This window comes from Mugil cephalus, chromosome 15 (genome assembly GCF_022458985.1).
Source record: "Mugil cephalus isolate CIBA_MC_2020 chromosome 15, CIBA_Mcephalus_1.1, whole genome shotgun sequence".
Taxonomy (NCBI): domain Eukaryota; kingdom Metazoa; phylum Chordata; class Actinopteri; order Mugiliformes; family Mugilidae; genus Mugil; species Mugil cephalus.
Genome location: NC_061784.1, coordinates 22,952,261 through 23,229,284, shown reverse-complemented (window position 1 = coordinate 23,229,284; position 277,024 = coordinate 22,952,261). Strand labels below are relative to the sequence as shown.

At 41.6% G+C, this 277,024-nt stretch overlaps 5 protein-coding genes across 8 annotated transcripts; 4 read left to right on the top strand and 1 right to left on the bottom strand.

Annotated features, from left to right (window-relative positions):
• The first annotated feature begins 14,887 nt into the window (after positions 1-14,887).
• yipf5 (Yip1 domain family, member 5) lies at positions 14,888-18,873 on the top strand. The gene is made up of 6 exons (XM_047607841.1): positions 14,888-14,980; positions 15,605-15,722; positions 15,865-16,037; positions 16,721-16,866; positions 17,433-17,614; positions 17,709-18,873. Exons 2-6 carry the CDS (start codon positions 15,613-15,615, stop codon positions 17,869-17,871), a joined length of 774 nt encoding a protein of 257 aa, XP_047463797.1. The 5' UTR covers positions 14,888-14,980; positions 15,605-15,612; the 3' UTR covers positions 17,872-18,873.
• A 29,576-nt stretch (positions 18,874-48,449) lies between these two features.
• LOC125021700 (glucocorticoid receptor-like) lies at positions 48,450-111,804 on the top strand. 3 transcript variants are annotated; one of them, XR_007114363.1, is made up of 11 exons: positions 48,450-49,057; positions 50,871-52,096; positions 87,292-87,461; positions 88,884-88,910; positions 94,147-94,263; positions 97,874-98,146; positions 99,917-100,061; positions 103,316-103,446; positions 106,340-106,497; positions 106,631-107,458; positions 109,632-111,804. XR_007114363.1 is itself a non-coding variant. In XM_047607845.1 (10 exons), exons 2-10 carry the CDS (start codon positions 50,880-50,882, stop codon positions 106,781-106,783), a joined length of 2,391 nt encoding a protein of 796 aa, XP_047463801.1. In that variant the 5' UTR covers positions 48,450-49,057; positions 50,871-50,879; the 3' UTR covers positions 106,784-111,804. The 3 variants fall into 3 exon arrangements, 2 of the variants coding, with proteins under 2 accessions (XP_047463801.1, XP_047463803.1); XM_047607845.1 differs by having other exon boundaries at positions 106,631-111,804; XM_047607847.1 differs by lacking the exon at positions 88,884-88,910 and having other exon boundaries at positions 48,453-49,057; positions 106,631-111,804.
• Positions 111,805-113,434: 1,630 nt separating this feature from the next.
• LOC125020969 (rho GTPase-activating protein 26-like) lies at positions 113,435-195,858 on the bottom strand. The gene is made up of 24 exons (XM_047606678.1): positions 195,019-195,858; positions 157,331-157,426; positions 155,637-155,698; positions 154,429-154,500; positions 150,534-150,635; positions 150,306-150,416; positions 149,815-149,919; positions 149,473-149,602; positions 147,885-147,985; positions 146,672-146,766; positions 144,535-144,613; positions 142,668-142,704; positions 141,434-141,499; positions 138,734-138,808; positions 138,549-138,633; positions 137,560-137,618; positions 131,688-131,793; positions 129,493-129,652; positions 126,512-126,659; positions 126,120-126,303; positions 120,179-120,214; positions 119,827-119,937; positions 117,817-117,908; positions 113,435-115,292 (listed from the first exon to the last, which is right to left on the bottom strand). The coding sequence occupies exons 1-24, from the start codon at positions 195,170-195,172 to the stop codon at positions 115,204-115,206; spliced, it is 2,355 nt and encodes a 784-aa protein (XP_047462634.1). The 5' UTR covers positions 195,173-195,858; the 3' UTR covers positions 113,435-115,203.
• Positions 189,199-209,016, top strand: LOC125020970 (putative fibroblast growth factor 1). Its single transcript, XM_047606679.1, has 5 exons — positions 189,199-189,218; positions 204,394-204,474; positions 206,551-206,764; positions 207,103-207,206; positions 207,994-209,016. Exons 2-5 carry the CDS (start codon positions 204,433-204,435, stop codon positions 208,177-208,179), a joined length of 546 nt encoding a protein of 181 aa, XP_047462635.1. The 5' UTR covers positions 189,199-189,218; positions 204,394-204,432; the 3' UTR covers positions 208,180-209,016.
• Positions 209,017-264,944: 55,928 nt separating this feature from the next.
• Positions 264,945-271,819, top strand: spry4 (sprouty homolog 4 (Drosophila)). Of its 2 annotated transcripts, none has more exons than XM_047607364.1 (2): positions 264,945-265,220; positions 267,447-271,819. In XM_047607364.1, the coding sequence occupies exon 2, from the start codon at positions 267,498-267,500 to the stop codon at positions 268,647-268,649; it is 1,152 nt and encodes a 383-aa protein (XP_047463320.1). In that variant the 5' UTR covers positions 264,945-265,220; positions 267,447-267,497; the 3' UTR covers positions 268,650-271,819. The 2 variants fall into 2 exon arrangements, with proteins under 2 accessions (XP_047463320.1, XP_047463321.1); XM_047607365.1 differs by having other exon boundaries at positions 264,945-265,224.
• Positions 271,820-277,024: the final 5,205 nt, after the last annotated feature.

Genomic DNA, 277,024 nt, shown 5'->3' with positions numbered 1-277,024 from the left:
AAAAGTGAGACGTTGTGTCACTGCCTCTGATTTCATATTTTAAATTCTATTTTAGTCCATTTTGGTGTGGTTTGAAGAGAGGCCACCACAGAGAACACCAGAGAGGTGACAAAGTCAAAGTATTTATCATTTATACTTGAATTCATTCATTCATTTTCTGAGAAAACCCATGCAAACACAGGGAGAACATGCACACCCACACACACAGGAAGGCTGCAGTCGTATGGTACTTGAATTGATGATACTTTTAATATTATTATTATTATTAAAATTGCAGTTATATGTTAGGTTTAAACCTCCACATCCATGTAATTCATAAGACGTTCTAACATCAAATCAGACACTAAAGGAGAGAAATAGAGTGGAAGACAGACAGCGTTGGGGGAAGAGGGAGAAGGTGTGCTGGGACGTCAGCAGTCACCCAGAAGTAGGCCACATCGCTAGCTTCATCATAAATACACTAGGCCACTACAGCGCTCCCTGCTGTGCTGCTATTTAAAGACCAGATGACTGAGCACATGTAAGGAGTTAAACCAGTCTGGAGCAACACGGTTCATTCCAGCTCGGCTTTCTGTCTCCTTAAAGAGCACTGGCTCCAGTGGCATAAAACCGTCGCCAGAAGCAGATAATACATTTCTCCAGAGTTTCTATTCTGTGTATATATACTCTGTATATATACCCTTTATTAGGTACACCTTGCTAGTAAAAGCTTGGACCCTTTTACCTTCAGAACTGCCTTAATTCTTGGTGTCACACTTTCAACAAGGTGTTGGAAACATTCCTCAGAGGTCTTGGTCCATATTGACATGATAACATCACACATTTGCTGCAGATTTGTCGGCTGCACATCTATGATGAGAATCTCCCGTTCCACCACATCCCAAAGGTTCCTCTATTGAATTAAGACCTGGTGACTGTGGAGGCCATTGGAGAACAGTGAACTCATCGTCATGTTCCAGAAACCAGTTTGAGATGATATGAGCTTTGTGACATGGTGCATTATCCTGCTGGAAGTAGCCATCAGAGGATGGTCCACTGTGGTCATAAAGGGATGGACATGGTCAGCAACAATACTCAGGTAGGCTGTGGCATTTAAACCATGACCCCCCCACCATTACACCCCCACCACCAGCCTGAACCGTTGATACAAGGCAGGATGGATCCATGCTTTCATGGTGTTTACTCCAGATTCTGACCCTGACATCTGAATGTAGCAGCTGAAATCGAGACTCATCAGACCAGTCAACGTTTTTCCAGTCTTCTATTGTCCAGTGTTGGTGAGTCTGTGTGAACTGTAGTCTCAGTTTCCTGTTCTTAGCTGACAGGAGTGGCCCCCGGTGTGTTCTTCTGCTGCTGTAGCCCATCTTCTTCAAGGTTGGACGTCTTGTGCGTTCAGAGATGGTATTCTGCATTCCTTGGTTGAAACCAGTGGTTATTTGAGTTACTGTTGCCTTTCTATCATCTCCAACCAGTCTGCCCATTCTCCTCTGACCTCTCACATCAACAACTGCTGCTCACTGGATAATTTCTCTTTTTCGGACCATTCTCTGTTAAACCCTAGAGATGGTTGTGTGTGAAAATCCCAGTAGATCAGCAGTTTCTGAAACACTCAGACCAACAACCAGACTAGTTCAAAGTCTCTTAAATCCTCTTTCTTCCTCATTCTGATGCTCGGTTTGAACCTAAATTGATGCCTAAATGCATTGAATTGCAGCCATGTGATTTTCTAAGTAGTTATTAGTGTTAACAGGCAATTGAACAGGTACCTAATAAAGTAAAATATACACAGTAGTATCATCAGTGACCACAGTTCAGGTGTTTTCTCACAGGGAGGTGATGGTAGAGTCTTATTTTCTAGGGTCAAGTGAACTCCTCATCCTGTCCATGGAGCAGGACGGAGACAGCAGCAAACACATCGTATTCAGGGAACAGACGATTAAAACACAGTTTTACTAAATCTACATCAAACAGACTGTCTATGAATGTTTCGCAGTCATGTTGTTTTATATCTTTTAGAACTCATCTCAGTTCCATATTAGCCAGTAGAAAATATATGATGAAATATTTAACCCTCCAGCACAGCAGCAACATTAATAATTAACTCTTCCAAGAAAGACGCAATATCAGAGACATTTCTTTTTCTTTTTTTTAACTTGAAAAAGAAATCTCTCACTCCCAGTAAAACTGCGAGCTTCCTTGAGTCACTTTCCTGACGCAGATCTACTCGCGGGCAGCAGTCATTTGCTTCCCCGTACAGTGCAGAGAAAACTATTAAAGAGAATTTTCAGGCCAGTCACAGATGGCTGAAATAAACAGCACACTACTCCCACTTCCATCTCTCATTACAGCCACGCTGAATGATGCCAGGCCTTAGATGGTAAATCTGCAAGTACAGCAGGCGCACATTCAATGCATAAATTCAGTCGACCCGGAGAGGATGAGCATTTACCAAAATGAGTTTCAACGTAAGCCGCGGCTATCCCTCAAACAGGTTTTATTTCCCCCTTTTTCATTTAAACATGGTCAGCTATTTATAATTAGTTTGAGGAACTCTGAATGTTACCTTTGAATGTTGAAAGAAACCAGTTCGACCAGCAGAGTGTTTGATGGATGGATGTCAAGGACAGGACATAGCTGAGGGCGTCGTGCCCATTTACTCTGGACTTGTCAGTGCTGCCAATAGGAAGCCTTCAAGTATCCTGAGTAAATATGTGATCAGATGGTGTGACGGCATGTGTGTGTGTTCTCGTATTAGTCAGCTTGTGTCATACCATTTGAGAGTGAATGCTCGGTTCACTGTTAGGGAAAAAGGTTGAGTTTAGGTTAAGAAAATATATGCAAGTCATACAGTATGTGTATAACAGAGAAAGAGGGAAAGAGGCAGCTTCATGAGGGTTATGTCACTGTGCACAACAGTGATCAATTACATCAGCACACAGTTAATTTCCTATTTGTCTACACACGAAGCACAGAGTTCAGTGTACAAAATTAAAGTGACACTGCAGCACTTTTGTTTTAGTACTTGCATAAAACCTAAAACACAGTACCTACCTACCTACTTACTATAATTATATAATTGTGGATGTATCTGCAGTATTGGTTAATGTTTTGCATTAAATGTAGCTAATAGAGGTGATTGCCACATGTTGAAGTGTCCTTGAGCAAAACAGTGGACCTCTGTGACTGTAAAGAGCCTTGAGTAGGTAGAAAAGCGCTATATAAAAACAAGACCATTTACCAGTAGACAATAGTTTGAATTACAGAGCTAACGAACGCTAACGAGAGAACCTGACTGCAGACGTCTCAATACTAATGGAACGTAACAGAATAATCTCCAGGTTAAACTCCATTTTCTAAAAGTTATTTGCTGCGTCAACAACCCAGTTAAGGTAAAAAAAAAAAAAACACTCCTGAACATCAGTCAATCTGGGCACACAGTTTGAAATAAGCATTGTGATTATGCATTATGATTGTAAAAATACTGTATTCAGGTTCGGCTCCACCCCCGCTACCTACCTACCTACATACCTATACTGCACAATAAATCCAGACCTTGTGTGTACATTCTTGTGTAAAGAACACAGACCCGGGTTCAGGAGTGGAAGGTGGGCTGGCAGGGAGAATCCAGACGGGGGAAACCAGAGGTGCCTTTGAGGATCAGCCTTAACACCAGCAGATTATTCTGAAGCCGTAAAGGGCGGCTTCCAGATGTGATTGTCTGGGAGTGAATTGCCCTCGGTGGAAAATCCTTGGAAAACAATATGAGTAAATAAATTCGCTAATGGTGCACAGCTGGCACATTTTCCATTACTTACTATTTATAAAAAAAACTTTAGTGTCAGCGCATCTTCAGTAAATATGAATTTATTTATTTATCACGGAACACAAATAGCCTTCTCGGTTTTCAGAAGCACGATGATGAACTCACAATCCTTAATGAATGTCTTTTCTCTACACTATTGAGCCAAAACCATGAACTTCACAAAGTCCTTGTGGGAATCGTCACTCGTCCCAATGACCCAGATTTGGTATCAAAACAAGATATTTACAGCTGGTTCCCATGAACTGAGGAGGCAGTTTTATCTGTACGCCACAATCATCACATCTCAAATGCTTCGGTGCGACGATCTGCAAACACTTTCCAGATAAACCTCCCACAACCAGACCTCAGCGTTTTTTTATTCATCTGATCAGGAATCAGCTCCTTCACGCTTTGCCGCTCTGTCCCCTCAAACCTTTTCTCATCCACTCTCTGCTCCAGACACCCGGCAAAAACTAAACCCTTTCGCTCTCCCTGGAGACGAGGCTATTTAACAGGAAGCCCGCTGAACATTAAGGGCTCTGGCAGCCGGAGCAGAGCGGCGAGGGGTTTGCTGAGGCGCAGACGAGCCACTGCAGGAGCCAGGATAAGTAGAAGCCTGCAAGACTCCACAGAGAGCTGGAAACTGAACATCTCAGCTTGTCTTGTGGGCAGCAACAAAGCAGCAGAGCTGTCATCGCACTCACTAGCACTGACTCTGCTCGGGTCTGTGTGTGCACTAGTGTGCTGTGCTCTGTACTGGAGAAGGCTTCAAGGAGGAGGAGGGTGTATTCTCGCAGCTAAATCTAAAAAGCTGGGAGCTGGAGAACGTGGACCCCAAGCTATTTTTGATGCATGCGGCTGAGCCAGAGCTCACTCTTCCCTCTAGTTTATGGATCTGTGTGCTCTGATCATTCCTTTTTTGTTCTAGTTTGTAGTTCAGAAATCATACTCTGTGATGATGTCAGTGCGTACAGTAGCAGTTGTCCCTTTCTTTTACAGTTTTCTCCATTGGTTTGGCTCATTTCTTGAAACAGAAACTCTCAGATCATTTGGCAAAACAGCCTTTCAGCTCAGCACAGCACCACAGCTCACTTCCAAAAGCTGCCATCGATCCCTAAACTGTTCGTTTATGCTTCAAAACTAAATTCCTTTCTCATGTAAATAGTCAGTGCCCCCAAAACTGCAAAACACTGCAAGTCGAGATGTTTTGTCACCGTTGAAATATCCCTCATGTCCACCTCTCGGTCAGTGCAATGTTTTTTTGTGTCTCAGAATACGATTGTGTATAAAATTGGAAAAATAAATAGATAAATAAATAGGATTTTAGCATGAGAGTAGCCTCCCAGGCTTGACATCACACACTGCACTCACACTGCCAAGAGAATCCTAACCATTTTCATTCACACACATAAAGTAACTTCTATACATTAGAGGAAAAAGAAAATATATGCAGCATAAAACACATAAACCAAGAAAAGGATAATTACATGTAGCCTACAGTGCTGTAAATAAAGCTGGAGTGTCACAATCAGGTTACATTAACAAGATCTGTTCACTGGGAGACACCTGCACTTAATCGTTTGCAGAGACGTACTGAGACATTTGAAATTTGATGAAACAAGTAATGAGAAATTTAATTCTGTTGCCAAGTGGTTTGGAGGTTTGTCCACGTTACTGTGAGAATGTAATTTCTGTTTGAAGACATGAAACTGTAACTGTTTTCTTATTATTTTTTCTTCTTTTTTTACAGAATGTCAGCGCCTCTTTGACGTCCTATTTTCAGTTCCTCAGCTTTTTCACCCCTTGTTGCATTTTATTTCTATACTTCAGGCCTTTTTCAGCTACGTGTGACCTCTTTGGGAACTCGGATCTCGGTCTCTTGTCCCGTATACTTCTATAAAGAGGAAGGAACAATGGACAAGAACAACGAATCATGTGGCCGAGGTTACATCAGAGCGCAGAGCTTTTCGCTTTTTACCTGCAGGTCATATTAACTGTTCCTCTATTTCTTGGCTGGTGCTGTGTTATAGAATTACATAACCGAGTAAACTGGTGGAGTCAGTGTATAATTCATCCGTCTCTCCGCGCTCTAAAAACGTTTTCTTGTCCAGAGTTGCTCAAGACGAACCGAGGAAGGAATTTACTCAATATGAGGGAGAAACAACATCATTATAGTCTGTTTAGTTCATTACACGACAACCTGCATGTGTTGTGTTCATGTTTGACTTTTCAAGCTGCAGGTTTGAACCCCGTTAATAACTGAGACAATCATGCAGTCGAGTTTAATAGAAACAAAGATGAATCTCCAGTTTCGTCTGCGTTTTATCTGACAGGTTTAGTTCTTCCTTCCTGCAACTGCTGCTTAAAATATAAAGATAATTGATGTTTTTTTTACATCAAGACAAGCAGTAAAAAATGATTTGTTCTTTTCAGTTCTTGACAAAAAGAAAAATTTCACTCACGATGACAATGAAACTTGTATGCCATGTTAAAACATTGATTTCTTTGTGTGTGTGTGTGTCTTGTAGTAGCTGGCGTTTGATTCGGTTTGCACCATGTGGGAAACAGTTGGCCGGGATTAAGCTGTGGGTGGATGGAAAGGAAAGAGGAGAGGAAGGATCTGACAACTCCACAGCGAAGGAAGAAATCTCTGTTCATTTGTTTAAACAAAAAAGAAAAAGAAAACAAAAATTCCATTGAGTCAGACTGTGTGTAAGTGTATATACACTGAGTCATTTTTCTATGTGGATGATTGCATCAGATGCAGATGAGCACGATGATTTGGATTATACATATATATATACGGTTGTGTGGATGTTTTCATTTATTTTGTCTTAAACAACATAAATACACACAATTGTAGAAGATTACAGCAACAGATGAGCTTCTAAAATAGCAGCTCTCCTTACAGAGTCTCACCTTATTTCCTTGTTATCTACACCAGCCAAACCAAGACTGAATCAGCTCGACACGTTAGCCCAAGTTACACGGACACAAGCTACCAAGTAATAATACCGGGTACTGAAGTGACAGCCCGCCTTAACGCAGACACTGACCCTTAAACACTGAAAGACTTACTCAGCACAATCCAAACAAAACCAGAAAACTGTGTTTGGCCACGTTCACGTTCTTTACGGGACGCCTGAGAACTGTTAGCAGATATCCAAGTTAGCCTGGATGCGCTGAAGGAGCTTATAGTAGTTTCTCACAGGAAGAAAGCGAGAATGAGTGAGGACGGGTGACGGTGACATATGACAGTAGTAAATTAGACCACGCCCCCATTTTGGGTGAAAACAAACCACTGGTGGTAAATAACTCCCCCCGTAGTCAGAGTTTAGTTTGTGTTGCTAGCATTTGTATTGGCCTGAAAGCAACTGTAATGGCTAACGTTAGTCAGGTAGACACAACCTAATAAATTATTTCATTACTGAGCAACGATCGGTAACGTTACATAGAAGAACTTGAAAAAATAGGTCCACATAGCCTACGAACCAAGAAATAGGTGAACGAGCCCACTCAGTGGCCGGAGTTGTCATAACCGGACATTTACTCTATTACCCAATTGAATCAACTGGTAATGTACCATCTGTCATCAATTCATAATCATTCCATAATGTTAAGTAAATTAATCATGACATAAATACAGCATGAGCTTAAAAAAAATTTCTTACAGTAACATAACTCTGTGTCGTTGCCTACTTGAATTTTTAACATTATACCTAACAACTCTGATGACTGACATTAGCTAACGTTAGCATCATCATGATTAAGTGTTTGCCGCACACGTACACATCAACTATCAGGATCCATCTTTGTCCACGTGTTTTATGGCCTGAATTTATACATTTATTTGTTTTTTGTCCCTCTCTCTTGAGGGAGTTTTATCTTTTAAGTTGTTCAAAGAACAACACACAACACAGCAACGTCTCCAATGTTTTCATCCATAAGGGGGCGTGGCCTTACCAGTGACGTAAGGCCACTCTCTTCCATAGTACAAGGGGGCGGGGCCAGTATCCCAGGTGTCATTGGAGCTTCCCTAGTGAAACACCTCACTCTGTTATCAAAGAACCAGGGATTACGTAATGTTACTGTGTTTAGAATATATTTTGAGTTGTATTTTGATTCCATGATCTTTTCTTTAACTTCATAGTAAAATGAGACTTAAACTGCACACATTTCAATAAAAAAGAAGGAAATATTGGAGAAAACCTCTGACCTGTTATGTCTTTTGTCTTCATGGATGAATGAAAGTAGCTTATTTGCTTAGCTTATCTTCACACAATCGCAAACATGTACAAAGAAAGAAAGAAAGAATAGATAACCCAAAATGGTTTTGCGAGAAGCATAGCTTATAAATGCCAAACCTTTGGAGCAAGGAGTCAACCTCGAAACTTAACATAAGACACAACTTTTTACGTTTAAGAAGCAGAAATCCTGACTATAAGACAACTTAACAGAGGATGCAGAGAGGAGTATATCTGCGCCAATCTCTGCATCAGCAACAGCGCAGGAGGCCTCTCCAAGCCTAAAGGGATCCTGACCCTGTTGATTTGGCACGCCATGTAGATGAGATGTTGCTAAGCATCCACTTTTCCCTCTGCCAGCATAAAGGCCATGTGGGAACACTGTGGAGGGGCAGATAGCTGTGCTAGTTTACTGCCGTAGTCAGCTCTCCCGAGGTGTGTATTTCTGTCTCCGTGAGTGTGTAGGAAAGTGTTAGTGTTGGTGTTTGTGCGTGTCTGTCTCTCGCTCTGCCTCCAGTACTTTCTTTGCTGTGCTCACAAGCTCTTGGGATTAAAGGGTTTCCACAGGTCCTCAGTGTGTGACAAATCTCTTGATGGGGCTAAATCTCCAGAAGTCCTTTGAACTGTAAAGGTATCATATCCAATTTTACTCTTCAGCTAATACCATCAGCTTTAAAGGATTTTTAAACGTATGATTAAGGCTTCAAATGTGTTGCTCTGTTACAGGAAATATTAATGTATTAACCTTTATCTCACACGTATGTTCAAAACACATATCGTTAGCCCAATAGCATAATTGCCTTAGTCATAGCACAGTTTTTAGCTAGCACACTGTATTTTTTTGTTGATATCGTAACCCATATTAAAATTGTAAAAATATCAGGTTCGAGAATGGATAAACATAACTTAACATAAACCGGTCGATTTTCATTTTCTGCTTCTATAAACAAAACAAACAAACAAAAACATTATTAAAAGAGACAAAGAAAAGAAGTGCCCGTTTTTTTTTCGTATTGTGCGACCGGAAGTTGTCGTTTTCAAAGTAAGAGCACGTATTAGGACGGTGCTGTGTAACAGAAGTGGATGAACATGCATCAGTTCTTTGTTTTTCGAAACAATAAAATAATCTCAGTGAAGAGGACATGGCCGCAGAAAAACTAAACCGCATATTTCAGGTAGTAGCTAAAAATAACTTCCTATAATCAGGGAATAATTAGCTACTAGCTACTAGCTAACATTACTCTGATATGCTGCAGATGACAAGCCTGGTTTTGTCAAAAATCACAGGGAAACCACATATCAGTGTTGTGCAAATTACTTCAAAAACGTAATTATTACTGTAGCTTCAAAGTAATTTGTTACGTCATGATATTATTGTCTTTGAATTGTGAGGCATTACATTTTCTTTTGCATTACTTTTAAGTTACTTTCACCAAAAATAACTGTAAATGTGGATTCAATAGATCGTAATGCATTCAGTGTAGCTCATTTACACAAAACGTATTACAAAAAGTAATACATTGCAGTAATTGCATTACTTTTTAACAACACTGATTGTATCAGTAAGGCAAAAAGTGACTTAGGCAGTCGTGCTATGAGGCTAACGATATGTAGCCTTGTCTCTTAACTCCAGAACTTTGGTCATGAAATAAGCTGAATGACGTAAGCCATCAAGAACTGCACAAAGCTTTCTGCACATCCAGTGGAAATGAATAATTTCTGGCATGAGAAAGCGAAGGTGACAGTTGGTGAGATGAAGATGTATTATTGAACATGTAGTGAGTCTCTGTTCACTCCTGCCATCATTAATTTCGTCAGGAAAACAAGGAGCAGGCACTGAAATCACCGCAGAGCCGCCAGGAGTTACTAATCCTGGGTGTGTTTGCAGCTTCAGATGCAGGAGTTTTCTGCACGTTTTCATGTATTCTTCTCTATCTGCAGGTAAATAATAGATCGTCCTAAATTGGTTTATGTCCCGTTAACGATTTGAAATTTCTTTGACATATGCAGCACAGCCGGCGTTTACTGGCAGTAATTCTTCCAGCCATAAAAAAAATGAAAATGGTAACGGTTCAGGAACGAGAGGAAGAGCTTCTGTCTTCTAGCACTGAAGCTCGAGAGAGAGAGACATACAGGCAGAAATCCTTCATTACTCCACTGATATTTATTTCTCCTCTGACAGTAGCTTTAATAATGGAACAATGTAATGGAGCCCCAAGACATCGTACGTGCAGTGAAAGAGACATGTGGCTGTCATTTCGTCTCGACCAACATTGAGTTAAGAGAGGAAGATACAGCCGAAGGCAACAAGATCATACCTGTCCTGAAACGGATTAAGTCGAAAATAGAGGAGACAGGGAAGGCAGGTTTGAAACTTCATAAAGTGATTATATAAAATGATATGAGAGTATCTGCAGCAGGAAATGAGGACACGCGTTCGCAGACTGATGATCAAATAACATAAAGTGGCAATTCAATTGGAATGGGGAGGAAACGTCTCTTTGTCTTGGACCCGATTCTTCATCTTTAAAATTATTAAAGTTACACTCGAGGAGAAGAGGGAAGTGTTTCCGATGTTACAGAGAGTTACGATTAGATTGAAGACCCTGATGGATTGACTGAGTGTCAATCTTTATGACTGAGCTTTGATATTTATTTGGAGGAAAAAAAAGGTCGTAAAAGGTAAATTACATTAAAATCCAAGCAAATTGATCTTGGATTAAACTTTTTGTTGCAAATATCTATTAATAATTTGAATGTTATTGTGGGATTATAAGATGTATCCATGCAGAGTGCAAAGAGTACTATTTACAGGGAATTGGCAATTAAAAATGTAAAATTAAAAATATATTTTACAGGTTTTTTGCACATTTTGTGCATATTGCACGAAAAAATAGGTTAAAACAGAAATAAATAAACAGAACAGCAGCATCAGTGTCAGTGAAAGCCTGGATGAACAAAACAGTGCAGAATCTACTCACTGGTTTAAAACTAATTCATGTCTGGCGTGACATTTCTTACAGTGAGTTAAATGAGTGTGGGCCAAAGCCTGGAACCAAAGTGAAGGGAGCCAGCAAGTGAAAACCTGGAAGGGAAAAGGAAGGAGAGCCAATGCCACGCAATATTTTTTTTATAACGCCAGACTTATTTTAGAAGCTTCTAAATCTGTTTTGACAGGGAGAACACTTGTGGGGTGACTGGTGGCGTCCCTGATGCCAACCAGCGTCAGATAAGAAAAGGGTTGTCTCCACACTGCACAGTACAGCCAGGCGTACAGCGTCAGAGGGGTTTAGGTTTCAGGAACGAGGTTTTATATGAAGGGAAATAAACTGTGCATGTAGATTTGTTTTTGTTTATGTAACATGTTATGTAATTATCCACAGTTTATTTCAATTCAAATCAAACCTACACACGTCAACACTCACATCCATGCACACACGAGACATGGAGGACACTGAGGCTTGAGGCAAGGAGGACGCTACCTTTGGGGGGACCCGTCCACACCGAGGGGGGGTCCAAGTCCCTTAACCATTGGGACACCACCTCAAAGATCATCTCGACCCAGGCAGAGAAATGGGCAGCACACATAAGGTGCAGAGCGTCCAACCACCCGACCAAAGGGACCAAAGGGACGTCACTGCCACGAGGAAACACTGGATAATTAAAAGACTAAAATAGCAAGATGTGGTAAGAAATTAAAAAAAGAAAGATTAAATAAATCAATAAAAATATATTTATATTAAAAAAAGATTAAAACACTCTATGGAGGACCAATTCTGCCACAATAAATAAATGTTAGATATTAACTCATTTATTTAATTCATTATTTATTTAATTATTTATGGCATATATATATATATATCGGTAGGTATTCATTTATTTTTTATTGTGGCAGAATTGGTCCCCCATATTTATCCAGTAAAAATAGATAATAAAATTAAATAAATGAACCACGTTAAAATAAGCCATGTAAAACACTAAATGCATAAATAAACATCAGCTGTGATGAAATAGAATCAGGAAGAATTAAAATCATTAAATGTGATAACATGGAGTTAGTAGGAACTGCAGTAAAATCGTGTAAAAGCCCGATTAAAAGGTTTTTTTAAAAGTATCAACAGTCTCTGAGGTTCTCTGGTTGTTCCATAATAACTGAGTGTGTCTTACAAATAAGAAAACGTCCCAAGACCGTTAAGACATTTACTAAAAGAACCTTAAATCGATCCTGAAACGGACGGGGAGTCAATGCAAAGACTTTAAGAGTCGCAAAGTAATTTGATTACTGATAAACTGGCGCCCTGGGATCAGCTGCGTCTCCACCTACGACCTCCTACAGGGAAAGTGGTTAGAGATGACGAATGAACGAGTGATTTGTTTCCTTAAAAACCATTTTCCAGAGGGAGAGGTATATTTGAGCTGAGAATCAGTTGGTGAGAAGTTCTTAAAAGTAAAGTGGCTGGAAATCTGACACTGACACAAACAAACTTTACAAACAGGTCACTTGCTGATTGTCGAACAGAGCGCAGTGAGGAGTGAGGAGCTAATTTATCACGTGTGTCGCAGCCGCATCAATGAGGTGGCAGCAAACTGGATTAGTTGAATTAAAGGACGTTAATCTTGTAAATTTTCCACAGATGCGTGTCCGTCCATTTCTGGTAAAAATAGAGACGCTGGTGTGTTGGTCTCGAGTCACGTGGAACAATGTTATCTACTATCTGCAAACTCTTCATCCAGAAACAGAAAACATTAAAAGCTAACTTTCTCCATGATGCTGGAGAAGCGGGAGAGGAATCTTAATTGGGGGGGCGGTAGGTGGTTGGAGATGAGTGGTTGTTGCAGGAGAGGAAATACAGTGGTTGTAATCCACTCATCCAGCAGGATTACAGCAGAGACTTCAGAAAAGAAGGCAATTATGACAGCACATGTCTGTGCACTGCCCTGAATTCTATTACCCTCTCTGGCACTTTTCAATTTTCTTTAATTAAGTGGATTAAGAAGAAAGGCATGTTCTTCAATTAAAAAAAAAAAAAAAAAGTGATTAAAAGTCTAAAGAAAGATGAGAGGCAATGAACGGGAAGCAACTCATTTCTGCTTCTGATTAGTCACGGGTGTTTGCCGTAGGAATTCATGTTTCGTGCATCAAATTGATTTTGTTCATCATGAGATGGAGAAATGATCCGTGCACAGCTGAGAGGTTTGTTTGTGGCAGTGTTTAGTTGCTCTTCTTTTTCTTATTATTTATTTATTTTTTGGCATTTTTTCTTCATCCAACCAATATTTAAGGTTATTTTTTAACACGTGGTTTGGACTAGAGCTGCCTCCAACACCAGGCAGAATGTGACATATTTTACCAGCCAAGCTCTTTGTATTTTTCCTTTTTTCTTTTTTATCACCATTCCTCCGTCAAATAGATTCGATATGTCTCCGATGAATAATGAGAAAATTTTTCTCTACACGTTTCCTTGCCTGTATTATTATTTCTTCGCCATGTTGTAAAGATTTCTCCAGGACAGTAGGAGGGCATGAGCTATGCCACAGGTTTTCAACAGGGGGGCAAATCTTTGCTTGATTAGACATATATATATATATGTGAAGATACTCTCATATATTTTCATTTTCCCCACAAGTTAAAATGTCTTTAAATACACATTAACACGAATCCAACATATTTTAGTAAAGAGATAGCTTCATACTGAATGCAAAATGATAATAATAATGTACATTTATAAACAGCACTAGGTTGAGTTTAATATAGAACACATATAGTAGGTAAGGGGTCATTAATTAATCTCCCTCTGGTCTGTGTAGTTCACTTCTCTTTATTGCACCAGTTACTTTGTGTCTTAAATTCACATATTTTCCTGTTGTTGTTGCCAGGAGTGTTTTTTTTAAAGCATAAATAATCCAGTTTTAATAACAGGCCCAGGGTGGGATTAAGATTGTTATAGATATTATAGAATGACAATAAATTCTTATCTGTTCCAACGTTCCTCTTGGCTTTTTCTTGTGCATCGGTTTCCGTACTCTCTTTTACTCTTTTAAAGTAAACCTCACAGAAGAAAAGCTACTGGACCGTTTTTCTCATCTGTGTTTTTTTTCTTTTTTACATCTGCCATGTCAAACTCACATCTGTGATGGCCCCTCTCTCCGATTCTCATTTCCTACTGTTTCCTATTTCCTCTCAGCAGAGGTCATCAGCCCATTACTTTGCATTATGTGTCATCATCAAAGAGGATGGATCTGCCTGCTGTATTTGCAGTTCTCCTGCACAGGCAGAGGGATTGATCTGCTCCTCTGCTTCCCGATTAAAGAGACTACCTTTGTTCTTGCCAGGAGCCCCGTGCCCCGGTACATTATCGTCCGTCCTCTGTCTGCGTCTGTTACCATTAGACGCCGGTTTCCTCTTATGTCTCAGAACCCATCAGGATGTCCTGCCTGTGGTGAGCGAAAGAGGCAGCAGTTTGTTGAATTATCAGATATTATTCTTCATTGGTCATGGGTTTACATTTTTTATTTTTTATTTTCTTGATGATATTTATTTATTTTTATTTTTAATGTAATCTTATCTTTCTTGTGGTTTCTCTGTTTCAACCTCAAACTTCCCACCAGTTCCCAAAGTGAAGAAGCTATTCCATGATATATATACCACGACTTGGACAACATCACAGATATTTCCATGTCTCCCAACTCTCTTAAAAAACAAAACAAACATCTGTTTTCTTCATTCGTGGCACACACTGTGCAGTGGGTGACTCTGGTGTAGTACCATCATTTGTCTGCAGGTCGCGCCACTTTTTCCACAGAGCGCAATTTGTTGCGTGTCCCTAACGACTTCCCGTCTTCTACGTAGCAACCCGGAAGAGCAAACTGCTTTCTCCTGACACGTAGCAACCACAACTAAGTTGGCTCAGGGCGGATTTGTCAAACACCACAGGTAAAAGATTGCATTGCGATGCAACTGTAATACTGAAAGAATAATGACTGTGTAAGAAATGTTTGCCGGAATCAAAAAAGCGAGTGCTGACATTATGCGCAAGATATGTTTCCGCTAGCTTTAGCTAACAAGAGAGTTAACGTTAGCCTCGCTAAAATTAGCTGCTGTAGTTTTACCCGATTAGTTTCGTTTGTAGGTGTTTGTCATCTCAGTTTATAATACTGACCCAAAATTGGGTTTGCCCGTGAAACTGACTACTTAAGCTGCTTTAAATGCTGTGTTTGCATCTATTATGTTATGTTAGCCTACGTCGTCCCTAATGTAGCTAATCAGTGCCGTGAGCTTGATGAAAACCGTGTAAACATGGATGTTTACAATGTGTTTATTTAACATGCAACCGCTCAGACAAGTGTTAACTTACTTATGTGTTTGTTAAGCTAAAGTTAAAAGGTTTTTGTTAGGCTACCGGTTGATATTTAAGCTTTACTCCATCAATGAAAAACAAATTATACGCTTTAAACTATTGTTTATCCATCAGTGAACACGCTGTCTATGCCAATATATTAATGTCTGTATTTAAGGTTTGTGCTGAGCTGATAAACGATGCTCCCGTGTTTCTGACAGAGTAAGAGATGTCTGGGTTTGACAACTTCAACACAGACTTCTACCAGTCCAGCTACAGCGTAGATGACCAAAACCAAGCTGGCTACGGCTACAGCAACACCGAAGGCTCCTACAACAAGTAAGCGAAGAAAGAAGCTCTCACCTGCACCACCCTCAGCTTTTGACGCCTTTCAAACTAACCTGCCTTCTTGTGGTGTTGCATCATGTGGGCTCCTTTTGACCTAATTACCTATTCATTATTCCAAATGTGTGTTTCCCAGGCAGTATGGTCAGTACGATTACTCTCAGCCCATGGGCTACTCTCCCCCGGGGGTGATGCAGCCCCAGCAGCCATACACGGGACAGATCTTCCAGCCTGCACAGACCTACACTCCATCCCCGACACAGTCCATGTACAGCAGTAGCTTTGATGACGAGCCGCCACTGCTAGAAGGTAGGTGACCCACAACCTGAAGGCAAGGACGTATGGATTTCTAGAATCTAGAATATCAAAAATATGTCATTAATTAGCATTGTATTAGCATTTTCATTTCAACTATATCTACTTATTTTGAAATTAAATTGTTCTTTTCTCATACTGAACTCATCTTTTACATCTATAACAAACCTGAAATGTATCCAGTGGTTTTATTCCAGTGGCAGAATATTAAGCAGATGGAGTTGATGCATAACTTAGCTCTGAATGTGTGATATGTGTGTTGTAATTTATGTGTCAAGGACATTCTGAAAAGAAATCACACTTCAGTCAAAAGAGAAGTCATCCTTGCACCCACAAACAAAGTTCTAAAAAAGTGTGTGCATACCGATCAGCCACAACATTATGACCTTATGACATTATGAAACAAGATGTAAATAACATTTAAACCATATTGCGACGATTCAGTGATCTACTGGGAAATGTTTGGATCTGGCATTTATTGGTGTGGATGTTACTTACACATTTAGCACCCACCTACACTAGACTAGACTAGACTCAGAAGGCCCATATCCATCCTCTGATGAGTCACCACAAGGGAGACCTACACAATGACAACAAACCTTTGTGTGGTTGTTCATTTATGGAATCATTTTCTAACATTTAACATGCTTGACATGTGTTTTTCCTTTTTCTCTTAGAATTAGGAATCAATTTTGACCACATCTGGCAGAAGACTCTGACAGTGCTCCACCCAATGAAAGCAGCAGACGGCAGCATCATGAATGAGACGGACCTTGCTGGGCCCATGGTTTTCTGTTTGGCCTTCGGAGCAACACTTCTCCTGGTACCAACCGCTTAGTTGATTCTGGTTAAAAACAGCTAGAAACAGGAGAAACATGGTTTTATTCTCCATGTTTTTTTGCTTTAGCTCATATAATTGAAATAATAGTAAAATAACATCAATCACTTAAACACACGGTTCTAGATTAATCTTAAGATTCTAAAAAAAGGACTTTTTTGGAAAAAAGCTCCTCGTATTTATATCAGAGATGTCACCAGCTCTCATCTTTGGTTTGAGAGCTAATATATTATATATTCCTCTTGAACCTAAAAACCTCTTTCAAGGTGTGTTTTAAGATTGGTTTCCTGCTAAATGCTCCTGTATATTTGTCTTCATGCTCTTTTAGACTCAGGTGATTTTGGCAAACCAAACTAATTTTATCTGTGTCCAGTCTGTTTCTATTATTATCTGTCATCCTCACACTATAATTACAGCTCAGTTTAAACGATGACTCCAAGTCTGGACACTGTTCAAAACATCTCACACTTTCTGTATTAAACTGAATCTGTGGTTAATGTTGCTGCAGAGCTTGTTACTGAACATCTGCTCGTACGTCTCTCCATTCACAGTCGGGTAAGATCCAGTTCGGTTATGTGTACGGCATTAGCGCGATCGGCTGCCTCGGCATGTACTGCCTCCTCAACCTCATGAGCATGACGGGCGTCTCCTTTGGCTGCGTGGCCAGCGTGCTGGGATACTGCCTCCTCCCCATGATCCTCCTTTCCAGCTTCGGAGTCCTCCTCTCTTTACAGTGAGTAATGAAAGTGTGACTTCAAAGGATCATTTCCACCTCATATTAGAAATAAAACAGTTCGAATGGCTAATTTCCTTCCTGTCTTCTTTAGGGGCATGATAGGAATTATACTAACTGCAGCAATCATTGGCTGGTGCAGCTTCTCAGCCTCAAAGATCTTCATCTCGGCGTTGGCCATGGACGGGCAGCAGCTCCTGGTCGCTTACCCCTGCGCTCTGCTGTACGGCGTCTTCGCCCTCATCTCTGTCTTTTGAGCAACCCGCTAAAAAAAAACAACTGCTCCTCAGTTTCTGTAATTTCAGTTTAATTAGCGTCAGTGCAACTAGGGTTATTATTGGCTGATTACGCTGTTATGACAGAAAAGTGGGAGCTCCGGTCTAAAACATGTTTTTTTTTATTTATTTTTTTTTCTCCCCCGTCTTTGCCTCCACCTCTCACTACATTTCAACTTGACCATCTGCCTCGAGTCAGTCCCCTCACTCCCGTCGTGCGTCTTATAGGGGAGGACTGTGAATTAAACCTGGTGAGAAATAACTCTCCCGTGGACCTCGCCGAGCCGTGTTTGGCTCGGCGCAGTCCTGTGATTTTTAAGGGCATGAAGGAGAAGGAAGTGAGCAATTAGTTCACACGGAGGAAACCCGAGGAGACTGTTTAATTTGGTCACAGGAGGTAAAACGTTCTCAATTTTTCAAGAAGACAAACAACCCCCGCAGCCTAATTTGGAGCCAGTGAAAGTGCCACGTAGGATTTTTGCAAAAGCTCTTATGAGCTTCGTCTGGCAAACGTCCGTAGATGCTACCACGGAGAGACTGAGGGAAACACCCACTTTTGTTTTTTCTGCACAAGACTACAATAACTCAATCTACTTCCCCTCCTGGAAGAGCAAAGCGAAATGCGGAGGTCTCCTCCGCAGCATCTCCTTTTCTTCAGGACTCCCCACCGTCTGCATCACCGACGTTTGACGCAAACACAGCTGCTCTGCTCTTTCTGTGTTTTATCATATTTTTTGAGATTCGTTTGAGTTTCGATGCCTTTCGGGAAAGACACAACCACAGTTTGCACAAAAGCGTTTCTCCAATTGTGAAAACCAAACAAATAAGAGTAGATGACGAGAATGAATAGCCTGAGAGATACTGTGTGTGTCTCTAAAGGTTTCTGTTAAATCCTCGTTTCAGAGACGACTCCCTTCGTATGCTTTGATGTGTCATCTGTTGTTCACGTCTTCTAATGCACATTAAAGTTGTTTTTGAAGTTTATCTGCCGTGATTAAATTGCACGTCGTCGCCGGAGTGATAACGGGGAGAAGCCGAAGAAGAAACCTCTGTAAAGAGAGACCGGAGCGAGACTCGCAGGTCTTTGTTGTGAGGCAGAAGAAAGGCGGTTTGTGTGTGTGTGTGTGTGTGTGTGTGTGTGTGTGTGTGTGTGTGTGTGTGTGTGTGTGTGTGTGTGTTGGGAGGGGGGGTCTGAAAGAAGCCAGGGTATGATGCATAATGACAGTTTTCAGCAGCCTGCAGAGAGTTTCCAGCAGCTGGCTGGTACATCAAAGAAGGTGACCTCTGCGCTTTGATCCGCACAGTTGTCACTTTTTATTGCGTCTCGGGTTCCATGAAGGATTAAAACAGTCTGTAATTGCATGAAAAGCCCACGTAAATGTTTTCTCTGTGGGCATTCACGTCCGAAAGCCTGATCAAGTGAGGCCAGCGGGGCGGCGTCGGCCTGCGGCTACGCCCCCCGGAGGTCAAAACTTCAATCGGTGTGAGGACCTACGGGAGAAAGGCATCGGCACGAATCATTTTAGAAACGCGACAAGTCACAAATTGGAATATTTTGGGTTTTTAATGGAGCACAAACCTTTTATTTTACTTTCCCCGTCTGGGTTTTTCTTTCCGCTAACATACACAAAACGCATACGCGTGGGGCCTCCTTAAATGCATGATAACCCACTTAGGAGGACTGAATAATTCAAACCTGAAAATAGAGAGTGATGTTTCTGTTCCTACCAACTCAAAATATCAAGGAGGCACTTTGCATTTCAAGCAAACTAAAGAGGAGCCGTCTGCCCGTTCAGTTTGTCTCTAAATAAAGAGGTTATGAGGAATCCCACGCAGCTGTGAGCATATCAACCGCTCCAGATTATTCTGTAGCTCTGCGTCCTGTCAGATCTCAAGGAGCATTGTGGGTCGGGCAGAGTGGGATGAGTTGTGCCAGTTTTCACTGGAGGTGTCTTTTAAAGCGAGGGAATGACAGTAATGCCTCCAACTTAAATATGTACATATATTTTAGGATGTGCTGCATCCCTGGAAACCATCGCTTTGAATCTTAAATAAACTCTTTAAGAAATATAACCTCACACAAAAAACTTGTGCCTTTGGAGGGAAAACATACATGAACATACACATTTTAACCTCATATACTTAACTACTATTTAAAAGCAAGACAAAGTCAATGCCAAATTACTTATTTGAGGTTTATTTAAAGATAATTTACAAAATAAAAGACCAGTTTTCTTAAATAATGTCTAACGCCACATGAGCACAGTTAAAAACCAAACCAGGCTACTACTCAACACACTCTCTTCTTCACCAAGGTCCATTTAACAAGGACAAAAATAAATTCAAAGTGACGACTGAATCGACTGCAGTTCCATTCACAGATCCGTCCTGCTACTCACTCTGCTCCCTTCATTTTCTTTAAATGTGAAGACGGACTTTCCATCCATCCACAGACTTAAGCAGAACTTTGCTCTGATGAACCTTCAACCTTCTCCACCCTCAACCTAGATAGAGGGTTTGGTTCTAGCTGCGAAGTTCACAACGAAGTCACCAGCACAGATCCTTGTCTCCATCATCATCATCATTCTGGACACTCTCATAGTCAGTGGTGTCTTTAAGTGGAATGGAAATGTCACTTTCCCAAGAGCTTCTGTAGACAGTCACTTTCCTTTTTGGTTTTGGTTGGTTTGGACCCTTTCAGAGCCGCTTTCTTCTTAGAGAAAGATAAATTTCTCTTTTCAGTCTGTTCAGCTCCATCTTCTCTGGTGTGTCAGTCACCACCTCAGTTTTTACTCTCTTTCTTTCTTTCTTTGTATTCTGGGCCTGCGTCCGGTGGCTTTTGGCAAAGGAAGTACGACTTCTGGCCACTGGCACAACTTAACCCACCCCATCCCCACCATTTTGACTCCATAGGTCTTCAACAGGGCGTCTGTGATCCCTGTGGGGGAGGGAGGGGGGCATTAATATGAGTCCAACATATTTTGGTAAAGGGATAAATGGAGGCAGAAAACTTTACCTTTCAGTCAGCACTTCACTCATTCAGCGATGCAGGAGCTGTTTCACACAAAGTGTCGAGCTAAGCCTCCTGTACACGGTAGGACCAGCCCCTATGGAAAGAATGTAAGAATATATGAACCTGTGTTTATAAATAGCATGATAAAAATGATTATAGAACACATATAGTAGGTAGCGGGGCCCTGGTATAGACCCATATTGTAGCTTATTAAAGCACTAACACACATGTGAAATATTCTCAAACTTGACTATAATTGTTCAGACGCAACAATCAAAAAAAACTCAATTTCACTTTGAAATCTGAAGTGTGCCTGTGTTCTCTGCAGGACGAGTGAAATGCGTGACTCTTCAAATATGTGTGATCACGTCACCGATTTCTTCTGTGGTTTTCTAGAAAGAAACGAGCAGCGGCACAACCTCCCCGCTGGCGAGAATCTCCCCACTGTCTCCTATAGGATGGAAGCATGTTGACATTTATACAGCCTCGTGTGTGTGTGTGTGTGTGTGCAGTGTTTGGTTTGAGGCATTTTGCAGAGCGTGCCAGGTTTCAGTGTGTTGCACCAGCATTCACTCAGAGACATGTCAAGTCCTCACCACGTTATTCAGTTCCATAAATGTCCTCTGTCCTCATCACCTCCTGACTGTAGCTGCCCCGGGATCCACAACCTTTTACTGTACGTGATGAAACTCTCCACAGCGAGGATCATCCACTCATTATACTGTATGTATGTGTGTGTTAACGTTTACAAAAGGAAGACAACACGTCCTATTTCCTGTTTATAAACCTTGAAACATTTCATTCAGTCCAAAATGAAGTGAAATGATGAAAAGAAACATTTTTTCGGTGGCTAAATACCCCACGCTCACACAGAGAACCCAAGTATTTTCCTGGTTTTTGTCAAGAGTTAAAGCAAGATGAAGATAAAGGCGTGCGTAATAGTTTCCGTGTGTGTAACTTTAACTACCAGCTGTACGTGAGCCATATTCCCAAATTGGTAAAAACGGGGTCGGACCTCCTTATTGACGCGAGTAATTTGAAATTCACACCGGTGCCAAGTAGGAAATGCAGCTTTTCTGACACAGACTTAATAATAGTCCCACATTCATGAGCCATTCAGTAATACTCTGCTTATGGACAAAAATGATAGAAATACCTACAAGTGGCGTAGGCGGAGAAAACTGCATATTTATGAAAACAAAAATATCTGAATCAACAATGAATATACTTAGCAGAGTAAAACACTTACTCCCTAAAACATATTGTGTTATTTCTGGTCTGTTTTTCTGCATTTAGATGAACTGATAACATGCAATCAGGTGCAGATTCTGCAGGTTTCTTCTCTATAATAGAGGCGTGAAGCCAGAATAATTAAAGACCATCAACACAAGTACAAACGAGAAGCTTCTGCGTGTCCTGAAACATTTACCCTCCAGCGCCTGCAGATGGCAGTGTTGAGTCGCTGTCCCTTTGACTGAATGAATATGTTTTTGCTTTATTTACTGGTCATGGCATGCTATTTCCCATGGAGCAATGCTCTGCAGTCTACTTTTATTTATTTATTTTTTCTCTATTTAGTCATCATGTAAAAATGTATGTCTCACTCTGGCCCAGATCGGCGCGCACGAGCAGCCAAACACACCCAGCTCTGAACTCAGACGCTTTTATTGTTTGCTCGTTTACACATTTGTGTGCTTGGCTCCGTGTTTGTTGTGCTCGTCTTCCGGGGGCACAGCGTAACATTTCATTCAGTGGATACATTTATTTCAGTTCTTCAAGTTAGAGACTTAATACTTTTCTTTTTTTTTTCACTATGGGTGGGGCCTGAGAAATCCTAATTCTGTCTCTGTAAACACTGCTTTCACATTACTGTCGCTGAAATGGTTTGCGGTCAAACGTTTAAACGCTGAGCCGAGAGTGCTGGTGGAATCATAAAAGTCCTCATCATCTACATGCTGTTTTGGGGACAGCTGACTGTTCTGCTCGAATAAGGGACACCACACCATTATGTCATCTAATGGAGGATAATCTCACCTCCATATGGCTGGCCTGAGCCGCAGTCTGTCCTGCCCAGCTAGCCTAGCAGGCCGGGCTGACCAGAGGGAGCAGCAGCAGCTAATGATGGAACTCTTTCCTTTTCTGGTAGAAAAAAAAACAAAAAAACAAAAGAAAAACAATACATGGCATGAGACGAGCTGAAGGAAGAAAATTGTGAGATTGCACGATTCCTGCATCACTAATTTCCCCAAAGTCTGTTCTGTTACGAGTCATGAATCTGGCAAAGGAGCAAAAGGGTTGTAAATCACAACATGTTCCCAATGAAAGAGAAAAAAAAAATCAATTAATGCTGTTGCAAAATATTATTATGTGCAAATAATTTAGTAATATAGAGGTTCGTTGGATGCTAATTAAAACAAATAAAAGAAAGGAAAGGAGGAAATGGTCTGTTCTGTATTTACTGCCCTGGGTTCAGAAAAAACAGCCTCAGAAAATGTATTACTTCCAATTACAAATGAATTATTTGTATAATGACTTGACAAATCCTGTGTGTGTGTGTGTGTGTGTGTGTGTGTGTCTCTAACAGTGTTTGGTGTGATTGAGTATTTTTCTGCCACGGTTTAATAAAAAACAAAACAAAACTAAAAACTTAACCCTTTAACTATCATTTATTTTTAATCTATATTAACAGTGTGCACTACAAACTGAGTATATTGACATATAATTATTAAAATGTTCACACGATTCTACAGATTCATACAATATAAATACTGTAAAAAAATAAAGCTGTATGAAGTATATTTTCAGGCTATATTTTGTGTTCAAAAGCGCTTTATCTCAAAAAGTATAAAAGATATTTGTATATATAATGTGTTCACACGTGGGTAAATTGCAAATTACAAACTGAATGACAAGCAATGATTAGAAAATGGGCACAAAATGGGAAATTAAGGATTTTATTGTCTTCTACTACAGAAAAGATCAACGTGTGGTTACGCTGCCCGTCCAAGGGTTGACATAAAGATTTCCTTCTAATACATTCATATTGGCGCCTACTCCGTCTTTTATTAGCATCATGATTTGATGTTTTATGAAAGGCGAGAAGATGTTTGTGTTTGTAAGCGGTGCACGGCGGCAGACGTAGACGGACAGGATACCAGATGTGACCTGTGCAGGAGACGTACTCCAAAAAAGCCTCGGAGCGACCGGGCTGATTAGGGTGTTATCTCCAGCGAGGGACCAGACGAGTGACAGGTGGAAATGTGACGATTGGTATTCAGCAACGCAGTGCCGCCTTCTAATGCATCTGCAAAGCCAACAGCACATGAATATTCACTGAGCAACTGTTAGCACAGCAGAGTGTGATTTGCTCCTGCACTTCATTAGGCTAATTGTCCCCCTTCATTGCGCTGTGGACTCTTCTAACTGTTGATTCAGAACTCAATGAACTAATGCAAACAGTGCAAGGGACGATCGGAAGAGTCTGACTGAGGGGAAATGAGCGATGTGTGTGTGTGTGTGTGTGTGTGTGTGTGTGTGTGTGTGTGTGTGTGTGTGTGTGTGTGTGTGTGTGTGTGTGTGTGTCCATCTGTATCCGTCCATGCTCATGTGAATTCATGGGTTGGTGTGAATATGTGCAAGCAAGCATTCCACGTTCATGTATGTCTATGTGCATACACTTGCGTGTCTCTGAACTCTGGGCGTACGACGGTTAGGATCAGAGATCTTATTGCCGTGTGCAGAAAAATGAGCTGAAAATGTTAGAAGACGCTCACACCCACGTGCACATGCACTAACCTTCAGTGCTTGTAGCTCCAGCAAACACATCAGAAACATACGCGTGTGCAGAAACAGGCACCAGACAAAAATCTTTTTCCAGTTAACTTGCAGTTTATACTGAGCCAAGTCTTATTTTCTTACTTTTTCTTATCTTTTCTTTTTTATTTTTTCTAAGACGTGGTATTTTTACACTTTTGTAATTTGGTTTCACAGCTGCTACACCTGTGCATTAAGTATGGAAGCTATAAAAACTCTCCATAGCTGTGTCACAGTCTCATCTAAACTGGAACAAGGCATGAATAATATTCCTGATTTAAAAGATTTATTTGTGAATAATTGCTCACCAGCTACATTTACACTTTTTTTTTTTTTAATCCAAGAAAAACTACTGTTTTTGAAACAAATCCATCACAGGTTTGGAGCGATCGTTTCACCCAGACAGATTCTCATCGTCTCATTCTCCACGTTGTCTGAGTGGCAGATAAAAATGATGAAGATCCACTCCTCAGACATGACTCCTCTCTCCAAAAGAAACAGCACTCGGTCGCTGGGAAAAATCTATTCCCGTCCAAGAGGAGAAGAGATCATTTTTCATAGTACGGCTTTCTCTTGATTCTTCACAAAATGTGTAACGTGCACCGTAAAGGCTGTTACTGTGTTTGTTAGAGTTCAGTTCAGTTCAGTTTTATTTACGTAGCATCGATAACCATAACAAATGTCTCGAGACGCGTTACAAATCCCGTTCCTGAAATCCCCAGAGCAGGCACCGAGGGGGGCGGTGGCGAGGAAAAAACGTTAGCAGAAACTTGAGCTCATTTGGGTGGGGTTAGTTGGTTGGTTGGCTGGGGGGATGGGAGGGGAGGGGGGGGGCACATCTTCATGAGGCCGGGCCGGGTAGAAACAGAAATAGAGAGATAAGAGAACAGCAGGAGGAATGAGATTAACACACATCTGGTTAAAGCATACAAGTGGAATTTAATCGTGACAGGACACAGTCGATGATGTTACATGAAAAACTATAATAATAATGATTGTAAACCAGAGCTTAGGGGCTTAAAACTGTTAGTGACAATGTTAGCACAGGTGACATGAATATAATGTATATATACATATGTATAAATACAAGAGGGATCATTGGTAGAGTTCACTCCTCTGAAAAAGAGAGTAATAATTTGCATAAAGTAGCTGAATATTTGACATACATAATGTTAAGCGTGATGCCCTGGACCCATTCACAGTTTGTAAACAGTGTAAGGATTTTTGGGGGGCGGGGCTTAGCTGGAGGCAAAACATCGCAAACAACCTGTAAACGCTGGTTAGCATATTTCAACTGACTGCTTTAGCAAGAACTTAGTGGAAACACTGTGGAGGGTAACGTAGTAAATGCAACTTCTGCTTGGACTCACCTGAAACATACAACTAATGTTGCGTTAGCCAGCCTAGCTGTTAGCATTAACATTAACAGGTAGCAAGAATCCCCAAATTAATGATTACGGTAACGTAATTTTACGAACACAGGGGGTTTGTCTTTATCGAGTGAAGCCTCTCCTACAAAGACATTACCAGAAGTAAGTAGAACCACTGTGGAGGGTAACGTAACCCTTTAAACATGTTATGTTAGCTAATGGTTAGCATTAGCATTAACCTGTAACAAGAATCCCCCCAAAAATAATTAACTTAACGTAAGTTTAGTCACAATGTGGTTGGTATGGGATAAAACTTCAAGTTAGTGTTTTTGATTATTCGATTTTAGCACCAAAAATACAGCAAGACGACATTTTTGTGGTTGGCAATGACAGTTTTCACCTTAAGCTTCCTTCTGTTGCGTCTATAACACCATCATTTCACAGTGGCGTAGGCCATGAAGGGGTTCTCTGGTCACTTCCGGGCAGTGCTTTCATGCACAATGTAGGATCAGAGCCGCTGCAAAGATTAGAAGCCCATCTGATCTTGCTGGAGGTGTCCTTGTTCAATATGCACGGCACAGGCACAGTATTAATAATAATTCAGAACATCATTTAACTGCAGCAAGCAGCAACTCAGCTGACGTCATCCTGTATTTGTGCTCACATTAGGAGAGTTCTGAGTCATCATTTATGCTCCAGACCTGTGTTTGTCCTTTACTCAGATGTTTGTGGGCAGTGTTTAATATTACAGTAATTAAATGCCCATTTTAAAAAGTGTTGAAATCTAACTGAAACTAATGTTCCATATAACACTGTATCCCAGGCACATTCAAGAAAGACATGACATCCAAAATGGCTTGGTGTTTTTTTTTTTTTTACTTGCACTTAGTAGGCAGCACAGACACACATAGCATTTCCTCTTATATACTGCTGGACAGTAACACAGTCTTGGAGCATAGGACTCCCTCTATCTGGGCACTAATGTCTGAAGATACTTCATGCCACATTATTAAAAAAACATTCGCAGCTCTGTTCATTTTGTGGTTTCCTTTCCTTTTAAATTTCCTCCTCCTCCTCCTCCTCCTCCTTCTCTTTCAGCTACACCTAATAAAATATAAATCTACTTAATCACCCCGCCTCTTTATATATTAATGAATGCTGTATTCGCTGTATTTATGTATGTCTGTTATGTAACAATGTGCATACAGTTGCAGAGGAGAAGATATCAGACCCATGCATAAAGATAAGAATACAGTAAATGACGGTGTTGTACTGAAATCAACCAATAATGCATCCACTACGGCATCCGCAAAAAATATTTTTAATATAAAGCACAGTATTTAGTGTGGAAATTCACTCATGCAATGCACTATAAATATGGCGCATATCATAACATATGCACAGTAACAAATAACAGCTTTTGTGATTGACTTATCGTCCAAAATGTTGTTTTTTTCCTTCTGTACTTTTATAGAAGGTTTATTTACCTGTATTTGTTCTTACACTGGCCATCGGCTTGCGGTTTTTATTTCAGTGGGCGCAAGGAACATTATGGTCATTATTTCAGGAGTCATGAGCTCAGTAGTTAAAAGTAGCGCATGCCATGGCAGCAGAAGTAGCTGCTCTTTCCTCCCTCCAGGAACCTGGAAATAATTGGCAGCACGTTGGAGCGCAGCGGAGGGATCTCTGAGCGCTACTGCAACTCAAAGGGAAGAGCTCAAGCGGAAGGAAAAAGTCCTGGCACGGCCTCGCACAACCTTGTGGCCTTAATTATTTATAAAAAAAAAAAAGAAATGGGCCAGAGACTGCAGTGTGGGCTTTGACATGCTAGACCACGTAAAGAGAAGAGGACGGAGGCCGGTTGGAGAATAAAGTCTAAAAGATAAAAGGTTCTTTTTTTTTTTTTTTGAGATAGCATGATGGAGTTAGCCATCGCTGCACGGCCGAGCTCTGGAATGTCCCACTTCTTTTTTTTTTTTCTTTTTTATTACTTTAACTTCCAAATATGTGCAGCAGTGAGATTTCCTGCCTGTTATCTTGGCTTGGAGAAGTAGCACTGTGATCCTCTGTGACACCACTTTTTCATTAAGACTCATTTGAAGTTAAGAGAGTTGTTTTATTCTTGTAAAGCCTTATCTCATGCTGTCACTAACAACTGCACTTATATTCACTATTAAACATGTGCATGTATGCTTTAATCTGATGTTTTTTATGTAGGACAGATATTTATCTATAAATGTGGGAGTTTCAGACCCAGTTTGAGACTTTAGATTGTTACTGATGCAATATAAATAAAATGGAATCGAATTAAGTCGTTGCAGTGGGTCCCAGAGTCCAGAGTCTGGTAATGATGCAACTGCACGATCCACATCTCTGTACATTGCAGCTGCCGGCTGAATATCACCAATTTGAATTTAAATTCAAGGAAACCTGGAAATGAGCTTTCAATAACAAGTCTTTATAGTGTGACAGGAATCAAATGTGTGTGATCTGAGGCGTGAAAGGAGAAATTCTAGACTGTAGAGGAAACAGCTCGCTGGCCGAAGCAGTCGGTTCTTCATCCGACTAACGAGCAACTCAGATCCTGATTACTGCTACTTACATTTAATCACTTAAGGCGAGACGCTACAGGTGAATGGGGTACATTTTTTAATTAATAAATATCACCATGAAACTTCTCCAGTTGATTACTTACATAAAAACATATTTTTTTTGTATTACAAGTTTTCTGTGAATTTGTGTTTAAATATGCAAATGAGGAGTTATCTACTTAAATATGCGCTAATTTGCACACATTTCCAGAATAGACATCAGAATAATGGCTTAAGTGAGGTTCAAAATTCTTGTTTCTTTTTGTTACCGTATTAGATTTCCAGGTATTCACAGAGGGAATCTTTTTTTTTTTTTTTTTAAATGTTTTTGCTGCCACATCTCTCCTTTAGATTAATAATGAGCTCAGCAACACATTTTTGAGTGATCTATGTACTGGTGTTAATTCATGAGTGAACAGATTTACATATTGTGCTGTACATGCAGACTTTCCACCGTGCATTTGAATAGAAATGCACATGATACTAATAAAAAAGCAAAAACAAAAACCTCCATTATGGACCATACAGCGCTGGTTCAGAGCCGTGTGAGAGACCGTGCAAGGTCACCAATTAAAGAGAAGGGACAGAGCTGAATTAGTGCCCGGTATTTAACGAGTTATGTGACGTACTGATCTACAAACTAATTATGCATTGCTTGGCAGGGGCTCAGCAAGTGATGTGTTTGTGTGTTGTTGTTGTTTGTTGTGTTTGTTTCCATACCAGTGTTACCAACCAAGGACAGAGGCCTAGTTTGTCAAACTGTGTCATCGGCCGTACATGTAAAACACCAGGGACTCCACTTGTATTAAGGAACCATAAAATAAAACAAAACAACGAGATAATTAAACTGATTTAATTTCCAGCAGCATCACATGCAGAATCTGATCTACACATTTCTGCTGCCTTCTCTACAGACACTGCACAGCAGCTGACCAGTGCACGGAGATGAAATAAACAATATAAATATATGATATATATATGATTATGTAATATTGTCCCTGAGCTGCCTTAAAAACGGCTCAAACGGATTAGCTGTTTGAATGGCTGTAAAGAAAAAGCATTACCATCGGTATGAGTGCATCTCCTGCTATAACTCAATAATAAAACCGTATCAATCATGCACACGCAGCATATTACGTAACTACCACATACAGCTTCCAAAAATCACATCATGTACAGACTGGTAGGAACATTAGGCCCAGAAAATATTTCCTGACAACATCTTTGCAGACTCGCTGCGGGATTAGCATGAGACGGATTGTGCGAAAGTTTTGTGATGTTCATCGTTATGCATAAATAATTACGCCAATTATCTGACTGCGTTACATCCTCGTCATTATCCCCGTCTTGCTCCTTGCTCTCCCTGCATGAGAAGGGCCTCTCTGTCTTCAGCCATGCATGCATGATGCACAGATTAATAGCAAATTAGATCATTGTGCTCTGATTGTTAGGACACTAATGAGCCTCCCTAAGAGCGAGGTAGTCGGTTGTATGTGTCGTGGTATAAGGGAATGGAAACTAGGATGAATGGAGTATTGTCGCTGGATCTGCCAACTTTGACTTTTACGATTGTAACACAGGAAAAAAAAAAAAGAAAAAAAAAAAGAAGCATGCAGGCTACATTCACACATGAGACACACTCTGAGTCCAGCGAACTCTTCTGGGTCCCATCATAACTTTCGCTCCGTCGGGCTGCAACGCTTCCGCTGCAACAGCAAAAACTTGTTGCATTTCATAAGTGTGTCGGCCTGCCAAGAGTCCGGTGATGTCACTTCAGAAACTCTTCTGCGAGGAGAAGAATTACAATGTGTTCACGGGGTCCGTTTGCTGTATCAGTTGTTGGCCTCAAACGCCCCTTGAAATGATTTTTCTTATTCTGCTGCGGGAAGTTTGGGACAGTGAGTTAGACTTTATTCTGTGCTAAGCTGCTAAGTGTAGTCGGTCCACGGTGTCGGGCCTGTTCTGCAGACTGTGACCTGATGTCTTGGCTTTTGTGATTCATGTTTTGTTACTGGCCTTGCAGAAATCTATAAATGACGCTACCAAATGTATAAAACCAATGAAATAGTTACAGCAGCAAAAGAAGCATCACTTACAACACACACAGTTACATCACACTATACTTTTTTAGTGCTCTTCTACATCAGTCAGTGCTTTTAAATGCACAGTTTAGTGGAGCTTTACTCAAAATTCAACTTTCTAATTGACAATAATTAGTTTTTTTCACATGCATGTAAACGTACTGAGCGATTCTCATCTGGTCTGACTTCAGGACCCTTTAATCACCCCTGAATGAGAAGCTGCGACGCAAATGGAAGAGAAGAAAATGTTCAATTTCTCACATTAATTGAATTGGCAATACTTGAATTAACACCCAGTCGGTGTTTTCATGCAAAATACATGAAATAAAAATGTGCAACTACTGAAAAATATATATAAAAAACTCAAATTATGTAAGTTTAGCTGAGAATTCTCACTTACTGAATGTTCAATAACCAACAGTGAACTGTGGAAAAAACATCATATTGTGTCTTGAACAGGATTTGAACCCAGACAGTTTCACTAACGACTCCACCATCTGAACACTGACACACGAGTCGGCGCATGTTTCTTTTGCTGCGCGTCGTGTTTTCTTGTTTTGTCCAACAACTGTTTCAAATCCACAGTTCCTTGTTCGTTGTGAATTCTTGGCTACACGTGCCATTAGTCAGTCCTTTCTTTCCAACCAAGAAACCCAAAACCTTTGATTTTGACCTGAGATCTGACTGGATTTAGCCCAAATGATCAGTGAATGACGGGGGCGTGGCATGACACCTGTCAATCACGTACAAGAATTAAATGAATGGAAGCGGACCGGGGGCGTTGGGGCTGTAATAAATCAGCCCATTTACAGATATTCTATGTTTTTCTTTTGACTTTGTGCTGCTGTTGCTGCCGTTGGTTTCACCAAAACTTAAAACAATCTGTTGTAAGTTGTAACTTTTTTGTGTTAGCTTGGAAAGGCTTAGCGCTGTTAGCCCATTTACACCAGCCGTCCCTGGATATAAGTATAAATGCAAGCTCTTTTATGTACTTACATTTACAATGTGTTGATAAAAGTGCGAGGTACAGTACTGCAGTGATACTTGAAAGTCCAGTTTAAGGCTCAGAGCTGAGCAAACGGATAAAATGGGGATGAAAACTCTTCTTCAGTGAATGTTTGGTTGAAAGTCCCTTCTCACACTGCAATTATTCTGCAGTAATTTACCTATCACAGCTGGCTGGGGTGGCTTTGTCACACACAGGAGCAGTAAAAAGCTGTAAAAAGCCTGAAGCACTTTGGACGGTTTAACGTTCGTCCGTGCAGATCACGAAGCTTCGCACTCCAGGCTTCTTTCTCCCTGTTCTGCCTCAGCAGCGTTCCCCCAGTCGCTCTGGGGGGGTTGAGGCTATGGCTTCTGTGAAGCGTCTTGAGACAATCTGGGTTGTATTTGATGGCATATAAATAAATAAAATGGAAGTGAATTGAATTGAATTCAGCAGAGCCCTTTTCAATCCGGCGTAACCGTGTTATCATTTCACATAACTGTATCTGACCAAACTGTATACGGTGCATGTTGCACGTAATGCTTTTACGACACTGTTAATATTTGGACTGAGCGCCACAATATCTTCTCATGTCCTCTGATCACTCAGATTAGAAGCCGTTTATCTTCGGGCAAATTGTGCAACGCATCCTTCATAATGGCTGTGTCCAACCTGGAGTAGGCATGGGAACATTCTCTCTGGCTGCATCCTAATGTCACATTAAAACTCCATGGGTCTAATTGATGCTAAGTGACACATCTAATTACTCCTCCTAGATAAACAAGCTTCTCATTAGTGCGACAATTAGCCAGGTAATGAAACCCTTGTTTTTGGATGACTTCTCAATGTCATGTAAGACAAAATGGAAGGGACAGATCGAGATGAAATGCATTTCTGAACAAAGGGCACATGAGGAAAGAGTCTCGAATCCATCTGGGACTTTTTATTTATTTATTTTGAAAGAGAAATGAGTTGCTTGGAGGGTTCTGTGATTTCCCTAATGACATAACTAAAGCAAAGTTAAATAAATCTGGTGCCCATCTTCGCGGACATTTAAAAATAAACAGATTTCGTGTAGTTTTGCTCGTCATCGTGTGGTTTCTGAATCAACAGAAAGTCATCTATCGAATAGAAGATGAACATGAAGAAAATACATATTTTTTCTTGACATTTGAGAAAAAGCGTCGAGCTGCATCTTGTCGGGTGTGTTGTTGCTTCATAAATTATGCATACGTCTGTTTTTCTTGTCTGGCTCGCATTCCCTTGAATAATTATTCCACGTCAGTAGGCATCGATTTAATCTGTTTTTAGTTTTCCCAACTTTTTCTGTAGCGACTCATTTTGGTCTGAGTCACACTTCTCACTCACTTCTCATTGACTCCAAATTTAGGAAAGTGTTACTCACTGCAGAGACAGCGCCACACGACCCGTCCAGGTTCACTTGCTCAAAGGTTTTCAAGTATAGTTGGCATGTAGGCTGTTCCGAGCGTGCAGAGGAATTAGCACATGTCTGTGGAGGTGGATTTAAGGTGTCTTAAATGATCCCGTCTCTTCATTTAATCCCAGATTTAAGCCATGCACCGACGCACCGACGCACTGCTGGACTATCTGCTCCTCATGTCACTGGAAACGGGCCAGAGACCTCCCCTTAAACCCACTTTGTTTCCCCATCTATTAAAAACTGTCATGTGCAACGCTTTCAAAATAAAATGTAAAATACTATGTGGTCAAATGTCTGGCTTTAAAGGCCTTTAAACATTTAATCATTTATTAATGCCAACTGAGAGATGAAGTCTAGTTATTTCATTTAATCCCCGGCATCACACAAAAAGAATGTGTTGGGAACTTGAGAAACATTTTAATCCTGGATGGAAACTGGGGTGTAAAGTTTCATCTGGGTTGGGTTTGCTACTGTGTAACTCATCACATCACCATCCTCCCACACGACTTATTTTTTCCCTCATTTGGTTCTGTACATTTGTGCCACAGCCGACGGGAATCTTTGATGACTAATAAGTGAGACATGCCCGTTAACAATTAGCGCTAACGTCAAAGGGAGAAAAGCACGACATAGACGTTACACAGATAGAGGAGAGGTGCTGTCTGGATCATTTTAACCACCGTCCCAAAGAATCAGTCGCTTTGCACCATATGATGACGCTGCAGTAGCAGTTTAACTGTGTTCTTGAACATGCCTTTGGATGAAAGCGAGTATGTTTTCAAAATCCCTACAAAAATATCATTAAAACTTGGAAGAAAATCTTCCTAAGAACTCCCTCTGTTTCCTAACGTTGCATTTTCCAGTATTTGTACTGATAAGCACGAGGCTGACGCATGAAAACATGATTCATCCGGAACAGGATGCTGCATGTGAACTAACGCTCATCTCTTTTATTTTACTGGATCTGACCTAGCTCTCACCCTCCTGACATTAACCGCAGATAGTGGTGTGCTGAGGTGTACAGTATGAAGACATGAGCCGTGGTGTGCGATGGTCAGAATGAATAAATAAATGCAGCTATTGTAACACATATCCAATTTAAAACATGAATAACGCAAGAATTTCCCAAAACTCTGTCCTCAGCAGAATAAATTATACACATGCACTGACGTTGCAGACACATAAAACTCAGGATTGGCTTCCTCCAATCTGCAAAAAGATGCCTTATAAAACCTCACATTGGATTTGTTCCCATACGAGCAGCAGCTTTTGACACACATCACACAAACCGATCTGACTCATTAGAAAAACCTTCTTTTTTTCATTATTATTATCTCTATATTTAACCAAGTTTGTTATTAAAATCTCAGCTGCCACACAATAAAAATGAAAGAAGCCAATATACACTTCAAAATGCAATAAAAGGTCAAAGAAAACAGTGTACTATTCCAAAAAAAAAAAAAAAAAAAAAAATTGCTTAGTACACATTCAAGAGTGAGAGGTCAGTTTTCTCTGGCCTTTACAACAGACAGTTCTGGAAATTTGCTTTTATTTTATGCACATATTATCCAGGAAGTAATACGGTGAGAAGACTTTTTACAGAGGGGGGTTGCAAAAGGTTTGGTTGATTAGACATTTTCTGTATACATATATATATTAATTTCTTTAAATACATATTAACATGAATCCAACATATTTTAGTAAAGGGATAAATGGAGGCATAAATAAATAAATAAATAAATAAATAAATAAGACGTTATCGATCGGTCGACGCTTCACTCATTTAGCGAATCAGGAGAGCCGTGCTACACCTGTCAATCTAGAGCTCCTGCACAGAATAGGCCCCGCCCCTATCGCCGCTGAGCCAATCACGTGGCCGCATATTACGCAGTCCCCAGGTAAAATCCCAGACACGCTGCCGTGTTAGCAGAAGAGAAGCTAACAGTGTAGCTCGCGTCCGTCAGCTGACTACTGAGGCCCAAGTGTTCTGGTGATTCACTGTCACGACTATGTTTTAGGTAAGTTTTAAAGTTAAATCTTGAATCCGTCAGTTATTTTTTTTTTTTACCTGTCAGTTATTTATACCTACACCAGGTACGTTTGTTTATGTCAGGCGTGTTTACGGCAGTTGCACATGTTTGAAATAAAAAAAAAATGAATATTTTAAGCTGTGCATTATTTGAATAACTTAATACTGAATGCAAAATAATAATAATAATGTGTTTTTATAAATAGGCCGAGTTTAATGTAGAACACATATAGTAGGTAGCAGGGCTGTGTGAAGACACTGACCCAGACAAGAGACACCTTGGAGGCCCCAACCCAAAGTGACATGTGGCGATAGCTACTTTAAATATATTACCACTGTCTTGTTTCTTTTTTCTTTTTTTGCGTATCCTGAAAGGTAGGTTCGCTCCATTTCGCCCGGTGTGGGTGGGAACCCATTAGAGAGACTCCCAGTGTGTGGTTGTTGCAGTGTCTGAGGTGGTTTCAAGTTGTGTCGTCGATTATCGTCCAAATGTCAGCTTTCCCTGGGAGGCCGCGTCCAGCCACGAGCAGGCGGCCTCCCCATCGGGGGGGGGGGGTTCCCAACGTGGTGTCGCTGCAGCGTCTTTAGGGGCTCCATCATTATCAGCGATGTGGACAAATATCAGCCGTCCCTGAGGGCCCCCCCCCCCCCTTCCAGCTCGGGGCCCTGGGCAATTGCCTAGTTTGCCTGTCCACTTGCAGCAGCGGCAGCCCTGGAAGGTGGGGGGGGGGGGTGGGGGGGGCCTACTTAATCTGCCTTAGTGGGGAAATCTGAAGCCAGGGGAAAGATTTTTATCCGAGACTAACCAATGTAGACAGATAATACTGAGTTAACCCTTTGACTTCCACACTTAGAAACTCGATTAATCTCGATTAAATATCATTAAGTTTTCATCTATATTAATAGTGTGCAATGCAAACTGCGTATATGCATCATATAATATAAATACTGAAGCTGTGTCATGCACACTGTCTTAGAGCTATAACCATCTGTTCAAGAAGCCTCAAAAAGTCTCAAAGCTTAGATATGTGTTTATATAATGTGTTCACACATGGGCAAACTTGTGCATATTACCAACTGAATGATTAACAAAGGTTAGAAAATGGGAACAAAAGGAGAAATTAAGGATTTTATTGTCTACAAAAAAAGATCAACGGTGCAGTTACAATGCCAGTCTAAGGGTTAAGACTAAGTCTATTCATTTTAACTCTCACTTCACTCATCGTATCAGACTGAATTACGCAGCCGATAAATTTCTGATTTTCCTTTTTGTTGTTGTTGTTTATGTGAAACCGTTGACTCTGTTTGACAGCCAAGGCCAGAAGAATAGTCAGAGACAAACACTCGGTTCAGAGGCTGTGAGCTCTGGATGCTCTTCTCAAGCATCAGTCACTTCGCCAGATAAAACCCTTTTGCTTCCCACTGATCCAACTGAAATCCTGACAAATACAACGTCTCTTGCCAGGATAGCGCTGGCTGATTTGAATTTGTGAGCTCTACTGAATCGAAAAAAGAAAAAAAAGAAGAAGAAGAAGAAGAAGAATGGCCCGTCTTTTCATATGTGTGTGTCACGCTGGGTGTGCGAGCAAGTGTGCGCTTGTGCACATGTTCCTTTGTGTGAACACGGCCCTGAACTAAGCCTCGTCCTCGGCGCTTAGCGTTTACCAGCCACTTAACACATCATAGGTTGACCCCCAAAGGTCACAACGCGCCGTGTATCCATGGTGACATGTTTGACAGTAGAAAAAAAAAAAAAAAAAAAAAAAAAACGAGCTGCAAATGCAAACTAAACTAAACATTCACAAAAATCCACGTGTGCACACGTACACACATCACACACTGAAGGAAGGAGGACGTAGGCGAGTGGTTTACAGCCAGAGAGCAGGGACCAGAAATACGTTCATTGGTTCATACGTTAGGAGGAAGCTGAGGAGACATGGTTCATGTATCACTCTTTGTTGTGAACCCGCTCACTCGGGCCGAGCCGTCGGCCTGGAGACAAAGAGAGACGCTATCCACTCATTTTTATTTTTTTTTTTTAAGCTTGCTTTGCAGTCAGCGCACAATTATGCTGTCATGGTTACAATTAACCTTTTTGCTTTTAAGGTCCTTCGTCCATATGGAACTCATAGACACATATACCAGGAAAAACGTTGTGTTCCGATTCGCTTTCAGTCCTGCGTGTACTGTTGCCTCACTTCCTACCGATGTTCATAATTAGTGATGTTCGATGCCGACGATTTCCCTTCTGATCTGATACCGAGTAAAATTCAGGAACAGATACTGATGCTTTGTGTAAATACAACCTAACGTGCAGGTCTTCGACAGGGGTCTGCGACCCCTAGGGGATCCGCGAGGTACTGCAGGGGAGTCGAAAAATCTTTGGTTGATTAGACATTTTATATACATTTTTAATTTTCCCCCTCAAACACCTCATTGTTGCACATGAGAACATTGTTGTTTGAAACAAAAAAATAATAATATTTGAACCTGTGTATTATTTGATTAGCTTAATGTATCCGAGCAGAAAAAACAGACACAATAATAAAAAAAATTTGAAAATTCAGTTTCAAACTAATACAATAATAAGACCATTAAAATAAATGATGTTTAACTACTATAAAATGAAAACTGTGCTCTCCTCTTCTGTCGTCTTCACCATAAATAAACTCAACTCAATAGTTTAGTTACTTTCCACTGTGTTCCTTCATTACCTCCAATGACTGGAGTATCCAAAGTATCGATATTTTGATTTGAGAATCAATTTTAGAGCGTGAAGTCCTGGTATCGGAAGTATTGGTGTTTCAGTATCGATCACTGTTCATAATATTTTTGCAGATAATCGACAGCAGTTGCACGGTAGCCTGTCATTTATCAACGCCGCGCTCTTTCCACTGATTCTGAGCCGTGATCGATTCCTTCCCCTCCCACATAGGATGCGAATACACAAACAAGAAATGGTTATTTCCAACAAACCCTCCCACTACAAGAGAAAAAAAAAACACATCTCGGACGATTGTAAACTGTGAAGAGAGTTCATTCAGACGCACATTTAGAAAGATGGTCTCACTTAAGGGTTTATTTTTATAAAAGTGACGCGTCTCGCTAACATGCTTCATAATAAATTTGCCCCCGTGTTTTGTTTGGTTTTAGGGTGTTCTGAAGGGCTCGTCTTTTTATAGGCGCGGTGACTGTGAAACCACTATAATCCATTTACATAAAACTGAGGATTTGTCACCTGATCCTGTTTCGCTCTCTGTCTCTCTTCCATAAAAGAACATGAGAGTGGGATCTGTCTGTCTCTGCCTCTCTGATTACCAGGTGAGTGAGTGAGTCACCCTGTTAAATAGAACATCTGTTTGCCACATATCAGACGTGAAAACAACAGCTGGCTCAAACCTGAAAACAAAATAGGTAAAGAACCTAATGAGGGCTGCACAAATGATATAGAGTGAATTAAAAAAATAGAAATAAATAAAGATGGGTCATCAGGTTCATGTATTTTCACGGGCTCTGCATATTATGTGAAAACGTATAAGAAAACTTGACTTATTAAACAACAGTACTAGTACTAGTAGTAGTAGTAGTAGTAGTACTAGTAGTGCACTAGTAGCCACATCCAGAAAACGTGCTGATAAGTTTCCAGTTGTTTGTTGACACTTTATGTTGGAGATAAAGATCTTCTCTGTGTCATAAAACGAAGCAGAACGTCTTTATAATGAGATAAGATAATCCTTTAAGGACTGTGTGCTGTTAAACAGAACTGAATAATTAAATCATCCAAAATCAAAACTTCAACAATCTAGTTTTAAAGTTTGTTTAATTGTAATGTGAAATGATGACGGGATCATTTACAACAATAAGCTTATAAGCTTTAACGTTATAATTGTTCAGTGGGTCAAACATTACGAGAGCCTGCGTCATATCTTCTGATAATGGAGAGGCTGATTCCAGAGAAGTGGCCTCGTGTGCGGTTCAGGCCTTTTCACTTTTCCCTCGTCGGGCCGTTGGCTCCGGGCCGCGCCGGTTGGTTTGCCAGTTGCCTAAATGCCTAAAACCGCAACGGTTAGTTTCACTTTGGTGCCGCGTTCAGTTGATTCGGACGTGATAAAGCCTGTAACTGGCAGCGGCGGCGTCTGGCTTTGTTCAGAAAACGACTGTCTGCGTTCTGTTTTTGTGCCTCCACCTGGGCGCTCCGTGGCAGATGGGTCCCACCGCACGACTTTAAGGTTGGTTCCTGTTTAAAGCTTTTTTTCCACCATCGTCTTCCTGCAGCTCTGGAGGTTTCAGGCTGCGTTTGGTGAAGCAACTTCAGACCATTTGTGTTATTTACTTAACTGATTTACACCAGTGTGCTTTTTATTATTTGGTTCTCTTCTTTCTTCTTTTTATCTTTGCTAGATGTTGATTTTATGGTGGAAACTATTTAAAGGCTATTGGTCATTTTGTGTATTACTATAATTTTTATATGACGTGGAATATTAATCTATTAATATTGTATTGAAATAAGAAGGTGAGATTAATTTTATAAACCGCAACAAGTTTTCTGATCTCACCTGCACAGTTTGTCTTTTGGATATAACATGGAGCTTTAACCCTTTACACGACACTCAGTGAAATACTTGGAAGACTTTTCTAACATTTTTCTTAACTTTTAACCTAAAATAATAATAATAATATTTAGTTTACCATTTCTGTTTCCTTCCTTTAGTGGTAAAATAATGTCAACATGTGTGATGTATTTGATTCAGACTCTTGTCAACATCATCACATCAGAAACATCAGGACACTTGTTCTTCATGGTTCCTAATAAACCAGTTGTGCTCAGAGTTCATGCAGAGCTGGACCTTGTAGACCACATTAGACCTTGATTAAACATGAGCATGTTTCCTTCATCTTCTCTGATTGGCTCAATGAAAACCACATGACAATAAACGTCCCTGAGAGGAACAGGGATTTAAAATGAGGCCAAGTCACCAAATATGGTTCCAGAACCCGTAAAGTGCTGGAAGGTCAGAAAGAAATGAACATTTACACGACCATGATGGATAGATAGAAAACACAAAAATTCAAAAGGTGTGTCTGTGTGTAGGTTTTTTTTTTTATTACCTAAGTTGTGACTCTTGCAAATGTTCTCGACCCTAAAACTAAACCCTTCTTCTTTTCTTTTGCTGACATTTGTTCAGTAATGATCTGATAACATTAATGTTCACCTGAAGATAAACTGGTGCAATAAAATAATAAAAGCAAAGTCTGATCATGCAGTTAATACATCCCAGAATACAGAGAACTCATGCTGGTTTTTAAGAAACACATTGTGAACAGAAACCTGATTGCAAACCTTTGTCCTGTGGTGTGAATGTAGGATTTGTAATAGTCTGCACGGTGAGATGAGAGGCCACGGAGCTTCATGAAGACACAGGAATAAGAACAACGTGAGCAAAAATGGAAAAGACGAATAAAGCTGTAAATTCTTTGGGAAACCAAACATTTAAATGTATATCTCTTTTATACGCCTCGTTCCACTTTCCAAACCCAGCGTATGATTTTATAATAGTTACTCAGCTGGAGACGGGACTTTTTTGAGTCTGACGAGAGCTAATGGAGGAAAAATGAAAAACATAAGGATGTCATGGAAACATACACAATCTGCTCCTGGATTATTAAATTGACTCCATTATTAAAGGATGTCGAGGGTTGGGTTGCCTGATTGTGTTGGAGCAAGTACAGACAAGTGTGTACGGTTCACTGGAAGGTCTGCACACATAATGACTGCACATCAGTAGGTGGCAAAGCCCAGGCTCTTTTTTTTTTCTTTGGTTGTTCTTTGTTTAGCAAAATGTGATAAACACGTGCTAATTGTGGCTGAATGTGACACAGACTCTCATGGTCTTATTTTATCACAAACAGATCCTTTGGGGATACAACAGTAATAGTTCCTTCTTACTCAACCGTCTCAGCTGTTGTGAATGTGCAGCAGCAGCAGCAGCAGCGGCTCCAGCGGCGGCGGTTGATGTGTTTTTCCCCTCCGGATGTTTGCAGCAGTACATAAAGCAACTAGACTTATTCTTAACTTTTATATGTTTTACCTGCTCAAACATTAACTTTTCTGCTGCAGCCTCCCCCCTGTGGGTGTTTGTCCCGCACTGCTGTGCGCCATTTAGATTCACGGTGAGCTTGGAAATGATTGGGTTGGATGCAGGCAAGAACTTGTGCTAAGTGCGAGCACACTGCGAGGGTGGGCGGGGCCTCCGGCCGCCGCCGCCGCCGCCGCCGCCGTTTGCTATTAAGAACAGCAGCGACACACACGCACAGTATACAAACTTGCAACACGTGCGATTTGCATTTTAACATCAGATATGCAGAATTAAAAGTGAGTTTCTGGTTCGGGAATAGACTAAACAGAACGGTATGTTCTGATCTTTCATTTAATGGAGACCTCATACAGCTGGCTCCTCGCACTACGTGGAGGAAACGCTCATACCAGGAACAACAGGCCGTGCTTTCATGTCACTGACTGTTACAGGCATCATGCAGATGAGACACGCAAGGTACACAGACACGGAGAGAGAGAGAGAAACCAGTTCGCCGGCTGCGTCTGGAGCCGTGGTTAACAGTGAAATCACTCATTCGCTCAAAGACAGAATCAGTGCCCTGGTTCAAAAACACTTCATCTTTTCTTTTCTCCTCCTCCTCCTCCTCCTCAGGCTTCTCCGCCTGCGCTGGACCATCCGCTGCTCTGGGATCTTCCTCATTCCTCCGGCCGCGACTACCTCTTTCCAGATGTTGTCCTCCAGAAGATTCAGCCTCAACTGAACGGTGTGCTTCTGCTTTCTCTCTCGCGTGTTTGTTGTTTTCCCTGTTGTCCGTGGCGCCTGTGTGGCTTTTATTTTTGACTTGAGTTGAGCTTTATTTACTTCGAATATGTTCAAAAGAAAAGGTGAGGAAGTAAAACTTATCTAGTTAACTTAAATGCTTCCATGTTTTACAAAGGGAAGACACATTCTAGGCCATACTTTAGTAACAAAAACAGAACGAAAACAGAACAATAGCGACAACGACCAACAAGGTGAGGCATTAATTCTTAATTTAGTGCCATATATTTGAGCATTTTTTTTAATTCATCAGATCTGAGCCTTGCATCAGATCTATCTGTAACCAGTTACATAACTGAACACCACACTGTGAAACACAAAAGCTTTTAATTCCTGCAACATGACCTGTGAATTTTAAAATTAAAATTTCCTCTCGATTCCTAAAAGTTTTTGGATCGTAGATGGTGATAAATTATTTCTTTCTTCTTGCATCAAATCTGTAGTTTTGTCATCCTGGCTGTTCACTACGTTGGTTCACTCCGTAGACAGGACATTTAATACAGTCCTGGTAAAGTGTTGCTCTTCTGGGGAGTTTAGGAAATTTAATTTGCTCTGTCCACATTCCTAAGTGATAAAGTTTTGGCTCTTTTAAATGCAACTTACATCAGATTTCAGTTTCTGCACAAGGGTTAACCTCCAGGTCTGAGCGATGAAGCTCATGCAGAAGTGCAAAAAGATGCAGTTCATCGAGTGGCCACTTGAGGCTCCAAAAGGGGAGCAGATCCCCATAGAGCCCCATGTTAAAAAGCCCAACATGTTTACAGCCTGGTACAAAAAACATTTGTACGTGGGTGGACTTGTTTCCACCTCGCTTGTTTATTTTTTTGTTGAGGTTTAAAGTTCTGCATAATTGAGGGCATTTCTGCTTTGAGTGACAGGTGCTAGCCTGAGCTAACAGGTAGCGGAGAGTTGGGTGGGCAGGTCTCGACATCCAGGCTGTTTTAGCTCCGCCCCAACACGCCCCCCCCCCCATGTCCAGTGTGGGCGGAGTAAAGCTCATCCAACATAGCAACCACAGGCTCTGCCCACTTAATTTTCGAGACCACGAGAATCCAATGGGTTTGTCCATAGTATGTAAACAGGCAGTGGTTCGGCACATCTTAGGCTTGGATGGACAAACATTTAGTAAGTAAGAACATTTTATTTTCCTGTGGGAAACTGTAGACATTATTATTTTTTATTTTGTTAATCACTAGGGACACTAGCAAGTCAGATAATGGCTCATCAGACGGCGGATCGCTAACCCGTCCCCTCTGCAGCTACTTTGTTGTCGGCCTATTTGTCATCTAAATCCTTCTTCAGCACCTAATAGATCATATCGCGGCGTCAGGTGCTGAAGCTAAAGGTCACCGCTGTCAGTGGCTTGAATGTTGGCCTCAGCCGCGGCTCATTATGCAAAGAAGAGTCAAATCAGGCCTTAACATTTTGGCTTTGCCTCTCATGCAGTGGTTCAAGATGTTAAACACACTCAGTGACTGCGCAGCACACCTCAGTATTAACGGGCCGCGTCTGCTGTGGTCTCTGGTCGTCTGTGTTGTGGATGGAAATGTTTGTGAATGAGATTCTGACCACGTATTGTTATTATTACTCATTTTTTGCGCCGCTCTTATGGACACTTTCTTTCCACACATTATTAAAAGATTTGAAAGGTGGAGAAAGACGAGAGGAACAAACGTGAATCATCTTTACTTGACAAAAGAAATCTGGCTCCACTGTTTCATAAGAGTACAAGACACCACTTAATGTATTATGAACGTGAAGCATTGGGTGTGTCGCGGTGCAATTTACCATCGCTGATACTCTTGATTTTCCTTTTACTGTGAGGTTGTTTCTTGTCTTCCGGCGCAGCAGTTACAGTTGACATTTAACATAATTACAAACAGGAATGCAGATTTTAAAAGTGCCGTCTTTATGATCGTGTGTCTGACGGATGACTTCACGCAAACTGATTCAACGTAACTAAAATCTTTTTTTTTTTAATTGTTCGCTAAACTGTTTCTGGTTTATAGACAAAAGAAACGCTGCAGTCAAGAATAAAACTATTTAACATATATGTGGAATGTCTTCTTTACCAGAAAAAAGTTTATTCTAGTGTGAGTCTTGTACAGCCTGATTGTATTGAGCATTTACAACATGTGGTATTTAAACAAAGACAAAGTCAAATCTCTTCACTGAAGAGAACTTTAAGGAAAAGTAAAAAAAAAAAATAAAAATATGAAAGAACAACAAACAAATATAATAATAATAATAATAACACATGATAATACAAACCAGAATTCATGTGGTGAAATAATGAGTTTAACCAACTTCATGTTTGCTCACAATCAGAATTAAAATGCAGTATTTGACACCGATCAGCCACAACATTATGACCACGGACAGGAGAACTAAATGACAACTTGTGACAGTTCATTCACTGTTCTTCTGGGAAACTTTTGGACCTTGTATTTATTCATGTGGATGTGATTTAGATACGTAACCCCCACCTAGACCCCCCCATCCCCATAGCAGTGACACTCCTGCAGCAGGATGCAGCCTGACACAGACACACACACAAACACTTTAGGAACAACTAAAAAAAACAAAAAAAAAAACAAGAACATCGAGAGAACATCATAAGGTGCTGAATGGCCTCCAGATTCACTAGATCCCAAACTGATCACATATCTGTGGGACAGTTTTGAAGACGCATATCAGACCTACACGATATGAGGTCCTAATGTTCTGCCTGATCTGTACATTTCATTCACACGTTTCCTCACATTCTGCCCTGTGGTTATATTACTGTGTGTCCTCCGGGTGCCTACTTTATATTACCGTATTTAATGTGCACTTACTTTCTTAAACTTGCTTAGTAGAAAAATCAACAGGCGTACGGGAGCTTTTTGACTTTAGCTGAAGAACAGCGGCAGATAAACAAACACCGTGGGGCGAATTAAAGGATTAAATTATTTTATCCAATCTTCGTACAGTGCATCTACAGCTAAAAAACACACAGTCAAAGAATACTTGTATTTGTTTTAGAAGCGCGCCAGGCCAACTTCATTCACAAGTTTCAAAAGCAAATGAGCCGTTTAAGAATTTAAATCCCAAATAGAATTTAAAAAAAAAAAACAGTGTCACACCACTATAAATATTCCTTCTTGTTCTTTTTGGTTTCAGATCAGAATCCTATAATAACAATAATAAATAAAAATATTGCATATAAAAGAAGTGATTCTAACTCTGAAATAAATAAATAAATCCGGACGAGTAAAAAGACACAAAACCTCAAAACCGGAGTCAAAGACTTGAGCACTTGAGCAAACATGAGACCACTGCCTTGAGTAAATTTGACTTGACTTGAGATAGATTTCCTGTGATTGTCTAAACCGTGACACTACTTCCAAATTTAGCGTGTCGCGCCCGCGCTCCTCCCCTTGGCTCCAGAAGACATTCATTTTAATCAAGGTGAGATGGATTAATGCCTCCCGAGCCCCCGAGGGTGCGTTGCGTGTACACACTTACATAAGCATAATGCTTAGTTATTATCCAGAAATCCTGCCCAACAGGGGTGCAGCTGTGTCGTCTGATATGAGATTAAGTTGATTAAATAATGGAGCAAGTGATCCTTGAGTGATTTAAATGCCACAGGATTTAAACGGCATGACTGGACCTGAAAGTAAATATGAGAACATATGTACACGCATCAGTTTAGAAGTTCCGCGCTTTATGTTTTTAAGCCTCGCTAAATGACTCGTGGAATCATTCATTTACATTTCAGTTTATTCTAACAGCAGACACGTGGCTGATGAAATAAATCACTTGCAAACCGCATGCACTTTGAATAACAGCGCAGCGCAACAAGTCGTCCGTCGAGAAATCCTCCTCGCTGTGCACTTTTGTGGCCCTTCCTCTAACTCAGCGTCGCCCCCGTCTCAGAGAAGAAACACCGAAGGGCGTCAGCTATTTGTTCATCTTTTGCATCCTTTTTGTACTTCCTTCTGAGAAGCATATTTTGCTTCCTCTTAGTGCTTTATCCTCAATTCCTGGCATAACTTAATCCTCCCGCGTGAACGTCAGCGGAGCATTAGGGCCAAATGTGTCGCTTCTGTTGTTTATTTGTTGCTGCAGGAGTTTATACGAGTCTACGAGCGGATTAGATTATGGTAATGTAAAGACGTGTGAAGGATTGGGCATCCCTCGGCAAATTTGTTGATTCTGCAAAGTGAAAAGAAATAAACTGCAACTCTTACAGTTCATAAATAGAAGCAGCCTTCAAATCACAGTAAAAAAAAAAAAAAAAATCAATATTTAGCAATTCCCCTTTGGCACATTTTGCAGCTTGCAGACACTGGTGAGGCTTCTTTTCTGGATTTAGTCGCTTTCACACGCCCAGCAGAACATTTCTGAGACGTTTTAGGCTAACAGGCTCCGCATGTCTGAGATCTAACACAGACCTTTCAGCCCTGTTCAAGTCAAGGGGGTTTCATTTCAGAAACTTCAGCTTGCTTTTTTATTTAAATAGTTCAAATAGTTTAAGCGGCACTGAGCATGTGAAACCCAAACTTCGTTAAGTATCTGTGCACGAGCAGTTGTTTCTACGGAAACGCGCTCACTGCAGCTGGTGTATTGTACCAGGCATTCGGAGCAAGTTGTATTACACAACCACAGCAACTCTCAAATAAATTCCCAGTTGCACATACATGTACAAGTTTTTATTTATATATTTATCGGTTAATAGGATCACCCAGTGTTCCCTACCGTGTTTTGAGAACAGTGTGGCTTTTTTTCAGGCCCTGGGGAGCTCCTGCATCTCTCCAGCCACACTGCTTGTTAATGAGACATCTGCATGCACAGGACACAACCTGCTCCTTCTAATCAGAGGACTTGCATGGAGGGCCACACCTGCCACCTCTTCCCGTCTTCCGCCCGCCCCTTTACCTTGCCCATTTCTCTCCTCCTGGACGCCGGTTTGGCTCAGGCCATCCAAATTTCCTTTCGCGCATCTGCACTTGTCTCTGCAAATGGGACCTCTCTTGTCTCTTGTCCTCTCTCCTCTGCAGTGAGCGGACTCCGCCGGACTCACAAAATGAATCATTGTTCCACTCCACTGAGGGGGCTTTAGAAAAATGAATTTCTAAGTGAAGACCTTGTCTGGTGGAAGTGACCAAAAATAATCGGCTAATACTGTCCCTGAAGGATTACTCAAGCAGGCCCTTTAAATGCAGGGAAAGAATCGGGACGTTTCAGTTCACTCCTCCTCATTCCTCGGACTACAACATTCACGTAGAATGATTGCATACCCCAAAATCACTGCCAGAGAAGCAGATACGTCTTATCTGTGTAGGGAGATATGTAAAAAGACTTGAAATCCAAGCTTCCAGACTACTACTGGCTGCTGACCTGCCCTCTCACCTCCGTCTCCACCCTCTGACCCTGTGAACAGCTCCATTAGCTCCACAGTTATGACTCCACTCTTTTTTTTTTTTGACAGCGGAGAATGCACAGGCCTGTCGGATGACTAATGATCCCTAAGTGCCAAGGTCCGTTTTGTTTGGAGATTGTTCTTGTCTGCACAGTTCACATGAAAGGGTGTGGTTTAATCTGTCACTGGTCGTCTGTCAAGACAGGCTTTCCCTTTTTCTCAACGTGCTACTCGGCCGCCAGTCTCTGCGGGGCTGGTGATTGCTGCAGGCACGTCTTCCTGTCTGGCGGGAACTCTAGATGAATGACAGAAATTACAAAGTGTCATAATACGCAGGGTTTTCTCACTCTCGGTGGCGTATGTGTAAAGCATGTCAAAGCGCAGTCAGCTGTCTGCTTTGAAGTGGATCTTTTAAATAAAGATTCCGTAGAACCGCAAAGAAACATTTTCTCATTTTCTTTCTTTCTTTATTAAGTTGTAAAACGAGTTCTCACCAGAAAAATTAAAAATAAATGTTTGTGTCCCTGTTCATAATCTGACCTGAATAAATATCGACCACCAAATGGGACACGGGGGATTCAAATGTATGAAAGACTGTATGGCTGGACAGCTGCAGGAAAACACAGGTTACGACCTGCAACTGTCTCCTCACTCCTGCGCTTGGAGGTGATAGGTGGTCGATGAAGACACGTTTTGACAGATTCCCCAGCACAGAGTTTCAGTGGGTAAAGGGGCGTTCACCACCAAGTGTCAAACTAACCCCTGCGTAAAGTTATCACAGATGCGCAAAAGGAGAAAGGAACACGAATTAATCAGCGATAAAACAAGAGCGAAAAACAACCGTGTCTGGAAAAACACACACGTAAATCACAAAATAATAAACACTAACAAGTTGTCATCTGTATAAAATGGATGGTTGCTTTTTAAATGTGAAGGCCAGGGCTGTGCGACGAGGCGCGTCGAGGAATATTGCACACCGAAACCAAAAAAGCTTTTATTTTGAAAGGTCAGTGCGGAAAGGCGGCTCTTGTTGCAATCAAATTGACAGCGCTTCACTAACTGGTCGCCCTGCCCTGCCCTGCCTGAGTTTGCAGTTGAGTGCACCAAGGCTGCACGGCTGTATTATATAACTTTAATGTACTCACGGTTTAATGGCGCAAAAAGCGAATGACTGCGCCCGCGATCTGTCGATTCTCTGCGGATTTACGCCGAGATCGCGAGCAAATAACTGATCGATCCACTTTTTGTTTTCCTCCTGCTGGCGACGCGCATTAAAAGTTATCGACAGATCAGCGAAGCGGCGGTGGATCCGTCCGGCTCCAGCTAATTCAGCGACGTTGTTGTTTTTCCTTAGAAACATTGTGGAGAATGTTTTTCTGCCACACGGGGAGAGGGGCAGCAACACTTCCAGCTGATATTCCGCCACACAACCACAGCCGCTGCAAGGAGGGGGGTTTATTTCAGAGCTTGAGGACATTGCGTTATTTCTCACATTTTTTCCCCAGTTTGGACCGACGGGAGATGACCTAACGGGTGGAGTCCATCCTATTTTTCTCACTACAGGTACGGGAAATTTTCACACTTAAACACTTGTCATCTGTCGCTGTAGGAATATTGAGTGGTGTAAAAAAAAAAAAAAAAAAAAAAAAAAAAAACTGGCTGTTCCGCCGTGTAGGCCGACGATGAGCGTCCCCGGCGCTGCGTAACGAGCGCGCTGACAGCCCTGCACCGTGTGACCCGGTGACAATATCGCCGCCAGCGCCAGCGCGCAGAGAAACCGTCCCAGTTGCTTTTTTTTTTTTTCTTTTTTTGCGTAAGAACGACAAAATGTTGCACAAACTTCAACGGATCGACCGCTTATCAGCCTACGCGGCGCCTCTGAAAGGCGTGATAGTGCAGTTTCCCATCATAGCCAACAGGTTGCACTAATTCTGTAACCGAGCGTTTGGTGGGAAAAGTACAGTAAAGCAAGTGAGGAAACTCCAAACTTTGTTTTGCAATATCCCAGAGACCTTTATTAGGCCACTATGAGCAAAGGGTTCACCGCGATAAGGTCAGAGTCCGAAGAAAAAAATCAAATAAATAAGTGCGTACAGTTATTGCTGCTTTGACTCCTTTTAGAGACGGCTATAATGTGTTGTGGGCGTGGATACGTGGCTAAACCCGTTACCAAAGAAAAACAATAAAACACCCGGTATTGCAATAAATCTGTCTGTCTATATATTTTTAAGACACTATTCTTTAGAGGAAGCCCGGGTTTCCCCACAGGACGCCCGTGAAGCCTTTATACTGAAGCAGTGGGTGTTGCGGAGCTTTATAGCGCTGCCCATATAGCCCCATATGTTTTCTGTATGCACCTGTATGGATGTGAGAATGTCTTCGCTGTAGCTTGAGGCAGAATCAAACGGGACCGACCTGCGCCGATCGCAACATTTCCGGAAATTATCCATGCGTCATTCGAGCGGTGCGTTATTTTAAGGTTCGGGTTTTAATTTGAAAATTTTTCACCTTGGTATCAAATGGACGAGCGAGTTCTGTTTACGCGAACCGTTTTCTCTGCACGTGTGTTTGTAGTGTTTATTCGGTGGTACTGACTTTGAAACAAAAAGGGCACAGGTGACCCCCCCACCCCCGCCCCCTCCCACACACACACACACTCTCTCTCTCCAAACTCGGTAAGTCGGCGGATGCTATTTTTATGACCCCTGTGTTATTTCAATTCGTAACTTTGTAAATTGACTTTTTGAGTAGCGTGTTGATTTGTTCTTTCGTGCGCATGCAGATAGATTGACGCCGCCGCCTGCAGCAAACAGCCGGAGGCCCGTAGTGGGTTAATCTCTCCATACAGACGCATGTTGTTGCGCACATGCTCACTGTATGTGGGACTGTCAGCGCCGCGCTACCTGTAGTCAGCTCTGCCTGGGCATGTCTTGCGTTTCACAATTCTTCAATTTCGAGTAGGCACACTTCAAAGAATGAACATTCATATTCATGTTATGTAATGGCTGTGGCTGCAGCGCTGCCTGGTTTGTGCCTCTGCCACATTGTTCCAGTGTGGGTGTTGGAGGAGGAGATGGCCTGTTTGATGAGGCTGCTGTCATTTCTTGAAAAATCTAAATAGATAAATAAGAGCGTGTGGGCAGAGGCACAGAACTAGATGGTGCTTTCAAACCGCGCAGCAGCATTTTTAGCACATATATTTGGAGACACATTTGTTTCTATTTCAGTACGCTTTCCTTGTTTTTATTTTTTATTTTTTGGCTACTGCATTAGCTGCTGTGTATGTATCACCAACTTTATCTTTATAACCTTGTCTCTTTTGTGTGTGTGTGTTTGCGTGTGTCTCACCTTCCCCCCTCCTCCCCGTGACCCTCAGGATAAAGACATGGATCAGAGTGGATTTAAGCGCAATGGTAATAGAGACGACAGCCTGACATTTGGGGAGATAGGAGCCGAAATAGGCAGAGATCTAGGTGACGTGCCTGGTTCGCTGCTCCAGCCTGCGATGCATCTGCCCGGCCAGACCTCCATGCCCCAGCCCACGCTGGCCCCGAATGGACGCGGTGGAACCAAAGAGCAGGGGGACCTGGAAGGCCTCTTTGAGTCGCCTCAGCATCACGTCCTGTGTGACGTGTCTGACATGAAGGAGGGTAAAATGATCAGGATGCAGAAGCAGCAACAGGATATTGGTTTAGTCGGCATGGGGGACAACTTGCCGTTGTTGGATGAGAGTATTTCCCATCTGGAGCAGACATCCACCGCTGTCATCAGCGCCTCAGATACCTCCGTCCCGGGAAACCTCCCCCTGCCTGATCTTTTTCCCAAGCACATCAAGCAGGAGGGGATTTTTTGTCTGGACAAGGACTTGGGAACGTACAGTGGACACACAGGCGCGTGTGATTTGGATGCCAACAGCAGCCGCCTGCTTGAGGATACCGAGATTTGGCAAGACCTGGACCTTCCGAATTCGCTGCCAGAGATCAGCGCTTTTGAGTTGGATTCAGAAGTGGCACACTTGGATAACATCCTGAATGAGAGCAGCGGTTCCGTCAGCGGCTTGCTAAAGGAAACAAAGCATCTCATAGGCACCGCGGAGGACACTGCCAGCGTGAAGGCCACAGACCAGCAGCACCATCCCATGCACCATCACCAACACCAGCAGCACCTCGTCCAGCACCAGCAGCACCAGCTTCACCATCAGCAGCCTCCCACACTTCTCTCCAGCGTCGTTATCAAGGAGGAGAAGGATCCCGACGACTCTTTCATCCACATCCGAACGCCCGGCGTGGTCAAACAGGAGAAGCAGGACAGTGCCGGTTTCTGCCAGTCCCAGTGTCTCCAGAACAGCATGAGCTCTCTTCATCGAGGTGGAGGCCCCATGTCCTCCGCTATGGCCGCTGGAGCGGGACCTAGCTACCACTACAGAGCAAACCCGCCCTCCGCAGTGGGCTTACAAGATCAGAAGCCTTTTGGCATGTACTCAAACCTGCCTCTGGTGGCAGAAAGCTGGGTCAGGGACAAAAGGTATGGAGAGCCATCTGGGATACCAAACGGCAACGACGGGCTCAACTCTGCCGCAGCGTTTTCTGTCAACTTCGCCGGGTAGGACTCATGGCCTTATTCTGCTCTGTTTGCTTTTGATGTTGTGATTGATTTGTTTGTTCGTTCTCATTCACGGCAGCGTTGACTTTGTGTTGACGTGCTTTAACGGCAGCGGCTGCGTTTTTAATATGTTAGAAAAGATCGTGTGCGGTAAAGGCACTGTGATCTAGGCTCTATATTTGATGCAGAGTCCACTCTTTGTCCTGGTACACTATAGTTTTTCATTCAACAGAAAAATATCATTCTGCTCTGTGATGATGCTCCAAAAAGCAGATCAAAATACAGTGCAGGGCATCAGCAGGTACAAGTGTATATGTGTCTCTGATGGAATTGTTAACACTCCAGGAGTCGAGGGCATCTGGTACTTATCACCTCCGGTGGGCAGACACAGCAGGGTACAGATACCTCCAATTATTTATTATCCACATTGCAGCACATTTTAGGAATACCACAACCGACGAGAGGCAGGAATACGTTCTCTCCACAGGATTATTGTAAATCTGAGAAGTGGTGCTGAATTATCTCCCTGGGAAAATAAATGTTTTGCAGTGAGGAAGTGAAGATAGAAAAGTTACAGCTTTGTGGATTCAACAGCCTCGAGCATTTATTATTATTATTATTATTGTTATTGAAGTCAAACACCTACATTTTTGTAGGGGAAAACCGGAGCTCGTTATAATGCGTCCATCTTGTATTTTTCCAACATTGCGCCGTAAAACGCTGCCTGCTGGAGCAATATCGCAGAGTTACGTAAATGTATCATCCTACAGGAAGTGATTCATCGGGCCTGATGTGTGCATTGGGAAGGACGCAGCGTGGTCATGTTTAATGCGAGGGATATTAGTCCTCTGAGAAAGTTGCGTACGTGCGGCCGGGTGAGAATGAAAAGTGTCTCTCTGACACGCCTCACTTCAGCCTGGAAGTGCCATCTGATAACCGGACCAGCTCTGAGTGGAACGCTGAGAGGGGGAGAGATTTATTTTTTCAGTTTTATGAGCTTCTGTGTGAACTTTGGTTGAAAGGGCAGATCACAAGATGGTGTTTGATTAATGCGAGGTAATAATGTCAGTCAGTCCCGGCCTTCAGAGAGAGAGAGTGGCTGAGGTGTTTGGCTCGGGCTTTATTGTAAACAAGTCATAAATGGGTTCGACCGATGCACACGTATCGCCGTGCAAGGACTAAACAGTGCAGCGACTTGCCAACAAATGAGGAAACTGAAATGACCCGATGGTGGAACACACATGTCGGCTGCAGTTAAATGTTCTCCACAACTTTATTGTCTCAAATTATCAGAATGATCATCCAGTGAAAGTACTTTTTATTTTATTATTGAGATAACACATTCAAGATTTTATATCACCGCGCAGTTCCCTTGGATTAACGTGAGCTCTATGTACGACGCAGAGTAAGACAGAAACCTGTGTCGAACCAGTCTGCCAGGGACGTGGTGCTGATTGGCTGTTCAGCTGAGCCGTCCAGTGCACTGGTGGATAAAACGGGAGTGACAAAAGTACACAAAATGACAAAGTTCAAAGAGCACATGAAGGAGAAAAAAACATGATGATCTGGAATGAATAAACGGTGGTTCAGGGGAGACGAGCGGTTCAAAATCACACTTATTATTATACCAGTGGATCAGCAATGTTTTAACTTATCAGATAACTAGGTGGTCCTATAGTGAAAAATGTCCTTTTTTTTTTTTTACTACTACTACTCAAAGTGTATCAGTGTTTAGAAGAAAGAGCAATGTTGGTTAAAATATAAGTTTAATTATAATTTTTAAAATAGGTAAATAGCGGTAAAAGTTATGATAATGCACCATAACTGTAACATTGTTCTATAATATTAATTTATGCAGTTTTGCATAAGATTAATCAAAGTAACATTCTTGATTTCTGACTCGATTCTGGTAAAAGCTCCAATTGGATTTAACCGTGAGACGTGTTTTAATCGATGCAGAGAAAGAAAGAAATTCTGCGTGCATAGATGGACGGTCATCCAACCAGTCTGAGCAAGAAGTAAGAATGTGTCAGTGATTCAAACATTCTCCACAAATACTTTAATCGCCGTTTGCTGACTCTGAACTTCTCTGTTGGCCAATGGCAGCCGTTTGTTCTTTTTTTTTCTATTTATTTTTTTTGGAAACAAATTCAACTCCACCATGGTGAGGTGAACTGTATTGACTGGGTCGTCGTTTCAGATCAATGCCTGCATGATTTGACTGGCTCTTAGGCAATACCTGCTGTTTCAGGATAAACAATGGCCCTGTTCGCACAGGGTTACTTCTACCTGAGGACGTCCTGTGATTCAGATGTTACCTCCTACATCTGGGTTTCATGTGGTTCATTCACGCTGGATAAACAAACTAACGTTCCGTTGTTGCGGCTCTGCTACTTTCCACCTCACACAGTATTAATGACTTTGCAAATTACTGTGGATGATTAAAAATATATTTTTGATGCTTTTGATTCCGACCTAGCGATATTTAAATAGGCTCCACCTTTACACATGAACACATTAATGATTACAATGATTACGATTTAATGATTACATCTGTCTAAACGGGTGAATAGTTCAGCGATGACTCCACTTCCGAGTCTTAAGTGACAAGAGACGGAAAAAAGTAAAAGCTTACCCCTAAATCACAGAGATGTCGATTCACACTGGATTAGTTTTATCAGAGGAACTCTGCGTTACGAGAATTTTGGTTCAGGTAGTTTGCGGTGGAATTTTTACTTGTGATGATTATTAGAAATTATCGGAGGTCCCCAGGTAAACCTAGTCCCGTGTGAATGGGGCTGGAATTCTGACAATTAGGAAGATGACTAAACAGCTCTAGGCTGTACTGTCTTATATTTTGTCTTTAGTGTTTCAGCAGTTTTGTGTCAAACTTCATTGTCTAAAGTTATTACACCTTCAGCCGTTATACACAGAGAAGGATTCAGATAAACGCTAGCGAAGGTGCTGATTTATATAGACTAAACGTATCTGCAGCGCTCAGTATTGATAAGCTTTATGTTCTGTTGTGTTCAGGCTTCACTTACCTCTCAGAAAAGCCTCCATTGCCTCCTTTGTGTGAGACACTACAATATGTATTCAGGTCAAGACTATAGATTTCATTATTGCATAGCATCACTTTCTACTGTGCAGAACGTCGACTCGACCTTTCACCACATATTAGTCGACTTTAAATTTTTTTTTAAAAAAATCAGAAGAAACTGTGGGGTACTGTAGTTAGGTGGAGTGCTGCTGCAGCGCAGGTAATTGCTTAAGGGAATACAGAGAACTTGTAAATAATATAATCCAGTGAGGTACAACCTATAACCTCTTAACGTTTGGCGTGCGCGGTTGCATTAGATTGCGTTATCCTAAGTAAATATACCTCTGATGCCAGCCGCAAAGGAGGGATGAAAACAAGAAAACTGACTTGCTCCCCAGTTACATCATGTAGCATAGCAACTGAGTTCATGTGCTGCGCTGTACTGTATATCACCGAGCCCACCTTCCAGTTCTGTGGGAATTTACAGCACAGTAAAACGCTATTTGGCTCGATCCCATCGCTTCTTGTTATATAACTGATAATCAGACAAACGTTTGTTGCTTCAGGGTCAGTGTGCGTGGAGGCTGATGAAAGATTACTTCCTTAAAAAAAATTTAAAAAAAAAAAACCTTCTTGTTAAGCAGATATTTTAGTGCCTTTCTTTTTTTTTAAAAAGATATTCTGCATCATATAATCGTCACGTGCAGCGGAGTGTATTTATCAGTAGCTTTTTGGTTGTAATTTCTCAAAATGCTCAGAGTCATGGTTACAGTAACAAGGGTTAAAAGGCTGATGTAAACTCTTCTCTGTTGCCGTGCTGCCTGTGTGTGTGTGTGTGTGTGTGTGTGTGTGTGTGTGTGTGTGTGTGTGTGTGTGTGTGTGTGTGTGTGTGTGTGTGTTGTGTGTTGTGTATGTGTGTACACTGCGAGGCCACGTGTGCAGATCTGCTCTGGTGCACTGCTATCTCTCTTAAGACTGTCAGTCACTTTTTTTCTCCTCACCTACTCACCCCTGATGGGCCCCTGAGAGTTCTCCATATTTCACAGAGGCATGCAAAGGCTGTACACATGAAGATGCCATGCAAACACCCACACACACACACACACACACAGGCTTGTTATGTGCGCTGCAGATGTCAGAGCAGACACATCCCTTTTGCTTGGAAAATGGGCTTTTTTGTTGGTAATTGAGTGGTTTTTTTTTTGGTTTTTTTTTCGAAAGCCTTACAAACTATTTGAACGTGGCGTTCTGCCAGGTGGGGTTTTAGAGATGCTTTGCATTAATGTTGTCACACTTCGATGGACACGCTGGCTGCTTTTGTAGCTGTCAAAAATCGACACCCTTAAGCCTTTTTTTTTTGTTGTTGTGGTTGTTTGATTTACTTCAGATACAGTTAATAGGGCTGAGTATTGGCAAAGACTCCACGATACGATACGTTATTGCGATATTACGATATATTTCAATATTCTACGTCGTTCGCTGATGAAATTTAAATGCAGATTAAAATACAGGGCAGTGATGATTCATTAGACAAATTGAGTCAAAAAGCAACATTAATCCAAATGATCTGTTTCCAATTTATTGCACTTGACGTGACTTTTTCTTTTAAAATCGATATTTGTATCGGAAGAAAAAGTATCACATATCGATATTATTTCCCACCCCTACAACGACTTTTTATTTAGTGTCTAACGCACATAAACACTGATGGTGCAATTAGAGCACAAAGGCTACAACAGGTTGCATTTTGTTAAACATATTTATTAAACTATTTTTTTGGACAAAATAAATGTTTTAGGACAGATAAACTGACGTAAAGTTTTAGCTGCTCGTATTAACTGATCACTGTTCAAGATGCTGCAGAATAAAAAATGTGCCGTCTACTCACAGTTCTAAAAACAAAATCACAAACGTGCCTTGATTGATTCCAGCTCTGGCGGGAACACGATTGCAGACTCGGTGAAGATGGTAATTTTGATGCATGGGATGATGATGAGTATTATTATTATTATAGCCTCTCTTAAAGCCTGACGTGAGCGTCTGTCTGGCTTGATGCATAACAGCTGCATATTTTTACATGTCGTTGCTTGTGAAGGTACCTGAGATATAATCTCTTGAATTGTGGACGTGTTGAAAGATTTACTTTGTTGGGTGCAAATTTAACAGTTTGAAAAATGTTGACTTGTGTAATACAAGACGTCGACATCAAAGAGTTGATGCATTCCGATTGGCTGTTGACTTTCTATGATGAAATTGTTATCTTTAGACATGTATACGTGTGTTGTATTCACTGCATACTGGGAGTCAGCATCTGTAGTCATTTCTTAAAAGGTACAAGAGCCAAAAAAAATGAGATAAAAAGAATCCTGAGCATAAACTAGGTCAGCTTCTTGTCTGTTGACTCAGTTTCACTAGATCTGTAATCTCAAAGATTACGGCAGACTCAGTTCACATTGTTTGAGTTTTTGCTGATTAAAATGTCTACCGATAGGCTTTGCTGGATGCGGGGCGGGGGCGGGGGGGGGGGACTTACGTTACACTTCTCCCTTCATCTTTAGAGTTTAATTACCCTTCGTTGGTTCATTTCTCCAGATTCATGTGCGACGCAAACATCTGGACTATTCGCTCCTGGAAATGTCCACCTCACGTCTTTTATTTTAAGATGAACTGGTCGGTTCTGAGGCTCGCGGCTCTGATTTGGTCGCCGCCGATGGTGTTGCTTCCTTATTGCTTATACGCAGCCTGATCTGACTGTGTTCTCGCTAGTTCTCATCATCAGCCACTCATTAACAACATGCTCTTTCATTCACTTCACCTTGTAACTCCTCTCTGTGTCTGTCTTGATCCCCCCCCTCGCCCCCCACCTCCTTCTCTCTGGAGCTTACCGGGCCGAGTGTTTGAAGTAGGCTTTGGTCGGGGTCACTGCAGTGCAGCAGGTCCATGCCAGCAGCCAAGCTGTTTCTTTTTAAAGGCTGATATTGATGGCTGCCGGCGTATTTTCGCTGGTGTTATTTAGGCGTCTTCAAGTCTTATGAAATATACCAAGTTGGATTTAAAACTCTTTCACATGATGAAGATGAATAGGCTCCGTCTACCGAGCCTCCAAACAGATCTCACACTGTGCATCAGGGTGGATTAGAAGCCGTAACACATCGGTGAAACTCAAAGCTAAATTTCTTGACTTTTGCGCAACGATATTCCTCGTTACTTAACCTCTGAAATCTGTTTAAATTCTTCTTTGTTTTCATACACACAGTTGTAGTGTGCTGTGTAAAGACAGTACACCTACATGCATATGACCCTACAGTATTTACCCATACACAGAATGATGGTGATGATGATGGTAGATGGAAGCTAATCGTGAGCCATTTCCTGGTACAGAGTACCGATACTCAGAATAGAACAGAACACAAGATTCTTTTTTTTTTTTTTTTTTTACTGATGACAATCTGTTTTATAGTTCCTGTGATCGGGTAACTGTTGGTTGGTCACCCTCCTCTGAGCCTGCTGTGTGTAACTAACCAGAGAACCTAACCAGAATGTGCAACAACCCGCAACAACAGCCAAGTCCAAAGGCTTCTGGCAACACCTCTGCAGCTTTATTCATCTTAAAGTAGCTGTGATCGGATATGTCTAGAGGGGACGTAAATACGGCCCTGACTGCTCTTGCTCACTGTTCTTCATAAACAGAGGATTGAGCTTGTTATGTTTGGCAACAACTCTATCAGGAAACAGGAAGTGTGGAGTCTAATGGCTACAGCGGCCCGGGCCACAGCCCCGCTCGCTCTTCAACGTTAAACATTTTCGACAAATCCAAATCAGGAGCTGTAAGTGAAATGAATCAATCTGATGCATCTGAGGGGTTTCCACAGGAAAGTGATTTGTGGAGGTGGTACCTTGCGTTTGGTTGAGATATCAAAGGAGAACCAGTCCGCTTCAAGGAATCAGGCTCCATGTGTGATCTAATCTTCCATCTGTACGAACAGGATTGAGTTTAACTGTCCTATTGTTGTATCTAATCTATTTTTCTGATACAGAGGCGGAACTGAATGATTCATATTTGAGAACTTCCTTCACTCCTGCCTCTTGGTTTTAAAGGTGTTATCTGTCCACCATCTTTTTTTTTTTTTTTGCCACCATCATTTCGTTTTCCATTATCTGATTCAGAATCAAACACAAGAACATTCATGCATTGTGTCTTTTATGATGTTGAAACCAGAGGAGAATAGAAGACAAAAACACTCTGACATATCTTAACTGGCTTCGTGATTTATGTGCTAAGTTGTAGGAATTTCCTACTTTCCAGTTGCTTGTCACTGTGCGGGGGAAAAAAAAAAAAAATGAGCTCCTCATAGGAATTGGCCGCTGTGCCATTGTGTTTCTTTTTAATTTTATCCATTTCTCTATGTGCTTGCTGAACTGTGAGATATCTCACGGCTGTGTTTGCTTTATGCAGCCTGTCTGCCTGCATGTGGGTCATCGTCGCCTCTGTGATCGTCTTTAATCTGCCCTCACTGACTCAGCTGTTAATCTGTTGAAGGAATACAAACTTCCCAAGCCTGCATGCATTCTCCTGGCTCGAGGTTCCAGACGGAAAATGCAGTGTAGGGGTTTATCAGGGTGCGGTTGACGGCATTCGACGTTAACTGTTAAATCATGTGTTTATCAGTTTGATGTCTGTTTTGTGGAGACTTGGAAATTAAACTACAGTGTTTCTCAAGTTTAGTCGAGGTCAGATTATCTGTTATTTGGTCTTGTATGTTGCAAACTGGAACAGGTCTTTTGTTTTGTGCTTCTGCTGGGGTTACGTACTCAAGAAGGAAGAGTCATATAGAAGTTTTCCCGCCATCTGATCGCTGTCAGCAGCTGTTCAGACTAGAGAGCTGTGCCAGGGAGTCACAACCCCCCCTCTGTTGGTGGATCATGGACATCCTGACAAGCAGACAGACCTCAGCATGTCAGGATGGGCGCCTTCACGTCCTCAACAGTGGAGTCCCACAGGGCTGTGTCCTGGGTCCCGCCCTCTTCACATTTTACACCCACGACTGCGTCACCACCTGAGATACTAACACCTTCGTCAGACAGCCGCCAACAGTGACAGTCACCTCAACCTCAATACCAGGGAGTTAAAAGAAATTGAGTGGTGGGGGAGTGGGTCACACGCTTCAAGTTCCTCGGCCTGCACATCTCAGAGGACTTGGACTGGAGCCTGAACACCACCCACGTGGTGCCGTGCTATAAACACCTGACCTCAAGATTTTTTTTTTAAACCTTATAAATATGCACATATTCACATTTGGGGTAAAAAAAAAAACTTTTAGTTGGACGTTCAGCCCTCCTTGCTGCGTGCGCTTTGCTGGCTACGTTATAGCTCTGCCACTCGACAACACAGAGGACCTTGTGCCATAGGCCCGTCAATGATTCACCTGACCAAGGCTAATGTACATGTGGAGGCAAACATTCACCCCCTGAAGCTGCTGTTCAGATTTACGCCTTGTGTAATCTTATGGTCCGTGCCAGCTGCTTTGAGGGAAAACTTGATAATGGCCTCATTTTACCTTGGTCAAAGCTCCGTTAATGAGATTCGGTGCATGTTTACCCTTAAAAGCCCCTGGTGACCCACTTCTTGTTAAATGTTTGCTGACTGACTGCTGCATGCTTAAATACAGCTTCATCCATAAACTGAAGCAAACCGCTATTAAAAACTGTGGCATGGGTCTGTTCAGTGTGTCAGCTTATTGGACCTGATATTAAATAAATATCAGTCTTTGCATTCTAATATATTTTATATTATCACATCCTGCATTCAAGTGACTTAATGCATTGTTGTTATTATGCAGGATGAAGGCTATATTCTCCTTAAACGTGGGGGTGGATGTGTGTTTGTGTGAGCAAGGTCACACTGACACGGCCTAAACAGTTGTTGTATCTTGCACAACCATGAATTTAATTCGATCACTGTGCCAAACCACTTATCGTTTGATAACCAATCATAAATGTGTAAAGATTGTTATGGAGAAACTGTTTGGGTGTTGGTGTAGGAGGATCAACGTGTCTGTGGATGATATCAGTCATCTTGGTCATGATGTATCCAAATAGAAAAAAAGAAAAAAAAGAAAAAGCAACTGGATTTGTTGAGTTTTGAGAAGAAGTTTTTCCACTCATCATCTTCTATTCTTCTCAGTAACTTCTTGGGTTGTAAGGGACTGGTGGGAAGTTTGAGGTTTGAATAGAAACCTTGTGGGTGAAACTCATCAGAAACCTGCTTGACCAGAAACTGGTGCGATTTATTTTCCATTAACATTTAGACGCTGGTCTGTTGTAGAGGTCTGTTGACAGTTTGTCACACAAACAGTCCCCACCCTCAATGACGGGTACGTAACTCAAAAGTTCCCACCAACAAGCTGCTCAGATGAAACGTCCTCTCAAAACTCAACCAGTCCAGTTGCTTTTTGGATACAAGTACAGACACTTAATGAATGAGAACAGGTAAAACGTTCTTAGCAAGCAGCAGGTTTGACGACCGATGGGTGATTGGGTTTACTGCTGATAGCTGCGGTACATTTGTTATTGTCCTCAAATACTTTTTCAGTTCTCCCATTAGCTAAAGTGAAAGCACATGAATCCAGGTCCACTTGCTATTCGGACTCATGTATTTGTCTGTGAATATTGGCCCACCTCTCAACAACCACCCTTAAAAATAGAAGCCCCTCTGTGTCTGCAGCTGGTCTATTTTCAGCACAGCCAGTGCTAAGGCCAGTCTACTATTTTTAAAAGTGCTTTAGCTTGTGATAATATGTTGCTGGAAATTGCTGCGTGTTACAGTCCGTCGATTTCGTCTCGCCGAAGAAATGTTGGAAACGGACCCGTGTGTTGAAGGAAACATGTCACTCATGTATTTATTGACACCAATCAAATCTGAGGTTAGTTTAACTGAGTTGTTTGATCTTTTATGTTGTCATCAGAGTTCACCCCCAGTTCTTTTCTCAGTATAGCTGATACTCACCTGCAGGCAGCAGACAGCAGTGCCTTAAAAAACTAGCATGTTAGCATACTCTTTTGCTAAGCTAGGACCATACACATGGTAAACATTATAGAGCTTTCTTTTATTTGGAAACTGTAGGATGTTATTTTGAGAAAGGAGGAAAAAAAGTACAGTAGTCAGTGACAAGGGACACATTTTTGTTCCCATACCAATTACACATGTCGGGTCAGAGAAGAAGTCAGACTGTTGTAAAAATAACCCACGGGCTTGAAACTTGTCGGACAATGAAAGCTATTTATGCATTCTTTTGAGAGTATAGTCAACAGTCTGTGACTTTCCTGACTTGCACAATTTTCTTCAAATTGACAATGCATATAATTCATGATCCTGGTTGATTTCTCCATTGGTTCATTACTAAGTGACAAACAGAACTTCCCCTAATTAACATGAATTTAGACAATGACATATTTACCTAATGATATTCACCATTTATTATGTGTAAATTTGTTATTTGCTGTATTCAGTCACTATTTAGGAAAGATAGTGTGATGATTTAATTCAATTTGTGCTTATTTGGATTTTTTTTTTTTAATCTTCAAAATGTAAATGTAAATATAGGCCGCTTAAGTTGCTATAAGCAGCAACTAACTGCTCACAACCTGCAGTTTTCCTGGAAAGCAGCACTGGCGCTCTATTAGCCATTCACATCTCCCTTCTCTGGAGAGTCTTTGAGTCTTAGGAGATTAGGACTTGATGGGTGGTTTCCCGGATGCTGCTGTCTTCTTGTTGTTTTATGGTCGGAAACCCAACAGATCTTCTTTCTTGAGACGCTTGTGCCGTAACTAGGGCTGGACATAAACAATGCTCTGTGCAATTACGTAGTCGACAAGGCTGCGAAAAGGCCAACCCTAACCCTAACCCTAGAAGTTTATTCAATGCAGCTCTGTGCCTTATACAGAGCAGCTAACATCACCGTAGATGTTGTTTAATGTGTCTCAGGCAATATATTAAAAATAAGATATAGCTGTATTAATGTGTGATTTAATGCGTGACATTTCTAAAATGTCACGCATTAAATCACCACTTCAAACCAACCATTTGAAACCTTAAAATAACATAAAAACCGGTGCTCTGCTCCAAGCTGGAGGGAAAAAAAATAAAGATTTTAGGATTAAGAGTCCTTGTGCAATAGTTGCATACCTTCCGTGTCTTCCACTCCTACAGTCAACCAAAGAACATTTTTTTTTTTTTTTTTCTTGTGTACCTGCTGAAAACACAGAATGATTAACACAAGGTTTGGGCTGTACAAACCAGCATGTACGCCCACACCTTACCCTCTTCCTTTTCACCCAGAGCTGTTTCTTTTTTTTTTTGATACCGCCTACTTCAACCATCTTCCTTTGCCGCCACTTCAACTATCTCTTGTCACTCTGCTCAGCCCCGACATTGCACCATAAATCCTCCACTGCATGCAGTGAACAGCTGAAAACCATACCCATGTCCTTTGGCTTTACAAGGGTGCTCTTCCTTCTCCGGTAATGCAGCGGTAAATTGAAAGGCTGGCGAGTAGTGGTCAGTGCACGTCGCAGTAGCCTTGAAAATAAGAGCTTGACTCTGTGGAGGAGGAGGAGGAGGTGAGAGCTGCAGCGGCTATTCCATCCGCTACCCCTGCTTTATTTCTGTCCAACACTCTGAGCAGGTTCAGTGATTGCCAGCAATAAATCAGCTACTTGACATTTACTGAAACTATTGTATAGCCACTTGGCCTGTTTCTGTCTTCTGTAATTTGTATGTGATAAGTAGGACACTGCAGACCTGTGTAAGGAAAAGTTTTACTCCATTTATTAAGTAGGACACAACTACAAATTAGATTTTTGGGTCAGATACCGAACAGGGTGGATCTGCATCCTAATTTCATTGTCATTCTTTTTTTCATTATTTAATACAACAAAAAAATTGTTCTTATTGTTGTGCCCCAACAAACAATGAAGTTCAAGTAGTTGCACAAATGAATGAAAGCGAGTTCAGTCCTGACTGCTTTGAAGTGGCGCTAGGTGCTACCGCTGCAGCTGGAAGAACCCCCGCATCATTGTGGTCATTACTCTTCTCTGTAGATCTGTCATCAACTCTAAATTTAGCCGAGTGGCCTCCATTTCTCAGGCGCAGCGATTCATGGGATTCCATCGCGACACGGCAGCGTTCGGTCGGTGGATTCGTTCTCACCTTCTGTCATTGGCTTCCTCCGCTTTGAAGGAGGGCGTTCTGGTTCGAGGTGCAGCCCACGCGTTTGTGAAATCCTGGCACATTTACAGCATCCAGCAGAGCCTGGTACCTGGACGGCTCGTAGGTAGTTGGCCCTGACGCCGCTGGTCCGTCCTCACCGTTACTTCACACATCGTGATGCGGTTTCTGCCCTTTTCACCTACAGCGCATCGTGGGGAAGCCTGACTTTTGTAAGCCTGTTTTTTTTTGTTTTGTTTTTTTTTTCCCACCACATGTCGATACGCTCTGCAAAAGTGCACCAGAGCGATTCTAATTCTGTACAAGCACCACGTCTGCTTACAGTCTTATCTAACTGGATGAGCAGCTTCCTGAACTTATAGGCTTACGTCTGATCTCATCTCATCTTACTGTCATCACTTTCTACGTGGACAGGCGTAACACAAAGTAACAACTGGAAGTGAATGCGTTTGGAAATGTCTCCACGTTGAGGCATAAAGGTTGTTTGTATTTATTTATCCATCGCGACCGAACACATCAACGGAAAGCTCTTGTGCGTCTCTGAAAGAGGAAAAAAAAAGTCCTGCTTGCTGATTGGTTGGATGTGTTCGCTAAGAATTTAGACATGGGTAATTTGCAACCTCTCCGCCTTCATATCTGGTTTTTCATGTCTTTGTGCTCGGGCTTGGAAGTCAGCCAGCCAACAGTTTTATGTAACAATGTTCACCGCTCTGCTCGACTCTACTCACGCGGACTATAGCTGAGAAGCGCTGGAGGTCTGGTATCGGCCTGCTGTGCATACCTTGAATGCACCGCAGAAGTGAAAGGGTTCATATCACGACTAAGCATGTAGCTGGAACGTTCATCATACAACTTTATTCTTTTTCAGAGTTTCCTCCAACCTTGGGCACTAAATGGCCGACTGTGGACGTTTAATTAACCAGTCCCCACGGGTTCATTCTGATAAACTAAATGATTAATTATGGTGTCATTTAACGTTTCATGAGCTGCCAAGCAAACCCTGAGCATCTGGAATCCTCCATCTGTCCCAGTGTAACAAAGAAAACTGAAGAGATTAACACACACTCATGTGGTTTTTTGTTTTTTTTTCAGAAGAAGAAACTATTCGGTATAAGGATTTAAATGATGATATTTCTACGGTTGCACAGGTTGGGATGATAAAGTAGTGTTCGTAACATTTTATATTCAAAAGGTCAACTACAGAGAGACACTTTATTCATCTCATTAGCACAGTTGCTCTTTGTACGTCTCATCTTGTGATATCACATAATTCTCTTAAATTCTTCACTTTGAGGAAATTAACCGGTAACATGACCCCCGGCATCATCGCCGGTGACTGGGAAATGCCTTCTGCGATAAGCTTTTATATCGATAGGTCTGAAGAGATGAGAGCGTTAACATGTTTTAGCTTTAGAAATCTGAGAGGGTTTTGGAAATGAAGGTGTTTCCATTACCAGTTTTTTTATTTTGGAAACGCAGCAAATGAGAAATTCACATTTCTCACAGTCGCATTTTACTGTGACATTATAATGTTATGCAGAAACATTTTTGTTTTGCAACAGAATGCGAGGACTAGGTTTTCTTTTCTGGTAACAGGCCTCTTGGATTTAATTTTGGTGCATGAAAATGTGCATCGTGTTCCCACATCACCTCCAATGACCAAAGAATTGAAAGTATCGACATTTTGACGTGAGACTCTATTTTAGAGCATAAAGACCTGGTATCGGAAGTATCGATATTTCCATGTGGATCTGCACATCCTTAGTGGACAGGTCTCGGTTCTGTCTCCGGGCTAACGAGGACATGAACCTAACGCGTGTCTTTGGACGGTGGGAGGAGGCCGTAGTATAGAGAACCCACGCAGACACAGAGAGAACATGGAAACTTCCTCACACAGTCCGGCCGCTGGATTCGAAGCCACAGCCTTCCTCGCTGTCAAGCATCAGTGCTAAAAGACAGTACAGGGAGGGCGTTATCACTTCTCAACGGAGCGTCCCCAGATCAGCTTATCTGCAGAGAAGTGCTGAAGGCTGGGGGAGTCTGGGCCGGCCTCCAGGCTGCTTGACAGGTTAACGCCGCACAGTGACAAGGTGCTAATCCTGGAAGATTTGGATTCATTGGGTTTATATTTGTGCAATAACCACATTTGCGTATTGGTTGCAATTATTTTAATTCACTTTGTGCATAACTAAGCTAATTAACTATTTCAGGGTTCATGCATGAGGCCCTTATGTGCTAAATAAAATAATGTCGAAGCTATACTTTAAACTACCACAGTGTCTGTACCATTAAAGCCAGACATGGGTGTTTAATGAGTGCAGCTGAGAGAAGCAGCATCAAGAAACAAACAACTATTGTAATGAGGAACGTAGATAGAACCATGAAGCTCTGTGCACTTAGACTCAATGGAAGTAAGGACGAGCTATTAAGGAATGAGTCGGGCTGCTTCAAATGAGCTGTATAATATCAAAACCACAACTGCACACGTGTTCTTTCCATCTGTCTGGCACCAGCAGAGAAGAAGCACTGAAAAATCATCTAACCTAAAAAAAAAAAAAAAGAACGAAAAAAGAAAGAAAACGTATCTTTTTATTTATTTATTTGCTTCCTGTTTTTTTGTGGCCAAAAAAATAACTTTTACTTGTTCCTCTTGTGACTGTTGTTAGTCTGAAAGAGGAAGATGAGTAGGAGGAGGAGGAGGAGGTGGATGAGCTCTACTGTAAATGGGCCATAATCTGTCTCTGACCTTTATCAGTGTCTCTGAGTTCACTGGGTAAAACCTGAGCGAGGCTCATCTTTATTTGTCTTCTCTGCTTCCATGTTATTCCAGAGTCTCTTTCTTCTCTTAAGCTTTTGACCAAGTCTGCTCTTGCCGAAATTCCTGAGAGGCTGACAATCACACACACACAGACACACACGCACACAGACACACAAAAAAAACAAAAACAAAACAAAAATATGGTGCAAATTCTTCTGCGATCAATGCCAGTTCAAACAAAAACGTGCCACTAGAAGGCATTTGAGTTCCAGGACGGCAGCAGTGAGAAGGAGCACTAACCAGCGTGACATGGTGTTAGGCGAGTGTTTCTTCCACTGGCATCTTACAGGATTTAAAGGATCTGCTGCTCAAGTCTCGAAGCCACACATCACATTGCACTTCGGAGTCTTGTTGAGTCCCAGCATGTCAGATATGTGTGTGTTGGTTTGCAGATGACCTAATAGGGCAAAATGAATTCATTTATTAATGCATCGTATTTTCATTAACTTGTTGAGCCGTGATGCATCTTCCCAAAAAGCAAAAAAAGGACGGCAACAAAACCTGCTGCACGCGCAGCCGCTTGGTTTTCTGATTGTACTGTAACAGAAATAAATAAATAAGAATATTAGTCGATACTGTTAACGTTAACCTGACATGCACAGCTGTGATAAACATGATAAAAAAAGTAAAAGTCAGACTATAACATATAAAATGATTAAAAAAAATCTATTAAATAACCAAACAAAAGGTAAATAAAATGAAGTTAAAAGCTAAGAGGTAGGTTGTTAGTTTGCTTTTTAAAATGTTTGCATCGTTGCACTGTTAAAAGTTTGGACTTTGCCGTTTCATTCTCGTGTGATTAATGTTGCTCCGCCTCCGCTACCCGTCGCACATTAAATGAGTTTAACTCGTCGTTCTAATGTCAGCCATTCGCTTTCCTCCACATCTCTCCTTTCTCACCGCGCGCTGCATCAGCCCTTCAGCCATTAATTACAGATGACGCTCTCTCCATTTCCCTTAATCTGTGCTTTGTTGTGCTCCGTCTGGCCTCCTTTTCTCTGTATTCGTGCTCTCTGAACACTGGTTCGTCACTCTCTCCCCTCAGTCTTGGTAAATGTTGTTTGTCCGAATTCATTAGCCTCAACATTAAAGCTCATATCGGTTCTGAGTGACTTTAGCTTGCAACACGTCATCGCTGAGTAAAATGTGTGTTGTGTTCCCTGGAAATAAGCAGCAAGCGGTTGGAGAAAAACCATTTCATTCTGGGGGATAATGCATCTACCAAGGTCTTTTCTGATTAATAGATGAGAATGAAGTTTAATTTCTGAATTTATTCCAAGGATACCAAAGCATGTACAGTTGTAGAATCCAATAATCTAAGCTTATTATTAATAAGTGACAGTCTGTTGACAGTAAATCTCTGTCTTTCACTTCCCCTCCATGCTGCCTCCTTAAGATATCACACGTTATGATAAGAGATAATCTGACTGACACTGACAGTTCAGCGTGCAGGCTTTAGCAATAATTAGGAAATGCTGTCTTGCTTCCAGGCTGCGGGATGTCTACAGGCTGGTGCTGGTGTTAAACACTCAGCACTCTGTCTTGCTGGTCTGTTGCCATGGAGCTGAACTCCATGTTCAAGTTGTTGTTTTGTTGATTACCGTGAAGTAGGATGCTTTTTGAACTGAAGTTAGAATCGAACCACCCTAAGTAGACGATTGATTATTTTTCTGAAGTCTGAGGGTGAAGTTTGTGCTTCTTGTGCAGCCAGCAGCTCGTCAGTCATTATGAATGTGGGCCCGGTTGGTACAGTACACAGACTGGCCTCGAGCATCCTTCACAAATCATCACAAATTCATCTCGCTTGTATCAGTCAGCAGACCGCCTACCTGTGGTGTCTAACCAAAACACTTGCACACACAACCTTGATTTCACTGTAGCTTAGAAAAATGTTGTGGTTCAAAAAAAAAACCAAACAAACAAAAAAAAAAAAAAAACAGAAAAACCCTGCATGCAGTAGATACTGTATGTTGCACACATACACACACAGTTTGGAAACTCTTGCTGCATGCAGATCAAAGGTCAAAGTGGTTTTTATTGTCATGACAACCATATATAGCAGGTGCTGTATATGGTGGGATGACAGCACGTTCCTTCATGAGCTGCATGCAGACACAGGACTAAGTACAAGGGACTGAACATAAAGTGCACGTGTGCACGCTTATGCAGACAACACAAAACACTGCACAGTATAGAAACAATACTGTCTGAAGACAGTGGAATACACCTATACAATGACAGAAATACACCTACACCTGCAAAATAATGCGTGCAAGTTGCAGTTAAGAATTCAGACGACTAATTAGTGGAGCTTTTGTTTGCCACAGATACTGTGAAAATAACATAAGAAACACAGATGTCGCTGATGTCACCCTGCAGAGTCGGTCAGAAGTTATGGAGGTGCTCACTATAAGTCACTTGTTGCTGTTGGCAACAAAACGTGTTAATAGAGGGCTTGTACGTGGTGTCACAGCTAGCTGAAGTCTCCATGGTAACAGGCACTGAGTGGCAAATAGTTGTGCATGGAGACTACTATCTGGCGTCTAAATTGGGAAATTAATTTAAACAAAAAAAACAGGTAAAGAGCCGTTGTGCGATTGACTGTAATTAGGATAAATAACTATATTGTGCCCCCGCTACCACAACTGGGCAGATAGACAACAGGTCCCAAGAAAAACTCTGACTCAGAGGATCCGCTTAGAGCCTTAACTTGAGAAACACTGTAAAACTGGACAAACAAAACATGCAAATTAGTTTTATATACGGAAAATAGCGTTATACAAAGATGCGTTAGCTTCCGGCTAACGTCAATGGAAAAATGCATGTATATGCTAAAGCTAACACACGGTATTGTCAGTAATATAACTATACACTTAAATATACCCACAAGCATTTGTTTCCAAGCCAAACACTTAAACAATAATGACAGTATGTAACCGTTACATTTTCCAAGATGGCGACTTCCGTTTACAACTATAGTGAATATATAGAACTCAATCAAATTTAGTCTCAGGTAATATTAATTGATGCTCTATTTTTTGATGAAGTCGTACCTTAAGTAACTCCGTTAGTTCCGTTTTCGAGGGCTGTCAGACTCCACATTTTCCTGGTGTCGCTGTACTTACTGATACATTTCACCATGTTTTTGCCACTCAGGGGGGTGTGGCCATGGCAGGAAGTGATGCCAACGCACCCTCTATTAGCCCAGAGCTATTGTTTTGCATGTGAATTATGATGATGAAGAATCGCAGCAATTAGATCGTTTAATGAATTTAAATCAGACGAGGCCACGAACATACACCGATCCTAACATTTTGTAGGTCTCCCTCGTGCCTCCAAAGCGTTTCTGACTCTGTGGAGAGAATGGACATGGGCCTTCTGAGGGTGTTGGTATTCTCAGTTAGTGCTGCCCTGTATGCAGCTTAGTGTGAAACAAGCACACCTGCATTTTCATCGCTGACACTATTTGATTTCCTTTTTGAGTGAGAACATTTGGCAGATGAGTTTGCCAAGTAATGTGAGAAGATGGGTCTCGGGGAGGGAGTGCATGTAGCAGGCTTCTTTCAGGTTCGAGGATCAAGTGGCAGCTGTGTTTGGGGAAACCTCTGAATACATCAAGGAGGAAATACAGACGTCAGTTTGACTGATTGGAACGTTATCTGCATGCGCGGGGTTAAAGTTACAAAAATGTCATAATACAAATATTCTAATTAATTTCATGTCAGTGTCACATGCTGCAAAGTGTTCAGCTCAACTCTGAGCTCCCGTCTTTTCTGGGTGAGGCTTTCATGTTCTTTCGGCGTCTTCGTGGGTTTAATTCCAAACACACAGCCCAGTGTGACTATGGGATAATCTGTTAGGTGATTGATTGTCTGCAAAGGCTCAGATACACTGCAAAGAGGATAAACGGTGCATTCCAACCTTTGCATCCCAGGAACGTGATGTCCCGATCAGACTTTTATTGCTCCCTAATCTGATACCAATCATTTATTATTCAGTATCGACCGATCTGGGTCACGATCTGATATAAACCAAGCAAAACATCCTCCCCCGAAGATTCTGTGAAGGTTTTTCTTGTCTTTCACGTATTCTCCTAGATCACACGTGCATGTACAGTCAAAGCTAATGTAGCCAGGAGACGGTAGCTTGTACCAACAGCTGGCGAAACCCTCCACAAATGTTCTGGTCATCTGACGGTTGCACAGTTTACAAACTCCCGTCTTATGGCTTTTCCAAAGTACAGCAGACTTGTTTAGTCATGTGGTTTTGGTTTATGGCAGACCTAAAATAATCGGGACCTCACTAGCAACTATTAACCAGAGCACACAGTTCTTGCCAGCTAATTTGAAATAAAAGTAAACATGTAGTTTTCTAAATTGTAATTGTGCTACAGGTTAGGTAGCAGACAGACACAGTTTTGGGGCTTTGGCATATGGTTTCCATTAGTTGTTTATTCTTTAGACTGCGATGTGACTCCTTTATGATCTCTTTGTAATGACGTAATCGTACCAGAAATCTCTGCAAAAATGTGGTGCACGCTCTTTTTAAAAAAAAAAACAGAAACAAAAAACAACGATCTTTCAATCCTCCTAATGTCTGTCACAGTACAGTAAAATGAGGCAGGGAAAAAAAGAAATTAAATTGTACATAATAAAGCAGTGTTTCTCAGTTTTCCACACATTCGTCAGACAGGATGTGGGAGGTCTGAGTTTAAGAGGTCTCGGGGCTTTCTGTTGACGCGTGTTGAAATGAAAAGACCACAGGACTGGTGAGTTTAGACGAGCGGTGATTTCAGCGCGAGCACCTGGGGAGAATGAGGGATGAGTACATATGCTCCATGTGTTTGTGTGTTTGTGACTGTGTGGGGGTGAATCAGTGCACACATCCATCCGTGAGCTTACCTCTGGTGCATTTGTTCGTCCATGCTTTATTGGGTTTGCTCCATTAATGATGACCCATGGTGAAAAATGCTACTTTCACCACTAATGGTTTTGTTTACCTCCATTAAGTCGATGCCTCTGTGCTTTTTTTAAAAAAAATTATTTATTAATTTATTTTTTTCGGGGATGGAAGAAGGAACATTCGTGGATATACAGTATGAGCTTGTACCTGACATTATATTCCATCCGTGTCCACTACGAACCATCTAGAAACTAGATGGCTTCATTCATACTTGAGCCTTTTTCCTCTTGTCGTCAGCTTTTGGGTGCAAACACAGCCCACGGGGAACCTAATGCCAAAGCAATCATGTTTTTATTCTGTTCCATCAAACACACACTATTCTCAAGACTGTTGACAGAGGCAGAGGTAATTTCCCCCTTACACGCTGCGAGCTTGTTGTTGATGCTATTTCTGTGATTGTTTGGAGTACAATAATAGGAGCCGAGCCAACTGAGCCACTTCTCCAAAGCTCTTATCAAGCTCTTTATCCCTGCCTGCTCTTTTTTTGTATCAGTCAATGAGTTCACCTGGGTGAAAGCTAACATATGGAGGAGACTCGGGGCACTTAGCTCCACAAGCCTACTCTTAGGAAATGTTGAAACTTGAAGGAACAGGTTTTCTTTTTTTTTTGTTGTTGCCAGAATAATCCCAACTAACTCTCTTTTCCTTCTGGCTTTATGTTATGACTTCTTCTTCTTTACATTATCCCCTGTTGAGAGCTTCAGATAGAGCAGGTATTTCTGTGTTCTTTTGCCTAATTTATTTTTTATCAGAAAAAAATACATCCTCATGTCTGTATTTCACTCAAGATTATAATAAAATCATCAGTATGTAATAAAATATAAAAATGTTCATGTCTGAACATGGCTGTGCAAGAGCAGAATTGCAAATAATGAAGTCTCAACGTCCTCAATCGAGTACTTGCTAATTAGTGAAGTTATTATTGATAGAATTTGTGTCATATTAAACTAGAAAAGTTTCATCTGTAAAATTCGATGAGGTTTTGTCCTTCCTCCACTTCTGTCATGTGATCGGCCGCAGAATGAATCCACTGAAATGATCGCTGTCGTGTTTTTATTCCTAACTGTTATCTAGTTGTGAGGATAAAAGTTTAAATGAAGCAGAATAAACTGCCACAACCTTAAAACTTAATGTCCCCGCACGAGGACACAGGGTCTCGGGAGGTTATTTCCTGTTTCTCCTCCCCTGGATCACCTCCAGCTCCTTTTTATCGTGTGATTTCAGCCGAGGGAGGAACATATGAGAGGCTTCGTGAAGAGACACTTGGCGCACTGCAGCGGGTTAATGATTGGTCTCTTTCATCATATGGGTATCTTTGTGCATGTGTGGGTGCGTCTTGTGCATGTGTGTGTGTGTGTGTATGTGTGTGTGGTAGAGGGTGAGATCATGGGCATCAAAATCAGGATAAACAAATAAAAGTGGTACCTTATGGACCCGGGGTAAAAGTCGCTGAAACAGGGCTGGACTGCAAGCTGCAGGAATGAAACTCGACACACGACGTGCAAATGTAGCTGTTCAGAGAAAGCTCTTTGTCATTTGGGATTTATGTGTTTTTAACTGATTTAATTTTCTTTTTTTTTTACTTTTGCAGTTGTATTAAAGTTTAATTCAGTTTAAAATGTTTCCCTCCCAACAAACGAGTGTGGGTATAATGCACTAGATTGGGCGTTTTTTTTGTAAGAGCACAACGGAATAGAAAACACGTAGGTACAGGTTATGTCATTTTAAGTGATAACAAACCACAGTACTTTTCTTAGACCTCACCACACCTGTTTTTCAGCCAAGTTTCTCTGTTTCACTTGTGGTTTTATTTATATTTGAAGCGTTGTTTTGTTTTGGTGTTGTTATGGTTCAAGTGTTCAGACACTCTGTCCAATACGGCCGTCAGCTATATATAAATCTGTCACGGAGGAAGGAGACGGCATTGAAAATACATAAACAAATAAATAAGTCATGATTTGCCATGGAGACATGGAATCACTTGAAAGAAACTAAACCCATTATTTTCTTTTGAAAAATGTTTTCTTGGTTATAAGTGACATCATATTCAAGATTCAGGATCACTTTATTGATCCGTGCAGGGAAATTATTTTGTCACAAGATGAGAAAAAAGACATACATGAACAAGGCATAGGCATAAGAATAAAATAAAGTAAGAATAAGGATGAGGTACAAGTAAAATTTTACAAAAAGCGTACAGTCCAATTTACATTAAATATACAGCAAATAAAACATTCAGCTGTCTAAGGTGTGCAGATGTGCGACAGACCATTAGTTTAACCACAGTTGTGTATTCTAATGACCTCCTGGCGACCTCCTGCAGCTCAGTGACAGAAATCATGTTTCATTTTTAAAACCTGCAGTGCTGTAGTTTTTTTTTAGCGCATACGTCTTGTAGATATAAATAAATCTACACAGATGATGCACTCTTCTATAGTGAAGCAAAATGCTGCAAATGTTCTTCTTCTGTGTAGTTTTTTGAGTTTTTTTGTGCAACACTGTGTGAGAATATGCGGTTTATGAAGACAGTAGGCTTTCATTTGAGAAGTGGTAGGTTTGCTTTTCTGCTTTAGAATCTGAAAACTAATAAAGAAGGAAGTGAATTGTCACATGCCAGTCAATGCACGTGCAGAAGCGATGAGTTTTCTGATGATGCAGCTTCTCCATATCAGCTTTATTTGATAATATTGTTGAGTGCCAGCCCAGATTCTACAGCAGTAAAGAAAACGCTGAAGATAATGGGAGCGTTAGACATTTGAGAGGTTGTTATTTTAACCTCCTGAGACCCTGCGTCCTCATATGGGGACGTCAAGTTTTAAGTTTGTGGCACCTTCTTATTCTGCTTCATTTAAACTTTTATCGTTTATTGTAAAAACATGATAGCTGTCATTGCAGCAGATTCATTCTGCGGCCGATTACATGGCAAAAGTGGACAAGGTTCAAAACCTCATCAAGTTTTACAGATGAAACTTTTCTAGTTTAATATGACAATGGTAAGAAGCTACAACTTCACTATTAGCTAAGTAAGTACTCGATTGAGGATGGTGGGACTTCATTATTTACTATTCTGCTCTTGCACAGCATTTTTATATTTTGTTACATATCTGTGACTTTATATTGAGTAAAAATAATCCTTGTGTCCACGCATGAGGACATAATTTATTTCCCCAAAAAACACTTCAGGTTCAAAGACGATGCTCGGTTTTTATACTTCTTAAAGAAACGGAGAAGCTGAAAATGCATACCAGACAAAGCTCAGGTCTCAGGAGGTTAATAGTTTTTTTTTTCTTTTCTTTTGGGCCTTTTTGTTTTGACTGAAGCTAAATCGTCCTCCTCCTCATACCAAACACCTGCCGTGTCTGACTCCTCCGTGACAGGGAACTAGTTTGGCAAAGTGATTACATTTCACAGTGGCACCATGTAAAGGTTAGTCTCTAAAGTACTAGCTGCGGCCGGCCACGCCTCATACGCACTGGAGAAAAAGAAAAGAATGAAAAGAACGTTTGAACTCTTGCTCCGCGTAAATTTAGAACCTGTTCTAATTCAGAACAGCCTCTCCATACCTCCATGTCTCCGTAGGGCACGCACAAACAGCCTTGCTTTGTTTTCATGTAGTATGTCAGCAGAATTCAGTTTGCACTTTCAACTTCATTAGTCTTTCTGCAGACAGAGGGTGGGCGTATGTAAATGTAACCCACCATTAGTCAGCTGTAGCCGTCACTGCTCCCCCCTGCTAGCGCTGCCCCTGTAGCTGCAGACGTTTTCTCCCATCCACCACCACCACCAGCACTCAGACCAGAGTTAATGAAAATGGCCGTAAAGATAATCACCAAAACGCTGCCGGCTGTAGAACCTGTCCACACGCTGACCCCAGTGAAAATGTCAGCGACGTAACTGCATTAACGTAAATAATCTGAGCGCAGGTACAGTAACGGTTTGGGGGGGGGTGGAGGTGGGAGGGGGTGGATCGATTTTAAAGCTTCGGTCGAGGTCGGCTCTTTTCAGGCGGTAATATAACGGCGTCACAGTGACAGGAGACAACGGCGTCCGTTCACTCCATGCTATTAATGTTGCTGTCGCTCCAAAACTTGTTTTCACGTGTCACGTCAGGCCAAACCTGGACGTGACGCCGGCCGCGCGTATCAAGTTTCTTCTGTATTTATGTATAGAGGAGCTTAGAGCTGTGAACGTGGGCCAGACGGTAGCACGGTGCCAGATAGTCGAGTATTGTTTTTCCGTTTAGTTCTTCACACATCACGTGAGCGAGTGCATTTGGAATCTCTGGTTTGTTAAATAACTTCCTAGAAAGTGTTTTCACCGGACTTAGCGTCCCCTTTTTTTCCCTTCAGAGAGGGACTTTGAACATTATCCCAAACGGTTTCCTCCAACAGTAGGATGTTTACATCATTACAATTTACCTGTTTATGGCCTTGATAAATATTTATGTTGCCGCGGAAAGCTTTCTGTTACGTAACCGCTGTCGTCCTATCGCCCGTTCGCAGCCAGAAATAGTTAAGAGTCTGGCTTTTGAATGCGTTATGACAGCGCTGTTAGTCTGCAAGCAAAATAATAAAAACACAATGTCGCATTTATGGTAATTAATCGTGAATTGGTGAGAAGAAAATGGTCTTTTCTCTCAAATTGCTGCTCTGAGTGCATGAAAGAGGGAGGAAGAAAGTGGGTGAAAGCGTGGAGAAGGCTGGCGGGGGGAGGGGGGTAAGTGTGGGGGCTAAAGCATTAAAGTCCTAAATGAAAGCCAATTACATAAGAGGAGCAAGGGAAATGGGTGTTGTGCACCCTCCGGCCCCGGCCATCTATCTGATTTAAGACACAATGTGTCAGCAGCAAATCGAATCTGCAGGGAGCAATTGAAGGTTCCCTGCACCACACACACATTCAAATCCACACAAACACACATGTTTCCTTGTGTTGAGATTAGGCCGTGCAACACATGGACTTTATCGTGATGGTGGTGGTGGTGTTAGCACCTCCCTCGTCATTTTACATAGTCAGATATTGTTCAAAGGTGAAGCTGCAGACTATCTGCTGAGCAGCAGGTTTGAGAGCAGACGGGTCGGAGTTCACGACGAAGATGCATTACTTTCTGCCGTAACGTGGTAACGTAAGGCATTACAAAAAAAGAATTGTAACGTTTCGCTCGGTACAAACGTCAGTAACACGCGCGTCACAATAGATTTTAAACCCGAAATTAGCTAAATAAATTAAGTTGTGTGTTTTTATACCGATTCGAGATTAGCAGAGGAGAAAAATATCCGAGCAAATGTTAACTTCCTGTTAGCGCTAGAGAACAGCTGATTGGGGAGAACATGAGTCAGACTCTGCATTCACCAGATGGACACATGCTCATTATTTTCAGTTCATCAGAGAAAAGGAGACGAAGAACATTAGAGTTAAGATCACTTCGTCTGAGGAACGAGCAGATCTCTGCAAATGGCACAAGTAATGTAAGGAAACTTGTAGCGTGCTGCAGCTTTCTTCAGGTGTTGGGTTACAGGACACAGTGTTAGCTTCTAGCAATATTGATTGGTCCATTAGCCTTAACTGGTTGTTGTTAGCGTTAGCCTAGCTTAGTCATTATGTCATTCTACATCACCTTCTACTGGATGAAGAAATGAGCTACACTGAATGTAATAAGATCTATTGAGAACACAAAATCCATATTTCCAGTTAGTTTAGTTAAAGTAACTTTAAAGTAATGAAAAAGTAATGTAACGTCTTCCACTTCAAAGACAGTAATATTATAATCATTAAGTAATTAAGTAATTAATTCTGCAAATCAGAAACACATTGATTAGCGGTAGAAATAACACCCAATTCTTTTTCATATAAAACTACAAAAATAAAAGTGTACAAGACTAAATCTTATTAATAGTATCTATTTTTCTTTATTATTTAGCTGTAGTCGTATATGTTATTCTATCAACATTTACTGCAATATTCAGAAATATTCACAGCACCTTATTAAAGTGGGGAATGTGGGACGTTTTAATGTAGATTTATTTTTCATATTTTCTCAGGGTTTTAAAAACCTTTTAGACATTTCCGCTCTGGCAAAGAATTTACATCAACAAACTAAGAGTTTGGCCGCGCTGGTGGAAATCAGGTCATGAATCTGTGAATTCACCCTCTCTGTCCATCAGGAAGAGTGAAATAGATCCTGGGAAGAGAAGTTTCTGATGATCGAGATAAAACAAAAAAAAAAAGGGAAAAAAAAGGAGGGATCAGAGACTGAAAAAGGCAGCGATCGACTGCGAGAACAAACGTGGATCACGACTAGTGTGGTTTTTCTACGCTGGAGATGAGAGAAGGGAAGGCTGCAGACTGTGGGCATACATCATACGCATATGTTCAAAGTTTTTTTTTTTTGACAGTGTTTGCTCTGTAGTTCCAGTGCTAAGAAAACAGGAAGTGTTAAGAAAACACAGAAGACTACAGAAGAAAGTACTCCTTTGCTGGTGCATTCATGTGCAAACAATCCGACAGTTGGATGATTCATATTTTCTCGTCTTCTTATCCAGTAAAACGGGACTAAACTGGAAAGAGTGCGCTGCTGTCCGTCGGGTCCGTCTGCTCCCTGTGTGCGCCGCGCGGCCTAGTTTTCAGTAAAGCTCCACATTCCATCGCAGCATAACTTCACTCCAGGGATTTAACATGTGACCTCATCTAGCCTAAACTGCACCCTTCTCCGAGAGGAACAGTACGAGTTTTGTCTCCCACTTATAGCTGCTTTGAACTGCTTTCCTTTACTTCTTAGTCTTGTGCATCAAAGTTAGCAGGAGAAGACCTCGCTGTTGTCCTAGTAACACACTTTGCAGCTGATTGGCTCTTTGATTCGGACCGATTCTTTACTTGGCTAAATCTTCTCTGCACAACCTAGTCCCATGTCACATACGTTCTTACATTAATACCAAGTCTTAACATCAAAACTCCAGAAACACGGCACCGGTAGAGGAGGCCGATACTGGGAATTTTGGCATCGATGCGAAACCAAGTAAATGCAGGGCTAGTATCGCAGATACCGATACCGACCGACTTTCTCTTGAAATGTCATGATCATTGAATAACTTTATGATAAAATACAGGACAAACAGTTTAGCCAAATAAATCTGTTTCCATTAAAGAACTATTTGACTGTATAAAAAAAATTAATGCAAAATAAGAAAAAGAACAAAAAAATATAAATGCAACAATGAAAACAACACAACAACAGTGGAAAATAAAGTCAGTAACAGTAGTCAGCTGAGCAAACATTAATAAACAAATGCAACTATGTAATGATGAATAAAGAAACTGCTCAGAGAGGGAAATGTTGGCTCATTCATTTTCCATCGTAGAAGTGCGTCTGCATCACGTGTAAATGTCTTTCCATCAGAGGTTTTCAATAACAGCTTCAGTTCCAGTTGTGTGATGCTGCTGTGATGCTAGTGTCAAACTCTGTCTCTGTCTGTGTCCCCCTTTAACTACATGTGGACATGGAGAAGCTCCTCCAGACTTGGAGAGAAGTTGCGTGAACTCTGTGAGGAATAATTTACTGAACGTGTAGAAGAGAAACTGCAACAAAAGCATCGATCCGGTACCGATACCAGCCTTGGTATCGGTACTGATTGATATTGAGATAGATACTTCCTGCCCTAGACTCCAGTGTAGTGAGGTGGTCCTTTTGCACGATGCTCTATCTTATTAATAGCTTTTCAACTAAAAAATCATGGTCGTGCATCAGTATATCTGTGATCGTTAGCGGCTGTTTTTGCAACATAATCACGTCTCGTAAGTTTCTAAATAACCAAAATATCCTCTGATAACTGCGACTCGATTCCACCGAAGGAAGACAGACGGGGTTATCGAACTATTTTGCAACTCTGAGGTCGCTCACATAGTCACACAGCACATAATCGTAGCCCCGCTGGCTGGAGATGCCCCTGTGTGATCTGTGCATCGCTTCTTATTGTCATGCACTTCTAAGAAGCAGCTGAAGAAAAGAAAAAAAAACAAACACACACACACACACACTTTCAGTTTGAGTGACGTGCGTAATGTGTTTTCTTGTGTTGTGTCAGATTGCTGTGCAGTACTTTGCATTGTGTGGTTGATGTTGTGGCATGTTGTTAGTGGTAGCTGCAGAGGAACGTTGTGTTCAGGCTTTAAATACATTTATGGACAGAGTTCTGACGTTTTTTTTTTATTTTTTTTGATGTGTTAAACGTTATGACTTCTGTCCTGTAACATGTGTGAAAGGACATTTTCCCGTCCAACTTTTGGCTGTTCTTTTTCTGACAGATAATTCATGCTAATTCATGTGGCCTTCAAAGCCAAAAGTAAAAGTGCACGCTGCAGCGATAAAAGGGTTTGAAATTGTACGTACTGTGCAGATTCTGCTCCGTGCACGATCGGCAAGATCCACGGATGAAGACCGGTCATTATTTGTGCCGTGCAAATGACGGGAATTTTAGAAGATCGTCTTAAAAATGTGCGAGAATCTGGTAAAAATGCTAATGCTCTGGGAAAATATGGTTCAGACCTGATGGAAAAAAAAAATGAATTTCTATCAGACTCTGAATTAAAGCCGCTAATGACTGCTAGCGTCTGTGCGACTGCTTTGATTGTGATGATTTATGAGCATCTGCTGCTTCTGAATTTCAAAGCAAACATCAGCGTGCAGAGAGAAAGTGTTTAAAAAAAAAGAAGAAAAAAAGAAGGAAGATACCACCCCAAAAAAAAGAAAATCAACGGTCACTACATGTGTAAGAGGAAGTCAAAGTGCTTGGCTGAATTATTTGATTTCCTTATTTGAGCTTTCAGTTCTCCTGCCTCTGACTCAGCCTCCAGCGCTTTATCACGTAGCCTCAAAAGGATGGAAGTTTTCATTACCAGCTTTGATTCACACCAGTGGATGTTTGGCAACTCTGTGAAATCTAGAATGAAATTAAGGTGGATGTAGTTTGGTTAAAGGTCAGCAAGGATAGAAACTTTCAAAATTCTGACGTTTTTTTTTTCTGTGTTTTTTATTTATTTTATGCATAATCACATTGCACAACATTTTCTGCTGGTTGAGAGGGGAATTTATGCAGTAGATTGACTAAGGATGGACTATTTTACTGTGGTGATGAGTCAATATTGTAGAATAATCACACACTAATAGTAAAACGGTTTGCATGGCCCTGTGTTAGCGCTGACTAATGATGTGGAAATCTGGGGACGTCAACAGCTTGGAGATAAAAAAAAAAGATGTTATGAGGATGAAACGAAGAAACGGGGACAATTGCGGTTTCATTTATTTTGACTTTATTCATATTTTAAGTTGTTTATGCAGCAGCTACGTATGTAATGTCAATAGTAGCGCAACCAGCTACCATAATAACTGTAGTGTGCGGGCAACATTTTTTTCTCATTCATAAAAAGCTAAAATCGAGGACATTTTCGTGGACAGCTTTAGCTGTGGGACAAGTCATCAAAAACAGGGACTGTCTAGGGCGTCTCTCACAAGTCTTCTCATTCTGCCGCTTCATTTTTTGGAGCTTTCCATCTTCACCAGCCTCACAGTGACACAGTTGCACCATGTGTGTTTGGAGGCGCTACATTGAAAATGGTCCGCTATGAAACAGTGTCTCACGGTGCAACGTTCCGACCGTTCTGTAATCAAATACACCGGTATGCTGGTATATTAAAAATTCATATCATAACATAAAAAAATACCAGTGTTTGGTATGAACCGGTGTACCACTCAGCCCCAGCTCTCATCAGCGTGACATGATTCCACTGAAGGTTAGACAGACATGAAATGATTTTGCAGCTCTGAGGTCAGGTCACATTTGAAGCTTCACATCCTCTTTTTCTTCCCAACTCCTCTCGAGCAGCAGCGGTCACAAACTGCGCGGCTTTCAGGTAAAATGAACATGTTTAAATAAACGGCGAGTCTCAAGTCTCACGCTGGAGACGAACGCTTCGCGCGGATAGATGCGAACAACTGCTGAAAGTTGCTCGCGGGGGGAGACAACGATGATATGAAATGATGACTGAAACGACAGCAGTGCGTAGGAGATGCAGACGCTCAGATGTGAAGACGGGTGGGAGGGTGGGTGAAGTTTGGTTTGGTTTTAGTGAGAGGAGAAAAGGGACAGAAGAAAAAAGAGGGAGCCATCGCACAATCACATGATGATTTGAGAAACAACGGTGGCTTTATAACTGTGCTCGTCTCTAGCGACCAAAGGCTCCGCTCACTTATTCACAGAGCAAATCAGCACACACATGCACACACACACATGCACGTGCACACACACACACACACACATGCACGCACACGCACACATGCACGCATGCAGGCTCAGAAAACACACACATATTCTGCGCACGCTTGTCTCCGGGTAGGTGAGTCGGATAATCCCATGACTCGCCTGACCTCCCCCGTACTCCCTCGCACTTGATTGGCCGAGAGGCCGCGAAAGGGGGCGGGGACGGGAGGCGTCTGCCCCAGCAGCAGCAGCAGCAGCAGCAATACGAGTATTATATAACCTTGGCAGATGAGGCAGGGTGCGGAGAAGAGGAAGGAAGAAGTCGGGGACCGAGCAGGGAGGGGAAAGACTCTCAGACAGAGAGAGAGAGAGAGAGAGAGGGGCGATGTGATGGAGTGAGAGGAAGTGAAAGTAGTGGAAGGCAGGAAGGAAAAAGTACAGTAAGATGGTGAAATTACAGAATGATTCGAGAGTCCAGGAACAGATTAGATGACTGTATGTGGAGCAGAGCTGCCGTTACTTTCCCCTGATTCCACCGCGTTTTGTCTCCAGATTGGCTGAAATGACCACTTATACGTTATGTGGCAGCTCGACTGAAGAAAATGTGTGCGTCTAACTCTGAGATGAGCTGGCAGACGAGGTGAACGTGGCGATGTCTCACCTTCTCCTCGCAGATTACATCCTGTTGCATCTCCACTAATGGTGCACTCTCATGTTTGTTGTGTGTGTTGTGTTCCAAAAACAACAAAAAAAAAAAAAACGAAAGAAAAAGCTTCACACATCGGAACCGATATTCAGCAACTGGCATCAAAGCAGCTGCTGTCTGTGCTATCGGAAAAGAGGTCCACGTAGGAGTTTAGAAGTTTATTCAATCACACAAAGCAGCTACATGCCCCATGTTTCCGCGTTTGTGTCATTGTTCTCGTACCCTACGTCTCCCCGCAGAAAGAAGCGCGCTTCACTCTCCCACGGCCGCTTCGTGCTTTCTTTCTTTCTTTCTGCTCCCACTCATCAGCCCATAAAAGTTTTGATCTCAATGAAAAAAAAAAAAAAAAAAAAAAACGAGGCCTGCATCGATTCCCACTGTAGTCGCTGTTATATGATTCCCCGGTGACTCCGCGGGTCAGCCCGGTTCAGACGGGCTCTCCACGGTTGCTACAGGCACCATGTTTGTTTAGACCGCCATTAACGCCGATCCGGTTTTTCCATCCCCTCATCATGTAATAATATTTCATTGAGGAAACGCAGGACGCATTCACGGACGGCGCTTCTGCACCGCTGTAATTTCATACTCGTGTACGTCGTTCAATTATGAATCCTTATATAGAACTTAAAGCGAGGGCACTGATTCACTCCTGCATTATTTGTGCAGAGACGCGGAGGATTGTGCATTCTTTGCAGACGAGCATGCTCGGTCATAAAGTTAGCTGCAGCAGGAATGTTTGTGACTTTATTTATGTGTTTATTTGTGTTTTGCCAGGGCCTTTGAATGTTCCTTCACGGCCCACATATTGCTAGCAGGTGTTCACGTGCAGTCGGACGGATGTTTGTCGATAACAGTGAGGGAGGTCACTGGCACGATCCAGAAAAGAAATGTCCATGAAGGCTTTTGTTCAATTTGTGTTTTTAACATCAGGTTCTCAACAGGGCAGTTAAACAGTTAAACGCTGTAAATGGAGTGTGGGTGGAGAAAGAGCAGCGAAGGGCAATGAACTGCAACCTGCTTTTTCTTTTTTTTTAAAAATTCATGTTTATTCGTGCATTCTGCTCAAGAAGTCCCCCCGTGAAGGTTATTGCGTAAGAATTCTCTGGATTATCGTTGTCTCCTGGATGTGTTTCCGTGTGTTAATTGTCATGTGACGCGCTCTTGTTCGGCCGCACATACCAGCTGTGTGTGAGCACGCACGCTTGTTGCTCTCTGGTCCAGTTAGGAGGAATTCCTAATGAGGCTGGAATCTGCGCCGCATGGCCCGGAGCCATGCTCCATGTCTCAGCGGTGGGAGGTGCGCGGCGGAAGAAGCGGGGAGGGTTATAAATGTTTAATGCAAACACCACCATGTGGTCATTTTACACCACCGACATCACGATGGAACGGAGCGGGAGACGAGTTGGGTTTCTGGGCGCACGGAGACATGGAAATCAAAAAACAAACAAACAAACAAAAAAACATTGTTGATCATAAAATTCTTATGATCTTGTAAAAACTCATCGTGTCGTGCCGACACCAGCGGCCCCTCCTCTGGCGGCCCAGAGAAAAGCCCTCACGGGTCAAACGGTGCCCGATAATTAACGCTCCCGGCATCTTCACGCCGATCTGATGGGAACCGTTTAAAGTGGACGAGCGATTAGAGGGGCAGAAAGATGAGCACATAGCAGGTAACCGTACTCCTTATGACGGAGGTTAAAACAGGACACGTCCCTATAAATACACTACTACCGCCGGACCGAAGAACCAAAGTTAAGAGCCGCACATATGTGAGAGCATCTGCCGACATTTGCAGAATGCCAGCCGGGCAGATAAAGTATAAGGTCAACTGTCCTGTGCCAATTACGCAGTTATTACGGCCAACCTTCCTCATAGATTGTGTGATACAGATAACAAGCGAGAGGTAGAAAATGACGGTAGGTTGCATATTGTCGGTGCCAAATTTAGGTCAGATTACTACGGAGGAGGATTACTGTACATTAGAGGGTACTAACAGTTAAGTTGTGGGTTTGTTAAGTTTCAGAATGAAACGTGCTCAGTCATTTAGATGCTACTTCTGCAACCGTCCTGGCGTCTGAGGTTTGAGTTTGTAGGTCACGTTTGGCGCAAGCGAAGTAAAAGTTCTGCTTTATGTGATTTAAAAAGGTCAAATATTTCAGTTCTATTTTACATGTCTATCATCTTAAAAAAAAAAAAAAAAAAGCACATTTTTTGCTCCTTATGTCATGGCTCGGATGGTCACGTCTCTCTCGCAGACTCTGGGAACAAACTCTCCGCGCTCTTTTCCGCCCACTGTTTATGCCATCTGCAAAACAGTGTGATTGGCTATTTCTCCATATGACTGCCAAAAGTTAAGCTGGCATTGCTTTCCGAATCCCGCCACCGTATAAACCTGTCTGCATGTGTTGCGAGCGATCTTGGCCCGCTCACGGTTGGTCGCGGTCCAATTTACATAAGCAAGCAAGTGTCGTCTTTCTAATGACCGTGAGGCACCAGCTACTGGGGGAGTGCGGTGGGGGTCTGTGGGACAACTGCTAACAACACAACCGTTGTTTAGTTGATCTGCGCCGGTGCTGAGATATCTATAGACCTGAATGTAAAGCCATTATGGAGCTCAACGAGCTTCCTCTGTTACACAACCCCTATATACCATGCATCCTAACCAGTCTGCAACCAAAACAAACAAAAGATTTAAGGCCGCTTAATGCAGTCACATTCCTGTCAGGGATTGTGCAGCGGCGTCACTTGAGCACTGTTGACACACTCATGGTGGTGTCCATGCTTCCACTTCACCTGCATTACATCTGATAAACCGGCTTAAGCATCACACTGCAGTTCAGGTGTCTGAGTAACTATAATTATAGACAAATGGGGATAATGGCAACTGTTTGTGTGTGTTTCTGTGTGTGTGTGTGTGTGTGTGTGTATGTGTGTGTGCACATGTAAGTTTCTCAAGGGGTTTAAACGAGGCTTTAATTTGCACTGTAACATAATTGGAGGCTTGCACTGAGATTTAGAGCTTAGTGACTGCACAGAGGAGCCGTCGCCGGTGAGTGGCTTCGTTTGCTTTTACATTAAGGGGACGATTCAGAATCGACAAACAATAAGATGTGCATCACGCTGGTTTGTTACACTTTCAGCGCTATAGAAAACACCTCCTCCTTTATCTGTAAAAAAGTTTGACCGAGTAGAGAATACTTTGTGTTTTTTTTCTATTGGATGTTAATGGAACCACGTTAATTTGTGTAATATATATGACAGACTTTATAAAGATAGATGCAAAAGTGCTCCTTTAAAATGAAGCCAAAGCAAGTAGAGCTCCTCCTGGTGGCTGGAGGCTGCAGTATAGGTCGTAAGCTCCGCCTCCTACATGTTAGTGGGCGGGATTTGGACCAAACTAAAACACTAAAAAGAAAAATTCAAGGATGGTTTTATTGATTTTCGGTAGTTATTATAATGTTGATGCATGTTCAGGTTTTGTTATTTGACGGTATAGAAACAGGATGTGACATAATGGCGACTACCAGTTGCCATGCCAACCGCTCTGCAAAGCGTCCCGTTGGACAGTGACCGTTGTAAAAGCTATTTTTTTAAAAATACGTGCAATATAATCCTGCATTTCCTTGTAACTTGTATTTTTTTGTATTTTTAAATATTTTCAACGTTTGCACATTCTTGTTTACATTTTTTTGTTTAGCTGTCGTGTGTTGCACATGTCAGAATTGACAATAAAGTTGACTTGACTTGACTAACTGGTGGACGTAGAGCAAAGCGTAGTACTAATTAAACGAAACTGCACGTGACTCTGGAGGAAGTTTGGCCAGTGCAAGGAAGTGGGTCTACATATGGTCTACGCTGGAGCATTTTAGATTGTAACAAGAGAAAAGAAAAGTGTTTTCTGATAAATGGAAAAAAAAAAAAAAGGAACCTCCTCTTATAGACCCGCTCCCAAAAAGGAGTTTGTAAATAACTATTACCATAGGAAATGACTCCATGAAGCAAAGACACATCATCACATCCATTATTTCAGTTCGTATTTTTTTAGTGACCAAGAAACCATTTAAATGGTTTCCACGTCTCCTAGCAACAGTGGAGCATACTTTTGAATCCGTCTATAGCAGCGAATGAGAACTTTTTTTATTATTATTATTTGTAACAAACCTCTTATTTATGCTTTTGTCTTTTTGTTTCAGCTCGTCACCCAGAACAGGAGAGCCGAGCGGCTCCGTGGTGCCGGGTCCGTCCAAACCAGGCGGGCAGACGCACAAGATCTGTCTGGTGTGTTCAGACGAGGCCTCCGGATGCCACTACGGCGTGGTCACCTGTGGCAGCTGCAAGGTGTTCTTCAAGAGGGCTGTCGAAGGTTTGACATCACACATCTGCACTCTGCATCCTTAGCCACCCACGCACACACACACACACACACACACACACTACCTGCAAACACGGTTATTCATACAAACCTCTGTGAGGAGGGATTGCAGTGTGCACAGGAAAGACAAACATTATTTGTAGCAATAAGTTGTGACCACATTTACTTGCACATTGTAGTCTGTGTTGTCTTATTATACCCAGCCTTATATTTATATATGTATACGTACGTCTAAATGGTTTTATAATGGCTTTGTAAGTTCAGTTGAATTACATAACATGGACTCTTGGTGATTTTTGCACAACGCTGAAACATCGGTACTGTTTCTCTTTCATTTCGGGCTGAAGGGAATTAAATTGTTTGTCAAAATCCAACGTCAGAGTAGGATAGCGGGGCGCCTTTTCTGGGTTTCAATCTCAGGCCTGACCTTGTAGTTAAAAGCCTCCTCTTCTATAAACCATAAAGAGTCTAGAGGGAAACAACTAAACCCTTCCATCTAAACGTCCTGGTGTCTTGTAGAGGACTGGTAATATAAGGAGCCTTTCTTCTGCTTCGCTTCTTCACAAGCATTTCAGATCTCCTCGTAGAGTTTTCAGTTCTTGTCACAGGCAAGTAGTTTGTGCGTCAGGATCCCGGTCGCGAATCTAATTGCCTTGACAAAATCTTGAAATGGGAGGGGTAGGAATGCATCTGACGAACAGAAACTATTTTGTGTCAAAGGCATTCTGCCGTTCATTCCTCCCTCGGCCCGTCTCTCTGCTTCTCTTTTTCCACTTCCTGTCTTACTGCAACATGTCTCCACAGATGCATAAATAGAGTGAAAAGGCTTTCTGAGGCACAGGTTAGTGGTAATTGATTATCACGTGCGCTCGTGAACAATGCGCTGGTAAAGCCTTGGTGATCAAAATAAATGATATATATATATATATATCTACTGCTTTTTATTTGCTACTTACCTAAGACTGATGCTTGGTGACCTACACTAATCAGTAGAAGTTTCTTTCATTCTGTTCTTGCACATATTTTCCGAGTCTCTTCCCTTTATCTGCAGCTAACATTGCAGTGAAATAACACAGATGGTTTATCAAATTTACTGGAGGCAGCCATTACTCTGAACGTCACAAAAAAAAAATAAAAAAAGGTCTGACTTGTGCAGGATGGAACTGATGGCCTCCTGCACCGTATATTAAACAATAACCAGAATCTTCTGCAGCAAATACGCGTAGAGGTGCAGAAATCAAATTGTTTTTCGGTGGACAGTATTTAAATGTCTACATAATGGTTGTTAAGTGTTTTTTAATGTGGTGCTGGCGTAACTCCCAAGCACCGAACTGAAATGTGAAAGTCATATCTTGTCTTTTTTTTTTTTCTCCCCCTCCTCTCCATTCTCCGCTCGTTGTCTCCATGGTGAAGGATGGAGAGCACGACAAAACACAGATGGTAAATAAATGCACTTTTAATAATAACAATAATGATCATTGTGATTATGATGATGGAAATACTATCACCTCTGCCCATGTCTCTGTATTCCTTCAGCACTAAAATATGAACCAATCTGCCTCAGCTCATGCACAGCCTCTTCTGCCAGCTCTCTGTTAATGCATGCAAATGTTCTGATTTGGTAATTCAAATCAGCAGAAATTGCCTGCCAAGGATTTCGGCGCACTTCAGCTTCTGCTTGGAATGCTCCACCTCATCATCCTCACAGGTGGTAGATCTGAAAATGTTCCTATTCTGTTGCACTTGACCCACCTCACTGAGCAACACTGAGATTGGATGTCAAAAATTAACTCTGTACTACCCCCCCCCACCCCCCACCCCCCCCCACCCAACCCACCCAACCACCCCCCATTTTCCTCATTGTGTTTTTTCCCCCTCTCATTCTACTGATGACTGTTGTCTGCTTCTAAAAGCATCCGACTCAACTTATTTCCAGCTCATCGATTAATAATGTTATTAGTAAATGAACAAGTAAACATGCAAGAAGAACTTTACATCATGTTTGCCAGACTTAGAAATATTACTTTCACTGCCTTTTTTTAACTGGTTTTAACTATAAACCAGTCAGCCACAACATTATGACCACTGACAGGAAAGGTGAATGACATTTGTTGATGCTGGAAAACCTGACATTCATTCATGTGCATGTTCCTCAGACATGTAGCACCCACCTAGACCAGACCAGACCAGGTTCCCCCACCCCACAGCAATAACACTCCTTCATGCACACACAAAAAATGCTTTAGGAACAACTCAATAAAAGAAACATGAAGAACAGGACAAGGTGTTGACCTGGCCTCCAAATTCAGTACTATTCAAGTGCCCCCCTCCCCTCAAAGGTCCCCACTAACAATGGTCACCACCCTTAGTAGGCCCATCTCCATCCCCACAAGGGAGACGTGCAAAATATTAGGACATAGGTCTTCAACAGGGGGTCTGCAGCCCCTAGGGGCTCTGTGGAGGTACTGCAGGAGGGTCGCTAAATCTTTGGTTGATTCTACATTTTATATATATTTATTTTTAATTTCCCCCACAAATTTAAATTTCTTTGGAAACACATTAACATGAATCCAAATGGACCAGAAGACGTTATCTTCAGCCTCTTCAGTCCCCAGATGAAACATTAGCAGAAGAGAAGCTAACAGTGCAGCTCACTCCCATCTGTAAACTACTGAGGCCAAAATGACTCGAGTCTCTACTACGTTTAGCTACGTTTGAAGTTAAATCCTGGAGCTGTCAATTATTTAGCTGTGTTTAAATAATTTAGCCGTGTTTAGCTGTGTCATGGAGGTACGGTACAGGCAAAATGATAATAATATATATTTATATTACAATAAATAGCACTAGACCGAGTGTATTTCAGAACACACGTCGTGTGTAGGGGTTAGCTACGTAATCTCATCATCAGTTTGTGGGTCCTTGGCCTGAAATATGTTGAAGACCCCTGCATTAGGTCATAATGTTATGCCTGATGGGAGTTGCCTTCTTTTATCCGGGTCAGATTAAGTAACGACTGTGCTAACCACCGTCCTGCTCTGTTACCCAGCGAGAGGCTTCGCCAGACTCTTGTTAGCAGATGAGAGCAGGATAAGGGAGGGAGGACACCAGTGAGATTCAGCTGGCACTTTTTGACACCACAGATGGCTGTTTACGCCGTTGTTTTCTAATGACTTCCTATGATATCATTCGGGGCCTAAACTGGCAGCACTAGCGCTGCTATCTCATCATGTCATCACACCGGCAACACTGCAGACTAATTTCCAGTTTACGTGGAGGAGGGTTGCTCTTGCGCTTCAGAGGTTTTTGACAGTCGTCTAAATTCCCTTTATTATTCATTATTACACATACAAACTAGCTTCCTCATTAGTCACCTGTGTGCATACTTAAATGATGCTTTTTTTTTTTTTAATTTGATGCCACTGTGCACCTGTTGGCGCCATCGTGACGAGGCATTTAGCTTCGGCTGCCAGCGTTGTGGGATGAGGCGTCATTAAGCCGAGCTAATCATTCGCTTGCTGACGCTCGTTGTACCTGTGTTTTGGGCTCAGGCCTCACGGGCAAAGTAATGTGGCACACAATGTGCGTTATAAAGGAAATTAAAAAAAAAATAATAAAAAATGAATCAGCTCTCTGTTCCGGAGAAAACTACTGCACTAAAATTGAAATGATTTATTTTCTTGACGTTACTGTGCAGCTTGTAAAGTTAATTGCACGGAGCTGAACAAAGACCTGCACCGTTTTAGCTTTGATGGAAAGACTCTTTGCACCAGTTGTAAAAGTAAAGTAAAAAGGCCTCTTCAGCATTCTTGCAGTGAAAAAAGTGAAAAAATGTACATTATTAGCAGCCTGTTTATCCCACACCAGCAACATACTGGGCTGCTCTGCTCGTGTGATGTCAAGAAATGATGGTGCTGCATGGATTCAGACGCAAACAGAACAGATTGATCGGTGGCTCGGATACTAATGATTCCTAGCCAGTTTTATGGAGCGTACGTGCATATGTGGTGAAAGAGCTTGGCATGGAAACTGGAAACTGGAAACTGGAAACACTATTTTCAGTGTTTTCAGATTTGCATATTCAGATTTGTGTGAGTTGTTTTTTAACTGTTACGTGACACATTAAGAGATCGGACCCGATGATGTGAAACTGAAACAAAGACGGTCCCTGAAGTCTCCAGCCCGGGCACCGCTTTTATTTTGGTGTTTCAGCTCATTGGCTGAACACCTGTACCATCCTGCATCCCGCGGGCCATTTCAGAGTTGTGTTGTTTTACCTCTGCTGCTTAAGACATATAATGCGTTTATTACAGATTAGTAGTTAACAGAGCTTCACCCGGGGCCCAGGAAACAACTTAAGCTTTCAGTGGACTCGTGACTGAGACTCAGTTATCCAGGTCATGATATATCCAAGGGGAAAAAACAAAACAAAAAACAAAGGCAAAAATGGGCAGTTCACTGCAAGTAGCTTCTCCAGTTCTTCGTGAGCGGTGGGAGGGAGGTTTGGGTTATTATTAGGAACATCTGTGGGTGGTGCACACTTCAAACGCAGATCTTTAGAGCCAGTTAACAACCACATTACCCCCATTCACTCACCTCTAAATGGGGGTAAACCCGCGTATGTATTTTCTACCTTTGAAACTCTATTTTCCATTATTTTGATTGGCTCCCCGCGCTCAGACTCACTGCAGCCGAACTGTGTTCAAAGCTGCTCACAAGGATGTTTGATGCTTTCCTGAATACAAAGGCCACGGTTGTGTTTATTTGTCGGGGACGTAATCGTTGTGTAACGCACAATATGCTGCTATTATGTCTGTGCGCCTTAAGCATGCAGTTCCACGGTGGAATTAATTACACACTCTACATTATTAGTTTCATATTGAATCATATGGCGCCTGCAGTGTTTTGTTAGTCGCACCAAACTCATGATATTCTGGAGATCATCGGATGCGCGTTTATGGCCCCTAAGAAGCGCGAAATTCTTCAAGGCACAGTTAACTGTACGTAAGGTCCTGATCTCATGACGTTTCCTTCAGTCATGCAGAATCTTAAACTAAATGAGGAGCTATCAGAGAGCGGCAGATGCACATTAAATGTGTTCTCTGCTTCTGTGAATTGAATATCTGCAGTAATTGGTGATGCAGACTGCTATAATTTAATTCATACACCCAGAAGAGGCATATGCTGTTGATTAAGACACATTTTTTAGTTTTTTTTCCTCAACTGGTTGTGTGTTTGTCTGTGTATGTGTGTGTGTGTGTGGCAGAAATGGAAAAATTGGTGTAAGGCTAGATAATCCAGCCTGCACGCACCAAGCCCACACTTCTTAGCAATCACATATTTCTCTCTTCCTGAAAACTAAGTGTTCTTTTTAAAAATCTCAGCATTTTTTTTCAGTGAAAGTAAACCACTAAATGAAATACCTCTAGATAGAAAATATGGATTTTTCTCTTGATTTTGCTGACTTCCTGTTCACTGACCCAATAAGAATCCTCTCCAGGGGCAGATAATCTAGTGATGAGTCTTTATCATTAATTTCCAGAGATCTGTCTTTCCTTGAGGTACAATGAACGAACTTAGCAGCAGATGTTTGCTGGTGACTCATAAAGAGCATCGGAGGTGATTCTGGTTAATCGTGATGCTTGTTTTTCATAGAAGAAATGTCATATTGAAACCTAAAGATGGCCGTGGCGTTGGTGGCATGAATGCACTTGATTCATTTTGTCTCTAAGATCAACTGAACTCATAAAGAATGTGTTTATGCAGAGGAAATAAGATGCATTAGCCTCTGTCACACAAGTGCCATATTTGCTAAGAAGGCAACGTGACGGCGCTGTGGCCAACTGAAAGATTTTCCTTCCATCATGCATCATATAATACGCAGCTGCAGGCATAAAGAGATGGGGACGTGCGCCTTTATAAATTACCTTTATTATCGTATGTATTTAATAATTCCTCCCCAGGCATGGTTTATTTTTCTTTTCATTTAGTCTGACTCACCAGGAAGGAAATTTCTAACAATTTAAGAAGGCTTAGAGTGAGTTTATAACCCTGGCTGGGAGTATCAGATCATAGATCACGCATATCCAGGGACCAGAGGACGTTGATCGCGCTGCACTGCTACAGTGTTGTCCGTAAATTATTAAAAACTCATGTGTGAAAGTATTAGATTGTGTATATCAAAAGTATTCTCAGCCTGAGCCAAACTATTAAAGCGGAGTCTGCTTCTCTACGAGTAGTATTTCCTGTAATCGTTTCCACTAATTTCTTCCCTCTGGTCACAAATCTATTGTTCCTTCCTGTTTATATTAAATTAGCGTGATCACAGTTTCATCTACGGTTCATTTTCTCACATCTAAAGTAAATCTAAAGTATTTCTCAGATCTACGGTAGAAATGTGGACCGTTGAGACGTTAATACGGGAGCTCCAGTAGGAATGTGGGCGGTGTGATTGACGGAGCTCCGTACGATCGCGGATGGATTGAGTGGTGTATTTGAAGCGAGGAAGTGAAGCTGGCATCACCAAAGGGATGCCACGGGCTTGTCAGGCTTATTGTAGAATCAACAGGTGCTTAGTGTGGTCATACATACTGCTCAGGCTAATCCCGTTCAAACCTTCTTACCGAGCTAATATATATATCTTCTTATTTTTTCCCTCCTCCTCCTCTTCTCTTCACAGGCCAGCACAACTACCTGTGTGCAGGGAGGAATGACTGCATCATTGATAAGATCCGCAGGAAAAACTGTCCCGCCTGCCGCTTCAGGAAATGTCTTCAAGCCGGAATGAACTTGGAAGGTAAACAGTCTGCAAAAAACACTTAAAGTCACAGTGAAACAGCAGCCAGGGCGTCTTTAGCTCTTCTGATATAATGTGTGGTCGTATTCGCAGGTGGAGCAAGTTAGAGCAGACATTTGGTGAGATTTGATTGGTGGCCTTGACTCAGGAGATACGAAGTAGAAATGGGTGGATGATTAGACCTCGAATATATTATTTAAGTGTTAAAGAAAACGTTTAGCAACTTGCATGCAAGCACAAACCTCCTACTCCTCCTATTTACATATGTATCCCCACAAGCTGGATGAGTTAAATACACTCACATGCCACTTTATTGGATACACCTGTGCAATTTCTTGTTAACACAAACAGCTAATCAGCCAATCACATGGCTGCAGTTCAATGCATTTATTCATGTAGAGGAGATCAAGACAACTTGCTGAAGTTCAAACTGAGCATCATAATGAGGAAGAAAGAGGATTTAAGAGACTTTGAACGTGGTCTGGTTATTGGTCTGAGTGTTTCAGAAACTGCTGATCTACTAGGATTTTCACTCACAACCATCTCTAGGGTTTAACAGAGAACGGTCTGAAAAAGAGAAAATATCCAGTGAGCAGCAGCTGTTGATGTGAGAGGTCAGAGGAGAATGGGCAGACTGGTTGGAGATGATAGAAAGGCAACAATAACTCAAATAACCACTGGTTCCAACCAAGGAATGTAGAAAACCATCTCTGAACGCACAACACGTCCAACCTTGAAGAAGATGTGCTACAGCAGCAGAAGAACACACCGGGGGCCACTCCTGTCAGCTAAGAACAGGAAACTGAGACTATAGTTCACACAGACTCACCAACACTGGACAATAGAGGACTGGAAAAACGTTGTCTGGTCTGATGAGTCTCGATTTCAGCTGCTACATTCAGATGTCAGGGTCAGAATCTGGAGTTAACAACATGAAAGCATGGATCCATCCTGCCTTGTATCAACGGTTCAGGCTGGTGGTGGTGGTGTAATGGTGGGGGGGTCATGGTTTAAATGCCACAGCCTCCCTGAGTATTGTTGCTGACCATGTCCATCCCTTTATGACCACAGTGGACCATCTTCTGACGGCTACTTCCAGCAGGATAATGCACCATGTCACAAAGCTCATATCATCTCAAACTGGTTTCTGGAGCATGACAATGAGTTCACTGTTCTCCAATGGCCTCCACAGTCACCAGATCTCAGTCCAATATTTCACCTTTGGGATGTGGTGGAACGGGAGATTCTCATCATAGATGTGCAGCCAACAAATCTGCAGCAACTGTGTGATGTTATCATGTCAATATGGACCAAAATCTCTGAGGAATGTTTCCAACACCTTGTTGAAAGTATGACACCAAGACTTAAGGTAGTTCTGGAGGCAAAGTCCACCTTTTACTAGCATGGTGTACCTAATAAAGTGGCTGGTGAGTGTAGACACTACCGGTCAAAAGTTTTAGAACACTGCACTATTCCTTTCTTTTTTTTATTGATATGTGTGCAATTTATTGTCTCATTTTACTCTGAAATGAAAGCATAGACCAAATAAACAACGGTCTTCAAGCTTTCCATCTAGTTTTTAGCCTGATGTAGTTCTGGTAGAGCCTGGACTAAAGTTTTGAGTCATTATCTTGCTGTAGGATGAAGCAGTCGTAGTAGTCTGCTCTATGCTCCACTGACCTGCAGTAAATTGAAAGTAGCACATGTCTGTATATTAATTTCACCTTCATGACATTCCCATCAAACAGGTTTTATGTACAGTGTGAATGTTGTGTCTGAAGTGGTTGACATTTATTTTAATGAGGTTTGAAAACATTCTTGCTAATTGGATCCAACATACAATATTACATGAACATTATCTCACCTTGGTTCACATGAACTGATATTCCTACGTAATATGTCGTTGGTTTACTCATGGAGCATCAGCTTAACTATACGCACCGTTCTTTTCTTTTAATTCATAAAGCGTCAATAACAATACACTACGTCCCTTATTTTACCGTCTTTCTCTCATCTGAAACATCTTTCTTTGCTTTTAATCAGTTTCTGTGTCTCTGACGTCATTCTGCGCTCACAGGAATTTACTTTGTATTGAAGTCAGTGCTTTTGTTTGTCAAGTCAGTGAAACCAGATGACCTGCAGGCCTTGAAAACCCGTTTTGAATTTGCAGTTTTTAAAAGGTCTGCTGATGGCTTTGAATTGCGATTGCAGTGATGTAGCTGCATTTTTTTGTTTTTTTTTTTAAATAGTCTACAGAGTCTCTGCGCAAAATCCTCTTTGTCCTGTTGGTTTCTCACCTGTAGACGTGTGTGTGTTGTTGAAAGTCTTGTATACGTGTGAAGGCCAGGCCATAATGAAAAGATACCACCTCACTATATATATATATATATGCACTGTATCTGAGCCCTGCACCCTTGGGTTTCTGCTTCAGGAAAAACCAAGCTTAGGACAGAGTGCAACAATTAATCTCTACCAAGGCTGGGGAACATGCAGATGGGTGGGAGACGTGTCGGCAGACATGTTGCACCTCCTGCCTGTGTCAGACGGGAGGTGAAGATGGTGTCTTATACTGTACAGGGAGCGGGAGACAGAAATAAGGGGATTTGATGGATGTCAGTGCACCAGCAGACAGACTCCAACCACAGAGGTTCTTAGTTGCCATAGAAACGCCCGGAGAGGAAATTAAAAAAGGTAGAGAGTAGGAAAAACATGTTTTTTTTTGTTTGTTTTTCTTTGTTGTTGTTGTTTTTTTTATTTATATATTTCATGGTAACCTCTCGACACGTGACATGGTTTGCACATTTAGTTTTGAGACACTGACAAAACGGGGCGTTATTTCTGAGATTTCTGATAAATTGGACGGGTTGAAACAGGGTGGAGCTAAACCAAGATGTAAAAATGTTTCTACATGTCCCTGGTTCAGTCACTTTGGAATATGATATATAGTTTTGGCTCTATGTTATGGACATTAGCCTTAAAACATAGGTCTTCAACAGGGGGTCCGCGCCCCCTAGGAGGTCCACGGAGTTACTGTAGTTGGGTCGCAAAATTTTTGGTTGATTAGACATTTTGTATATGTTTTCTTTTTTTTTCTTTTTTTTTTCCCCTAACAAATTTAAATTTCTGTGAATACACATTAACATGAATGCAACATATTTCAGTAAAGACATCGATGGAGACGTAATCTTCAGTCTCTTAAAGTTAAATCCAATTATTTAGCTATGTTTAAATAATTTAGCTGTGTTGTGGAGTTGCACGTGAATATTTGAACCTGTGCATTATTTGAATAGCTTAATATTGAATGCAGAATGATGATAATAATATATATTTGTAAATAGAACTAGGCCGAGTTTAACATAGAACACATATAGTAGGTAAATAACGTCTTGTGCCTCCACTGATCCATTAACTGAAATATGCTTGATTCATATCAATGTGTATTTAAAGACATTTAAATTTGTATTTATATAAATTATATAATATAATTTGCGACCCGCCTGCTGACCCCCTCTTGAAGACCTATGTGGTAATGTATCGAGCCAACCCTTTGATTTCTGAAGTTAAAATTAATAAGATTTTCTGTTGTTTCTTCTCTTGTTCCACCTGCCAGCAAGGAAAAATAAGAAGCTGGTCAAGACGAAACTGGCCCGGCTCCCTGTGCCATCGGAGCCCGTTTCCAACATGCCTGTCCCAGTCATACCTAGGTGCGTGCCCCAGCTCGTGCCCACCATGCTGTCTGTGCTGAAGGCCATCGAGCCGGAGATCATCTACTCGGGATATGACAGCACACTGCCAGACACTTCAACGCGGCTCATGACCACTCTGAACAGGCTGGGGGGACAGCAGGTCATCTCTGCAGTGAAGTGGGCCAAGTCACTCCCAGGTAAATGAAAAAATAAAAAAAGAGAGAAAGAAAAGGCTCTTTAGAGCCTCGGGTTTGGTTTATTTAGATGCATGTCAATGGCAGTAATCCCAGCTCCAATGTGGAACTAATGGGTAGTGAAGTAGGTTAAGCCACTAATGGAAAATGATGTTTTAATGCATACAGATGGTCAAGATAAACAGTCTGAGTGGGTTAAATAATGCAAATTATGTAACGTTTCCTAGAACCGACCATGAAAGTAGCAAGTCACCGTGTTTCTTCTAGTGGTTTGAACACGTGTCAGGACATTTCAGGGCTGAGATTAATAACTTCAGCGGTTCCTACTCAGTTAACTGGAATCATACAGTTAGTTATTAGTTATTCAGGTGATGCAGTTGTTGTTAGTCGAGTTATCAATGCCCTGCAAAAAAATCCTTGTTTCAAACAAATACGTCTTATATTTTGTTCAGGGACAAGAACTTTGTGCTTATTTTAAGATTTTCTGTCGGGCAAAAAAAGCTTTAATACAAGATGATATGATTGAATATAAGAATATTTTGCTTCTTTCTACAAATTCTGTTTTTATAGTGTGTATTTTACAACTTTAGACATGGAAAACAGATTACTGCCCGACGGAAGAAGGCAGTAATCATTTTTTGTGTGTGTGTGTGTGTGATAAAATATGTGATATCTGTAATAGCTGTAATTATGGATGAAAGAAGAGAGTGACTGTGGCTTATGAAAGAACAATTCACTTTAAAAAACCCAAATTACTTTGATTTTGATGAGGCCCTGACCGAGGTTAATGCATCGTTTAATGTGGATAATTATGATGTTCCTGCAACCTGCAAGAGATAATTATGCTCGCAAATGTTTCAACAGTGGAAAGTGTTCACTTGTTCATCTCGGAGCAATTCAAGTCACTGCCTCCGTCCAGTGTGGCACTGGCATTAGGCTGAGAACGATACCCCATACGGGTACCTATGATTAAAAATGGAAAAATGTGCTTTGGTTAAAAAAAAAACAACAACAAAAATAAATGGTGCATCAGCACCATAGAAATAAATATAGAAATCCATGCAAACCCTTGATTTATGAGGTATCTTCAGATGTGTTAACTCTAATTTGACAAAGCTCCAAGTAAATATTGCTCTGGAACGTATAAAGGAATGTAGAGTGAAGAAAAAAAACATACAAACAAAAAAAAAGATAATTGCTGGGTTTGATGAGTATCGAGTTTCTACTCCACGCAAAGTAAAAATGGAAACACAAAGGGCTTGTCGTTTTAACCGCCCACACCTACAGGAGATTCTAGTCACGAGAAAGAAGTCTCATGACTTGATAATCACTCCAAGTATGCGCTGGTAGATCTACGATCGTATTCCACGCGAACAAATCCTCCCGATGGAACCGAAAACGCCGGCTTTTCTTTTCCTGAAACGTTCGGGGGACGGATCTGTCCCACAGCTGGGAAGGTGATGGGGAAGCGTTGGGAGGAGGGGCTCTTACATAACTGGCTATGATTTAAAACTAATGTAATATGAAAGGACTTTTCATGTGCGGTTCCACTTTTATAGTTTGGACGGAGTGGAGATGGCTGCACTGCAATTTCATTCAATTTGAACACTTAAACTGTCTTTTATAATTGTGTTTTAATGAAGACTGAGCGGTCACTCCTGTTTTTCTTCAATGTTTCTGCAAAATCCAAGCTCACACTCTTGATGATAATCTTCTTTTATGGATTTCCTCTTGTTTTTGTTGCTTCTAACCGTCTTTATTTGACCCTTTTAGGCTTCCGCAACCTGCACCTCGACGACCAGATGACGTTGCTGCAGTGCTCCTGGCTCTTCCTCATGTCTTTCAGTCTGGGCTGGAGGTCGTACGAGCAGTGCAACGGTAGCATGCTCTGCTTCGCCCCCGACCTTGTCATCAACAAGTGCGTACCGAGGCCAGCTGTGGTGATTTATCTGTTGCAGTGTTTCTGTAGCGCGTTTCGTTTCGCGCTCGCTCGCTCTTTTCAGGGTGTCTCTGCCACGTCATCACTAACAGGCTCATCCATCTATCTGAGCGTGACTCAGCTCGGCTGTAGCAGACGTCAGTGATGGAAGGTCGCGCTAAAATAAGCGACTGCAGGTTAAAGAATGAGGGAGCGTCAGAAATGTCTGGTGTTAACGTGCTTTTGCTCACTTCTCTAGAGGAAACATTAGGACATTTTTCAGACGTATGCTCTTTCTTTTGAAAGATTGAAACTGTCTACAGCCCTCTTTCTGAGCGAGGCTGTGAGGCTGAACTAAAAAGTTGAGCAACCAACTTTCTGAGATAATCTGCACACTAGAAACTAATAGATATCACCGTGAAACATTTTATCTGTGGTTTTATATTTAAATAATCATTAATACACAGGACAAGATGTTATGATCTGAGGCAAAACTCATTTAGAAGCCTAGTCCAGCAGTCGGCTGCTAACTAGCCTAGCCTAGCCTAGCCTAACATGTGATTACACTTCAACCAACACTTCAACCAACACCTCTCCCTTCTGCCAGGATCAGAAATAAAACACTAACAGACACCAGCTAATTAGCCTAGCCACGGAAGTAAAACACTAGAAAACACCAGCTAATTAGCCTAGCCACGGAAGTAAAACACTAGAAAACACCAGCTAACTAGCCTAGCCACGGAAGTAAAACACTAGAAAACACCAGCTAATTAGCCTAGCCAACAGCAGTGGGTAAGAAATGACTGGACATGCAACTTCACTTCAACCAACATCTCTCCCCTCTGCCAAGATCAGAAATAACACACAAAAAGACACCTGCTAAATATGCAAATGAGTAGTTATCTACCTAAATATGCACTCATTTGCATACATTTCCAGGACAGAAATCTGAATAATGGCTATTCTTGTTTAATCTCTTTTTATCACAAAATACAGCCAACAGGCCATTTTTTTGCCAAAAAAAAATAATTAGTGGGTGAAAAAGCAGTGTTGTAGCCTCTAATAAGACAAGTGTGTCTGGTTTTATAAGAGGTTGTTTGATGGATATTACTTCATGTGAAACTAAGCTTGTCACGCCTAGCTTGAATAGTCAGCTAGGTTGGCATGCTAGCTAGGGGTGCTAACCACTTCCCGGTGTTGATCTTCTCACCTCAAGTCTGAAATCAGACACATCAGTACGTTCCATGAAATTATATCTGCAGAAATGTTCTTAAGTAGATTGTTTGCGGTGTAACGAGATACAGAAGCACACCCCATTTTAAAATACTGTTGGCCACAGTCGTGCTTGGCATGTTTAATTTTTAACATAGAAATCCAGCCAGGCTCTAATACATGTAGACAACCCTAAAATGTTGAGCTGTTCCCTTTTCAAAAGAGAGTAATTAAATGATTCGGGAAAATGTACCCGTCGTGGTTGTGAAATGAAACACATTTTAATAATATATCACGATAATTAGTGATTCATTGAGATGGATATAGGAACCCTGCAGGCTTGGTAATACAGACGGAAAGACGGGAGAGCACAAATTACACACTGAGCCAAACAATAAATAATCTTCTTTGCTACTTAGAAGTCACAGAGAGCCAGCTGAGGCATGACAGCACTAATTACAGAGCCTCATTACTTAAACTTTCATGAACTGCTGAAATTGATTGTGCTTGAATGGATGAATCTGTGCTCGCCACAGTGTTTGTGTTCCCCGGAGGAGCCACCACAGTCTGTTTTTTTACCTTTTAAGATTCTCTGGACAGGAGAACAACTGTGTTTTCAATTTCAATTAATTCAGCTACATTTTTAATTATTTACTCATATTGGTAATAGACACATAGTGCTGCTCGTCTTAGACAACAGGTGATCTGTTAGCTTCTCCTGTGCTTTCAAAAATGGCAGCTGTTCTGTGCTTCATGCACTAGTGTTTTGCGCACCGATCAGCCACAACGTTAGAACCACCGACAGGAGAAATTAATAACATTTAAACCATCTCGTGACAATACAATGTTCTGCTGGGAAACAGCACCCACCTAGACCAGACCAGCGAGACCGACACAGTATTAGGAAGCTGGTCATAATGTTATGCCTGATTGGGGTATGGTGAAAGGCAGATTTTAAATATGCAGGTTTTTCAAGGAAAATTTGTCACTCAGGTCCTGAAATATTACCCATACTGTGTCTATAATATATAGATAACAAGTAAACAGTATAGATGAGAGTAAAGATGAATAAAATTAAAGATAAATGAAGTAGAAATATAAATAAAAATGTCAACAAAGCAGCATAAATTGTGCAAGTTTGTGCACCAAATCATCTTAACCGCTTTTCATTAATTACACTCAGAAATAATCAACATTTTTGTAGAAGAAAATATTAGCTTCAAGACACAGCATCAAGATAAATGCAATAAGTGTTTTAACGAACAAGAAAACACATGAAAAAATAAGAGAAATCCCAGCAGCGATACTCTGTGTTAACACTGGTGTCGTTGTCATAATGAGGCGTCTGAATTGTGTTTCAAGTGTTAACTCTGGCAGGTGTTTAGCTTTTCCTGAGCCCACGAACATACAGAGTGTGATGCACAGACAGAAGAGAAGCTGTGAGGAGGAGGGAGACGCATTCAACCAAATGGAGACGAGAAAACCAGATAGTCTGTCCATTATGAGTCACGCTAAAGAGGCATTCAAGGACCGCAGTGAACAACCTGTGTTGGTCGGTCATGATAGGGCACGTAACGTAATGGTGTGTGTAATGACACCTTCCATATGTATTTTCTGTCTCTTCTTATGGTGACGCTCGTGGAAAAAAGAGCTGGTTTTCAACTAAAAGCCAAAAACCTGCAGTGACAATGCTCCTGGTTTAGGGAGAACAAATTAGTAACCTCACCCCCCAAGGTTGTGTATCCAGACAACGTGCCGCGTAGGTTTTTGGGGTAGAAAAGTAACGTCGGGCTGTGTGTTAGTGGAAATGAGGTGTGAAAATCCATCACTGCTGACTCCATAGTCCGGTTTCATCCTGCAGCTCTTCCCTGCAGGGCCCATTCATTGTGAACTGAACAACAAAATGACTGAGAGAGCTTAACGTGCAATCTGTTTGTGTCTCTCTGTTCGTCTGTCTTCTTTTTCTTCCACCGCTGCCTCGACTTTCTATCCAACCACCACCCTTCCCTCCTCCTCCTCCTCTTTTTCCTCTCCTCTCCCAGCGAGCGCATGAAGCTGCCCTTCATGACCGACCAGTGTGAGCAGATGCTGAAGATCTGTAATGAGTTTGTCAGGCTGCAGGTGTCCTATGATGAGTACCTTTGCATGAAGGTGCTGTTACTGCTCAGTACAGGTAACAGAACACATTTCAAGTCTAAAAATAATAATAATAATTATAATAATCAAGTGTCTTTGTGGGAGTTAGTGTTCTTTTTTTTTTTTTTGCTGTGTAACAGCCGCTGACACATTTCATTCATGTAGTTGATTGAGTGCAGTGGGTGCAAAATGCATCATAATATGCAAAAATACTACTCATAGCAGGCTCATAATGGGATCCCGCAGGCAGATACTTTAAATGCATGAATGAGCATGGGACCGAGGCGCTGGTTTGAATCATTAACGCCAACTGAGTACCTGGAACTTGAGTGTGAGAAGGCAGATGCGCGGGTGGCTTCAGAGGAAATGTGTGAACACCCTTTTGTTATTTGGGCAAAACAAAAACTTGCACATTTTCTGCAGTTTACCACTAAACAACGGAGCGAAACGAGCGGCTGTTTTCTCAGCGTGAATAATGAGGAGATTGATATGATTTGGCAATCCTCGCGGTCCCTGGCGATAAGTACGGCTTTTTAGCCTCATGAGAAAGTTCACAGAGGATGTTTGCGGTATTTGATAACGCCCGATAAGACGCACGGTGCATTAGTGATCGATGTCAATCATGGTGAACCTCAGAGAACTTAATGTCTTCAACTACTCATCCTGCATTAAGTCATTTTTATTTATTTTTGGAGTTCTTTCCACCGTTTCCTCTTTACACTGAAATGCAACAGGTCTGGATTCTCCTGAAAACACATTTCAGTGAAAAGATGGACAGAAACGCACAATCTGATCACAGAGTAGTGATCTTTAACATGGAATGAATGTAAGAATGGGACTAAAGATCATATCTGTCAACTGTCTTGAAAGCGAAAGTACAGCGTGTTCATCTTCTGAAGTCGGTGTCTCATCCGGAAAGAACTCGTTCGACAGGTCTTTGCAGGCGTTTTTTTTCTTCCTTCCCCCTCCCCGTTAGCGGCGGCAGCTCAGGGAGCTCGGTTTGGACTTCAATTAGTCCCGTTCTGTCGCCCGTCTCAGAGGACTGGGTTCAGATTACTGCTTATCTCGTCATGCAATCATCAGAATCACAGACTGGATGGGAGAAAAACCTCATTACAAAGAAAAACACTTTCCCCAATTTGGAACATTCTAGTATTGCTGCGTGAAAATTGGACTCATTCTAATCGATTTTTAGTTGTTACTTTAAAAGTGAACAAATTAGTGAAGGTCGTTAAAGGAGGGATGTAGACGTCTGTTTCCTTTCAATCTGGAGTTAAAGTAGCGGGCAACCGGTTCATTATTTCTACTAAAACCGCCTCAAACAAACCTACACAACAAGAAAACATTATTGCAAAGTCAGACTTTATGTAAATTCAGAGGAATTTACATTTCCACGCTTTTGTACCTATTCGTCCCCCCTCCTGGATGGAAAGACTGTCCGGTCAGGATAGCTGTGGTTTCAGCTGGTTTCTCTTGAGAGCAAAAAATAAATAAAAATTCATGGGGGTCAGTGTGATTTATTACAGCGAGTTAAAAAGAGAGTCTTCTCTAATAAGGAAGTCATTTTGGCCTCAGTCGTCAGCTGCACCGTGAGCTTCTACTAATATTTCATCTGGGCACTGAAGAGGCTGACGATGACGTCTTTACTGAAATACACAACGGGCCACAGAGTTTGGAGGCAACATCAAGAAATTATGATATTTTGTACATAAAAGATCAGAATTTCTACTTTGCATCAAAATAAACATGATTATTATGTAAAGAGTAACTCATCAGGAAACATTTTTACTATAATTATCAGGAGTTTTTCTTTCCTCATCGTCACCTCCTCTGGCTTTAGCAGCAGCGCGACACATACGAGAGATATTTGTGTTCAGATTCTCAGAAGCCAAAGAGTTAAAGTGAATGATGCAAATAAAAGTGTGATCATGCAGTAAATACGTCCCAGAATACACAGAACTCATGCTGGTTTTTAGAAAGTCAGCGTGAACAGAAACTTGAAGTTGCTTCCAAACGTTTGGCCTGTAGTTTATGTTGGGTTCATGTTAATGTGTATTTAAAGAAATTAATATATTTATATATGTATATGAAATGTATAATTAGCCAAAGATTTTGCCCCTGTTGAAGAGCTATGTTGTATTTTCTATAGAGCAATAACACCAAGAATCCTCTTAAATAATAATAATAACGTATTTAGTTGTATTACACTAAATCATCCAGACCGTCTGTTTCAGAAACTCTCTTTCTCAAACCTGCAAATGCAGAGTTCTTGCATTGCAATATCTCCACTTATCTGATTATGCAAATTGCACAGTCTCTCCCCCTGATTTCATGCTTGTTGTGTCCTTGAACGCACCGTAGCTCAGGCTGGAGCCTCGGCTCAGGGCCAGGACCCAGACAGACAGAGTCCACTATACGTTGACACGTCCACCGTGAAAACTAAACATCCAGACTTTTCTTTAAGTTCCGTTTTTTAAGAGGCGACTGTTGGAACATGTCCTGCTCCTCTTCTTTTTTTTTTTTTTTTTTTTTAAATTCGACTGACTGCAGCGCTCTGACTAGTGTCTCCGAGGGGTCCTTGATTGGTTGGGGTTCCCCTCACAGTCAATTAGGCCTTTAACACCGTTCGCTGCAGCAGAGACCAGGACGCAGATAAGACAAAGAGAAACAGAAAGACAGATGTTTGAACGTGGGAGAATAATCAAAGCGCTCGCTTTGTGTTTCAGCTCTGTTGAAGATAACTCAGATGAATAGATCGCTATCACCACCCAGCAGCGTAGTAGATGATAATCAGAATAAATTTCCTCCCGTTAAACGCAGCTTTGATAAATTTCATTCGTACAGAAAAGTCTAACACTGATTCATCAGGGCTTCCTTGACGTGAATAAAAAACTTTTTGTGTGTGTGTGTGTGTGTGTTGGTGTGTGTAGTACCCAAAGACGGCCTAAAGAGCCAGGCGGTTTTCGATGAGATCAGGATGACCTACATCAAGGAGTTGGGAAAAGCCATCGTAAAGCGAGAGGAGAACGCTAGTCAGAACTGGCAGCGCTTCTACCAGCTCACTAAGCTACTGGACTCCATGCAGGAGGTGAGAGCTGCACACAAATATGCACGGCTTCTGTATTTTTTCAGTGCATTGATGAGTTTGTTTTTCTGCTGATACATGTAAAACTCAACAATGCAATAGACTCACTGATGCTCCCGTGTCTCTGCTCCTCCAGATGGTCGAGGGTCTCCTGCAGATCTGCTTCTACACCTTTGTGAATAAAACCCTCAGTGTGGAATTCCCAGAGATGCTGGCAGAGATCATCAGCAACCAGATACCAAAATTCAAAGATGGGAGCGTCAAGCCTCTGCTGTTTCATCAGAAGTGACTGCCTTAAACTGTGAATCAATGCCTTAAACCCGGCCCTGCCCGTGTACCTCACCGGGGCCCACGAGCGTCCGCTTATCCTGCCTCCGTCGTCGCTCTCGTTCAAGTCCCTCGGTTTCGCCTGGGCCCCGTCTAGGAATTCTGCCACGCCCCTCCAGGCCTCAGCCATTCAGCCTAATTCTTGGAGCACAATACCTGTGGTCTCAAGCCTCCTGTTCCAGCCCCCGCGTTTGGAAAACTACAGTATGACTCGCTACCTACCACCGACCCGCTGCCCCTTTTTCTTGGCTGACCGAGAAAATCCGGCCTCTGAATGTCTCGTGTGTTTCCAGCACCTTCACCTCCGATGCCCGAGCGTCCCTGCCCGATCTAATCCCACCCACGCAGCCCCTCGATGAGAAGCCGACACCTTGCAAACACCTTTTTCCCCCCTCTGACAACAAAACACCTAATAGACTTTTCAGGCTGCCGGGATTAGCAGCTGAAGCCTCGCGTTCCTCCGCTCCCTCTGCCTTTGCTCGTCTCCGTTTGCCTCTCCCAGCTTCACTGCGCAGCGAATGTAGTGAGTGGACACTATTTCTGGGGGTTTCCAGAGGACTGTTGGGGCGATGAGGGGGATGAAACAAAAACTTTATGACGGGAAAGACCTTTATTTTCTCCTCTGGATCCAGTTACGGTGAGAACAAACTGTTTTTGACTGTGAATCCGTCGTCGTTTTTTTTTTTTTTTTTTTTGGAAATGATTTGAATCAGATTTATATCCCTGACCAATGGAAGAAAGAAAGAAAAAAAAATCAGCTCGAGGAATATTCTCCATTAATTTTATGCAGATGCACGTTTCTGACAGCACATGCAGAAGTCACACTTGCACACACACGACGCACACACACGCACATACAAGCGCATACAAAGTGTACACACATTCACTCAAGCAAATGTTTACACAGGATGTATCTGAGGGAAAACCAGTGCCTTTTAGTTTTTAACCTCTTCATACTCATCCTCTCTAAACAACTGTCCATTTTTCATTTTATTTCATTTTTTTTGCATAATAATCAAGCGTTGACTTCATTCTGCATATTTTAATTTTTTCATTCACAACTGGCAAATCTCTGTTTTCCTTTCAAGCTGCCATTTTGTTGGATGTTTGTTAAGGTTTTTTTTTTTTTCCTTTGTTTTTCTGCAGCTCTGTCTCTCTGTGCATGTAAAGAATGAAGTTAGCCTAAAGGTACTGATGAGAAAATATGAAACGTTCTATGAAATTATATTATTTATGTAAAACAAAGCACAAAGATAATCAAGAAAATGTCCCAGAACACATTCGGTTGTGTTTCTCTCTTAAAAACCCACGAGACACGTATTTAATAAACACACTGCGTCTCCCAGACAGTATTAAATCATGTTGAAAGCTCCATTATCCAGATAATTTAACGAAACAGATATAATGAACACACATGCAAAGTGCTCCTTCTTCAGCAAAGACAAATCCCACATTGTCCTTAAATTAAATATTTGAATCAAGGCCTTAGGAGGAATTAGTCAATGTTTGCAATTTATTCAGATGCAATCGTGCAAATCTTTTCAACCATCTTTATTACTAAACTGCATTTAGTTAAAAGTCAAACGTACAGGATTTTTACTTCAAAAATGATGAAGCATTGACTTATTTTACATATTCATATAAGTTATAAACCTGAACTTTTCCATTGGCCCAGTAGATCTTCACCATGGAGCGACTCCAAACCAGCTTTTTATCCACAAATGATTTACTGGCGGAGCTTCAGTTAAACACGCAGCCCTGCACTGTAACCTGCTTTAGTTTTACAATTAGTGCAACTGGTCAACAGCCTAATGCAAAACCGATTAGAGTATGTAATGCAAAATGAAATGACGCTGATAAGGCTTCGCAGGCGTAGAAGTAGTTTATAAAGGACTTAATCTAATACGATAAACAAACGGAGAAACATATATTCAAAGCATAATTAATTATGTTTCCCTTCTTATCAGAACAGGTGTGAACTGAGAGGTTAAAGGCTGTTTTTATTTCATTTTACCTTAATACTCTGCACGTTCATTTTAATTTCTCGATTTTAAAAAAATAATAAATAAATGAATAAAACATTTACCTGTAAATGAATCAGTAAATAACCAAAGCTGTGTTAACCAGTAACTGTGCAGGACTCTGGCTTGAAGTCAGAACCTGCCTTTTCATTGCCAGTTGCTTTTTTTTTTTTTTTTTGCTTTTTTTTTGTGTAGTTCAGTAAATAGTTTCACACACAGCTCCACTGTGACCCAGCGAGTCCGAGTCCCAACGGGGTCATACATGAATTTAGTTTTAGTTTCTTGGAATCTAAAATATTTCTGGATCCACTAACGATTCTTTACTCAGTTTCACGCAAAACACCATCTTTAGGTTAAATGTACCTTTATCTCAGCAGACTTGCACAAACGGGGACCGGGGTTCTAATTAATTAGTCGACACAAAACACACACGAGTGTATATTTGTTTTGTATATTGGGTTAAGATTGATTTATCCTGTAAAGTTTGAAAAATCTTTGGAAGATGCAACAGTTCGTTCCCGGTGAATCTATGAATCTCAAGCTCAGGCGATAAGTGATCGTGTCACTCGGATGTTGTTCCACTAGTGCCAAAACGCAACAGCTTAAAGGTTATTTCCCACCTTTTCTTTCCTGGAGTCGAGCGGTTGATCTGATCATGAGGTTGTTGTCACTTTGCTTCAGGGTGCTCATTTATGAGAAGAATCTTTAGCGTCACACCTGCACCAGCGTAAAAATCACTGATTGTTCTCACTGTTTTCTCTTTTTTTTTCTTTTTGCCCCAAAACCCAGAAGATATATTGTGCGTTTGAGGAGTTTTCTCCCGTCATTTTCTGCTGATGTCACACACACACAGGTCAGCATTTCGTACACTTGCAATGTGAAGACATGTTCATATCAGCTCACGTGACGGCCAAAGCTCCTGTTGTGCGACGGCTCCTGCAGAAATGGGCGAAGCGTCCACCAGCTTTCAGACGACAGCCCCCGTTTCCCCTCCACGTTTTCCCTCCACGTTTCCCCTCCACGTTTTCCCTCCCGCGTTTTTCTTGTCGCCGCCTGAAAATGTCGACTGTAAATAAATCTATTTTTTTTTTTTTTTCCTTTTTCTGCTGTTTACTCTGAAGAGTGCTCATCCTCTCTGCAGCACATAACTCTGAATGCCAGTTTAAAAGACCAGGTAGCAGGTTGCCATAGAGACCATTCATTTGTGTGTTACTTACAGCTAACGGCGCAGCGGGCTCTGGATGTGTTCAAGGCGCTATTCAATCAGAGCCGTGGTTTTTTTTTTTTTTTTTAAATCAGCCATTGTGCTAAAGGGTGGTCACTCGCAGCAGGGTTGTTTCATGTGCAGTTCAGTGCTTTCAGCTCCACATGCCAGCCCCCCCCCACCCACCCACCTGCCCCCCCCGCCCGCTCTGTGTGGCCGTAAAAAAATATTAAAAAATAATAAAAAATGCACGGGCTGCTTGTAGGCTACGTGTGTGGGTAAGCTGCGTCCAGTATTAGAGTTGTTCCCAGGTCAGGTTGTGGTGCGTCCGAAAACCAGCTTTAATGTGTGTCGATGTGACCCCCCCCCTCCCCTCTCCTCCCCTCCCTCATTGCTCCTGCTCATTTCTCAACGGCTATAGGTGTATATAGCAATGCTGACATATCCAGCGCAATGTAAACAATTGTGTATTAATACAAAGTATTTTTACATTGGCATAACCTCTATACATCTTTTACCTTTCATGTTTCGACTAAAGGCCTTGCAAAAGGGAGACAGAGAGCCATAGATTTCAAATCAGGAAATAGAGAAACGCTTAACAAATATTAATGCTTTTAAAGATTGAGCTATTGTAAAAAAAAAAAAATAAATAAAAAAATAAAAAAAAAAAAACAAAGAAAGAAAGAAAGACACACAAAAAGACAATATTTTCTGTGATTTTGAATACATCAGCTTGATCCTCTTTGATATGACTAATTTTACTCAATCATTTTTGTACATTGAACGAGTCGAGAAAGTTAATATTTTCCTGTTTGTCGGTTTGTGTTTGATAAAGGTAGGCGTGTTGAATACATTAGGAAGTGTTAAAAAAACATGTTTGTCTTGTGAAGTAAATGTAAATTCTACGAGTCGGTGGAAAAAGAGTTCTATATGGACGCTCACTGTGTTTTTAAAGATACGAGGAAACGAGGGAGGGAGGGAGGGAGGGAGGAGTGAAAGGTGAGAAGGTCTGGGGGAGAGGAGGGGGGGAGGGTTTCTTGAGTTTATATAAAGAGTGACCAAAGCAGAGGAGGGTGAAAAAAAAATACAAAAGAAGTATTCAAGAGCAGTTACCTTTTTTTTTTTTTTTTTTTTTTTTTTTTTTAAGTAGCATTTAAATATCCAACTTCTCGTTTTCTTTTAAATATGTCTTTTTTGTAAAGGTCTAGGCTTTGGATCCCATGTATATTGCTGTGAGGATTTGCTGGTCACTTTAAAATAGAAAAAAAGTTGAATCTCCGTGTTAAAGCAAAGTTACCAGACGGAATTGCACTACCCTGATATTGGTTGATATAGTCTATTTTGTATAAAATACATGCAAATATTATCTTATAAGATTAAGGGCAGATTATGTTCCACTGGTATATATGGCTATGGCTTTCACTGAAGTCTGTTTTGTTCGTATTTCAGTTATGTAAATGTAATCCAATGTAAAGAAAAAAGAAAAAAAAACAACAACAACAGAAAATACAAAATGTTTGTTTTAAAAAATAGTTTGTATTACTTCTGTATTACACCTCTTCTGTAGTCAGTGTCGATATTTTCACCTATTTGATTAAATGTTGAATTAAGTTATCTGTGTTGTCCTTTGGGTTCGGCATCGGTTTGGCATGGATGATGTTTTTGTCATCTCCGGTTGAAAGTGGAAAATGGGAAAGAACAGATTTCTCTTCATTTCAAACATCTTACACAATAAATTTTCCTGTTTTTCAACACTGAGCTGCAGCGCTTTGGTTCGTTTTCTTCTCTTTTCCTCCAGATAAGGTGTCAAGCAGAATAACTGCACAGGTGGAAGGATGCTGAAGGTGAAACAATGCGAAGTCAGGAGGCAATGAAGCAACCTCAGAAGTAGAAATGGAAGCAGAAGTCATTTAAATAATAATAATAATAATAATAATAATAATAATAATAATAATAATAATTACACTGGGGCTGGTCTAGATCGGGGTCGTCAGTGTTTTTCAGGTCCAGGAAGCCCAAAGTTCTACATTAAACTAGTGATATTTATAAATATACATTATTATCGTTTTGCATTCAATATTAAACTATTCAAACAGTAGGCCCCGCCCCTATCGCTGCTGAGCCAATCACAAGGCTGCGTGTTACACGCTGACTGTCTGGTTCCTCTAGTGACAAAATATTTAGCTGTGGTTTAAGTTGAAACTTATTTTCTTAATCTGTATATATAGAGAGAGTCAGTGTGCAATATGCAGCTTTGTGATTGGCTCAGCAGCGATAGGGGCGGGGCCTACTGTGTGCAGGAGGCTTAGATTGACAGGTCCAGTGTGTGGATAAAAGAAAAAAAGAGAACGTTTTCTGCCTCCATTTATCCCTAAAATATGTTGGATTCATGTTAATGTGTATTTAAAGAAATTAAATACCGTATTTTCCGCACTATAAGGCGCACCTTCAATGAATGGCCTATTTTAAAACTTTGTTCATATATAAGGCGCATAAAATAGACGCTACAGTAGAGTTGCTTCCTCCACTTCCGCACCATTGATTCGTTAATGTTAAATTCCCGTGTTCTACTGCGTGACTGATCGCCTTGAGTTTAAACTCTGCGTCGTAAGCGTGTCTCTTAATAGGAGCCATTTTGGGGTCTTTACATAAACACACAAATGGAAATAAAAAAAGGCACGCCTCGCGCAGTCATATATCCCAGCATGCACCGCGCGCTTCTTCTTCTACGGGGGAAAATCATGTCGGCGGCTTCTTACCGTAGTTGCGAGACCTGTTGTGGCTCAATATTGGTTCATTTATAAGGCGCACGGGATTATAAAGCGCACTGTCAGCTTTTGAGAAAATTGGAGGTTTTTAGGTGCGCCTTATAGTGCGGAAAATACGGTACATATAAAAAATGTCTAATCAACCAAAGATTTTGCCACACCCCCTGGACTGCAGCGCCTCTGCAGACCCCCTGTTGAAGACCTGGTCTCGGTCTTAGGGGCTACATGTCTAAGTAACATCCACATGAATGAAAACCAGGTCCACAAGTTTCCCAGATGAAAACTCATTTAAATGTTGTTTACTTCCAAATGTATTAGTTGAAAAACACGTGGTTTAGATCAGAAAAGTTTTACTTACAGGAGCCACAGCTGTGAAACAGTGATGATGAACAGAGTTAATCCACAAATGGTGCAACAACGCGGGACTGAGCTGCACATTTTTACTCTGCAGCCGCGAGTTCATTTCTTCAGTTTGAGTGAATTTATTCGATTTTTGTTCAAACTAACGGCGTTTCAGATTCATACATGTGTATATTCATGTATATTATTAGTGAAGACTCTGGTGTCAGGAATGTTCAGGCCAGAGACCGATTCAGAAACAGACAAACAAAAATCCAAGCAGCTGTTCAACATTTATCTTTAATTCTGCACAACCTTTCACCAGAACATCGGAAAGAATATTTAAGGCTGTAGAGACTTAAATGAAAAAAAAAAATCTGGGCAACAAAGATGGAATTTAGGAATTAAGTTAGTATGCTAGAAATACAAAATATAAAATTTCATACTTAAAAAAAAAGTATACCTTATTAAATGCTGTGTATGTACAATCTCAATAAAACACCTCAAAAAAAAAAGAATACAGTTCAGGATTTAGCCTTTAAGAAAGTCATAAATAAAAAGTTTAGAATATGAACAAAGTAGTCTCATTTCACATTTATTTATTTTGAACTCTCCCATTTTGATTTTTTTTTAAAACATTGTTTCAAGAATCTGAAAGAAAAAAAAAACATTAAAAAAAAGTAAATAAAAAATGTATTTGTGAACGTCACCACGTTGCAGGAAAAAGAGCCCCAAAGCAGATCATCTGTAAATTTAACTTTTTCTTTGGTTTGTCTTTACGCTGACATGAAAAACTCTGGTTAAATTTAAAAAACTGATTTTCTACTAACAAACCTGCTCTGATCTGATGACACTCTTCAGTGTCAATGCACAAACATTATCATATCGTCAGCATAATCTTTGTGATTGTACGGAGAAACGAGACGACGCAGGTGAGTTCGCACTGACTGAGCTCATTCTTTTTTGGATAAAAACGCGTCGGCAGTAAAAGCAAACGCCTGAATTTCAGCAGGAGACAAAGTTGATTATAATTCTTGGAATGGATTGAACTTGTGCAAACACGATTCTGCACTCTGCACAGAGTGAGGCCTCACAGCTGGGCCGCCTGTAAACCGCTGCCGATCTGCTCGCCGAGGTCGTCCTGAAACGTTTCTTTGGCGACGGCTCCGCGGGGAGAAACATCATAAATAAGGAGGAACCCTTCCTTCCTTCCTCCCTTCGCTGACCTTTCGGCGAACTGTTTCGGAGGCGACCTCAGTCTGTGGCGACCTGCCCTGGGGCTCCTGCTGCTGCTGCTGCTGCTGCTGCTGCTGCTCGACGCGAAACGTTAGCCAGGTCTGGTCCCGGGGGAATCACAGGACCACCACAGCGAGCGCCCCGCAAATACATCACAGCCAAACACAAGCACTTCAATCAGCTTTAAACGCTCCAGATCCCCAACACGCAATCAATCAATCAATCAATCAATCAATCAATCAATCAGTGGAGAGGTGGAGCAGGGAGTCCAAAGCTGAAGGCCACTTGCTTTCTATTATGTTCCCTGTCATCATCTCCACATGAAGCTGATAAGAGGAGATGCTGAAGCAGTGGTGGAGAAGTTCATCATAAGAAAGCAAAAAAAAATTAAAAAAAACAAAGCCTCACAACTTCAAATATAATCATTTGTACAAGCTATTCTCTCTAATTTCTCCTTTTTCACACCAGGTTCATTACTATATTAATTCACCAGGACTTTTAGAGGCGGCCTTATCATCTTTATTTTCTCTCTTTTATTATTTATTTATTTATTTATTTTTTCCCAGTGCAATTCAGCCGCCTTCCTCCAGTCCCCCTTACGCCTCCTTCCTGTGTCCACTCCACACGGTTCCGCTTGGTCCAGTTTCAGTTTCCAGTCAAGACGAGAGTCACCTCATCGGTTTAATAGAAAATCTAGTGGAGTCTGTTGAGTTTTGTGCAGTCGGTTCTGTTCAGTTTGGTCTCCTCTATTCCAGAGTGGTCCAGGTCCAGGTCCAGGTCCAGGTCCAGGTCGGCTCTGGCCTCAGGCCCCCGACTATAAAAACTCCACGTAGTTTTCTGGTATCAGTCCACTCCGACCATCGAGCGTCCCCTCCAGCCACCCGGGCTCCCTGGAAGCGTGAACTACAGGAAAAGAAGCAGAGTAATGTTTTTGCAGATATAATTCAAATAAGAGGAGGTTCACAAGTGTGAGCCACTTCTCATGCAGAGGTGCAGAGGAGACGGAGGCGATGAACAGGGTGATTAACACGATGTTTCATTAATTCGTTTCATTAATTATTCTGAGCATCTCTGGTAGCTTAGCTGCTAATTTGAGAGCATGATATTTGAGATCAGTCGATGAGAGGCCGCGCTCCAGGAAATATCCAGTGTCAACTACTTTCATGAACTGTGTGTGTAAAAAAAAAAAAAACATTTTAATTACAAGGTGCAAAACAAAAACTAATAATCAAATGTTTGCATTTCAAAGTAATGAATTATATATATATGTGTGTGTGTGTGTGAGAAAAGGTGTGGTTTCATATTAAGGAGTGCACATCATATTAAAATGGTTAAACAATCACATGCATGATTCCATGAAGCTGTGGTGCAACATTATTATTAACATGTCTGGCCATGTTGCAGTAACAATGCAGTATTAATTGACTTTTTTTAAATATATCTATTTCAAACAATGAGCAACTATTGAAAAACATATTTTATCGAACCACTTGAAGAGTGGAAACAGTTCTGATATCCAGCAACTCCAGATAATGGCGTTTTAGTTTTTTATGAAAAAAGGTGTTGCGCCCAGACTACAGTTATTACGGTAACTAGTCGTACTGCTATTGACATTACGTAGCAGTTTACGTATGTTTAAATATGTATAAATATTTTAAAATAAATGAAACTTAATTTCATCTTAATAACGTTTAATTCTTCTTTTTTTTTTTTTATCTCTGAGCTGTAAATGTCTCCAGATTTCCACATCAGCAGTCAGTGCTAACACGGGGCCATGCAAACCTGTTTTACTACTAGTGTGGGATTATTCTACAATATTTACTCATCATCACAGTAAAATATTCCATCCTTAGTCAATCTACTGAATTAATTCCTTTCTCAGTAGAAAATGTTGTGAAGCAAAACCAAAAAAATACCGTAATATAAATGTTTGGTCATACCAAAAATATTCTCTTCACGTCTAATTTGAAAAAAAAAAAAAAATGTTTTGTAAGAAATATGCGATAAAGTGATAAATAAATAAGTAATTCTGAGCTTGTTGGCTCTTTTTTTTTTCTTCTTCTATTCATGTTTTTTGCTATTTCAGTTTATAAAAGAAAACGCGCTGAAAAGGCTGATTAGATTTCAACAGCTCGTTGACAATCACCAACACTGTGTGACGGAGTGTAATTGAATTCATTTCGGGTTCCTCTGGTGTGCAGCACATTTTAATGCTTTTGTTAAAGATCCATTAACCAAGGAGTCCTTGGACGAGTGGCGGGAACATCTCTGCAGAGGTAAATTTGTCGTTTACCATATTAGTCCTCACCGGGAATCTAATTTAGAAAAACTGCAGAGCACGCTAGCACACGTCCACATCACAGGAAGGCAGCGAATAAACGCACGGGGGGCTTCGTCTGTATTCGCTCCTTCTTAAATCACTCTGAACTAAACTGTCCATCGACGGACGTGGATGCGCGCTGTGCTTTACCTGTGTTGTTAGCACAGCTAGCATTATGAGGTCGTGCTCGGAGTCTGATGAGGACAGCTGGAATGCTACGCCCTCCACAAGCCGCGAGCAGACTGCAGTGCTGAGATACCGCTTTAAGGATTACATGTCCCCAAGGTCACACTTTGACTCAAAGAGCTCAGATGACACCGCTCTGCATTACATAACTCTTTTACAGCCTTTATGCAGCTAACTCTATTTAGAGTCTGGAGACCATGTGTCCGCTGGCGTGAGCAAAACCATTAAAACCCCGACCGGTATCGATTGTGTGTGTGTTTGGTTGTAGAGGGAAACAGGATTTCTGTCAAAGCACCAGTTAAAAACGTGCACAAATCTGATGTTTATTAGAGGAGGAGAAGAAGAAGAGGAGGAGAAACTGCTCTGGAAGCTGGTGAAGCTGGAGGGAGGCCGGAGAGGACGCGGGGCTGTTTATGAGATTCATTCCTGAACCTTCGTCTGTGTGGCTGCGTGAGGCTACTTCCGCATATAAAGTGCGTCTGAACGATATTAAGATCTTGGCTGCGTGCTAAAGCGATGCATTACGCTTGACTGCATCTGTTACGGCCTCGTGTGCTGCTTGCCAGCCCTCGAACGCTCTCAGGGCACATCTGAGAACACGTTAGCGCCAGGTGCCGGATAAAAATACACTTTACACACGGGAAACTATAGATCGAGTCTCACGGTAATGAGCTCCGAGGCGTTTATTAAAGAAAACACGACCCTCTTCGGCACGTTCAACAAAAAAACTACAAGAGAAAACGTTTTGGGGACGTTTTTTGGATTATCAGCGCTGCACGAACTGTAACCCACCCAGCTCGCACGCTAAATGAACTCCAGCTAATTCCCATGGCCGACTTTTTGTCTCGACAACAAATTGTTTCTATTTACCAGCCCACATTCTTTCCTCTCCACTTCCTGCAGGTCCAGAGTGTGACTCACCATTTTCAAAGATGGTTCCAGCGATGAAGGACAGCTCAGAGTCGTGTTCTGCTTTGCAGGCGTAGAGCGCTCGAGCCTTCCTGCCGGCAACACTGGAGACAGTGACAGAGCAGGGGTGAGACATTTTAATTTTAATGTGCCCACCGGCCATATACTTCCATTCAAAGTGCAGCTTTTTTTCATGTTTCATTCCTCTAGCGTGCACTCGGTCTGCTCTAAGTCGGACATTTTGAATGTGCAGTGGCAAACGGGACCAGCTGTTTGCAGCAAAGAGACGCACGAGGCTTCATGAAATGTAAAACGACGCAGCGCTGTGCAGAGGTTCAGCGGGTTTAGCAACGTCCAATTAAAGTGCATCTTTGTCACAATTTAAAAACTGACCCCTGTGCACGAACGGATCTGAAAAGTAAACGTCAGCATGCTGCATCAGCATCATTAAACTGCAGCGCTGCACCCATAAGCAACGTTCTGTATGAACACATGCATAAATGGGCTAACAGGGCTTAGCCTTCCCAAGCTAATGCATAAAAAAGAGGAGAAAATTTGTTTATTTAAATAACTTATAGCAGATTGTTTTAAAATTTGGTGAAACCAATGGAAGCAACTGCAGCCTTAGGGCCTCAGTCTGTTAAGTGATTGACAGGTGTCATGCCACGCCCCCGTCATTCAATGATCGAAAACTTTCAGCTAATATGTTCAGTGTTTTGGCTCCGGAGCCGTATGTTTGACACCTCTGATCTAAACCCTATGAAATAACGACAGTTGTCGCTGTAGTTTTTATATTTTCATTCTTAAAGCTACAGTTTGTTTGTGTTTTTGTGTTGTTGAGTTTTATAGTAGCCGGTCTTCAAGGTTTTCCAGCGGTTCTGAATTTGTTTCACTCTTCAGTCTCGGCTTCAATGAATTTTTGAAGGACCTTTGTAAACAGTTTGATATTTCTCTTTTTTTCTGCCGTCTAAGCATGAGATAACGTTCTTTCAGAGCTGTTATTGAAATCAAGCATTCAGACCGTTTACACAACTTTCGATTGGTTTGGGAAAAGGAATATTCTACCCCTGTGAAACCCAAAGTACTTTCATTCAGTTTGGGCCTTTTCATTGCGACTGCGATTGTTCACATGGAGCATTTCCACTCAGTTTGGCCTTTTAAACCGACAGTAATCAGGATATTTGGCTCCATGGAAACACAGCTAGTGATGCCGCGTTAAACTGTCCATGTTACGATGATGCTAATTCAGCATCGTGAGGCCGTATGGTTGGACAGTTCAGTGGTTAGTGGGGGGACGTCCTGGTGTTTTTTTACCACAGCGCCGTGTCGGTTGTCATAGTTTCAGTAAGTGAAGATTCTCGGCTGAAGCCACATAACTAAAGTGAAGTTGCACTTTTTCACATATTTTGCGAGAAAAAACACCAACTGAGTCTGTTAAAAAAAATATCTGTTGGTGAAATGTTGTGATTGTTGAGTCAGCCTTATGACTGATGTTTGGAGAAGTGACTGAATGAAACAACACTTGCAGCTAATTTAGTTTAAAAGGGAACAGTTCCCTCTCTAGCGTCGCCACTTACTGGTCGTTTTGTGTTTTAAAACTGTCTCAGGTTCAAACTGCTCAGTAAATTTCATTCGCAGCTCGTCATTAAGGGGCGATTAAAGGGTCCTGAAGCCAGACCAGATGATGCAGAGAACTAGAAAGTTGGTGTGTACCAGTGTTTGATGTAATTATGTGTACTGTAGGTGATGTTTCTTCTGCTGCTGTGTTATGCATTCGTCAACCCGCCCACCGCCACTGCATGCAACACTCAAGCGGTTCTTCAAAAGTCCATCATGCTGAACGTGTTAAGTAAGTAATAACATAGTATTAGCAAATCAGGAAGCATTTACATCCTTCACCGAGCACGACTTGACGAGAGCCTGGAATCACCTGAGAGGAGTTTCCTCACACACATTCACACGCAGCACGGTGAGTTACAATGAGAAGGCGTGAAATCATTCATCACACAGCGTGGCCCGAACCTGATCGGAGAGGAGTCGCTGGATGCGGAGGAGGCCGGCTGAGGACTGGAAGGAGCCGAGAACATGGGCCAGGAGGGAGAGCGCGGAGAGGTGGGACTCGGAGACGTCACGCTGGGAGACGCGTTCACACAGACAGAGAGGCAGCGATGTTAGCCACCGGCAGCGCAACAAAGATCACACACACACACACAGATCAGCCACAACATTAGGACCACTGACAGGAGAAGTGAGTAACATTGTGAGAATTCAGCGCTCTGCTGGGAAACCTAGACATGCAGCACCCACCTACACCAGACCGAGGTGGTCATAATGTTATGCCTGATCCGTGTATACTGACATATTCAAGTCTTACCTGGTTGGTATGCTGCCTCGACTCTTTGGGTTCAGTCTGGAAAACAAAACAAAAAAAAAAAAAAGAAGCAAGATGAAGTTCTCCATCAAATATTAAAACGTCTCTAGACTCGAAAATAAACACAACAACTCACAAAAAACTGATATTAATTCGTGCAATATACAACAAATCAGTGAAAAACGACTCTGGGTGACACATAATGTGCAGCTCTGACTAGAGCGACAACTTTAAACGGAGGTTAATAGACATAATGAGGCTCCACTGTCAGAACGTATGGACGGTTTTGCAAACTTCACCATGGAAACACAAATGACGTGCTGCAGTTTGGGGAGTAACACAACGGACGGCGCTGAGATTAAAAAAACGATTCATCCGTCTATCGTAATTACACGTTCAGTCGCAGCGAGGTTCAGATTCCTGCAGAAATCTAATCTCCAAACGGCTCCTCGACGTGGGGCCGCGAAAACATGATTCATCCGCGTATCCGAGCAAGCTGTGCGCCTTCATTAATCCGTTTGTCATTCGTTCCGTCTAATCTGGAGCTGCAACATGTTTGCACACTGTCGGCAGCCTCACGCGCTCACACAGAGACGAGGCACGGCCAGACCTTTTCTTTCCATGCCAAGCATTTATTACTGATTTAACATATTTGTGGCTTATTACACATTCGCTGCAGAACAGAGTCAGGATGGAAGGGAACGCCCCCCCCCCCCACATCCCAACACTGCAAAACTCAGCCAAACTGTTGTTCATTGTTCCAGTAATTTCATTATTCACATGATAACAGGCGACACAGAGAAGCTCTTTGAAGGCTGTTGTTGGAGCGATGAGTTGCTTAATCCCACACATTTACGTCACAGCGCTCAGACAGATATAAATCTTTACATGGGGGAACTTCTGAGATAATATTAGCCTCTAATGATTCATTTAATTACACGATTAAACACGTCGTTCCCTCTGTTCATACACTGGACAGCGGAGAATATTTGTGTCCATTGTCTAAAGGATTTTTCTCCTCATTCATTCACTCGCTACAAGGGTTTAAGGATGAATAAATGGATTTAATGCGGGAAATACGTCACGACGATTTAGAGACTGTATGAGCAGAGAAGGTACAGCTCATTCTGTTTATGGATCGTTGTGAAAACTAAATTAGTTTTTCTCTTTCATATATATAAGGGTCGAGAAACAATGTGAGGAGGAGCAGGTACTTTTAAAAACAAACTCAAATCAGATCTGAATGAGCTGAACTCGCTGATCTAAACTGTGCGTCTGTGTAACTGGCAGGAGCTGCAGCAGGAAGACGGGTCCTCCCTCCGGGACAAAAGGGTGGTCAAGATAGCTAGAGGTGCTGTTGCACAACATGACCGCATCCCAGCTGCAAACTTTCAGCTCCTGCCCTCAGGAAGGCGTTTTAAAGCTGCATCCAGGAAAACAGATCATTAAAGCAGATCTCTTTTGATATTATTGTTCATTTTTGGGAGACACAGGAGGACACCTGCGTGTTATCTCTGACAGTGTTATTATTGTTGCCGTCTGCGTAGGCATGGGCGCCGCTTATTGCCGTCAAACTGAATTGCCCGCGGGACAAACTAAGTTGTATTAAATCAAATTGAACCGAACTGAATCTATCGCCGTTTATTCACTGTGTGCTGAGTTTTGAGAGCAATTCTTTCCTACAGTCGTTCTCTCACAAGACTCTGATTGGCTCCGGATCTGCTACGACTGCAAAGCTCGAAATCCATCACGATGCACTGTTGTGTAATCATTTAATATCACAAATCCTGGTAAAAAACAAAACAAAACAAAACAAAAAAAAAAATGGCGTCCTAAGAGAGTCGCCACGTCACGGTTTGCATATCCCACCAATGAAATTGAAATAAGTCTATGCAGAAGGCTTGAACCAATGAAAATGATACTTCATGTTTCTCATTCCAGCTTTTAGCGAACAACACACCAGTCTCTGGTGGCTAGCTGCTCCATAATGCGTTAATCGTAACTTATCGGTGGTTTCAAACCTTTTCAACTCCCCGAAACACTTTTAAACTGACAGTTTTTTTACATGCTAACTAAAAAGATCTCAAATACTTGTCTAAAGCATTGACTGTTTATATTAAAGACAAACTCGTCCTGACCCACTGGGCGATGCCCAAAGTGGGCGGAGCCTGAAGTTGCATGTTGGATGAGCTTTACTCCGCCCACACTCGGATATTCCAAATATGGACGTGGGGGGGTTGTGTCAGACGTTGAGACCCGCCCACCAAACCACCCAATCTTAATAATGCAGGATTTTAAACCGTCATAAAAAAAAATAAATGAATGAATTAGAAAAAAAAATCACCCTCCGTACAGAAATAAACTACTGAGACTAAAATAATTTTTTGAACCAGGCTGTAAACATGTTTAATGATGCTGTAAAGTTGGGCATTTTAACATGGGGGTCTATGGGGACCTGCTCCGTTTTGGAGACTCTAGTGGCCACTTTATGAACTGCAGCATTTTGCACTAGTGCGTGGGCTTCATGCTCAGACCTGGACGTTGCTGCTTGGTCTAAATAAGGTGCTACAGTCGTCATTAAACCAGTGTAAGTTTTGTATGTTTTTCACCTGACTCAATTATTACACTGGGTCTTTAAGTGGATCGATCAATGCGCCACCTCTTTCCTTTCCTCACCTCCAACACCCAGTCTATCCCTCCGCCCATGAGAGATCTGCTCGCTTCTTTCTGAGAAACATATTTTGATTTACAACCAAACAGAAGCAAAGCAAAGACTGCATTGATAACGGAGGTGTCTCTGGCCCCGCGCTGCTTCCCTTCACTATTTGCTGGAGTGTCTGCAAAAAACCACAACCCCGAGTAAAATTGGAATGTGTCGTCTTCTGCCTAAAAGCTGTTTGCAAAAAATAATCTGCATGACCCGCGCCACACGCGAATGTCAAGTTTGCACTCAAGAAAAAACACGAGGGTGCAAAATTCGTTACGGGTGATGTCCTCTGTGGAGGGTCACATGGGGGCTATCGCAGGGATCACACACACACACACACACACACACACACACACACACACACTGACCCACGGCCAATTTAGATTCACCAGTTTAACCTAACAAGCGTGTTGTCTTTGGATTTCGAGAGAAAACCCACGAAGGCTCACGGAGAACATGCAAACACCCGGAGGCATCGGCGCTAACGGCTACAACGCTGCACCGCCCTTATTTTACCAGACGAGGTTAAATATTTACTGTACTTTCCCCTGTTTTTTCAGAACAAATAAAAACTCCTCATTTATTCCCATTCAACAGAAATATGTCATGAGTGGGATTACGCCGGCTGCTTTTCCCATAAATCTCTCTAGTCACTATGGAGATTTAATTTTCAGCTTCTTGTCTACGTTGTTTTTTTATGATGTTAAATCCGTTTCAGAGCTCTCTTATCTTTTATCTCTTTCCAAAAACACTTGCTTATAACTTTTGATTGGGAACATTTTAAATACCAATAAAGTGACATAAATAAAAATACACAATTATACGTCATTAACACACATTAGGTCCTGAGGTCAAGTCCACGGGGTCACGAAAAGGGAAACATGTAAGAACCTGAAAATAAGCCGCGGCTCGGTGGGATGTGGTGCTTCTGAAGTGCACAGTTGTTAACCTCTGAACTTTGTTCCTATTGTCTGTGATGACGCCACCAGCTGTTTTTGTCTCACAGACAAAAGTACAGACGTCTGCTTAAAAACAGAGCCATGTTTTTTTCTTCTTATACATTCATTCAAAGATTGCAAAGATGCAAACTTTTCTTGCAATACAAAGGAAACTGCACCGCAAATACAACCTGACTCTGTATGAAAGCACCAGTAAAAAAAAAACAAAAATAAAAAACAACAGTTTAACCTGATTAAAGATTTCTTCCATCTATAAACCAACGGGAAACATTCCCTGTTCAAGATTAAGTTAATTAATCATACGGTGAAAAATGTCATCACATTAAAGTTAAAGTCATTTCTTCAGGACTTCAGATTTATTTAGAACGATCCAGCTTTTTATACTTTTTATCTGTGTCCCTGTGTTTTGTGTTTCTGTGAAAGCGACGGCCTCCCTCCGTTACAATGATGTCACCTAATCGGAGCTAAACTAGACAAACAAAAACATCAAGAAAGAAGAAGGTAAACAGGTAAACAGAGGCGGTGGAGGAGAGCGGGCATGAAGAGCAGCGCCAGATTAAAAAAGCTCAACGAGGAGGTTTGCACAAAAAAAAAAAAAAATGTTAAGATGTTACATTCCATTTTGAAAAGGAATAAGCTAACATCACTAGCCAATCAGAAGTAGGTTGAGATCCAGCTGCAGCTGACGATGCATTCAAGACAACTTGGGAAAAAATGAACTCTGAGTCAAACTCAGAAATGTCTGCTGCACATAGTTTAATGTTCAAACACTGACAATTTACCAAACTTATCTCTTCTCCTCTGAGTTAACCTGTAACGTGAATGCTACGATATCAGAAGTCTGAAATTTCCAACTTTTCATAAAGGCATCATATACTGGCATTTGAAAGATGGAGAGTAAATTTAAGAATCTAGGACTGCAAACAAAACACTTAAATATAGTAAAAATAATAATAATGATTAATATTAAATGTTATCCAAAAGTTTTTCTGTGTAAATTGAAACTAAATCAAATGGTTCATGGTTCCCCCCGAATAAATTACGGCTGTAAGGGGACGTTGGTGCCCCTCTGTGGATGCCGGTGTCTTTCGTTTCTCCTCAAACTGATTTGATGACGTTGAGATCAGATGTCTCTGATAGGACGAGGACGTTGTGTTGTTCTACTTTCTTTGTACAGAACACAGAGATGAAACAGATTGTTGTGGAATGTGCATCTTTTTATTTGTCTCGTGTGACTGAGACGATGACACACATGAATTCTCCACAGCGTGGAGCTGACGCTTTCAAAGGAAACCACGGCCAGACCGTAAGAATCTCGTACTGTCTCTCTCCCTGACAGAGAAACTTTAGAAACACAGCTTCTCACAAGGTGGCAGATAAAAAAAAAACACTCCTTTCTGTAAATCTGAAATAAAACCCACCGATGTGAGTCTGGGTCACACTGAGCCTGATGAGTTTTCACCGCACGCAGTTTTTTCTTTTCCCATATGAAATGTACGATGCTGTAATCAAAGTGCAAAGAGTGCAGGCGAGTCGGTTTTCTCCTCGACCACACATGAATACATTACTGAGACAAACACGGAGCCACGAGTACAAAAAACAAAAAAACAAATACAAAACGAGCACGAGCGTCACCATAAGAGGAGAAAACATACGGAAGGTGTCATTACACACACCATTACGTGCCCTATCATGACCGACCGACAGGTTGTTCACTGCGGTCCTTGAATGCCTCTTTAGCGTGACTCATAATGGACAGACTATCTGGTTTTCTCGTCTCCATTTGGTTGAATGCGTCTCCCTCCTCCTCACAGCTTCTCTTCTGTCTGTGCATCACACTCTGTATGTTCATGAGCTCAGGAAAAGCTAAACACCTGCCAGAGTTAACACTTGAAACACAATTCAGACGCCTCATTATGACAACGACACCAGTGTTAACACAGACCGACCGGTATTTTTTCTAACTCCTCTTTTTCTGTGTTTTCTCGTTCATTATATCACGTATATTTATTTTCTACAGAAGAAAAAAATCTATAGAGAATTTTAAAAATGAGATGTTGATCATCTCTGAGCGAAATTAATGCGAAAAACATATTTTTAAAATCTTTCTTTCAATGTTCACTGATCAGGCATAACATAATGACCACTTTCCTCCTGATCAGTTTTTGGATCATGTTTTTATGTTTTTTTGAGTCAGCGTCACTTCATTTTCCCGTTAACAGTCCCAGTGTTAAACCTGATTCTGCCTCCGTTGAGTGAACGACGGCGTGATACTCACAGTGAGCTGGGTCGGACCTGCCGGTTCTCGTGCTCGCCGTCGTTGCTGGTCAGACTGTGTCTCGGGGTTCGGCATTGGCTGCCGCTGCTGCTGCTGCTGCTGCTGCTGTTGCAGTTGGTGGTGGAGGAAACCGGCTGTTGCAGGTCGGAGGCCGTGGCGTTGCCGACGCTGTTCCTCTTTTCACCTGCGAGAACGAAGACAGACTCTTTGGTGCTCTGGTCTGGTTCATTGTGAGATTCACTAGATATTTCTCATTCTCATCTCCTGTAACTGCTCGTCCTCTTCTGTCCAGTTTGTCTCAGGACTAACAGAGAGAGAGATGATGGGAGGAAGAAGAAAGAGAAAACCCACGCACACACAAGGAAAATGTCATGTCATGTCTACCAGCTCACCTTTCTGAGAGTGTGTCGGCGTGTGGAAGAGCGTGAGAGGCCTCTCGCTGCAGGACGGGGGTTTGCTCTCCGTGCTCCTCCTCCTGGGCAGGTTGAGCTGCATGTTGGCTGGACCGGCGGCCGCAGAGTTCGGGACGTCACTGAAAATCTGCACAAAGGAAACAAGACGTGAATGTTCACGCAATGATGTGCAGGACGGTAGCCAGGTTTACGTGGAGGCTTTTTGTCTTTCAGGACTGTTTCCATGTGAGGTGATTTATTCTGACCTGATGCTTTTAATCTGAACATGTGCAGATCGATGAAAAACATCATGTGACTGGTGAAAGATGGACGTCTCTTGTCTAATCAGCCTTTAGTTGCGATTGTTTTTACACTTAGTGGAGCAACAGCTTGATTGGGAAAGTTTGTGGGGTCACATCCACTTTTGCTGTTGTGTTGTGTTGCGTTGTCTTGTGTAGTCTTAGATTTGTCTTAGAGATTTGTTCCTCTCTTCAGTCTGTTCTGGCTTCAATCAATTTCTGATGCACCTTTTTAAACAGTTTGATATTTCTAATTTTTGAGAAAACGTCACTCGGACGTCACTGTTCATCTACGTCAAGACGTTCACCGTTTACATCAGTGATGTTTGATACCACAGTTTCCTTTCCAATCCGATACCGAGTAAAATTCAGGCTGGTATCGGCTAAACCGCACCGATACTTCTGTAAATCCACCCTAATGTGTCTGGTCAACCTAAAGAAATTAGTGTATTTCAAATCAAAGCTTCATAAAGAAAACAAGAGTCATTTATTTATTTTAAACTCTGAAGTATATTGAGGTAGTGGCCTCAGTTACTATATAGGTGGATACTATTGAGAGTCGATTTCAGAGCATAAAGACCTGGACATCTCTAGTTTACATGACTTTCAATGGGTTTAGGAAAAGGAGTATTCTACCCACTGTGAAACCAAACGAAACTTAATTCAGATCAGGCCCTGTTTATTCTTATTGAGGTGTTTATGTGGAGCATTTTCATTTGGTTTTGGCTCCTAAAATCTGAATATTTGGCTCCACGTAAACCCAGCTAGAGATCTGACCTCAAAGATCTGCAAACCACCCAGCGGACCTGATCACTCTTTCCTCTTTGAGTTCAGTAAAGAAGTCCTGTTCATGCAATTGAACTGCAGCCATCGCAGTTACCCAAAACACAGCCACACAACAAAGCTGTTCGCAGCTGTGCGTAAAATGTCTTTTAACTGGCAGTAATTACATGAAGAAGTTTAACAGGGGACACTGTGTGCCTCGGCCTATGATTTGTGGCACTGATCATGACATTGCTGGCATCTATTTCTATTCACTGAAGCGCAGTTAGGCAAGCTGGAAAAAATACCACGCTGTAGTAAAAATACGCACGCACTGTAAGTTTTTCCCTCGTACCAATTACATATCTCTATGAGTTTACTTCCCAATAAAAGCGGCTCCGCTCATATTAGTCTGGTATTCGTTTCCCCTGCGGTTTTTTGGTTTTCGCTGCACAAAGAGGAGGTGGAGAAACCGTTTTAAGCCAGTGGACATGTGTCACAAAGATCCAGGTGAAGTAAATAACAACGACAGACATGTAAGAAGCCACCTCTGCTAGAAATGTGCTGGATTTAGGCTCAGACATCGTAGTCGTACTCTGTGTTCTGTTGTATTTATCAGAATCTGCTAATTGGTTTGATATGAACACCAACGCTGTATTTTCACCAGCGCTGAGAGTTAAAGCATGTGTTTAGTCTAATAAGAAACATTTCCAAACAATAAACAATAACAGAGCAGCAGATGCATCGATCAAGCATAACATTATGACCAGTAACAGGAGACGTGAAGAACATTTAAACCATCTGGTGACAATTCAAAGTTCTGCTGGGAAATGTTTGGGCCTGTTATTCACTGGTGTGGATGTTACTTAGGCATGTGGCACCCACCTAGACCAGACCAGACCAGACCCCCCCACCCGAAAATGTTGCACGCTGACTACGGTTATTACGGTAACCGGTGGCGTGGCTATTGACATTAGCATTGACGGTGAATAAATATGTCAAAATAAATGAAACCGTGATTGTCCCTGTTTCTTCTTTACATTTTGATAATGTTTAATTCTTTTTTTCTTTTTCTTTTTTTTTATCTCCGAGCTGTAAATGTCTCAGTTAGTGCTAACACGGGGCCATGCAAACCTGTTTTACTACTAGTGTGGGATTATTCTACAATATTTACTCATCATCACAGTAAAAAACAGTCCATCCTTAGTCAATCTGCTGCATTAATTCCTCTCTCAATCAGTTCATTTCATTCCCACGTCCATTCTCTGATGAGTCACCACAGGGGACACCTGCACACTATTAGTCATAATGTTATGGCTGATCCGTGTACTTTGGCTGCAGAAAGGTGCAATAAAACGAGAGAATGACATCAATAATGTCACATCAGTGTCGGTGCTTGTTACCGTGGGGAGTAAATAACAGAGGCGTTTCAGGTGCTGGGGCAGCGTAAACCGGCCTTTTCAACACACTCTTCAAATCTTTTGCATGCGCGCAGGCGCGGCTTATTTCACTGTCTAATTGTTTGTTTCACTCGCTAACTGAACACACCGTGTGCGCACAACGCCAGGCTCTCAAACAGTCAGGCTGTTTCCACGGTAACATCTGTAAGCTGCGCTCTGCGCGCCGCTAAGCCGCTCGGAGCTGGAAAGTGGAAATGGCTTTGAAGTGGACACGGAGCGCGCAGCATATAGACCCGTTCCGTGTGTGTGTGTGTGTGTGTGTGTGTGTGTGTGTGTGTGTGTGTGTGTGTGTGTGTGTGTGCGTAAGGACAGCTCGCTGGGATGTAAACGTCTAGGTGAGAAATTAATTGCTGTGTAAAATGCACAATTACACACAAGTTAATTTCGTTTAATCCTCAACCGCGTCACCGGACCCGCTGCTCATTAGGTTCATTTGCAGACGCGCACGCGTCCTCCGTACCCGCTCGTGGTGCTCTATGAGGATCTCCACCACAATGTTCTGGAACTTGATGTCCATGATGGCTGCGACCGTCTCCTCCTGCGGCCGGAGCAGAGTCGGACCGAACACCACGCCCAGGTTGGCGACGGTCATCAGGTTCTGCTGGTGGTGACTGGCGACACTATGGAGAGGAGAGGACAGAGAGGAGGAGGCACCGCATTTAATGCAAATTAAAAAACAAACAAACAAAAAAACATGTTGTGCAAGTTGCACTAATTGTTTTTAACCCGACACTGTGAGCTGGCGTCATTTTAGTGGGGCAGCTTTGCATCTTTTCTGTCTGTGAAAACCAATATATATGAGGATTCTGACTTGGGAGGGAGATTCATTTCTCGTCTATATAGTGGTCCGGTTCTGCAAAAATATTTTAATCCGACAGCAAATCTGCAACAAGCAAGATGTTGTGTTAACACGTAGTAGGGCTGGGTGGTGCATTTTCAATGCAACGCTTCTAAACACACGTGGTGCGACTGTGTCGCTGTGAGGTGAAGATGGAAAGGTCCGAAAAATGAAGCGGCAGAATGTGAAGACCACGAAGACATGGAGGAACTTTTTCCAAAAAAAAAAGGTGCCGTGTCGTTTGCGTGGACGTCCCTGATTTCTGGGGACAGTCCCGTTTTGGTTGACCTGTCCCCCGGCCAAAACTGTCCCCAAAAATGTCCCCAACTTTAGCTTTTTATGAATGAGAAAAAAAAAAGAAAAAAAATGTTGCACGCAGACTATAATTATTACGGTAGCCGGTCATTACAGACATAGCAGATTAAATAAGTTTAAATGTGAATAAATATGTACATAAAATAAAATAAATGAAACTGTAATTGTCAAATTTAATTATTTTTTTTAACTCTAAGCTGTAAATGTCTCCAAATTTCATTTCATTATGCATGAAAAAAAAAAACTGTGATATATCGTGATACCGTCAGAATTTTGAAAAATACCCTCATATACATTTTTGGTCACCACCCAGAGTCTTACTGAATTTGACGATAACTTACTTTGACTTTTGCTCCCTTTGCACATTATTATTATTATTACTATTATTATTATTATTATTATTGTACCAAAGGCTGGGCTGCAATTCCCTTATGTTGTGTACATACTTTATTCGGATGCTTTTGTATAAACACCTTAATTCTAGTGCAATCAAATGTCAGATCTGGTCTGAGCAGGAACAAGCAGCTGCATCAAAGGAAATCAGGCTTTATTGTCATTTTGACAGCGTGAGACGGTGTTTTTCTTGTAGATCCGCGCAGATTTAGCTAAATAAGCTAAATAAGACTTTCGCTGAAGTGTGTTGTATCAGAGTCGGTGGTGATGATGACAGTTGGCAGGTAGAATCCACTAAGCCCAGGTAAATAAATACGCACATATGTGCTCACTCATGTGTGAGGTGATTGTATCATGCTGCTGCTGCTGCTGCTGCTGCTGCTGCTGCTGCTGTTGACCCGAAGGATAAACGCTGAGGGCTTAGAAGGCTTTAGACTGAAAACACAATGCCGGTCGGCCGCTGCTTTAGAGGAATAATTATGCATAAGCCAACTGTGTCATGGCCTGCTTTTTATGATTATGGGATGCGGTTACGTAACCTACACAAAGGCCGTGTGTTTTATTCACAAATCCTCTTTCCAAACAATAGACAGCTTTGCCGCAGTATGAATAGTTGATAATGTGCAAGCAGAAGTTGTGATGAAAAAAAAAAATATTAAGAGGGAAAATGGTTTTAATGGAAAAAGGTAAAATAGGGGTCTTTGCCCAAGTCAACCTGACCTGTGTTAGAATTAAATAGATCCATTTAAATCCTATTAAAGGATTACATTACACACATATATATATATATATTTAACTCAGCTTTGATGTAAATACAGTCACATTAGTCCTGACTCGGCTGTGACCGTCTATTCACATCCGCGAACTGAAACTCTTGCATCTTTTCTCTCTGTCTGTCTGAAGGATTAATCTGGAGATAAAAAAGACTTAGCCTGGTGGCTGCATGTAGATTACACTGAGCACTACTTCTTCTACAGGATGGATGTACAACAGAAATCAAGTACTGAGTATCGTGCTGATGTGGAGTCAGAGGAGATGCTCGTATCAGTGCACATGTCAGTATTAAAACGATGTTCTCCAGAGGGTTTGTTTGTGTTGTGGCCACCTACTTGGCCAGATGTTTCATCAGCAGCTCCAGCATCTGTCTGTTCTTCTCCGGCAGCCGGTGAACCAGCGCGTGGATCTCCGTCACCCGGGCCTCTGGGTTGTCCATCTCTGGACAAAGACAAGACACAAAGAGAAGCGTCAGATGCTATTGGAGGGACGCAAGAATACGAGTAGTTTTTATTCTGTAGATGCTACAAACAGCGACTGTGCATAAATACACAAAGAAGCACACAAGGTAAAATAAAACAAAGTAAAATAACTGATTTTTATGGAAGTGTATTGCATTCACAAAAAAATCTTGTTTTCTAAGTAAGTTTTTTTCTATTTTTCTGAGTTTTTTTGTTTGTTTTATGGTTTGATTTTTTTTTCTAATCCCCTCCTCTGTTTATCGGGGGATTATTTTCCTGAATCATCGAGTTACTTATTGAAGTCCCTCTGTCTCCTGGTCGTCTCTTGACTCACCATGTAGCCAGCCTGAATACATTTCAAATGCATCATCTTGCAAGATGCCGTATATTATGGACGACCAACTCGTTACAAATAAATAAATACCTACAGATATACACCATAAATAAATAAATCACTTAATACCTAAATAGATATGCCATAAATAAATAAATAGCCAAATATATTCCAGAAAAGCTATTTATTTACTTATTTATTTATTTACCGATGCATGCATATATAGCTGTAAGACGATGCATTTTAAATGCATTCAGGCTGGTTACAGGTGAGTCAGGAGACGAGCAGGAGGCCGAGGTTCTCGCAGGACTTTGAAGTATCTCAATAATTCAGGAAAAACAAAACAAAACAAAGAACTGAAATAATTAGCCTGAAAAACAAACCAAAAAATAAATTACTTAGAAAAAACGATTATTATTTTTTTCACTTTTTCAAGTGAATGCAATACACTTCAGTAGATTTTGAGGTTTTGAGTTGAATATCACCCAAAAAAACCAACATTTAACGAACCCGTGTGAGTTAAAGCTTTGACTTAGCAGACATGCATGTGTACACAATCTTGGCGCACTAAATATTAACTGCTGAGCCCTAAAGGTGTATTAATCTGCAACTAAGAGCCTCCAACAAATACATTATTAACTCCCGTTGACGTCACTTTAGCTAAACAGCTCCCATCTGTTTTTAGGAAATGACTTGGTTGGGGGAGATGTGTAGGAAAAAAAAAAAAAAAATAGAGAAATACGGGATGACGCTAGCTTGAGGTTTGGATCGAGGTTCCTGTAAATGTCATTGCAAAACAGCGTGTGTCACGAGTATTTTAGACTGAAACGGGGTTTACTCAAACAGGACAGAGAGCGATGCAACGAGCAGACGAGGCGGGCGGCTCGTATTTGTCCCTGTGGGTTTAATGCTGCTGCAAAGTGGGAAAGGTCTGAGCTCTGGTAGACGCACGGGGCCTGTTATAGATGAATGACTATAATAAGTCAGGGCAGTCAGGCCAGTCAATAGAGAGATGACACCACAGTCACACTAGATCAGCCCTCAGGCTCCGGCTGTCAGCGGCAGGAAACACACCTCCACATGGCTCATATGTACCATTAATAAAGACCAAACACAGAGTCATTGCTGTGGGGTCTGGTCTAGGTGAGCGCTCAGGATGGTTTAAATGTTATTCACTTCTGTTAGTGGTCATAATGTTGTGGCAGATCAGTGTATAGCAATAACTGGAAAGGTTAAGTTACCGAAGGCTATTTAAAGTTTAGATCCTGCTCCACAACAGCTGCACGCAAACTAACGCTGCCCCGTTAATACTGACAGCAGCTTCATCAACAACAACAACAAAAACAACAACAACGACCAGCAAGAACTGAATGTTTACAGGCGAACGTCACCACGTACAATCAAAAGCACGGAGGTGTTTGAAGTAGGAGTACCCAGCAGGTGTTTGTACTTTGTCTTAGCTTCCGCTTCTTTCCAGAACAAATGCCTGGAGGACAATACGCTCGTTTTCAGTTTCCTGTTACGTGTAATCGTTTTCTTTTGTTCGACCACTTTTTTTTTTTTTTTCGAGACGCAGAGTTTGAGTTACACCACTGGCACCACTGCTTGACCGCCGCTCACACTCTCGCCCACTGAGACAGCACAGGCAAACACCAGAGTCTAGAATGAAGGCGGAACGGAGATGCCCGAGTCAGAACATGCTGGAAAGATTTTTATTTCCCATCTGGCCGCGGATTGCCTTAGGATCCCCCCATGACTCGCTGGGAAATATTAACTCGTTCTTACACCGTGTTGTCTCGCCCACATCCCACAACAAAAAGTCGTGCAAACGTCCACCAGCGCATTTACGCACATCGAAAAAACATAACAGGTAGATCTGGTCCAGCCGGTTAATCGTTAACGCGGAAGAGGTTCGGTTGGCAGACGCGTGGCACGCAGCCACACCAAATCTGACGCCATAAATGTGTGAGGGCGTGTCGCTGCAACCAAAGCAAAGACAAAGAGGCTGAGGGGAAAGAGAACAGAGTGTCCATCCCCAAGGGCTGTCAACTTCTGTTCCTCAGGCAACAAGCAAACCTACAGGGTAGTGTAGGTGCAATAAACGATGCTGTAAGGGTTCATTTCAATCGGTCCTCGTCCCAGTTTATATGCAACGGAGAAAATCTAATAACTGTCCTTCTTCTCCACACTAGGTGGTGATATGTGTCTTTTCAGCGGGTTAATAAAGGTTAAAACAACTTTTGTGGTGGACCTATTACATCATATAATAAACAAGAGTTGCTCATGTGTCAGAGCGGCATTTCAAACAACAACCAGATTGATTGATTGATTGAGTTCAGCTTTTTAATCTCGTTGTAATGTGTGCGCTAATTATGGTGCAGATAAGATGGCGCTGTCCCTCAGGTGGTTCTTCTACCGGCTCTGTTTACCTTCATCTTCAACAACCGGCTTTCTCAGATGTTCCAATCTCATTATTTGGTGTCTTTATCAGATGAGCAGAACTGATTTTAGTCGGAGTAACGTGTTTACATGTACTTAAGTTGTCCAGTTAAAGTTGGATTAAGGCAATTATTTTTTTTTTTTTTTGTTTTTTCACGTGCATGTAAATGTACTGAATTTCATACTGTAGTATTAAATTTAACTTTTTTTATTTATTATTATTATTTATTTTATATAAGACCAGGCATTAGATATTAGGCTAAGGCTCAAAGCTTAAACAAATACAACAATAGATGACAACAGTTGACAAGATGCAGGCTATAAGGCTGTTGTTAATGATGTTCACATATTTGGTCCTTCAGGTGGAACCTAAATATACTGTAAGAGGTGCAGCTTCTTATGTCAATAGGTTTACTATGCAATAATTTTGAAGCTCTCACAGAGACAACACACAGTTGACTAAAGGCCCTAGATCTATGAGGAATCTTTCTGCTTTACAAAGACACATGGTGGTGGTGGTGACTTACCATTTATGATTTTAAAAAGTAACCAGGCATTAGTGTGTGTTTTTTGCAAATTTATCATTTATTAGTTTTGTAGCTGCGTGTGCCTTAGTTTTTGCATGGACATAGATGACTGTATCATCGGCATACATCTGTACGTCACTGATATACAAGCTAAATGAAATTGGTCCTAACACAGACCCCTGGGGTACACCCATTTCATTGCTTATGGGTGGTGATTTCATCCAGTTAATTGTATTGGGTGAATTATTTTTTCATTTTTTTTTTGTTATGCATGCGTGTATCATGACTCACAGTATCAAAGGCCTTTTTTCTCTCCGGTATCATGTCTCATTCCTTTTTCATTTCATCCATTTATGGAAATAAGAAAAACAAACAAATGTAATAAAAGTGAATCAATTCTGGTCTAGCGTTTATGAACCTCTGCAAAAAGAAAAACCTTCACCTTGTTGCAGTGGAAAATGAAACCAGGTGAAAAGCAGGTGGAATGAATTCTGGCAATAAATGCAAGTGGAAATGTGTTAAATAGAAAATGGACTTAAAATACTGAGAAAAGCGCTGATGAAACATGAGAAACTCTACTCCGCCTCCTCATTTACTGTTTTTTTCTCGTCATATTTCCTCCTATTATTCTAGCGTTCAAAGCGAATATTCAAAACTGGGTAAGAGTAAGTAGAGACATAAGTTGAGGAGCTTGGGGAGCTCGGCGCTGGGAGGAGTTGGGTAAGCCTATTTGAAGTAGAGCTCGAAAAAGGGAGGAGCTGAAAGAGGGAGTTCATGTGAGGACACTGTCCTCAAATCACACCACTGCCTCTGCAGCTTCGATAACGCACAAAAAGCTCACTCATACCCGCAGACATGCATTCCCGCACATACTGTACACACTGGCACAAATTAACAAACTCATGACATGCAAATGCAGACGCCCACGTAACAGAAACTGACGAAGGTCAAGGGACAAAGAGAAGATCTGAAGAGATAAACGTGTAAAGCGATACGAAGTTTACAATCACACGTTGTTTTTTTGAAAGATAATTAATCAACTGCAATTATGTGCATGTTGGTGTTGTTGAACCAGCCACCTTTGCAGACTCAACAATCTGCTGCTTTTTCCCCCCCCAATACACACATAAACTACACCTGGCGTTATGGAGCCATTTCCTGGCACCATGGCCAGATCCATGCAGTCATTTCCTGCAGTTCTTTTCCCACGTCAGCTCAGTTTTCTAGAGGATTACCGCCTCAACAACAAAGAAAATAGGTCGACGATTCATCCTTTCAGACTGCTCCGGACTGAATAGACCCGAACAATTGTTCCAAATAATCAGCAAAAAGGAACAGGAACAACACAGAAATGGAGACTAGAGATATGCAGAAAGACAGCAGGTTAAACATGGCGCACCAGCTAAAACAGATCAAAAACCAGATGCATACACATATTCAACACATGCATGTTCAAGGTATCACATTTAGCTAAGTCTCCATCTCATGGTGCAAAGGAGCCAGTGCTCCAAGTAGTTTATTTCGTAGCGTAGCAGCCACATGAGAAGAAACCAACACACTGAAATGATTGCAGTGACAATTGGGAGAGTTTAGGCAATCCATCTTCAAGACAGCTGAATGTTCTCTGAGAGTGAAGTTATTTATCCTGACTCAATAAACCTCACCCATCAGGTGCTCCAAAATAAAAAAGGAGAAAAAAAAAAAAAAAGGAACATTTTGCAGCTGGTGTTTGACCATAGAAAACTCAGAACAATGAGCTTTCACAAGATCGGCCCTGAGTTTTTACAGGCTTTTTTTCTGGGTCACGGACTTTATTGTGTGACTCCGCCCCTCGCACGGATTCAAAAATGTCAAAAATGTAAGTGACACAAAACATGGAGCAAAAACCGTCAGAGGAGCCATCAGCTATGAGGTAATGTCCTGTCCGTTTGTAACCGATCAGCCACAACATTAAAACCACTGATGGGAGAAGTAAATAACAACCATTCAGCAACAGGATGCAGCCGACACAGATACACACACAAAAAAATCAGCGGCTTTTAACGTTTTTCAGGCCAAGAACTGTTGGAGAAATGAAGTAGGGACTCCCTATCAACTATATGTACATTAAATATACACGTGCAACAGTAGGGCGGCCGTGCAACTGCCTTATACACTGACAGTCAGTGTGTAATATGCAGCTTCGTGATTGGCTCAGCAGCAATAGGGGCGGGGCCTATGGTGTACAGGAGGCTTAGATTGACAGGTGTAGTGATGAGACAGCTCCTGTTTCATAGATCATATCATAGATAGATAGATAGATCTATTTAATCCAGTCTTTTATTTCTTCCAACCCAACGCTGGTGGTGCTGAATAGCTCTTTGCTTTCTCCACAGTGGGCATCAAACAACCTCTGAACGCACATTTGAGAAGCAAATGAGAGACACACGATGATAAAATTACTCACTGGCTGCTTTGATGAAGCTCCTCTGATACTGGTACGTCATGAGAGGTGCAGGCAGCATCCTGGAAACACAGGAGGAAGTACAGCGTCAAGTGGAAAATATCAGCTTGGAAAATGGCTTCGTGTCTGACCGCTTTCGTGAAAATCAATAACTGCGAATAACTCCAGATGAGCACACGTCTAAGCGTGTTGCTGTGTTCTCCACCTCGAGTGTTTCCCTGCCGCCTGATGAGGTGAACGGCTCCTGCTGCTTCTCAATGAGGCCTGACCCGAGGTTCTGATGAGCGGCGGACAGCAGGTGTCTCTCTACATCTATGTGAATGTTTACGTGTCCATGGATTTGCGTTGTGCACGGGTGTGTTGGCTCATTCAGGTACAGCAGACTGAGCACAGCATGAACACAGCTACAACCTCTCTCTCCCTTTTGCTTATTCTCGGCCTCCCGCGATCCTTCATTACACAGCATTGATATGTTCTCGAGAAAATAATTTAACCCTCGACTGCTTCAACGTGTGCACTTTATATCTGGGATGTGAGGGTTAAAACTACAACTGCACGTGCAAAGAAATGCTGCAAATAACTGTGTGAAAACCAATTTATTGAGTCTGATTGAGGTCAGAGGTCGTTAAGATTAAAGCAGCAAGACTGAAAACTGACAAACACAGTTATAAAAGTAATGAAATTACTGTAATTCATTACTTTTTGCTGTAATTCGCGATGCAAGTGACACACAGTAACTTGGTTAAGTAACTTTACCAAGAAAAAAGTAGTCGTACACATGTTGCACTGTTGTTAGCGTTAGCTTAGCTTAGTCATTACGTGATTCCACATCAGCTTCTACTGGATGTGTTCATGAGCTACACTGAATGCAATAAGATCTATTGAGAACGCAAAATCCATATTTCCAGTTATTTTTGGTGAAAGTCACTTTAAAGTAATGCAAAGGTAATATAACACCACACAATTCAAAGAGTTCTGCTTAGTTCACAGACCTGAGATAGTGCTTCATAGCGCTCGTTATAGTCTTAATCTCCCACTCTGGGTTTTCCAGCTCCACGTCTGCACACGTCTTAGGATCTGAAGAAAAACACAGGAGATATTTATTTTATTTTTTTTAGTTTCTGTTGTGTCTAAATGAAGCTGCACGTCTGACGCATGAACGTGTTTCTGTGTTTACCCATAGTCAAGCCCAGTAGTTTCTGCACTCTGGAGCTGACGCCGACGATTCTGTACAGGCCCTGTTCATCGATACCTGGAAGAAGAGACATTTCTCTGTATGTGACGTACGAACATTTTGGACCAAGAGAAAACTTTAACCACCGTACTTTAACTGTCTGAGACACTGAAACATCTGAAGACGACACGCTGTACATCGGCAGGGGGATTTTCCCAGTCACATGTTAAATTCATCCAGATGCAAACTAAAATAGCCAGTGCTGTTTCTACATTAATGGAGGCATTTAGTGGAATGAGGTCTCGTGCACAGTAAAAAAAAAATATATATGGACATAAATAAAAAAAACTGAATAAAAGAACAACTGAATGAGTCAAAACATAAATAAATTAGGCCATTTAATGTACCAGAACTACAGACACTGCTGTATTGTTGTATATATATATATGTACTGTTACATAGTGTTCTTGTGGGATTTTATGACTTCCTGGAATCCCTCATGTCTCCCTACTTTCCCTGAATGGGCTCATTAACCGTGTAGAACTATGTATGTACAGTGGGGGAAATAAGTATTTGATCACCTGCTGAATTTGTAAGTTTGCCCACTTCCATAGAAATGATCAGACTCTGGTTTTTATGGTTGTTTACTGGTTATGGGTATAGACCGAATATCAGTCGAAAATGCATAAAAAACACACAATCTAAAAGTTATAAATTGTTATGTATTTTATTAAGGGAAATAAGTATTTGATCCCCAAGCACAACACAAGTCAGTACTTTGTAGAGAAACCTTTGTTGGCAAGCACAGCGATGAGACGTTTCTTGTAGTTGGTCACCAGGTTTGCACACAGCGCAGGAGGGATTTTGGCCCATTCATCTTTACAGACAGTCTCTAAATCCTTCAAGTTTCTTGGCTGCCTCTTGGAAACTCGGAGCTTCAGCTCCCTCCACAGGTTTTCGATCGGGTTAAGGTCTGGAGACTGACTAGGCCACTCCATGACCTTAATATGCTTCTTCTTGAGCCACTCCTTTGTTGTCCTGGCAGTATGTTTTGGGTCATTGTCATGTTGGAAAACCCACCCACGAGGCATCTTCAGTGTTCTTGCTGAGGAAAGAAGGTTTTTGTCCAAGATGTTACAGTACATGGCTGCATTCATTGGCCCCATAATGCGGTGAAGTTGCCCTGTACCCTTTGCTGAAAAACAGCCCCAAAACATGATGTTTCCACCTCCATGCTTAACCGTGGGTATGGTGTTCTTTGGGTCCTACTCACGTTTTTTCATCCTCCAAACACGGCGGGTCGAGTTAATGCCAAATAGCTCAACTTTGGTTTCGTCAGACCACAGCACTTTCTCCCAAGCCTTCTGAGTCATTTAGATGTTCACTGGCAAACTTAAGGCGGGCCTGTACATGTGCCTTCTTGAGCAGGGGGACCTTGCGGGCACTGCAAGAGTTCAATCCATAACGGCGCAGTGTGTTGCCAACTGTTTTCTTGGTGACGGAGGTCCCAACTGCTTCCAGATCATTAACAAGCTCCTGCCGTGTTGTTTTAGGCTGCTCCCTCACCTTTCTCATCATCATCCTCACTCCATGAGGCGAGATTTTGCGGGGAGCTCCAGACCGAGGACAGTTGATGGTCCTTTTATGGGTCTTCCACTTGCGAATAATGGCACCAATAGTTGTCACCTTCTCACCAAGCCTTTTGCTGATGGTTTTGTAACCTATACCAGCCTTGTGCAGGTCTACAATCTTGTCCCTGACATCTTTTGACAGCTCTTTGGTCTTGCCCATGGTGCTGTAGAAGTTGGAATGTAAGAAACTGATTCTTAGAGCAGGTGTGCTTTATATACATGACGAGTTAAGATCAGGAGTATTGGTAATTAGTTGACTGAGCATAGCTGTGTGCCACATGCGCACCAGCCAATCTGTAGGAGCCTGAATTCTAAGTGAATTGTTGGGGATCAAATACTTATTTCCCTTAATAAAATACATAACAATTTATAACTTTTAGATTGTGTGTTTTTTATGCATTTTCGACTGATATTCTGTCTATACCCATAACCAGTAAACAACCATAAAAACCAGAGTCTGATCATTTCTATGGAAGTGGGCAAACTTACAAATTCAGCAGGGGATCAAATACTTATTTCCCCCACTGTATATCTATGTGTATCCACATCCACATACTGTATCTACTGCATTCTGCTGCTGCTAAATGAGCTTTATGTCGCTATATTTTACTGGCAAGATGCATCTAAAATCAAATCTCTCCCATCACAAATTCTGAATTTTAGTGTTTTAACTTTTCCACATTAGGAACATTTAAGGGTATTTGGTTTATAACTTGTCAGAAAACCCAATATTTACCTATTTTGCCATCAGATAAACTGAGAATGTCCAAAAAAAAAAAAAAAACAGAAACTGAAAAAAGGACAACTTGAATTTCTTGAACCGATTTGCTGCTTGAGAGTGACTGACATTTTAAATTAGTATCTATGATTACTTACTTCATAGTAAACTAAGATAAAACTATATATATATAAAAAAAACATAAAGTAAAATCAAAGTATTCATATCAATAACAATACAACTATGTGGTGGGGCGTACAGCTAGAATATACACTTTATTTAAAGGGAAAAGAAGCAGGAAATCCACAGAAGAGAATAAATAAATAAATAAAAGAATATGAGTTAATATTGCACCTCGAGTCTCCACTGCATAGATGAATTTCTTCATCACGTTGAAGCCTGTCACGTCCAGCTGGGCCACTGACAGAGCGGGAAAGGAAATGAAATGAGATGCCAGTTTAAAAAGAGTTCAGACCTTTAGTTTATTCAAAGTCAAAGTCAAAGTCGGTTTATTGTTAATTTCTTCACATGTACGAGACATGTCAATGAACTGAAAAATGTTTCTCTCTGTCCCACGGTGAAAACGTAAAGTGACAGACACTAAAGTAAACGATAACTAACGTGCACAACAGATGAAGACATTCTTTTTTTTCATTGTGTGATCGTATTGGCTGTGTTACATAAATTTCTGCAGGAACTTTTATTTTTAGTCTTTTTTTTTGAAATCCATTGTCTTTTGCTTTCACATGTCATTTAAACTCGTTACTCATTAAACATTTTGCACCCTCTGGACACCTTCAAAAAAAACGACAAAAAAACTGCCATAAAATCCTCATACATCAGTGTCTTTTTCTACTTTTCACAATAAATCTCATAAACAACTTCAGACCTACTCAAAACTTAAATTTCCATTACTTTCAGGATTTTTACCCTGTAAACGTCAGTCTAATGATGAAGTATCTTATCATTGTTTTACAAAAAAAAAAAAAAACACAAAAATTGAATTATTTTCCACAAAATAAACAGAAAGTGGACGGGGCTTTGGTGGTGATTGGAGTCTTGGATATTTCAAAGATTTGTAATAAAACTGATTTGATTGCATTAGTATTTTTTATGTAGTGTCAAAAAAGTGACCCCCAAATGCCTCATTGACTTCCATTCAACCCACATGTTTTAATCTGACTGTGATTCCAGTATAAAACTATGCATTATGTTATGTTTGCATTTCATTTAGAAGAAAAGTAGTGATATTTGACCATGTGACTACCAGGGGCCTCAAGTGTGAGTGTGTGTCTCCTTTAGCTGGAATTTAAAGGATTAAAATCCTGAAAGTTACTGAAATTTTAGTTTTGAGCAGCTCTGAAGTTTTTTGAGAGATTTATGAAAGAAATATTGATGTATGAGGCTGTTTCTTTATGTGTGTACATAAGGATATAAGGATTTAAAAAGCAATAAAATAAAACAAACAGAATAAAGGCGATTAATTAAAAAGGTGTGCAGATATATACATGCATGATATTTAAAACAACCAATGCTGGAAGTTAACGGGCAACAAAAGAGTTAATAAATGTTAATTAAAGCTACTTACTGCCTTCAGCCTGGTTGTCTCTGTTGAGGTTGTAGACCTGAAAATGTAAAGAACAACTATTAACTACTAGGTGTACTTTAAATATAGATTTCAGTTTGGGATCTGGTGAATTTGGAGGCCACAGTAAATAAAAAATAAGCATCATCTTTGAACTGGAAGTGGGATTTTAGAAAAAAAAAGTCTGTGGACACATGGATTATTTCACTGTATGTTATAATATAAGTCACCAATGTGAACCAAGATAATAAAAAAAATGTTTATTTTAATGCACAAGCAGAGTCGGAAATGATGAAATCCAAATGTCTTATTTCCATGGCATATGAAACTGGAAGACAACAGGTCTAAATGAAGCAGAATAAGCTACAACAAACCTAAAACGTAACACTGTCCCCATATGAGGACGCAGGTCTCAGGAGGTTAATTACTTCCCCTGTCAGTGGTCATAATGTGCTAAAGCTTATTGTGAACGAATGTTTCTTAAGCTGCAACTTTAGGCTTGACTCATGGTGAAAACATATTGTTTATTTCGAAGCATCTCATTCTTATCCATGAAATGCATCAGGACACAGAGTCCTGTGCTAGTTCTGTACGCGAGGCGGCTTCTTATCGATCTACAGTGATTTTGTACTTATTGGGTGAAGTGGCAGCCACAGAGCAGGCGCAACAACAAAGGCAGGAAATAACAAGTGTGTGAAACACCATCACCTACATTTCTTATTTTACGGTGGCTCCCCCGAGCTGCTTGTTCAAGCTTGTGGCGATTTTATGGATGCGGATAACCTTTGCACATCTGAATGCAGTCATGGAGGAGATGTTGGGGCATGAACAGTGTGGAACGCAGCACAAACGCACTTTTAGCTCTGAGGCAAATCAGCTGAACACTGAGTTGGCATGAATGAAAAGCTCGAGGAGACGGGCTGTCAGGTGAGTCTTCTATGAGGAACTTAAACCGGGGCTGGGCCCCTACTGGCCAAGAGAGGAACTAATGCAACAAGGATATAAAATAAGGATGGACTATTTAAAATAAATAAAGTGAGTAAATATTGTGTAAGTAAATATTGTAGAATAATCCCACAGTTTACATAGAAGTAAAACAGGTTTACACGACTGCTGAGGTGGAAATCTGGAGACATTTACAGCTTTAAAGATTTTTAATATTAGAGACATGAAATGAAAAAACAGGGACAATTACGGTTTCATTTATTTTGACCTATTTATTCATATTTAAACATATTTAAACTGCTATGTCTGTTAATAGCAGCGCTACCAGCTACCGTAATAACTGTAGTCTGTGTGCAACATTTTTTTTCTCATTAATAAAAAGCTAAAATTGGGGGACACTTTTGGGGACAGCTTTAGTCGGGGGACAGTTCATTCAAAACAAGGACTGTCCCCACAAATCGGGGACGTGTGGTCGCCCTGAAAAAAATAAAATAAAAAAAAACCCAAACAACCGTCAGGACACCTATTTTTTTTTGGCACATGTCCTCCTGCTCTGCTGCTTCGTTGTTCGGACCTTTTCTCAGCGCTACGTTGAAAACGGTCCGGTCTGAAACTGTGTCTCATGATGCAGAGTTTCCAAACACGGCGCAATAAAATGCAACGTAATGCCGGTATGTTAAATATTCATATCATTCATTCATCATTCAGTATCATATCATATCCCTCATATCCCTAATTTAAATGTATCTGACTCCTCAGGGTAAAACCTCCATCAGCTAAACCTGCTGCATGTGAGAGCAAGTTGGAGAGTGGCATAAGTAAATAAATAAATAAAGTTATTTTGTCCCTCCCACTCCCCCGTCTCCATCTCCGTCTCTCTCTCCATCTCTCTCTCGCGCGCATAGCGGTAACCATGGTAACCTACCGGTTCTCTCCCATCCATGGCCTCCATCCACAACCTGCGATCCTCCTCTGACAGAGCCTGCATGGTGATCACTCCCGGCCTTCACACACACACACACACACACACACACACACACACACACACACACACACACACACACACACACACACACACACAGAGAGAGAGAGAGAGAGAACACACATTAGCTTATCAAATATCAAGGTCCGCGCTGAACGTCGTCAGTTAGATGCCGTTAGATCAACAATCCCTCAACAAGTACTGACCGGTTACGCGCACAGATAAACATGCAAATGCTTCACGCGGCGGCGTGTGCTTGTAAAGAAAACCACAGCTGTAATCATCAATTATTCTAAAAACCTCCTCCGCTGCACTAAAGACAACAGGAAAGAAACGTTCTTCAACGTTTTTCAGGCCAAGGAGCCCAAACTGATGGAGAGATGAAGCAGGGACCCCCTACCTACTATATGTGTTCTATATCAAACTAGTGCTGTTTATAAATATACATATTATTATCATTTTACATTCAGTATTAAGCCATTCAAGTAATACACAGCTTTTTTTTATTTTAAGTATGTGCAACAGTAGAGCGGCCGTGCAGCTGCCTTATATACTGACACAGTCAGTGTGTAATATGCAGCCTCCTGATTGGCTCTGCAGCAATAGGGGCGGGGCTTACTGTGTACAGGAGGCTTAGATTGACAGGTCTCAGCTAGACCATGTTGTAAACACTGATATGAACACAGTTGTATAACAGAACTTTTGCATATAAAATCCATGAATGAACAGATTGTCCCTTGTGGCTGCTACATGTATCTACACACAGTAAATTAAATCAAGAAAAAACAGCTGATTTTACCATAAAAGGAGCAAAAAAAAAAATAGAGCCTGAAAATTCACCAGCTAACGTGAGCTCATTGATGAGTCTCCTAATAAAGGCTTCATCACACACACTCACACACTCATTAGTCGTGTCCCTCTCTGCCTTCTATAGGTTACCAATCAATCCTGCAGTCGCCCTGTCACTGGCAGCACATTCATCTTCAGCTGTCACACACACACACACACACACACACACACACACACACACACACACCAGCCTACACTCAGCACATCAATCACCACACAATCACACACATCCAGACACATTTACATGCAAGTGCACGGCCACGTTCTGGGGCCTGTGTCGCAAAATGAGCCCGATCGAGTCTGGACCTAGAGTCTGGACCTGGAGTCTGGACCTGGAGTCTGGTCCTAGAGTCTGGACCTAGAGTCTGGACCTGGAGTCTGGACCTGGAGTCTGGACCTAGAGTCTGGACCTGGAGTCTGGACCTGGAGTCTGGACCTAGAGTCTAAATTTAGAGTCTAGACCTGGAGTCTGGACCTGGAGTCTGGACCTGATATCTGCCGGCTCCGTTGAATGCATGTGTAACTATTCATCTAAGTGGAGGAGAAATGACCTGACGCTAACACAAACTAGTGCGTTTATGTGACGTGCACTAAAACACCTGCTAAATGTCAATCATGTCGATCCTGAGAATCACTTAATGAAGCGTGAAGGTGGTTTTATTTTAAATTCAGTCTTTGTGCATTTAAAATGTTTGTCAAACCCTCTGTTTATTTGTTTTAAAATCACAGATTAAGTCCTGAAAATACCAATTTACTGTAAATTCTCATGTTCCCGTGAGAAATAAAGGCCTCACACACCTGGGACTCACCCCCTAAAACACAGAACGGCACACAAACAAGTATGCAAAGCCACAAAGACGGTTACAAAAACAACCCAAATGTCTGCAAAGCAGCAACACAACACATACGTGTCGACACATAGTCTGTGGAAATGTGCGACTTCCTCAACAACTGCCTCATCTCCTCATCTCGCTCTGAAGATCAGATCGATGTCAGTTATGTTGTAATGTAATAAAATGCACAACAGAGGAACAAGGTGACGATGACACGGACGGCTCATCTGATAGGGAGGAAAACTTGGCTCAGTCTCTTCTTCTCCAAGTTCACCTCAACTGTGCAGCACCCCCGTGTGTCTGCTACATGTAATTACACCTAGCAAAACCTGCTGAGATGATTGGTAACACACGTATGATGGAGACCAGAGCACACACACAAACACACACACACTAACCTGTCCACAGCCTCCACATCGAAGCAGAACCTCTTTTCTATCGAGTCCGTCTTCCTCCTCGTGCACGACTTGAGGGTGAAGCTCTCCTCGTCTCCCTGGAAAGAAGTGAGAGCATCAGTAACAACCTCACACTGTCCGGTCCGTGCAGTAAACGCACGAGAGGCCATGAGGTTTCATGAGACTGAGAACTGGGTCAACGCTCCCTCCTCACACGCCGAACGCGAACTGAACCTGTGGTATTTCAAACCTTCGCTCCAGACAAAAGGACGGCGAAATAAATATGGACAAACCAGTTTGCGTGTGGAATAAACTCGATAGAAAAGGCTGCAGGGACCTGAGCTCAAAGCAGAACAATATATATATAAATACTGAACCCCATCATGCAACTTTTTATGCAGATATAAAAGAGACGTCGGCTTAAATAATAATGATAAAAAAAAAATGCACTTTTGAGTTAAGATGACTCGTTTTCTCTTATCCATCACTCCTCCTCTCTGGTCTCAACATAAACTCCACCTGGTCCAGAATTCAGCTGGTGCATCATCACCCGAAGCCCCCCATCCATCTACCCCTCCATCCCTCCATCCATCCATCCATCCATCCATCCATCCATCCATCCCTCCATCCATCCATGTTGCCTCTCCCTTCTGAACTGTAACATCAGTTCACTCTTCAAATCCTCCCTCAAAACTCACCTCTGATCCACTGCGTTGTAATTTTTTTATGCATTTTTATTGCTTGTTTAAATGTAAAGTTCCCTAAAATAATAAAAATAATTATTATTATCAACAGCTTTCTTCTTAAGAACTTTCCATGATGACTCCACTTTCTCTAAACGCAGAGTCAGACCTGAAACTAAAACCTTCATCATCCTGGGATCATTCATCTCGTAGGTGGAGGGCGATAACCGACAGAACTCGGGAGAAAAACATCATTTGCCACGACAGAAACTGTTCTCGCTCACGTCTCCCTGTGCGACTGCGCTGGTGACGTGCATCACAAACACTTCACATTTCGCGTCGATGATTCGAAGCAGCTTCAGGTTTAATCTTCCCCTCGTGTATTAGGAATAATAGGAGCTTGTTACACTTTCAGCAGCGCAAGGACAGAAAAGTGTGGAACATTTAAGTGTATTTTTTTGTTCTGTTAAATAAATCTGGTGTAAACAGTAGCCGCCCAGACGGATCAACTCATCGTCTTTTCTACTTCTCACCATTTTGCCTCCAGATTTGGGGTCAAACAGGACCATGGTGATCTTCTTGGGCTCCCGGTGGTACGTACAGTAGTACTTCACCCAGGTGGACACAAATGAGCCTGAGGGAGAGAAAGAAACGACGACAGAGAGAAGGTCAGAAATAAAAAAAAAAACAAAAAATTTAAAAATAAAACAGGAGAAATGTCAGACGCTGAGAAGCGAAACCAGGAGGCGATGGGGTTAAAACTCCAGAACAGCAGCAAAAAAACAGAAGGTTGAGTCTCAGTCAGGCCTCCTTTTAGTGCGAGATATGTTGCCGTGGAAACCGCACGTGGACGGAGCTGCTGTCACGTCTCCCACGGATCAGACTTGACTTTCTGAGCCATGGGTTCATTACGGTTTGTTTGTTCTGCCGCCGTGATACTCGGCGAGTTGTCAGTTCGTCCAAAAAAAAAAAAAACACAACGACACGTGTTGCACGAGCGAGAAGACGTGAAAAATACTTTGACTTTATGGGCAACGATGCACAAATACGATGGTCGTGTAGGTGTCGCTTGTGGTGACTCATCAGAGGGTGGACATGGGTTTTAAGAGGGGGGAGAATATTTATCAGTCTGGGATCTATGACCAGATCAACACCTTGTGATTTATTTATTTATTTATTTATTTATTTATGTAATTGTTCCTAAAGCGTTTCTGTGTGTGTATCTGTGTCAGGCTGCATCCTGCTGGGGATTATAGCCGGTGGGCGATACTGGGGATTTTGGTATCGATCCAATACCAAGTAAATACAGGGCTGGTATCGCTGATACTGATACTTTTTATTTGAAATGTCATGATGATTGAATAACGTCATAATTTTCCCTTCAGTTTGTTAATAATGACAAAATTCAGGACGAATATTTTAGTCAAATAAACCGGTTTCCATTAACTAATTACAATATAAAACAAATTAATAAAACACAATTGTTTTAGAAGAAAAGTCATTAGTGCAAAATAAGAAAAAAAATATAAATATTACAATGAAAACAACACATCAATCAGTCAGTTGAGCAAATAAGTAAATAAAAGCGACAATGTAACAATAAATACAAAAATATGTTGGCTCATTTATTTCCCACCAGAGAAGTGACTCTACATCCTGTGTAATCGTCTTCTCTTCCGAGTATCGACTCTATTTCAATAACAGCATCAGTTCCAGCTGTGAGATGCTGCTGTGATACTAGAGTCTGAGTATCACACTGTGTCCGTATCCACCTTTTACTACAGGTGAGGATGGAGAAGATCCTGCAGACTAAGAGAGAAGCTGAACTCACATCGTCTCTGTGAGGAGTAATTAACTGGACGTATAGAAGAGAAACTGGAACAAAAGTATCGCTCTGATGCCGATACTAGCCATGGTATCGATACTATGGATATTTAGATGGATACGCTCAGTCCTGGTCTGGGAGGGTCCTACATGTCTAAGTAACATCCACATGAATCAATGCCAGGTTCTTTACTTCTCCTGTCAGTGGTTTTAATGTTATGGCTGATGGACGTACACACACACACACACACACACACACACACACACACAGAGTACATCAGTGTTGTTGATACGTACGTTTCTCCTGCACAAACAGGTATCCCTCCATGGTGTGCTGGCTGACGCTCTTGTGTTCATGTGGATTCTCCTTCATCTTCCTCATCAGACTCTCCACCTCCGAGCGCGTGCTCTCGAACCGGTTCCTCGTCTGTCAAAGCGGAGACAGGAGGCGTTTCCTCACACATCACGATCAGGGTTCAACTCGTAACAAGAGACGCTGCTATTCAGCTTTAATCACGTCTTTATAGAGAAACTGTGGGCGGAACTATCAAACTATCAGAACGAATGCAGGTGTTTTCTGTAATCACAGTCCTGTGTGTGTGTCTGTGTGTGTTTTTATGTGTGTGGGGGGGGCCTTACATTCTGTATGCTGATGGTGAGATCAGTCTTGAAGTGGTTAAAGTCCTTAGCCAGCTCGTAACCATGGTGATAGTAGGTGAACAAGCCTTGAAGAAACGCCAAAAGCTAAAGGAAACAAAAATAAAAGATGTGAGGAAGGTGAGGAAAAATGACATAGAGAACGGAGGGAGGGAGGGGGAGACAAAGGGGGACAAGAGGAAGACGACATGTGGAGGAAGTGATAAATAAACTATTGCCCTGCAAACAAAAAAGTAAAAAACAACAAAAAAACGAGTTTGTGCGGTAGCCTAAAATATCCTGCGAAACTATTCCCAAAGACTGCAGAACATCTGGTGTTAAAGCGCATACGTCAAACACAATAAAAGTCTTACAGACGACTGGTGAAAGAAACGAATGCACATGTGCTCGGCCTCCCTATGGAAGAACAGTTTAAAAAGGAAAAAAAAGAATAAGGATACTGCACAAAAAGAACAAAACAAATATCGTCTTACAGGCTCCACAAAGTCAAACATCTTCCTCTCCTGGACCTCCTGCACCTTGAAGACGTACTCCAGAGAAACCTCGTAGAAGTGCTGCCTCACGTGATCCACCTGGTTGTCCGCCTGCACACGGGGAAAGGAAATACAGAGAAATGCACAAACAGATATTAGACTTAGAAAAAAATACAAATAATTTTAAAAATTAATAAAATATAAGCAAAAAAAAACAAAGAACGTTACCTCATGTAGATGTGACTCTTTCTTCTTCGCTGAAAGGCTGAGGTGTTTCTCCAGCACTGCACAATACTTCTCTGTCTCTTTGTCATATTTTTTCTTGGCCTCCTGTCACAGATTAAAACAAATAATATTAAAATAAAACAATGCTCGGCCTGTCATGCACCAACTACCTCACTGTAAACACTGACTGTGCTGTTATATTCTTGGATATTCTTGTATATATTTCTGCTCTGCTGTGACGAGATCATTTCCCATATGTGTGATGAATAAACGTCGTCTTGTGTCTTGTATCTTCCCGGAGGAAGGTTTTCTGAGGAGTTAATAAACCAAACTGTGATTCTTTTCATGCTGATGCAGCATCTAGTTGAAATCTTCCTGCAGGTTTTTTACTGTAGCGCCACACATAATATTTTCCGTTTTTTTTTTTCTTCTTCTTCTTCTGGGTGTCCAGCGTGATTTATTTATTTTTTATTTCTTCCAGGGAGCACAGCTGGTTACCAAACAACACTGTTTCATCAGAAGTGAGATCACTGACATGCGAAGGGAGACGCACGGATGAACGATGAACCAGGGAGCGATAGAGCAGGGCGTGTACCACTGGACCCAATGATACACAACTAAATGAAAAGCATCCAAAATACGCACCGGCAGCTGTTTGATTGGGATGTTTTCTATTTTCTTTTTTCTGTCATTATTAGTCACAAAAGGCTCATTAAACTTAAATCCAGCTGAGTTGAATAGGAGCATATGGACGAGGGTGCAGGGAGACACAAAGAGGAAACACGAGGAGGGAAGTGAGGTAAACCGTGGGAGCAGATCAGGGTGGGTCTCCTCCTTCTGCTGCACAGCCCCTGTTATGTTGTTACTGTACATCTGTCTCAGGCCTGTTCATGTTATAACTTCTTTATCCTGAACTCGTAGCGTGACCAGGCGCAGAACTCCGCAGTTACCTCATATAAATATCTGATAGTGTGAAAGACACGGCTTAGTGTCACAGCTCTGACTTAATCGCATTTCATTATTAAGATATTGCTATTACTGCCGTCTAAGATAAACTCTGGTGGAGCCGTGGGAATTACACAACACAGTGTTTTGCACAATTTCCTTGCACAAACTTTCACAGATTCATGCTGCTTTGTTGCCGTTTTTTTTGTATTTCCACTTTATTTATCTTTTGTTTTATTTATCTTTATTCTTATCTGAACTGTTTTACTTGTTATCTACATATTATAGTTAAATACTACGGGACCTGAGTGCATATTTTCTCATGCTTCTGTATGGTTGAGAACACATGCATGACTTTCCTGGTCCCCAGCTCTCAGATGATGCTGCCTCTGTTTCTATGTCACTTAGGATCTTTTTATAGTTCTAAATTGACGAAAAAAATCATGTTTTACAGCTATTTTTAGACATTTCTCTCTGTTACTTAACTCGTGCAAGCGATTAAAAACCTACAAATCCTTAAATTACCACAACTACAACCTGAAACATCAGATGCGTCAATGCGTCTCGTAGGAACCGAACAGCAGCGTTGTGCACAGCTTGATTGTTGCCAAGCCAGTTTCAACAACAACTCGACTCGTCTGGGTCACAGGAGGAACAGACGGCAGCTGCAGAACGCATCAGAAGTGCTGAACCTTCCTCTGAACAACAAGGCCTCTGTTTAAAGTCTGCCTCTGTAATTTTTCACATTCTCTGGGGAAATTACGTGAGAGACGCCTGTAGCTGTAACCCTGTCCTGCGTGTATCTCATTAATTTAACCGCTAACCAAAGGAAGTTAGATTGACTTTAGATTTTTGACAGAAATGTGCGTGTGATGACACATAATCACACCATTAAATAAACAGACAGATTAAATGTTATGTTATGCATCAATATATACATCATTCATCTTATTTTATTACCATTGTTTCTCTAAACGGGTTTAAAAAGGGCATTTAAACTCGTTTCACAAAAGTAACTTCCGACCTCAGCCAGCAGGTGGCGGTGTCTCCACAGTATAACGATTTTGTTCATTTTCCAGAAAAGGTAATGAAATGTTTTGATACTGGATCAGGCCCTGCCACCAGACTGAATCATCTCAGCTACAACCAAGTTTGCTCTGCTCTGCCAACAGTTTCTGCTCAAACCAAATACATCAGCACTTCTTATAAATACTCGCTTTGTGTTTGCTTTTTGTTCGCGAATACACAGAAAAAAATATACATATACTCTAATATATTATTAAACAGCAACAGAAGCAGCATCCCAGACGTCACCGAATCAGACGTTAATATTTAATGTTAAACAAACTGTTATTCTAACTTAAACTCACAGAGGAACTGCAGACACGAAAACAAACAAAAAAAAAACTGCAGGGTCACAAAGGGCCAGTGTAAAGCAAACACTGCATGCACAAACGCTGCACTGATGCACATTTTTGCACTGTGCATGTGCACTTTTTATGTGATGCAATGTTTCATGATTGCGTAAAATTTATATCACCAAAAGGTCATGCTCGCTGCAGCGGCTGATCCGTTCAAGAGAGTTTATTCTGAGCGTGTTTACTCAGAAATGATTCACTGTTGTAGGAGTTTTAGTGTTTAAACAAACATGGACACATTACTAGCACCGTTGCTGCGGCCTAATCGCTGTAATGAATGCTGAATTTGCTGCAGTTACTTGCACAATGACGTTTTGCTAAACCTTCATGCTGCGGTAACTTCGTTAGTGGAATTCCATTGTGAAAAAGACCGGAACCTTGACGTGAGTTTTCTTTAAATAAACCACGTGAGGTTTGAAACTGATTTCTCGGGCGTCATTCTGGTCGGCCGCCAGCTCTGGAGCTGTATGACGAGGTTAAACCGTGCCAGGAAGAAGACATCCTCGGTTCTTTTAGGGCTAAACTAGGATTAGTACATCACTCGCGGTGACCTAACTGCGCCGATTATGTGTGCACTTCTTAATCTCGGCCCCGCGTCAAACTCAGACAATGACCTGCTACATGGGATGGATTAGCAGGGTACGCGCTGATGACATGTTTAATGCTGAATGTATTAGGGGGACCCCCCTGCGGCCACTCATCTAGGTCCTATGGCTAATGAATGCATGGATCAAGTGCAGCATGACCTGCTGTGAGGAGATTAGAAACATTGAAACAGAGCATATTTACTACACAGGCCTCAGGGATTAAGCAGAACTGTGCAGGACAGGGCTTGTCCTTCAGTTTAAAGGAGGAGAATTTATTGTTAAGGTGCAAAATGTTTCCAAAAAAAAAAATGGAGAACATCCTCCTTTTTTTAATATACGTGCTTATTTTCTATGTTCATGTTTCCCTTCTGTAGACAAATTACAGTCATGCCATGAGGGAGCCTTGCTAGCCAACAAGAAGAAACCCCCGCACGCAGCCCCACCCCGAACTGGATGATATATGGCACCATTATGCATCCCTCTAATCTCCTATCCAGGTCACTTAGTGATGGTCTGGGCCTTGTCAGATCCTATTCATGGCAGAGGAGGGAGACCCTGAGCTGAGTAGTAAATATGCCGATTGTTTTTATAAGCACAACTCAAAAAGGACTTTCGATAATTATGTCAAGGTCAGTCTGTGGCTGCTCTGTGCACACGGAGAGAGATGAGGAGCTGCACAGATTCACAAGGCTCATATCTGATGGTAGTTTGCTTCCATTCGAGCCTAACAATTCAATGTTCTCTAATTTAACCATAATTAAATACCTACTCTGTGTCATTACGTACTGTTTGTTTTGCGTGGGCGTTGCATCTGCAGAGCATTAAATAGCTCTATTGATTTGGGCTTCACTGCCAGCGTACATGCATCGATACTGATCAACGGCACGTGCACAGTGAAAGTAATTTCCGTTCATCCGTCCTGTGCACGTGAGCCGTCGCTCTCCTTACCTTGGCTGCACTGATCTGCTCTTTCCTGAACCGCTCCAGCGGCATGATCAGCACATCGTTGGCATTCTCGATCTAGACGCACGGACAGAGACGCACACGTGGGATAAATTAAAGGATCACCTTATGTTCTTCATGCATGACTACAGCTTTCTATGCTTATTAAAGTATTACAACACTCTCATGAGGATGATAATGATAAGATGATAATGATACAATACAATGATAGGATATGTTACGATACGATATGTTACAAAACGATATGTTGCGATAAGATAAGATAAGATAAGATAAGATAAGATAAGATAAGATAAGATAAGATAAGATGATACGATATACGATATACGATATGATATACGATACGATATACGATACACAATACACGATACAAAATATATGTTAATAGAATAAAGAGATACATAAGACATACGATATGATATATGTTACGATATAATACAATAGGACGATACAATAAAACGATACGATATGTTACAATACAATATGTTGCAATAAGATAAGATAGATGAATAAGACGAAAGATGACTGATATGATACGATACATCGATATGACGATAAGATCAACGTTATGTTAACGATAAGATAAGATAACCATAAATAGATGCGATATAAAATTACATAGTACATTTACATATAACGATATATGATAAGATGATAGATGATACAACGATATACAATACACAATACACGATACAAAACAATATATGTTATGATGTAATACAATAGGATGATACAATAAGACGATACGATATGATGATACGATAATGATAAGATACGTAGATAATACGATACGAAGATTATGATACGATACGATACAATAAACATAAAATAAATAGGATGAACACATAATTATGATACGATACGATAAGATCGATATAAGATCAGATAAGATATGATAAGATCAGATAAGATAAGATAAGATAAGATAAGAAGAGAAGATAAGATGATGTGATAAGATAAGATAAGATGAAGATAAATAAGATACGAAACATATTAGAATTAGGTATGACAGATACGATAAGATGATGCGATAATATAATATAGATACGAATTAACGATGCAATGCGATGTGATAAAATGAGATAAGATGATAAGATACGATACGATAAGATAAAATTATATGATACGATAAGATGATAAGAAAATACTTAACAACCTATACTGTTGTATTACGTATAGATTATGTCACTCACCATCCGTGTTCTCTCATCCTCCAGGTTCTGTAGGACAGTTGCAAACTCCTGAAGCGACTTGGCTGAGGACAGTCGCGTTAGTCGGCACAGGGAAAGAGAAAGGACGCACAACAGACAAAGAGGGAGAGAGGGACGAGTTGTTAGTTTTAAATGGTGATGATAAGAGAAACACACAAGTTCAGACAGGGGAGAACACATTTGGCTCAAGGTGCTTTGTTTCTGCTCCTCCACCACTTAGAAAGCTTTGAAAAAGTCATGACACAGCAGAGTAATTAACTGGAAATGAAACCGCAATTTAGAGGGTTTCTGTGGCGCTTTCGCCGAGAGCACAGCTCAGCGCTTGTTTCCCCTTCGCTCCCTGGCAAGCGACGCGGGGCTACATTGTTTGGGTCAGAGTTTCCACTTCAATTGCCACCGGCCCAGTCCAACACTTCACATGCAGACACACTGAGTGGACACTGACCATGTTCAGTACGTGCACCAGTGTGAACAAATCACAAATGTCTGGCTGGAGGCAGTGGAACTCAACTTTATTCCATTTCACACTTCAACATCTTCACGTTTGAGACTAATTTAAACTTTTTTGGGGATTTTGGAAGATCCAGAAGTCACTTTTGACTCAGACCCAGAGGTTGTTAATACTTCTACAACTTCTACAAACGGGTCATTATTTTAAAAATCCTACTGAAGACACACTTCGCTTAAAGCCGAATGTGCTGTGGATAAGTTTGGAAATAATCGTTTGCACGACTATGAATATCCCAAAAACAACAGTGCTGTTGCGCTGCAGACCAGTTGAGCGGCAAGCTGTTCAGGAAAGATAGCCGGGGCTAGTTAAACAACAGCAGAGGGTGGGTCAGAGCAGTGAAGAACTGCAGCCTGCACAGACAGGGCCAGGCAGCGCGAGGAGGGCGCGGCGACTGCACACCCTCTCCAACAGCAGACTGTTTGGACAGCAACGATCCAGATGAGTTCATGGAACCAACGGTTGTCTCCTACACCAGGAACATTTAGTCCAACAAAAGATTTGAAACGGGTGATGCTACTGGAAAAAGGACTGAGGAAATAAGGATTAGGCTTTTGCATATCAGTGATAACCGATCAGGCATAACATTATGACCACCTTCTGAGGGAGTGCTGTGGTGCAACAGAATGTTGTTGTTGGGCCTCTGTGGATCATCAGCATTTTTGTATGTGTGTGTGTCTGTGTTAAGCTGTGTCCTGCTGTGGACGGCTGCTTTTTATGATTCATAAAGGAGTGTCCTTGCTATGGGGTGGGGGTGTCTGGTCTGGTCTAGGTGGGAGCTACATGTCTAAGTAACATCCACATGAATAAATACCAGGTCCAGAAGTTTCCCAGCAGAACATTTAACCGTCACACGATGGTCAAAGTTATTCACTTGTCCTGTCAGTGGTCGTAATGTTGTGGCTGATCGGTGTAAAACCTGCCTCTATGTTCTTATGTGACATTACACAACCCAGATTAAAGGCAGACACATGTTTGACTATCAAGGAAAATAAATTGTCATCATATAAAGAAAGAAAAGATGATAATTTAAGACTCTGAGACAGACTTTTATATATATAAGAAAAAAACAGCTCAGTTTGATTTTCGCTGAATTGTCTGCCATCTATTTAGAGGCTTCTCTCTTCTGGTACAGTGGACGTATTGGATTTCATATCAGCGGTCTCACCTATGCATATCTCATCATCCGTCTCTGCGTCTCCGATGCACTGGAATTTATACTCATTCAGAGAATCAGCGAACTTCCTCTTCGCCGTTGAAAGACCTGAATGAAAAGAGAAGAAAAAAAAAGAGGCTTTTAGGTTCACTGAGGATTATTTTACCAGCGAGGACACTTTATAAAGACGCTTTCCTTTTATCCGGAGCACCTTTTTCCGTGGGAACGGATTCAGTCACCGGTTAAAACTTTAGACAGGAAACCTCTTTGCTTTCAACGTTGTAAAAGTCCTAAAAAAAGTTTAATATTCTTGATGGAGACGCCACCACTGAATGAATTCATCCAGAGAACAAACACTGAAGAAGAAGAGCTCTAACCAGAGGTGAGTCTAAATAAATTCTCACAATTTATCTGTAAGACGAGCACATTCCTGGAACAAGTTACAGAAACTACAACAACTACTTATTTCTTAAAAAAATAAAGACAAACACTGTTAGAAATAAATCAGACATGTATTCACAGCCTAAATAGTTACTTTATCTGATGCATACTCTTTGGTTCTTGGTGCATTAATGTTTTTTTATATAATTGTGGGTCAAATGTTTTGTCATAATATTGTCTGTCTGTGTCTGGTTCTGTAATTGTTGTTTTAAGGCATTTGTGCTAAATCTGGCGCATCAGTGTTGATTAATGTGCATTGTCCCAATTCAATAAACTAATAATAATAATAATAAGCAACTATAAAGAAAAGAGTGTCACCATTGTGTTTGGGAATTCAGTTGTTTGGCCTGATTCACTGCCCCCGTGCACAGAAACACCACATTCCTCCTGAATACACTTTTTTTTTTACGCACACGTTACTGAAAGTGGAAAGAGGCTAAAGGTGGATATAGTGAGCGGGTCCCCTGTGGCGTTAGTGATGGAGGCTGACAGCTCTTACACTTGTGTGGACGCGTCTCCGTGTCTGCACGTGTGCGCTGAAAAGTGCAAAAAAAAAATGTTCCATAATACTTAAGTCACATTAGCCACGCAAGGCAGCGAGAAGCCCCGGACGGTTGGATGCCTTTCAAATAATACATGAGACGCTAAGAGCTCCTAGGAGACAGACACTCACAGAGAGTTTGGCTTCTGCTGCGTTTAAACCCAACGCGGGGTCGACTTCGCTACAATATTTGCTGTTGCTGGGCTCCCTGAGGTCAGCCACATGAAGAGCAACGGGGTGAAAGAGGGAAAAGGATAAAGAGGAAGACGCGGAGACGGACACATTTCTTCTAATTTTCTAAGAAAACACATGAGCAACAACTGCAGCCACGGGGTTTTCTAGTAACTTCACTTCAGAGAATATCAACTTCTGCTTTACTTCACTGGTCCAGGATGGAAGATTCATCCTAAGAGTTAAAAGTATGTCAGGGGTGCTTCGTAAACTAGACAAAAAAAAAAAATGAAAAATGAAATCCAGACAAGGATGCAGCAGGCGAAAGAGTAGACAGAGAAGAGAGGACGGCTCCGGAGTCCCACGGAAAGACAGATGGGAGTCAGGGAAAGGACAGCGAGTGTGGAGAGACGGAGGAGACGGACAGAAAGTAATTGGCCATGTTCATGTAAATACCACAAGTCTAGATTGGTGCAGAAATGAAACACGGGGCCTAGCAACTGTGGCATGTGCTGGCAGAAGAAGCACACACACTAACACACTAACACACTAACACACACCGCTCTCTGCATTGCATTGCATTGCATTGCATTGCGTTGCATTGCGGAGTGACAGTGGGCAGTGAGTCACAGCGGCTCTGAATCATCAAATTAAGTAAACCATAAATAAGACCACAACTCAGCCTTGGAGAATAAACTGTGGTTGCAGAGTGACAGGCAGTGTCCCAGCGCAAAAAAAATAAATAAATAAAAAAGTTCCTGTTTGTCACAGCTCAATCAACAGTAGTTCTCTGAGGTGGTGACAAGACGTAAAGCTGCAAAGTTCAGGTGTTTCCACACTTTAAAAATGACTGAACTGACCCTAAAACAGTCTAATTTTCTGTGCTAATTATATTTGCTGTTATTTCTATTACAGATAAAATAGTAGTTTGACTTAAAAGTTCAATTTGTAGACATGAAGATTAGAAATGTTGACGTGTCATGGTATTAATATACAGTGTAATCCCATTTAAATGATCTTAGAGGCTTAGGAACTACTGTGTTAAACTGCCAACAGTTTTTAAACTATATAAAAGTATATGAGACTTTATCGCACATTTCCTGTGAAGCTTTTACTCCTGTATCTTTCCATGTGTCCCGTTTGGAAGCTTTCTCAGTATGGGTGGCCCCAGTTGGGAATCGAATCCAGCTCTGGCGGCGGTGATGGTGGTGATGTCACGCTATGTGTCCACCGAGCGCCACGGAGCCATATCTCTCTCTGCGCTCCCACTGTCGGTCCCCCGCTCTCTTATTGTTGGCCTCTGCCCGGTTTCCCCCCCTCTTCCCACCGACTGCTCCTCTCAGCACCTTGCGAGTGAAACGTGCCAGTCGCTGTTAATTTTCGTCGGCTCCGGCTCCGGCTACAACCTCCACATGCTCTCCTTCCTAACCGTCAGACCACAAGCCGCAGACTGAAGTGTAGGAAAACAGATTTTCAGAAGACACAAGCCCTGCAGACACACGCAGCTAGTCGGTGTTACTAATAATAACAGTTATCCGCTGTTAGCTTATTGGATCAGCTCGTGCTTTCACCAGAGGGCCACTTCATGGATGGTCTTTGACTTTAATGATCCACGAGGGAAACTGCTTGGTCAAAGTAGCTTAATTGTTACTAAAAGATGAGCTGTTATACAGCTGTAGGGAATAAAAGAAGACCTGTAGCGTTCACTATAGGAGCTGGGTCAGTCTGTTGGACGCTAACGTCCACTAACAACGTCCTACACAATATTAGGAAGGTGGTCATAATGTTACGCCAGATCGGTGTGTGACGGCTGGACGACGGCAGTGAGTTCCCCGGCCTGAGAACTTTCACTGTTCCTCCGGGTGCGTCGCTCAGCGGAGTACGAATGTAATTCCCTTGAAAAAATAAATCACGCCGGTGTCATTTAATGCTCTGATTAAAGAATCCAACTCACACGTGTTCGTTCGTTCGTTTGTGTTTAGCTCAGTCGCCCTTTGGAGGATCTCTCACCGTACAGTTTGGCGAAGAGTCTAATGAGGTAACGCGATCTCTTCTCCGGCTCATGTACGTAGATGCATCATGTGTGATGCACACACACACACACACACACAGCAGCGCCTCTCAACTCACTCACACTATGTTTTGGAATCAAAGCCACATTGTTGGCCGGTGGGATTCTATAACATCTTGCCAACACAAATGAATTACTATAAAACAAAAGGGGAACCGCACTTTGCCCAGAAAAGCTTTCTTGTAAGAGAAGAACCAATGCCTTACCATATATGGCTCCTATTGTACTGCAAGAGTTCACAAGTTGAAGGTTAAAAATAGTTCATCAATGTCTCTGATGAACAAAGGCCCAAAAGAAGCAACGCTTATGGGCAGTTTGGGACTTTTGTTTTAATTTGATTGTGTGACTAAAACAGACAGACCATAATAAGACCTCCCCAGATATGGAACTAGGCTTCAAGACTTGTCCACTTGTTAGTCACTCAGCACGGAAAAACAAAGCGCATGAGCTGAAACTATCATTCTGGTATTTGTATGGATGCGTAGGTGTGTTGTTAATCTGATAAAAATCAGGCAGCAAATGGAAAATATGTGAAATATTTTTTGAATTAAGCTGCATCAGATTGGAAGCGGAAAGAAAGAAAAAGATCTATTGTTGTTGGGGGCTATCGAATGAAAAATGCAAACATGGCACTATGGCTTCATTTCATATTTAGTGTGTGTGTGTGTGTGTGTGTGTGTGTGTGTGTGTGTGTGTGTGTGTGTGTGTCCAGGCAGGAAGGACAGCAGAGGACAGTTACGGCTAAAAATAAGTGACCCCATTGACATCTGCCTCTCGGTCCTCTTCCCCTCTTCTCTCACACTTATGACAGAATTCCTGCCATGCTTCTCATAACACAGAGGCACAGGACAAAAAATAATAATAATAATAATCTAGTCCTGCACTTACACACACACACACACACGCGCTGCAAGGAAGGAAAAGTCCACTACATCTCACAAATGTACACATATGTGACACGGCTCATACTAGAGAATAATGGACTTATCTTTAACAGAGAGGAGAGTTGTTGTAAAGCTGTTATACATTTTACCTCCACATGACTTGAACCAACGTAAAACATAACTGGGGTTAATTCAGAAAATATTAGTCAGATTATAGACCTACACCATCCACATACATCTATTATATTCGTTTTTTGAAAATTTAGTTTGAACAAGTGCAGTGGGATGAAAAGAGTAACACAAGGATCCAGAGCAGGTCTTTTCAATTATAAATTCAGTTGGGTTAAATTTCAAAAAATCAAGAAATGTGACCGAAGCCAGATGTGTAAGCAGATAATCAATAATGACCAAGGCCAAACTATCACCAAATATGCCCTTTTAATTCATAGTCTCCCTTTTAAATTTGGTAACAGGACAAACGTATGTGAAAAAGAGCATAAAAACACAACAACAGAGCTGTAACGGACCAGACCCTTATCCAGACATGTCTCAAAGTTCATAAAAACAGAACATTTGTTTCTCATCTTATCTGAACGTGGCACATTATAAAATTCTTTTAACGAAATAACAATCTTTTAGCTCCGCAACAAACTCATGCAAAATTAAATGTGAGTATTTATCTACGTTCAGAGTTGAAAATGTTTTACACTCCGTATCTTGGCGCTAGTCTTGTTAGCAGCGCTAGCCACGCTAGGCTAGGCAGCGTGTTGCATTCACAGTGGAAACAAATTGCCCTTTGCATCTTTTAATTCCATTAATTCAGTTCAGTTTAGGTCGACTCGACCACAGCCCGGGACCTTTTCCAGGTTGGTTCTGGTTCTGGTTCTGCGTGTGACCCACGGTTCGCTAACCGAATAGAGAAAAGTCAGCGAGCTCTAAATTCGCCTGTCACATTCCCAGTGTGAAGTGTAACCATGACATTTGAAGGACAGTGACTTGGACACTGCTGGAATGAGACATCTCCAGCGCTGTAAGCCACACAAGAGGAATCTGTGACTGACCACAATCGTCCTGCAGCACTACAACGGCCGCTATGTGCGTTAACGCACACAAACACGGCCCAAAGAATGGGCCTGTGTGATATCAACAGGATATCCAGCAGTAGCTTGAACTCTGCAGTAGCTTTGTTCCAAAAGCATGTGAATAGAAACCCCTATTCATCAAGTGGGACAAGTATGAACACAGTGCGCGCACACATGCACAGTCTTCATCTGAGGAGACAAAGACCGATTTCAGGCTCCTCGTCTAATTTTTTTCATCATCCAGCAGCCGAGTGAGGAGAGGGAAGTTACAGATTCAATTAGTTAAAGGAGGCTGATAAGAAATCAGATCATTTATTCTGAGGAAATAGCTCAACTTTTCTTTCTTTTTTTGGGGGGGTGAATTGAATGGCACAGTGTAAATACTGATTTGTGGCCTCTGGCATTACAAAAAAGCAGGTCCACAGGTGGCCTCATACCAAAAATCTACGAGGAGAAAGCATTTGGCTACGACTCCTCCAGCAGCATATGGTTCACGGCGGCCGAGCGCCAGCGCCGCGTTAGAGAACGCATCTAAGGTCAGTGCTAAGGTACGGTCTATATATCAGGGGTTATTTCATGTACACATATGCACAAAACCACTCAATTTGTTGAGTCTGCAGAAAAGTTTGAAAGACAAACTGTACGGAGAGAGAAAGAAGAAGAAAGAGATGATGCATACGTAGATTTTCTGTTAGTTTAATATTTCCACGCTCTGATAAACTTGGGTCTCTAGTGGAGGTGGGTATTAGCAAGGACTTCACGATAAATATCACAATACTTGAGCCACGATACGATACGTTATTGCGTTATTACGATATTGCAATATATTTTTAATCAGATGACAGTGATTATTCATTGGACAAACTGAGTCAAAAAATAAAATTAATCCAAATCCATTTCCATTTTATTGCACTTGTACAGAAAAACGAGTGGTGGAGGTGTGTTTCTTTTAAAAATCGATATTGTATCAGAAGAAAAAGTATCGTGATATATCGCCAAATCGATATTTTTAGCTATAGTAGATTGAAACAAAAAACATCTTGAGAGCTGAAACTGATATAAATATTTAACAATTTTAAAAAATCTGAGCCAGTATTTGAGAAACCGACAAAAACAAACATTAAGATTGAGATTTTTGTTTTCCTAACCAGCTTCTAAACATACATTTTCTCGATTTTATCCTGATCCACTGGCAGACGTTTCACTTTTTTTACAGCTTAAAAACAGGAAAAGTTGAGGACTGGTGACAAAGACTCGAATGTTCTCTCCAGCACATACAAATAGGTACAAATGTCTCCACTGTGGAATCAAATAAGGGATGTAATTTATTTAAATAAGGAGGAAACAACTTCTACAGACTAGACTTAAATGACTTAAATGCATTACTTGTATTAGGTTGCGAGAACGTGCTTAGGGTTATAAAGTACATGTCTTCCGAGGTAAGTGGTCAGAATCTCAAAGTCAAAGTCGGATTTACTGTCAGTTTCTTCACATGTAGCAGACACACAAAGAAAAAAGCGTTTCTAACTATCCCACGGTGAAGAAGTGAAGGGCTCAGACACAACGGATAAAGACTTAGATGTTAGTGGGCGGGACTTTGGCCAAACTTTTTTTTTTTTTCGAGGATAATTTCTCTAATTTTACATAGATAATATAAGTAATACTGATGTATGTGCAAGTGTCAGTTTTAGTTTGTTATTTGACGCTAAAGACACAGGTGGTGACATCATGATGACATCATGAAGTGGAGATGTGGGGTCACTGGTGCCATTATTTATAAAAATGACAACAAATTCAATATAAAATGGCCAGAATATGAACTTTAAATACATCATTATATAAATAATTATATCCTTGGGGGCTGTGCCTCCTCTGTCCTTAAAACCTAGTGACGCCCCTGTCCCACGGTGAAAAGGCACAACGGATAAGACAGACACTTACACTTAAGTGCAATGACTAAAGTGCACAGTTAAAAAAAGCAATGCAATAAAATAAAATAAGATAAAATAAATGAAATAAAGTAAAAATGTTCTTATATGTAGTATATGCAGAGCATAGCAGCAGCAAGTTCTTCTGTGTGAGGGAGGATTGTAAACGTGCAGAAGCCTCAGTAATAAAGAAAGACTTTTATAAAGTCGAGAAAAAAATACTAAAAGTTGAGCTTAAACCTTAGAAAAAATGAGCAGGCTTTCCTGTTGGACACAGTCCACAAGGTCAGCTTGACTTTTCGGAGGAGAGGAAACACTACTTGCACGGCAACAATGAGCCACGGGAGCAGGGAAAGTTTGTGTGACAGAGTGAAAAAGGCGAGGAAGTGGAGATGGCTTCTTTCAGCCGTTGCCATGGTGAGTGCAGGTTGGAGGGGGAGGAGGGGAGGGGGGAAGCCGAAGGGGGGGTCAAAGGTCACCTTCTCGTAGCTCCATTCTGCTCCGTCAGCTTAAGGGGAAGCGGGACCGGGTAGGTATTTGACGCACGACTTATGCCGGCTCTTCTTTTTGCGGACGGCGGAGCCTATATGAGGTGATTAAGGTCAAACGTGGCCGTGAATGTAGATCCTGTTACACACCCACACATCAGAACCAACATCCGCCTGTAACGCGAGACAGCAACACAGCTGGAGAGCAGCAGAAGGAAAAAAAAAAACTGTCCGGTGGTATTAAATTCATACCAACTCTAATGCCTTGTCACACAGTCGTTGTGTAAATGTTTAAAGGTTAATGACGGATCAAACTCTCTTCACTGGAAGCTTGTGGCACGACCGGTGTTAGCTGCTTGAAGAACTGCGTGCGAGTGTGTAGTTTAACAGAACTGTTTTCTTTTTTTTTTTTTTTTTTACTGTTTTGATACGGAAGAAGAGAAATCCAAATCCAAGGCCAAACTTCAGAGCTGTGTAAGTTTGAGTTGGACGCAGCGATGATGACGACACCCGAGCCATCGAAAGAGTCAGAGATTAGCGGGAGGGGAAAAAAAAAAAGAGCTCAGAGTCATATTTCATCTCGTCACCTTCCAGGGGTTAAGCTGGATTCGCTGTGCTGTAAATATGTCATCGGGACAAGCCGCTGCCAAGATGCTCGAAACAACCTACAGGCTACCGCTGCTGCTGCTAGCACGCTACACAGACACGCAAACGTGCACACATTAAAGGTCGAATGAATTATTGTACAGGAAAGTGTGCAGACGTGAGGCTGCACGATTGCAATGACAAAGCTGGCATGCTAATGCTTAGTGGCTATTACATATGTTAATTCACTAGCTTGCTTTTTAGCATTTTAGCAGCACAATTGCTAATTAGCAGAAACACATAATGCACCCGATGTAGATATTTAGCACAGGCTGTAAATAATAAGATGAACAGCTTGTCATAAGTGAAGCCAAAGCGAGTAGAGCTCCCCCTGGTGTCTGGCTTATGTATAAATAATTCTAGCCTCGGGGGCTAAGCCTCCTCTGTCCTTAACACCTAGTGACGCCCCTGGTTGGAGTTCACCAAAATTATTAATTAATTCAGACAAGAATGTGAATGTTTTTGAATGTTTTCCAACAGTTTTCAGTCAGGAACCAAAGTGGTTCATGGAACCGTTTAGTTTTTATGAGGGGTTTTGTGTGGCCACAACTTGAAATGAACATTGAGCAACACACATTTTCCAAGTGTATATTACAGTAGATTATAGATTAAGTTATGAAAATGATTTTGATCTTTAAATACTTCTTTTAACTTTTAGCTTTCTTTTCTTTATGTCTGTAGTGAACTGAGTAAAAGGGCTTTCGTCCACTTATGCATGAAATATGTTGCAGAACGACTGGAAATTGACTTAATTCAGTATTTTTTATAATATTGCTTGTAAATTTAAACATTTTTTTTGTGTGTTTGTAATGTTGCCGCCTATCTTGACCAGGACTCACTTGAGAGGAGGTTTTTAACCCTTTGGAAACGTCAGATGCGGCGTCCAAATCTCTTGACCAATTGAAGACGACGTAGCAGCAACAGGCAGCGTAACTGAATTTCAACTCCTGTAGAAAGTGTTAACTTCAACCTATATATTAGTTTTTAAATTGTGTTGATATCCAAGTACAACCAGACTTATTATGAATACTGCCGTCATGTTGGTTTGTGTCTGGTGCACGGGAGAAAAGGTGAAAAGCAAAATGCTAGCAAGAGGAGATCGCTAGCCAGATTCAAATACTCGAAAACAAACCAAAAAAATGGTGGAAAAATGAATCGCATCAACCAATCAGGAAATGAAGTGTCAATGGTTGCTAGGGACAGTTTTGTGGTTGTAAATGTGTGATGCATTTCCTGCATTTTAATGGAAATAGTCATAAATAACTTTGTTGTTTGCTAAATTGGTAGATAAGCATCTGAAATGTACACTTTAGATTTGCATTCAAAGTTATAAAAATGGTTCGTTAAACATGTTTGTGGTTTTTACAGTGATAAATCTAACTTTTTCCTACTCTGATTTTATGGTTTTAATGTGGTTTTACATCCAGTGGTTTAATACAGTTTATCAAAATGAAAAAATAATTGTAAAATGACACAGGTGAGGTTGTGCTGAAAAGAATGAAACCAAACAAGGCAAAAATGTAAACCTGTTTTAAGTCAAAAATGAACAATTATCCTCCAGAAGCTTTTAATCTCAATGGGATCCTTCCTGGTTAAATAAAGGTTAAATAAAAATAAACCACATCTATCTGTGGGTCACTGTGGTTTACGATACAGTAGAGAAATGCATTTGCCCCACGGCCAAACCGGGACGTTTTACCATAGGACGATTCAAATCATCCTCTACCACACAGTTATAAAACACACACACACACTCAGACACAGTTTGTACAAACCTCTCAATCACAAACTAATCGTCGCCACTTGTATAAATATTCCAGCTCGTGGTTTAACTACAGGACACACAGACCTGAAGGTCTGATTCACCTTCAATTTCATTTTTAACGTGCGTTTTAACCACAGAAAACAACGAAGACGGAAATGAGGTAATAGTTAAGATAGAATTTAGTAATTAAATGTGACACTGGTTCAGAATGTTTGGCCACATCTGATAACAGAGAGTAACACTTTGCAGCATGACGCGAAACCTTCAAATAATTCATCAGCTTCAGTGATCACGACACGGACAGACTAGGATCTACTGCTCTCAGCTGTGTGTGTGTGTGTGTGTGTGTGCGTGTGTGAGTGAGTGTGTGTGTGTGTGTGTGTGTGTGTCAGCAGGAAGACTGTGGACCATAAACACCACTAAGTTGAGATGGAGCTCCTTTCCATGCAGGGAGTGACGACAGAAAACACACACACTCAGTCACACACACACACACACACACTCGCACACACACACACACACGCACACCCACACCCACACACACACACAGACACACACACACACACTGGAAGTAAAGGGGCACTCTCTGGCCTGCATTTGGTACCACTTAGAAAAGCAAACATGGGCCAACACATGACACAGCAGTGGGGTTGACAAAGCAAACCCAGCGTCCACACACACACACACACCCACACACACACACACACACACACACACACACACACACACACACACACACGCTGGAAACACTCCCTTTGTCTGTCTCAGCAGATGGCTTTCATCACATGCGAACGTGTCAGTGCACTGACTCTGTGGGACAAGTGTTTGTGTGTGTTCCGTGAAAGTTCACTGTAATTAGCAGACAACAGATGGATCCCTTTCATTTTCTAGCCATAACATTATGACCACCTTTCCTGATATTGTGTCAGTCTCCCTCCAAACTGCTCATCAGAGAGTGGACTTCTGAAGATCATCCCACAGATACTTGATCAGTTCTAGTGGATTTGGAGACTTTTGAATTGTTTGAATTATTCTGAGTGTCATTGCTATGGGGTGGGGGGGCGGGTGGGGGTCTGGTCTAGGTGGGAGCTACATGTCCAACATCCATGTGAATGAATAAAAGGGCCAAATGTTTCCCAGCAGAATTGAATTGTGAATTGTCACAAGACCGTTTTAATGTTATTAACTTCTGTGTCAGTGGTCATAATGTTGTGGCTGATCCGCATACACGTCAACATGTCATGCACAACCCTCTTCAATCTTCATTCCCGTTTAATGGGCATCAAACTGCCCGTCTCAACAGGGAATTTAAAGAAGGAGCAATATTAAAGAAAAGTAAAAAGAGACGTAAAACTTAAGCTCTAAAATCTAAATCTCACTGAGGCTGTGAAGTCAATAAGCGCTGCGTTTGTTTACGGTGGCTTTTCTTTGCCCTGTAATAGCACTTTGCTCATCAGAAACCGACTGAATGGTGGTTGGAGGCCAACACAGTGATCAACAACAAAGGCTAAATAAAGCCTGGGAACAAAAAAGAAGCGAACAATGACAAACGGAGTCCCGACCAGAATGAACTGAGTCGGGTGGTTGAGTGGGGGCAGGAAGGGTCGGGGCGGGGGGACGGGGGACGGGACGGGGGACGGGACGGGGGACGGGACGGGGGACAGGGGGGATGGGACGGGGGGACGGGACGGGACGGAGAGAAGCGAGAGAAAGGAAAGTCATATAGCTTCAGTGAAGGAAGAAGGGAACTGAGCTGAGAAACAGCTGGAAGACAAAGAGAGAATAAAGGAGGAGGTTTTATTTTAAAGACAGAGGAGACGTTCAGTCCAACTCATAATGAGACAAAAAGTTTTATTTATACGTCTAATGCCACATTACAAACTTCATTCATTCATTTACTGTGTATTAGAATTACTGGGGTTATGTTTTGTGACATAATAACAATCCCAAAACTAAAAAATAAGTAAATAAATGGACATTTAGGCCAGAAAATGTTAAGAAACAAACTTATTGCTGCTAAAACTGCACCGTGCAGCAAAAACAGCAACTAAACGGTCGATTGGTGGAAAAGTGACGCAAAACGATAAAACGAAGCCTAATTTTATTTCTTCACATGTTTGCTCGGATTAATTACCAGCCTCCATCTGCACAGAAACAACATAACACAGACACTGAGCTGTGTTTATTTTTTTATATAGTATTGTAAGACCACTCATATAGTGAAACCACATCTTCAAAACACATTGTCGCAACACAAAAATAACAATAATAATAATTTATTGATTGAGTTTACTCAATATTTCTTGGTGCTAAGATCAAATTAATACTGTGTTCACACTGAACTGGCTTCTAGTTCTGGTAACTTAATAAAATTGATCAGATGTCCCAGTATGTTCATGACTTTAAACACATAACACCTAAATATTTCTTTTAAATAATGTGAAGAAACTTCATTTTTATGAGTTATCAACTTAAAAATTATCATTTACGTCATAGATCTTCAACAGGGGGTCTGAAACCCTCTAGGGGCTGTGTGGGGGTACTGCAGGGAGGGGTCGCAAAATCTTTGGTTGATTAGACATTTTTCATATATATATATTTTTTAATTTCCCCCCACAAATTTAAATTAGTTTAAATGCACATTAACATGAATCCAACATAGTCAGTCTCAGCCTCTTGTACGCAGCAGGCCCCACCCCTATCGCTGCTGAGCCAATCACAAGGCAAAATGATGTTAATTATGTATATTTATAAACAGCACTAACACTTTAATATAGAACAAATATATCTGGTATTAGTCTCTCCATTAATTTGGTCCTTGGCCTGAAAAACACTGAAGTCTCCTGGTTAACGTTGGCAAATACTCAGCAGGTCACAGCTGTAACTCAGTGCAGTCGTTGGTTTAAAGTCATTTCATGAGAAGTTGTCAGAACCTTCAAAGACTGAAGGAACGTTTTGATTTTAGAGTAGTTGGAAATGATCCACGCAGCTTTTAGGAGTTGAAAAGGAGGAACACACTGTACATCAGATTGAGACTTCCCCATTCTTCTCCTCTCTTGTCCCGGCCCAGGTCACATAGTTATCGTATCTTAGCAACAGGCACAAAGGAGCCAGATCGGGACAAGGAGCACAATGTTCTGTTTCTGGGTCTTTCTCGTGTTTACAGCGTTTCTTAATCATTCCTCTTTATCTATCTCTGTTTTACGTTTTCCCTCACTCCCCGTGCATCTCCAGCTCTCCGTGTCGTTTCCATGTCGTTCTGTTTAGTCAAATCTCTTTTTATTCTCTGTCCCACTCTCCCCCCTCTTCCTGCTTTCACCCTCTCCCTCTCTCTCTCTTTCTCTGTCTCGTTTTGGCACTACTGCCACGCCTGCTGCTGACACAGCGAACACAGACAACCGGGGAGGTTTTCCTCTCTCTTTTTTTATTTATTGTAAAAGAGCATCTGTGGGGTGAAATCATCCTGCAGGCTGCAGGCTGCAGGCCGCCGGCTGCCGCTGGAAAAATCCACAGCAGGAATGTGGGACAATCTGACTTTGGAATCCGAGCGGAGAAGACGGGGCTAGAAATGCCCTGCTCTGGCTGGAGCTGACCTCATAATTTGAAGGAAAACACCAAACTTTGGGGCCAGTTTTATAACATTCTTGTGGAATGTAGGAGAACACAGACACCACAAGTATCCGAGTGTCCCCTTGTTCCATTTGTCCTGGAGCTGCACTCGCGGATATTGAGACCGTCTGCAAGTCGGCATCGCACAAATGTTTCCTAATTACTCTTGGAAGCAGGAAAATTTGAGCTTCCTCGCTCACTGTAAATGCAACGTGGAGCATTTGTCGACATTAATTGAAAAGGAAACTATTGAAATAGTGAAAATAATTAGAGTTTTAGGCCTAAATCCAGGATCGCGTAGTGTAAAGAAGAATAAACAGGTTTAGTGGAGAGATATTTTGGTGGATGTGGTTGGTGGATCCGGATAAGCTCTAACTAATCCAACACTGGACAAAGGTAGAGAGTGAGTGGAGCTGAGGTGGGCGGCTTTGCACTTTTTCATGCAGCTCTCTGGTAAATATACAACTCAGAGCGAAGTTTACATCCTCTATGAACGTTTATGGAGCAGTTTTCCTACATATTGTGCATTGTTCTATGTTTTCCTCTGCAGGAGGCTGCACGTCTTATTCATTTTAAATGTTAAATGCATCCTGCATGGGTAGGTTTAGCAATAGAGACCAATCCGGCCTTTTTGGACCAGGCTGTGATCATGTTGGCCCTTTTAAAGCCAGCATCAAGAAACTTCATTTCTGCTTTGAAGCTTGGGACAAAGCTTCGTGGTGCACCAACATTTTTAAATCAAATTTCAAAACAATCTAGAGCAGTGGTTCCCAACCTCGGTCAGAGATCTCAGGGGGTCTGATCTGAGCTCACCATCAGTTTTCACCTGTTAACCAATGCACAATATGCAGGACTTAAAGTTTTCCAGCACCATGACAGATCTCTGGTATGTGTCATGATTAAAAAAGAAAAAAAACGTGTTGATGTGGGATACTGTCAGGTTGGAGCAGTTAATTAAGTTCATCTACCAATTAAATGAGAGTAACAGCTTCCCCTCTCCAAACTAACATCACTAGACAATCAGACGTAGGGTGGGGTTGGGTCTCCAGCTCCAGCTGATGGTGCATTCAAGACAACTTGGGGAAATTTCTTAGATACAAGTAGCTCCTAGGAAAAAAAGGTTGAGTCTCTTTTCCTCTAGGCCGCCGGTTTATCAAGCTGAGCAAACTGAAGACATCACTCCTGAAAGAAATGGTACATCCCCCCCCTCCACCCCCCTCCAACAAAACATCTCATCTAATGTCATTCCCTGACATGACAACCATGACCTACTCGCAGCCCGCAGGCCATCCTCTTCAAAACAGGAAATGTAGGAGAATATATGACCTTCCCTTTCGCACGGAGCTCGCAGCGAGAGCGCGGGGCGATCGGAACAAACGGCACAAAGCGACAGCGTGAACCGAGCCGACAGTACAGCGGGAAACTGTTCTCCAGCGGAACAAGGTGAAAGACGCAGCGGAGGCAAAGAGCCAGAGGATGACAGAGTAGTTTTCCTTCTGTTGTGACATGTTGCAGTTGTTCTGCGCTGCCTAAGAAAGGCTTTGTTGTCCCGCTCCGAGTCATCGCTGGTACAAGGCAAACCGAGTGCCATTCCAACACAAACAGTGGAAAAAGAACGTTCATAATTTATCATTACGCCAACAGTTGGTGAATAAATCATATTAAGGCAACAATGCTCAGGAAATCTTTCACACATTCTGTTTTTTTTTCTTTTCAGCTTTGTCCAAAGCCTTTCTCTCCACAATGTGGCGTCAAACAGTTCGACTGTGGGACTCGCAGCTTCTGGAAAACATATCGTCGCTGATAAACTCTTAACAACCTGTGGAATAAAAAGCCCGAGTGGCAGCAGCAGCAGCAGCAGCAGCAGCAGCACTGATACGAGAAAAAGAAGGAAAAGAGGGTGGAAACCACACTAACCAGATTAGTGCCAGTCTCCAAATAGCCTTCGTCCACTTCCTCTCCTACACCCGGCACAAACCTGACCTCCGTTCCAGACGGCAACACAAACATACAGAAAAACACACGGCCTGCAGATCCCACCGAGACCCAAACCGTGACCTTCTGAACTCGCTCGGACCAGAAGCATTGTTCACTGCAGATCACTTTAAAGCTGCGACGCTGAAATCTGGCTCATTTTACCCAGAGAGCCGTCCCAGCGTTTGACAGATTACATAAGTCTGCCTATTATAAGCCTGATCGTGTTCTGAGTGAATTCAGGAGTAATTACACAAAGTATTTTTGTTTGAACTGGTTCTTCAAAATAAAAAGCAGGTTAATTCCATCTTTAAAGTAGCAGAAAGATTGTTTTTTACGCGGGCGTCTTTATATCAACAGACTCTAAAATGGATATAAAGCATAATAATCAAAGTATTCATCTGCACTAAGCTGCAAAACCACCTCCGCCAAATCTAATCTCTCAGCCGTGTCCGCCTTGATCGATAAAAAGTGCATGAAGTTTCTAAAACAAAATTAAGTTTGGCTACTGATCTACTGCAGATACATCATTGTCATAATCGACGTGGAACTGAGGCATCCAAAATATGCAGATTCAAAACCATTATAGATATTGCATCAGCCATTCCAGTCCTAAATAAATTACATGGCTAATGAAGTATTCTTGAGCTCTACAGCGTGGCAACTCGCCCTCCACGGATGCCAAGCTCACTTTTTTAAACTGAATGCTTGGATAAATCGCCAGCGAACCAGCTGCCAACACACCGTCCGAGTGCCAGCGCTAACTGTATTGAAGATGTTTGTCGCGCTGCCAGCGTTCTCCGTCTAAGACGACACAGAGCAGCAGCTCTAAGTACACGCACTGTGTGACATTAACCAGGAAATAAATCAGCAGTCTCTAACTGGCTTGGCTGAAATCCTTCCTGACCTCATTCCATCAAGTCTTATGAGATAGATGGAAAAAGGGATTAAGAAAAAAATGAAAAAAAAAAACAAAACGAAGGTAGAACGAGGGAAAGGTTATCTGTGTTCGACTAGCATTAAAAAATTTTGATTGTTTGCAACTCTGGCTAGAAGTCGGTGTCCAAAATATGATGGCTTGCAAATTGGTGAAAATTGGCAGTAAAGTGAGGAATTTACAATGCAGCTCATGGTCGTAAAATCTAGTTTGCAGCTGTGATAAAGTAAAAGTGTCCAGTACAGTGTCAGTGTGGCATGCAGAAAACACAATGAGATCAAATGTAGAACTCTGAGAATCGGCAGATGGACACCAAAGATGTACACAACATGACTGAGGACCAGAGAGAGGGCAGGAAGGAAGACAATCAGTATGTTTACATACGTAAGAAATTAATTATTGTCTTAATCGAAATGTAACTGGACTCAAGTGCATGTAAACACGTTACTCCGACTACATTTTGAGTTATCCGTTTAAAATACCCAAACAATGAGATTGGAAATCGATTTTCTCCGACATGTATACGCCTTAATCAGACTTTAACTGGACAACACATGTGCACATGCTCCACAATCGCTGGTGTACGACCCCGGAACAAAAACATCCAAGATAGACGTTCGCAGAACAAGAAGAAGTTAAACAGAACCGGTAGAAGAACCACATGAGGGATAGCGCCATCTATCTGCACCATAATTAGCGCACACATTACGTACGAGATTGAAAAAGCAGAACTATTATCCATCTGGTTGTTGCTTGAAATGGCGGTCTGCTGCATGAACGACTGTGTTCATTATATGACATAATAGGTCAACCAGAAAGGACACGTATTAACCAGCTGTAAAGACACATATCGCCACCTAGTGTGGAGGAGGAGGACATGTTCACGTCAGTTATTCCATTTTCTCCGTTGCATGTAAACTGGGACAAAGACCACATTCAGAAAGTTGGATTTCGAGCATAGCTCCAATAAACTGTGCATGTAAATGTGGCATGCAGAAAATACAATGAGATGTTGATGAAAGATCCAAAGAAAAGTGTTAAGAAGAAGTAAAACAACAGCTAAACTCACACATTTACCAAACAATTGATCAATGACTTCAGAAAAGCTAATAAATGTAATTATAATAATGTAAATGTGCATTCTGACAAAAGCTTTCCCAGGCTTATAGCGACCACCCTTCCTACGTTCGTTGTCATAAATCTGTCGAAAAAAGATTGAAATAAGAACAAAAAACAAGAAGAGGAAGTAGGTTCTCCTCTGAGTCAGAATGACTGACCTTAAGGCTGATAATAATATAGCACAGGAAATATCTCGTGCAGAACCTTCGTCTAGAATTGATCGCACGACCTCGTGAGGCGTGTTCGTTCTCAGTTTCACAAAAACCCACAGCTATTAATAACTGATGGGTCTGTTACCAGTGGTGGTTAAACAGTTTTCTTAACTGACGCTTACAAATAACCTTTATATATATATATATATGTAGTTGGTCCCCTTATAAAACGAAAGAATTTCATCAAAAAGCTACTTTTGGATTTACTTTGAGATCTAAAGGCAAAGCCCTGATCAAAGCTTTTCTTGACGTAAGTTGTTTTTGGCCAACATGTGCCTCCAACTCGGCCAAGAACCAGTCATCCACCGTGCAGATGCAGCAGGTCATCTCGTTGTGTATCTAATGCCATCTGACGTTCACCAACCACCACCTCCCTCCCTTTAGCCTCCCTCCACACACCTTGCAGCCTTTCATGTGCTCGGGCAGCAGAGAATTTCCTGGAGGTATCAGAGGTTATTCGGAGAAATCTATCTTCAAACTGAATCCTGGAGGAGGAATGAAAAATAAATTGCACTTTGATCTCCCTCTGGACGTGGAGTCCAGCTCCCAACGTGTCCTTAGAAACCTCTCCCTTCGCTCGGGCTCATTCTTCCTTCTCCCCAGAGGCAGAGAAATATGCATTTAAATTAATATTCTTTTGGTTCCATGAATGGGCCTCAAAGTCTTCACCCAACCCCCACTATCCCCGGCCCTGAAAGCTCAACCTTAAGCGCGCCAACCTTGCCCCCCCCCACCCCCCCTTGCAGACCAGGCACCTCCGAGCTGAAATCTCCCTTCCCTGCCCTCTCTGCTATTTCCTCCGTTAATCCTCGGTTCTCCCGTTTGCTCTCTTTCCTGCCAGAATGTTACTAGGTTATCAGGGCAATCCTGTTAATTCACAAAGATTTACGCCTTGAATTTGACCCCCCCCCCGAGCGCTCATCTCCTAACGTGCATCTGCGCATTAGCAAGAAAAGAAAAAAGAAAAAAAAATGGTGGGGGTGTCGTCTGACATTAGGCAAATTTGTAAATGTGCAAAGCAAACTAGTTGTGTGTCCATGCTGCAGTGCGTACGCATGCATGTGTGAGCAAGCTGTCAGTGACACCTGCTGCAGCCTCGGTCAAGCTGCTGTGAGGTTAACGAAGGCCAAGAGGCAAGAGAGGAGATTATTGGAAACATGACGTCTGTGGGAAATTATAGGAAAATAAATCACAAGAAACTGAAATTATACTTAGATTAGATTACAGATTTTCCCATTAAATGTCATTATAAAATCTGGTGTATATCTGATATATTAGAGAAGATGGTGGCGATAACTCACACTTCCCCATTGTCTCTTTTCCAGTAAGGGACAAAAAGCAGCCCTGAAGGCACCATCACACGCTTTATTAGTGTCTCCGTCTCCATTCATGGGCCATTACAGTGTGCACAGACAAAGTACGTGTCCTGTTTTCCAAGCCTGAGACAGTCTTTTGTTAGCGTAGCTACTGCTCCATCTCCCCCCTTTTTCTTTCCCCGTCTCTCGTTCTGTCAGGACGGATCACAGCAGCCTGAGGGATGTGCAGACGACTACACCCATCAACTGAAGGTCTCGCTCAGAGGCCCAACAACAGAATATGAGGCTGGAGGTTCAAACCCACAAATTAACTGTTATAAACCTGCTGGTGCACTCGCACAGGACAAGGTTTATGTAGGTCCCCCTTGTGCCTCCAAATCAGTTGGCACTTGCTTGCTAGCTTAACGGAGCTATGTTCAAAATTCGATTTCTGAATGAGGTCCTTGTCCCAGTTTACATGCAAAAATTGAAATAACTGTCAAGAACATGTCCTCCTCCTCCACACTAGGTGGCGATATGTGTCTTGTCAGAAGTTTAATACGTCTCCTTTCTGGTTGAGCTATTACGTCATATAATAACCAGATTGATAATAGTTCAGCTTTTTTAATCTCGTAAATAATGTGTGCGCTACTTATGTTGCAGATAGATGGCGCTATCCCTCAGGTGGTTCTTCTACCGGCTCTGTTTACCTTCTTCTTCTTCTGCGACCAGCTTTCTTGGATGTTTTTGTTCCAGGGTGATACACCATGGAGCATATGCACACCCGTTGTCTAGTTAAAGTCTGAATAAGGCGTATGCATGCTGGAGAAAACCGATATCCAATCTCATTATCTGGGTATTTTAATCACATAAGGAGATTTTAGTTGGAGTAACGTGTTTATTCGTTAATAATAATTTTTCATCTGACTGAACTATTTAACTAATTTATTGGTGATTTACATATGAGGATTTCTCGTAACCTGGCAGGGTGCTGTATGAGCTTAGGGTGGGATGTCTGTCGCTCATGTTTTGTGCTTGGGGATGAAGCAAACTCTGTCTCTTGTGGGATTTAAGATTGTCACGTCCTCTTTGAGCCGGGTTCTGACAACCAGTCCAAATAAAATCTTTGGCATATTTGTAATTTTTTCCATCATTTATCCCACAGATACTTGATCAGTTTTGGATCTAGTGAATCTGGAGGCCAGATCAGCTGTTCCTAAAGTGGTTTTGTGTGTGCATCCTGCTGGGGGAGTGTCATTGCTGGTCTAGTTGGGTGCTACATGTCAAAAACAAATGTTTTCCAGGACAGCACTGAATTCTCACAAGACGCTCAATGTCATTTTCCTATCAGTGGTCATAATGTTGTGGCTGATGGGTGTAGATGCAAACAGCCTTTTTGTGTGAAGTGACATAAGAAATGAGGGACATGACACCTCCGTCCAGAAGCAGCTATAAAGAAACCGTGGTCACGATTTTGAAGAAGTAAATGTCTGAGTAAACTTTGCTGCAGACCACAAACCACCATGAATAAATTATAGCTACATGTTATATGTGAGGCCACGGGCGGCGCGCACGTTTAAGAGAGCTGAACAACGAGAAGCTTCAATAAACTACTGCAGAGTGTGTCCACGTTTTATTTACCCAGTCACCACCGGGTAAATAACCTGCACAAAGAATTAACCGAGCAGAAAAATAATTCAAGACATTTTAAAAAAGGGGAAGTTGAGGTGTCCACGGCTTGAGCGTCCATCTAGGAAATTCTACTAGACAACCTATAAATGAGACCAAAGCCTCGTTAACAGTCAACCTGAAAGGGGAATTCCACTCGATTTACTTCAACATGTTGATCGTTTGGCTTAGAACAATCTCATCAATGGCCACTTAAAGAAACAGGAATAAATCAGATTAGCTGGAGATCACACGACGCGTCCCGACATGTGATGGTCCGCTGCCGGTCGATGGGAAACCCAACGCGGAGACGAATGAGCTGTGTATTATTGTGGCTTTGCTGTTTACGTTGTGAGCCAGCAAATTTGCTTTTATCACTATTTGATCCTTTGCAGTTTTCCTGTGGTCAGATTTTGATTCTCGCTGATCATCTCCCAGTGTGACATCTTCACAGTGAAAACGAGTTTTATTTGCAAGACGCGTAAAAGAACGGTGACGGCCACGATATGACGCACTGCAGCATCCTTTAATGTGTAAACTGTGTATTTGTTTATGTGAATATCGCTTTTATTCTATTCATAGCGCATGTGTTCAGAGCCTTGATTGACGTTCGGCCTCATTTTACTCTTCACAAAAGACTGAAATGAGGGCGAACGAAGCCACAACAAAACGCACCAGTGGAGAGGTTGTGTTAGGCTGGAAGTTTGCATCTAAATTTAGAAGAGCGAAGAATTTCGTCTGTGCAAACTCACTCGTCTCACTGGCTGATGGCTCTGTCATAATAATGAAAAACAGACAAGTTTTTGCATCTGGCTACGAGTTATTTGTGTTCACAACTCATGTTGGTATAAGGTGCGTGCGCGGCCAATTATCCTGCGTCGTCTAATGTCACGTAAAGCATTAACTCCAGATGATAAAAAATAAATAAAATGAAACAATTGTGCATATTTGCTGCCCTGCAATGACTTAGCTTCAGCTTCTTTGTCGTCAAGTAATAATGAGACTAAGAAAGACAAACACAGTAGTGAGGGACAGAGGGAGCCACCTCAGCAAACAGAATAACCTCAGCGTTATAAGAGAGTGACTAATCTTTGACCTCAATTTCAATTTACAAGTCAGAAGCAGCCTTCACAAAGCTGTAACGATGGATAATAATTCAAGAAAAAGCCAGTTTAACCGGTTGTTCGCCGCTGCCCATGAGAAGAAACGCTGATTCATGAGTGCAGCTGGTTCTCATTCAAAGGCTCAAGTACAAAAAAAGTTTATTTGTACGCGGCAAAATGAAACATCTTTGCATATTTTACACTTTATTATCATTTAACTTCACCATTTATATGCATTTAATTGCAATAATCAGTTGCTAACAGGATGAATGATAAACCCCTTTAACACTGCAGACTATGTTCAGGATATGTTGTTGAGGAGGGAGGTCTTCATTACCGTCCTATGCTATTTTTATTCTCTTTATTTAACCTTTATTTTATCAGACTAGTCTCACTGAGGTCAATGATCTCATTTTCAATGAAGACCTGCCCAAAATAGCAGCAGCATAGAAAGTTACAGACATACTGTACATTAAAAGTAATATTAGTCCAGTACCAGTGATAACATTAAAAATAGCTTCAAACAATGACAAGCACCAACTGATGTATTTATCACTGAGGTCATGGGAACTTTAAAATTAGATTCAGGTCTTTTTTTTAAGGCTGTTCCAGGTAAGAGGAGCCGAGCGCTTAAAGGCCTTTTTACCCAATTCAGTCCTTAAACTTGGTCCAGACAACAGAAGCTATAGATACCACCAGCTTTCTGAGCAATCATGGACAAGATACAAGAAGGGAACTCGTCTATCATGGCTTTACAGATGAACAGGTACCAGTCACTGAGCCTTCACATAGTCCACTTCATCAGACATGACCTTGATCCATGCACATCACCTGAGATTGCTCAGCAGTTCAGCCGAACTGAACCGCGTTCGATGTGACCTGAAACTAGATACGATGCGCATCCCTCTGTACTAGACATGAGAACTGATCTTTTATTTCGTAATGAAGGAATTAAAAACCGGGCACTCTCAAGCAAAATCTTTGCAAATATGAGTCAATTGTTTTAAACACAAAAGCCAATATTATTGTTCCAGCCCGGAGACCCGCCCTCCGCCTGCAGCATCAACCGCATGCTACTGGAAAACTGGTGTGGTGTGTTTGATGAAGTTTCCTGCAGACATGGCCTTAAGCCCCCGCCTTAATAAACTTAATCCCTTTCCACCTACACAACCGTCGCCCTGAAGTGTTTGATTATTCATTCTGACCTCGCACCCTTGAGGCCTTGCAATCAAGACCAAAATGCAAAGTACCACAAATCTTGAGTGCAACTGAAAGAAAATCATAAATCTAAAAGGTTTTTTACATATAGCAAGAGATTCCCTACACCTACAGTAATCTGAACCCTAACCCTAACAAGACAGAATACGTTCCAGATTACCGCCACTAAGCCTAAGAGTTGTGTCTGTGAGTGTGCAGAGTATGAATATCAAATGCGTGATGCTGCGACACACACACACACATACACAAAAAAAAAAACCCCAAGCCAGCAAAGACAGAGCCGCAACCTGGGGGATTAAATATTCTTAGCAGGGAGGTTATTTCTGGAGCAGGCGGGACGGAATCTGAACACACAGGAGCTGAACACAGACACTGTCAGACACACACACTCGAACACTCCCTCGCTCACCATGCCAGCCGAGTGCGGTTTGTTTGGGTTGGCGCTGAGAGGCAATGGAGGCAAGTCTTCTGCCCAGCCCACCCCTGTGAATACTCTGTCTCTTTTACACACACACACGAACACACACAACAGTGAATTAAAAGTGCATGTTCTCCAGTAAAAGCATGCGCTGCAAATGTAAACACCGGCACGGTTTTAAAGTGGTGACGATGAGAAACGAGAAAATATCGTTCCAACTGGCTGGAAGAAGGTGGTGGAAGTCGAGCAGCTGCACGTTTCCTTCCCCCAACAAACACCGAGCCAAACAAGCGCAGGATGCGTGTCCTGGGATGGGACCCACTCAGCTACACTTCATTTCATTATTATGAGACTGTTGTTAATCAGCCATAATGTCACAGAGTGCTATCAGTGTACTAGACTTATTGGTACAGAGATGAACCATGACATTAATACAGGAGGAGTAAATAACCTTTAAACCATATTGTGACAAATGTTCTTCTGGGAAACTTTTGGATCTGGTTTTCATTTGTGTTGATGACGAGAATAAATGTAATCGCATGGCAATGACGCTCCTTTACGGCAGCAGTTATTCCCAGAAGGACAATTTAGGAACAACTTAAAAAAACAGCACAACGCATCGACCTGGGACGGGAAAACTTATCAAGTATGGCAATATATCACTATGTTCCCTCTTCCGACATAATATTGATTTTGAATGTCTTAATATCGATTTTCAAAGGAAAAGTCATGTTTTGGGCCGATCGCGAACAAACTCCTGCACCTCAGATCATTTGGATTATTATTTTTTGTATCACTGTCACTGTTTTATCACATGTATTTTAAGCTGCATTTAAAATTTCTCAGTTAACTATGTAGAATATTGCAACATAACAAAACATCGCACTAATTTATCGTATCGTGACTCAAGTATCGCGATACGTATCGTGAAGTCCTCGCCGATACCCACCCCCACTAGATCCCAAGTATCTGTGGGGACGCATTGGTGAGAGACATTAGAGACATGTCCACTATTGTTCAGTTTGAAGTAATGAATCGACTTCAAAACAAACAAACCAGTCCTCAGTAGCTTATTTTAAACCTGCACCAGGAGCTGTACTTAACTTTGCATTACCATGAGTTATGTTGGGTCAATCCGGCTGCTTTGAAACCTGAAACCGTGGCTCCTTCCACTGGCTTTGCATACATTTGCATGGCCTCTAGCATTTTGTTTTCTTCTACCGTACCGTAAGTACTTTTCGCTACTAGTCTTGGTCAGCTTCGTCTGTACACGAGACTCTCCACAACACCGACACAGCTCAGGTATTGTGTTGAATAATTCAGCATCCATTCTTTTCTGTGACTGGTTTTTCCATTAATCACGGGGATGGATGGGGGTACTGGGGCTTAGAGGAGGTCCAGTGGGTAGTCCAGTAATTACAATGTTAGTGGTGTGTCAACACAACCTTTTGTTGAATCCAAAAGACCAGCAACTCGCATGGTAACTCGCTCACACACAACTGCTAGTAGTTAGCGCTCTGTCTCAAAGCCGGACCGTAGCGTAGTGTGTTTTCTTCGGACTGATGCCCAGTGTGATTACTCCACCGCAGCGGGGGTTTGCTCATGTCTCGTTCTTATAAAAATAACACCTCCTCTGGCGAAATGCATTACACGTCCAGGCCGAGCCGAGCCAGGCCAGGCCGAGCCGAGCCAGGCCAGGCCGAGCCAGGCCCGTCTGCTGTGGCACAAAAAAATAGCGAAACAATGGGAGAAATTTTGAGCCCTCACTACCTTAACTACACACTCGTCCATTCAGCCACGGTGCCATTTCCAATCATGGACGAGGCGGCGCTCTCTGCGAGCACTTATCCTATTTTATTAACGCGAAACAGAGTCGAAGACAGAGAAGCAGATGGAGGAACTTTGGGGGAGAAGAAGACGAAGGAGACTGACTAAAGGAAATGAGCGGGGACAGGAGGAGAATAACGAAGAAAATCCTGAAGGAAGATACGATTTAATATGTCGAGAGTCAAAAGAATATGACAAGAAAGCGCTGGGAGGAAAGTAGACGAGGCAGAGGAGGAGAAGCGGCAGGAAGAAAGAAGAATAATGGTTTAGCTTCGAGTCTGACTGAACAAAAGAGACTTAAAGACGCGTTCTTTCATTACTTATCTCAGGAACCGGATAACAGATTAACTCAAAACATTGTTTTCCAGATGAAAGCAAAACCTCACCTGTCAATCATCACCTGCTTTAAGACGAGACGGCTGGTTTCATGATTTAATCTTTCTATTCTCTCCTGCCCGTCTGCGGGTGTGGCATCGGTGCCAGCAACTAAGATATCAAGTCAAAGTGTTTGAATTATGTAAATCGCTCCGTGATAATAGGTTAAAAATGCTGCACGTCGTGTTTTGAAAACTCCACGAAATGTGGGAACTTTCCCACGGATCCTTACTCATGTGGAAACAATCTTGTGATTGTCTCCGATAGCCGCGGAAAAAGAGGGCTGTGGGTTCACCTTTGAAAAAAATAAATAAATAATCGTGGAGAGTTAGCATCTTGATATGGGGCTTTGTTATTTGTTTTTTTGCCTGAAAGACAAAAGTGAATTGGTTTATCGCCGCCTGCGTGATTCATTGTCAAGAAAATCTGCAAAAGCAAAAGCGTGCGGCAGAGATGAAGAGTTATTGTCTGTGGAAAATGGTCTAAATAAAAAAAAAAAGAAAAAGAAGAGAGAAACGGTTTTAGGGCGTCCTGTAAATTCACCAAGCTGCAAACACTCGCCTCCGTCTGAGATGGAGCCGAGCGCATGACATCTTTCCACTCTTTTTTTTGTGAAGAGGGAAATTTTTAAGCTGTTGCTTGTAAATAGTCTAGAACAGGGATGGGCTGTCTGCCCTGTCTGAACATACCTGTCTGTCCGTCTGTCATATTGATCCCTTCTGTCTGCAGAACTGTACTGCACTGTGCACAATGTGTGCGGTCGCAATATGTTAATGAGTGTTATACGTCCCCTAATGTCCGTCATACAGTTTATTTCTGTTTTTAATGCATTAAATGTTCCAGGTTCCCTTTTAACACCAGGGACAGTGGATGAAAACTAGCCTCTTGGCTAATTCTGGCTCATTTAGGATTTATTGTACCTACAGTAATTTAGCATTTATTAATGTGCATTGTCCCAGACAAATAAACCAATTAAAAAAATTTAAAAAAAAACAGGGATGGACAACTGGCAGTTTCAAATTCTAACTACCCAGGTAGATGGAGGATGTCACGTCATAGTGCATCCACAGGGTTTTCTCCATCAGCGAGGAAGAACCGGCATTAGACGTCAACAAAGACTGACAAGGACTCGATAGCCAACAGGTAAAACCACAAGTTTTCTAGAAGGGAAACAGTCCTACTGACTTACTAGGGCTGAGGTGGAACAGTTCTGCAGGAAAATATCGATCTTTGAATCGTAAAAACGAACAAAATGAGCTCTTACGCTTCATGTCGACCCTCTGCAGCTTTGTTCCATCTTTGAATGGTAATTTTTATTCATGAAAGCTGTTTGCACTTGAGAAAAAATCACGAGTATGTGGTTGTTTTTTGTTTGCTTGTTCAAACCCTTTGTTGCTGAAGAGTGGATTCTTTACACGTGCAATCGAACATGAAAGATATTCTGATGTATGTTGGTATGTTGGTCAGCATTTTTATCATATATGTGGTTAGAAAGTTTGTGACGAAAACCTGCGGCCGCTTCCATCACTGAAGTTGCCCATCCCTGGTCTAGAATCAGGGCGTTTCCAACAACCTCTGACTGTATCTAGATCACCCAGTGATCTGCCATATTTCCCAGAAGGCTTTGCAGTACCATGTCCAAGCTTGCTTCTTTCTAGTACACAGGAATTAAACCAATAGCAGTGTTTGGAAACAGCAAAGCAGCAACAGTGTCAGCAGTGGTTTCAGGATCGACACTAAAACGCCGCTGTCAGTCCACATTAGTTTCCCTCTGCATCAAACGAAGTCTTGGACACGACATCAACCTGTTTTCACCCTCCAGATCCCAGTTCCCCTGCAAAGCGGGAATGCCGTCACCATTCCAGCTTCTAACATGCATCATTTGCTCTTCTCCTTCAGTTCTGACTCATTTTAGGAGCTTTGATGTCAAATGATAATTGCTATTTTATCAACAACATGTGTGAACATGAGCGTGAGTGTGAGACAGCGCGCCTGCCTGGTGCATTAGTGCATTTCTGCCCCATTTACACCACACCTGTCCTCTTTTTTTTTTTTTTTTTTTTTCTGCAAATGTTCCCAGCAACATCTCGAGACATCACCGAGTAAAAAGATTTTAATGCTGAATGTGACGCCTGTAGCAAGTCTGTGCAGCGGTTTGTGCAGCGACTTTAAAGCTCCACCTCATCTCATCTCATCACCGGCGGCTCAGGAGTTCCTCGCTCATTATCACACACGTCTCGAACTTGGAAGTGACAGCTCAACACTGTAGGCTAAGGAGGGTGAGCGATGAATGTGAATCTTCAGCTTAAGGCCGAGAGGATCAAAGGGGAACGTAAATCTCCCCTGTCATCCTCCGATTTAGTTTTTCCACGAGTTTAACCAGTTTTCAAAACCTTTCACCAAAAAGTAATGAACAATATATAGAAATGATCCCATATACTTCACAACGCACCGGCCAGTCTGATCAATGCAACACGGATATTAAGTTACATCCTTTGCAAACTGTAAATTCTTGCATTCATTGTGCAATATTTTCTTATTCTATTTGTATTTGACTCCTTGCAACTTCCACTTTATGGAAGCAACTGCAACAAGGAATAATAAATTATTCTGATTCTGTAATAAGCTGAAAAGAAGTTGGACATAGATTGAGCCGACACATTATTTTTTAGATTATTTTAGACTTTAGAAATAGTCAGTTTTAACCTGGGAGGATAAAATGTTGCAGATAATAGGAAAGACTTTTATTTTCTCATGGGATTCAATAATTAACCTGCATTTTTTTTAGCCCAACCATCATAAAATGGTTCTTCTGACACTTCACGGACAATGATAATTGCTGCAATGATGCAGAAACAAATACAATAGTAATGCAGTAAATATGTTGACAGATCAATAGATGGGATGGAGAAGTAAAGATGAACAGAATGGAATTTATTGTGTAATAATTTGGACATAATTGAAATTATCTATAAAAAGCCAAGAGAATGTAAATGGAAACACGCTTTTCCCCATTTTTTATTGGTTTCCTTGGGTCGGCTGTAAAATCAGAACTCTCTTCTCCTGTCAGAGTTTTATTAGTGGATGACCTAAACCTGGAATCCCCTCGGCTGCGTCTTCGAGTCAGCCCGTGTCAGGTGTGGTATTTCACTGTCCACCATCAACAGCTGCAATCAAACAATTTGCCTCTGCAGTAAAAAAGCAGACGTTTAAAGAGCGAAGGAAACGCGCAGATGTCTCTTTTATGAGCGGACGGCGGCGAGCAGGTAGCACTGTGCAAGAAGTAGAAAAGGAACAAGCCTCGGAGATCGATTTTCTTCCCCCTCATTCGTGTTTTTATGGCCTTTGAAGTGATTCGGTTAATGTGCAACAGTTAATGTGTCACATTTGTTTTTGAAATAGCAGATTTCCTGCACGTTTAAATTTTAACCAACACGGAGAAACAATAGCTCGAGAACATTCTCGAAATCGACGTCTCAGATTAATAATTCAGCTACGCTCATGAACACCAGTTAAAATAATAAAATCATGCAGCAGAAAAGGGTCAAACTACAGACAGTGTTTATTATTTCTCCATTTTCAGACTTTATAAGTTCTGTTAATGATGCTGCGACATAACCAAACATGGATTTGTCAGGGCACCATGAGAAGCAGCGAAACAGCATGAGTCATAAGCACGTATCCACGTACTCGGTGCCGCTCACAGTTCTGCATTTAACTAACTGGAAGCGTCAGATGAGCGTTTCAGTCACCAAACTCGATGCATGTCGTGCCGATTTAAATTTAAACACACTGATATTCGTGCGTGAAGCCCACTTCCTTCTTCTCAGCGGTCCCGTGTCGTCTACACGGTAGCAGTTTGAATTAGAAATGGCCTCATGTACGTATTTAGATCTGTGCCACGAGAAAACTAACCTGCCGCTCTAACAGTTCCTCTTTCAGTTCCCCTGGCGACACGTTCCCTGTGTACCTCAAGGTTTTTGGTACTTTGTTTTCTTGCTCCTATGTTCTCTTTATATGCCCCATAACATCTTATGTGCATTTGACACACACATGGGAAGAAGAAGAACACCTGAAACCTTGTTTGCATCTGTGAGGAATATATAGCAGGAGAGAAACCAGCATCGTATCAATCACTGGCTCAGTTACTTGATCGTTGCAGGACGGTGTAACTCAAACTAAACTAAAATATTTATCAGCCTCAGTCTAACTGGAGTCCAGAACTCAACCTGAAACATTCAGCTAATGAGATGAAGGCAGACGCTCTCATTCTATTATATTTTATTTATATTTTATACACAGTTTCTGCAACAAACGCACCAGCTTCAAAAGCTAGCTAATTAGCTCTTTAGCTAATTATTGGTTACTTACATATTATTTGTTTACTTGTATGTTAGAATATGTATAATGTCCTGAGACCCGAGCTTTTCAGTAGGACATAATAGGTATAAAAACTAAGCATCTTTGAACAGAAAGTCATAGTTTTAAAAAAAAAAAAAGTCCACATATGTGGACACTGGGATTATTTCATTATCTATATTAATATAAAGTCACCCAATGTGTGACAATATATGAAACCGTTTATTTTAAGACCTGAACATTGGCTGAGCAAAACCAGAATTGCAAACAACTAGCGAGGTTGTAGCAGAAATGTGTTAAATTTTGTTAAAAGTCGTATCAAACTAAAAACGTTAATAAACATAAATAAATAAAGTTTTAACTGTAGAATGTTTGGTTTTGTTCCTCGTCGACAGAATGAATCCGATGAAATTCCCACTTGCAAGTTTTTAGCGACTAGTGTATTGACCCGTTGCTGCCACTAGATGGCAGACTAAAGTGTCCACTAACGAGGACAACGGGTTTAAATGAAGCAGAATAAGCTGCAATATGAGGACGCAGGGTCTCAAACATATCATTTGCATGTTTGGAATAAATCACTAAATCAAATCAAAATCATTATTTAATGTATTTAATGACCTGAAACTTAAATATATTTTTGAGTTTTCACGTTCTTCCTGTGTCTGCATGGACCCCCCCTCCCAAAAGACAAGCAGCTACAGAAAACAACCTGTTGATGAGTTTTAATTATATCCAAAATCATTTAAGAAAGTTTTTTGAAGACGTTGCACCAGTCATCAGAATAACTTCTGTTCCAATGGACTGGAGGGAAGTTAAGGTCATTTATCACGACTAAAATCCTACCGCACAGCTAAAAAAACTGTCTTCTTCCTAAAAAAAAATCTGTATTTTGCAACAAATTGTGTAAAGATGTTGAAAATCTTTTCCCGGGGACAAATATATGATCCAGCGTGTGCGTGCGTCAGCCCGTCTCCTCAGACAACAGCCGAGCAACAATAGTAAAAAAAAAAAAAAAAAAAAAACGCTGAGCCGAGTCGTGCCCTAGTTTCCTTCTCCTCGGCGCTACGTCACAGCTGGAGGAAGACCCCCAACCCCCACTGAGCTGAGCTGCAGCGGCAACACACACCCAGACGCGTGGACAGGTTTCCTTTACATGCACACACATGCACACACATGCACACACACACACACACACACACACACACACGATAATCTAAAGCAAGACGAAACGGACTTAAGATGAGCTGCAGACACTATGATGCACGCACACAAAGACGTTACACGCCCTCCTCTCATCTTTGTCCCAGTGTGATGTGATGTATTTAAAGGAATAACTTCAGACGCCTCCCTCCTCTGTCCCCAATTCTATCTTTGTTCTCTGCACCTCCTTTCCATCTCCTTCCTCTTCCTACTCTTCCAGAAAATAGAAAATAAGGCCGAGCTTCTAAAGACACCACCACCACCACCTCCTCCTCCACCACCACCGCCGCCTCTTCTTCGTTCTCTCATACTTTTTCCTCTTCTTTGCCCCCCGGCACATGCTCTTCTTTTAAAGCGAGGGTTCACACTTGAGAATTAGTTCTGGTGGAGGAGGCGGTGAAGGAGGTGGTGGAGGAGGAGGTGGAGGAGGTGGGGGGGTGCATGACCCTCATTTATCAGCACAGTTGACAGTTGAGGCCCTGAGTGACTGCTTGTACACTTCTCCTTACTCAACAGCAGTGAAACAAAGACGGGAGGTAAAAGAGCAAAGAAGAAGAAGAAGAAGAAGAAGGAGGAAGAGAGGGTCATGCATTGCGACAGCGCTCGGTGCATCGCAGGGAATTCCAACTTCTCCTTCTGCAGGACATTTACACACTGTTTACTCCTCCGCCGGCCGTTGCTACGGGCAGTTAAAGGTTCAACTGCGAGTCACAGCTAATGAAGCTATTATCGAGATGGCGCTAATGGGCGTGGGGCTGTTTTTAACCAGCAACATGTGCACATATCTGAGCAATGTGCACGTTTCTAGGGTCAAGACTTTCATATGCACTCGCTCGCCAAAACGTTAGGTACGAGAAATGTTCAGTTTTATGGTGAAACTCGACTGTGAACCTGAACAATGTGTGCAGTGAAGGTGTGATGGTTTCACAATCTGCCACCACGTACGACCTCTCTGTCTATTGTCTTCGCTGAACGGTGGATCAGCGCGTGTGAATCCTCCGTCTGGTTTAAAGTGCATATAAACCTCATTAATGCTGGTTAAAAAAAGGCCACAGGTGTACTGTGTGGGGACCGTCACTGGTACAGGTCCTGTAAATAGACCCAGCTGTTTCTAGTCGACCGTAACACAGAGGTTGTGGTGATTCTAGAGAACCACAGCAACACAACAGTATCGTTTAAAAAAAAAAAAACTTGATGATTTACTGCAGGGGAATTAAAAGGCAGAGCATAATGCATTACACATGCTCGTGCTTTTTTTAGATTCACAACTGACAGACTTCACAACTACAGACAGAGACAGACAGACGGTTATTCATGCGTGAATAACTGCCCCATGACAGTGAATGTCTGAGATATTAAACTAGTTGTTGTCATATATCTACTGTAGATCATAGGTCTTCAACACGGCGTCCATGAGCCCTGGGAGGGACTGCAAAATCTTTGGTTGATTAGACATTTTTATATATATATTTTTTAGATTTTGCCCCACAAATTAAAATTTCTTTAAATAGACATTAACATGAATCCAACATATTTTATTAAAGCAACTGGAAGAGAGATGCTTCAGTTTCCAGGTGAAACCCCAGACGAACGCTGTTGCACGTTTAAAAAAAAAATGACAATAATGATGTATATTTATAAGTAGCACTAAGCCGAGTTTAATACAGAACACATGGGTTTGTCTTTGTCCAAAAAATCCCATCAATTTTACCCGGAACAGTTCTTATGCAAATTCAAAAATATCCAAAAGAACAGGAACATTTAGGTCAACGTTTCTCAGACCAGGGGCCAACTATATTCATTCTATATTAAACTCAATTTGCAATTTATCCAAATGATCCACAGGTTCAAATGTTTGTTTTTTTTTAATTCAAATGTGTGCAACAGTCGGGTGGCTGTGCAACCGCATTAAACATAAACATAAACATGGTTAAACAGGTTTTAACTTTGAATCTATCAGGGAGAAGCTCTTATCTAACCTCGGATGAATGGATGTTGATGGGAGCGAGCTGCACTGTTAGCTTCTCTTTTGCTAATATTGCAAATACGTAAAAAAAAAAATGTCTAATCAACCAAAGATTTTTTGACCCCCCTTCAGCACCGCCGCAGATTCACAGATCGAACCATTTACTGAGATAAGCCTGGCACAAATAACACAAGATGGTAATAATACAACGCTGTAAATTGCAAAATTTGGCGAAATCAACTGCTTCTTTTTCTTTTTTTTGCAATTATACGACTGTTTCCATCTCGTAGTGTCTCAAACACAGGAAGTTTAAACGGACGACGCTAATGGAACCTTAAGTTAAGTGTGAGTAAAAGGGCGGCAAATTAACTACTCAATTAAATTCAATTTTATTTATATAGCACGAATAACAATACAAATTGTGTCAAGACGCTTTATAAAAACCAGCCTGCAGCCTCCAGAGCAGCCGTAACGTCATGACATCATGAATCAGTTTGTTCACCAGTCAAGTGTCACTCTATTCATAAAACAAAACCATTTTACCAACACCTGTAAAAAAAATCAGCGACCCGATGCAATAATAAAAACGACATTGGTTCTTTTCTTAAGTTTTGCAGAATCCAATTTTAGTTGGAAGTTGTTTTGCTCCACGACTTTTTCTGCAACAAACTCCCGGAGTCGCAGACGCTTAGGCCATGGAACCGAGCTGAGCCAAGTGACACACTTCCAGCTGAAAACATGGCAGCATCATGCGTCTGTGTCATAAAATCTGCCTAAACACAGAGTCCCGTCCCCCCTTCGCCCCCCCCCCCCCCCAGCACCAATGAATGGCCCGGCTGGTAATTAGGGTTTGTTTGGCTGATTGAGTCGTGTCATGTTCGAGGTGGAGCAGAGAACCAGACATTTCTACAGGCTGCGTAATAACAAGCCAAGTCTGCCCTTAAATGACATCTGGCCAACACATACGTGTTTGTAACTGAGTGTGTGCACATATATATATATATATATATATATACACATATATATATAGATATAAACAGTATCTGCGTGCTTCTGTCACCGAGTTTGTGTATGTTTCAGATGTACTTATTCAGGGGACACTTTGTGGTTTTCATGGACTGAGCTGCAGCAGAGTTTGTGCATGTGTACCGGCATCGGTCTCAAAGTGTCTACATGTGTCCTCGCTGCGTAAACCAGTTTGACACCCACAAACAGGATGGTGTGTTGCTATAAATTAGCAGCAGCGGCGATGTGCGAAACCCGTGCGCTAGCTGAAAATTACACAAGCTGTACGATTGTGTTTTGCAACACGTAGTCTGTGGGACAAAACTGACAAAAGTCAACATGTAACATTAGGAACTAGAGGTTTCATAGTTGAGAATAGACCAAGATTTGTGATTCTAACTAAGCAACTAGGCGGGGCCATATAACCAGAATAAAGACTAGATCAAAAGACCGGTTTTGTGGGATTAACTAGGATCCATGAGTAAGTAATTGAGTACAATCATATTTATGTTTTCATCAGTAAATAATCAAATCTAATCCACTTGCATGAACTAGTAGCAACAAGTGCAGACTGGGACAAAAAGTTGCGCTGGGACACACGGCGACCAAACTGACACAGGTTATCAAGTCTGGAGGAAGCTCAAGTCCTAATTAAGCCCCACCCACTAACATGGAGGGGGTGGAGCTTATAACCCATAGACCCCTTCATGTCACTGTGTCACTGTGATGTCACAGCGTTTAGCTGGAGGCAAAACAGAGGGAAGCTTGAGGTGAACGCGGTCACTGTCAACCATGAAAATGTCCTCTTGCAATAAAGTTTGGTGCCAAAATCTAAAAATTGAACTTGAAGTCTTATCGCATATCAGCCACTGACAGTTGTTTGGTATCAGATAAGATTAATGTGTAATGGATCACCAATTTAGGCCTGGACAGTGCTATGGGTCAGAATAAATTGAGACTGAAATTATTTTAAGTTAATCCTTATTTAGAGGATTCTTGTTACATGTAAATGCTAATGCTAACCGCCAGCTAACTCAACATTAGCTGCATGTTTCGGGGGTGTCACAGCAGAAGCTGCATTTGCTACGTTCCCGTCCTCAGTGGCTCCACTTCCTTCTCGTAAAATCTTTGTTGGAGAGGCTTCACTCAATAAAGACAGACCAGACTTTGTCCCCTCTGTGTCCTTTGGTCAAATCGTCCATCCAGTCGGTGAATATAGTCACATCATACAGTGAATGTATTAGTATATTCTCTAAAAAATGCCTTATACGCTAACCGGCGTTTAGAGGCTATAGAGTTTGAGATGTTTTGCCTCCAGCTAAGCCCCGCCCCTTTAAAAAACTACAATGTGAAGGGGTCTACACTGCTTCCATTCGCTCACTTTCGTCACATCCTTTTCTTGCGCACTGGTTCCCTTAAGTTTGTGTCATCTCCCTCAAAGACACGTCCTGCCACCGCTTCAACATTTTGGTTCAGCAGTCAACCGTCGTCTTGGTGTGTCACAACCTCTCTAATAACAAGCCCTGGATGTCTCTATTTCACACAGTTAGTTTCCTCATATCAGAGGAGCCTGTGCCAGTTCTGATCATAAATGTTTAACATTTGTTTGTAGTCGCTGTGACATGAGGGATCAGGGAAACCTCCTCCAGCATCATTTAGTAACCGACAAAACGTTAGGGGGCTTCCCAGAGAGCAACACGCCCTTTAAATGCTTCATGAAGAAGAGGAGATGTCGAGGTACGAGCTGTGCAGAAGGGAACTGATTCAAAAGCGCACAACGCTGCAGAGCACGGGCATAAAAACATTAACTAGAAAAGATTTGCTGATTTGCTCTTTGTTAGGCAGCACACTGCGACAACAGAGCAGAACAAGGAAATGATTCCCTGTCGCCCTGACCTCAGCGAATAACGTCAGGCTGTTTGATTTCTAGATGTCACTAACGGACAAAAGTCGTCTTTATGGCCGCACGTCAGCTGACCGGGGCTTCGCGGTGACAGAGGACTGAGCTCGTTAACTTTTATTTTTTATGGTACGGCCGATAACTTAACACAGGTGCAAAGTTCAGGTTATGTAAAAATCCAGCACGAACCCTCTCAGGATCGGTGTTAAATAATTACACTGGAAGAGAACAATCGTCTTCTATCTCGTCTGTGACCTGCTGACTTCCACTATCCGCTGCTACTTGTAGCTAAAGCTAAGTCGCCTGCTGCAGCTACAGATCCAGGCACCTGAGATACTGATGATGGTGTCTTTACTGGTGTTAATGCAGAGCTGAGAGCGCTCTGATCAATTAATCCCTCTGGAGACGAGCTCGACTTGGCTTCAGCCTGGAAGCAGGGATGCTCCTTCGTTCCTGCTACCATCCATGCCTTTTGATTTGTTTTAATCTAAAATAAAAATGTCTTATAACAACTACTAGTGGGTCTCCCTTGTGTCTTCAAAAGTTGTGACTAATCTGTGGATCATCCCACAGACACTTGATCAGTTTGGGATCTAATGAACTTTGACACCTTGAGGCCTCGTAAAAACCTTGAGCTGTTCTTCACATGCATGCATGTGCATCAAGGGGTGTCATAGCTATGGGTTTGGGGGGGAGGGGGGAGATGTCTGGTATAGGTGGGTGCTACATGTCTAAGTAACATCCACACCAATGAAAACCAGGTCCAACAGTTTCCGGGCAGAAACACTGAATTGTCACAAGATGGTTTTGATGTTATTTACTTCTCCTGTCGGGGGTTTTAATGTTGTGGCTGATCGGTGCATACACTCAGGTTCCTCTTGGTTACGGTTCATGTAAATGTGTGTTTACTATAATAATAAAGACAAACAAGTTCCTTGAATACTTGCAGTGTGTGAATCTGAAAGTCAACTTTAAAGACTAAGATTTAGAGAATTTCTCCTCCTTCTCGGTTTTCATTCATGAGCTCGTCCTTAATGACAAAAGGAAGTCACTTCCTTATGTCATTAATAACAGCTTTCCTGAAGCATCCGGTGGCTTAGCATTGAATATGAATTCCAGCACTCATCAGCGTGGATGATGCACGACACACAAACACACACACTCCCTCCGAATAATAACTCATGGCGTGAACTGTACGGGAACAAATGTGCCGACAGCTCGAGAGGACACGATGCACAGCTACACAATCACCCGCCCGGCTTCTGTTATTCTGTTATGTGTCTTATCAGTGCGACACACTCACACACACACACAAAAAAAAAAAAAAAGTAGTGAGGTTTTCATGTGACTTCCAGGGCTGCAGGTTTCTCCTCCAAACACACCTCAAACTTCCATCATCATTCCCTCCAAAACAGCAGCACATGCACCAAAACCCAGATTCTTTTTTATTTCCTTTTTTTTTTTTTTGCAGATTATTTTTTTTTTCCTGCTCCACTTACTTTTCAGGGCCTGGATCAGAGCTTTGCCGTCTTTAATCAGCTCCTTGATGAACTTGTTGGTCTTGTCCAGCTCCAGCTCGTGGGACTTGAGCCTCTCCCTGAACTGAGGGCTGTCCAGGTAGCAGTCGCTGAACTCCAGGGCAGGTAGTCCCATGATGCTGCGAGCGAGACGCAAAGGCTGGACCACCCGGGACACACAGCTCCCAGCGAGAGGAGGAGGAGGAGGAGGAGGAGGATAACGAAGGCGAAGAGGAGGAGAAGGAGGAGGAGGAGGACAGGGGAGAAAACCTGTGCTGCTGCTGCTACTACAACTGCTGCAAAATCCAATTACAAGATGTAAACAACGGGGCGGAGGTGCATCCTGGAGGAATCACTACCTGCATAACCGTCCTCTTTAAAAAAAAAAAATAAATAAAAAAAACTTGACACGACCGAAAGGTGGGATTCTTTAAAGAGAAGGAAGCAATGAAGAATAAATTAAAATAAAAGCCAAAGGCAGGAAATAAGTGGGCTTTCAGAGAAAAGACGTCCACTTGCTCAGGTGAAGCCGGTGCTGCATTCCTCTCGACCAACTCATTCTGGACCGGACAGAGTCCAAACACAGGAGAGGAAGAAAGGAGGGAGAGAAAGAGGGGAAGGAGGGAAGGAAGGAGGGGTAGAGAGAGATAGAGAGAGAGAGACAGTGAGAGAGAGAGAGGAGCAAATTAAAAAAAAAAAAAAAAAAAAAACTAAACTCGTAAATGCGGTGTCTTCCCTGGGCGGTTTTAAATGCAATGCTCTCTCCTCCAGCCCCGCTCAGCTCAGCGCCGCAGCCCGTAACCAACCTACCCCGACCCGGATCACGCCCCGACGGACGTCCGCCTCGGCCAATCAGAGGCCCGGGCTGGGACCAGCTGACCCCTGAGAGGGGGCGTGTCCGGCTGAGGATGGCAGGGTGAAAATCCGAAGAGGTCTCACTCCGCTCTGATGTTCAGTTTCAACTCAGTTTGAAGTAGTTGGCGATACTGAGAGTTTTGGTATCGATCCGATACCGAGTAAATACAGCGATAATATGGCCGATACCGGTACTTTTTCTTAATATTTCTTAATAATGATTTTACCTTTAGTTAGTTTATTATGATAAAATACAGGACAAATATTTTAGTCAAATAAGACGTTTTTCTAAACTAACTACAGTATAAAACAATTTAACAGTATAAAAGTAAAGAAAAGCAACATTGTAACAATAAATATAAAAACTGCTCAGAGAGAGAAATGTTGGCTCATTCATTTTCAACCAAAGAACTGAGTCAACATCCCCTTGTTGTTGTCTTCTCTTCCGAAGAACCGACACATTTCAATAACAGCATCAGCTCCAGTTGTGCGACGCTGCTGTGATACCAGGATCTGAGTATCAAACTGTGTCCGTATCCACCGTTTAATGCAGGTGGAGATGGTGAAGCTCCTGCAGACCTGGAGAGAAGCTGTGAAGTGTAAAGTACTGGACGCACAGAAGAGAAACAGTAACAAAAAGTATCGATCCCTTCACGATAGTATCGATCCGACACCGATACTTGCCCTGATATCGGTATTATTGATATTCAGATTGAAACTACTGTGTCACAAAGATATCAATGCATTTAAATGAGAAGATGAGGTAGGATCATAATATAAGACAGACAACCATGTCTAAGAGACAACATCATTCTGTCCCGTGTCTCACCTTTTGGACTGAGCAGACGCTGCAAACTCTTAGTCTGTAGATGATGATGTTACATGACAGTTTGAGAATATAAGAGGTAGACAGGCTGGAGCATTGTTCATTCAGCGAGGAGTCGAGAACTGATATCACAAACGCACTTGTAACCAAAAACGCACGGCAACGCCTTCACTTTCTCCGTGTTTTTGGAAAAAAATCGTCAGCACGTTGACAAACGGACTCAGAGTCTGGTTCTGGAAAAAGTCTCTGCAGACACAGGACAAAAGATCATCGCTCTTCCTTCCCTGGAAGAAGTTGCAGATGTTAGACATCGATCCAGACCTGATACTCCCGTCACATTAAATGTACCATCTAAAGCTAAAGCATGATTCCAGACTTAATACATGACGTCCTTTAAAAATATTCAGAGACTTTAAAGTTAGACTCAAACAAGCAGGAGGACAAGTTATTTCTTATCGTCCACTTCATGAGACAGAAAAGAAACATGTTCTTTCTTTGTCGCATCTTGAGTTTGATGTTTTGAATGTACATTGAATTAAAGACTTCATGTTAAAGATCTTGTGGCAAGAATTAAAGGAATTTAAAAATAAAAACTATGAATGTAGCTGCAGACGTAATAATCTGTGGAGTAACTCAGTGTTTGAAGATACTGTGTTAAAGTGAAGAAATACAAACATAGGGAGCATTCGTGTTAGTACATAGAGGATCAAATCAGTGAACTCATTTTATTTCTATGAAATAAAAAATCATTTTGAGCGACAGGCACTGAAAGTTACATAAGTGGGACCTGACAACTAGGAAACGTCCTGTTTATATTTAGATCTAATTACTATTCAGTGAGAGACTGTTTCATTCTGTGTGAAGAAAGATCCAGACGGTGTTTCCTTCCTGCTGCTTTTTGTGTACTACTTGTATACTTTTTGTATATATGCTTATACTAGTATTTTTCCTTCTATTTTTATTCCCTGAACATGTTTTTTTTCTGCCCTTTTGTTGTAAACTGCAGTTTCTCCACTGTGGGTCAAATAAAGATTTTCTAATTCTAATTCTAATAACAGCTTCTCCACCATAGACGATCTTTGCACACCGCGTCCCTGTAACCTGGTTGGTGGGAGGAGACGCTGACGTCATCTGAAACAAAGTGTATCCTCTCTGGCGCCGTCTGCTGGCGGGATGCTGCAGCGCAAGGAGTTTAGTATTTATTGGCCCAACTAAACATGTTTTAGGGTTTTATTTGTTTGATTTTTGCTTGTTAAGACATAAACTACCACTAAAAAGTGGTGTATATCAGGCTTATTTAATCTATTTTAATATTCTTACTTAGTTTATACTTGTGTTGATGTTTAGAGAGTAACCGCAACACACATACATTAACTACTGAGCGTAATGATATAAACATAATTCATTATTTCATTCATAAGTTCAGGTGTAAATGGCAAATAAAAATGATTCGTAGGGAAATAACTTCCTTCATATGTTTAAATGTGTTTAACTTTAATTGTTATATTGTTGCTTTTCCTCTATGACGTCATCGAGGCCTTTTTAAAATCCTTATGTATAAGTTAAGTTAAGTTATAATTATAATTATAAAGGCCACCTTTACTGTTAGGGTCTTCATTTTGATCTCATTTTCTGTCTCACCAGTGTAAGTCAATGACACATTTTTTTTTTTTAGTCCCTTGTGGTTCACGTGTAGAAACGTCTCAGATTTAGACGTGTCACTTCCTCTGCCAGAGCGGATCGAGGCGCCTGCTCGCGTCTTGCTCATTTCTCCATCTGCCACGGCGTCAGCCATTTACAGGAAGTCGCCTGTAGTTTGCATGTGAGTGAAGATGCAGGAGGCGAACACAGGAACCAGAAGGAACCGGTTTGCAATTCGATTAACGCGAACGTGTTCATCAGCGTCACAAACTGGGACGTGAATGGAATTAGCTGGAGCTGGATCAGGATTGACTCTTGAGAAGTGTAAAATATCACACAGGTTATATCTGGGATTAACACACAGCCACAGAGTAAAATAATATATACACTGATGATAATATTAATCCCTTAAACAGATCAGGCATAACATTATGACCACCTTCCCTTGTTCCTCATCAGAGAATAGAAACGGATCATCACACAGATACTTGGTCAGTTTGGGATCTAGTGAATTTAGAGGCCAGGTCAACACCTTGTGCTGTTCTCCAGGTTTTTGGGGGGTTTCTAGGGGAGTGTCATTGCTATGGGGTGGAGGGGGGTCTCTGGTCTGGTCTGGTCTAGGTTGGGGCTACATGTCTAAGTAACATCCACACCCATGAAAACCAGGTCCGAAAGGTTCCCAACAGAAACACTGAACTGTCACAAGATTCACTTCTCCTGTCGGTGGTCATAATGTTGTGGCTGATTGGTGTAATATTACAACAGAAGAAAGAAGAAATGTCACAGTGCACACTGCTAGAACATGCAAAGTGAACAAATTACAGCATTTAATTTTTATTATTATTTCTCAGTAGGAGTTTAACGATTCATTTTAACAACGATTCGATTCGATTCGCGGTTCACGGTTGCCGATACGGTTCAAGGACGATTTTAGTTCATTTAGAACGAAACGATCTGAAACGATTCAGTAACTTTTTAGCCAAAAATTAAACCAGAGTGACTGAAATAAACACCTACTCAGCAGCGACGGTTCTAGATCAGAATTACCAGTGTTTTTTTCCAGGTGGCAATATTTTAGCGTTCAAAATGTTTAGTTTAGTTTGTTTAAAACCAAAGCTAAATACACTGAGTATTAATACGATAAGACAAACACTATTTGTCGCAATAAACATAAAGTAAAACGCGCTCAATAAACCTTGAAACCATGTTTGTCTTTTTTTATCAAATAATATTTCTGTTTTTGCACAAAATAAAACTTTTATCTGCACAAGTTTTTAGCTTCACAGCATGAGACTTAAATGCACAGTTTCACTGTCTTTATCTAAATCACACTCATCATCTCACTCTTTCTTTATGTACAATAAGGAGGAAAACTAGAAATAATAAATAAAAAAGGACATAATGTCCTTCTGGCTCCGTTTCATGATGATTCTACTAAAAAGAAAAAAGAAGCGGATGTAGCATCTACTCTCAGAAGTTCACTAAAGTTTTTCTTTAAACAAGTAGCTACATGCTTCTGGTTATTTCACCCATTTCCCAACATGACATCATGTTTACTGACTTCAGCAGCTTCTTATACACAAACATATAAAGACGGAGCCGTGATTAAGCTCAATAAAAACGGATTTCATCACCGTAGTGAACAACGGTAAAACGGGAATATTTCGTAACGTCAGTGACGAAACATTGAATCGTTTTCCAACCTTCTCCTGTTTGCAGTCGTCCGTGCAGAGTCGCTCGCGTTCACATCCAGATTCTTCCAGAAGAGGGAAACACTGTGTGTGCATCACTTCAAAGAAGAGAGAGAAGAGACACACGAGCGTTTATATACAGGCATCTCAAAGTGTCTCGGTCCCAAAGTGTCTCAGCGTGCGGTTTTATAAAGGGTCTAATGTGCTGATATGCAGCAGACAGTGCAATCAACCAACCCATTAACCATTAGACCGCTAACAGTTAGCGCTGTGGGGATGAATGAATGAATGAATGAAACCTACCAGCTCCCTGAACTGGTTGTGTTCATGTCACCGGCCTCAATAAAGGCTTTTTAATATTAAGATAAAAAGATTCAGGTCCCAACATGAAACGACGCCTTATGTTCGTGATTTAAGCTTCAAATTCTGTTTAAATGACTGTTTGACCTTTTTAAAACCTTGACCTATTCTGCCCCCTCCTGGTTAAAAGTGGCCATAAACAGATGAAAGGGAAGCGTCACCATTCCTCTTTTATTTATTTATTTTTTTGCTGCACATTCCCTTCATACTGTTGCTTCTCACGCTGAGAACGGTTGGTTTGAGTGGTTTTAAAATGCTCCTGCACTGTTAGAGGATGAATTATGGAGAGAAGCGGCTCCATTAGAAGGAGACGAGGCTGTGAATAATTCACCCACGGCTCTTTATTGTCATGCAAACGTAGAAAAAAATAGATTCTCAGCATTTTGAGACGTGTCACAGTTCAACATTCATGAGGCTTTTTGATGCATCTTCCACAATTATGACATAGAAACTGATTTTTTTTTTTCAAATAACCACCTTTTATAAATGAAATAGTTCTGATTGTTATATTGTAATTACTTAGTTTGTGGTATATTCATGTAGCACAGAAGTCTTCACTGCTTTTCAGGCCAATGACTCCAAACTGATGGAGAGATTAAGTACAGACCTGGTACCTACTGTATGGTTTCTGGTGCTATTTATAAATAAATAGTATTATGATCATTTTGCATTCAGTATTAAGCTGTTTAAATAATATTTAATCCATTCAACAGTAGGGAGGCCGTGCAACTGCCATAAACATAGACATATACGTGATATAAACACACATATATCTGTATATATACAGTCAGGTCCATAAATACTGGGACATCAACACAGTTCTAATCTATTTGGCTCTATACACCAACACAATGGATTTGACATGAAATAAACAAGATGTGCTTTAACTGCAGACTTTCAGCTTTAATTTGAGGGTATTTACATATAAATCAGGTGAACGGTGCAGGAATTATAACAGTTTGTATATGTGCCTCCCACTTTTTAAGGGACCAAAAGTAATGGGACAATTGGCTGCTCAGCTGTTCCATGTCCAGGTGTGTGTTATTCCCTCATTATCCCATTTACAAGGAGCAGATAAAAGGTCTAGAGTTCATTTCAAGTTTGCTATTTGCATTTGGAATCTGTTGCTGTCAACTGTCAATGTGAGATCCAAAGAGCTGTCACTGTCAGTGAAGCTGAAAATCAAAACAAACCCGTCAGAGAGATAACAAAAACTTTAGGTGCGGCCAAATCAACTGGTTGGAACATTGTTACAAAGAAAAACAAACTGGTGAGTTCAGCAACATCAACAGACCTGGAAGACCAAGGAAAACAACTGTGGTGGATGACAGAAGAATTCTTTCCCTGGTGAATTTACTGATGATGTGACTGCTGACAAAAGCAGCAGGATGAATTCTGAAGTGTTTCATATTATCTGCTCATATTCAGCCAAATGCTTCAGAACGCATTGGACGCTTCACAGTGCAGATGGACAAGGACCCGAAACTGCGAAAGCAACCAAAGAGTTTTTAAGGCAAAGAAGTGGAATGTTATGCAATGGCCAAGTCAATCACCTGACCTGAATCCGACTGAACATGCATTTCACTTGCTAAAGACAAAACTGAAGAAGGGAAAATGCCCCAAGAACAAGCAGGAACTGAAGACAGAAGAAGAGCATCACCAGGGATGAAACCCAGCGTCTGGTGACGTCTATACGTTCCAGACTTCAGGCTGTAATTGACGGGAAAGGATTTACAACCAAGTATTAAAAAGTGAAAGTTTGATTTATGATATTTTAATTTGTCCCAATACTTTTGGTCCCCCAAAAAGTGGGAGGCACTTTTGTTTATTTCATTTCAAATCCAGTGTGGTGGTGCATAGAGCCAAAAAGATTAAAATTGTGTCGATGTCCCAATATTTATGGACCTGACTGTATATATACAGCAGGTAAAATAACAATTTTTCATAGTAAACATGTCTTTAAAGGTTCTATTGACGTCACATTTTCCCAAAACCCAAGCAATCCATACACAGAAAGAAACCAAAACAAATAAGCTCAGAAATAACATGTAATAATGTGAAATGACACAGGGAAAACGTATTGAAAGGCTGAAATCTCTCAGTGATCAGAAAGACATCCTGTCAGTGTAAATGAATATCAGCTGGTTCAGTCCAAACTGATGGTCTATAAAAAGGTGTCACACCAGGAACATCTCATGATGGGTAAAAGCAAAGAACTCTCTCAGATCTTCACAACCTTATTGATGCAAAACATTCAGATGGTGTTGGTTCCTCAAGGATTTCTCTAAACTTCTCAACGTTCCAGTGAGAACTGTCACCTGGAAGTGGAAAGAACATCATTCGACCGCAAACCGGCCACGACCTGGTGTTCCTCACAAGATTTCTGACAGAGGAGTGAAAAGAATTATCAGAAGAACCTCTGGAGCTTCAGAAACACCTGGAATTAGCAGCTACAATAGTTTCAAAGAAAACAATAAGCGATGAACTCACGGCCACGTCCTGTTTGTACACTCATCATGCAAGACTCTTTTCATTTCTGAAGAAAAAGCAGGTTGAAGCTCGTTTAAAGTTTGCTGTGCAACATTTGGACGAGCCTGTAAAATACCGGGAGAACATAGTCTGGTCAGGTGAGAGCAAAACTGAACTCTTGTTTTGAGGACAACATGCACATCAGCCCAGAAACACTACACCGACAGTGAAGTCTGGAGGTGGAACATCGTGGTGTGGGGCTGTTTTTCTGCGTATGCTGCTGACAAACTTCATATAACTGAAGGGAGCATGAATGGAACAATGTACCGAGACGTTCTTGATAAAAATCTGCTGCCGTCGCCCAGAATGAAGAAGATTAAAAACGAGGGTGGACGTTTCAGTAAGACAATGATCCCAAACTCAGAGCCAAGGAAACTCTACGCTGGCTTCAGAGAAGGAAAATAGAGCCGCTAGAGCGACGCAGACATGACACCTGACTGGAATCCAGCTGGAAAGAAGTAAAACTCAGAGTTCAGAGAAGAGGCCCACGGAACCTTTCAGATCTAAAGTCTGTTTCTGTGGAAGAACCGGAGCAACGTATGAGACTAGTTCCTCCAAACAAGAGGCGTCTGGAAGCTTCATCACCAACAATGACTAAATATCAGTTATACTTTCCCCTCTGATGTTACACATAACTTAAGTTATGAACTGGAAAACATTTCATACCGACAGCATCTTTATAAATATGTTTACTATGAAAAGTTGTGACGTGTTAAACACTTAGTTTATCAGCTGTGTGTGTGTGTGTAACTATTTCAGTTCCATCAGTTCAATAAATAACAATAAAACAATAAACTGGATAGTTTTGCATCTTTTATTTAGCCGCATTTATCATAACTGAAATGAAATAGTATAAATCTTATTATTTATGATGTATCAGGTATATAGTGTGTATTTATATGAATATTTATGTAGTTATGTAATCATTCATTATACTTATGTAATAGATACAAACTGAGGAACAGTTAAAACATTGACTTCTTCCTTCAAACAGATGTTGGTTTATGATCATTGTTCCTTTCTACAAATTGTTACATATTGCAAATGTTTGAACTTCATTCATTCATTCATTCATTCATTCATTCATTCATTCGTTCGTTCCTTGGACCTATGGCTGCCTCAGATTCCAGGCTTTATGTAAGATTCATTCTGGGAGCTGAAGTCATTTCCTTTGTCACTGGTGGATGTTTACACTGTGTTGCTCACCAGTGTCTCCGGGAGGACGTGTATCAGCGCTGAGAGATGCAGACGGGATCTGGTTGGACCCACCGGCCGGGACACACTTGCGTCACTGCGTCTCGGCCTCGTCTCTCCCTGGCGCAGGCTGGTAATTTTAGTCCTGACGCCGTCCTGTTAAAATGAGCCCTCTGACGTTATTAGGAGGAGGGGGAGGGAAGGAGGGAGGGAGGGATGGAAGGAGTACAAATACGTTCTTTAAAACCCTCTGAAGAGGAGGAAGAAGAAGCAGAAGAAGAAGAAGAAGAAGCAGAGGACATGCTGGCTCACACGGGGAACTGTCACATGATTTTCTCACAGGTAGGTGAGATTAATTTGTCGCGCTAAGATTAAACTTTTCTTTTGGGGATAAAAGAAATAAGAGAAACAAAAACACGATTGCATGGAGGAAACAGTGCGTTACATTAGACATTTAAGTAATGAAACGACAAAGCTTCCAGATTCATTTAGAGATTTAACGAATTCTGCAACAGATTTCAGGAAGAAGAAGAAGGAGTATATGTAAACGCCCTATTTCACAATTCAGTGACAGACAAATAAAGCAAATAAGGAATAAAAATGATGAAACAGAACCACACACGATGGACAAAGAGGGATTAAAACATTGAGCTGAGCCGGTTTGTGGTTTCAGGTTTTAATGTTTCGTGAAGAGATGTCAAAACCTGCAGCATTTCTGCAGCATGAAAAATTTTCTTCTTTTTTTTTTTTTTTTTTAAAAAACCTCCCACACATCTGCACGTCCGACTCAGACTTTTGCCGTCATTCCCACCTGCCGCCGAGTCCGAAAAGGTCCCAGAGTCCAACCCGTAATAACCCTCCTCCTCTCCAGGTCTCGTTGTCAGGAAGTGGGAAGGCCTTACATTCCTTCTCGCGGCTTTCACTTTCCTTCTCCCGCTCTCATTTCCCCCCCGTCTTTCACCGCGCTTCTTCCAAGGAATTCCAGATGGAATTCCAGATTCCAGATGTTGACTCGCTTTGCTCAGGCAGCTTTACCTCTGGGCTCGAATGATAACAAAGACCAGAGCTGTTACACCAGCGACGCCGACTTTTTCCATTTCCACAGGACACACTTTCATGACAGCTACTGCTGCTCTGGGATCTCGACTCGCCAAGGTTACAGGGATTACACTGACACTGTGGCTTCAGGACCGACTTGATTTGTTTTTTTCTGGATCAGATCCGGAGGAAGCAGGAGAGTTCACGGGTAAGGCAGACGGGGAATGGGAAAGGCTGGATACGAGCTCCACAAGTGGAAAGATTTCTGGTGATTTGTTTGACAACTGAAGGCAGAGTGTTAATACAAACCGATGCTTCAGAGAGTGTGAGGAGAAAGGCTACATTGTTCCTTGGAGGATTATAGCCTCACGTTAATGGGCTTCCTCCTCTTTCTCCTGTTGGCGATATCCTTTCCAATCCAATACCGAGTAAAATTCAGGCTGATATCAGCGATGTCGATCCAGTATTTTGTGCAAATAATGTATATATATTTTAAAAAATCTAAGACATCAGAGTAATTTGGTTACTTTCCACTGTGTTCCTACATTTACCTCGGATGATTAAAGTATCAAAAGTATCGATATTTTGATTTGAGAATTGATTTTTGAGTATAAAAACCTGGTATCAGAAGTATCAATAATTCAGTATTGATCCGACTTCACTACATAAAACTAGTTGCATTTCTCAGTTAGTGATGTTCGATACCACCAATTTCCTTTCTGATACCGATCCGATACTTTGTGTACATTCAGCGTGTGTGGTAAACCAAAAAACCATAGCATCATAAAGATCAGAGTCATTTATTTATTCAATTAAAAGTAGTATTGAAGTATATTGAGGTAGTGGCCTCATTTATTATGTACTATTTTGTACAAAATATGTGAAAATGTTGTTTCAAACACTAAAAATAGAAATAAGTAAAAAATAAATTTGGTTTAACTATAAAATGAAAACTTGTGTTACTACACAACCTGTGAAGTATCGAAGGTATCGATATTTTGATTCTGATAAATACCTGGTATCAGACATCACTACATAAAACTACTCACATCTCAGTCACTGGTTGCTCTTTACTTGGTATTTATTTGGCCTTGCACTGATTTCAGGTGCAACGTTACGTCACCACCGTCTGGAAATGATTTATTTTCACAAAGAAAAAAAGAGTCAGAAAACAAGTCGGGTCATGTTTCCGTATTCCTGGCCTCCATCCAGGTGATTCCTGGCTGCTTTAATCACTACTTCATACAGAGACGCAGACAGACAGAGGGAGAAGGGAGAAGGGAACAGACGTTAGGAGGCGAGAGGAAGGGAAGGAATTTTCTTCTCCGCACACCAGGTGACATGGACGGTGAACACAGCGGATCTGCTCTGTCGTTTCAGACGGGACGTCACTCGGCTTCGCCCACGCCTCAGACCCTCTGCAGGATGTCGGAGGGCGACGTCACGGTGCTGCCGTTCGGACCCGCGCCCCTGGACCTGTCCGGCCACGAGCAGCGGACGCTAACCCGGCTCTACAGCAAGAACGGAGGATACCACCTGAGGATTTTACCGGACGGAGCCGTGAGCGGAGGGAGGATGGAAGACGACCCGTACGGTGAGAAACAAAAAAAAAAAAACATCTGTCTGGGGTTTTAACGTGATCACATAAATATAAAAAACATCAGCTCAGTGGGTTTTTAGTTAGAAGTCATCTGGACTCACTGAACAGAAAAGCTTTTGAACTTTCGTGGTGAAGCTGCCCAGAGATGTGGGTTTGTGATCATAAATTCTAACCCTGTGTACACATGTGGATGACAGCGTCTGGTTTCCCTGAAAAAAAAAAAAAAAAAAAAAAGGGGGCAAATATTTGTTTTTTAGGAAGTGGGTTGTTACATTGGGGTTTTTAATCTTCCACTTTAACCTTGTAATGCGTCATGATGTTTCGCTCTGCAGACGTCCTGCGGCTGAAGGCTGTGAGCGTCGGAGTGGTGGTCATCAGAGGTGAGGCGACCGGACGCTACCTGGCCATGAACAAACATGGACGCCTCTACGGATCGGTGAGTGTTTCTGTGGCCTGTCTGAGAAGTTTTCCTAACAGATCTTCATCAAGTCACTCTTACTTTATGGCTGTTTTCTACCGTTTCAAAACACTGGAAAATCACAGCGTTACCACACGATTTTTTTGCACAATATAAACTGTGATTGTGAGTAAGAATTATGTCATTGGGAAATTTCAATTAACAGATTCTACTTCGCGTTTAGGCCGGTGGTTCTATCCTGAGGAAACCTCTCCATCCTCAGGATAGATCATAAAAATCAGAGAATCAACCTGAGCACGCACAGTTACACCTTCCTGCAGATGTTTATTAAGAAATGTGAATGGTGCATGCCCACTGTAACAGTACGGGCCTCAAAATTTGATGCACAATCGTGTTAAGTTTGTATTAACAGCATCATGCATCAACTTTGAACGATGCAACCGAGATATTTTAATAAAATGCAGAGAATTACAGAAAGAAAAAGAGTAAAAATAATCCTCTTTCTGTAAATGTCATAAATTAAATCACTTTATTTTCACAGATCCTTTGCAATTACACCACAAACCACAAGAATCACTGGTTTAGACCACCCCCTAGGGGGGCAAGGAGGTACTGCAGGAAGGTCGCAAAATCTTTGGTTGATTAGACATTTTTATATATATCCAACGTATTTTAGTTCATCCCTATTCAGTCTCTCATCAGTTTCAGTCCTTAGCCTGAAAAACGTCACTGGTTTATACGACTTACAATAAAACTAATTCTCTCCCACTGAATTCTTTCCCTTCCCAACGTGCTCGTGTCTCAGCAAGCGCTGAACGATGAGTGTTACTTTCTGGAGAAGTACGAGGAGAACCACTACAACACGTATCGCTCTCAGAAGTACGGCTGGTACGTCGCCTTGAAGAGGAACGGCCAACCCAAAGCGGGACCCGACACCAACCTGGGTCAGAAGGGCGTCTACTTCCTGCCCAGGTCTGCAGGCAGCACGTAAACCAAACATGAGCACGAGGAACTTCTTCTTAATGTAAAGCATCGGCTCAATGTTACGCTGGACGACGTATAATGAGGCGACTTTAAACCAGTATCATCATATTAATAATGTTTATTAGGACCGAATGCTCCTCCTCACGCAGGCTGAAGCTACGTGGGGCATCGGCGCATGGTGTCAGGTTTGATAAATAAGAGTTCACTTTGACATACCACAGCTGGGAGGAAGCCAAAGAACAGCTTTCACACAAAAATAGTTTTACGATTGATCATGTCTGGTACAAAGGAAACCAGCAGAGCAATAAAAAAAGAAAACAAAAAAAAGAACGACCATCTGGAGCGAATTCAGACTGAGACGAGGAGGAAGAAAGGATTTCAGTTTGTTCACAGTACAGTAGGATGTTTATCGTAAATATGTAACTGTAATTACTTCAGTGCCTTGACTTGTGAATGTTTGCTTGTGTTAGGAAGAGCTGCAGGAGCTGATGCCATATTTGTGCCAGTTGTGTCTTTAAAGACGAATGTGAAAACTTTGAAGCGATTATTTCTTTCCGTTTAAGCACATTAATATTTCTGTTTTCTTTCTCTAGCATAAAATATCACATATATATATATATAAATAATAATTTTATTTACTGTACCATTATGCTAAATGACTATCGTGAATATTTATTTATTAAGATGTATTTAATTTTTACACAAAACTGTAACAGACACTTAATAGTGATATATGCAAAAGGTAATTTTGACACATTTTCACAAATTAATATATATTGTATTCAGCGTATTTACATGTATGAAATAAATCTGCATTATTATCAATAAATAAATGTTTAATTGACTCTTTCATTGTAGTTCTTCATTGTAGTGTTTATGTTTGGCCACAAGGGGGCGGCATTGTTTCAGGTTTTCTCTCTGAAGGGAATTAAAAGCTCCACTGTTTTTTTTGTCTTGGGTTTTATCATCCGTGCGCGCTCAAAAGTAAACCGTGAACACAAAGCGTGTGTTTAGTCAGCTGTAGAGGCTGTAGGAGGGTTACGACAGCACATTTACCGTCTGACAGGATGTAGCAGCAGGTCGGCGTAAAAGGGAAACATCGGAAAAAGGAATTACAGAGACATTATGACAAAAACACCATCGCATGACATTGAAATTAGGAATTTAATCCTTAAACACTGTAAAAAGTGTCTAAGTTTGATGCAGCCAGACTGAAAACTATTGCAGCCATAAAAGCTGTGACAGCTGACGGCAGCACAACACAAACAGGAGGCCCCTCCATTCACCCCGATCCGAGTATTTTCACCGCATTTTTGAAAGCATTCTTCATCTAATCCACGCTTAATGTGTAACGGCTGAAACTGAACATGGCCTGAAAACGTTGCTCCAGAGCTCAACTGTGCCAAAAGAAACTAAAACAAAAAAAAAAAAGAAATGCTGGAGCGCAGGTTTAAAATGTTTTGGGAGGACTGGAGCTGATTCATGTCTCACAACTATTCCTATATTAATGTGGGATTTAAACGGAGCTGGCAGGGGAATATTACAGTAGGATTATTACTTATCCAAGTAGCAGGAGTGTGACAAATTACTATTTCAAATTGAGCAATAGTTCTCGACTTTCCCACTTTAAAAAAAAAGGACTTTGTGTAAATTTCAGATCAGAGCCGAGCAAACTGCTGCTGCCTTCTCCCACTTTCCATCCCCAAGACTTTGTTTTTCAGGGCAATTTTTTACGTTCTCAGATGGTATATTAACACTATTTTGACTTGTGAGTGCGTCCGCTATAATATTACTGTACAAATACGTCCGGTCTGCTGCACTTTCTGAGGGAAGCGCAGCACATTTTTACTCCACTGCTGCATTCACACATAATTAACTAGTTTGCACGTTAAAGGTTCTACAAAAAGATGTAATTTGCATTATTATTTTTTTGTATTTAAACTAGGATCAGTTTATTTAGCCTGAGAGAACATGTGCGGAAACAACCAGTGAGTGATTAAAATAGCTTAGTAGTCATTGTTTTTAATTGCAAATGTGTTTCCAAGACATTTAGAGTGGAAAAAAAAAGTATCAAAACAGAAAAGTTTACTCCTGGACACAAAGCTGTTAATCCACAAACACTCACTATTACACAACCTCTCATTTACAGGAGAGTGTGTGCTCTTCTTTCCACCGGGCCACACACACACAAACACACACATGCGCACACACACACACACACACACACACACACACACATGAACCTGGTTGGCCGCTGGCCTGCAGGGCTGTGCAGGGCAGGAAGGGAATCATTCACTGTAAACTGAACAAGGACTGGCTTCCTCTGGGAGTCCCCTGGCCTGACAGCAGCCAAGATCCTTGCAACACAAACCACTCTGGCAGACACACACACACACACACACACACACACACACACAGACACACAATCAACACGTACACACCCTGGAACTGGGACACATTCTCTCATCTGTTACTCGTCTCTCTTTTCTCAGTTCTGTCGTTCTTTTTTCTCCTCCGGGCCTCCGTCTCGTCGTTGCTTTCTCCTTTTATTTTCTGCACGCGTTTCTTTTGTTCTTGCCTTTTTATTTACTTTACTGTTCCTGCAGCTCTTTAACTTTGACTCGACGACATCAAAAGACGTGTCGGGGAATATGCACGATTGCAGATTTACACGTTTAGATTGTGGTGCTTCGTGTTCAGTGCAATGTGTCTTTAACCTCCTGAGCTTTTATTTAATTGAGCCTAAGAAGAATAAAAACTAAGCATCATCTTTGAGGAAGTAGTAAAAAAATGTCCTTATATGTGGACACTGGGCTTGTTTCACTAAATAAAACAATAAAGTCGTCTAACGAGTACTTGCTATTTATTGGAATTGTAGTCTGTTACTATTGATATTATTTGTTAAATTAAAAAGTCATATCAAGCTATAAAAGTTAATAATCATAAATAAATAAGTTTCAATGGCGAAACTTGATGAGGTTTTAGTCCTTGTCCACTTTTGTCCCGTGATCGGCTGCAGAATCATCATGTACCTGTTGTCTTGACTCGTGTTTTGACCTTTTGCTACCACTAGGTGGCAGATTAAGGTGCCCACTTATGAGGACACCAGGTCTAAATGAAGCATAATAACCCAAAACTTATGCTTACCCCATATGAGGACGCTTTTATTTGGTCTGCGTTTTTAATTTCAACACGGGATCAGTGGGACCTAAGATGTATAAAAACTAAGCATCATCTTAGTTTTTATACAGGAGGTAAAAAAAAAAACATGTCCTCATATGTGGACACTGGGATTATTTCATTATTTCTATTATATTTATATTATTTATGTTAGTACCTGTGTTACGTGTGTTTTTATGTCTGTGAAGTGTCTTTGAGTTTTGAAAAGCGTTATACAAATAAAACGTATTATTATTATTAAAACGAGTACTTGCTAATGAGCGACGTTGTAGCTTGTTGCTATTGATAAAAATTTGTTAAATTAATAAGAATAAATAAGTTTCAACCAAAGAAAGTAAAATTTAGTGATGTTTTCTACCTCGTCCACTTTTGTCCTCTGATCGTCTGTAGAATGAATGTATTGACCCTTTGCTACCACTAGATGGCATGATGATGATGACTAAAGTGTCCACAAATGAGGACAACGGGTTTAAATGAAGCAGAATAAGCTGTTAAACTTAAACCTAAAACGTCCCCATATGAGGACGCAGGGTCTCGGGAGGTCAAAGCACATTTCAGTATCTGAGAGCGACCTCAGGACCCCCCCCCCATATTTAAAGCAGAGACGCTGTGTCACTGTGTGTCACCGTGTGCATGCTGTTCCCTTCACCTTTCTCCTGCACACAAGCACCAACAGGGACGGAAACTTAGGACGAATGTCCGTCAGCTGATCCAACGGGAAATGCTGACACCGGTCTCCCCATCTGCTACGGCGCTTTGAGACGAGGAGGAGGGAGGGAGGAGGAGGAGGAGGGAGGAGGGAGGAGGAGGGAGGAGGAGGGCATTTTGACAACCCAGAGAATCGCCCGGATGCTTGTGGTTTGCCCGACAGCAACTGTTTTCCTAATAGATGCTTTGTGCTGGATAGACACATTCTGAGGGGCTCCAAACATGCAGCCTGTCCTCACTGAGACAGGGAGACAGGGACAAGAGACAGGGACGAGAGACAGGGAGACAAGGACGAGAGACAGGGACGAGAGACAGGGAGACAGGGAGACAGGGAGACAGGGAGACAGGGAGGAGAAACAGGGAGACAGGCACGAGAAACAGGGACGAGAAACGGGGACGAGAGACAGGGACGAGAGACGGGGAGATAGGGAGACAGGGACGAGAGACAGGGAGACAGGGAGACAGGGACGAGAGACAGGGAGACAAGGAGACAGGGACGAGAGACGAGGAGATAGGGACGACAGACGGGGAGACAGGGAGACAAGGACGAGAGACAGGGAGACAGGGAAACAGGGACGAGAGACAGGGAGACAAGGACGAGAGACAGGGACGAGAGACAGGGAGACAGGGAGAGAGACAGGGAGACAGAGAGACAGGGAGACAGAGAGACAGGGAGACAGGGAGACAGGGAGACAAGGACGAGAGACAGGGACGAGAGACAGGGAGACAAGGACGAGAGACAGGGACGAGAGACAGGGAGACAGGGAGACAGGGACGAGAGACAGGGACGAGAGACAGAGAGACAGGGACGAGAGACAGGGAGACAGGGAGACACGGGCGACAAGGAAACAGGGAGACAGGGAGACAAGGACGAGAGACAGGGAGACAGGGACGAGAGACAGGGAGACAGGGAGACAGGGACAAGAGACAGGGAGACAGGGACGAGAGACAGGGACGAGAGACAGGGAGACAGGGACAGGGACGAGAGACAGGGAGACAAGGACGAGAGACAGGGAGACAGGGAGACAAGGAGACAGGGAGACAAGGACGAGAGACAGGGACGAGAGACAGGGAGACAGGGAGACAGGGACAAGAGACAGGGAGACAGGGACGAGAGACAGGGAGACAGGGAGACAGGGATACAGGGACGAGAGACAGGGAGACAAGGACGAGAGACAGGGAGACAGGGAGACAAGGACGAGAGACAGGGACGAGAGACAGGGAGACAGGGAGACAAGGACGAGAGACAGGGAGACAGGGTGAGGGCAGCATTTATCAACCAACAAACTCAGGCAGCACAGAGGAACTGACACAGTTTTTCTTTTGGCGAATGAAAGAAGAGAATCCTGAGAGTTTGTCACCTGTAGATAAATCTCGTGACTCTTGGACAAAGTTTCCTGCATCGTTTAGACAAAACAAAGTAACGATGCCAAAAGTAACTCAACGCTTGTTCAGCGGAGCTTTGAGCTTCAAACATGACGGAGGCTCCACTCAGTCTGATGCTAGCTGCTAGCTGCTACATGCTAGCTGTTAGCTGATACATGCTAGCTGCTAGCTGATACATGCTAGCTGCTACATGCTAGCTGATACATGCTAGCTGCTAGCTGACACATGCTAGCTGATACATGCTAGCTGCTACATGCTAGCTGCTAGCTGCTACATGCTAGCTGTTAGCTGATACATGCTAGCTGCTAGCTGCTGGTGTAGTGTAAGTTAGGTAGTTAGCATCGTGATATTTAGTAACGAGTTATTTAGTTATTTAGTATTTAGTTCTCAAGTTAATTATCTCGTTATATCTCCATATATTTAGTTCGATGTAGGTTCTGTCATGACGACTGACGGAGTAAAATAATAAAGTAAAATAATAACATGTCTGCTGTGAGGTGAGCAGTTTGTTTTGTGCTTTAACGTTTGATAGATAACGATTAAGTTTCTGGGTTTTTATTTTCCCAAGATAACGAGATAAATAACTCGAGATCTTAAGAAAACAGTGGAAATAAACTCGTTATCACGGGAAAACATATAAGAACTAATATGTATGAATGCAAGTTTGAGCCCAGCGCTATTTAAAATATATATATCACTATTATATTTTGCGTAGCTCCTGTTAAAGACCTAAGCTTTAGAGCATCAGTAAATTATCATGAAAACAATAAATTTCTTTACTTGCACTGCATGTATTCTTATCTATACTGTTTTATTTAGTGTCTATATACTATAGTTACTATGGGAAATGATTATGTTCCATCTCATCTTGCAAATGACAAATAAAAATCCTTGAATCTGCAAAACTTTAGGTGATTTATACATATATTTTGATTCATATTTAATCTGAAAGTGTTGCTGGTTGATGCTCATGAAAGGATGAAAGGTAAAAACTGTATTTCTGACAAACTGTTTTATCACTTCCACACATCGTATGATTCAGCACCTCGGGTTTTTATCCCCCGTGTCAGCAATTCAGAGTCAACACAGGATGTTTCACATGCAGGAAGAAGGTGAAAAATATGGACGTTGAGTCAGGACCGGTGAGACCGAGGCCACACGGGAGTTTGGAGAACGAAACTGCAAGTAAAACGTTTGGCTGTTTGTGAATCATACCCACGTAGAAAGCGGAAGGTTTTTTTTAAAGCATTTAAAAGTGAGGGGGGGGGGCTGTTTCCTCTCCGTCACACCTGCACTCAGTGTGACTTGTACACCCCGACCCACACAGTCAAAGTGTGACTCTCTAAATCACGGCTTGTACTTCCGCAAATATGGGAGAACTGTCACCCATTGTTTTAGTTGAGAAAGCACACACACACACACACACACACACACACACACACACACACACACACACACATCGTATGAAGACCGGAAGCTGGCCTCTCTTTTCTGCTGTGGGTGTCTTAAATACACAAACACACACCGACTGCAGCGATGACGCCTGCGATGGTCAAAAATATCCCCAATGGAAGAGTTAGCGGTGAAGTCATACCACTTTTTCTTTTTCTTTTTCTTTTTTGTATCATCCATTTAACATCCTGAAGATTTGCACTGCTGGCGCTTACAGTCTGACACCCCGGATTATTTAAAACACACTCGCACATCTCCAGACACCTATATTGATGATTTACCCCGGCTGAAAACAGCTTTTATCGCCCCGTCTTTCCGAGTAACGTGTGAGGTTTTTCAGACTCCCTGATGATGTTCAGAACCTACTGTTCTACTGTGAGGCATTGTTTAACTTTAAAAATAGAATCCAAAAACTTAAAACTTCATGAGGAAGTGACTTCTGATGTTCCAGGGAATAATAAATATGACAAAAGATGACAAAAGAGAAAAGCTAAATAGGGGGAAACATCTTATTAGGATGGATAAAAGTCGGCCTGTTGTTTGCATGTTGAAGTCATTCTTTGTTGTTGCATAAGGAAATAATTATTAAACTTCAATATTGTTCTTTTATATTCATGGGAGAAAGTGACAAATAGGCCGGGAAAATCTAAAGCCAACAACAACAAGAAGCAAAATATTGCGACGGATGAGTAGCTTCTCTATCTTAAATGAGTGAAAATAGTCAGAATAATGTGGTGGAGTTGTCGTGTGTCTTGTAGGACGGCACAAAGACTGTATATTTGGAGAACATAGCTATAGCAGGGTTAGCTCCCGTCTCACCTGGGCTAAAGCTGCCCCCAAAAATGTCTCTGATTTAAGCTTTTTATGAATGAGAAAGAAAATGTTATATATAAAAATATGTTATATAAAAAAAAAAATGTTGCGCACAGACTACAGTTATTACGGTAGCCAGTCGCGCTGCTGCTGATGCTACAGACATAGCAGTTTAAATATGTAAAAAATAAATAAATAAACAATCAAACACCCAGCACAGTTCCCAGACTGTAATAAGCAACTATTGTAAAAAAATAATAATAATAATAAATTAAGTGATGAGTGATTACCAGTTCACGGACTTCTAGTTCTCCTCTGACGAGTGCGCATTTTCGCGCATTTGTGGAAGGCGTGGTTAGAGCGCTCCTATTTCACCTGGCAACGACAAATACCATTTTCTGATTGGCTGATTGGCCGCTGATATTTTCTGATTGAAGCAGAGCAGCCTGCCTTCGCCTCATCTATTCACGGATTACTAATCTCATTTACAGTATATGTGCGACGAGTTTTTTATTTTTATTTTATTTTTTTTGGCGTGAGAAATGACGTGTCACGTGAGAGCGTGTGTCTCGCGAGACTTGAGAGCCCTGAGAGACCTATAATGTTAGCATTAAAACAGTGCCTGTGCAAAACGTATATAAGTGATAATAACATTGAATATGGCGCAGGAAATTATTACACGTGGTGAGTCCAATAAATACATAAAGAAATATCAGTATAAATAAGGGTTAATGGACACAAGGAATTAATCCAACTATAATAATGCGCCTGTTTGTTTTAAATTTGGCGTCCACCGTCCGTCTTGGCGTCCATTTATCGCCAAAGGGTCAATTAAAACCAGCACTGTGTCGCAGGCAGCTTATATATTTTATGTACCAAGAGAAGCAAAACAACTTCCTCCTTTCACCAAAAAAAAAACATGAATCGATGACTTCATTGGTGTCAAGGACATGACGAAAAAAGGCGTAACAGTATCCTCTTTTCATTTCCCTGGAAGTCATCATGGAATAATTCTAATTTTGGCAGTAAAATGCGTAAGCAAAAGCCATTACTCCCACTCTTCTGTGCGTCGCTGCCCCGGCCTTCCTTTCTGGGAAAGAAAACGTCCAAGTTTAACCTCTTATCTCTTCCGCTTCCCTTTCCCCTTCCCGTCATTCAGAACATGAAAATAAAAAAAAAAGGAGGAAAGGAAAACGTAGGCCCGTCCAACCGAAAGGGGAAAAATAGACCTCTGAACAAACATCTGAGGCCTATTTATGGCAAATATCTCACATTCCACACATCCCAGATATCGCGCAGTGTTTGGTTGTGGCTGCGACCATGTCATTGCAGGATACTGTGGCTTCCTCTCTCTTTCTTTCTGCCCTTACTCACTCCCCTATTTTATTCTCTGGCCACTTCCTCTCCTTTTTCTGTTTTTAGGCAACATCCTTTTTTGTGTGTTCCCAGACCAGAGGAGCAGCTATAATTGTTCTCCCCGCTCTCCAAATGGAATGTCTAAAGTAAACCCGCCTTTTGAAGTGGCTTATTGTTTGCCGCTGACCTCAGTAGGTGGAGGAGGGAGGAAGAGGACGGAGGGAGGGGTGGAAAGTGGGGACCGATGGAAAGGTAAGAGAACAAGAGGAAGATTTTTTTTTTTTCTAGAACCATGATCGTTGCATGGAGTCTGTTCACGGGCGACTCCATTAAGGCTCGAGGAACGTAAGCTGTTTAAGAAAAAAATAAAACACGAAACAAATAAAACGAATCAAGTGCTTTTGAGTTGCCTCAACGTGACCATATTAAATTTGTGAAGGTTTCGTAGCATAATTTGAGTGTTTTCCTTCAAAATAAACCATATTTGCTGCTGCCAAGTAGAAGCAGTAGTAGAAAAAAAAGAGAATTTTAACTTGGTTGAGGTTGTGACCACTTACGATTAATACGTAGTGACTTGTGTCGACATAAAAACACAGAGGAAAGTGATGCTTTACAGCAATGAAATCTATATTTATGCTAAATATATATAAAAGGTACGTATGTGACATGGTTACAGCCACTCATGGAGATTAGCAGCATTAGTTTGAATCATAGACTTTAATAGAATCTAAGTTTTTTTAAAAAATGGTGAAGAGATGTTTTGCAACAGATTTGAAAAGCAGTAAGAGATATGTTTTAATATTTTTACAGATATCTGCCAGAAAAAAGAGAAGTTAATGTTTCGCTGCATTAGAAGAAACAACTGGAATCCAGACACAGAAACATGGTTCATATTTAATGTCAGGTAATATTAATTTATGCTGTATTTATTGATGAACTTACTTCTTATGTTATGTTCTGGAGGCTGTCAGATCATTGTGTGGATGTTGTTGTTTTGGCGTAGTTGCGACGACAGTAATTGTCACAATTCTGATTTTGTTTTGTGCTTTCTTTCATAATCATGTTTTGAGTTTCCTGTTTTATTTTGTTAAGTTTCTCGGTTTCCTGTTTGGTGTTAGTCCCCATGTTTTCCTTGATTGTTTGTCGGTTTTAATTTTAGTCCCCATGTTCCTTGTCTTGGCTCCTTGTCGTCATGTCTCTCATACTTCAAATGTTGATTATTCTGCCAAATCTGCAGCATCCTTTTGTTTAAGTCTCATTTTTGTTACATACCTTTTGTTTGAACACCGGCCTCATCTCCCTTGTCCTGCTTTTGGGTCTTCGATCAAAATCCCGACAGTAACTATTTCAGTTCCAACAATAAATAAGAATAAAACAATAAACTGAATATTTGTGATCACTCCTCATCATCATTTTAACGTTACAGTATCGTATGACTAACGTTACTTCTCAATAAAGCTCTTAGCGTTAGCATCTTTTATTTAGCTACATTTATCATAATGAAATGTACTTAAACTAACTGAAACTGAGGCTAAATCCACTTTTCCAAATAAGAGGACACTCTAGTACAAAGCCATTGGAGCTTTGTGTTAAAGGTCTAAGTCCGTTAATTTGAAAACTGATAACATCAATTTTTCTCCAGTTATTTGCTGTTATTTAATTGACTGATAATACATTTTCACCATGTTTTTGTACCACCATGTGGGCGTGGCCTCAAGAGGAAGTGACATCAGCATATATCCTTCATAGTAAAAGGAAGCTACAGAGCCTTTTCTACCAGGTAACTGATCTAAATCTAAAGTGTCTAAATCAAAACCTGGTGAAAAATGTAAACAAATACCTCCGTCAATCCCTGCCAAGACGGACTGTATGTGTCCGCATGGTTCCATGTTTGATTTATTAGAAAAGAGCTTCAGGCAGACTCTCAGCATTGTTTTACAGCTTCACGTTTCCGTCCAGGAGACCTGCCCCAGGGTACAGGTGAAGTCTTACAGGTAAAGCTGGAGGCTTTTTCCAGCCCCTTTAGTTCTGATTGCCTCTGTTCTCAGACTGTTCTGTCCCGTCCCCTCCCACACACCTTGACAGTGTATTTCTGCTTAAAATAAATGAGTAAATAATAATAACAATGATAAAAAAATGTCTATCAAGAACTCTTTTTTGCCTAAACTAACAGATATGTTAATGTAGCCGTAACATAAAAGTGAATGGATTAAGTTCGCTGCCCAACAACAAGAAGCAAAAAAACAACTGAGCTGTGTTTCATTACTAAAAACAACGAGAGAGAGAGGGGGGGAGGGAAACTTGTTTGAGAACCGTTCTGTCTGTGTGTGGGATCAATTTACACTGACTTATGAATGGAAAAAGTGAGAGGATGTTGTTATTGTTCCACAGAGAGGAGACCGGGGTGGATGGGAGTGTCAATAAAACGCAAGAGACAGTGTTTTGTTTCCAGATTTAAAAACTGATAGTAGAAGTTATTATTAAGTCTGACACATCCGCACCCACGGGCGCATTAATGTGACCATGTACCCACGATGACAAATTCCTCCGTATTGGTAAATGGTCCACGCTCGACAATGTTTCTCTGTCATTAGGAGCCACCCTGCAATTATATACAACCCGCTGTAGCCTCCTGAGAAATAGCCTCAACAAATAGAGTAGAAAATTATCTGCACCGCATTTCCTGTTGTGTTTTATGTCGTGCCACAACTTTCAGCTAAATCCAGATGAAAATACCCTGCTACAGTATTTTTTTTTTAAAAATGGCAGCCTAACAGTCCCCATCCTACTACACGATAAACGGGAGCCAATGCAGATTTTTTTTTTTTTACCATCCTTCAAATCCCTTTTTCCTGTCTTTTGTGTACATAGCTGAGCAGCTGCCAGATCCAGGTGACCTGCAGCACAATACTGTGCATGAATGCTTCCTGTGTAGACACAGATGAAGCACTAAAACAGCTGCTACACCTTCTGTTTAGATACCACAGACTGTAAAAGACAGAAAGAAGAAGAAGAAGAAAAAAAAACAGTGGACACTGTAACTAGCTGCTCAAAAGTGAAGCAGAATTATATATTAGAGAGAGTCTGTCCAACTCTAATCATGGCGCCATGTTTGCTACATCACAGGTTAGATTCTACAGTGTAACTCCTTTAACGTTCCTATAAATGTTAATAATATGTAAAAGGTCCTCACTTAAATGTCCCAGCGTCTACTTCCTTTAAATATCTTAAATGAGCTGTAAAATGCTTTGTAGCCCAATCACCTCATCAGTCATGGAGCTGTGTTTACCTTCTCCTCAGTCTCCGTGTTCATCCATCACCGTTAAAAGGTTCAAATTACTATTAAACTAGTCTCACTGTTATTTAGTATTATCATTATAGCATTAGCATGCTAGCCATAATAACTTAGTAGTAACTGAGGTAAAGTTACGTGTCAGTTAAATGTGTTTATCTACATGGACATAAATTACATGAACACATGGGTTTCACAGTATATATGACGCTAGCTGCTATTTTTCTGAGCCTTTAGTCTAGATAACTAGCTAGCATAAGGTTAGCATAAGGTTAGCATAAGGTTAGCATAAGGTTAGCATAAGGCTAGGCTAACTTCAAACTTCATTCACTCATTCAAGGTTCACATTAATGATGGTGTGACTTTATTTTTCTATATAAAATCTTAACAAACATCAAACAGAGACATTGACATTTACCTCATCACATAATAGAGAGAAACCAGCTGACGTCCAGTTCTTCCTTTTAATCTTCTGCTCCATAACTTTCTCTGTTTTTGTTCACTGGGGAAACGGTGGAGTTTCCTCCGTGTTTTCCTGATCCTGTGCTGGAGCCGTAGGCTGAGCACTGTGGCATATTTTAACTTTTAATCCAACTTTATTCTCTGTTATTGCCACTTCTCTGTGGGTTAAATATTGGTTAGATGGATCCAACATGGCGCCCATGAAACACGTGACCAGCTCAGGACCAATCATTTAAATCTACCTATTGTGTAGCTGTGCTGTAAACTGAGCTGACCAACTCTCTAACGTAATGACCAAGGGCAAACGTCAGCAGTCGGTATCGGTTGTTAGCATTTACAAGGTCCATAATGGTGCTTGCATTAAAAAAATAAATGCAGTGTATAATCCAATATTTGATTGTGAAATTTTTCAAGATGGCGCCGCCCACATCCCCACAGTCCTAGCCTCCATTTACGCTCTGTGGCAGATACAGAGTAATTCTGGAGAGACAACTTTCTGTCATATTGAGACTGAGCAGATGAACCTTTGGAGGACGTATACGTGAAACACTTGTGGGTTAAATAGTGACACACGAGCGTCACAGAATTCTTTAGGAACATTTTTTCCAGGCAGATTTTGTAATCGTTCCACCAGTGACTCTCTTGTTTTCTCCCATTTAAAAAAAAAAAAACACAACCTATTTGCTTCACACACACACACAAACACACACACACACACAGGCCCAAGGCACACAGTGTACAGTTACTCACATCGCTAAGGAAGCGGAGGTATGACATCACCTTATCATCTCCCATGGGCCCATGGGAAGACCGGAGGGGGAAGAGATGGAGAGAGTCGGACAGAGTCAAACGGAGACCGATAAGAGAAAAGAGGAGGAGGAGGAGGAGGGGGATTAGAGCAGAGGAAGGCAAATACAGGTGAAACATGTGTGAATGTTGTGTGAGCGACTACGAAATAGGACGAATGGGCGACTGTTTCTGCTTTTTTAAAGCCGTTCCCGTCCACGCGAAACACTTATTTTCCTCTGGAAACAATCACTGCAGTCGGTGTAATAATAATCCAAATGATGCATATCCTGAAAAAGAAAAGAGGTCAAGCTGAGGAAATAAACCGCCGGGTGACGTTACTCACACATGACCAAGGATCATTCGTTATCAGTGAGAACTCCTTCTCCTCTTAGATGAAAACAAATAAATTAATGCACCATAGAAAATGTTCTTTATCCGTCTGTCTATTCATGGTTTTCGGGAAATAAATGTATTGATATCCCAGGATAAAGTGTCTTAGGTTTCTTTGTGTTGTCCTTGTCCTTGTGCTTGTTGTTTGGTGCATTGGACTCTTCTCATTGCAGACATTATAAGTAGATTAATGATTCTTAGAGCTTCTACTTAGGTAAATACTTGCTTTTATCGATGCTTGTTCACAGTCATATTATTGTAACTACTAATACTAATATTAATTGAAGCAATATACAGTAAATACAGTCTGAGCTGGTCACGTGTTTCATGGGCGCCATGTTGGATCCATCTAACCAATATTCACCCATAGAGAAGTGGCAATAACAGAGAATAAAGTTGGATTAAAAGGTAAAATATGCCACAGTGCTCAGCCTACGGCTCCAGCACAGGATCAGGAAAACACGGAGGAAACTCCACCGTTTCCCCAGTGAACAAAAACAGAGAAAGTTATGGAGCAGAAGATTAAAAGGAAGAACTGGACGTCAACTGGTTTCTCTCTATTATGTGATGAGGTAAATGTCAATGTCTCTGTTTGATGTTTGTTAAGATTTTATATAGGAAAAATAAAGTCACACCATCATTAATGTGAACTTTGAAGTTAGCCTAGCCTTATGCTAGCCTTATGCTAGCTAGTTATCTAGACTAAAGGCTTAGAAAAATAGCAGCTAGCGTCATATATACTGTGAAACCCATGTGTACATGTAATTTATGTCCATGTAGATAAACACATTTAACTGACACGTAACTTTACCTCAGTTACTACTAAGTTATTATGGCTAGCATGCTAATGCTATAATGCTAACACTAAATAACAGTGAGACTAGTTTCATAGTTTTTCTAATATTTCTGAGTAATTTGAACCTTTTAACGGTGATGGATGAACACGGAGGCTGAGGAGAAGGTAAACACAGCTCCATGACTGATGAGGTGATTGGGCTACAAAGCATTTTACAGCTCATTTAACATATTTAAAGGAAGTAGACGCTGGGATATTTAAGTGACAACATTTATAGGCCCGTTAATGGTGGAAATAAGACGTTTATTTCAACATAGCTCATCCTCCCCATAGAGTTACACTGTAGAATCTAACCTGTGATGTAGCAAACATGGCGCCATGATTAGAGTTGGTCAGACTCTGTATTAAATACAGACTCTGGGTTTCATAATCATGAATATCCAGGAGTAGAAATTACCATTCATGTTGTACCTCTGGCAGGTCAGTAGGGAACAATGTGAAACACATTTTTATTTTACCTGAATTTATATTTTAGCATCATAATAAAGACGCACGAAGACATGAATGAGAAGAATGAAGTGGGGACTGATCCTAATTACACTTTCAAAAGTAATTGAACCTGATTTCTTTATTTTCATGTTCAATAAAACTCCCCTGTACACACATCCTGTAAATACAGATTTTCTCGCACTTCCTTTGGCCTTGAACTTGAAAACAACTTCTTTCAGACTGGCTGAATTTTCTCAAAGCATAAAATTGAAATAGTTTAACTGAAAAGTCCATTTTCTTATTGTCATAAACGTCCTAGTAGATTAAATGCTTTGAGACATAGATAAAAAAATGAAGAAACTGTACAGACATACATTATTAAAGACCGTCTCTGAACAGCTTCAGTAACGTCTGAACGGCTCAATAGCTGTTGCATAATAAAATCTATACTTAACCTTCAGGACGCATTAACAGAATAAAAATATTTTTGATTAACGTCATTAAGGTGGAAATAGACACAAAAACACAAGCTCGCCGGAAAATTAATCACCTCCAGTCGATTGTGTGTGAGGGAGCGAGTTTTTGAGTCGCGCACAATGAGAGGAAATAACAGTTTGAACGCTGAGTCAGAGTCACTTTCTTATCAAACGCTCGGAAAGAGAAGAAGAGCGTGGTCCGCAACATTATACCGGTGAAATCCAAAAGCCCCGAGAGAAGCGATGTCGGCTGTCAGCTGTTCACTGTAATATGAATATTTAACACACGGCCAGTCTGATGGATTCCGATAAATTTATTTTTGTCTTAAACATGTGGGTAACGAAAGAGATCCAGCGCAGGGGAAAGTTAGTCTTAGGTTTCATAAACCACCAGATTTGTAAACTGTGGAGTAAATGTAAAAAAAAAAAAATGTTAAAGGCTGAATAAACACTATGAACTTTAATGTTTCCAATCGGAAAAAAAAGTGACTACATGCAATTAATGTGTTGATTACACACACAACTCATGCGGCGCTGGTGATGTTTTATTTATATTAACACTTTATTTATCCTTTTTATTCTTATCCATATTGTTGTTATTTACGTCTACACCTTTATACTGTAGCTACTACGGGAAATAATCCGAAACCTGAGTGAATAATTTTGTTCCGTCTCATTCTTCTGTACGGTCGAAAGTGACAAATAAAAATCCTTGAACATACAACACAACTAACTTCTTCCTACTAGAAAACAGTGCGACATGAAGGAAGATGTAGTTACTGTTTCCATCCCACGTGGTTGTTTTGGTGAATTATTTCAGGTTAGTCAGCCAGTTGGACTTTTTGTAGACTTTTTGTTCTGCGATGAAACATATCAGTAATGAACAAAGTGGGGTTTTTTTTAATATAAAAAATAAAAAACTGTAAAAAGCGACTCCGGGAAACAGAACAGAGGTTTATCCCAGCACGTTGACGTCAACGCGTGATGACAATATCATGAGGAAAACAATGGGTGCAGGTGTTTCAGCGTGTGTCATGTTTTCTGTCTTTACACTGAAAAAAGTCAATCTAACAATATGTAATCTTATATGTAATAAAAAAACTAAGTTGCACAGAAGAAGAAACTACAAAAATTGGGAGACTGGATTTTAGGGTAAGAATGAAGTTAATGTTAGTGACATAGTTGGTTAATTAACAATAACAAGTGGCTTCAAAAGACTTTTTTTATGTGAAACTAATGTTAGCAAGTTGTTTTAAAATACTCTATTTAAATTTAATTTCAAGCTAACGTTTCAAAATGACTGTAATTTAAAGCAGAGATGTGTTTTTTTCCTCTATATAACGTTAGCTTATGGAGCTAACACTGGTAGCTGCTAGCTAACACTATTAGCAAAGGGGTTTTAGCTGTAAGTTGTTCATAGCTCCATCTATGCAAGTCAATTTATTTTTGTAGATTTTAACAACTTTTACAAGTTGTGAGTTGAAAAACTTACTTTTGTGAGAAAAGTCAACTCGTAAAAGTCTCTTCGGGATCAAATGATGGAAAAAATTAAGATGGACGACCCTACTTTTATCAGTGCAATTGACGAAACAGAAAACCTTTAATGTATGTGTGGATGTCACAAGTTAGAACATGAAATATGTTTTATTATACTTGTGTGTTTATTGAATGAACAGATGAACATTAGGTTGGTTAAGTTTGGGTCTGAGATAGTGAATATTGAGATATTACTTTTGGTTAAATATTAACATTCACACTCTCATTCTAGACTTCTTCTGTATCAGACATAGATGTAAAACACAAGCGCTTTTTGTTCTTATTATTCTGTAACTTAGCATGAGTAAGGCAGGTAGGAAGGTAGGAAGGTAGGAAGGTAGGTAGGTAGGAAGGAAGGTAGGTAGGTAGGTAGGTAGGTAGATAGGTGACTGTTACCGGGCGGATAACCACTGTACATACTGTAACCTGCCTGTTACGGACTTGATCTGATGGAGCCTTGGAGTCTTTTTCAGTATCACCATATAAATATGCAATTTACCAATTAATGGGCTGTTTTTAGAACCATTCCCAGCACTCTACCCACGTCTCGTTGTTTTTTTTGTTTTTTGTTTTTTTTTTGCTCGAGGACGTTAAATACTGCAATTTCTAGAAACCAACGGTCATTATATGGCACTGTCTGAGCTGTGGAGCCATCTGCTGTAGCCAAACACAATATTTTCATTCTATTTTTAAAATCACAGTAACAGGTTTTATGTAAAAAAAAGGGGGAAAAAAGAAAGAAAAGAACATGATTGTGTTATTTAAAAAGAAGACAACAAATATTCACCACTCAGGCATCACAATGTGTCTATAAATGGCTCCGGGTCTATTTATAGACATTAAAGGATGAATGAATAGATGTAATTCCCCTCAATATCACTGAATCCCAGTGACATAACAGGAGCCACTGTCATTGAGCCGTGTTATAAATATTAATTAAGGCCTGGTGTCTGCAACAAGAGTTAAACGACTAATCACATCACACAATCTGCAGGTTTTTCTAACCCAGGTTTTTGACAGGATCTATATCTGGTGATATTTAAAAATTACACCTTACACAATATGTTTCATGCTTTTTGTGGGAGTCTTGTGTTCACTCTTATGCATGCATGCATTTGTGTGTGTGTTACTAAATATAGCTTTGTTTCCCTGGTAACACCTGAGGATATCCTACTATTACCTTCTGCAACTCCCATGAACATTTTTTGGTGAATGAAAGTATAACATTCACTCGTATTTGACAGAATTAGCAACACTTACATTCCCATTCCACCTCGTGGCGTCTCTTTCTTTGTCACTTGCACTTTGGAAAAAGAAAAAAGCATGCAAACACGTATTCCCCTCTACCTCCCAACATGCATCTGTGTGATCACATAAAGTCGGATACGCTCCGGAGGGGAGGGGGGGGGGGCGTGTGGAAAAGAGATCCATTATTTCAGTTTCTGCCTGACGCTTTTGTTTGCAGCTCAGCAGCTGAAAGGGAGCGATCAGCCAACCATAACAATCCATAATGGCTTTTCTGCCTCATCCACAAGTCTAGGAGCGTGCCTCCGGTCGGGGGCTATCCCCATGTGCACCCCACCCCTCCCTCCACCCTCCCTACAACCTCCAGCTTCTGCCTCCACTACCCCTTATGTATGTGGTTGTGCGTGCACCGTGATGAGGGCAGATGGAGGAAGGAATTCAGGGCCGTGGCTGCGGAAGATCCCATTCAAAAGGAAGTGGAGTCAGCCGGTGAAACGGGTGGGGGGGTGTTCCTCCTGCTTCTGCTTACCTTACTGACACATGTACGTCGAATGACAAACAAAAAAAAGTGGTAATTTAAAGAATGTAGAAAGCAAAGGAAGCAAAGACACGAAGCCAAACATCACAGAGCAGGGCCAGCGACCGCTAAGGCGTCACGTTGTTAAAGCTGATTCCGTAGCTGAAGACTTACGGGATTAAGAACAACACAGTTCCAACGAAGCGCTTTGCATTCACATCACCCGAGTCCGATGCCAAGCTTGGGACGGAGCCGGGCTGTGGAGCGACGAACCCACGCCCATTCTCCGTTTTCGGAAGTCAGATGGGGCGAGTCTGGGTTTGTTGTTGGGACGCTGTTATTAGAACGTTACCTGCCCGACTGGATTCTGCCAATGCTTATGAGTTTTGGTGAAGGGAGAGATGATGGTATGAGGCTTGTTTTTTCAGGTTCTGGGTTTGGCCTTTTGTTTTCCAGTGAAGGAGAGTTTCTATTTGAGCACCTTTGGAACAAACTCGGATCTCTTGTCCGGTTTCAGTGCCTGAACTAATGCCTCAAGTGTTCAACAATTAAATGTATGCACGTTAAACCCTTTCATAGTATGTAAACAATGTTTTTTAAAGGGGCGGGGCTTAACTGGAGGCAAAACATCTCAAACCCTGTAGCTTGTAAACGGCGGTTAGCGTATTTCAAAGGACTGTTTTGGCAAGAATGGACGAGGAAAACGTATATTTTAGAGAATATACTAACACACTCACTCTCTGAGACCGTGAGCGTTATTTTAAAAAGTTGACTCACTCACTGGACGGACAATTTGACCAAAGGACACAGAGGGGACGAAGTCTGGTCTGTCTTTATCAAGTGAAGCCTCTCCAACAAAGATATTAAAAGAAGGAAGTGGAACCACTGTGGAGGGTAACGTAGTTAATGTAACTTCAGCTTGGACACCCCTGAAATACACAACTAATGTTGAGTTAGCTAGCGGTTAGCATTAGCATTAACATGTAACAAGAATCCTCTAAATAACGATTAACTTAATGTAAATTTACGAAAACAGGGCGTCTGTCTTTATCAAATGTAGCCTCTCCTAGACAGATATTAACAGAAGTAAGAGGAACCACTGTGGAGGGGAACATAGTAAAGCAACTTGCATTAGCTAGCGGTTAGCATTAGCATTAACCTGTAACAAGAATCCCCCAAATAATGATTAACTTAACATAGTTTCAGTCAAGATTCATTCTAATCCTTAACGTTATCCAGGCTGATGCATTAAATATTAATTTGACCTGATATGAAGTGTGCTCACTTCATTCCTGTTTTTAAAATTGCCAAACTAACATTGTCTATGAATGGTAGTGGCCAGAATGTGATAAAACGGCAAGTTAATATTTGGGATTTTTCGGTTTTGGCATCAAAAAATACGGCAAGACGACATTTCCCGGGTTGAGAGTGACAATGTTCACCTCAAGATTCAGCTAATGTTGTGACATCACAGTGATGTAGACCAAGAAGGGGTCTTTAGATAAAAAAAATATGGAGTATAAACAGTAGTAGTTGTTTACAACCAAAAACAGACCAATGAAAAACACAAATAATGGTAAAAAGGGTATAAAAATTTGACAAAGCAGAACATATGAACCGGCGTTTTACGGTTTTGGAGGTTTAATCAAGCGTAACACAACAAACGGCGTCAATCGGATTTAATTAAGAGACAGGAAATCGTCTTAGAGCCAATTCCAGTGCCTTGTCTCCTCATCATTAACTGCCAACACCTAATACCTTCCTGAATTAACAGCCTTCGTTTAAGGAGCATCAGTGTTTAGCTCCACAGCAAAGTGCCTCCTCCTGCTTCCTCTGTTCTCCGCTGACCGCTCCCCAGGGAGCAGCATCCATTTTAGGGAGGAAAGGAGCAACGGAAGAAAGACAAAATGATGGAGGAGGAGGAGGTGGAGGATGGGTGGAGAGAGGTTTGAGGGAATTAAGGTTAAAAGGGGGGGGGAGCGGTAGAGAAAGTGAAAATAAGACAGGAGGAGGAAGTGAGGAAAGGAGAGTAGAGGCAGAGAACGAGAGGGAAATCAAGTAGCCATCCGGTGATCATTTTACAGGCTGAGGGGAAGTGTTCCTGGGGAGGGCAGGGAGCCAGACAGATGACTGAACGAGAGCTAAGTGGGTGGCAACACCGGGCTATTAGAGAAGGCAGTTCAACAGGTAGACAAGACGAATCGCACAAAGAGAAGCTGATACTCATCTGCAGGAAAGAATAAAAAAAATGTACTCAGCTCATAAAAGAAAATGTGTAACTTTGATAAATAAAACCTCTTTTCTTATCTTGTCTAAATTATCTAGTATATGAGGAACTTATTTAAGACACAGGCTTCTGCAGGAAGTGTTGTGGACAAAATTATGACTTTTCCATTCAGTGCGTTTACATGCACATGAAAAAAAAAACAAATTACTGCCTTAATCTGACTTTAACTGGACAATTTATGTGAACACGTTACTCCGACGATTGGAAATCAATTTTCCAAGAGTTAAACTAGACAAACTCGTGTGTGCACATGCTCCACAATCGCCTCCACAATAAGCCGGGTGCAGAAGAAGAAGGTATGGTAGCACATATCCACACATATCGCCACCTAGTGTGGAGGAGGAGGAGGACATGTTCCCGTTAGTTATTTAATTATCTCCGTTGCATGTAAAGCTGGATTAAACTGTGCATGTGAACGCTCTGATTGTCCCATGCTCTCCAGGATGATGGTCCAGTATGTTTCTTGTAATTGTGTAATACTATGGTAGAGATTTAGTTTTCTAAAATGCTCCATCACTGAAAGAAAAAAAAAACTTTTAATTTCATATCCGACGTAAACTGCTGTCGTATTTGCATCGAGCAGTGAGTAATGCTTCTATCTGCTCTTCATTTCTCTGAGTCTCAGGGTCTCAGGGTTCGTGCACGGCCCATGCAGATGTTTTTGTGAAGCAGAAAGTCAGACGGCAAGAGCAAGAGGAAGTGAGTTTACATGAGCCACGCAAGAAGAATATGAGACAGCTGCTTTGTTGACTAATCCCTGTCCGAGGACCCTTTTTGCACATTTACGCTCTGGCCAGACGCTGCACGCTAAAGATACAACTTTCTCCTTTTTAAATGGATGTGGTTCCCCACATCGTTTGTAAGATTCCCAGGTTTTCGTGCCCCTGAAGGTTTTTATAAATGTCCTATTCTGCTGAATGGAGACGACATCTTGTGCAGCTCTTCCCAAAGTTTACTTGAAACCAAATCAGGTGTGATGGCGATGAGGAAACTGAGCACCAGGTACCCCTGTCTCTCATCTGTCCGCCCCCACTTAAAAGCCACCCCCCCCTCCCCTCCACATGGGGAGTGAGTGAAAGACGCTGAAGAGCATATTGTTTCAGCGCTAACAGACACCAGAAACTTCTGGTTAGAATCTAATAAGGGAAGTGCTCTCGTCTCCTGGCTCAGGAAGAGAGAATAATGCAAGAAGAAATGATTAGCGCCCGTCTACCTGTAGGTATTTGTGGAAGCTGTTGGGTGGAAAGCGAAGTTATGGGACGTTGGGACAGAACGCAACCACAGAACTGAAATGGAACAAGTCGAAATGCATTCACTTCTGTCCGTCTCTGTGAGTTTTTACAATGCTTATTTGGATCTATGGTTATGGATCTTGTGCATGAATGTGCATGTGTGTGTGTGCATGCACAAGCTTGTGTGTGCATGCACATGTGTGTGTGTGTGTGTGTGTGTGTGTGTGTGTTCTGGAGTCCTGTAAGGCCCCTGGTATCCAGCGGAGGAATGCAGCAGTCTCTTGAAAAGTAGTTATCAGCTAATGAGAATTCCACTCGGAGCAGGAAGGAAGGGCTTAGAATGCGTGTCCCTCAGCGAATTGGGGCGAATGTTAATCACGATGCCTTCAAGTGCACGCGCGCAAACACACACACACACATGTGCGCACACACACACGCATGCATGCATGCACACATAGGAGTCTAGACCCAGCAGAGAGCTGCAGAGGCCTGACACATGAATGGATGGGAGGGGAGGGGAGGGGAGGGGAGGGGAGGATGTTTTTAAAAACTAAGGCTTGGTGTTGTCTTCGTGGTTTGGAACTAATTGGTTTCAGATGAAAATCAGCGCACACAAACTTGAGAAAGGCCCTTAATGTTCTCTGCCTCGTACTTAATCTTCCTTTCAGAAGACTCCCCTCCTCTTCTCTGTCTTCCCTTCACTTTCTCTTTTTCTTCCCCGGCTCTTTCGTCTTCCTGCCGCACTGATTGGCCAATTAATCACATTTCACCAGGTGAGAGTCGCGTGCAGCGACTCATAACTCGTGACAGTCGAATGTCTCTGACCTCTGTCTTTGCTAAAAGTTTGCATTCTGTCTCTCTGACTTAATCCATCTCGCTCTTTCTCTGTGTGCGTCTCACTCTTTTGTTGTTTTACTATGAAGGACATCGGGCCTCTGGAGACCCCGTCCCTCAGGAAGAAAGCAAGTGTCCCCCCACCTCCCTCCTTCTGTTTTTTTCATAACCTGTTATTTATGTCTGACAGACCTCCTCCAGACAAATGGCTGCCATATGGAGAAAGAAAGACAGAAAGGCAGAGGAGAAAAAACTCTGCATCCTCTTTCTCTTCGGGCTTGCAGGGTTTTTCCTGTTGGGGATTTGAAATTTCAATCAGTTTTTTTGCTACTACGGGGGTTGTGTTAATGTTTCCTGTCGGATGGGCTCCTTTATGCCTTGTGCCCCATGGAGGACAGTGCGTCCAGTGCTTCCTGCTGTCTCATCGAGCTGACGGAGATATCAATACTATACGGCTCATTGTAAAGAGATGTACAGCTTCTGTGGGCTGTAAACCACCACCACCACCACCACACTCATCCTGTCTCCGTGATCCACGGGGACACATTTCCGTGCATCAACTAAACATATTTTAAAGGGGTTTGGGATAAAGGGGCTGGTTTGGGCAGGTTAATGGAACGTTAATGGAAAAATGTGTCAGGAAAAGAGTCGCAAACTTCCAAAAACAATTGTAACTTGAGCCACATACGTCAAAGCATCAATGCACACGCAGTCTATGAATAAATGCAAAGAAACCCATTGTTTTAGAAATAAATAAGTGTTTTTCAGTGGAAAATACGTGCATAAAGTACTGATATTTTAAAAGCTCCAATTAAACTAAGCCTCCTATTGGATAATTACTGCAACAAGTTCCTCATTTCTGCAACAACCACGGAGAAAGACGCATCCCGAGGTGGAAAACACGTTAGTCTGTTTTGACAAGGATCAAATCATTGGATGCATCGAGCAGAGAAAACATCTAGAAACTACTAAAACGCTGCATTATTAAAAACAGGAAGGACGGTGGGGAAGCGTCGTCTTCCAGGAAGTAACGTGAAAGTAAGAGCATCTCCACACAGCAGCTGTGCAGCCTTAAGAAAACCCACTAATCAGGGAGGCTGGGGAGCATAAATATTGGAAGGCATGGGAGAAGGTCACGTGGTCTGATGAGTCCAGGTTTACTCTGGTCCAGAGTGATGGGGCATCAGGGGGAAGAAGAGAGGCAGAGGAAGATGAAGAAACTGGACACTGCTCTGACAACGTTGGAGGTTAATACACAGACTCTTGCAATAATATGAACAACAACAAAAAGATATAATCTAGTTCTGATTAATGAAACTTAAACTAAGTGTGGAGGCTCTTGTTGCATGTAATGTGCTCTCTGTCTCCACGGAGACTGATATAAAAAAAAGAGGAGGATACTATACATGTGGGTCAGAGCAGAGAAGCAGCAGTGAAATGCAATATCATGGCTTCTTGTGTCATTTTGTGGACGATAAGGGGATAAAAATACACGTACTTATACATAACCTGCTGAATATCTACAAAAAACAATAAATAAATTGCGACAATGTTGTTCTACTTTATGAATGTGTGGTAGGCCACAGTGAGCTGTAAAAATACATTCAAGGCAGTTAAAATAATAAAAAATAAAATATACGTGAATTATAAAGATTAAAAATAAAAAAATAAAAAGATTTTTAATTATAAGGATTTTTTAAAATTCTTTTAACTGCCTTACATGTTTTATAAAAATAGATGTAAGGCAGTTAAAATAATAAAAATAAAATATATTAATTAAAGATAAAAATAAAACATATGACATAATAATTACGTTAAAAATAAAAGATAAAAAATAAAAGATAAAAAAATTGAATACGTATAAAAAAAATTTAAAAAATGAAATAATGAAATAAATAAAATACAGAAATAAAATTCCTCTTACTGTTTTTTTAAAAAATATTTTAACTGCCTTACATGTTTTATAAAAATAGATCTAAGGCAGTTAAAATAATAAAAATAAAATATATAAAATAAATTAAAGATACAAAATAAAACATATGAAATAAAAATAAAGTTAAAAATAAAAAATAAAGTTAAATACGTATAAAGAAAAAAAATAAAATAGAAATAATTAAATAAATAAAATACAGAAATAATATTCCTCTGGTTTTCCAGAGTTTCTCCTACTTCCCTCTCACTCTTCCTGTCTGAATAAAAAATGTCGCCTATGTTTGGTCCCCAAGAGAACAGCTGGTCAGCTAATCCTCAACGGGGCCTTCTCCTCCTCTTCCTCAACCATCCATCCTTCCTTCCTTCCTTCCTTCCTTCCTTCCTCCCTGCATCTCTCGTGTAATAGCCCCCTTGTTCTTGTTCTCATCGGACAAAACAGCACCTCTGCGTCCTTTCTGCCTCCCTCCGTCTCTCTTGCCATCTCTCTAAACTCCCACCACACCCTTTTTTTTTTTTTCCTCCTCTCTCTCTGGAAGCGACATTTAAAGCCGGAGAAGGGGAAATTGTAAACAGCAGGTTTTGTGGGCCTGGAGGCCGAGGCCGAGTCCGGCGGGGCTCAGAGTCCAGCAGAGCAGAGAAGCAGGCCTTTGTTATGGAGGGATTAGTCGGGAGGGGACACCATCCACACCTCCACCTATAATCACCAGCGCCACCAGAGCAACACACCCAGTTACACACAAAGAATTAAAAGGAAAAACGTGTGCGCATGAGCCGGGCTGCGTTTTAAAGTTTAAGGTTTTTCTCGGATGCTTCACGAACAGAAATACGACCTAATTAAATACGAGATAATGGATGTGGACTTATTGTTGTTGCACTGTAGAGTCTTCATAGGTTTTGGAGACTGTCTGCGTTCAACATTGTAACTAAAAGGTGAATAATGAATGAGCCCTGACCCGCAGACTGTATATAAATATGGACAATGCAGCCCCACTTTATTGCATTGGCCAAACTGATGCTGTTTTCCCGGGGATGTGGGCGGGTCTGAAGGTGGAGCCACGATATCAATGCTCCAACCACACGTCCTCCAGACTCACTTGATTTTGTTTAATTAACACTATGTTCGGCTCTAAAACGTATATTAAAATGACAGAAACCATCTACGGAAAAAGAAAAATAGTGTTTTAGTTCAACCCAAGTCCCACCCACTAACATGGAGTGGGCGGGGCTTATGACCTACACTGCAGCCTCCAGCCACCAGGGGGAGCTCCGCTTGCTTTGGCTTTCATTTTTGAGGAGCTATTCCATCGTCCATCTTTATTTACAGTCAATGTTCGCAACAACTTTCTCTGTTCATCCCCAAGAAACTATTTTTAAATGTTTTTTTACAACACTTAGTCTCTTTACCAAGCGATTGTCATGGCAACTGGTGGTCGCCATTATGCCACATCCTGTTTCTAGTGCATCAAATAACGAACTTAAACCGAACTTCTCAGAATAAACTGACCTCACCATTATTTTAGCTACTTAAAATGACAGAAACCATCCTGTAAAAAAAAATAATATATATATTTTTGACGTGTATTTTCATGTTTTAGTTCAACCCAAGCCCCACCTACTAACATGGAGTGGGCGGAGCTTATGACCTACAATGCACCCTCCAGCCACCAGCGGGAGCTCTGCTTGCTTTGGCTTCATTTTTTGAGGAGCTGTTCCATCGTCCATCTTTATTTACAGTCTATGTTCGCATGTTAAATGGTTTACTCTCTTTACCGAGTGGTTGGCATGGCAACTGGTGGTCGCCATTATGCTACATCCTGTTTCTATAGCATCAAAAGACGAACTAAAACCAAACTCTTGGAATAAACTGATGCCGTCACCATTATTATATATAAAATGACGGAATCCATCCTTTAGTGTTTTAGCTCGGCCCAAGTCCCGCCCACTAACATGGAGGGGGTGGAGCTAATGACCTGCACTGCAGCCAGTCACCAGGGGGAGCTCTACTTGCTTTGGCTTCACTTTAGAGGAGCAGCTCCGTCATCCATCTTTATTTACAGTCTACGGCTCTGAGTGTGTGTCAGTTTGTTCCTTTGTTACGATGCAGACAACAAGTGTTCTAGCACAAGGGCAGAACTTTAATGAGTAAAGTCCAACAAAAGAAACAAAAGTCTGCAGGAGCAGGAGTCAGCAGGGCTCAAAAAAGAGAGACAATCACGAATGCAGACCCATAGATCGTGACAAGTCGCCTCTTAACATCCTGAGCTTCACGGGCTCTATTATACGGCCTCGTTACTCATTACACACCTTTCACCACCTCACAGATGAGTTCATGTTAAACAACAGGTTGCTGAAACAACTTTACCATAACAGGTTTTACAGAGAAAGCCCAGCATTTCATGTCACCGGAAGAAACAACTACCTATACAATGTGTAAAAAAAAATCACTTCAAGATCCCACATTTTTGGCAGAAACGCATTTTATTCACCATGTAATGAGGGCGTCGCTCTGTCGGTCGCCCGTTTTGCCAGGAACAACACGTTCCTCAGATTGAAAAGGTGAAACGCAGAGAGACTTTCCACTTTTTTAGCGGATGAAACTGAAAACGGCAACAAACACTGCACGAAAGGAGGTAAACAAAATCCAGTTCTTATGGGAAAATTTAAGGGAACACTTGCAAAAGACATAGGTTGAAACAAAAATTAGCATGCGAAAAAGTTAAAATATGATATTATTGAATACGTTTGACATCTCTGTTCCCAAGTAAACTAGTACATGTGCAGTGCTGAAGTTATTATTTCTCCTTTGCAAACTAAAAATCACCTTTTATTGGATTTCTTCATTAGTTCGTCATCAATTATCCCCAACGAGCTAGATTTTAACGTGTCGCGAGCACGTCGGAAAAAAGAAAACGCATCTTAACGGCTTTTGATTTGCAGCCATTAATTTAAAAACACAAAAGGTGTCTGTCTGCGTCCGCCTTCGTGCCAGATGACTCGGCCCTGCCTTTAAATCTTTTTTTGCACAATAGCGGGAACAAAAGGTCACTGACCATTGTTCCCGTTTCAACCAAACATCAATACCTCACTGTAAATCACAAAACAGCATTTCCTGTCTTCTGAAGTAATCCCGTGCATATGGCTGGAAGGTGTGTGCCCTAAAAAAAAAAAAAACAAAAAAAAAACACATGTGCAAACCGGTTGAGATCGATCAAACGCTTGATGTACGTCGGCCGCGGAGAGAATGACAACCTCATGTTGGAGATTTAGCGTCGGGCTGGAAATGCAAAGTGAGCCAGGTTAGTATCGCGAACTCTCTCTTTCTCTGATGAGAGATATCAAATTGCTTTTGAGGCTTTTTTTTTTTTTAGCCCCTTTTATGTTTCTTTCTCACTTTTCCCCCTTTTTTTCCTCTTCCACCAGTGTCCCACTGCTGGAACTTTCCATCCACAGACGGCCTCTCCCCGTGCGCTTTGAACTCCTCAAACTGTTCTTTTGAAGGGCAGAGTCATAAAATGTCCTTTTATTTCTTCAGGCCCGGTCTCTTTGATGGGGTTGTCACTTTGCACAATGCTTACGCTCCGAGGCCTCAGAAAACTTCAGACAGGCGTGACCACACCCACACAGACAGACAGACAGACAGACAGACAGACTGGCAGGTATGGCTCATGAATGACAGGCAGACAGGCAGATACGGGGCCTTTATGTGCTCATTTATTGCAGGTAACCAGGGTTGAATCCGGGAGCTTTAGATTCTGACTTGATAAAGTCATTCAGGCGTTGCAGTGAAATGGGACAGGAACCATTTCAGCTATGCAGTATTTAATCCCTGTAAGAAACGCATTCGTGTCATTTTTTTGTTTAAAAATAGAACCACTCTGTTGTGCCCGGGTATAAAAAACTGATAAATAATAAGTGAATGATTCAGCTCTAACGTCCCGTCATATGAATCTGACTTTCTCTTCAGTCAGTAGCACGATGTGCATGTGGACAGAGTGACAAAATGAATGTTTGTAACCATATATAGTAGATAAATAAATATGGATGATGCCTCCACCGCTTCCTTACATCGGCCACACTGATGCTATTTTCCCGGGGGATACAGGCGGCGCCATCTTGGAAGTCAGGTTTCACTCAAGTTTTCATTTAATTAATACTATGTTCTGCTCTACCTTCACCAGTCACAAGGAAATGTTGGATTACACACAGAACTTTATTTATTTATTTATTCTTGAGGACGTATTCTGTGTCTATGGCGAACTACAACAAAACTTATCTGAAAAATGACAGAAACCATCCACTATCATGGAGGGGGCGGAGCTTATCCCACCAGGGGCAGCTCTACTTGCGTTTGTTATTATGGCTAGCGTGCTAATGCTATAATGATAATACTAAACAACAGTTTAATTTTCACTATTTCTGAGTATTTCTAATTTTTCTGAGTAATTTGAACCTTTTAACGGTGATGGATGAACACGGAGACTGAGGAGAAGGTAAACACAGCTCCATGACTGATGAGGTGATTGGGCTACAAAGCATTTTACAGGCTCATTTAAGATATTTAAAGGAAGTAGACGCTGGGATATTTAAGTGAGGACCTTTTACATATTGACAGACGTTGGTAATATTTAAAAAGTCATAGTGTTTTCTGAAACTTAGGCTAGATAAAGGCTGCTTTTTGTCTTCACTAGCTTTTTCCTGCACATCAGTGCAGCTGTAATTTTAACGTTTTGTTTAACCCCTTCACTTCCTGAGAGACACTGCGTCCTCATATGGGGACATTAGGTCCTTCATTCTGCAGTCAGTCATGGGACCAAAGTGGACAGGGTACAAAACCTTGTGGTTGAAACTTGTTTATCTGTGCTTATTAACTTTTATAGTTTGATAAAACCTGCATATTTCACTAATTATGTCAATACGAACGAGCTACGACATTGCTAATTAGCAAATACTCTTTAGAAGACGTTGGGATTTCATAATTTCTGTCTTTGCACAGCAACATTCAGGTATTAAAATAAGCAGTTTTATATTTTGTTACACATCGGTGACTTTATTGTAATATACAGTGAAATAATCCCAGTGTCCACATATGAGGACGTAATACTTTTTACCAAAACTACTTCTTGTTCAAAGACGATGCTTAGTTTTTATACTTCCTAGGTCCTACTGATCCCAAATAACTTGGAAAAATTAAAAATCTACAGCAAACAATCAGCCTCAGGAGGTTAACAACCATTTTCCCCTTGTGTGTTTTTATAGAAAATGATCATATTCCTCAGTGTAATCTTACTAAATGTAGATTTACTTTTTGGTATCTCTATATGAGCCAAGATAAATGAATCTGGAGGGTGATTTATGTGTTGGCCAGCATCTCTGCAGTGAGTATAATTTACATTTACTGTGAAAGCTGAGCTGTTTGGGTTTAATCATCTTCCCCTGAATAGATGAAGGTAACTCATGTGATCAGGTTGTTCAGTCTGAAATGACTTATACAGGCTTTTGGGGGGTAAAATAAAGTAATATAGTAGTTTCACTTCTGTTGGACCACGTCAAAGCAGAGTCATAATGAGATTAAACCATTAAGCTTGTTATTAGAAGATGTTATTGATAACAGGGGAAATTCACCATTTAATAAAAAATAATAATCTGAAACACATTTCACTACAAAAGGGGAGTTTTATCTAGTAAAGACATCAGCGTGGGGCAGGGAGTTAGTTTGATCAGTCAGGTTTATAGCGGCAGAGCCTGGTTTATTTAGGCTTTGTTGCTCAGATTACGATCAAAAACACGAGGATTTCACAGAGATTAATGAAAACAACGCAGTTTTTCACCAAACTGAACTTTGCTTGTAGAGAATCTGAACAATTATAGCACAAAAAATACAACATATGTTCATCTCCCGGTCCACTCTGTTGTATTAGGTATCAAGACAAGTACATTTTCACAGACAAGAGTTGGATTAGAGTGTAAATAAAACATATTTAAACCTTCAACGTGTCAATTAGTGCAGAAATAATGGCCTTTAACTTTTAATCCATAATACTAGACGTCTCTGGAGTCGGGGCCACACATGTTTACTATTGGAGCCTGTGTTGTGGTGTCTCACCCTGTGAATAATGCACATTCTGTCTTTCATCACCTTTCTTTTTTTTAAACCATGACTCCTGTTTGCTCTCACCATCTGTTTTCTCTTGATGTAAATAATCCGATACTGTTGAGTTTTAAAAGAATACACCGGTTTGATGCTGCGGCTTCAAGTGCTCGCCTCTTGTCTCCTGGCGTATCACGTAGCAGGCGTCAGCGTCTGGTCTGAGGTGTTGGATTTTAGGGAATGACATCGAGAGGAAGTGAACTCTTCTCTTACGAGGTTATGCTATGCTATGCTATGCTATGCTATGCTATGCTATGCTATGGCGTGGTATACCAGCTCATAATGCCTTGTTAAAGTCATATATTATAGAGAGAATCTAACTAGTGAATAGAGCGTCTGATCTGTCCCTCTGTGCTGATTGGTTCTGAGCTGGTCACGTGTTTCATGGGCGCCATGTTTGCTACATCTAACCAATATTCACCCATAGAGAAGTGTCAATAACAGAGAATAAAGTTGGATTAAAAGGTTAAAATATGCCACAGTGCTCAGCCTACGGCTCCAGCACAGGATCAGGAAAACACGGAGGAAACTCCACCGTTTTCCCCAGTGAACAAAAACAGAGAAAGTTATGGAGTAGAAGATTAAAAGGAGGAAACTTGATGTCAAACTGATTTGTTTCTCTATTATGTGATGAGGTAAATGTCAATGTCTCTATTTGACGTTAACGTCCCGTTGGGTCGTATATGGGACGGCAATAGTTTTTTGAACAAAGTCGAGCTTGGACGTGAGCTGTGTTTGAGTAAATGCTACATGCTATATATCGTTAGGAAGCTAATTTTCTCCTGATTTCGGTGATATACGTCATTATAGGATTCAACCAACACAGCCGACACAACCAACACATTTTGTTCAAAACAAGAAAAGCGAGAAACGAGCATAAAAACTCACCAGAAAAGCCTCATATCGATCCAATAATGAATATTATCCAGGTCAGAAACGCTCCTTTTGTATCAATAAAGGTCCAAACTGTTGATTTCAGTCGTATTTTAAGTCCAAAAACTACTTTTAGTTCCATAAAAGTCCACGAAAAACTGTTTTCAACGTGTTGGACGAAGAAGGAGATACGTCGCAATATTCGTGTTAAATTGAATTTAAAAAATACACTTTTTTTTAGCGTCATTTAATGATTAAATCGCCGCTGAACTCTGACCTTTTGATCGCTACGAATTAGGAGGAAGTATGTGTCGTCACCAGCCTTCAAAAGCCAATGAGAGTCATCCCTGGAGAGAAGCCCCTCCCCCTATTCTCTCAAGCCACAGACTGAGCCAATTGCAGAGAAGTTCGCCGGTGATTGGCGTTTCGTGTAGCCAATGAGCTGCTCTGAACAACGTGTAGTTCAGGGGGGCTCAGAGGAAGCGCAACGAGCGGGGGATTTTAAGTGCGTAATTTCAAATGAGAAGCAATGCAAAACTTGTGATTTTTACTTCACTAATTCTGTATCGGTTACTCTAATAACTATAAAATATAATTCCCCTGAGTGTCACCTTTCAGTGGAGCCCAAGATTAGGATTTTATGTTGAAGCATTCAAAAGTTATGGCCTTTTCATTCAAATGTGTCCAAACGGTGCAGTTGGGAAACGCTTGGTTATACACTTAGAAAAAAAAGGTACAATAAACTAATTTTTGGTCAATTTGAACTGGAAATAAGACTTTATTCTCTGATAATCTTGTGTTATCTTGTTCACCTGTGTCCTCAGTTTCCTCTGAAGTCAAACCAAAAAATATATATATTTTTAACTGTGTGTCAACTTAGATTCCTCAAGAACAATAACACGTAGATGGGTTCTGACTTTGTGATAGAAACACCATCATTTAGACCGACCCCTGCTTAAGCTAATCAGGAAAGAACTGCACAGTGGTGTGTTGTGTAATTTGTTGTGATCCATCATTTGTCTTCACTTTGTTCTTGGTTGCAGAGTGGCTACCGCACTATTTATTTTATGATATTAAAACGCGAGTTAAGCGTAAAAACTCTCCCAGGCTGATGCAGTAAATCCTCTCCTCCAGTCTACTATTAGTTCCTCGTTGTCAAATTGTGGCCATTATGGTTTTGGGTTGGGTTTCCTGTAAGCATCCCCAACACTGAGACGATCTTTGTTCCATTGTAAGACGTGAGCAGTGAGAGGCTTTTTGGGAAGCTGGCTGTTCCCAGGATCCTTTTCACCTGAGCTGGAGAACAGCCGGGGGAGAAAAAGGGGGTAAAACACAAGAGAGCAGCTGTTGGAGAACATGAAAGAAGCCTTCAGACGCACACGGTTACACAAGAAACGCAACAAATATCTGTTCTATGACACTAGAGTTTGTCATTTCCAACCAGTTTCCTGCAATAGACGGAAAAAAACAAGAACACAAAGTCTGGTTTAGTGACGCCCCCCCTCTTGCACAGGTTTGCTACACACTAATGGGACATATCCATGCTTCTTAACCGGCCTCAGGCCATAATCCAATTAGCACAAAAGATGATGTGTTAGGACCCTTTCACACTGCACGAGGAACCTGGGTCGACCCGGTAATTTACACCGTGACGTTGATGCACCTGCTCTGTCGCAGCTCAAAAACAGAGCAGAAGTTTTGGTTTATTCACATAAGATCAGTCTTCATGTTCATGTCCCTGAGGCTGATCTCTGACGGGGCAGAGATTTTTGTCTATTTATTCAACCAAACAAATCAAATGTGTTGTCACACGAGCGTTAATGGAAGCGCATGGGTTGGATTAGTCCTACGTCGTGACGAGGAAATCACACCGATAGAAGAAAGCATGCGAGACTGCGATTATATACAGCTTATATAGCGATTCGGCACAATTTTCTTTATCGATCGATCGAGATTCAGCAGCTAAGCCCTTGAGTTTTTTACGCCAATGAGGGAAGAAACGACTCCACACCAGCAGGGGGCAGTAATCTGTATTCCTCACTCGAAGCTGGAAGAGCTGGGACTAGCTGAGAAGCTACCTTGTCATTGTGGATAGTTGTGAATATGATTTTTCATATGATTTGCACTTTTTCCCTAACAGCCAATCAGAGCGAGCGCTCTCACTGAACACGCTCAGTCGGACGGACACTCATAATGAACACACACTGAACACTGATAATATGTGCAATATTATTACTATATTTATTGACTTCCTGATTATTTATTTAGTTTTATTTCTAATTTAGTGTTTAACTTGCATCTTAATTCAGTTTCAATCCTCTGGGCTATTTACTGCACATAGGGTAGAAGTGTTAATAAAGTTTTAACTTGAAACTAAACAATTAAGTAATAATTAATGTGACACTAATTACAATAAAAACACTTGTTGCTTTGGTAATTTTGTAAAATAAAAATTAAAAAGTCTTCTTGGGGACGTATTTTCATTGTTTTTGTTCTATTCTACTTAAATAAATACACTTTAAATGTCATTAGCACCGATTCTATAAAATGCTCCTGTCACGTTCACTAATCATTTACAAATAAAAACGTGCTAACAGGGCAGAGAAGGTTAATACATGTCAAACCATTTTTTTTTTTTAAATAATCTATATTTGTAGTTTCTGTTTCCAAAAAATCAGCAATTATGAGATTTGAGGAGGAAATGACACCAAATTTCCTCTGTGAGTTAACTGATTAATCATTAACCTTTAGCAGCTTGCGATGGTGTTATGTGACTGGAAAAACAAAGTCAGAGGTTTATTACTCATGTATATGTCGAGATACGGCTTTTTAAAAATGACGTGAAATACGATCTCAGGAAGAGACTTAATCTGGTCCCAAGAATCGAGTCTTTTAAAGAAGCAGAATGTTTGTGTGACAGGACGCCGCCGGCTTCTGAAATATCCATCACCCTCACATTCAGAGTTCAGCGGAAGTGGCCGTCAAGGGTTGAGTATGTGAAACAGATTTCTAGGACGAGATCTGTGCGCAAACATCATAAGGCCTCTGTTAAACCAGTTTGATCATCAACCTGTTTTCTTGCCGAGCACGTCTTCCGCTCTTTGGTCTGCGCAGCGAACGTCTCTCTCTCCTCAATGAGCAGGTCTAAGAGGATGTAAATCACCCCTGTCAAAAGTGAGCGCTGTGAAAACATCCTGACTTGCACGTACACACAACCACAAATACTTTTACTGCCCATGTGAGATTAGCAGGTTATTCAGCTGGTGAAACGGAAAAATAAAAAATAAAAAAATAAAAAAAAGAAGACATTTTCGATTTTTAACATCCGTGTGATTTGGATAAACAGATGAGTCAAGTGTCACTTTTCATGCTCTGTTTCATTATGACAACAAACCACCAACCATTTACTCATAACCCTTAAAGCTTCCACCACAAAAATCTTTTTTAAATCTTTTATCACACAACATCTGCACTTTTTTTTTTTTGTAACACAATATTTCATCAGCTAAATCTGACCGCAGAGACACTTGTGATAAGTGGTTTGTTTCCATTTCCATCGCCTCGGAAACTTATTTTTTTTTTCGGTTTCCTGTGTCAGCTGTAGACAGCTGAAAGTGCAGCGAGCTAAATATAACGCGGAGACATCTGCGGTGAGAGGGGTTTGAAATCGCGCAGTCGAGCGCTTTGCAAGGGTAGACGTGGGCCTTGAGAATGTGAAGGAGGCTTCCAGACAGGTTGGTGAGGACGCACATTCACGAGATGTATTTGAAGCTTGAACGCTGGCATTCGCCGAACTGAAGTTCAAGAAGTTTGAACCTTAATATTAAGTTTCCCCTCCTGATCATTATAAAACCTGTAATTTGACGGGTGGCTCGGTCATATAACATAACAAACACGAGGCAGAGGACATAAAGGGAGCACAGAAATAAACTCTAGGTTTTACCTTTAGAGCAGCTCGGCCAATGTCAGGTCAAAATACTAGAATGACAAATTTGTTAAAGGTGTTTTATAGAGCACAAATTCTTCGAAGCTGAATTGGAAGGATTATGGTTTCATTCGTCTGAGTTTGAAGGTTTCTTTTGCAAACAGATAAGAAATGTTGCGTGATAGACGATGCTTTTCATTACAGGCTGAACACATTCACATCACAGACCATACGCTGCAACACAATATAATATATATGATATCGAAATGAAACCAGTACTGTACTTATTAGAGCACAGGTCTTCAAAAGAGGGGTTGCAAAATTTTTGGTTGATTAGACATTTTTCGTCACGTACTTTGAGAAAAAAGTCGAAATACAGACCTTCAAACCGAGACGCTGTGGAAAAGTACTGGGGCTTAATTAATAATTAATATTAAGCTATTGACTGTGTGCGTTTGTTGGGACCCACAGGGAGTTTATCATGAGCAAAGTTTGTGTTTTTTCGCAGAGACCTTGCAGCATGTGACAATTTCAGACTTCTTTTCTCAAAATTTCAACTTTTTTCTCAAAGTGCATGATGGTAAAAAAAACAACTTAAACAGGTACAGGACCCGTCTCAACAGCCCCACACTAGACCTGTCAATCTAAGCCTCCCTGTACAGTAGGCCCCGCCCCCATCACTGCTGAGCCAATCACAGAGCCACATGTTACACGCTCACTCTGTCAGGTTCCCTACAATTGGCTGAGAGCCTGTTTCCAGGTGAAATAGCAGCAGAGAAGCTAACAGAGCACGGTTTTTATAGGTGTTTACAGCAAGTGCACATGTTTGAAGTAAAAAAATAATAATATCTGAACCTGTGTATTGTTTAAATAGCTTAATATTAATGTAAAATGAGGATAGAACTAGGCTGAGTTTAATATAGAACACATATAGTAGGTAGGGGGTCCCTACTTAATCTCTCATTAGTTTGGGGTCCTTGGCCTGAAAAACGTTTGGGCCCCTGATATAGAGACTCAAACATGTTGTCTTGTAGCTGCGATGTCTGTCAGAGGCCAATCACGTCACGGGTCAACGGGTCACGACACGGCGACAGAAAGACAGAGAGAGAAAGCAGGAGGCCAAAGACAAATGCTTCCTGCTCGAGTGCCCTCGCGTCGGCAGCGCCACCTCCGACTGTCACCACGCTGAGTGACACACATCAGGGTGGAGGGGTCAGCGGTGGGGGGGGGGAGGCGGGGGGGAGTATGTGGGGAGGGAGGGGAGAGGGTGTAAGAGGCTGTAAAGTTTTATTTGGAAGGAGCAATAAAAGCAGGAAGTCGTGAACTAATCACACTCATCAAGGACTAAAAGGTTGTTGGGTTAGATGGGAGACGGATAAAATGCTGAAATAAAGATCGGGATCAGGAAATTAAATTAAAGTTTAAGAAAAATTTAAAGAATCAGGAATCAAAACCTGAGCTGCACAAGGATGAAGCTTGAATTTTATACAGTACAATTAACAACATTCTCATACGCGTAGTCATGTGGTTTTATTATCTCTAGTTAGAATATATAATGTTTTGACTGTAGCACGTCTCTAAAATACATTTCACTGTGTATTGTACTATGTATAATTGTGCATGAAACCAATAAAATCTTGTATCTGTATCCGATCATGACACAAATAAGCTGAATACATCTTTTCAGGTGAAGCAGGAAGTTACATCAGATCTAATATTACGTAGTTATGTGATCAGAGAATAAGAAAATAAAATGAATTCACATAATATTTATGGTGAAGCTGCAGTGAACCTGTTAAACCGTTAGAAGGAGACTTTTGTGTCAAATGATTTAAAAGAGAATCTGCAAATTGAGAATTTGTTTATATTATTTTATTTCAATGTTCAAATTGGTTGTTTTGGATCAATCAACCCTTTGATATTGCAACTGTAACTACATTTTTGTAGTAGTAGTTCTGGTCTTTCAAATGGTCGAGAATATTAAGTCCCAAATCTGAGTTTTAAGACATTAAGATGGAGAAGTTTAACGTTTGGAGATACAAACATTTCTACGACTCGTCTTCAGTTTGTCTTTGTCCTTCGAGGACGAGGATCGAGGATCGAGCTCTTTTACTTTTATCTATTAGTGATGCATTTGGATTTTTACTGTTACTTGAGAATATTCCAGGATGGAAATGACAGGAAGTAGTAAAGCGGTGACATGAGATGAGACACTCGCCACTTTTTTACGTGGAGGAAACGGGAAAAACACGGGAAGGAAGTCAAGTGTTAAAGTTTGTGCTTCTCCCTGTTGTGTTTGTAATGCAAAGGTCATGAAGCAACAATGGAATAAAAGTGTTGCACATTTGCACTTCAACACTTGGCAACATAAACACCAACATGCACCAATTCGTAAACCATCCACTTCCATAATATTTCATTTGAATTCTTTTTCTTTACTCGCTGTTCTTTGAATTTGTTATGTTTTTTTGGTTCCTCCTGCACATTCCTCCCTCAAACTTCATTTTTTGCAGAGATAAAAATCCACCCGTCTCAAAGAAATCATGCATAAAGTTGCGTTTTCTCCACACAGCTTGTAGAATAGGTGAGTCGGGTCCTCGGGTTTGTGCGTGTGGGCGGGGCTTCTGAAGCCACGTGACCACGTGACGAGCACAGATGTAAGGATGTAGCGCACCGTCCCTTTAAGCATCACTAAGGAGAAAACAGCATGAAGGTGAGCGGCGGGGGGTGGAGTGGAGGTGAAAGAGCGTCCGTGTGGGACGGGATAGAGGGTGGGTAGGAGGGGGGGGGGGGGGCACGCCAGTGGGTGGGTGGGTGGTTGGTGTGACCACTGTGAAAGATTAAAGCTACTGTTAGTTGGGTGGGAGCTGCAGAGGAGATTGGAGGTGAAGTGAGGGTGTGACTGACACATGGATAGAGACCACTAGCAGGGGGTGGGAGGAAGTGGCAGGGAGAGAATAATGGTGACAGGATGCGGGTGTGCTGCATTGACGAGTGTGTGTGCATGTGTGTGTGTGTGTGTGTGTGTGTGTGAGTGCCACTTGAGGCTATGCATGGTCTCCGTGTTGTTTCAGGTGTCCATGCACCCCCAGCCAACCAGCAGCAGGGCCCTGGAGGAGGGAGGACTGGCAGCTCATTAGCCTGATCAAAGACTCCGCTTCCCCCTCGGGTTTCACACACACACACACACACACACACACACACACACACACACACACACACACAGTCTGTCACAGATGTGTTTACCTGGCTAATCCATGGCTAATCTTCCTGATATGCAGGATGTGGGGATCAATTAAGGAAATGAAGGTGTGGTGATGAAGGGAGGGGTGGAGGGAAGTAAAAGGGAAAAAGCCACTTAGATCGGTCTTACAAATTTAGCTTTTTATTTTTTTTTTTTTTTTTTGCTAAAGTCACCTGCCTGCAAACATCACATAAACATATTAGGATTAACTTAACCTTTTTTATGCTGTAATAAATGACTGATGAAGTTATTATTTAATGCTTGCAAATGCTAAATAGTTTGGGGTAAAGTGAAAATATTTAAAAAATAAATAAATGAGGAAATGTAAGGTACGTTTTGAGGTTGTCTTCAAGTAATTTAAGTAACCCAAGAAATAAGGTAGAACCGTATTGCATTCAAAAGAATAAAAATCTTTTTTTTTCTAGGTAATTTATTTGTTTGCTTTGGAATATTTATTTTTTCTGTTTTTCTGAGTAAATTTTTTTATTTTATTTTTGGTTTCTTTTTCTGAGTATTTTTTTCTGTTTTTCTGAATAATTTATTTTATTTTATTTTTTGTTTGTTTTTCAGAGTATTATTTTTTCTGAGTAATTGTTTTTTGGTTTGTTTTTTTGAGTATTTTTTCAGTTTTTCTGAGCAATTTATTATATTTTTATTTTATTTTTTTGGTTTATTTTTCTGAGTATTTTTTCTGTTTTTCTGAGTAAGTTATTTTATTTTTTATTTGTTCTTTTTGATTTTTTTTTCCCCGTTTTTCGGATTATTATTTTTTCTAATCCCTCCACGCCCGGCGGTCTGTGTAGTATGGCAGTAGTCACCATAGAACCACTTAAGTCAAAAAATCTAATCTGCAAAACAGGAGGAAATTATTCTGACAAACAGGAAACAATTACTCAGAAAAACAAACCAAAAAAATAAATAAAATAAAAAATTACTCAGAAAAACAGACACAAGTAATTAGCCCATAAAACAAACCAAAAAATAAATTAATTAGATTTTTTCTAAACCAGATATTTATTTTTTAATGTTTTTCAAGTGCTTCCGTATAAAATAAAGACTTAATTTTGGGTTTATTTGGTGGATGTTAGTCGTCAGCTGTTCATGTGACGCAGAAAATAATCATCTTTGTCGCCTCCAGTGAGCGAAGCTGACTTCTGGGGACGTGATCATTACACCACTGACTCGGCTCCTGAAGCCACAATGATCAGCGTGAGTGTGAAAGTAAAAATAGAGCCTATAGTGAAGAGCCGCTGTTTATTTTCTCTCCATATTGAATCAGATCCTGATTCATATCCTGTATTGACTGTGGCTGCGTTTGGAAAATTGACCACCTCATCATCCATCACAACAATAGAGCCGGTGAGTCAAAGCATCGCTCTTGAGCCACATCCTCTCGGCTCAGGAGGAGATCTCGTTTTATTAATCACAGAAAGCACACTGGGCCGAATGCTCACATCGAGACCGACGCACAAAGAAACGCTCACTGATCTGATTTACAGATACTAAACGCACATATCTATAAGTTCTGGAAGAGCTTTTCCTATTCTCTCTTCTATAATTTATTAAATCATGCTCTGGGCCGGACATACATGAATGAAATGTCCTTCAGGTTCCTCTAAAGCGAGGATTCTTCCCAGTAAAGGCACAAAACTGAATCCATAAATGTTAATTTTGCAGAAAATGTTAATTTAAATATAGGTATATACAGTGTGCATGTGCAAAATAAACGCTATCACGACATAATTTTGAAAAATGAATGACACTGGGTTATTGTGCTTCACATTTATGTTAAAAAAATGACAGAACATCCATCTGGCTTCTTTAAATAAGTTAATTTTAAAGTGGACATGGATCATTATCAGGCCTTGGACATATATCTTCAAATACAAAGACATTTAGTGCAATAAATAAACTAAACATAGGACAAAACATGCTCCCATTAATATTTCAATCATACAACAAACACTGCGGTGGAACCGACCTTAGTAAAAAGACATTTGTTGTCCCAACTTTTTTTGAATCTTCGTAACACGCTCCATCTGCATCCTCTCACCAGCTGCTGCTCTTCTTCACCTCACAGGATTTGAGCTGGCGGGAGCTCAACAGCGCCACCCTACAGTCAATGTATCACAACGGTCATCTCTGGTCAGGAGTGGAACTGCACCAATAAAAATATTCAATGAGAGCAGCGAGGGCTGATGGTGGGGGCAAAAAAAAAATATATATATATAGTGGCCAAATATAATTGGGCCTTCTCAGAAATGTAACTATACATCACAGCAACGCAAACTGCATTAGTTGTGATTGGTCCACCTGGTTTTAGCATGTTTCCTCTTTAGCATTTCCGTCTGTTTTTCCATCTCGGCAATTTTAGAATTCATTCTTTTGGATCAATATAGATGGAAACAAATCAAGGGAAGGTTAACTGAGGAGGTCAGGAGACACAGACATTTGTACAACTTGTCTTCACACATTTTAATTGCAGATAATTCAAAAATGGGGAATAAAGGTGGAGCTGGAGTAGAGCTGAGGCTAGCGAACTGCTATGTCACCCACATGTGAGTCTCAATATAATTTAAACAGGTCAGTTATTCAAAAAAACAAACAAATGTTTATTGTGCCATTTTAAGATGGAGGTTTTGGAGTCAGACAGTTTGACTGTATAATTTTTTCATCAGATCTTGGTTATATTTAAACCACACCACTTTTATTTCTTCAATTTATCATCTGTTATCCATCATAAATTCCCATGACCTGTATTTGGCCTCAGATTCTTACAAAACAGACAATGCAAGAGAAAGATTTAAACCTGAGATTGTGACTATTTGAAGCTCACTGAATGAATATTTCTTCAGGCAACGAGTTCGTTCCTGCAACATTTTTTATTAATTATTTTTTCCACAGGGTGCACTTGTCGATTATTTGGACTGAGGATTGAAGCGGTAGAGTTTCACATTCATCCTCATCCTCAGTTTCTCCTGAATTAGCTGAGAACTTACATTTACACATTTACACATACTGACATTGGAGGTTTGCAGACTCTTAACGACCAATCAGTCTCTGTGATGTCATAAGTCTCCTTCTTCTTCTTCTTCTTCTTCTTCTTCTTCATATGTGACAAGTTCACGACTAATTGGGAATGGCTGACTCACAGGAAGTCTCCCGTCCTTCCCTCGTCTCCTGTCCCCTTCTCCTTCTCATCTCCTTTCCTCTGATCTTCTCTTCCTCACCTTCCTCTCGTTTCCTTTCATCTCCTCTCCCCTTCTTTTCCCACATTTGCCTCCTTCTTTCCTCCTTTTTCCTCCCCACATTTCACCCGATCCTCTTCCCTTTCTAGTCCTCTCCTCCGGAGGCTTAATTTAAGCTCGTCATCAGACCGTCTGTCGGCTGAAGTCGGATTCTGCTGATGCTGCAGTCGTCCTGACGTCTGTGGCGCTGATAAGTCTGTTGCATATGACACCGTGATTAGTTCTCACCTTTTCTAGGATGTAAGTATGTGAAGTTCATACTATATTCAATCCAGTCACCTTTCTGTAACAGATAACTCCATTTTATTCATGTCAATGCTTTTACATTCATACTCTTGAACCTGATCATTTACCTTAGAGCAGGTGTCACATTTTGTCTTTTCAACCAAGGATTTTGCTATTTTTCTTTTTTTTTTACCGTTTTTTTGTAATTTATTTATTTGCAGCATAATACAGAAACAATAACGTACATAAAAAACATACATAAGGTGCTGGAGGGGTTAAAAAAAAAACCCTAGCTGTGCTTTTTCAAGGTGCATCCCCCACCAAAAAAGTGAAAACTCACAAAAAGTCAATAACAACAAGGTAAAGGCCTTAATACAACCCAAAAAATCTGTGTAAAATTAATAGTAAACGTGTGAATAAAATGAATATGTGTAAAAGGAGGCTATTGTGAGTCTTAGTGTATAAAAACAACTTCAGTCTGGACTTTATTAATTAATTAATAAATAAAAATATGAATTCCAAAGCAACGAACCTCAGTAAGTAAAAGAAAATTGACTTTGTGAGGTAAAAAAAAGCAAAAAGGAGGATGAAGTTTAACAGCATCTGGATCAATAACAGCCGCAGGTCTCAGTCTAATTAGAGGAAAAACTGGTGAAATACATTTAGCTCTTTCACAACTCTAAAAATAGACAAAAAGCTGTAGGTTGAGGGAGAGATTCAGTCATGTGCTACCTGGTTCTTTCCACTTGTGTCAGTAATCGCCTCAGAAATTACCCACCTAAAATACTGTAGTCAGATCCAGCGAACAAAGCACAACCCCGTGATGACGTGGTTTACAGTCAATAAGACATGCTGACAACGGGGGAGACTGTTGAAACTAAATTTAGTCGAGCGGTGTAGTATGAGTGCGTGAGTCACCGGGTTTTATTCATGTGACTTTTACAGTTTAGTAGCTTAGAAAGTGGCTGCGGTGAAGCTGAGAAAGCGGGTGCCTGAAAAGTGTGATGTTTTAAAAGCTGCGATAGTTAATCCAGAAGAACTTGTATGTGAAGAAGTTATATTTATCAAAGAAAAAAATTTAGTTTTTAATGGAAGAATTTCTTTCGGGTGGCTCATTTGTTTGACTCATTTCGCCGGATTAAAGGACATGAGAACTGCTTTTCACATCAAACCAGAATGAATGGAAGACAATGGGTGTGTGTAGGAAATCCGGATTTCTTTAACACATTATATTCATAAGCTCTCATCTGTAAAAACATACCGAAGCGCTTTGTTGTCTGAATATAACAACACTGTCTCTGAGACCTGTTTTGTCATTTTTGCAGATTCTTTTGCACAACAATTTGTTTTTTTTGCACTGTCTATGCAAATACCTGCCTCAGAGTCCATGTTTACTATCTTAGCAGTTATATTATATTCCAATTTTTTAAGCATTTCTTTAATTCCCAGCCGACTGTATAAACTGACTGTCAGACTGCTGTTGTATTCTTGTATATTTTGTACATTCTTTCTAATTTATATTGTCTTTTATTGTTTTTTATATATATTTCTCACATAATTCGGCACTTCTGTGATGAGATAATCATCGATAAACGTTGTCTTGGCCTTTAATGTAGTTCATAAACGTGATTTACAGTTTACAACATTGTCACTGATTTGCCCTCAGGCTGATACAGCATTTTTTTCGTTTCTCCATTGCAGCGTATCAGCCTCAAGATTGTTTTCATTGTCACTTTTCACTGTGTAAACTCCCAAAATACAAGTTTAGCTTGTATGTTTTAAACGGTTAAAAAGACACATGTAAAACTTTCTGACGTGTTTAGTTAAAAAAAACCTCCTGTGTCTGTCTACCGAGCTGGAAGGAACCCCGCTGGGCGAGAAGGAGGAAAAGAACCGGTGGAAGTCGACCTTCGACCTTTCCTCGGTGGAGTGACAGGACCCCGACTGCACTCCGACCTCCGGGGACCGACCGGTAACTGGAGCGTGACCTGCAGTCACGGGCGGAGCCGTAAAGCACCTCGTCCCTCCTCTCACATTCTGGGAATTCCTAGTGTCGCTGGGCATATATCAACCAGGCACCTCAGGGATGAACGCACCAATAATACACAAGCTTTATACCACACACAGACACAGTGATGACACACAATGAAATGTGTCGTCTGTTTGACTCGCTTGTTTACTGCAGCATACGTTTACCGATAGCTGAGTGTATACTATGATTTTTTTGCCTCATTTTATCCAGTTGGCCAAAGTAAATTTGTTTTCACTTGTTCTACAAACATCAACCGGGCAGAATCTTTTTCTTGATTGGTCAGAAACTGGAAGTGGGTGTGGCTAATGTGGAATATTAGAAATGCTGTGAGCTAATATTCACAGTGTGACCCGCTACGGGTGGACGATAATTTTGGTATCGATCCGATACCAAGAAATACGGGGCTAGTATCGCCGATACCGATACTTTTCGCTTGAAATTTTCTCTTAAGTTAGTTGATTATGATTATGACAAAAACACAGGATAAATATTGTAGGAAAACATCTTTTTTCTACTAACTAATTACAATATAAAACAATTTAACAGAATAAAAATTTAATAATTGGCCTTTGACTACACACAATTGTTTTAGATTTTTTTTTAAAAAAAGAGCGATGTGACAAAAATATGCAAAGGTAAATAAAGTCAATGACAAAGTCAGTTGAGTAAAATAAGTGAACAAACGCAACAATTTAATTGTGAGGACTAATTTACTGGGTGTATAGAAGAGAAATTGTAACAAACATATCAATCTCAATATAATCTCGATACTAGCCATGATGTCGATACTATCGATATTTAGATCCATACGCCGAGCCCTAGTGACTGCTAATATCTCCTGGTTAGATATCGACATACAGTGAAAATAATAAGAAAAGTGACTTATTGTCCATTTCCCACAATGCTTAGCCTTATGACATTATGCTGCAGTGGGTTCTGAGTTCTGCACCTCGGCAGAAACTTTTAGTTGGCACAAAAGTCTGTTAAAGTGTGTGAGGAGAGCAGACTCAAATATGTTTAATTTAGTTTGTTTTTTAGTTAAATCTAGATGCCGTAAGGATCAGCGTGAACTGATCACCTGCCCAACTGTTTCAAACAGATGTTGCCAACAAAAGGAAAAGACACAGGAAGTAGCATCAGAACACAACAGGAAGTAGCAGTAATATCAAAGCAATGACGTCAAACAGTGAGGGTGGGAGAGCGGCGATAAACCTGGACCAGAGAAATGAAGGCGAGTACGTATGTGTTCAGATGTTCATCTTCCCTAGAGATCACTAAAGGCGTGCCCCACGGCTCAGTCTTTGGACCTGCTTTATTCTCTATCTAAATAAACGATCTTTGTGTCAACATGTCTACCGCCGCCTGTCATTTCTATGCTGATGACACTGTTATTTACTGTTGTGCAACCGCGGTAGTGTGTGTATTTGAGCAGTTAAGGTCAAAGTCTCAAATTGGGCAGAACCTTTTTCTTGATTGGTCAGAAACTGGAAGTGGGTGTGGCTAATGTGTAATATTCACAGTGTGACCCCCTACGGGTGGACGATACTGGGGAATCTTGGAATGGTTCCGATACCACGTAAATACAGGGCAAGTATCGCCGATACCGATACTTTCCACTTGAAATGTTGTGATCATTGAATAACTTCGTAATTTTCCCTTTAGTTGATTATGATTATGACAGAAACACAGAATAAATATTGTAAGAAAATAAACCTTTTTTCTATTAACTAATTACAATATAAAACAATTAAACAGAATAAAAATTTAATAATTGCCCTTTTACTACACGCAATTGTTTCAGTTTTTTTTTTTAAAGGAGCGATGTGACAAAAATATGCAAAAAGTCAATAGCAAAGTCAGTCAAATAAAAGCAACAATGTAATTGTGAGGACTAATTTACTGGGTTTATAGAAGAGAAACTGTAACAAAAGTATCAATCTCAATTCGATACCGATACTAGCCATGATGTCGATACTATACTCGATATTTAGATCCATACGCAGAGCCCTGGTGACCACTAATCTCTCCTGGGTAGATATCGACATAGAGTGAAAATAATAAGAAAAGTGACTTATTGTCCATTTCCCACAATGCTTAGTCTTATAACATTATGCTGCAGTGGGTTCTGAGTTCTGCACCTGGGCAGAATCTTTTAGTTGGCACAAAAGTCTGTTAAAGTGTGAGGAGAACAGACTCAAATATGTTTTTAGTCAAATCTAGATGCCGTTAGGATCGCCATGAACTGATCACCCGCCCAACTGTTTCCAAACAGATGCCGCCAACAAAAGGAAAAGACAGTGAGACACAGGAAGTAGCATCAGAACACAACAGGAAGTAGCAATAATATCAAAGCAATGACGTCAAACAGCGAGGGTGGGAGAGCAGCGATAAACCTGGACCAGAGAAATGAAGGAGAGTGCGTTCAGACGTTCATCTTCCCTAGAGATCACTAAAGGCGTGCCCCACGGCTCAGTCTTTGGACCTGCGTTATTCTCTATCTAAATAAACGATCTTTGTGTCAACATGTCTACCGCCGCCTGTCATTTCTATGCTGATGACACTGTTATTTACTGTTGTGCAACCTCGGTAGTGTGTGCATTTGAGCAGCTAAGGTCAAAGTCTCAAATTGGTTTTTAAATGCCAACAAATCTAAAATCACAGTTTTCTCAAAAGGAAATACATCCAAATTAAATAAAACTACTCAAGGTATCACAATTACAAATACTTGGGTTTCCTTTTATATCGGGAGCTCGCTTTTAAATTTTGGTTTCTACTATAGAAATCGCTTGGGTTTCTCTTTGTTTTTTCTGATGTGTGTTTCTTTTTAATTTATCTTGTACCTACGCCATCTTTGATGCTGTCTTTCCTTTATTTATAAATAAAGTTGGATTGGATTGGAGGGTGATTCCTTCATCTTAAAAACTAAAAGATCTTCGGATTCAATCAGTGAGTTCTCTACTTAAAAACCATCAAATATTTATATTAATATATTTATATGAAAGAATGTGGTCTGACATATCTTTTCTTAAAGTAAATCAAGAGCTAAGTTCTCCAGTGGCTCTGCAGTAGCTGGATACATCACAACACAAGTCGTGGTGAATAGTTTAGTGGAAACGGCGTCAGCTAAACTGTGCTCAGCATCAGACAAACAACTGAGCTGGTGGAGAACTCGTATTTGCTTTGTGTCCGGGCGGTAAAAGCTGAATATCAAACCGAAGTGGACCAGCTCTCTCACGTTGAAGGCCCAGGATCGTCTCCAGTCCACGTGGCGCCATGCTGTGCAGAACATTTCCCAGCGACTTTCTCTACGCTGTGGTTAAAAAACTGGAGGGTAGATGCCACTTAAAGTCTCAGCAAATGTATCCCAAAGGTCAGCTCAGCCCAGGGCGTGGAGCTCAACGGTCTGCACGTAGGAGAGGATGTTGTCAAAGACTCTGCGCCATCCACGAACAATATATATACAGTTACCATGTCCTGGTTAGGGGCACTTTGAGAGTGACTAAGAGCTCCGACGGACGTCACAGGAGGTTCTTCCTTCCTGTGGCCGTCCAGTTATACAATCCCTGCTCTTTCTGTGTAGGTTGTGCAATTTTTTTTACAACTTCCACAGTCTTGAGCAACTGTTACAAAGACATGACCCTGCAGGGAACAATTTAGGGTTTTTGTTTTTTTAAATTCCGATGTAAAATGTTTAAAATAAGCTCAGCCTTGACGGCAGCAAATACTTCAAACAATTCAAAAGATAAAACTCTGAGAATAGAATTATTTACAGTGATGAAATCTACAAGACCACACGTTTTAATTGTAGAAAAAAAAGACACACTATAATCACAATTTGTCGCAATGGCATTTGTCTCTGTTTTGGTTTTACCAGGTTATTGTTTGTAGCCGTTGTTAGCGCGACATGTAACATCATTTCAACACATGTATGTGGAAAAATCCCGTCTGTGCATCTGATTAAATGCAACAAAAACTAATCAGAAGAGCTGATAAACGGAATATTACAGGAGCTTCTTTAAATTTACACACGGGGCGGCGGCCATCTTGGAAACTCAACTCGGGGGGTAGTGAGGATTTTGCGACTTTCTGAGTAGGAAATACGACTTTAGAGGACGTTCCAGATGGAAATTCCAACTTCAGAGTACAAATTGAACGCACAATGAGATGCCAAATGAATGAAATCACTGACACACTGTGAGATTTTGGCAGATCCATGAGGTTTAATACAAACGTGTGTGTTTTTTCTTGCTATTTACATAGTTGTGCATATGGCTGCTTGTGTGTCTGTGGCAGAGTAAGCACATACCTGCTGTGTGTGTGTCTGTGTGTGTGTTAGCTTAGTAATGCTTTTTTTATTATTATTATTTTTGTTTGCGCTCCATGTGTGGTTCAGCTTCCCATCCCATCCTGTGGTGCTGGCTAACATCAGACCCGACACACACACACACACACACACACACACACACACACACACACACACACACACACACACACAAACGCACACACACCTTCCTGCACGCACACAGTCTTGACACTGACCCAGACAGAACCAGACCAGGCTACACACTAATTACATGCCTCAAATTAGACATAATATCAGCCAGACGGTTTTCTATGGAAACAGTGATGGAAAGCCAAGTTTGGGTTGTGCGTTCATGAGCGTCCGTGTGTGATTTCTGCTTGTGTCATATGTTCACAAATCTGTATAATGTAGTTAGTGTGTGTGTATATATTTCATATGGTTACTGTTGGACGAGTGAAAAGTTGAGTGATGTTAAACTAAGCTGCATCTCGTCTGGTGTTGAACATTATCTGCACGTTTGTGTCTCTGTTCTGTGTTCGGTTCATGAGGCTCTATAGTAGTTTCCACGGTATTAATAGAGAGAAAGAGAGGAGTGTCGGTCTGGAACTGCTGCCGCAGGAAAATGTGGAAAAGATTTGGACGGTAGTGTTTTCAACCTCACAATGACAAAAAAAAATTTAAAAAGACTGTACAAAAAAAAAAAAAAAACAAGGTTCTGGTTCATGTGGCATTTTCACTGTGGAGGTTTGGCACACCTGGAAAAAAAAAAAAAAAAAAGAGTTAACAGATGGATAAAAATACATGAGTCTGGTCTGGACAGAGCATTTTTTGAGTTTGAAACTGAACTTTCCAAAGACGTGTGAACGTGAAGGAAACTGAATGCTTGTGTTGTGCACTATATAAACCCTGGGGTCAGACTATAGCCTCCTTCACAATACCAGCTGGGAATCAGTGGTTATGACGCGTGTACGGTTTCCAAAAACACAGTGAAATGTATCAGTAAATACAGAGAGACCAGGAAAAATGTGGATTATCAGATCAAATTAAGGACGATTGGACTTAACAATGATCCATACGAACTAGTGTGGATTTGGAAAAGTGGATTAACCTCAGTTTCACTTAGTTTCAGGTCATTTCAGTTGTAATAAATGTAGCTAAATAAAAGATGCTAACGCTAAGAACTTTATTAAGTAGCAGCGTTAGCTATATATAACTGTAGCGTTAAAAGGATGATGAGGAGTGTTTTATTGTTATTTATCGTTGGAACTGAAATAGTTACTGTAAACTACAACAAAACAACAACATCCACAAACTTATCTGACAGTCAAATACAGCATGAATTAATATTACCTGACACTAAATGAATCACAACACCAGGTTTCTGTATCTGGATAATTATTATTATTGTTATGTGAAGCACTTTGTATGAAAAGTGCTTTATAAATAAAGTTTAATGATTGCTCTTCCTCTTACACTGAGCTTAAACTTACGAACACACGCTTGGAATTTCAAACTGCTTGTGTTTCTGTTTTTTCTCTGAAGTGAGATGAACCTTCACCGTTTGGTTTTTCACGCCTCGCTGGTTCCTAGAGTTCACCGGAGTGAAATGCGGTGATCTAAAGCAAACAGTCAATTAATCTAGTCCCACTAAATCCTTTGACGTGTGAACTCTCTGCGGGACCACCTATACCACAAATGTAGCGCATTGTTTTTAATGAGACGGTTTTATTGATCCCTGCAGAGAAGTTCTTCCGTGCGCTTTTTCCACCGACCGGTGGGAAGGTTCACGGGTTTGGGGTCAACGTTTGGAACAGAACCCCTGCAGCTGACATGGATTCAGGGTCCGGCTTGGTGGAGGAGACGCACGTCCACGTGGACGCCGAGTCATCCGGGTCATCTGGTAAAATATAGCGTCCCTGAACCTTGAGGTCAGAGGTTTCCAATCCCTGGTATCCTCCAGATTTCTTGAGGGTCAGAAGAAGCAAAAAATTGTGGTTGTCTTTAGTGTGACAAGCCCAGACCAGGTGAGGCTGTTATGTTTTCACCCAGTTGGCTTTTTGTTGACCTGGACAAAACCGCTGGTAAGTGACCAGAGCTTTACAAAAAAGACGGTATCTAGGGAAATGAAACTCCTGCACAAACACGACAAATCTTGGGTTTTACCCTCAAATTGTCAAATGCAGAAAGCTTGTGTTGCGTACTTTATGAACTGAAAGACATTTTGTCATATTTTGAGTAATAGTCAAGATGTGAAATATCTTTGCAAAGCCAGTGCAGCTCATTTTTTATTTTTTTTCTTCTTCACAGGAAGTGTTGAGCTCTCCAATGGCTCTAAGTGAATTAGGTCTCATGTATCCTATTATGGCGCAACGAGGGCAAGCCAAAGTCATCAAACTCTTTATTTTGATGGATGTGGACACACAGACTCACACATACATGTGCCCCCACCCCTCCTTCCTACCTCTCTTACCACACACCTCTGCCGACTCCAAAGCACACAAACACACCTCCCGAAAGCAGGGCAGCGAGGAAGGAAGTCAATATTTGAAAAGTCGAGCTACCTGGCCTCACGTTCGAGGTCCGCCTCTTACTGTAGGCAAACTATAGAGCTCTCCACAATGCGGCTCTCAGCTTTCTCGGTTTGAGTGTTCCCGTAGGTTAACACGTCATTATATTTGCTAATTTTGTTTCCCTTGGCCCCCGGCCTGCCACTCTTACAGTAGCTCTTTACGAAAACACATTTCCTGGTGAGGGACTGGGCTGAAGTGATTCCCAAACTTTTTTTTTTTTTTGTTATACATACCTGCACAACCCTTTCAGACCCTTTACTAAAGCCCAAATCCTTTAGCTAAGTAGTTCATTTTTCTTTTAGGTTCTAGCTATTTTTTCTCTTTTAAAAAGCTTTTTAACCATTATTTGTGTCTAAATTGTGCGTTTCATTTACCTCAGAGTTCAGGAATCATCACTGACAATAACGTCGACCTGAGTTATCGACGTTACAGTTGCAGAAGTTGGAAAACAAGATGGCCGCCTCCACCAAAGCTCTGAAATTTAAAAAAAAATTAAAATTCTTCATCTTAACTAATATTATTGCCATAATGTTAAAGTAAATTTAGGCTACACAAATTGGAAATTAACAGATAACTTTTTATTATAATTATTTGCAGTGATAAAATCTACAAGATCCCAGAAATTAGTCAAAATATTCAAAAGTTTTAATTGTTTCATTTGAATGTAGAAAAAAAAGAAACACAATTAATCCCAGTTTGCTGCAATGGTGTTTCGTACCAGGCTATTGTTTTTAGCCGTTGTTAGCATGACATGGACTTCTAGTTCCCATATAACACATGAAAAACTTAAATTACACTGTAACAGCATTTCAACAGATGTATGTGGAAAAATACTGTCTGTACGACATATTTAATGTAACAGAAACTAATCAGAGGAGCTAATAAACGGAATATTACAGGAGCTTCTAGACACTGTTTACACACGGGGCGGCCATCTTGGAAACTCAACTCGGGGGCAGTGAGGATTCAATGACTTTATGAGCAGAAATTCTGACTTTGGAAGGACGTTCCAGATGAAACCGACTTCTGAGTACAAATGGAACGCACCAATAGTTATCATAGTAAGTATTGGGTTGCTACTTGCTAACGGTTCACATGCATAATTTTAATCACGTTTAGCCAGTTTTCCATTATCAGTCCATGTCCCTTACCACTACTACTACAACGTGAAACACGAAATGCTTGGTATTAAGAGGCATCATTGGACACTGCGGCTGGACAATGTGGGCCTTGTTTCAAGCTAAGTAAGTAGAGTTTTAAGGAAAAGATGAAGCTATTGTGAACAGCTCAGACATATTCTAAGAAAATATCGCCATGACCAATAGTAATTCAAAATTTGCTCCTTCGCCTCTTGGTTCCTTAAAGAACTAAAACTGGTTCTTCACTTTGATGCCATAAGGGAAGTTCTTCAATGAACATTTTGCCTCTTGATTCTTCAAAGAACTATTTATTGTCTATTTATTGTATTCTTATTCAGATCTTAATGGAACCTCTTTGAAATTTTGTTCCCCAAAGAACGTTATACAGCAAGAAAAGGTTCTTAGACATCAAAACGTTCTCCAGAGCACTTGTGAAAACCCCATTTTTTCTTGGATATTAGTTGAGATTTGCAATATTTGCACAAAAATACCAGTGTTAAGGAATCAGTGCTCTTCCATGTTTCTTTTTTACACAACAAAGCGGTTCATCAATGACAAAGTTAGTCCGTGCTGAAGCTTAGATTAAAAAATATTGACGTCTAAGTTCTAAAAGCATTAACAAACATCTGCTCTTGAGAAAGAATTTCTTTTAAATCCACATTTGCATCAACATCCAGTTGCACATTTGACTAACAAACATTTGACTGCTTCCACAACCGGGCACCACAATACTGGCGTGGGTAAACAGAGTTGCGGTATATAGCGTATGTATAATAAATCTCAGGTCTACCACTCGCAGCTAGAAGGTAGCGTAGGTTTGCTCATAGCTGCCTAACAACACAAATATTTACAGGAAGCACATAGAGGAAACCGTCGCCTTCCACATTCAGTTAAAACAGCATTTTCAACAGATGGTTCTGCTTAAATACTCATCTGTGTAGTTAGTGAGTGAGCATTTCATTACCGTAAGGTGTGTATATTGAACGTCACAGATTTTTATTTATTCATTTATTTTTCATCCTCCTGGTTTCGTTTTCACGTTTTCTACGAGGAAAAAGTCATGAGCACACGGACGCGGTGACCTGGTGTGAAACGCACTTTGAGGGGCATTGAAAATCCTCCGGCTGTGTTCACTGCAAGAGCCCCAGTTGTTAATTGGCGAGAGATGCATATTGTGAAGTGTCAGGAGGGGGGGGGGAGTGAATGACGGCTTACCTGCGACAGGAAGCTTTTGAAGTGAACTGTGAAGCACTCTGCACTCGATTTGCATTTAAGCACCGTCACAGACACACAAATACACACAGACGGAACAATTAGAAGCTTTTTCGCGACGCGTTTTTGTCTTGAGAAGCGTCAGGAAATATAAGCCAGACAAACACCGACAGATCAGCGAAAGGCAAGCGACAGACCAGAGGGAGAAACAAGATGGCTATTGTCATTGTAATTTGATTTGGAGTGAGAGAAGGCAAGTTCATTTTCTTTTTGTCAAAGAAACAAACAGAAATGTAGAAGAAGCGAGTGTTGAAAATACTTTACAAACAATGACGACTTTGTTGGGTCTGAAGTGGAAGAAAAAGTGTTTTTTTTTTAAAAAAAAAAAAAAATATGTCAAACTGTTCTGGGAGCAGATGGGGCTGGACATTATAATCCCAAAAAACTCACAGCAGTAGCCAGCAGATGTGGCAGGAAGGAGGAAGGAGGGCTGGGAGGGATGGGAGGGATGGGGTCCAGAGAGAAATCCAGGCCTTTCCCTCTTTCCGTGCATGTATGCCTGGATGATCACACCGACGAGAAATCTACAATTCAACAGGCACTTCATGTAGGCCGTGCCTGCGAGCCACACAGCTGCGTTCGGAAATCTGAAGCAACTATCTGCAGACATCTGCAACGAGACAGAAACCGAGACAGAGGAGGACGGGGATGTGTTGTAAAAGATTATTTTTACTGACTTTAAACTGAAAATATCCCAATAAACACAACATAAAACAAATCGGATGTACGGAAGATTGTTTAAATCAGACACCTGCATTAAAAACTGTTTTATCACAAGGTTAGAATCAACATTCATTTCTAAAAAGTATCCGTGCAATACGACTATTATTATTATTAGAAACTATTCTTATATAATTCATTTAAAATGCAGCTACAAGTTTATACTACATGTTGTGTTCATAAAAGTGAATGTAAATCGTTTAATTTTTCTTACTAGACATAACTCTACACTTATTCACTGATTCAAAGAGTTTATTGTCATGTGCATAGTATGGAAACACGTTTCTCTGCACAGTGAAATCAAACTTTGTCGTCCACACAAGTGACCGACAATATCAAATATAAAATAGTTACATAAAATATAAAATAAGGTGCTTTAAAAGGCAGCACGTGATATAAACTTCAGAATTATAATTATTCATATAACAATGATAATAAAGTTATACAAACCTTTATATCTCTATCTCTGTTAGAAACAAAATGGCAAAAACCACAGGAGACTCATCATTATGTAAAGTCAATTAAATAAAGGATCATTCAATGTAAATGTGACTGATTTGTTCACAGTTGTAAAAACCTACTAGATTTATTTATTTATTTTTTCTCCTCAGTTCAAGTTTAACTGACGTGAATTTTATTTTTGACATTAGCTTTTGAAAAGTTGGATCCAAATCTAAAATTCTCTTCTTCTTCTTCTTTTTTCTTCAAAACAATAATCCCAATTTGGAGGTGCGGTGGTTGCCATGGCGATTGTGTGCAAACGGATAATGGGGCAACTGTTAACCTTTGACTGGTTAAAAGCCCCCAAGCTGGGGGTGGGGGGGGCACACACACACACACACACACACACACACACACACACACACACACACACACACACACACACAGTGGGATGTCAGAGAGAAAGGAAACTCACACTCATTTCCTCCGTGTGATTTCGGTACAAATCAACAACATCCTGTCCTTTTGTGAATCCTGCCTGCCCTCATGCTGGTTTGCGTTTCAGAGTAGGCGTTATACCCCCCCTCCCCCCTCCTCCCTCCCTCCCCGACCCTTCTTCTCTACTCCCCCTCCTCCTCCTCCTTCTTTTTTTTTTTAGCACTACCATAGAAGCCGTAGTCATACCTCGCATTGTTGCAGAGGAAGGAAGGACACGTCCTTGTTCGCGGTGGAACAGGAACACAAGGGGGAGCGGACGTTGTTCGGGCCTCGTAGAGCTGAGGCATGTGACCTCTGGCGTCTGGACATCCTCGTCCACGACACATCAATTGAAATTAAATTCAGTGTAACAAATTAAACCCGCATTTAAACCTTGTAGCTTCGTGTGCTCCTGCGTCCTTTTATAAATCTGACATTTGGGACCAATTAATCAGAATAAAAAACCAAGAGAGAGATTTGCCAGCAATTAAAAACACACAAATTAATTAATTAATTGCATGTGCACATGCTACACCCGAATCTGCTTTAACTCCTGTACCTTCACAGTAATAATTCAATAAATTACCAGGTTAAAACACAGCGAGATTAACATCGGAGCGGATGAGTCGACGCTTTATGTAAATCAGGCCTGACATTGCCCTTGTTACCAAAAAAAAAAAAAAAGCCCCCACCTCTTCTGTCTCATACAAACACACACACACGCCTCATTCGCCATTTCTTCCCATTCATAAAAATCTCGGCATCGCGCATGCGCAATGCCATTCGGAGTCCTCCCCATTCATAAAAATGTAACCTCCGCATTTCAGCCCTCCCGAGTCGCTCTGCCCTCCCATTCACAAAAAAAAACAGGCGAGAGAGAGAAAAAGAGAGAGGGAGAGGAAAAAAAAAAAAAAAAGCCGAGGCATCTGCGCAGTGCCGTCCCCTTCCTTTCCTCTACCCTCCCATTCATAAAAACTCACTTCCCTCCCCCTCGGTGGTTGCAACATCATATCCAAAGCTCCGCGTCCACAACCGCAGTCGCTTTTTATGCGCTAGCGGGTGAGAGAATAGCGCCGGGGACGCGTTTCGCCTGTACCCTGCTCACAATCCTTATCTCCGAACGCGTGGACTTTACCTTTTTTTTTCCCCCTCGGCTGTTTGTGGAGCTACTGACTTTGTTGCATTGGACTATAATTCAGCCTGCGCGCAAGGCAACGTCGTGCGCAAGGAAGAGATGCGAATTGTGCCCTGAAACCACAGTAAGTAAGTGACTCCCCCCTTTGCTCTGGCGTTTTCTTTTTTTAAAACATTAATTCCGTACATAAAAGAAGAAAGAAAAATACGCGAACCGCCTCTAACCAGCGGACTATCGTGGCCGCTCGGAGCAGCTCCCTGCGCTGCTCAACACTTGACTGTTCGCTCTCGATCCAGCGGATCTCAAGGCACGAAATACGCTCCTGCAAAGCAACAAGCTGTTTCCTCTCTGAGCCGCGTCTGCGCTTATAACGATGTATATACATTTAAGCTCGTGTTTATGGCCACAGGTAAAGCGCAGGAACGCGAGACGATATCACGTCACATTTTTCCCTTTAAATACACCTTATAATTCGTATGTCGTGTGCGTATTTGAGCCGCTGTCAACGGGAACCCTTGAACCTCCATCTGAATCCACTCTGAATGCCTGTAGCTACATGTTTGCTCTTTATCTTCCGCTGGTTTTGCGTGCGTCCTTCTCTGCAGCGACCGCCTGGTTGGCACACTACGTCGTCCGTGTCAGGTGTTTTTGCCATTAGCTGATAGTCTCCTCCCGTGAACCGCGAAACACAATTTCACATATTTTATTTACTCGTTTTTTTTTTCTCCCCACACCCTTCAATTAACGTCTGCTTCCACCTTTACGCACTAAATCTGCCGCCCACTGACATAAAAAAATAAAAACGACCCCTCGGCTGGTGTCTGGTGGCACACGGTGTACCCACGGTTGCCTTAAATCGCTCCTCTGATTTTCTTACTTCGCGGATATCACGGGAGAGGTGTTGGACGTGTGGTCACAATGCCTATATAAACATGCTATTTGAGTGCGCCGAGCGGCCGCCTCCGGTTTTTATGACTCAGTCCATTCACATATTGAAGGGAGGGACGCACACATGCACATGAACTCACGCACGCACGCACGGACGGACGCTTAGTTCCGGCTTGGAGCTCATAATGGTCTAGATTTTGACGATCACAAGCGCCTGTGTCGGTGCCAGCAATGTCGCAACAGGTTTCTCAAGCGGGTTTTTTTTTTTTTTTTTGCAAATCTGGGTAAAGAGGGGGGGAAATAACACGAGTGGACCGGCGGTGGCGCGAGGCTGCTGACAACACGCCGAATAAATCAGATCTTTAATAAAAAAACGCAGCGTCAAACCAACAAAATTTGTTCCTCGGATGCTTCAGTCCAGGTTACAGAACAATCACAAACTGTTTGACTAAACGCTGCTTTTAAGCGGTGTAACACAGCATCGTGGACGTGGGTCCGTGGAAATGTCATTTTGTGCCGCGCTAGTCGTCGTCAATCATCTTTATTTTGTTTGTTTGCTTCACGCGAAGTAAGTCGAACGTCGAGTACTCACTGATGAAACGGATAAAGCCGATTTCATTCAAGGCTCAGCATGACTGGAGCGCACTGATTCATGCTTGCAGCACCGAGTGCAGCCAGCAGCTCCCATTCACAAAAAAAACGCAGTTCATAAAATCAGTTCCATTCACAAACTCCTAAGATCTGTTTCCTCTGATTGAAACGAGTCTTCATGTGGACCGTGCACCGAGAGGGAAAACGTAAAAAAGATGAACATTATAGGTTAAAGTGAGGTTTCACATCGTGGTGATTTTGTATCTATCTGTGTTAATTGTGTCACTGTTGAAGCCCTCTTTTTTTTTTCTGGCCACCCTCTCCTCTCTTTGCGCTGCCTTGTTTTGCATTTTTTGAGTCTTTTGCATGCAAGTCCCGGCTCTCTGGTGCTCCACGCTCTTCGGAGGGGAGGCGACGAGAGCCCAACTCTTATTGTTCTAATGTCAAACTTGGAATTGGAGGAGGTTCAGACTGAATACCTTGTTGATATTCAGGCTAAAAATCACCACAGTTTGGAGCCTTTTTTACACGCAGACAATAGCAAAGATCTGGCCTGGTTAGAAAAAAAAAAAAAAAGAATGTCCTGGGTAAATTTTACAATTTTAATCATGGGACAAAGGTCTGATTAAGCAACCTGACAAATTCTTTCCAATAAAGACATGTGCATTATGAAAGTTGATTACATAACAACCTGAACTCGCCTCACGCCCTTGTCTTTTCTTCTTTAATCTTTATTAACTTCGTGACCTAAATGCCGTTTTTAGGCTATGATGGAGACCTTCACAAAGGAAACCGCAGTCAAACGGGTGGAAGAGCAACAGCTCAGCTCAGCTCAGTCATAACCCTTTTTTTTTGTGTCTGTCTTTTGCAGTATTGCTAAATGCTGCTTTAGAGTGAAGACGTGCAAGGCGCCAGCCTACACATGGAGTCCAGGGTCCCCCACCACATCCCCGGAGTGTCCTCCTCTCTGATATCCCAGCCCCTGCTGGACAGCCGAGCGTCCTACGGCCGCCTCCAGCACCCTCTCACCATCTACCCCATCGACCAGATCAAGTCGTCGCACATAGAGAACGACTACATCGACAGCCCGGCCGTCGTCTCCCAGCAGCCGCCGAGCCAGAAGTCCGCGAACCGAAGAATCACCTGGCTGGGCTCGAACCAGGAGGCCTTCCTCGGGGCGAACCACAACCACCACCACAATCACCAGCACCAGCCCCACCACCAGCAGGGCAGGTGCGAGCCCCACCAACACCAGGACTCCACCACCCACCCTTGGATTTCCTTCAGCGGAAGACCCAGCTCCGTCAGCAGCAGCAGCAGCACCTCGTCCGACCAGAGGCTGCTGGATCACGCCGCGCCCACCCCGACCGTGGACCACCACCCGCATCTGCACCCTCACCAGGTCCCGGTCAACACAATCACTACCCGAGTCCCGAGCTGCTTCAATCCCTCCGAATCTAAGGTCCTCTCCTCCTCCTCCTCCTCCTCTGCTTCCTCTTGCTCCTCCTCTAAATCGCTGGACCTCAAGTCTGCAAAGATGCCCGCAGGAGGCGGCGTGGGCTCCGCCGGGGCTCAGCAGGGCCTGGCGCTGATCCCGTCGTCCCCGGCCGAGAAGAAGCACCTCCTCCTCTGCGAGCACTGCGGAAAGTGCCGGTGCACGGAGTGCACGCTCCCCCGAACCCTACCCTCTTGCTGGGTCTGCAACCAGGAGTGCCTGTGCTCTGCCCAGAGCCTGGTGGACACGGCCACCTGCATGTGCCTGGTCAAAGGGATCTTCTATCACTGCACCGAGGACGAGGACGACGAGGGCTCCTGCGCCGACAAGCCCTGCTCCTGCTCCCAGGCCAACTGCTGCGCCCGCTGGTCCTTCATGGCCGCCCTGTCCCTCGTCCTGCCGTGCCTCGTCTGCTACCTGCCGGCGATGGGACTGGCCAAGCTGGGGCAGAAGTGTTATGACAATGTGAGCAGGCCCGGCTGCCGCTGCAAGAGCGCGCAGGCGGCCGCGGGCGTCCCCGCGTGCAAAAACCTGGACGCGAAAGCCGGGACTCTAGAGAAGCTGCAGCAGGGGTCGTGATACCGGCCCCAAACTTTGCGGCGGTGGCCTTTACTTTAAAAAAAAAAAAAAAAAAAAGAAATGACAAAAAAAAAAAAAATAAAAAAAATGGACAAGACCACACAGTACTTGCTCGCGCTCTCTGGTTAGGACAATCCAACACCAACCCATTAAACTACCCCATTAATCTGCTGGAAGACGACTTATGTAAAACAAAGGTACTTAAACGGCTGATCGACCGATGTTTGACAGGGTGGATGATGGAGTCGGGCCTCGTCCGAGAGAGAGGCGGCTAGTGGAAGTAGCTAACAGGCCCTCTGACATGTTTTTCTTTCTTTCTTTCTTGTTTGTAAGAGTGACACGATAAGAAACTAGATTGTGTGGGATGTTTTTTTTTGTTTTTTTTGATGGCTGAAGGCACAAAGTCATTGTACCTCTCTGCTGCTCTACATTTCTCTGCTAATTTTGTAACTAACTGGTGGAAACTCTCAGATGACACAGATATTACCGATAGTGGAGACAAACGTCCGCCCCCCCCCTAAAGCACAGCCCAGCGTCCAACCTGAAAGCTAGCGTCTGTGCTTTAAGAGTAAAAGCCGCCATTTACTCTAGAGTCATTTTCCCCACTGACACCTCAAAGGTGCTAGCTCGATATTGCTAATCTCCACCAAAGGGGGGTGAAGGGGGGCAGTAAAAAAAAAAAAAAAAAAAAAACATTTTTAGACTTAAATTTCCCGTAATTCTCACTCTGTATCGTAAGCGGTTGTCGTGCTGCAAGTGGGAGATAATCACTTTCACGGCGTGTTTTCTAAGCCTAGACATTCTAAAAAAGCGTTTTGAACGCCGTTCACCAATCACGTCGGACTCAATGCATGTCATGATCTGCATGCTCTAGTCTAATGGTAAACCCACCGTGCTAGAAGAAGTCGATTTGTAGTAGAGAAATGTGTAAAAAAACAAAAAAACTAAACAAAAAGCAGAAAAAACAAGTACACCCAACCTTCTCAGGGAACGTTACGGTAAATCCTCTCTAGAACTCGGCCGACTTGCATGTTGATTTTCCAAACTGCCTGAGAGCCTGGTCTACTTCCTCTTTGCACAAAAAAAAAATAAATAAATAAATAAAAAATAAAAGGCAAAGAAACATTTAGGGGCGAAAAGGCAATAGTGAATAATTTAAAAACAAGTAAGCTAAGTGGTGAAAGAAAGAAAATGCGAGGGATAGAGAGAGAGTGAAGATGCAAAGTGCTGTTGTGTTTGAGTGCAGCCTTTTTTTTTTGTCCGAATCAAACCTGCCACTTGCACAACCTTTTATTTCTTTTTATTTTTTATTATTTTACTTTATTTTTATAGGAAGAAAACCCCCTTACAGGATGTACTAAAGCACAGTATTAACCACCACCTCAGCTATCTCAAGTTACGTTGGCAAGCACTACATTTTAGTCTGCACCCCCTCCCCACCTCCACACACACACACACACAGACACACACAGACACACACACTTCATCCCATTCAGACCGTTGCGTAGCTGCGTAAGTGTGTTACCCTTAAAGTCTATTTTTGTGTGGCTTGCATGTCGTTTCTTAGGACTCTGCCAAAGGAAGCTATTACACAGTAGCATGTTTTCGCTTCTCTAGAGCGATCACAGTTGTTATGCACCCCCCCACCTCGCCCCCCCCACCTCATCCTCCTCCGTCGTGCCAAATGGAGCTGACGGCAGCGGGTTTGTTGTCGAAGGTGCGCTGCCCTTTAATACAGATGGACGTTTTCTGCTTGGCACATAGTCGCGCTGTTGTGCTCCACTTGCTCCATAACAAACACACACCTCTCTCTTTCACTTTTTGGACCCGTGACGTCCACTTGGGTGCCTAACTTTTTTGCTCATTTGTCTCTGTTGCACAAAGCTAAATATCACGCAGGAAAAGAAAACACACACACACACACATATGGTCCTTCAAGTCTTGAATGTATGAGGCAATATTTTCAAAAAAAAAACAAAAAACTAGCAATTCAGAGTCTTCAGAGGGAAAAAAGGTGCCAAAACTAAAGTTGATTGTGCGACTGGGTGATTGTGCGGGCGGCGAAAAAAAATCACAAATGTTTTGACAATATATTTAGTAATAGAGCTGCGCTGGTGAAATGTTATTTGCTGTAAATAGTTTCACGACATTTGTGTTCTTTAGAAGAGACTTTTAAATGTCCTCGAGAGATTGCATGGTACATTATAAACTACAACTCAGTACAAAAATATATAGAGAATATATTAGTTATATATTTTGAGGGTAAGATGTTTTTTTTGAGGTTCGGAGGCCGGAAAGAGGAAAAAAAAAAAAAAGGGGGGGGGGGGGAATTTACAAAAAAAAAAAAAAATAAATGAAAAAATCTTTTGGATTACTACTAGCACTTGATTTAGAAAAGTGAGGCCGTCTTTGTGTTCACGCCGAATCCACACGGGGAACACGACCTGCCCCCATCAGCCCGGTTCCTGCTGTTACTGCTCAGTGTCTTTGATTTTTCCTTCCTTCCTTTCCTTCCTTCCTTCCTTCCTTCCTTGATTGACAAACACAGCTGCTGCGCATAAACTTGTCAAACCACAGAGACAGGAGAGGAAAGACTTTCCTCCCGCCGTCTTTGTGCTCAGTGCCATCCCTCTTTTTTTTTTCACCAGTGTGGACCTCTCATCGTTTTTATTTTTCTTATCTAGCGAAATGTTCTTCACTTTGCTCTCCAGCCTGGTCCAGGTGTGGATTTATCACAGACACAAACTCAAATATTTTTATTTCCTTTTTCTTTTTCGCTACGATGCTGTGACATTTACACGCCCGTACCCTGTTGTTGTGTCTCATTTTTATTTTTATTTTTATTATTATTATTTTATTTTTATTTCCAGCCCAAACACAGTGTCAGAGAGTTGGGTTAATGCTACTCCATTACTCCTTTTACACAACGTCATTGTTGGGATTATGATGAAACGAGATCTGTGCTTTTTCTTTTTTTTTTCTTTTTTTTTTTTGTCTAGAAATACAAAAAGAAAAAACTCTCATATAAAAGGTTCCCTTTATAGATATATTTATTTTGAAGTTCTATTTTATATAGTATTTATTTAGATGCCAACTTTTTCTGTTTGTGAAGAAAGCTTATGTTGAAATGGAATGTACATTGACAATGGAAATATATATTGTTAAATATATCGGGCTGTCGTGTCGTTACTTTTTGCTTGGATGCACTGATCCGCCACAACATTATGACCACCGACGTGAGGAGACGTGAACAACGTCGAGCGTCTTGAGACGAGTCAGTTTTTCTGCTGCGAGACGTTTGGACCTGGTTTTCATTCATGTGGATGTTACTTAGACATGTAGCCCCCACCTAGACCAGACCAGCCCCCCCTCACCCACATCTCATAGCAATGACACTCAGTAGGATGCAGCCTAACACACATACACACACAAAACACATGCACAAAGTGTCGACCTGGCCTCCAAATCCACTAGATCCCAAACTGATCAAGGATCTGAGGGATGATCCACAGATGTCCCATGTCCCATTCTCCGATTATAATGTTTTACCTGATCAATCTGCGTCACTTTATCCTTAGAATAACTTCTTCCTCCACAAAAAACTAGACCCAGATACAGACGCAGGCTCGAGGACGTTGGAATCCCTGGGCAGCTGACGGCAGGTGTTTGTAGTCTGGAGGGAGCTGGACCAAATGCAGAGTTTGGACAAGGAAACTACTTTTTAAAAAAAAAGTATAAAACACATGTCAAAGGCACCGTGACGTTATGAGCACTGAACAAGACGGAACAAACCGAGTCCAACAGAGACGAGCGTGGAGAGAAGGCTGCTGAGGAGTAGATGGGATGCAGGTGAGTTCAATCAACCAGGGGAAATGGGAGGGAGGGGGGAGAGGGGGGGGGGGGCAAACCCAGGGATCAGCTGCCAGAGAAAACACAAGGAGGGGGAGCAGATGTTAGCATATTAGCACCAAAAGGCTATTACTGTTACTGTGCATGGGAATTCAAACAAATATAATCACTTCCAGTGAGGTTACTTTAAATTTCTTCTGTGCATGTGTGTGTGTGCATGTGTGTGCATGTGTGTGTGCATGTGTGTGTGCATGTGTGCATGTGTGTGTGCATGTGTGTATACGTGTGCATGTATGTGTGTTTGACTTGCAGGTTAAAGCGGGTTCCTCCTACTTTACAGGAGTGGTCTTTTATAATCTGGACGTGTAACATTCCTTTCTCCACAAAGCACCACCTTATCACACGAAATCTTCCTTTCTCACACACACACACACACACATACACACACACACACACACACAAGAAGCCCCCCCCCCCCACCCCACCCTCCAACCCCCACCCCTCGCCAACACCAGCCACGCCCCAGCCCACCTGTGCTGCTGCTGCTGCAACCTGCAACCCTGAGGCGGATCTTCCTCCTTTTTCGTGCAAAACCCCACAAAACCCCACACTTCACTTCTTCTCCTCAGTACGAGAAGAGAAGAGAAGAGAAGAGAAGAGAAGAGAAGAGAAGAGAAGAGAAGAGAAGAGAAGAGAAGAGAAGAGAAGAGAAGGTCGTCCGGCCTTCCCGTTGGCGCGTAAAGAACACGTTTCCGCCGCAGAAGCCCTGCAGGCGCTGCTATGTCTGCTCCGACAGGTGAGATCAGAGACCAACCTGCCCTGTTTACCTGCCGGTCTGTCAGCACCCACCTGGGACACCACACACACACACACACACACACACACACACACACAAAACACCTGCATTCGACTTCCTCCGCACCTACATTGTCATCTCCAGCCCGCTGGGGCCGCATACATATCATCAACGACAGGAAGCCTCGGCGCAGACAGGTGGCGGAGGAACCGTTCATTATCCGCCGCTGTTACGACAGCACTGGATCCACCGTGGAACCAGCGGCCGGTCAGAAAAGTGTGCGTGCAAATAATTATTTGTGCTGCAAGAAGAACGATCGAGGCTAATTCTGCAAGTTTTTAAATGTTTACACAGTTTTTTTTGGAGAATCTGCTGCTCCTGCTGCTGCATGTTTGTGCTTCATTTGCAACATAATTGTTCAATGCCAAGAATAAGGTCGTCACACCCAGCACACACACACACACACACACACACATATAAACACACACATAAATGCACACATCAGCTGTTGTTGTGGCACAAGTTATTCTCTTGTGCTCTGGTAATTTCTTACACGTGCAGATGTTTCCAAATCAACGTATGTCGTGCTAATAAGGAATTTTTAAAAATGGTTTTAATTATCTCAATTAGCAAGTCAGAGCGGGACATTAATCATCTGTGTTTTTGTTGTCAAAAATAAATAAATAAATAAATAAAAAGAGAGAGAAAGGACGTGGAAAAGGAGAGGAGTTGTTTTATTCTATAAAAGTGTGTCAGTGGCCCTCAGGCTGCAGGACTTTGTTCCGTTCATGTGACCGAGCATGTGTGAGCGTCGGCCCATCCCACAGAAAACACAACTTGCAAAACAAACTAAAACAAAAAACAACAGGACAAAAGGGACCATCAGGTGCAACATCCGAGCGTCATAATCTGCCCTGGACCCATCCCAGCGTTCGTCTACTTATCTGCGGCGTTACACAACCAGCAGAACTCGTATTTATTGCCAAGTTACCGCACGACGATGAGACCTGAGATACCACTTAAAGGGCCGAACGGCTCCTCTTTCAGCGTGAGTCTGCATTTAGCTAACACATGTTACGACTAATGCTCCGAGGCGGTGGAGGAAAAAGTCCCCCCCCCCCCCTTCCCTTCCTCAGCGAGACCCGGAATCTGTTTGAGATTTTCAAGAAGCTAGCAGTAATTTTTGACTCTCGCGCACTTATGTGCTTCAAGTTAGCTTCAAGTAAATCCCCTGCAGTTTGCTGTTTAGATGACATATTGCTAAAGTCATTTTCACATCTGGTGCAGCGCTCAGGCGAACCCCCCTCGCACCACGGACAGCCCCCAGACGCACACATTTTCCCTCTCCTGCTTTTCCTTTTCACCCCATTCCTCTCCTCTGTTATTCCTGTGTTCAGTGAGAATATAATCTCGTGTATAAATATAGATAGAAAGAAAAATATCCTCTTTGTCAGCGCCGGAGCACGTAGCGGCCGAGCTAAGCGTCGCCACCCTAAAACGGATTTCATCTGCTGCTTTTCCCTCCTGACTTCACCTGACTGTGGACTGTGGACACTACAACCATCTGGAAATGTGGGCGCAATTATCTGTTAGCACTTTTAACCCTTTGACTTCCACGTTGAAAAAAATACGATTAATCGCGATTAAATATCATTAATTTTTTAATCTATATTAATAGCGTGCACTGGAAACTGAGTATGATGTATGTTTTCGAGCTGCTTTATCTCAAAAAGTAAAGAAGCCACAGCTTAGATATTTGTGCATATAATGTGTTCACACATGGGCAAATTTGTGCATCTTACAAATTGAATAACCAGCAATTTTAGCAATTTAGCATTTTAGGAAAGATTCTGGAACGGTTTCAAGGTTTGCACAGAACTTTTTACTTGTTTAATGCAGCAAATTTACATTTTTTCCTTGTGCACTGCACCTTCTTTTATTTTTTTTTGTTAAATCCATGTTTGAAAGCGATGCTCACACATGGCACCGTCTCAGGTCTTGCAGGGAAATCCATGACCGGTGTTTATGGGGCAACAAATGGCAAGTGCACCGCTGTATGAAAATGGAAGCCGTGACATTTAGACTGCAGTCATCAGGGCTCACACACATCACATGCTCTGTGCAAACACCAACGGTATATATATATATATATACGCTGCTCTGCACCCTCCTCTCTTTCCTCCGTGGAATTCAAAAGTAAAATGAAGCAAAGTGTGACAGGACGGCCTCGGCTGCAGGAAAAAAACACACATTTCAACACTCGGGAAGTGGCAGCGTGAGCTCAGAGCGGAGCAGAGGAGCAGGAATCAAAGGAGAAGTGGTTGTTCAGGATTCTGAGGAGCTTGTCTGACTTAATGTCCATCTGGGCTAAAATGGTCAAAAGCCTCAGTGTGTTTGAGTTACAGTTTTTTATTTTTTTTCTACTTGTGTGTGAATTATTTCAAGCTTTGTGGCACACTTTTTTTTTTTTTTTTTTTTTTTATGGAATAAAGTATTTCCCATTCCACGGCTTAAGTGTTTTCCTTTGAGTCGACGGAGGCGAGAGGGGAAGAAAGAGGACGAGAAAAGACAGATTAGCCGTGATTTAAAGTCCACCAGCGAGTCAACCAGGCAGCAGCCAGCCAGCCAGCCAGCCCCCCCCCCGTCCGCCGTGAAGCCAGTCACCCATCCAGCAAACAAGCCAACCGGCCCGTTTCATTCAAAGAGGCCACTGGCACGGGACCAAGTAATGCCACGAAACAAAGAGCCACTGTCTTGCATCACTTCCCCTCAGAGAGAGGCCAACCGGGCTGCAGCCTCTTATCGCCAGGCACTAACCAGCCTGAAGCCTGAAGCCTGAAGCCTGAAGTTCACCACGGCCTCGGCCTCCTCGCTGCTTTCGGCCGAGGACGTCTCCCTTTTTTACGCCACCGTCACACACACGGCCCCGAAGTTTTGCATCCACTCCTGTCGGCTTTTTGCCTTTTGAGACAGAAAGTAAATGGAGATGTTACATAATGTGCAAAGAAACGTTTAGAGTTTAGTCGTCCACTTCTGGTCAGTGGGACGCAGGTTTGACTGTGGAGGAAGAAGAGCTGGAGAAAAAATCTAAAATGCGCTGTTCTATTCTATTCTATTCTATTCTATTCTATTCTCTTATTGCTCAAGTTAAGGAGTGAAAGTCTGGAATCTTAATAGGCAGCTTTGCTCCTCTGTCTTGATAAGTATTCTGCCGGTGTAGTTTGATACTTCCTTCCATTCCACAACCTCTCTGTGTGTGTGTCTGTGTGTGTGTGTGTGTGTGTCTGTGTGTGTCGTGGCTGCGTGTCTGTTTTCAGCAAGGCCCTGTGGCCGTTCTTAGGGGGGTGGACATGTGTAAAAGGAACAGTTGCATTCCTTTTCAGATCCTCTTCTCAAAAAAGGGGAAAACAGACGCACACTCGCATTCAGATCTATACAAACTAAGCTCACAAGAAAACACACACACACACACACACATTCAAAAAAAAAAAAAAAACTCCTTCTCTGCCCAGTTTCGCTCTCCTTTTTTTTTTTTTTTTTTTCTGAGCAACTAGCAGCGAGAAGCAAGACGGTCCCCCGAGGCGTCGGAGGGGCCAGAAAAACGAACCGACCAAACTTGGCTTCCGACCCCGGAGCAGCGACACGCCCACTTGGCAGCGACCTGCAGTGCATTCCTGGTGAGAGCATTGTCAAAGCCAAGCACTTCCTCTGGAGCACGGCCAGATCCACC

What these genes read in the sequence shown, in the direction of transcription:
- LOC125020969 (XM_047606678.1), bottom strand. Translation starts at nt 195,172, where the DNA reads ATGGGACTACCTGCCCTGGAGTTCAGCGACTGCTACCTGGACAGCCCT. An exon ending in AGGATGAGAGAACACGGATG is followed by an intron (nt 154,501 to 155,636) that starts GTGAGTGACATA and finishes CCGTGCGTCTAG; the next exon opens with ATCGAGAATGCCAACGATGT. An exon ending in TGGAACCATCTTTGAAAATG is followed by an intron (nt 115,293 to 117,816) that starts GTGAGTCACACT and finishes CTTTTCCTGTAG; the next exon opens with TTCACGCTTCCAGGGAGCCC.
- yipf5 (XM_047607841.1), top strand. Translation starts at nt 15,613, where the DNA reads ATGTCTGGGTTTGACAACTTCAACACAGACTTCTACCAGTCCAGCTAC. An exon ending in ACCGAAGGCTCCTACAACAA is followed by an intron (nt 15,723 to 15,864) that starts GTAAGCGAAGAA and finishes TGTGTTTCCCAG; the next exon opens with GCAGTATGGTCAGTACGATT. An exon ending in GGAGTCCTCCTCTCTTTACA is followed by an intron (nt 17,615 to 17,708) that starts GTGAGTAATGAA and finishes TGTCTTCTTTAG; the next exon opens with GGGCATGATAGGAATTATAC.
- LOC125021700 (XM_047607845.1), top strand. Translation starts at nt 50,880, where the DNA reads ATGGATCAGAGTGGATTTAAGCGCAATGGTAATAGAGACGACAGCCTG. An exon ending in AGCCGGAATGAACTTGGAAG is followed by an intron (nt 94,264 to 97,873) that starts GTAAACAGTCTG and finishes TCCACCTGCCAG; the next exon opens with CAAGGAAAAATAAGAAGCTG. An exon ending in GCTGTTACTGCTCAGTACAG is followed by an intron (nt 103,447 to 106,339) that starts GTAACAGAACAC and finishes TGGTGTGTGTAG; the next exon opens with TACCCAAAGACGGCCTAAAG.
- spry4 (XM_047607364.1), top strand. Translation starts at nt 267,498, where the DNA reads ATGGAGTCCAGGGTCCCCCACCACATCCCCGGAGTGTCCTCCTCTCTG.
- LOC125020970 (XM_047606679.1), top strand. Translation starts at nt 204,433, where the DNA reads ATGCTGGCTCACACGGGGAACTGTCACATGATTTTCTCACAG. An exon ending in GTCACATGATTTTCTCACAG is followed by an intron (nt 204,475 to 206,550) that starts GTAGGTGAGATT and finishes CTGTCGTTTCAG; the next exon opens with ACGGGACGTCACTCGGCTTC. An exon ending in GATGGAAGACGACCCGTACG is followed by an intron (nt 206,765 to 207,102) that starts GTGAGAAACAAA and finishes TTCGCTCTGCAG; the next exon opens with ACGTCCTGCGGCTGAAGGCT.